The 221,556-nt window shown below is 34.0% G+C and overlaps 1 long non-coding RNA gene across 5 annotated transcripts; it reads left to right on the top strand.

Moving 5' to 3' along the window:
- Positions 1–6,125: 6,125 nt before the first annotated feature.
- On the top strand, positions 6,126–208,683 carry LOC144283199 (uncharacterized). 5 transcript variants are annotated; one of them, XR_013351618.1, is made up of 12 exons: positions 6,130–6,849; positions 30,965–31,087; positions 32,149–32,192; positions 33,538–33,737; positions 33,884–34,064; positions 98,714–98,798; positions 144,838–144,872; positions 151,541–151,614; positions 175,132–175,292; positions 195,683–195,739; positions 200,279–200,311; positions 208,505–208,683. It is a non-coding gene; the product is annotated as an uncharacterized LOC144283199 (long non-coding RNA). The 5 variants fall into 5 exon arrangements; XR_013351617.1 differs by having other exon boundaries at positions 6,129–6,849; positions 33,538–34,064; XR_013351621.1 differs by lacking the exon at positions 175,132–175,292 and having other exon boundaries at positions 6,126–6,849; positions 33,538–34,064.
- The last annotated feature ends 12,873 nt before the right edge of the window (positions 208,684–221,556 follow it).

The raw sequence follows: 221,556 nt of genomic DNA, 5'->3' as shown, positions 1-221,556 counted from the left end.
GCCCTTAAATTCTTAGAAATCCTACTTTTAACCTAGAGCCCTTTTTGTCTGGGTCAAAAAGTCTAGAGATAACAAATTAGAGTTTTCTGAAGTTTAACAAAGGGGTTTACACTAATCCTTGATCTAAAATATATCCTGAGGTGACATTTACTGGCAGTGGCCTAGATCTGACCTTTACTCTGGCTATTACTGAGGCTATTTCCTGCTTACTTCTATTTCTTATTCTTACTTTTTTATATTTCCTCTGACTTATCCTGCCAAACTGAGTGTTCAGCTGACTTCTCCTATACTTTATCACCTATCAAACTTTATTATTGTTATTATTAAACAAAACCAAAAACAGTTGACATTCACCATTCTGCCTAGAAACCTCATCAGTCAGAACAACATATTCTTCAGGGACTCTCTCAACCTTTTGTGAAGGCTTTTGGTAGGCTATTTGGTTATTTATTTTGCTTTTATATAATATAGGTCCCTTTCTTTCCACCTCAAATAATAATTTTCTCCCTTTCTTTCAAGCAGAACAGTCTTCACAAGGCACTTCCAGCTTTTATACACTATGGTGTTCCAAGATGAATAACACATATTCTAAGTTTTTGTTTTGTTTTACTTTTGCAACAGCAGCACATCACTTCTACATAAAAAAAGTCTATTCCATTTCAGTAATGTCCGATAACAAATAACTCCAAAATGTAGTACCCAACAGAACAATCATTGTATCTCATGATTCTGGTTGACCAGAGCAGAGCTGGTAGGTTGCTTTATAGATCTAGCTTAAGGTCTCTTGTATAGGTACAGTCAGATAATGGCTAGGCTTGTCTTCTGAGTCTGCATGTCTGGTGTCTCTGTATTCTCTATGTGGACTCTCCACATCATATCTAAACTATCATGACATCTTCCAGTGGCTCTTTCTTCATCAGGATTCTTAGATTTCTTACATGGCATCTTAGGGCTCTATGATGGAGATGGTAGCTGCTAGGTCATCTTAATGCCTGAGATCAGAAGCATTTAACCCTCACTTTATTCACATTTTATTGACAACGCAGTCTCAGGACTAGCTTGGGTTCAAGGGAAGGAGAATTTCTACTCTTGATGACATGTGCTGAATGCACATGGAGTGAATGGTGGATAGGTTTTACACTATCTTTAGAAATTTGTTAATACATATAATGTGTCTGTGTGTTTGTGTGAATGTAATCCTTTTTTCAAAGATTTTATTTATTTATTTAGAAAGAGAGAGAGAGAGAGAGGTATCAAGGGAAGTGGCAGAGGGAGAGAGAGAGAATCTCAAGTAGACTCCATGCTAAACAGAACTGTATACAGGGCCTGATCCTATGACCATGAGATCACAGTCTGAGCTGAAACCAAGAGTTAGATGTCCAACCAAGTGAGCCACCCAGGCACCCCTGATTCTTTATTTTTGAAACAAAATTAAATTCTTGAAAAACAGGCTTATAATTTATTTTCTTGTTTTTCTTTCCATTTCAAGGAATAAAACAAATGCTGATTTACCCAACTCTCCCATTTACCTCCCTCTCCAAATGAAATAGTTACTAGAAATAAGGTAAGGTAATGTATAAAATACCTTTTTCAGTTTGTACTATTTTAGGACTTCACTCTTGTTAGTCTAATTGGGACATTTTAATTGCTATTTAGAAATTTGTGACAACATTGGAATTTATAATAGGATTTTAATATATTTATTCCTATAGATATGTGGCCTGGATGAATGATATAATAATTTGTCTTGAAAAGATAAAACCCCAAAAGCTGGAAAACAAGCAAGGTCATTCAGTATGACAGGTAATATAAACAGTAGAGCTGACATTTCTGGAGGATTTAGTGTCCCAGAATTAGCAATGTCTTAATATGTGTAGCTTAAGATTCTGACCTCTCATCCAGACAGTGCAAATTAGAAACTGAATATGTCCAGTATAACTATACTTCTAACACTATGAAATCAGGACAATATGGCTCATACAGACAAAAATTATAGGTATCTTTTCTAACAAATCATAATTTAATTGACTGTTCAACTTAGAGATAAATGCTAGCAGCAAAATTTAATGTTCAGATACTTCATCCCTCTAACTGATATTGAAAACATTTGCTTCTCTTTGAGGGTTACATTTGCACTATTTTTTTTTTAATATTTTATTTATTTATTCATGATAGTCACAGAGAGAGAGAGAGAGGGGCAGAGACACAGGCAGAGGGAGAAGCAGGCTCCATGCACCGGGAGCCCGACGTGGGATTCGATCCCGGGTCTCCAGGATCGCGCCCTGGGCCAAAGGCAGGCGCCAAACCGCTGCTCCACCCAGGGATCCCTGCACTATTTTTTTGTAAGTTTGGAAAAGAGTAGACAAACTTTGAAAGAGTATATTTTTTCTACGACTTTTAGGGGAAAGAAGTTCAGTTTTCTTTGTAACATGTTTTAGGCATGTTGATATATCACATATAAATGTTATTCAGATAATATTGTCACATATATATATGAAATATATATACATATTATATATATATTATATATATATAAATAAATATATATTATATATATATATATAATTGAGGTACTGGCTTCAATAGAAAGTAAATTACAAGTTCTCAGAATTTGAGTTGATGCCCAGAATTAAAAAGTTTTATGTAATGGTGTATGAAAATTATGCATTTTAACTGCCAACTCCAGGTTACCGTAACACCTTTTGAAACTTGCTGAATTATTGAGGTGGATATTTTCTTCAACATCTCCTCACTGTAGTGAAAACACCAGTATAATGATTTCATACTTAGGCATTATTCCACATATGTTGTCATTTTTAAGGTAAAAATGTGTGAATTTACTTTAGAAATTGAGCAACATATCTATTTTAATATAATCTCCCCTTGGGTAATTACCTTGTGAAGAGTGTCCATATTTTTTCAGTTCTTCTCCTTTATCATGGCTGCATTATTCGTATAGGTCCTAAAAGACAGAGAAACTCACTCATTAGAATCACTGCAATCTGTTAGTGTTAGTTTATGTGAAATTTATACTCCCTGCATGGAATTGATCACTGAATATACTAAATCTCTTTAGATTGGGGTAGATCCACTTTAGAACAGTAATAATTCTGTACTTTTCAAAATAACTGCAGTTGGTTGAATATATAAATTGAACTTCAGAGACATATTTTTCTGCTCCAATGTGCAATAGTGCAGCCACATAGTAAACCTTGGAAAATCATACCAGCAAATTGGCTTCTGAGCAACAATAGAGCACATGGTGACTTTTGCACTCAAAAGATGCTAACAGATGGTGAATAATTCAGAGAGACTCAAAAATATTCCAAACTTTGAAAATAGTAGGAGTAAATCACAAGCACAATATGAAGAGGTGGGTGGCTAGTATGGACTCTTACACCAGATTCCCAACAGTTTTCTATGTGAAGAAACCAACTTCAATCCAGATGGCTGCCTATATCATTAAAATCACAGATAATTTAAATACCTCCTCAATCTTATGGAAGGTAGTCTATTTTCCAATATGCTGACAAATACCCATGGCTTATGATTTCATGTTTCCCTCTGGTTCCAATTGTATTGTTACTAAATTCTCTCTCTTATTCATTGTTGCCATGTCTTGTTTCCCTGCCCAACACTAACTCAAATATGAAACATAACAATTTTCCCTTGTTCTCTCTTATAAGCCAATTAGAAAAAAATAGGTGTATTTAGATAGCAAAAGATACTCAAGACCTAGGGAAACTTGTTAAAATTATAATTAAAATGGTAGATAAAGTAAAGATAAACATTTAGCTTTTCTTAAGCTTCCCTTGTCTACACACCTCCAAAAATTATCCTAGATACCACTTATAAGATGCCTTAGATCTTTCTTATGATACACTTAGTATTTAAGCCTTTTTAAAAAATCTGCTCCATAAACTCAATATTCCTAAGCAATGTACACGTATAATAAAATAAAATGGATAGTTTAAAAAAATGAGTAAAATTTGTGGAAAATCTTTCATAGGGAATTAACACCTTTGGGGCAAGAGTTGTAGTGGTGGTCTTCACTAAAAAAAAGATCAATTATTTAATCTTTTTAGAATATTAAAATATTTCAATAATAGAACTGAAAATATGTATGTAAAATGATACTAAAAATTAACCATAATCCAACATTTGTTACATAACTGCTGTTAGCTTTTCATTTATTTCTCTATTATTCTTTTGATACATACTAAAGATCTACCTAATCGGAGATAATCTCATCTGACATTTTATCTTATTTCTTTGATTTTTATTTGCATATTTGAAACCATGGAGGCCAAGACCAATATATTAATATGTAAAAAAAATAATATTCAGTGGATCTAAAAGAGGTTTGGTGAAAGATTCAGAGTAGATGGCTTATTATTAAATTATTCATTCATATTTAAATTATTGTTAATATTAAATAAAATCTAATAATTCAAGTATTCATCATGATGTTTGGAATTAAGGAATAATTACTAATATTTTTTTAAAGATTTATTTATCTATTTATGATAGACATAGAGAGAGAGAGAGAGGCAGAGACACAGGCAGAGGGAGAAGCAGGCTCCACGCCGGGAGCCCGAGACGGGACTTGATCCCGGGACTGCAGGATCTCGCCCTGGGCCAAAGGCAGGCGCTAAACTGCTGAGCCACCCAGGGATCCCCCTAATATTTCTTGAGTGACACTTATGTTGTATATTTTGTAGATAAATAAGTAAAACTTTACATTCACATTTCTGAAATGCAAATGTTAATTATTTTGGCTAGTGATAGAACAAAAGAAAGTTTCTGGTTTGTTTTTTAAATGATTATCAGACACATGGAAATATTCATCTGTATTATATCAATAAAGAAATGGGTCAAGAAAACATCATTTTAGGGCACCCTGGTGGCTCAGTTTTTGAGCCTCTGATTCTTGGTTTCCATTTCTGTCATGATCTCATTGGTCGTGGGATCTAGTCCCGATTTGAACTCTGGGCTCATCCAGGAGTCTGCTTAAAAATTCCCTCCCTCTGCCTCTTCTCCCACTCTTGCTTCTGCACTCTCTCTCTTTCAAAAAAATAAATCTTTTAAAATATGTTATTTTACTGAGAAAACATTTCAACAAACTCTGATCTAACTAATAGAAGTGAATTTCTTCAATTGAAAATGGGCAGGTATAAAAAAACAGAAGTGCTATCATATTTAATGGTAAAAGAAAGAATGTTTTTTTCCCCAAAATCAGAAATATAGCTTAATGTCCTCTCTCCTCATCCAGCACAGTACATGAGATTCTAGACAGTGCAATTAGCCAACTGGGCAAAATAAAGAGACAAAAATATCTGGTTTTAAAATTATTTTATTCATATACAACATGAATATGTATAAAGAAAATCTTAAGAATTTTACATACACACAGATGTATAAAAACTAATGAGCTCAGCAAGAACTCAGGGAAATATATAAAAATCAAATGTACTTCTAGCAATAAATAATTGAAAATAAATAAGAAAGGAACTACATATTCATAGCATCAAAAAGCATATGATGCTTAGAAACATATTGAACAAAACAAGTGCAAAAAGGTATGCACAAACTTACAGAGCTTTCCTGAGGGAAGTTTTTAAAAGATCTAATTAATGAAGAGTATTATGTCCATGAATTCAAAAGCTCATTATTAGTAAGCTGAGAATTCCTGATCTATATAGATTAGGGCAGTTTCTATTAAAGTCTGAGTACTATTTCCCAAATGTTACAAGCTATTCCTAAAATATATATGGAAAAAGAAAAGACATAGAAACTTAAACACACACACACAGAGACAGAGAGAGAGAGAGAGAGAGGAGAGAGAGAGAGAGAGAGGAGAGAGAGAGAGAGAGAGAGAGAGAGAAAATGAACTTACAGTGCCTGACTCAAAAGTTGTTTTAGTAGGCTCCACAGGTGAAGCCTGAAGCCAGGCTTGAACTCTTGACCTTGAGATCAAGACCGGAGCTGAGATCAAGCGTCCGCTGCTCACAGCGGACTGAGCCGGACTGAGCCACCCAGGAACCCTGACCTCAAAAGTTCTTATAAAAAGGAATGACCTGAGCAACGACGACAGCCTAGGTAGCTTTGATGGCTCATCTCTCCACAAAAAACAGCGAAAAAAATGAGCAAAAAGTGCCAGAATCAATTTGCTGGACCTCTGGAAAACAGGGAGGGGCTTAGAGAAATCAAGTAAACGCTAAATCCAGGAAAATTCACCTTTGAAATGGTAGAGGTGTGCAGCTTGTTCGCTCGTCCTTCTCTACCGCGCTCCCCACGGCCCCCAGTCTCGGCAGCCCAGCAGCACGTGACCCGGCTCTGGACCCAGCAGAAGAGACGGCACAGAACTTGCGTCTGTTGGAACCTGTCTCGAGCTGCCCGAAGAACCGACGTGTAACCGCATTTCGCTTTGTTACACCTAAAGTGGAGCTCTCTCAGGGCGGAAAGCGAGCTATGATGAGAGCATTCCTCGAAAAGTGTTGAAAGGCCAGGGAAAAACCCCTCTGGGACACATGATGCCAGTTCAGGCAAACAGTGAACATGATGGTGTCTGGAGGGGAGAAAAGAAAGCTGAAGAGAGAGACTCTTTGGAGGTAAGTGAGGGACTGAAAAGCTCTCGCAGGTGCTGACAAATATACACCGCCTGATGCAAGTGCTGCGCATCCGCACCCCCGGGCGCAGGCTCAGAAAAGACCCGCGAAGACCAAAGCTTTCGCCTCTGGCTTGTCTTCATCCCACCCGGGAGAGGAGAGTGCTAACCGCGGTGAACGGAGCAGCCCACCCAAGTGTCAGAAGAATAACTAACAGAGCCAATCTGCAAAGACAGGGAAGGTAAAGGTATATATTTTCTTACTTCTTCTTTGTCTTCTTCCAACACCCCCCACCCCACCTCCCCTTTTGCTCAAGGCATTTAAGAAAACCTTTGTCAACAGGCAACTTGTACCTGCTGCACAGCTTTCTTTTGTTCCAGGCTCTGCTCAAAACTAGCTGCTTCTCCAGTCAATCAGTAAATGAGACACAATAGCACACCCAAATGAGGAACATGTTGCCTTTAAAATTCTAAAGGCCATTTTACCTCTCTGTGTGTGTGTGTGTGTGTGTGTTTCTGTGGTAGGAGGGGCAGGGTACAGTAACTCATACCCTTATACCCTCATACCCTTAGAGGGTAGAGTTTGGCCAACCATTGGGCCTCTAGAAATTTCAGTGAGGTGAAAGGCCCTTGAATTGTTGGATTTGTCTAAATTAGTTGTATTTCCTGATTCCTAGGTCCAATCAGCATAATGTCATCAATGTTAAAGATCCGTGTGCTGTCTTGTGGAAGGGAAAGAGGATCAAAATGTCTCTTGACTAAATTCATATGTCTGGAGAGCTAATATATCTCTGAGATATTTTGCTCTCCTTGCCAGCTGATAGAAAAACGCTCTAGTGCTCCTTACCAACAGCTATAGAGCAAGAAGCATTTTCCAGATCAATAGCTGCGTACGGGGTAGTAGGGAACTTCGTTTCAAGTAATGAAAACACATTTGCGACAGCAACTGCAATTTGAGACACCACTTGATTAAGGTTATAATAATCCACTGTTATTGAGTATACCATTATAAACTCACCAACATTATAGATCTTTGCAAATCAGTGCTCTGATTTGTGCCTACGTTCTAGAATTCATTAGCATAACCATGCTCACCTTATCTTTGACAATTAAGTACAGTCACTAAGGCACTGTTAACCAGGCTCCCATTATGACTATTACATTTTAGGGGTTACAGTTTGCTGGTAGTAATTTCTGCCCTAGTCTCTAGTCTACAAACAAGACACAACATAGAGCTTTTCAAGAATGCTGGGCTTCTCTCATAGATACATTTCTCATAGTCAAGGTGGAAAATATGTACTTTGAAGCAGATCTACATAAGTATACTCTGGCATTCCAGTATTCCTAATGTCTGGACACCTGCCTCTATATTATACCAAGGCAGTTTTAGCATTTTAACTTCATTTAGTATGGGCTATATTTGACCTTTCAAAACCCTCAAACTTATACATCAAATCCAGGATCTCTCCTTAGTGAACAATATCAATAAATTCAGCCTGACACAACTTTATATTTTGGCCATTAGGATTCACTATCCTTATGATCCCAGTTCCACACATATTCACTACATTTTATTCTGCATAAATTGTATAAAAATCCAGATATGTGGGAGTATCATGCCATTTCTCATGAGTCAAACTTTGTATCTCATCCTGTGTAGCTTATTGGGATTTGAGTCTAGTTATAGTCTAAAACCAAAGATTGATGATAGGGCTAGGTCCTGAGTAGAATCAGCAGTGACTTGCTAGGCAACTACCCCAGGAGATGCAATTACAGGTTCTCTAGGTGAAAGAGAGTTAACCCACACAGGCAGGGGAGGAATAGCTGCTGCTTCTGGCAAAGACGACCAAGCAGCATTGGTGGGTTCAATGTCTCCAGCTTCATCAAAATCTGCCCATATCTCAAAATCTCAATTTTCAGGATCCTATTCCCTCCTCATCCATAACTTCACTTTAGGAAGACATATTTAATCTGTAGAGCAGATCAACCTATGGGGTTGATAATTCAATTTGTTTTGTAATTCAACCACTCGAAGTATTTATGGGTTTGATTTTCAGAAATTTCTGAATTTTTTCAAGTCATAGGAGATAGTGATTTATTTCAGGACATATAGAGATTTTAAGTCATTAACACACAGAGCTGGGAATTTGGAGCCCTGAGATCTTTGTTACCCACTTTCTTCTCACAGGACCAACAAGCCAATTCTATTTTACTCCTTAGTTTGAATAAAATATTCTAAGGTAGTAAATACATGATCATGTGGAACCTTGCTTTCTGTAAGCATATGATTAGGAATATCCAATGGCAGTATTTTCATATTGCCATTGTCACATTATGCCATGGACTCTCAGTGCCCTCTTGATTACTAAACATACAGTCATTAGTGCCTTTAAATCTAATCAGATTAGAGAACCGATTCCATACCAAAATCAATTCAGGAAACTTGTCTTTAAGATTGTATTCCTCTAGAACTATTTCAGGTACCAAAATATTTATCAGTCAGGGTTCAGCCAGAGAATCAGAACTAGTAGGGAATATATTGATATCTATTGCAATAGATTAATTTATATAATTGTGGATCTGGCTAGACAAGTGTGAAATTCCTACTGCAGAACACCAGGCACCCTTGGACATAAGCTGAAGTTGCTGTCCACAAGCACTTATCTTCATCTTCAGAGAAGACTCACCTCTGCTTTTTAACTGATTGAAGCAGGATCACCTGCAAGATTATCTATGATAATTCCCTTACCTAAAGTCAATTGATTATGGACTTTAATCACATCTACGAACTACCTAGATTACTGTTTGACTGAATAAATGGAAAACTGCAGCATAGCTAGATTGACATACACGCAAGAAGACCATCTCGTGTATAAATGTATGTATCTATATTACTCACAGAATCTTGAAGGAGCAATCAGCAATTTTTATTATTAAAATAAACCTACATGCATATATCAATTTTATTTGTAAGGTAATGGATCTTTTGACTTTCATATCAGTTACAAGATAAGGCTGACTGCTATCCTTATTTAAATTTGATTTTGCTGTTAAAGTTTTAATGGATGCAATAGATTAGAAATAGCAAAATTAAGAATCATTATAACTAATTTGGTTGGAACACTAGAAAATTTTGTAGTTCATTGAATTTGGATCCCATATTTTATAACAATTATGTATCATTAAACACTAGACTTACATGCCCCATGGGATGCCTAGATACCTAAAATCTATTTGAAGTATTAAACTTCACCTTGAATTCAGTGTAGGACATACATAAAGCGAAATCCATCCATCCTGTTTAAATTACTCCTCTTTCTGTCTTTTTCCACTTATTGCTAAGTATATATTTCTGCTCTACAGTTTAAATATGTCTGTTTGCATTAATAACGAATAAGAAAGCAAATGGATTTTTAAGTAAAGAGACATTAAGTCTTATCTTAATACTAATTCTTAAGTTTAGACAAAATTTTTATGTATGATTAATTTGGAACTAATATGATAAAGAAAAAACCCTTGAGATGCCTGGGTGGCTCAGGGGTTGGGGATGTGCCTTCTGCTCAGGGCATGATCCTGGAGTCCCAGATCGAGTCCCATATTGGGCTCCCTGCTTCTCCCTCTGCCTATGTCTCTGCCTCTCTCTGTGTGTCTCATGAACAAAAAAATAAAATCCTCAAAAATAAAAAGAAAAATCCCTCCAACCTCTCATGTTACTTTAAAAAAAATAAATCTCAAAGTGTTTACTTTGTTGGTAAGATTTCAAAGACAATTATTGTTAGGAAAATATCTTAATTTCTTGTAAATTGGTAAAAATGATGAGCCCCTAAATTATAGATGAGAAAAGTGAGGCATAAGGAAAAAATAGACAAAGTTAAAATATTTTGAAAAGTATTTATACATGAGAGACACCTAACTCTGGGAAACGAACAGGGGTAGTAGAAAAGGAGGTGGGCAGGGGTTTGGGGTACTGGGTGATGGGCACTGAGGGAGGCACTTGGAGGGATGAACACTGGGTGTTATGCTATATGTTGGCAAATTGAACTCCAATTAAAAAATAAATATAAAAAATAATAATATAATGGGTTAAAAAAAAGAGAAGTAGTTATATAAAACTAGTATTTCTGTAACATAAAAGGTATAATAAATTAGGATTTACAGAATATGGCCTATTCATCTATCTGAAATGTATATTTGTTGTTTTTTTTTTTTTGTATATTTGTTTATACTAGAATGACTCTTTTGGAGTAAGAGCAGTTACATATCACCTCTTTTGGTATACTTCTGTGTTTTTAGTCTTTTTCCTTCAATGAGTATGTGTGATATATAAAAGATAGAAAATAAACTATGATATAAATTTAAAAAAAGAATGATTATAACTAATTTGGAATTTCATCTATTATTTTTTCCCAATATAAGGAAGGATACTGTACAAGACAAAAAATTACCGACTGATATAGAGTGTTGGCATGTATATATTAGTTATTCTTATGCATTGCATTAAGAATGTATTACAGAGATTTATAAAATGTACTCTATTGATCGACCAAGTCTTTTGGCTCAGTTGGATACATAAGATATGCATAAAACACATATGGAAATAGAGTTATCATAGCACAGGTTATCATAGCATAAGTTACAACTTAGCCAGAAAAATGTAACTTTTCCACTTGTACAATTATTTACTGACTTTTTTTTTTTAAATCAGTGAACTTTACTAAGGCTTTTGGAATTTAAAGATATGAGACCTCCATGTAATTTCTCAAAACTTAATTTGTAGATAGCAATTAAATTTATTGTCTTTAAATCAAAGTATTCTATAAAAATATAATCCAATTGAATGCTATTGAAAAGCTAGGCAGGGATCCCTGGGTGGCGCAGCGGTTTGGCGCCTGCCTTTGGCCCAGGGCGCCATCCTGGAGACCCGGGATCGAATCCCACGTCGGGCTCCCGGTGCATGGAGCCTGCTTCTCCCTCTGCCTGTGTCTCTGCCTCTCTCTCTCTCTCTCTGTGACTATCATAAAAAAAAAAAAAAAAATATCCCATATATTTCAAAAAAAAAAAAAAAAAGAAAAGCTAGGCAAAGAGAATACAATTCACAGAATAGTACATGAATCACTGTATTAAATAATATTGATTCATTATTCCAACCTAAGTTTGTAATCATCTCAAATCATAATCCTCTCTACTTTTTCTTTTTTCTTTCTCTTTTGATGGTACTTCCCAGAGAACTATTAAATAATATTGAGGTAGCTGAAGTGTCAAAATGTCCAACATGATTTAAGTAATTTATGTAACTGACTCCGATTTATTTGGAAAGTTATTAAATTATTCAAAAACATTCCTAAAATTGGCTTACTTCCAAAAGATTATATTGCCAGTCATGGTGATTCATTGGATCACTAGCTGATCAAGAATTCTGGAGTTAATAATTTCATGATCTTGAAATAGTTTGCCTAGTAAAACCGGGAAGAGGCATTGATAGAAAACTATCAGTGACCATTTTATTGAAATTTTTATCAATTTCATTGAAATTTGTACATCTACAGGGCTTTGTCAAAAATTTTAAAATGTTCTAAAATAAATATCATACCTAAAATCAAATATTTACTCTTATTTAAATTTTCTGTAAAGGCATCAAAATACTCAGTAATGGTAATTTTTGCTCAGTCTCATTATTTTTCTTTCTACAATATTATTTTGCTATTCTTCTTAGAAATTATTATAGTCTCACTTTTATAATGACTATATTATTACTTTATAAACTGAACAAATGACTGAAGATTTAAAACTAAAATCTTTCCTCATCCGCATTACCCATCATTTTGAGGGATTGAAAGTGTCAGAATATAATAATATACATCAAATGAAAGATCTATGCCTGCTATGAATATTTACCTTTAAGGCTAGAACATCTTTTTAGAAATATGTTTTTAGCTACAAAGTTCATAATGAAGATGATTTTATTTTTTACAGGTGGGAAAACATGTCTGTACTAATAAGAGCAAATTAGAATAAAGCAGAAAATATCCTGTGCCAAAATTTGACACGTAGGCAAAGCAGATCTAGAAAAGTGTAATAAAAATAAGGTCTCAGTATTATTTTCTGACAGTTTAAAAAATCATAATAATAAAATTTGCATTTTGGATGCATAATATATTCCTGAAGTTATATAATATAAATTATTTTAAAAGTAACTTGATAAAAAATTAGGAAACATTGCATTAAGTTACATCTAAGTTTATTCTTATAGTTAATTATTATAGCTATCTTACTATAATTTTGAGTTCTTAAATGAACAGTGCATATCTTAGCATAATAGCATCTTAAATACTGAATATTTTTTAAAAACTACACAGAAGTTTAATATGAAAAAGTAAAAACTAGACACATTTCTCTGAAGTACTGACTAACAGTATCCTGAAAATGTTGAATTTACACTAATTTTTTTTAGCTTAGTCCACTGTGGACTGTAATAACACACTGTAGCTATTTAATAATGATTTGGAAAATGTATGAATTAAGACAATGATTCAGAGATAATTATTTTCAAATTGGATTCAGACCAAATGGCATTAAGTAATTTTATAAACTCATGTTCATGCCTTCATTAATCATGTTATTTAAAATGTATTTAGCAAGCACAAAATATGGACTCTGTTTTAAGAGGATGGCATTAAAAATTGAATAGAATATGGTGGTTTACTCTAAAAAAATAATCCAAATGTTACTGGGATGCAGATGTATTAGTTTTGTATGGCCACTATAACAAATTGCCATAAGCTTAGTGGCTTAAAACAATGCAAATTTATTTTCACACAAACCTAGAAGCCACATGTTTAAAATTAAGGTGTCACCAAGGCCGCATTCCCTCTGGAGACTCTAGAAGATAATCTGTTTCTTGATTCTAGCTTCTGCTGGATGGCAGCAATTCTCGGTTTATGGCTATTTCACTCCCAATTTCTGCCTCCATTTTCACATCCCTCTGAATCTTGGTTTTATGTTGAAATAACACTCTATGGGAAGATGGAGAATACTTGAAATGATGGTGGTATTCTCTAATATAGGGCATACTAGAGGTAGATTAGTTTTAGGGGAAAAGATCAAGTTTCATTTGTTTATGTTGAAATAAAATTTATTTATGACATCTAGGAAGGTATTTTAAGTATGTAATTAGATATTTTGGCCTGGAGATAGAGGTATAAATATGTGGGTCTTCTGAGTACAGATATTAATTTAAAACATAAATACTTTGGTATTCTAAATTAAGATGAGACAGTGCAAGTAAAGTGACCCTAGGGCCAAACCTTGAGGATCAATTAATAGCTGAATAACAGAACATGAGTTTACAAAGAACAGAGAGGAGTATGGCAAAGAGAATTATGAAAGAAATATGGAAAATGAATTAGAGGAGATAATGGGATATATTGTTTAAAGGAAGAAGTAGCAAGGATTGTTTCTTTCTTAAGTAAAAAAATCTGGCTACACTAGGAAAAAAGAAAAAAAAAGGCCTGTTCTCCTTTAAGTAAACAAGAGACATTTTAATAATTGCTTTCTAGCAATCAGCTTTTATTTGCCTTAATATAAGCTTTGAAGCAGTTATCTTAGTGTTCACTACCCTGTAATGATGTTAAGAGGTCAAGTGAGATTAGTAATTAGAATGTCCGTTGGATTTAGCAGTATGTATGCCATTGTTGTGATCACAACAAGCTATACCTGTGGGAGATGAAATCAAACCAAAGTACGGAATGGGAGATTGAGGAATAAGGATTGGAAGTGCAAAGTCTAAAGCGTTTTTTGAGGAGGCTAGAAAGTCTATAATTGGAATGATCTATGAATTTATTGTGTATTGTATCGCTTCTAGTTTCTAATAACAAGGACAAATATGACCAAAATAAAAGTTAACCTGAAGAACCAAAATGAGAGACAGTGGCATGGTATACATAAAAAGGAAAGGGAAATGGGTAGTTCTTATAAAAGAAGAATGGAAGCCTCAGGACAGTATGTTATTTTGTCCTTAAAGAGGATGACTGACATTTCTCTATTAAAATTGCATGGTAAAAAAAATAAAATAAAAATAAAATTGCACGGTAATATAATAACATATAGGCAGACATACATGTGTGTATGTTGGTATTGGTATTGAGAATACCAGGGGTGGGTGCCATTTTCTTTCGTTTGTTCATGTATACAAAGGGAGTGGGAAAAGGTAAGAAAATAAGTGGTATGCAGGAACAATAGAAAATGTGTGATGTAATGATTATTAAATAACATAAAATTTCAAAGTATTCTTGGTGGGGGCAGTTATGTAAGGTTTCTGTGTATGATGTGAGTTTTCCATAAGTGCTTTCTGCTCAAATATATATGACAACATAAGGATGCTTAGGTTTTTGTGAAATGGAGCTTTATCTAGACAGGAAAAAAGCCTTTGGTCAAGAGTATTATTCAAATGATTATGTGTTAACTCTATTACAGTACAAAGATAAATGTTGAAATATGAGTCCCGAGGTAAGTTGAGACAGAGTGAGGGAGACAATAAATAGAAGGTGAACAAGTGGATTGTATATACCTAAATAATATCTAAAAACATATAGAAATATTTCCTATAGGATTTCATTGTGCTTAGTTTGGAAATAGCAAAGACTTTGTCTGGGTTTGTTGGACTCCTATTAGGAGCTCAGTGACCTAACACACTGCGAGGCATCTCAACCAAGCCTGATTTAGAAAACTCTAGTAGATGAAGTCCTATTCAGGATACAGTACAGTATTTACCAAAAGAAAGATAAAATGTAGTTCACATGTTTCCAAAAATTATCTAAATAATACTGAGAAAGCCTGGTAAGAAATTCTACTTACAGTAATTTGGACAAATTAAGTTAACTGAAAAAGCATCCAACTTCAGAACATCAAAAATGCTGGATAAAGTAAAATACACATCCCTTTTATCTAAACTTATAATAAAACAAGGGAAATAATGACAGACCAAAACCAGGATTCCAAAGTGGAAACATAATTTTGAGACCCTAATGGATATTAGATCCTTTGCCAAAACCCCAGCATTATGTTTTAATATTCGTACAGAAAAGATAGACTCTTTTTTTTTTTAATTTTTATTTATTTATGATAGTCACAGAGAGAAAAAGAGAGAGGGGCAGAGACAGAAGCAGGCTCCATGCACCGGGAGCCCGATGTGGGATTCGATCCCGGGTCTCCAGGATCGCACCCTGGGCCAAAGGCAGGTGCCCAACCGCTGCACCACCCGGGGATCCCAAAGATAGACTCTTAACTATAGAGAACAAACTGATGGTTACCAGAGGGGAGGTGGGCGGGGGGACAGGTTAAATAGATGAGGTAAATCTGTTGTGATGAGCACTGGGTGTTGTATGTAAGTGTTGAATCACTAAATCGTACACCTGAAACTAATATTACACTGTATGTTAACTAAATGGAATTTAAATAAAAACTTAAAAAAAAAAGACAAGAGCTTAGATGTACTAATGTTAGAGACTACTTTATTAAGTATGAACCTGAATGAATAGAGCATCAATGAAAGAGTGGACAGGAAAATCTTGGCATCCTAGAAAAAGAAGGCTATCTTCTTAAACTCAGGTCTACATAGGAAAAAATAATAGTGAAAAGTTCTTTTACAAATCTGTGATTTTTATATTGCATTCACAATGGTGTAAGGTTTAATATTATACTACCTGAATGGTCTGGTTTAAAAATTAAATTAAAGTGGTCTCAGGTTGCCAATAAACACAGATGCTTAAATAATGCAAGAGCAAATCCTCTCTGGAAAAACAGATCTATTCAAGTCCTCATGATCCTTGACAATGATATCAACCGTGAGTTTACAATAAAACACTTTAAAACATGGAGAAACACGTTGATATAAATAGAAACAAAGGGAATGGAGTTTGCAAGTACTTCAGATATTGGAGTTTCCACATACAAATGTTAGAATACAAGAAAAATAATGTAAAAACACAAAGCAAACATTAATAATAAGAAAGCTAATATAGTTATATTAGTGTGAAATAATATAGATATCATGGCTAAAGGCCTAAAAGGGATGCAGAGCATTTGCTTAATGATAAAGAGTTTAATGCAGTAAGAAATTGCATTTAAAGCATTGAAAACTGCTTCAGGGATCCCTGAGTGGCTCAGTGGTTTAGCATTTGCCTTCAGCCCAGGGTGTCATCCTGAGGTCCTGGGATCGAGTCCCACATCAGGCTCCCTGCATGGAGCCTGCTTCTCCCTCTACCTGTGTCTCTGCCTATCTGTCTGTGTATGTCTCTCATGAATAAATAAATAAAATCTTAAAAAACTTCTTCAATTTAAAACTTCAGTAAATCATAAAAATAATCTCAAGTTATGTAAGACTAAATTTTGCAGAAAGGTGGAAAAATGGACAAATACACTTGCATTTGCAGATTCAAAAATTTCTCTTGAGTAACTGATATATTAAACAGGCAGTTTAGTAAGGATAAAAGGATCATCTAAAGATGTATGCAAACATACTTACACAATAAACTGTAAAAACTTATTTCAAGCCCATCATATATTGACAATTAAAAATTGACTGCCAATTGAAAGGATACAGAACTAAAACCTTATATTAACTGTAATAAAACTAATTTGGAAATTCATTTAAAATTTATTGAAAACTTTCCATAGTAATGGGATTCAGTTGAATCTTTATTTAAATGTAAACATAGTTCATGTATATGAGAATCAAAGGACTGAAAGCCAATGATCAAAAGATCCAACCTAGTAATTTAGAAGGGAAGGCCAGCACAGCAAATTAAAGAAAATAAAAGAAAAAGATAAACATAATATCAGAATTATGTAGCCAGGGATCCCTGGGTGGCACAGTGGTTTGGCGCCTGCCTTTGGCCCAGGGTGCGATCCTGGAGACCCGGGATCGAATCCCACGTCGGGCTCCCGAGGTGCATGGAGCCTGCTTCTCCCTCTGCCTATGTCTCTGCCTCTCTCTCTGTGACTATCATAAATAAATAAAATTTTTAAAAAAAGAATTATGTAGCCAAATATTGCTTCTTTGAATGTTCATTATTTTCGTGACTTGGATATACAGAAAAATAGAATGTATTAGAAAGCTCTAGGGAGACATAGGTACAAATGAAGGACAAATTAAGTGACAGATTGGAAGAAAAATAGAAACACAATTTTACCTATAAACTTAAAAATTTAAATTGTAACAGTCTAGTTATTATCAAACATATCAAGAAGAAACTCGAAAATTTAAATATTTCTATAATTTAGAATTTTATAATTGAAAAATCGATGTTCATATAGAACTTGAATCACTAGTTAAAAATTGTCATGAACAGCATCAAAGCAAAACTAGGTGACAGTGGTGTATACATGAGAATATTAAAATAGGAATAAGTGGAGGTCAGGCACTGAATAGCAAAAGGGAGTCTGGGTGGCACAGTCAGTTGAGCGTCCAACTCTTGGTTTTGGCTCAGGTCCTGATCTCGGGGTTGTGAGATCCAGCCTTACATCTGGCTCCATACTCAGCAGAGTCTGCTTGAGATTCTCTCCGTCTCCCTCTGCCTCTCCCCGCCCTCTCTCTCTCTCTCTAAATAAATAAATCTTAAAAACAAAACAACAACAACAACACTGAACAGCAAGTCAATTGCATAATGTATCAACAGCTGTGAGGAAGAAGTAGTAGGAAGACAGATTTATGAAGGGCTTGATAACTAGAAAACATAGAGATTTCCAATAGGTGCTCACCTTCAAAGTGAAGGATCATAAATGCTTATGGAAATCTCAGCAGGACAGTTTGATAAGAGTAGCCCAAAATGTGGGGGGCTTGGTGGCTATAATTTCCAACACAAATACTTGCACTAAGAACAAATTCCTGGGAGTAAAATCAAAGAGAAAAGAAGAGGAACAGTAAGGGCAATTGAAAAAGAAAGTACAGATAAAAACAAAAGGGTAGAAAACAAGGCACATTTTAGAAATTTTTATAAAGACACATTTTTAAAAATTGCTTGTGATTACAACAGAAGAAGAAACATTAGAACCATGAAGCTAAGGGAAACTATCTTCCCCTCAATACTGATTATTCCCTTCTCAGAGTATAGATCTGGGGTTTGTCAGCTTACACACTATTGAGATTTTGGACCAGACAATTCTTTATTGTGGGAGGCAATCCTATGCATTGTAGGATTGGTAGCCATATCCTTGGTCTTACCCACTAGCTGCCAATGGCAATCCACCAGTTACGATAACCAGAAATGTCTGCAAACACTTCCAGATGCCCCTCAGTGATAAAATTATCACTATTGGAGAGATCATCTCACCTAAGCATTAGCGATAGAAAAGAGTTGTGGCTGAATGCCACACAAGTCATTGCCAGAACAAGAGGGAGAAAGAGAGTGAATGTCCTTATCCACAATGATGGCAAATGAGAAAAAAATGTGTCCACAAAACACATACTCAGAAGAACCAAAAGAAGTAAAAAAAAAAAAAAAAGTTATGAACAAAAGCATAAATAACAATTAGGAAAATTTTAGAAATGAGTTATGACAAAAGGGTGATCTGAAACGGAAATTGACAAAGCATAGATAAAACTTTTTGAGAAAAGTTAAATGTAATGTAATGAGGGCCAAAGTAGAAGGAATACAAGAATGAGGAAACACCATGGGTGTGGACCCATGACCATCAGATCCACTGATGTATTACATATCACACCATCCAGAAGACTAGGGAATTTCTTTAGAGTTGATACTGCCATCTTTGGAAGAGCCAGGGAAACTTCATTGCAGCGTTGAAATGCAAAAGTGTATTTATAGATCAAACAGGGTATCCAATATCCTTTGCAATAGTCTGAAAATCTAACATTTAAAATGTAATAATAAAATTGAGGATTATTCTAAGGCAAAATTGCCAAGCAAAATGAAAAATCTTTTTTCCTTTAGCTTTTCCATCCATATTTACATTGACCATTTCCTGGATTATTATTATTTCAGCTTAGCTTCAATATTTCTTTAAACTCTAAATTTATTTATAGGTTACCAACTATCTATTAATCTGAATAATATTCATTATTATCTGTTTGCTGAGGGTGACAAAACTTAATAGTATGATGTGGTATGCTTTTAATATTTCCATTTAATGTATATTACTTTAGTGGAATTCTTCCAAAACTGTTAAGATAATTTTCTTAGCTAAGAAATTCTAATACTGATTGGATGGAGGTGCATACTGGAGGTTCAGTAGAGGTACTTGATGAAATTAAAAATCAAAGAGTAGAAATTGACACTTTTAAGCATTACCTTCCAACACTAGTCAGACTAAACACATACTAAATTATTAAATATTCTTCAAAATAAAGGGAAGATATTCCAATAGTCAGAGGAATGTATGTTTTAATGGAGACCTTTATTCTGATAAAATTCTACTCTCTATTGTGTGGTAAAAAGAGAATGCTATGTTCTTGGAAAGCATACAGATGCTGACAATAAAGAATACTTTTCTGGGATCCCTGGGTGGCGCAGCGGTTTGGCGCCTGCCTTTGGCCCAGGGCGCGATCCTGGAGATCCGGGATCGAATCCCATGTCAGGCTCCCGGTGCATGGAGCCTGCTTCTCCCTCTGCCTGTGTCTCTGCCTCTCTCTCTCTCACTGTGTGCCTATCATGAATAAATAAAAATTAAAAAAAAAAAAAAGAATACTTTTCTAAAACTAGAAGGTATGTTGTAATAAAAACTGCATTATGGTGATAGGCAAAGAAGGATCATCTTTAGAAACTAAAATAGTGTATAAAAAATGTCAAAGTTTAGGGACATGGACTACAAATTTTAGTTAACAATTGTTAGATATGAAACAGCAAGATATGTATCAAACAAATAAGCCTCACATGTTTACAGATTTAGTATGCCAAGGCTATTCAGTGGCTTTAATGGTATCATTATATTAACTAGCTTATTAATCACTACTCATTTTTGAATATTTGAAATGAAATTCTGAAAAGAAATATTTTGTGTAAAAACGGTATCGTGAAATTGTCACGTGCCAATCGAGGAAAACTTGTTGAAGCATACACTTCTCTTGTGTAAACGGCGAGCTCCAAATCCCAGTTCAACTGGCTATAGTTTAGAAATCCAACTCTGCATCAGTGTATAACTTAAAAGAGATCTATGCGCCAAAGGGAACCATGCATTTTTCTAGGAGTCAAATCAAGGAATTATGACAGAGCAGAATAAGTTTATGTTATTTTTTAAGATTATATCTATTTATTAGAGAGAGAGAGAGAGAGAGGAAGAAGCAGGCTCTATGGAGGGAGCCTGACGTGGGACTCCATCCTGGGTCTCCAGGATCACACCCTGGGCGGAAGGCAGCGCTAAACCACTAAGCCACCGGGGCTGCCCTGTTATTTTTTATTTAAAGAGAAAAATCAGTAGTTTTCTAATAGATGCTTTCTTCCTGGGATAGCATGATGTCTTCTAGAATAGTTTCACTCCTCTAATGTATCAGCATTTTTAATGAAGCAAGTCATAACACTTCCAACATATTTTTACTTTTTAATGTTAGTCTTTTAATTTTTAAAAAATTAACACCAACATTTTTAAACATACTCTAAAAGAAATGTTAAAGGTTTCTCTAACATTCATTCGTAGTGAATTTTTGATATAATTTTCAACACCCGGTTTAAAGAAATGTATCTGAATTTGAAAAGGCAGTTGTGTTGAAGTCAAGGAAAGAGCAAAATTTTAAAATAGTTATACATTATGAATGTTTAAAATCACCTAGTTATTCCTTGTGAAATTGTTGGTTTTATTTTGGAAAAAATCTAAACTATGCTCAGTGTTAAATTTATATGAAGGAATAACATTTGAAAAACAAGTATTAATTATTTACTTGATGGTACATGATACTAAGCCCTTCTGGAAAATTAATACAAATCATGAGATACTTCTCACATAGGCATTAGAAGAAATTTGCTTGAAAATTGTCCAAGAGGAACTTAGTTATAATCTGTAAGGAAGACATTTATTAAAGATTCAGCTTGAACAGCTTTATATGAACTTCACAGAGGGCACTTGGCCCTTAAATCCTCAGATACTGTCAATGGCTTTGTCTGTTCTTGTGACTGACATGTCAGCTTTCATTTCTGAATCTCAAAATCCCTGATGAATCTATATTCTTTCTGGTTCCTGATATCTCAATCTCACTCAAAGATGATACAATATTTTGCACAATTTTTGGTATATAGACCTTTAAAAATTTAGGATGTATTTACCAATTTCTACTTCTACATTTATATTCCCTCCCTCCCCTTCCACCCCTCCCACCCTTCCTCTCTCTGTTTCCTCCCTCCCTTCCTTCCTTCCTTCCTTCCTTCCTTCCTTCCTTCCTTCCTTCCTTCCTTCCTTCCTTCCTTCCTTCCTTCCTTCCCTAAGAGCTGAGAAGAGAAAGCAGGCAGGTAAACAGTGGTATGTATTTTTAAATGTCACCTCCTACAACCTTTCCTGTTCACTGGCTTCTCTGCACTACTAATAGTGGATTCAGCATCAAAGGTGAAACCAAAAAATAGGCTGAATGTAGGACTAGAACTTTGCTCTCCTCTGCCTCAGGAAAAACACTTCAGCAAAGCCACAGATTAGATATCGTGTGCTAAGTGGCTATAGCAAGCAAAACACTGGGTGAATATCTAGGATAAACACAAAGTGTTAAGCATCCTTTGCTTTGAAGAACTTATATTTTGCATATACAAATTTTCAAAAAGGAAACAACTGAGTTATAAATAGACAATAATACATGGATGTGTGTGTATGTGTCCAGAAAGTAGGAAGAGCTTCAGGAATGGTGTAAATATGTTAAAATTATATAGAAGCAGGCTTGCATGGGATATATATACTTACCAAATACAGAATTTGAGTATCAACATATGCAATAACAACAGATTATAATATATGGAATAAAGTAAGATTCATAAGCCTATACTTAGATAAACAAATGAATGAATCAATGAGGGAAAAGAAAAAGTTCTTTCTTATTGTAGAATGCCAGCTAGTAAAATGTTTAAGAACTGGTGGAATTAGAGAACCACCAAGTGGCAACCAAAATAGTGACAGTTGACAAGGGAAAAATCATCAGTGGTTGCTAAAATTGTTGGATCAAAGTATGAGAGATAGAACTTTGTCTAGTTTCAGAGCATCTCCTCACAACACATTCATTAATTATAGACAAGAAATTAGTAACTTACTCGGAAAAAACCTGGCAGATGCCACCTTAACCCATGTGACCAAAATGAACATCACTGGTAATGGAAGAAGTCAAAATCTTGCATCACCTGATAAGATATAAAGAAAATACAGTTCTGATAAGATATATTGAGAAGAAAATACTTCTCGGGATCCCTGGGTGGCTCAGCGGTTTTAGCGCCTGCCTTTGGCCCAGGGTGTGATCCTGGAGTCCTGGGATCGAGTGCCACGTCGGGCTCCCAGCATGGAGCCTGCTTCTCCCTCCTCCTGTGTCTCTGCCTCTATCTCTCTCTCTATGTCTATCATAAATAAATAAATAAATATTAAAAAAAAGAAAATACTTCTCTGATATTCCTGTTAAAAATTCATAACTAGAATCTAAGCAGAGAGAGGGTAAGGAGAGACATCAGAAAAACCTAAACTGAAATAACAAAGTCAGAGCCTTATAGTCTTCAAAATATTAAGATTATGAAAAATATGAAAAGACTGAGGAATTGTTCTAGATTGAAGGTGGCTAAGGACAAATGCCAGTAAATACTAGGTATGATCTTGGATGGATCCTTTTGCTATAAAGTTCTTTATTGGATAAGAGGTAAAATTTGAATGGTGTTTATATATTAGGTGGTAATATGGTTATTAATATTATTTACTGACTTATGGTTATGTGTAAATATATATTTAAATACTTTTAAAAAGTTTCTTTTCACAGGATAATAGAGATGAAGGTTCAGAGATATCTCATATGCCCTCCTCCCCTATTAATAACATCCCCTATCATAGTGATATGTTTGTTACAATTGATGAAGCTACATTGAAACATCATAATCAACAAGAATACATACTTTCCATGATAGTCCACTCTTGCTGTTGTACATTCTTTGGGTTTTGACATAGGTCCAATGACGTATACCATTATAGGGTATTTTTACTACCCTAGAATGCTCTGTATGCATTTATCCCTCCCTCCCTCCTAACCCCTGGAAATCATGGATCTTTTTTTTATTGTATCCATAGTCTTGCCTTTTCCAAAATGTCATATGGTTGGAATCATACAATATGGTGTTATTTTTAATAGGCTTCTTTCACCTGGTAATATGCATTCAAGATTCCTCCATATTTTTTCATACTTGATAGCTCATTTCTTTCTAATGCTGACTAAAGCTTCTATAAACATCAGTGTGCATATTCTTGTGTGGACAGAAGTTTTCAGCTCCTTTGGGTAAATACTAGTGACTGTGATTGCTAGGTCATATAGTAAGAGGATGTTTCATTTTCTAAGAAACTGTCAAACTGTCTCCCACAGTGGCTGTATAATTTTGCACGAATCACCAGTAATGAATAAGAGTCCCTATTATTCCACATCCTTACCAGCATTTGGTGGTATCAGTGTTTCAGATATTAGTCATTCTAAGATGTGTTCATTCTAAGATGTGTGTCATAGTATCTCTTTGTTTTAATTTGCATTTCCCTGAGGGCAAATGCAACATCTTTTCATATGCTCATTTGTCATCTGTGTATCTTTGGTGGGGTGTCAATGTCTTTGGCCCATTTATTAATCAGTTTGTTTTCTTATTGTTGGGATATTTCTGTAATTTAGGTAACACTCTTTTACCAGATATGTCTTTTGTAAATAGTTTCTCTCAGCCTGTATCTTGTCTTCTCATTATCTTGACCAGTGTCTTTCACAGAGAAGAAATTATTAAGTTTAATGAGGTTCAGTTTATCAATTCTTCCTTTCATGGATTGTGCCTTTGGTATTGTTTTGCATCTATGTTTAGCAGAGAGATTGGTCTGTAATTTTATTTTATTGCAATGTCTTTGTATGATTTTGTATTAGAACAATCCGGACCTTACAGAGCAAGTTAGGAAATATTTCCTCCACTTTTATCTCCTGGAAGAGTTTGTCAAGAAATTGGCATAATGTATTCCTTAAATGTTTGGGAAAATGTTATATATTGTACTTTTGGAAATGTCCTAGCTATTTGTGGATGTTTTAAGTCCCAGAATGTCATTTCTTCCCATTCTGTTGGTCAAGTAAACTGGTAATGTTGACTTAAATTTAAGTTTTCTTTGATATGCTGACTTTCTGCTGTGAAGAAGATAGACAAATAAAGGGTGAGATTGAAGCAGTGATTTGCTATGGGGAGAATTATAATTAAAAATAAAATCTTCTCCCTATCCAAAAATCCTTTCCATAAAGGTAATAGCAAAAGAAAATACTTTTATTATTGAATAAGTACTTAAACCAGAATTTGATGCACATCACAGGAAATTCACTAAGAGATTGCAAAGACAGAAAGGAATCTCCCTCCCCTATGTAGGCAGGCATATGCAACCCATCACATACATGGTTTTCATGAAGAATAGCTAGTTCTTAGGTAAGAGGACCTGATAGCACTATCTGTCGTGCAGTTTACACAAACTATGTGCTAATTAGGGTGCCCACCTATGTTAGCTTATTGAGTTTGTCCAGAGGAAAACCAAACTTCTCATATCTTTATATGAGCTTGGCAACCTGGAGCAAGTTGCCTATTGAAATTAGGCTCCTAACTGACTCCCAGACTGAGAAATAGGATTCTGTCTTCCTTCATGTTTACATTTCAAAGTGATAGCTCCTGGGTTTTAAAGAACAACATTCTTGGTTCACAAAGCTCACAAAAATACCATTTTTATTTTTAAATAATTTATATGCATTTCACAGAAAGAAATTACTTACAATTTTAAGTTTTCTTATGTAAATACTCTTAGAAAAAGAAGGAGAATGGGATATCTTCCCCTACTTTCAAAAGATGATTAAGCCTCATTTTTAGTTTTTGTTTGTTCTTTCAGTTAATGATTGGCACAACCTCACAGGAAACTTTCTAATCCAGCCTGGTCCATAACATTTTTGTTATGGAGGCGACATCCACCATATGATTGAATTATTCTATATCTCTGCAAGTCATGATCCCCAAGTTTGAAACTCTTCCTCCAGCGGATTTATAGTTTCTATTAATTGTAACTATAGAGACTTAATTTTCTTCCATTCTGAAGTAGGTTTTTGGTTATTCTGTCTCTTATTTCAGAATTTTCTTCTGTACATTAGGCAAATGTGGCTGGAACTTCTAATTATCCATGTATGATCTATTTCTAAGTTTCTTAAGTACCCTGCTTTTTCCTTTAAATTTACCCAAGCTTGTGTAAATTGTTGAAATCCCATAAATCTCTCTTGATCTGGCAGATATTAGATGGGCTTAATTCTTTCTTTATAAACTAAAGACTTCATGATTATTCATTCCCTAATTCAAAAACATTCATATTAATGTTCTTATGAAGTGTTTCAAAGTCATGGGAAACAACTATCATCTTTTGATGAGCTATGGAGAACAGTAGTGAAAAAAACAAATATACGAATTAAGGGAAAATAGTAAAAGTGAACTCTTCAGACATTTTAAATGTTATATGGTTGGTCTTTTACTTAAAAATGAAAAGAAGGACGCCTGGGTGGCTCAGCAGTTGAGCGCCTGCCTTTGGCTCAGGGCGTGATCCCGGAGTCCCACATCAGGCTCCCTTCATGGAGCCTGCTTCTCCCTCTGCCTGTCTCTGCCTCTCTCTCTCTCTCTCTCTCTCTGTATGTGTGTGTGTGTCTCTCATGAATGAATAAATAAAATCTTTTAAAAAATTAAAAGAGACTTATTGAGAAACTGCAAAATATATATGGGCATATCCAATATTATGAGACATATAAAGGTTTTAAATAGAACTATGTAGTGACGCTTCAATTAGTGTGTTCTCTGTAGAAAATGTCCTTTCAGAGTAAGTCAGCTGAATTAAAAAAAAAATCTTCATAATTCTGATGAAGCAGACTGCTTTGCAGCTGCATGAAAAAAATATTTTAACCAGGAGCATCTATTTGTTATAGGACAATTGAAGAAAATATAGTCAACCCAAGGGAAATTTATGAAGTCTATCAAGTTTATTGTCCATGTACTATCTCTTCTTTCTTTCCTGCTATGAGATTGCTAACCTCAATTTCAAATAATGCCCTATGCTTTTCTCATTTTATATTTATCTATGAAAATTGGAGAAGACACTGATAAGTAGTTATTTATAGATTAAGACTGTTGTACACTGATTTAAACATCTTCAATTAAACAAGTCTTTAAATGTTAAATAATGGATTAAAGGATTTTGCTTTGCCTACTCCCCCCCTCCTCCTCACAGTCCTCCTACTCCTTCTCTTTCTCTCCCTCTTCCTTCTTGAAGGTATAATACTACTAAGATATGAGATGTTAGGATGGCAGATAGAAGGAAACCCTGAAGTTGTGGTTGATATTCTTAATTATAAAGTACACACATGTACACACATTCAAACAAAATGAGGTGAGCTTGCATGGTCATTCAAGTCAACTGATTAAGTACATATTATGCATATGTACTTGTAAAAGTATGTGCAAACAATTTACTTTTAGTGTGTTTATGTTTATGCTTGCTTATAAATATTCGGATATGTTTTGTATTATTTTTATATTGCTTTGGTAGCAAATTACAACGCACTTTGGCTTAAATCAACACAAATTTATTTTATAGTTCTACAAGCTAGAGGTCTAAAATGGGTCAGCAAGCAACCTTTCTTCTGGAGGCTCTAAGAAAGAATCCAGTTTGCCTTGCCTTTTTTTTCTAGCTTTTAGAGGCTGCCTACATTATTTGGCTCACTTTGACTTTTGTTCCCATGATATGTCTTCTTTCCCTCTACTTTTGTTATCACATTTCCTTCTCTATCTGTGACCTTCTTGACGGTCTTTTATAGGGACTCTTTTAATCACATGAGTCTATGTAGATAATTCAGGATAATTGCCCCATCTCAAGTTCCTTAACTTAATCACATCTGCAAAGTTCCTTTTGCCATGTAAGGGAATATATTCACAGGTTCTAGAGTTTAGGACATGGACACATTTGTGAGGCCAATTTTTTATCCTATGACAATTTTGAAAAAAAATAAAATTTTAAATAAAAATTGCATTAATAGGGATCCCTGGGTGGCGCAGCGGTTTGGCGCCTGCCTTTGGCCCAGGGCGCGATCCTGGAGACCCGGGATCGAATCCCGCGTCGGGCTCTCGGTGCATGGAGCCTGCTTCTCCCTCTGCCTGTGTCTCTGCCTCTCTCTCTCTCTCTCTCTGTGTGACTATCATAAATAAATAAAAAAATTAAAAAAAAAATTGCATTAATAAAATCTATGTATCAACCAAAAACGAAGACAGTGTTATTTTATCATAATATACTCAGGATATGAGTATATATAATGGAATATTATATATAAAGATCCTTGGAATACCTCTTCACTTCCGTTCTTCTATTCTCTTCAGAATCATTCTCCAAACTGAATTTCACAAGTAAATTTCTAGCTTATAGTTAATGACCATTTTCAGCATAGTGTTGACATTTAATTTTTTATTTGGATGTAATAGAGGTATGTAAATCTAAATACTGGAAGATGTCTATCAAAGACAATTACTTCTTTAGTGTAATTGAAATTGAGCTTTTTTTCTCCCTTAAACTTAGATGATAACATTAGGTTAATATCATTTTGTTATATTGTTAACATCAATGTGATTATAGAAAAGAAATATTAAAATTTAAATATTAAAAAAGTAAATAAAAATGGCTGGACAATCACTTCATTTATTTAATATTTAGATTTTTACATATACCACTGCCTGTGAATGGTTTTTCTAATTCAGATTTTAACTATCTTTTTAAAGGTAAATGCTATATGTTGATTAATATTATAATTGATATAACTTTACTATTTTGATTTATATAGTTTCTCATTGTTCCTCTTTATTGTTATGTTATGACTTGTTTTTTAATTACATTTTGTCCTTTCCAGGTTAATATTAGAGACATTTTCATCATTTTCCAAAATAACACTAAAATATCCATTTGACATATTTGAATTAGATTGCATCAAAATAATAATTTATTTTTTGAAGTATTAGCATAATAACATATCCAGGAAAAATCATTTGTCTCTCCATTTTGAAGTAAATTTCCTCCTTGAAAAAGTCACATTGTTCTTGGCTTGTTTTGCTATCATATAACATAATTAACATATTAATAGATTTTAGAGAGATATTGATGAAGGAGATGCAACATAACCATTGTTGTGTATGAAGATAACTAAGATAATAGAAGAGAAATATAGTTAACTTATAATTCAAGAAAAGCAATGAGCTGAATCTATATGTTAAAATATTACACTGTGACCTAGAAAAGTCAACACAGTGATTTACATACAGGAATATGCTACTAAATTTAAGCAGCAGAGCAAAAGGGCACTGGAAGAATGGGACAAAATAATTGCAGACTACATATCTGAAGGGGTGTTATTGCCCAAATGGAAAAAAAAAAAGCCAAAAAAATTACTGGCAAGGATCTAGAGAAATTGAAACTCTTTGTACACCATTGGTTGTAAAATGGTGCGGCCTGTAATTATAGAAGTTCCTCAAAAAATTAAAAATAGAACTGCCATTTGACCCAGCATTCCTCGTTCTGGATATTTATCTAAAAAAATTGAAATGAGGATCTCAATGAGAGATACTTGCTCTCCCATAGTCATTGCGGCAGTATTCATAATCGCTGCCTTGTGGAAGCAACCTAAATATTCACCAAGGGGTGAATGGGTAAAGATAATGTGTTTTATACCTACATTAGAGTATTATTCAGCCTTAGAAAAAGAAGGAAATCTTATCATTTGCAACAACATGGGTGAATCTGGAGGTCATTATGCTAAGCAAAATAAGCCAGTCACACAAGGACAAACCCTGCATGATTCCACTCATATGTGGTATCTAAAGTTGTCAGTCATAAAAGCAGAAGATAAAGTGGTGGTTGCCAGGAGCTGAAGGGGAAGAAGATGGGAAATTGCTGTTCAATGGGTATAAAATTTCAGTTGTGGAAGGTAAAGAAGTTCTAGAGATCTACTCTACAACATCGTGGTTATATCTAACAATACTGTACTGTATAAAAACTTGTTAAAAGGCTAGAGCTCATGTGTTTTTTTTAACCACAAAAAGTGTCATTTAATTTGGCGACTATCTCAGATAGTGAAACATGATTAACATTGTGAATGACACACATAATGTAGTGTAGAATAGTAATAGATCTATCTCCAACACCATTATTATTTTCATAATTATTATGACTTGTATTACAAAAATAGATTCATAGTGCATTAAGGATACATATTTTATATATACATACCATTTAAAATATGTTTTTGCAATGATTAAAAGCTTTATGCTACCTATAATTTTTCTAATAGGTAAACATTTTATACTTTAGACACATGTGTTAAGTATTTGAATTTCAAACTGCTACAGAGAAAAAGTATAAAATTAATTTTCCTCACAAAGAAATAATGATAAAAAATTTGATTGAAGGCACTGAATTATGATGTCAAAAATAAGTAATCAAATCTAAAATGATTATCATAAGTTTATAACTTTAGTATGTAATTTCACCTAGATATAACTGTTTGAAATGATATGTTTGGAAAATAAAGTAATAGAAAATATTTAAGTTGGAACATTGAAATGAGTAGAAGTATCTAAAAGAATTTGAAAGATGGTAACTTGAATATATTTATTTTTATATATAAAACTGAAGATAATGTATAGTTGGAATCCATAATATAGGGGTGGTAAAAAGAATCCAAAATAATCTCTTACAATTAAAAGGAATATGTATTTATATGTTCTGAAACTATCTTACCTTATAACTACAGATCTTTTAATCTAAAGGGAAGTTTTCAAGACAATGACTTATTCTTAGACTCTGGAAAAGAAACCTAGAGCTATCTGCTAACATCTAATCTTAAATATTTAAAAATGAAGCAATTCATGTCAAACTCCTAAGAAAGAGATCCATATTTAATACATTATGAAATGCTAAGTTTCTAGAGTAAGCCCGCTATATTTTTATATATTCAAAACACATTGATATCAATAATGGAAATGTACTTTTTGTAAAATTTTCCTAAAACATCATAGGTAGCTGACTTATTAATCTTATAAAAACAAATTGTAGTCTTGTTGATTTTTTCTACTTTTTTATATTCTCTATTTCCTCGGTGTCCATCGAAAGATGAATGGATAAAGAAGATGTGGTTTATGTATACAATGGAATATTCCTCAGCCATTAGAAATGACAAATACTCACCATTTGCTTCAACGTGGATGGAACTGGAGGGTATTATGCTGAGTGAAGGTAAGTCAATTGGAGAAGGACAAACATTATATGTTCTCATTCATTTGGGGAATATAAATAATAGTGAAAGGGAATATAAGGGAAGGGAGAAGAAATGTGTGGGAAATATCAGAAAGGGAGACAAAACATAAAGACTCCTAACTCTGGGAAACGAACTAGGGGAGGTGGAAGGGGAGGAGGGTGGGGGGTGGGGGTGAATGGGTGACGGGCACTGAGGGGGCACTTGATGGGATGAGCACTGGGTGTTATTCTGTATGTTGGTAAATTGAACACTAATACAAAATAAATTTATTTAAAAAATTCTCTATTTCCTTCGTTTCTATGGTAATCTATCATTTTCTTCAGTCTGTTAATTTTGTGCTTAGTTTGTTCTTCATTTTCTAGTTACTTTAGGACTAAAAATACTTTAGTAGTGGAGTTACTTTCCTCCACAAATTTTCCTATTGGAATCAGGCTTTGCTCTCACCCAGGGTGTGGGAGCCTATCAACTGGTCCCTGGATTTCTCACATATAGAATCGCTCTATATATTGTTGAATGGGTGTGTCTGTGAGGGGAAAGAGATACCATCTTGCTTATGTCGCAGCCACTTATATTTTACAAGTGAGGAAAGTCAACTTCAGAACAGCCAGTGTACTTTGCCAGTACCACATAGCTGCAAAATGTCCAATACTTAACGAAACACCGGATTTCTCCCTGTTTTCTATGGAGTCTCTTATGATGTTAGGTTGGGCAAAACATCTTTTATTCTTTTGCCTACTTTATATGAGACTCTAAGATGGAATACCAATGTTAATAGTTTATTCTCTGGCCATGTGACAATAACAAATTTAATTGACCCCGGTGGAATTTGAGCTCACAATTTCTAATTATCTTTACGTTCTAATAAATAATAGTTTTTAAGTTTAGATTTGGGGAAACAAGGCCAATTCCTATTATTGGGAGGCTTTCTGTCAGTCTTTGAACATACGCTCTTAGCCAAGATTTAATAAGAACTTTTATACTTTGAGCTATAACTACAAAATCATTGATTTTGTATGATTAAAAAATCATTCTTATTTAGACTTTATAACTCGCACCTATAAAAGGCTGAAGAATGCTGCTCAGGTAAGGAAAAAGAATGTTTTCCTTTCTAATTTCATGTCCTTAACTTTTAAATTACACGTTCATACGTTTCATGGTTTACTTCATTAATAACATATTTAATTCCATTTTATTTTTCTTCTAAATATTTGATGTGTACTCTGACTGCATCTCTAAGTGCATCATTAGTGCTAGTGATAGAATTTGGAATCATGTCCATATATTTAGGGACCTAATGGGTAAGCAGAAATGTCTCTTCACTTGAAAACAGACCCTTTTTCATAACCTAATGTATGCTTGCAAATTTTATGGATGTAATGGTGTCTGTTTAGTTTGACAGATGATTTATTGAAATGAGACATGTAGAAAAAAAGAAATTAACAATGTCATGCATCAGTGAAATATGATGACCTTGATTAAATGACAAGCATTTTAAGGAATATATGCATGGATCATAGGTCATCTCTAATGTTTTCCAAACTGCAGCAAATTTGTATGGAGCTCCATTAATTTTAACAGAAGTGATGTGTTACAAATGTGAAATGAGAGATCTCCAAATGTGTTATACAAGTCAAAGATTGTCTAAGCTGCTGCTCTATTGAATATATTATATGCTGTTTGTGCATATTAAAATATAATAAACAAACTTGCCCTCTAAACCAAAAATAAACAGAGGGAAAATGTCATTATTTTTACTTTGCTGATTATTATACTGGTTTTCCTTTTACACATGCATTTGTTTTTGAGATTATTATATATTTTAAAAATATATAGAGCATGAGAGACACCTACTGGTTTTGTAAACCATTGAATATTTTAAGCAGCTATCAAAATTCTGTCCAGTTGGCAGCTTTTTGAAAGACTTCAGTTCATGTTTTCATTTGCTATGCATTTAAAAAAAATTTTTAATCGACTATTTTAGAGCAATTTTAGTTTCACAACAAAACTGAGCAGAAAGTTCTTAATCCCCATACACCCCCCCTGCATCCCTGTTCTACAGTTTTCTGTATACATCCCCCACCAAAGTGGTACATTTGCTACAAGTGACGAACTTATATGGACACATCATTAACATACAAAGTCCATTCTGGTGTTGTTCATTACATGAGTTTTGACAAATTTATAATGCCATGTGTCCACCGTTATACATACAAAATAACTTAACTACCATAACAGTCTCTGTGCTCTGTCCATTCCTTCCACCTGGCTACCACTAATCTTTTTACTGTCTTTATAGTTTATTTTTTCCAGAATGTCATATAGTTGGAATCATATAATATATAGACTTTTGAGATTGGCTTGATATGGGTTTTTTTTTCGATTTATTTATTTATTTATTTATTTATTTATTTATTTATTGTAGACCGAGAGAGAGAGAGAGAGAGAGAGAGAGAGGCAGAGACACAGGAGGAGGGAGAAGCAGGCTCCATGCAAAGAGCCAGACGCGAGACTCGATCCCAGGACTCCAGGATCACGCCTTGGGCCAAAGGCAGGCGCCAAACCGCTGAGCCACCCAGGGATCCCTGATATGTATTTTTTAATATAAGAATGAATATGATACTTTACTTGGTAAATATATACATAGCATAGTTTATATATAGCTTTCTCTCCTGCACTGTACCACCACCACGTGTTTGCAGTGTTTTAATTATTGGTGCTGTGTTCACCTCCAGGCTGACCAATGTTTTTTTTTTTTTTGTTTTGTTTTGTTTAAGATTTTATTTATTTATTTGACAGGGGGAGAGCACAAGCAGAGGGAGAGAGAGGGAGAGGGAGAGGAAGAAACATGCCCCCCTGTATGGTGGGCTCTATCCCAGGAACCTGGGATCATGACCTGAACCAAAGGCAGATGCTTAACTGACTGAGCCACCCAGGTGCTCTGACAAAAGTATTGATGTAAGTTTTAGGTTTACTTTCTTCTACCATATTTTACTCAAATTGTCAGCAGTATGAGGAGATAGAACTGAATGTTTCAGATATTAGTAATTTAAGAAACACTTTAGATGCAAACAAAAATTACTATTATACCTATAGAATAAATTTTTAAGTTGAGAATATTTGAGTGATAACTTTACCTCAGTCTACTTCAGCAGGATGAATGAATTAAAATCATTTGGTTTAAATTATATTCCCTGCTTTTGGCCAATTTTATCTTTCCTCTGTACTCTTTTGCTCTTTGCTTCTCCTATAGTCAAATCAAGGTGTTCATTTCCTTTTTCAAGATTAATTTTTGTTTTCCATACCACTCATTGTCACCTAAATAGTTAGTAGGATTTTGTTCTATATCTACTTCAATATACTAGTAGTAACTGTCTGAAGTATTGTATTGAGAAGAACTCTGTATTGGTATAATAATAATAGCCACTTAACAAACTTCCAAATACATAATGTCTCTAAAACAAGTAGAATATTCTTTCTAATTAACCTACAGCTCCAAACATGAGTTTTACCTCTTATCATTTATTCTTAATCCACTCTAATTCATTCTGATGGATCCATCATATTAACATTAGGCTTTCAAAGAAACTGATGCCACCAAATAGGAAAGAATATGGGGGATAGCATGTAGGAGATCTTTATGGGCCAATTCTGGAAGGGGGTCATATCATTTCTTCTCATAATCCATCACTGCTAGACTTCAAACCAACAGGATTCCAAAGGAGACCTGGAAAAGTAGCACTAAGGAAAAATAGAGGTTTGGTTATCTATTAGCTGGCACTGACAGATTAAATCTGAACTTTGCTGGAAACCATTGTGATACACTAGTACAGGACCATATGGCCTGGGTTCCCTGGACAATCCGGGGTCAAGTCTATCATAATAATTCAGAGTCCTAGTTTCATTCTGAAAAGTTTCCTGGGTGTATAATAAACACTGTAATGATGTTTTACATATTACCTATATGCTTTATGGGAAATGTTTCTCCAAAGCCTTTCCTGAGGCCTTAAATGTTCAACCCTACTCTATTTTAACCCACATATTTTAGACATGTGTCTCCTCCATTCTTTTTCTTTTATTAAAGATTTTATTTATTTATTCATGGTAGACATAGAGAGAGAGAGAGAGGCAGAGACACAGGCAGAGGAAGAAGCAGGGTCCATGCAGGGAGCCCGGAACTCTAGGATGGTGCCCTGGGCCAAAGGCAGGGGCCAGACCACTGAGCCACCCAGGGATCCCCTGTCTCCTCCATTCTTTCCTTCTTGACTACCACACTTCAGTAGACTTTTTGTCTTGCTCTAAGTACAATATTTATTTACCCCCATCAGCCTGTCATTCAGACTTTCTCTGTTTTATTGCCAGATGTTTTATATATGTAGATGGAAAACACTACTTCTTACTTCTTTGTAATTACTTTGTCTTTAACTTCTTTGCAAATGGAATCTCTGGCCATCATCAAATGAAATACTACTTTAAATGAATGTCATGATTTCCAAAGTCAGTCTACATAGCATTTGGCATTATTGACTTTTCCTTTTTCTTTGAAATATCCTTCTTCTTCCTATAATTGTTTTGGTTCTATACCTCTCTGCTTCCTTCTTTCTTTGCTTTTTAAATTCTGCTTTCTATTACTATTCCTTTGAATGGGTGCTCCCTCAAATTTATCCATGTCTCTTCTTTAGTTAGAAATGTGTGGTAGTTCTGAGTAGGTATTGTAAAAGCAATCTCATCAAATTCTTTGGTGTTCTGCTATTATGCAGAATTTCTGCAATCTGACAATGCCTTGTGCCTAGGTCTTTGGCTTTTCTTCTTAAAAATATTGGCAGCAATGAGTAGTTGCCGGTTGATTATACAATAAGAGGTCAATATGAAGCAAATAAATAGACTTCTGAGGAAAAATAAAAATAAGAAACAAAAAAGCAACATAATAAGAAAAATCTCAATAAATGGGATACTAAAATTTTAAAATGAGTGTAATTAATATAACCAGGGAAGTAAGGTAATATCTTATTCTAGAAACAACAAGAATCACTTCTTTAAAAATATTTTATTTATTTATTTGACAGAGAGAGGGAGACAGCACAAGTGGGCAGAGCAGCAGGCATAGGATGAGGGAGAAGTAGGCCTTTCAATGAGCAGGGAGCCTACTGTATAGCTCTATCCCTGGATCCTGGGATCATGACCTGAGCCAATGGCAGATGCTTAACTTACTGAGCCACCCATGTGCCCCAAAGAATCACTTAAAAAAAAAAAAACTGACTCGTAATTTGAGTGTTTGTTGCCTAATCATCTCTCATTCTTGCTGTTTTATCTACTTACAGAGAAACACATTTGTTCAGCTATTACTCCATGTGACCCTGGGGAAAAAAAAAACCATTCTCTTTCTAGAATGAGCCTATCATTCATCAATACTAATTATTTCACTCTCTGTTTTAGAAAGGTGACTTCATTCTTTGCAATCTGATATAGTGGGGGCTTTATAGTTCATGCTTCAGGGCTATTTGGGTGACTTTTTGTTCATTTCTATTTTGTTTTCCTCAATTTGTTTACCCTTCTTATTCTTGTTAAACTTGAAATGAAAGTATTTAGCCTCAAAGTGGATTGGCTGCCATTTTTAAACCATGAGGAAAAACAAGCTTAAAATCATACAAACATCAAAGAGTAAAACAAAGAAACCAACAGACCAAAGACAGACAAAAAAGCAAAACAATATGACAAAGAAATGGGAACTAGGAGACGTAATTAAGCCAATTTCTATTTCTCTAAGCTGAAACAGAAGTGGAAACAGCACTTGTTATGATAGATCCTAGACATAATGGATACAAGTGAAAAGTTAGCTATTGCACCAGAAGGTGGAGCATAGGAATTTTCACAGAACATAGCACAAATATATAAAGATTTGGGAAAGGTTTACCTAGTTAATGTTAAATTGTAAAAATGTAAATGCTTTATATAATATTTTCTTAATGAGAATTATAGAAGGGGAAGTTTTAGCACTCATGCTTCCATATTGTGTATAATAACCTCGATCTTATTATATTAGACTACATTTTGTAAGCAAGCATGTTTTGGGAACAATTTAACATAAACATATAAAACGTCCCAAGTCCATAAAGCACAGTTGGGGAAGACAAACAAGCTTTAATTTCCTTGAAGGGTCTTGGTCTTTTCATTTTATGCCTCATATTGGGTTGGCATTATTTATTATCTTTTCTGAGAAAAATAGAGTTATTTGAGTTTTGAATGTAATTATCATAGATTTGAGGAAATATTCAATTTCATCTTTGTTGGGAATTATAGGACTTATTTCATTACTAACAGTGTATACTTGAATACTTGCATTTTTCTATTTAGCTTTAAAAAATCAGATGTTTTTCAGTTTGGTCTTTATAAAAAATGTTTGAAAAAATCCACTATTCTCTAATTTAGATGTATTTATTAGGATTTTCAATTTTTTCTTCAGACAATTTTTAGATTTGTTTCATGGATTTTCTTGCTGTCTTCATCGAAGATTAATTTCTCTTATTTCTCTTTCCTTCTCCCTTTCTATATGTGTAAAGGTTAATATAATTTATATACATAAGCTTAATGTAGATAATATGCTTAATACATTCATATAGATGCTTAATATAATTTTAGTTATTGAATAGAGTTGAGTTTTGTAATTTCATAATTGCTTAATATTTTTCTTTATATACCAATAATATTATTCAATCCCAAAATTAATAATATGTTGGTAGCTTCAATTTAAAAGTATTTAAAAAATAAATGCCCTTAAATATGCTCTTGTTACTTGGGAATAAATATTCCCTATAGGTTCTTATGTTTTACTTTTCATTAAGCACAAAATTTGTTGTATTTTTGTGTTCATGTTTAAACTGAGCCATATTAAAATTTATCTTGGCCGACTTTTATTAGTAGATGGTGCTTTATTCACCTATGCAGTACAATTTGTACTAGTTCAGATGCCAGTTTCAGTTTTGCAATGTATAAAAATGTATTACAATCACTACTCATTAGTACCACCCTCACACACCCTGGCACCCCCACCATACACAGACATAAATCTTCCCCCAGCATATTCTCACGGGTTTGTGGATATGTTAATAGAATTATTGAATAACTGATTGAATAAATTGATAAATAATTTGGTGATTAGTAACCAAGATCAATTTATGTATTACACTTACTGATGTCTGAATATATAGCATTTACTTATCAATAATGTTTTGATTTAGATTTTGCACAATTCAAACTTTTGTTTGATTTCCTAAAAATAATTTATGTATGAAAATCTCCAAATGATGCTTTTCTTATGTAATTTATTCCATTAGCCTATCATATTTTCTGCTTAACATTATTTCCATAAAACTATTTATTTGGGAGACCAAGAGCAAAATCCTATTTCTTTCTTATTCAGTCATATGGCTGATATTTAATTAAAAACAAAAACTGATTATAAACTAATGATTCAGAACATCCCCCTAGGGGATCAGAGAGGAAAGCTGACATAATATGACAGATGCTTTCTTTCAACCGCTAGTTACAGGAAATACATTCTAAATATGAAAGTCAATTTATTTTCAGAAAATATATTACGGGCGTAGTAAAAACAAAATTAAACAAATATCTTTGAAAGAGGGAGACATCAGGGTTATGAATAGTAAATCACTGATATTTGACCTGGAAAAAAATAAAGGAATAATATGCTTCATCAATTGTTCATTCTCTTTGACAGTGAATTACAACAGGAGAAAATCAGACTTTTATGCAATGGATGTTGATGCATTTTTAGAAGCCAAAAGTAAATAGCAGCCTCAGTTAGCAGAGATTCTTACCACTTCCAATCTGCACAATGTATTTTGATTGAATATAGATACTTGTGACTTAGTAAGATAATTGAAAAGGGAAAAAGTGCCATTTTTATTTCATATCAAAATCCTTTTATATGTAGTATTATTTACATTGAATGTACATGTATGACAGAAATGTGAAAACGAGGGAAAACTTATCAAATAAAGATCTTATTACAGATACTAGAATCGTGGACTTTAGGAGACATACATCTTTATAATAGTTACATAGTAAAGATACTTGCATAGAGGACAGAAGATTATTAACATCTATCCTAAAATTTGGCATGCCAAAAAACCAAGTTACTAATGAAGGAGAAGCTTTTGGGGATCAATGAAGATAAAACAAAGTATATGATACATCAGAATTAGTTTTGAATGAATCTATGCTTTCTTGTTCAAATAGATAAAAATAAACTTGTAGAAGATGTAATTTGCAGAAAGAGAATATATGCAACACCACTATTTGTTTTTGTTTTTTATTGTTTTTGTTTTGCCTTCCAGCAGGAGATGGCCAAGTGCCAGGATTTGGGCTGATAGGAATTGTGTTATACATTTTCTGGGATGTATTTTAACTTTCCTGCTATAGTCATTCCTTTTTCTCCTCTCCTTTCTTCCTGGTGGAATGCAGACTGTAGTAAAGGTACAGGATTCGTATTAAGATTGCATATAATAAAACTGAGAAACGGAAAGGAGAATCATGCAGATAGAGGACCTGCTATAGATGATCCAGAGAACTGACAGTCTTCGTAAGGCTTCTTCTCATCATCTTCTAGAGTCTCATCCTTTAATGTTTAGCTGCATTCCATTATTTTGAGACTAAGTCACACAGGATAACCAATACAGCATATTTTTTTCTTATGATTCAGTTCCACTAGGTGTAAGTGGATAGTATAAATGCAAAGTTGCTCAGAGGACAAACAATAGCATAAGAAGAGTAAGGAGATAATTGAAGGAGAAATTTACTAAGCAATAATAGGGGCAAAATCTCTGGGAAGCAGAAAGCCAGGCTTGGATACGATACAATAAAGAATAAGTACCTTGTCCCAGAGTCTTAACTGAACCCAAGTTTGTTTGCTGGACTTGCAGTAAAGCTAACCACTGACACATTTACTGTCAGCCAAGAAGGTTTATTTGAGAGGCAGCCAAAGAAATGGGAGGACAAGACTCAAATCCGCCTCCCTGAAGGGCAAAAGGGCATGAGAGTCAGGGCTTTTTAAAGGCGAACTAAAAAAAAGGTTTGGGTATAGAAGAGACAAGCTCCTGTCACTCAAAATCAGGGAAAAAAAGGTTACTAAGTGAGAGAGAGTTTAAGTTATTGTATTGTGCTCAAAGAGAAGATCTGTAGTCATGACAGGTTCTGGCCTACGTCTTGGTAAAGACTTGAGTCCCTATAAAACAACTAAATCAGCATTTTGTTGTCATGATGCCAGGCAAGAATGTTATCTATAAAAACATGGTGGCAAGCCACATTCTGAAAATAGATTTGAGTAAAAAGTTGCATTTGTATTTATAGGTCCTATTAACTCTTCAATTGCCAGTTTCAGCCACATGCTGAATTCTCACACTTGCAACCACTCAGCACTAATTCAACAACTCATAAAAGATGCACTGTGCCAGGGTGCCTGGCTGGCTCAGTCAGTAGAACATGTAGCTCTCAATCTTGGGGTTGTGAGTTCAAGCCTACACTGGATACCTTTTTAGGTTACTTTTGGAAAAATGGAGTGTGAGCTCAGATTACCCCTACACCTAGATGCCAGAAGTTTTGTCTCTACAAAGGAAAGGAAAAGCATATTTCAAATGAAAAATTTCATTTATTTCCAGTGTTGAAGATGACATTGAAAACAGAGCAAATTTACTATTATCGTAAGTGTTGGTTTCCAACTAGATCATTCATTCATCCATTTCTTTATACATTCGTTGAACACAAATGCACTTAGCATGCAGGTATTTATTTAGTGGTGTGACTATAGCAAACAACTGTGGTGCCAACAAAACAGTCGAATTCATCAGTGCATAAGTTATTATCTAAAGATATGTAGAAGCACATTAGACCAGGGCTTCTTAAACACAATCGCATACAAATCCACTAGAGGTTTGTTAAATTCTAAGTCTGGAGTGCAGCCTGAGATTTTGCATTTCTAGGAAGTTCCCAGGTAGCACAGATGCTGCTGGGTTACAGACCACACATTTTTATTACTTCTTTTTCTTTTAAAAAATTCCGGTCTAGTTAACATACAGTGTAATATTAGTTTCAGCTGTACAATATAGCGACTCGACAGTTCTGTACATTACTCAGTGCTCATCATGTTCCAGCCCATACTTTGAATAAAAAGGCTTTAGATAGTGGGAAAGAAAACAATTTCAGTAACTTGAAATTCATAGTAGTACTGATATTTTGACTTAATTCATAATGTTAGAACAATAAGGTCTTGAGAAATTATAAGTATTTTTATCTACATATTGGGAATTTCCTATATTTGTTATTTACAACAACTTATAATGTTCTGTAGTTTAACACTAAGGTTGCCTTTCTTTTCCAAATTATATCTGTAAAATGATTCTTCTCAATTCACTTTAGACTGTTAAGATGGAATTAAAAATTTTTCTTTATTCTGGTCCTTTTCTGGGATCTGCTAATCTCTAACTTATTCATCAGCCTACCAGGAAAATAATATTATACTGATTGCTATTAGTTTAAGTTTCGTACAACACTTTTCAATTCTTGTGCTATTTTTGTCATGTAGTTTACCTTATGTATACTATGATCATACAATGAATTACTGTATTCTCTTTAGCTAGTTAACTTTTAAAGCCATTAAAAATATAGCTTTAAAGAAAAAAAAAGAAAAATAATTTTTCCCTCCATTTAATTCATTCCAGCACACTGTATTTCTTTGTGCTAGCCTAGGTTTTCTGACAATTAATCTTTTCATTTTGTTCATGTGAGAGTTGTTATTTCTCCATTCTCCATAATCTTTCTAGTTTCTATTTAAGCATCCATATGTTCAAGAAGAATGAAATTATGTATTTTCTTTGGGCAAAGAGAAACTTAGAAGTCTTCAATATATAGAAAACCTCTGATTTTGATTTTATCTGTCTGAAGGTAGGAGTAATATCAGAAGGGAGTCTTAGAGTCTAGTGTAAGCATGAAAATAGAAAATTTGTAATTTTTTGAGGTAGAAAAAATAAAGAAGTAAATGAAGATTACTTCAAAACTGGAAAATAAAACAGGAATTTTTTTAAGTTTAAGAATTGTCATTGAGTGTGGAAGCAAGTTTGGAAGTGAATTCTATAGAAAATTACTTAATAATAATATACGAGAAAATCATGTTAAATATGTTAACTAATATTTTGAGCACTTGCTATTGAGACTATGTGAATATTTTTACACCATTTGCCTTGTGTTAAGGTAAACTATGCAGTTACATATGTTCATCAGTTAAAAAAGTGGGCATGATACATATTGGTTCAGGATTTAGCAAGGCTGATGCTGTATGTCTAAATCATATAGAACTTTAACCATATAAATGGGACAAAAACATAAAAAGAAGATGCTGGGGAGCCAGAAAATCCAGTAGCAATTAATCAACACATAGGGAAATAGCAAAATGTAATTAACTATTTTAAATAATTAGAGAAAATTAGAGAATCAAATATGAGATCCGAGTTAGATTCAGGAAGGAATACATAAATCTGGAGTATAAATTGATATTTATGAAATGATGTACATAATACTAACACTAATTAGGCTAACTAGAAGAAATGATAAATACAGAGAACTTACCATTTATCAAGTACACAGTATGATCCTGGCAATGCACTTAACATGTATCATCTCAAATTTTCAGAAGACCTTGTGTCATAACTATGGGGAAAATTGTACAGAATTATGTACATTAGAAAATAAAGAGAATACAAGTGTATGGTTATTGTAAATTCATTTTTGCTTATTTTTTAATGGGAAGTCCTGAATATATTTAGCTTCCTGGATTTGCTACCATTAAAGGGACTTTAAAGATGTAATTCCGTGAAGTTCAGATAAATATATTTAGTATCTAGGATGGTATCTGATTTGGCATTTAACAAAAGTACTAATAAAAATAGTACTAGTAATGATATTTCCTATTTATTGACAGCTTACTGTTTTTTTCAGTAGTGGTCTATTCTTTTTATATACCATTATTTCATTTAATTTTCAACAAACTCTGAGACTTAATGTAACTCTGTACCATCATACAATCTTTATCTTAGAAAAGGAGGGCAGGACATTTTGTAGGAGAGAGCTGGACACCATAAGATTAACACTGGCTTAATCTCTAGAGATTAATTTTATATATTTAAACAAGAGAAAGGGATAAAAGGAAGGCATTTTCTGTTTTACATTGTGCTTTATGGTATGACAGTGTTTGCAAGCTTGCTATTTTGTAATATGCTTACTGGAATTGGAGGAAGCCCAGTAACCAGAATAATATACAAAATATATGCCAAAATAATATTAGTAAAAGCTATACTTGGACAGCATTACTGACCATAACCCCAGAGATTAAAAGAAGCAAAAGTCACCTCATGAAGAACAGAATCAGTGACCAAGTCATGCCCAGGAAAGTAGACCAAGAGTGTTTTATCTTACAAACCTAAGTTTGAAGCAAGTGTGAGTCTTTTGTTTCTGATTGGACATTTAAAATGATTTACATCTGATGATTTCAAGTGTAATTATAACTCATTGAAAAAGCTGGACTTTTTCAAGAATGAAAGCAGGAAACTAATATTCTTTCACTTCTTCCATTGATTATTCTGTTAATGAATTCTTTCCTGCTTCTTGTATGAAATCTTGAATAGGTACTCTTACCCTTTTGTTTTTCACTCTCCAAGTAATAGTAAATATACTTATATCCCAGTAAAGTATCAAAATAGCAGAATTTCAATGTTTTCCGTTAAAGATTCTCCATTCTAATAGTTTAGGGACACTTCATGTTTGAAAATCTTTAGTAGCAGAGGTATTAAGGAGAATCTGCATATCTTATTTGCTATTTTCTATTATATAGTCCTTTTTTTCTGCATAGGGGTTTTAGTAGACCCAAAGAAAATGGAATAGAGATAAAAGATAAGAAAGATCTCGGGCACCTGTGTGACTCAGTAGCTAAGCGTCTGACTCTTGGGGAAAAAAAAAAAAAGAAAAAAAATGTTACTTGGTTTAAGTTTAACCCAATTAAAATTCAGATTTGATTACCTTTGAAATGTGGGGGATGTCAGCTGATGCCTTTTCAAGCTGCTTGATGTGACTTCCACTTAGTTTCTGGGCTCCTATCTTTTCATTTGTTGGAGTCCGCATTTACCTCCCAATAGCTCACTTGAAGAGAGACTCAGAATTCCAGGCTAGCTCCATTCAGCAGGGCCTGCATATTGTTCACTGAAAATATTTAATCCTGACCATCTGATAGTTTAAAGGGCAACTTTTTCTGTTGTAGCTCCTAGGGTTTGTTTGTTTGTTTGTTTCTTTTCCTACCAGTTAAAGCTATCTTCTTATTTCTATATTATTTTTTGGGAAGTAAGCAAAAAAAGATCTGTCCCAATTCCTGTGACACACTCCTGAGTTTCAAAAAAAGGAATTTAAGTCTATTGAGGATCCTTCACTCATTTGCTCAGAGTAAGGACAAAATGTTTTCTTCTACCCTTCTATGTAGATAATGAGGTAGGATGGAGGTGAGAAGGAGTCACTGCTTCACCAGCAGAGGCAGATCTGGCTGCGGCTGGATGTGTATCGATAGATCTTGGCAATTTTCTTAGTTCAGTTTCTTCTGGATAACTTGGAATTCCTAGACTCCAAGGTATACGGAGGAAGAAAGTAATTCTGAGATTGTGCATTTTATAATCAACTCGTTTCTCTCTATTTGGGGAGGGAGAGTGAAGAATGCACCCCAGAATGAAAAAATGTGTAGATTGACCACTCCGGATGTTTAAATGTAAAAGAGAGGGCTATAGTGAAGAAGTAGGTAGCACACTTGGTTGTGATGATCAGTAAATCTTGCAGTACAAGAGATAGTGATGCACAGTTGGACATGGAGAAGGAAACTAGAGGGTAAAAATAGATATAACCAACACATCCTCTGCACTTTTATGTTGAGCAAGGAAGCTGACTATAGTGGTCTATTACTGTTCTTTATATAAAAGAGCAAGTTGTTACTTTGGCAATTTATCATGCTATTTGTTAAAGTACTTTATTTTTTTGTAGGAAAATTGGCTTGATGGATAAAGATGAGCTTTTCTTATTTAGATGTTCACTTTTGTGACAACTTTAAAATACATTTTGATCATTTTGTGTTTCTCAAGTTCAGTCTCTGTGGGAAGCAATCTATTATAAGGCAGATTTGTTCAACAGGTCTTGCAGAGTTTCACAAATTCCTCCCTCCAGGGTTGTTATTTTTGGTGGTAGGAAACATAAAGAAAACCATTAAATAAAAGTAAGAAATGGATATAAAACATACACAAGAAAAAACAATCTTTATCTTTATTTTATACATTTATAAACATAGAGGTCAGCCCCGAAGAAAACTCATCCGTTGATTACCAAAATTTGACTTAGCTTTATCAAAATTAAGTTAATGCATTTTAGATAACATCTCTCCATTAAACAATTAAATGACAGTATTTCTTTCAAAAGTATTTGTATCTTTTTTTATTGTTTTGAATAAGAATTATCATACCAACCACATAGGAAATTACAATGTTAGTATACTAAGATCATTCCTAGACCACACTCCTATTAAGATAAAATAATCTAAATAAGTCTCAATTTCCTCATAGCCATTAATGAACAAATCAGCTTTATGAGTAAACAGGATATAATATTAGGTAGGAAGTCAAATAACCAACAGACACTCTCATCATATATTAGAAACAGTCTGAATTTCGAGATCTTCTGTTGAGTCTTTAAAAGTATACCACATTTCAGTTTAACAGATTTTTTAAGGAAAGAAATTTGCTTTGGTTCAGAGAGTAGCAGTATAATTCAGTGGTTGGGTAGAGGCTCTGAAGTCAAAATGCCTGGGTTCAAAGCCCAACCTTGTAACTTATCAGTGATGAGACTTGGTGCACATAACTTTGCCTTTTTTGGCACAGTTTAGTTTCTTCATATACAGCATTAGTATAAATAGTACTACCTACCTTATGGGATTTTTGTGATAGTTCAATTCACTAATCGATATGAGCTTCAGACAGCATATGCCAAACAGTAGGCAGTTTATACAGTTTATAAGTGATTACTATTGGTATAATTGGCATCTTCTTTGAGGAAACAAGATTACATCATGGAAAGATACTTACCGTTATATCAGGGAGAGATACTTGGTTTCTGGTGCTTATCAGGAGAACATAAATCATATTTTTTGCCTACAGGTAGTTCTCTCTTCTGTGCACCTCTGTACTACTAATTAAGTCCTCAACACCTTTCTTTTTTTTTTAACATTTTATTTATTTATTTATGAGAGACACAGAGAGAGAGAGAGGCAGAGACACAGGCAGAGGGAGAAGCAGGCCCCATGCAGGGAGCCCGACATGGGACTCGATCCCGGGTCTCCAGGATCAGGCCCTGGGCTGAAAGTGCCGCTAAACCGCTGAGCCACCCGGGCTGCCCCCTCAGCACCTTTCTAATCCTTCTTCCTGCTTCATTGAGAACATTAGTCTCTCTTTTTATCTACATTTCTTTCAGTTTTAGGGGATGGGATAGCTTATTATTTAAGAAGTCATTCCCCCAAACCCTGGATAACATTTCCACATACTGTTTCCTGGGCTCTGCTACTCAGTCATTTGCCATGTCTATCTGCTAAGTAGTTCCGCTGCTTTTCTCACTCACTTTCTGTCTTTAACTTATGTGCATATTCAGCTATCATCATTCCTATTTATACCCCTGCGATCTTTCCTGAATCCCGCATTACCTTTCAACATTGTCCAGTCTTTTATCTCCTGCTTCTGGCCAGTACTTCTAAAGATTGTTTCATATGTTGCACTCTCTACTGGCTCATTTCCAATCCTTGTGTTTATCTCTGGTTTTTCTCTTGAATTAATCCCATTAATAGCAGTCACAACTTCCACATGGCTATGTGTAAGCAGCAAGTTATCAGCTTTTCTTATTGTACATCACTGTCAAATCACATTGCAATATGTGACACACTTATTCCCACACCTCCACTCTCTGAATCCCATGACATACTCCTGGTTCTTCACACCTTTGTACATAATAATTCAATGATGTATCTTTTATTGGCATTTATTGCTTTGCACATCACTTAAAGATTGATCTTTTTGCGGATGCCTGGGTGGCTCAGCGGTTAAGTGCCTGCCTTTGGCTCAGCTCAGGGCATGATCCTGGAGTCCCGGTATTGAGTCCCCACATCAGGCTCCCTGGATGGGGCATGCTTCTCCCTCTGCCTATGTCTCTGCCTCTCTCTCTCTCTGTCTCTCATGAATAAATAAATAAAATAAAATAAAAAGATTGATCTTTCTTAGGATTCTGACACAAACACTACTTTTCTTTACTCTATCCTGCAGGATAAAATTCTTCATTCCTTTGACTTTCCCTACCAATTCCATATATTTATATTTTTATGGTCAACATAATATTTATATACAATAAAATGCACAGGTTTAACATATATTGCTCAATGAGATTTGACAATGTAACCCTAATCAAAATATAAAATACTTTATTTATCCTAGAAAGTTACCTATGATGCCTTTTAAATGTTTTAGGTATTGAAATATTGAAGTTGATTTAAATACTTTAGTTGAATAAAAATAAAAACAAATTGTATCAAAATTTGTGGAATTAACTAAATCACTGTTTAGAGGGATTTTTTATCTTTAAATACTTAAAATAGAAAAGAAAAATTGTCTCAAATCAAAAGTGTAATATCCCTCATACAAAAAACAAAAGGCAAATTAAACCCAAATTTGGTAAACAGAAGGAAGAAAATAATAAAGAACAGCAGTCAGTGAAACTCAAAACAAAATGAGAGAGGCCAATCAGTTAAACCAAATATTAGTGCTTTGAACATAAGAAAAAATTGATACAATTAACTATACTGATAATAAAAATTGATAAATCTTTAGCTGCAATGGAGGGAGAGAGAGAGGGAGAAATTACCATTATTAGGAATGCAAGACAGAGCATGAATATGGATTCTATTGATATCAAGAGGACTATGAGAGAATATTATATGACATCATGCCAACAAATTTGCCATCTTAGATGAAATGAATAAATTCCTTGAAAGATACAAACTACTGAAGGTTACTCAAGAAAAAAATATGCAACTACATAACTTTATACATATTGATATTGAATACTTTAATTAAAAATATCTTCACCTAAATACATGTGCATACAGATGCACACACACAAACTGTTAGACCCAGATCACTTCACTGATGAAATCTCACATTTAAAGAAGAAATAATACAAATTATATCCAAACTTTCCAGAAAGTAGAAGAAAAAGTAACATTACCCAATTTATTGTGTGTAGTGTTATCCTTTCCTTTCTAGTCTTCAGACTTTGTAATTTCTGAAATTATATCTTCAAGTTCACTGATTATTTTGCTATTTCTAATCTGATGCTGAATCCTTCAACAGCATTTTTATTTGTTAGTGAATTTTTCAGCTCTACGATTTCCTTTTACAAAGTCGTGTTTAAATTTCTATTGAGATTCTCTACTTTTTTTTTTTCATTATAGTATATCATCCTTCAAGCTTCAAAAGTATACTCATTTACTCTGTAAACTTAACTCCTTTAAAGTCATCATCTACTTGATCCAACATCTAATCCACTGTGAGTCAATTTCTACTGACATCTTTTCTGGATGTTGGGTCATACTTTTTTTGTCATTGCATGTTTAGCAATAAATATTTGGTCGGAAACTGGACATTATAAATGATGTTTTGTAGCAACTCTGTATTCTATCATGTTCTGTGAATTATTATCTTTTATTTCTAGTATGTGAATAACTTGCATGGCTTCAAACTGTAAAGTCTATCTTTACAGATAGCTGCTGCTATCTCTGCTTTAATATTATGGCTTCTTACTGCTACATTTTTTTTTAATCTGTCCCTTGGATGTTTCCCTTATGCTTGAAATAATTGCTACTTAGTTGAAGATCTAGACAGAGATGGGACTTACCCTCTCTGTGATTTCTTTGCTTCTGAGATTGCCCCCTCATTTTCAGATGCTCTCCTTCCTTCAGAATCTGCACTCCTTAATCCAAAACCATTCAGTGTCACATTTCTGCCACCTGAGCTGTGAACCTTTGAGGATACAGTCAGTTAAGGAAAGCAACAGTCTGACAGACTGGCTCTAATTTTCAAGAATAGAACTCTCTTTGGTCTCTGTCTTTTTTTTTTTTTTTTTTTTTTAACCAAGGAGACAGGGATGTCCCTCATGCATGCATAATTTAGCTTTCAATCAGATATTTTGGGAAGATTGTACTCATTTGGTTTTCACTGTTTCTGGGATTCTCTCACAGACAGGATTTCTGTATAACCAACCTTTCATACTGCTTTCCAAACCCTCATTCTGACCTGTCATACCTTTAATAGGTAAGGCTGTGGTTTTTCCTATTAATTTTTGTTTTCCTTGGAGATTAAATAGTGCCCTTGAGCCAGGAAATCATGAATTCTCATTAAATATTCCATGTAATTGCACTTGTCTCTAACAATTAAACTATTATCCAGCTTTTTTTTTTTTTTTATCCAGCTTCTGTTATATTCTGGACACTGTCTATTGTCTAACTTTGTACCTCCCCTTGGTTTTTATATTTGTTTTGCAGAAAGATCACATTATCATTCATCTCTTGGCATTACCAAAAGGTTTTTTTGTTTGTTTGTTTGTTTGTTTGTTTGTTTTTTACTTCTAAACTATGTTTTCATATCTTTGTTAAGGCATATTGACATAAAGCAACTCACATATTTAAAGTTCACTTCTTTTTTTAATGAATGAGTTTATTTTCTTTTAAGATTTATTTACTTATTCATGAGAAATACACACACACACACACAGACAGAGACATAGGTAGAGGGAGAAGTAGGCTCTTCGCAGGAACACTTATTTGGGACTTGATCCTGGATTCCGGGATCATGACCTGAACCAAAGGCAGCCGCCCAACCTCTGAGCTACCCACGTGTCCCTAAAGTTCACTTCTTAATGAGTTGTGACATATGGATATACCCAGAAAAATTATCTCCATAATCAAACTGATTAACATAAAAAACTCAAAATTTCTTCATGTACTTTTTAAATATCCTCACTGAGGAGTGAGGATATTTAAAAAGCTCTTGCCTTGTTCTCCTATACCAGACAGCTCTTGCCTTGTTCTCCTATACCAGACAACCACTATTATGATTTCAGTCACTAGAGATTAGTTTGTGTTTTCTGGAATTCTATAAAAATTTAATCATTCAGTATATACTCTTACTTATCTGGCTTCTTTTACTCAGCATGCTTATTTTGTGGTATGTTCATGTGGCTGTACATATCACTAGTTTACTACCTTTTATTGCAGATTGGTTTCCATTTCATGAATATACCATTATTTATCTATTCACCAGTTGATTGATATTTGGTTTGTTTCCACTTTGGGGCTTGATTATTACAAATAAATCTTCTTTGAGTGTTCCACACAAATAGTTGTTGGTTTTTTAAACTTAATTTTGTTTTGTTTAATGAGCATAGGCTTTCATTTATCTTGGGTTAATACTTAGGAATGGAATGGCTGGTCATGTGGTATTTTTAGTCTTTTAAGAATTGCCAAATTGTTTTTTCAAAGTGATTATGCCATTTTGAAGTCTTCAGTACAGTGTATTAGAGTACCAGTTGCTCCATATCCTTGCCATTACTGTTTTTATTTATCTTGGTTAAGTGGTGGGTTATCACCACCACTTCATGGCAGTGTATACATCAAATTTAATGGAAATATACATATTAAGAGTAATTTCAACATGTTAATCAATAAAGTATGATGGCTATTTTTTTTTCTATTAACAATGTCTTTCATTTTGATATATAACTATGCATTTATTAAATTTCTTCAATGTGTATATGTTTTTTTTTCTCAGCCTGCATTTCAATATTTGGTATAGCTTACACCAGATTTTAAAATGTTAACCTTACCTGGCCTTGTACAGTATTTGATATTTTTTACCACAATAAGTTTGCATATATAATGGGGACAAGAGATTATTTCAGACTGACAACAACCCTTTAGTCTCTAACTCAAATTTCCTTCTGTGTTGTGCCACACTGCTAATTAACGAATCTTTTCCAGGTATGGTGAGATTTTTATTTTGATTTTTTTTTAGCTTTGTGGCATCTGAACAGAGCCTAGGGGTTGCTGAAACTCCTAGATAGTTTGCTTCCAGCCTTTACTAGCATTTTGTGGAGCTACTCAGCAGGTTGCCTGAATGACAAACAGCATATCCTGCAATCCCCACAGGCAGCCAGACAACAAAAATGATGAACAGTGTCTGATGCTCCATACTTGGCTTTTAAATGCAAAATGTAGCTACTTGAACATCTATCTTAGCAACCAGCTGGAGGTGGTGCTGCCCATAGTAGACAGTGGGACTCTTATTCCAAATACCCAAGAAACACAGTACACTACCCAAGATATAGAATTTGGAAGCAGTGGAGCTGGGCTAGACATCTGGCAGGTGAATTGCAAGCATCAGTTGAGATACTGTCTCACTTATCTGGGCTGTTTCTCTTCATTTGCAACTGATGTACTTTTAGTGGAATCCAAATTGTAGCATGAGATTCTAGCCAAGACATATGTATCCTAAAAATTAGAGTTTTACTATTGTTTTCAAATGCTTCATATTATAGCCCTTATTATTATTACAAGAAATGCCAATGTTACATTTGCCAGTGAAAGAAAAAAAAATGAACTGTAAGAGTCTTTAAATATAAATTGTATCTCACCTTAGAATGGCTGTAAAATGGCTTTAAGCCTTTTATAACCTATTATAAAACAAAAAAAATTCTCATCAGTGGTGATTCTCAAGGTATTCAAAAGACTATTATCAAAAAGTGTAGAAAAAACAATTGTGTGAATCTAGTTCAAGCTTAATAAGTGATATAAAATTGTGTTAATGGCAGAAAACATCAATATAAATTGGAGAAAGTTTTATTTGGACATTTTTACAAATTCCATTTTAATAACTATTCTAACACCTTACATTTATTGTAGTTATATAGTATGGGAAGAGTTTGATTATGTTACTTATCAAGTTTCATATAGATTCCTTCACATTCTCTATAATTTATTACAGTGTGCAATACCATCATTTCATATAAATGCAATATTGTGAAATTTGGAGAGTACTACCCAAGCAAATATAATAGCAAATAATACCTAGTGATTGTTCATTGCTTCCAGCCACCTGTGTAAAGATGATAATCTTCTGAGTGTTCTCCTTTGCAAGTATTGATACTTAAAAAATTAGGACCCCTGACTGAAAAGTTATGTCTATTGCTAATACTTTTTAAGAATTATAAGATTACCTATCTAGAAAAATAGGAAGGTGATACGAAGTTTTGAGTACTTTTCTCAATTGTGGGAAGTTGTGGGAAGTTCAATCAAATTATTTTTTATCATTTTTCCCCTAAGCCTTGGAAACATATTATAGCTAGATGTGAAGGTGGATTTCTAAAATACCACAAAGGAAGGGATTTTCAGGCCTTAATATTTTCTCCTCCCTAAAAGTATACATGGAACTTGCATATTAAAAAAGAGCACAGTTACATATATCTGGATGGGCTGCTGTATTCCCAATCTTTTAGTTCCACGTTCCTTCCTTATGTTTGTAAAGGGCTAATTCCATTCCTTCAGATACTCAAACCATGATACTTGGTATCATAATGACCCATCTCTTTCTCTTACACTTACTATACAACTTATCAGAAAATGCCAATGGCTCTATCTTTGGGATATATCCAAAATCATACTTGACTACTCCATTGCTAACATCCAGCTCTTACACATGATTATCTTTCTCTTGGTTTACTGCAGTTTTCTGAAATAATTTACTACCAGGTCTTCCTAGTTCTTTTCTTTGTTTCCTTACAGTCCATTCTTTAAAAGCAATCAACAGAAGAAACCAAAGATGATTATCTGTAAATTTAAGTCATATCATATTATTCCCTGCTTAAAATCCTAGTTTCTTCCATTTCAGTTAGAATAGCAAATGTCAAAGTCCTAATAATCCTCTTAAAGACCTAGGAGTGATATGTCTTTGTAGTCAGTGTTCTCTAGAAAAACAGAATGAGTAGAATAAATGTAGAAAGATGTTTATTGTAAGAAATTGGCTCAAGGTTTTTTGGAACCTGAGAAGTCCCATGATCTCCTGTTCCCTGAAGACCCAATAAAGTTGGTTGTGTAATTTGATTGGAATCTGAAAGCCTGAGAACCAGGCTAGCTGATGCAGATTCCAGTCCAGGGTGAAGGCCTGAGATCCAAAGGCACTGACAGCAGGAGAAGATTGATGTCCCAACTCAAGCAATCAGTCAGGAAGGGCAGAACTCTTCCTTCTTCTGTATTTTGGTCTATTTAAGTCCTTAATGGATTGGATGATGACCACATAACTGGGAAGGGCAAATCTCTTTATTGGGTCTGCCAATTCAAAAGCTAACTTCATCTGGACACATCCTCATACACACACCCAGAAATAATGTTCAGTCAAAAATCTGGGAGCCTTATGATCCAGCCAAGTTGACACATAAAATTAACCATCACAGTCACCCTCTTTTTTTTTTTTCACAGTCACCTTCTATTAACTCATGACATCTAAGAAAAAGATTGATATGGAGGTAGAGTTTGTACAGTAGATATTGGAATAGTAGAAAGAATTTTTCTTCCATGAACTCAGTTTTCTCTGAAAAAGTATGGGTAGAAATAAAATTTTACATATATTTTAATCCTAAAAATAAAACCTCAATAGCATTTAGAGTAGAATGGATGATCTTGATCATGTATTCTAATTTAACACATGATTTGAATAAACCCCAGAACCCCTAGCAGAAGGGCATTAAACTATAGTAGGAAAAGCTTTCAACCATTAATTCAACTTAATTTCTTTCCAATCAAGGGAAGATACCTTGCTAAATATAATAGTCATTTTGAAGTTAATTACTCAAAATTATTAATTCCCTGTAAGCGAATAGTATTTAGACAGACGTAGACTTGTAAAGCCATAAATCTTATTTTACAAGAGATGGTTTTATAAGTATGAACAATTAGATTTAATGGAACTACTTTAATACTTGCTATTCACATTCATCTGTGATACGACCACTTTTCTCAGCAATTTTAGTTCCCTGTGAAATTGGTGCTGTCAAAAGGCTCTTTAGGGGAACTGGGGATTCCTTCTGTAACTACTGTTTCTACAATTTTAGTCACTGCCTTGCTGTAATTCCTCAATCATAAATAGTTGAGGATTCCTGGTAACTTAATATCTTTGCATTCAAAGGAGGCAAAAATAAAAAGCAACATCTCAGTTCATTATTCTGCTCAAGTTGTCATGTAGTACTCATATCTCATTTGTTGATGGAGGATATTACAACCTGAACAACTAGGGCATAGAGGGTTGACTTTTTTCCTAATGGTATTAAGAATTGATGAAAGAAAGTACCCTACATTTAATAATTTAAGATATATTTAATTAGGCATATATATTATGATTTACTGTTCAGCAATAAAGAGGTCTAGAGAGATTATGTAAATTAGTAATGTCTATGCAATTAGGTGATGGGAGAGTCAATATCTAATCTTCCTGAATCCAGATCAAGGGATTCCTGTCCTCTAGATTGCATTGGAAAATGAATGAATGTGTGATACAACCATGCTATCATCTCAAACTTGTCTTTCCATATAAAGGTTATGCTTTCATTTGTGCCCAATAATAAGTCAGATTCACTGAAACAGTTAGAACTTCATTTTTAATAATTGCAAGGCTCTTAATGAGCTCTAGGTTTTTAACAGATTTGAAAAACTTTATTCTTGAGACCAAGTTAGATATTTTAAGGTTAAGCAAATTAATTGATGTAGCAGTGTTGGAGCTTCTGAAATTTATGACTAATTAAAAATCTAGTCAGAGGAGTGATGCTTAAGTGGCTCAGTCAGTTGGGCATGGAACTTTTTGTTTAGGCTAGTAATGATCTCAGGGTCCTGAGATCCACTTCTGCCTTGGGTTTTGTGTTCAGTGGTGTAGAATCTAGTCTGCTTGTCCCTCTCCCTTGTCTCACTTGTGCTTTCTGTCTCTCAAAAAAAAAAAAAAATGAATAAATTAAATCTTTTTAAAATTCCAGGGAGAGGAGATAGTGTCCATAGACAATAACATTAATATGTTACAAAAATAATTATTTTATAAGATTAACTGGAATACTAGGCAATTAGACAAAATTTTGAAATAGACTCCAGAGAGGTATGGCAAGGGGAGCTACCAAAGAATGTACCCATCCCAGCAAGCATTTCTGTCCAACAGAGCTAGGGTAGATATGGCCAACACAATTGTCTAGTCCTGGAAGTCTCTTCATCCTTGTAGTTCTGAGACTCCCCTCCTCTACTGTCAGATACCCAGATGCCTGGCCCAGATTAACTCCTACTTTCCCTTGAGGTAACACCAGTAAGGACTGACTAATGAAAGCCACAGTGACGCCAGATAAACCAGGGAGACCAAAAATAACACAAAAAGTCCTAAACTTTGTCACTAAAAACACAGTGAACAAAAGTAGGCTGGAACATGCATGCTAAACCAAAATAGGATGCCTGCTTACTGTAATAAAATATTTAAATAGGGCCAGGAGTCTCCTAACATGGTAGATTAATGCCCAGGATATAATAAAAAAAAAAAAAAAACTCCTTCGTTATACCAAGAACCAAAATAATTACAACTTGATTCAGAAAGGACAATTAACAAAAATAAAAATGGAAAGAAATCAGATATTTTATTTACCTGACAAAAATTTTAGAGCAATTTTCATACAAGTGCTTCAACAATTATTTTTTTTTTCTTCCAAGTAATGTCCTTTATAGATCACATCAATGTTTCTACTTTAAATAGCTGTTCAGGGCTTAGACTAATACATTAGAGGGAAGGAAGCTTTTTTATTTTTTTAATTTTTTTAATTTTATTTATTTTTTTATTGGAGTTCAATTTGCCAACATATAGCATAACACTCAGTGCTCATCCCATCAAGTGCCCCCTCTCAGTGCCCGTCACCCAGTCAACTCCACCCCCCACCCAACAATTAATTTTCTTGAAACAAAAAATAAAGTATTACTAAAGATATATAAAATGTAAAAATTATAGAACTAAACATTAAATGGCAGGAAAAAATAATTTGCTAGATGTGCTCAATAGTAGAGTACAGATGCCAGAGGAACTATAGGACAGATTAATAAATTCATTCAATCTGTTTTTTTTTTATATTTTATTTATTTATTCATGAAAGACACAGAGGAGAGAGAGAGTCAGAGACATAGGTAGAGGAAGAGGCAGGCTCCATGCAGGGAGCTCGATGTGGGACTCAATCCCGGGTCTCCAGATTCACGCCCTGGGCTGAAGGCAGGCACTAAACTGCTAAGCCACCCAGGGATCCCCCAGATTCATTCAATCTGAATAGCAAAGGAATGTAGACTAGAAAAAAACAAAAAATGAACAAACAAGACTCAGGTACCTGTGGGAAAAGATCCAGCATTAATACCATTGAAGACTCAGAAGGATAGGAGAATGATATTGGGGCTAAAGGAGTATTCACCGACATAATAGTAGACTATTTCACAAATTTGGTTAAAGGCACAAACCTACAGATTCAAAAGCTGAACATATATCAAATAGTAAATACCCAAAAAATTCCAAGACACATACTAATTCAATTTTTAAAATGAAGGACAAAGAAAAAATCAAGATAGTGGGAGTGAAGTGATATATTACCTAAATGGGAATAGTGATTCTAATGACGACTGTTTTCTCACTGGAAGCCATAGAGATCGGAAGAAATTTTCTGTACAAAAATTTCAAGTGCTGAAAGACTAGAACTGTCAGTTGTGAATTCTGTAGCCATCAAAATGAATTCTCTGTCCTTCAGGAATAGGAAATAAATAAAAACATTCTCAAAGTAGATTTGTCACTAGCACACCTTCTCTCACAGGTTGACTAAACAAAGTTACTGAAGAAGAAAGGAAATGATGAAAGAATTTTGAAGCATCCAATAGGAAAAAAAGAACAAATGGCAGAATTATATATCCATATGATTAGTAGCCTTTTCCTTGTAAGTTTAATAAGTCATATTTAATAACTGGAACAAAGTTACTGTAACACTAGACAATACTCATGACAATGATATTTTAAAGTGTGGACAGGGAGGGACCTAAATGAAGCTTCTATACTTTACTCTCATACCAGTAGACTGCAATAAGTCAGATATGTATATTGTAATACTCAAGGCAACTAGTAAGGACAACATGAAAAAGAATATATTTAAAAAACACCAAAAGTGTTTAGTAACTCAGGAAGGCAAGGAAAAAAAGAACAGAAAAAATAGAGAAAAGAAACAGAAAACTGCAAACACATTTAAGAGCCAACCTATCAATACAATAATTGCCCTAAATATAAACTGTTCAAATATCCAGTCAAAGAGAGATTGGCAGAGAGGAGAAAAAATATGACCAAACTGCATGCCATGTAAAGAAACTTACTTCAAATTGAATAATAAAGATAGATTTAAAGCAAAAGGATAGGAAAAGATATTTCATACAAATAGTAAACAAATGCAAGAATAGCTGTATTATTATCCAAAGCAAACCTCAGAACTAGAATAAAATGGACACTGTACACTGATAAAATGATCAATTCATCATACATCAAGATGTAAAGATACTAATTGTTCACCAAGCAGCAGACTCAGAATTTGTGAAGCAAAATCTGATGAACTAAGAAGGGAAATAGTTGGAAACTTCAACAAATCCTTCCCTCATTTTTTTCTAGTTCTACAAAAATTTATTAGTATTTTCATATTGTTATAGCTTTAATTTGTAAAGGGGATATTGATAACCCTAATTACAATCACAGAAAATTTCCATGCATAGCTTAAGTATGTATGAATTACTTCTTCTAAATAAGATTAATTGGAGAATAGCTTGTCCATAAGTATTGTGCCCCAGAATGCAAAAATTTAATTATACCCTTTATAATAAAAATAATTATCCTCCAACATCTGAAATATAAAGTAGAAAATTAAAAGAATACAATAATATTTAGCCAAATACTCCAAGTTGAGACAAATTCAGGGTCTTTAAACTATAAATAAACTGTTAAAAAATACAAAATGTGTTACTAGATTATTGAGCACATAAACATAATTTCCTCTTGAAAACTTTTCATAGAAAAACTACAGAATATGCTTTACATGTGGACATAAAGTTGTGAATTAAAATTGTATCTTCCTAGGGATGCCTAGGTGGCTTAGTGGTTGAGCGTCTGCCTTTAGCTCAGGTGGTGATCCCAGGGTCCTGAGACAGAGTCCTGCATCAGGCTCCCTGCAGGGAGCCTGCTTCTCTCTCTGCCTGTATCTCTGCCTCTGTCTGTATGGCTCTCATGAATAAATAAAATCTTTACAAATAAATAATTTAAATTGTATCTTCCTAATAGGAACTTTTAAACAATTTTATTCACATACAATTCATATGCCATAATATGTATCCATTTAAAGTGTACATATATTTATTCACAGAGTTGTGTACCCATCAGCCCATTCTAGTTCTAGAACATTTTATCAGCTCAGTAAGAAAACTCATACTCATTACCAGCCAGTTTTTATTACTACTACCTATGTTCCCAGCCTCTCAAAATACCCCAGTTTTAGGTGATTAATAATCTACTGTCTTCCTATATGTAGATTGTCCACTCGGGACATTTTATATAAATTGAATCATACAATATGTGGTCCTTGTGACTGACTTTTTTCATTTTGCATAATGTTTTCAAAGTTTATCCATTCTGTACCGTGTATTAGTACTCTTTTTATTATCAAGCAATATCCCACTTATTACTATATGATATTCATGTTTATTTATCATGGATGGATATTTGGGTGGTTCCATTTTTGTCTATTATGGATAACACTGCTATGAATATTTGTGTAAAAGTTTTTGTGTGGACGTATGTTTCCTTTTCTCCTGAATACATCTCTCAGAGTAGACTTTATGTTTAATATTTTGAGAAACCATGAAATTATTTTCCAAAGCATTTGCACCATTTTATAATTCCATCTGTAGTGCAGGAAGGTCCAGATTTTTTTTTATATATATTCTCTCCAAAACTTTTTGTCTGTCTTTTTTTTTTTTTTTTTTTTTTTTATTGGAGACATCCTGATGTGTATGCGGTGGTCTCTTACTGTAATTTCGATTTGCATTTCCCTAATGACTATTTTCATATTACTCGAATGTACTTGTTCTACTTATAAGACTGACATTTTGAAAGAGGAAGACATTTGTTAACATGTTTATATAAACACAAGAGAGGCACTATCATGATAAGGAAAAAAAAGATGTATATTTAATAATAAATTACTGTTTTAGGCTTGGGGAAATCTACATATCCATTCTACTAAAGATACCATTTTCCTTCCTTCCTTCCTCCCTTCCTTCCTTCCTTCCTTTCTCCCTCCCTCCCTTCCTCTCTCCCTTCCTTCCTTCCTTTTTTTTGCCAATTGAGGAGTGACAGGGAAGACTGAAACATGTAGATTGCATGATACATTATGTATAGGTAGTAAACCAGAAGTAAACCAGAAGTAAACCAAATATACAAGGAAGCCTTTGTCTCTTTTTATCTATGAGATCTTACCCTAATCTAAATGAATTTTCTTGATTTTTCCAAGTTCCTGAGCCAATTCTTTACATTTTAGGGATGTTATCAAGACCCTTAGAAGTTAAGATCTATAAAGAACTTATTAAACTCAACACCAAAGAAACAAACAATCCAATCATGAAATGAGCAAAAGACATGAAGAGAAATCTCACAGAGGAAGACATAGACATGGCCAACAAGCACATGAGAAAATGATCTGCATCACTTGCCATCAGGGAAATACAAATCAAAACCACGATGAGATCCCACCTCACACCAGTGAGAATGGGGAAAATTAACAAGGCAGGAAACAACAAATGTTGGAGAGGATGCGGAGAAAAGGGAACCCTCTTACACTGTTGGTGGGAATGTGAACTGGTGCAGCCACTCTGGAAAACTGTGTGGAGGTTCCTCAAAGAGTTAAAAATAGACCTTCCCTATGACCCAGCAATTGCACTGTTGGGGATTTACCCCAAAGATGCAGATGCAATGAAAAGCTGGGACACCTGCACCCCGATGTTTCTAGCAGCAATGTCCACAATAGCCAAACTGTGGAAGGAGCCTCGGTGTCCATCGAAAGATGAATGGATAAAGAAGATGTGGTTTATGTATACAATGGAATATTCCTCAGCCATTAGAAATGACAAAGACCCACCATTTGCTTCAAGGAGGAGGAACTGGAACTGGAGGGTATTATGCTGAGTGAAGTAAGTCAATCGGAGAAAGACAAACATTATATGTTCTCATTCATTTGGGGAATATAAATAATAGTGAAAGGGAATAGAAGGGAAGGGAGAAGAAATGTGTGGGAAATATCAGAAAGGGAGACAGAACATAAAGACTCCTAACTCTGGGAAACGAACTAGGGGTGGTGGAAAGGGAGGAGGGCGGGGGGTGGGGGTGAATGGGTGACGGGTTCTGAGGGGGGCACTTGACGGGATGAGCACTAGGTGTTATTCTGTATGTTTGCAAATTGAACACCAATAAAAATAAATTTATTTTAAAAAAAGAAGTTCTGGATAGCAGTTTGGATCCTTCAAGAAGCAGATGCTGAGACAGAATAGGAAATATAAGAGATTTGTTAGGGAAATACTTGTTGAGGTTTAAGGAGAAACGAAGCAGGAATCCGTGGGGAAACCTTTTCAGATCATGATACAAGATTGACACTTGTAAAAGCAGAGGGCTAAGGGGGGAAGGATTGGGTAGAAAAAGCTAAAACTGCAGTGCTGCTCTGAAAGAATCTTAGCGAGTCCCTTGCAGAGCTCCAAAGCATCACTGTCCATTAGAGCAATCCTATGATGTCCATGAGTACCAACTCTAGTACCCTCATTCAGCCATTTCCAGGACTGGGAGCATCCTGGAAATAGTGTGATCTTGGCATGAGGATTAATGGCAGATTTCAATGGTGTAGCAGCATAAAGCTATCAGCTAACTACCTTGCTCATGGCAGTTTCCCTCTTAAATGGACATCTGAGTAACACACACCCATGGCTTCCGTAGTTCACCTCTTGGTTATAACAAATTCACTTCTTCATTTATATTTGTAAAGCAGTGCTTCCATGGCCTCTGTATGAAATTTAGGAGGAAGTTAGTTGGATAAATTTTATCCCCCACACTGCAGTTTGTCTCAGGGCAACAGCTGCTATTCACTTTCTTTCCCTCCACTATCCATTCTATTTTTCCTGTCCCTCATTTTTATATCTATGGTTTTGTTAATCTGGGACTATGAGCCAAATGTTTGTTCCTATGGTGTCTGACACCCTGATAATTAAAACTTCTTTGAGAAAGAGATTTCTGCACATGTTCATTGACATTCATGATTTGGCAAGGTAATACCGAGTACTATTGAATTAGGATCTCGCCAGTATTTTTTCTATGTTCCCATTGTGGAAAAAAAAAAATCCCATCTTTTTCTGTTCATTTGAATAAGATAACTCTATCAGCAAAATCATTTTTTTTTTTCTCTTGCTGGTCTCTGGAAACCAAGGTGTTCAGAATGCTCAGATTGCAGCTGGTGGTAATTCACTTGAACTTTGCTATCTTCTAGGAAGGGTGCCCTCTGCCTTGGGACCAGATCCTCTAGCTCTATAGAGCATAGATTTGAAGGTTTGAAACACAAAGTTTCCCAGTGGGTCACTGGAGCTAATGGTAAATGGAGACACTATTGCTTCCACACCTTCGTTCCTGAACTATGTGTTCTACATCCTTTGATCTTCAATTACCACCTCCACATTGATGCCATGTTATTGCACCCTCTCTGCACTTTAAGACACCCCATTAATCTTTTGTGAACCTTCTAGATGTCCCATGATGTTACAAAGACATTTGGTTTCTGTTGTAATGTTTTTGAATGCAGCAATTTGCCCAGTGTTCCACTTGTATTCAGCTGATTGATGTTATAGTGGGCTCATCCCTTTAGTTAAATGGAGGGTTTGAGAGATAGACTACATGCTTAGAGCATGTCAATGCAGCATAGCCATCAGAGGAACCTGGGGTTTGGTAAAGTAGAGAAGAAAGATATGAAAACTGGAAAATACTGTCAAAAATTACTCAATGATGTAAAGTAAAACCATGTGAATAAATATGAATTGCATCAGTGAGTTTCTTACCCGCTTTAACTTCTCAATGGTCATTATCAAATTTCATTTACATTCGGACAAAATCTTCTCAACTTTAATATTTATTTACCCATTTTTCATTTTCCATAGTCAGCTTTTTATATAGCAAATATTATTATGTTACTCCACTGTTAAAACCATCCATTGCCTTCTGCTGCCTCCAGTCTACCCGACAACTATGTTTGCTATGACAGGCATTCATTGTTCTGTTGGGTATGACATAGTGTTTCCAAATCTTTGTCGGTGAAAGACCCTGCATTACCTTGCCAGTGTTTACTCCTCCAATTTCAAACTCTTTCTCCAACTGTTCTGAAGTAACTATAGATCTTTAATTCACAATCCTCTACCCACAAATTTCACGGGGATTAGAGTCTGAAGGACAAATTTTATTTCTTTCACCCCTAATTTCGAAGTAGTTTTTCTTTACCTTCACTTTCTTCATCTCAGTAATGGAAATGCTTTACCCTTGTAGGCAATGCCATATACCAATATCAGTTGTTTTAATTTTTGAAGTAACTTATAGTATGTACTTTAGCAAAGAGCTGTCATTTAAATAATGCTATTTTTGGAAGATTTTAACTTTTTACATTGCAAATATTGGTAAATTTTTAATTCTTCATATATTGATATAATTTGTTTCATGTGTGCATATATATTTCCATGTATTCTGAGAATGTATTAACCATTGCACATCAGATAGAGTTAAGTATTTTGATTTTTAAAATTTTTTTGAGGCACTCTGGCTAATTGTGGAAGTCTATAAAGATGATCAAGCATTTTATTATTTTTATATATTGCAGGAATAAGTGAAGCAGCAACTGGATACCTGCAAAATGTAGATTATTATGAAAGCAGGACTTTCTGAATGATTACTGTAAGAAAAGTTATAGAAGTGACTGACAATTTCTTCTTATACAGGATCAGTTATTTAAAGTATAAGTTGGGGGAGCCTGAGTGGCTCAGCGGTTTAGTGCCTGCATTCAGCCCAGGGCATAATCCTGGAGACCTGGGGTCGAGTCACACATCAGGCTCCCTGCATGGAGTCTGCTTCTCCTTCTGCTTGTGTCTCTGTCTCTCTCCCTCTCTCTCTCTGTCTCTCTCTCTATATCTGTCTCTCATGAATAAATAAATAAAATTTAAAAAAATAAAATAAAGTATAATTTGGAAGAATATTAAATCACAAGCATTTTAATGTGACTTAATTATCTCTTTCACCAATTAATGGTCTTAGATTCAATATACATGCCAATACATAATAATGAATTAATCCTCAGTTCTATAGTTGAGAATTTTCTGTTTTATAGTGGTAGCTTGGGCAAAAAAGGAGAGAGGTTATTTTCAATAAAGGAAACTCAGAATCTTTTGGATCACATTAAATAAATAATTGTCTCTTCTACCCTGTTCCTATTTTCCAAGCAGCATAACTGGGAAAGGTACCGTTTTATTAGAATCAAATGCTTTTATTAGGAGCTCTGTACTATGAGCGAGCAAATAATGTGAGTTCCTGTGTGTTTAAATGCCAAAGGCAAATGGATGAAATATACCTCTGAAATACTGACAAGCTCTAAACATCTTGTTATTAGAAAAGAAAAGTACTGGTAATATTACTCTCTAGGTATATAATTTTAATAAATCCAGGATTATGAAAAATAAAGTAAGCATCTTAATTATTATACACAACTAAAGTCCTCTGCATAGTGAGAGAATAAAACAAAAAACATATTCCAAGTAACATACAAGGTCTAGAAGCAATATAAAATATATAAAATCCTTGGTAGTAATATAGGTTAGGTTAATTCACATCTTTTCTTAGCATTACATCTTGATTACCAGCTTCTAAGTGGAAAAGATCAAAAAAGAGGTAATTGGCAATTTGATGATGTTTTAAATATTACTTTACTTAAACTTTTAGTTAACAATATTGCACCTAGCATGCCTTTATTATGTCATCAATGTTAATGGTTATAGGATTTATTATTATATAATAAATGTACTAAGGCATTTTTAAAAGATGCACCAATATCAAACTGTATTTGAATGCCTTCTTAGGTCTTTATTCATAACAAATTGATGGCATTACTGTCACTTTTTTGGCAACAAATCATCAAAGAAAGCCTGAGATATGGAGAAAAAGCTTTTATTCAAACACACAACTTAAATAATACGAAAGGAACATACCCAATTACAATAAGCAAATTGGTTTTTGTAGACATGTAATATCTTTGTCGAGCTTTCTCCAGTGTGAAAATTCCATCCAAAGATAACAAATGTAGATCTGCACACATAGTACCATTCTCAAATCAATTCCATAGCATTTGGAGAGATATGATTTCAAACATCTCTGCTACATGAAAGCAGGAACTAATTCTTACCTATCTCTAATAAGTCTGAATGTGTCTTTGATTTTAGTTACAGTCTTCCGTGAAAGTTTCTGAGATGTCAGAACCCCGTGAGCAATAACATTTAACCTGTAAAGTAAATTACCATTGAATTACATTCATATTAAGAATACCTTCTGTGTATATGTGTGACAGAGAGAGAGAGAGAGAGAGAGTAGATAAACCGAATTAAGAATTAAGATTGGAAAGAATACAAAATGCTCAAAAGTACAAGACTAAAAAAACATAAGAATTTGTGAAGATAAGTAAAAAGAGTGGTATTATCTGCATCCACATCCAGATCTCAGTATAGATTTAGATACACAGATTTATATAGATTTAGAGATGTGGAATGGTGTCTTATTATTTAGTATTATATATTTTCACCTCTCCTTTTAAAAAAATTATTTATTTATTCATGAGAGACAGAAAGAGAGAGAGAGGCAGAGACACAGGCAGAGGGAGAAGCAGGCTCCATGCAGGGAGCCTGATGTGTGACTCCCAGGGTCACGCCCTGGGCTGAAGGCAGAGCTAAGCCACTGAGCCACCCAAGGATCCCCCACCTCTCCTTTTTTAAAAAAAGGGATTGCGTTGAAGAAACCCTTTACCATTAGTAACACTTTCCTAAAGAAATGCTTAAGATTAATGTACAATTTTTAGTCTTAGAAGTCTATCTTGTTTCTGACAATACAAATATTCTAATTTGAAAATCAATTTTAGTATTCTTAGTTTTTTGTTTTGTTTTGTTTTGTTTTGTGTGAGTGTGAGTGATAAAGTGTTGGACTCTCTTTTTAGTGTATGTCAGGTGCCATCCTTTAGGCTTTATCCTTTTTTATTCCCCTCTGACCTATATCTAAGAAAACTTATGCAAAGGACTATATGCCAACTCCTTTGGTACCCATGGGAATTTCGCACCATTTAAGCTCGTACTAGCACAGAAACTTTCGAGTAAGTCCCATTCCTAAACTCCAATAAAAACCCAAAGCCAGTCTCCTTTTCTTGCTCTCTCTCCTACAAATCATTTTCTTTTGGAAGCTTGGAAGTCTGAACTGCTCTCCCTAAGTCTGAACTGTTCATCATGTCACTAATACTCCTTTTCAGACTCTCTTGCGGTGTGTATGTGTGTATGTGTGTGTGTGTGTGTGTGTGATTATCAGTCTTAATATTTAAATCAAATTTCAGGTAGGAGTTCATCTTAACTCTGAAGAATGGGTGCAATAGTAAGAATACTATGTTGACAAATATTTTCTTAAACATAAGAATTGTTAAAATTCATATTAATATCATAATTGAATTGAATATTAATTCTTGATATAATTAAAATACCACAATAATATAAAAGAAAATATAATCTAAAAATGGAAAACATAACAACAGTATGTACTTACTGTATATTTAAACTTAAAGAAAACCTTGTCTAAAAATTATAATTGCAAAAGAAAAACACATTTTCATATAGTATGGCTTCTTACATTCTATTGAGTAAAAAAGTCTGAAATGATTATTCAATTCTAAGTGTTATTCATTTGTCAAAGTGGTAAAATAAACATGTTAAGGAGCCTTGCATTGTAAAATAATGAATTGACTTCCACAGTATGACATAGTGCAATTTATAATATGTCAAAGGGAATTACTTACATCACGATTCATGAACCAATTTTTTTTCATTTAAGTAATTTTAATGTCTTAGAGAGTAGCTGCAGTAAAATTATATAATCTGTAATTAATGATGAGAATGTCAGCGTTAAGTCTTATCTGTGATAACTGCTTTTTTGTCAGATAATGTATTTTTTATCATAGAATACATTAGCAAATACTGCAACTTTACATCATCTGAATATTTTTAAAGCAAAACTTACAATACAAAAATCAATATAATTTTTAATAAAAATGGGAAAATGAGTTTTTCTGCTGTTATTGAGTCAACATCACTTTCATTAACATCTACAGGTTCATATCTAACCTTTTCCCACAAAAGACTCTTTTTATATTATGCAACATAATGATATGTTATACTCTTTTGGTGAATTCAATCACTTTCATGGCTATAAATACTTTCTATTCACACCCAAACTCTTTTTCCTGATCTTTAGATTCATATCCAGTTACCTGTTTCAAGATTACATAAGTGTCAAAGTTTTCAAATTTATAATGTCCAAAACCACATTTCTAATGCAAACTCTTATTCCTCAGTAAACACAACTCTTTTTTAAAGCCTTTAGGCCTAAATAGAAGTATACTTGTCTAATTGTTTGCCTCACAAGGCACATCTAATCTGCCACCTAATAATTCCAGTTCTATCCCCAAAATATATTCAGAATGTGCTCATTTTTCAACACTTAAACTTTTGCACACTCTGGGCCAAGCCATTATCAATGCTTACATGAAGTGCTGCAGTAGATTCCAAGTTAATCTACCTTTCTATAGCCTTTACTTCTTCAATTTATACTCAACAAGCACCCAAAGTGATTATATTATAAATTAAATAAATCATATCACTCTTTTTGTTCATATCCATTCAGTGGTCCCCTATTTCAACCCAAGACAAAAATAGAGACTCTGAAAAAATAACCCATGTGTTCTACAGAATCTGACCCTTGTTATCCCCTGAACTTCTGCTGTTACACTTCATACTCTTTTTCAAATATGCTAATGAAGTTTCCACCTCAGGACGTTTGGACTTGATGTTTTCTTTTCTCTACTCTGAATGTTCTTGCCCTAAATATCTGAAAATCTCTATTGTCCACTTCCTTAGTTTCTCACCTTCTAGTAATATTTATGTAAGAATCTATTTTCAGCTGTTTCCAGCTAATGAATCACTAATGCATACTGTGCATACTCCTAATAATCAGTTTTCCTTATATTCCTAGGTGTACAAATAGACTACATACTATAGTCTCCTTGCTATAAAAACTATGCAATGTTCTGCAGGTCTTTCCCCCCTTCCTGATTAATGCAGGTGTTCAAATTATCAAGGCCTCAAGACATAAAAAGACAGAGTTCCTAAATAATCAGTTAGAGGAACATTACCACTCATATGGAAAACTGATTTAAAATATATATGAGAAAACAAACTAAACTTTCATATAATTTGGGCTATATACCTTATGGTTTATTTGTTAAAACAATAAGTTAATATACCACACTACGTAAAATCACAGTCTTCTCCAACAATCCCAAAGCTTTTCTGTACTTAATTTTTTGTCTTGACATTTATCACTTGTAACATAAGCTATATTTTATTTATTTACATCTCCACATCTCCATCTATACACTGGCATATATTTTTGTATACAACGTAGTTTAAATGAATTAATCAGAAGTCTATTTCCATAGGCTTCTACATATAAGTTTACAAACACATATCTTTTTGTATTGTGTTGTTTGTTTAAGTTTTTATTTAAATTCCAGTTAGTTAACATACACTATAATAATAGCTTCAGATGTACAATTTAGCAACTAAACACTTAACATACAGTACCTAGTGCTTATCACAACAAGTGTACTTCTTAATCCCCATCATCTATTTAACCTGCTCCCCAATCACCTCCCCTTTGGTAACCCTCAATTTGTTCTCATAGTTAAGGGTCTGTTCCCTGGTTTGCCTCCTTGTCATTATTCTCCCTATGTTCATCTGTTTTTTTAAACTCCACATATGAATGAAATCATATGGTATTTGTCTTTCTTTGACTTAGCATAATACACTCTGGTTCCATCCATGTTGTTGCAATGGCAAGATTTCATTATTTTTTATGGCTGACTAATATTCCAGTGTGTGTGTGTGTATCTCTATCTCACATCTTCTTTATCCATTCATTAGTTAATGGACATTTGGGTTGTTTCCATAATTTTGCTATTGTTTATAATGCTGCTAAACCATCAGGGTGTATGCATTCCTTATACCTCTTTGAATTAGTATTTTTGTATTCTTTGAGTAAATACCTTAGTAGTGCAATTGCTGGATCATAGGGTAGTTCTATTTTTAACTTTTTGAGGACTCTCCAAAATAGATAAAGAACTGGAGACATTTTCCAAAGAAGACATGTATATGGCTAGCAGACATATGTAGAGATGCTCAACATCTCTCATCATCAGGGAAATGCAAATCAAAACTACAATGAGATACTACCTGACACCTGACAGAATGGCTCATATCAACAACACAAGAAACAACAGATATGGGTGAGGATGTGGAGAAAGGGGAACCTGCTTGCACTTTTGGTGGGAATGTAAACTGGTGCAGCCACTGTGGAAAACACCATGACTTACACGTTAATGCTTCTGATTTGGTCATCATTTTTAGAGTCTACTCCAGAAATCTGCTAGGGTTTGAATCCAACTGTGAGGCTCTCTTCTTTGTTTTGAAGAATACCAAGGATTCTAAAAATTCTTTCTTATGGAAGAGTTTCATCTACTTTAGGCATTTCAAGCAATGGAATTCAAGTCTGCCTGCATTTCTAAACCTAATCATGTGGCTTTCTCATCTATAATTAAAGCCACTAAATTAATATCAGACTTCTCAATTTGTTTGAACTAAGGATGAAAATTATTTGCTCTCTTCGTTCTCTCTACTTGTTTGAATGAGATACCACAAATGACTAGACAATTCTGTGAACAAACTTTTACAATATTGATGTAAGAAGAGTAACTAAGAGTAACTAACTTACCATAACTCTGTATAAAAAAGGGAAATTCTATAGAAATAATATTTCCTTTCCTACCCAAGTAGAATGTAAGCTTTTTGAAGACAATATTTTCTCTGTTTTGTCAGTACCATTTCATAGCACCCAGATTTGTACCTAGAAAATGGTAGATACTCATTAAATATTTATAAATTGGAAGAGTGAATATTTTTCTATTTAACAGTTGGTAAACACAACATAGTCAATGTTTAAAGACTGAGGTCTGGAGTTGTATTGACTGTTCTCTAAAACTGGGTATATGAAATAAGCAATTGCTGAGCTACTGTCAATTTTTTCATCAAAAAAAGCATAATAATAAAACTAATCCCATAATGAGTTTTTACTTTGAAAATTTAATAAGAAAATTCAGTCAAAATTCTATGTACAGAACCTAGGACAATTTAAATGTATAAGATATTGTCAGTTCCTAATGTCACATGTTGGAATGCTTTTCCTCTCCATCAAATGTGTTTTATCATATGTGTCAGTTTAGCTCAGAATAAACATGCTTAATTATTTTGTTTATGGTTGTTTTCATAAGCTCACAATTAAAGGAGTCTCAGCCTTAAACATCAATTTAATATCTTAAACAGTATTTAAAAAAAAAAATCTTATGCTTTCGCTCTTTGTACCACCTGCTCAGAATCTGTGAAAGAACAAACATTGGTTCTTTTTTTTTTTTTTTCATTCATTACCATGTACTGTGTTGTTAAGCCACTTTAATAATTGTAGAAAATATTACTACCCAATGTCTTGGTTTCCTGACAGTATTTTTTTGTTTTGTTTTTTGTTTGTTTTTACTTCTAAAGGGAAGATTTGGTAAGAAGCTTTCATTTTTGATAATTGACCTTGACATAATACAATGTAACCTAGGTAGAGAAAACAAAAACAGATATATGAAATAACCAAAGAAATTATGATGGAAAAGGAATTACTGGAGAAAAATGGATAGAAAGTATATATCATATTTTTGTGTGCACTAATTTAAAATCAGTCCAATTTAAATATATATTAATTTTAAGATCAATGTTACAATGCATTAGCAGATTGTTCTAAAGATGTAACAGTTATTCTTGGAATATGCTCACTAGGTTTGATTTTTTTTTATATTTTTATTGGAGTTTGATTTGCCAACATATAACACCCAGTGCTCATCCTGTCAAGTGCCCCTCAGTGCCCGTCACCCACTCACCCCATCCTCTCGCCCATCTCCCCTTCCACTACCTCTTGTTCGATTCCCAGAGTTAGGAGTCTCTCATGTTCTATCATCCTCTCTGATATTTCCCACTCATTTTTTCTCCTTTCCCCTTTAATCCCTTTCGCTATTTTTTATATTCCCTGAATGAATGAAACAATATAATGTTTGTCCTTCTCCGATTGACTTATTTCACTCAGTATAATACCCTCCAGTTCATTCACATTGAAGCAAATGTTGAGTATTCGTCATTTCTAATTGGCTGAGTAATATTCTACTGTATATATAGACCACATCTTCTTTATCCATCCATCTTTCAATGGACACCGAGGCTCCTTCCACAGTTTGGCTACTGTGGATATTGCTGCTATAAACAATGGGGTGCAGGTGTCCTGCCATTTCACTGCATCTGTATCTTTGGGGCAAATTCCCACTAGTCAATTGCTGAGTCATAGGGTAGCTGTATTTTTAACTGTTTGAGGAACCTCCACACAATTTTCCAGAGTGGCTGTACCAGTTCACATTCCTACCAACAGTGCAAGAGGGTTCCCCTTTCTCCACATCCTCTCCAACATTTGTTGTTTCCTGTCTTGTTAATTTTCTCCATTCTCACTGGTGTGAGGTGGTATCTCATGGTGGTTTTGATTTGTATTTCCCTGATGGCAAGTGATGCAGAGCATTTTCTCATTTGCATGTTGGCCATGTCTATGTCTTCCTCTGTGAGATTTCTCTTCATGTCTTTTGCCCATTTCATGATTGGATTGTTTGTTTCTTTGCTGTTGAGTTTAATAAGTTCTTTATAGATCTTGGACACTAGCCCTTTATCTGATATGTCATTTGCAATTAGGTTGCAATTTAGGTTGCAATTGTAGGTTGTCTTTTAGTTTTGTTGACTGGTTTGAATTTTCCTAGAACTTTGAATTCTTCTGGGAAACTCATGTCTGAAATAAATGAAGTGCTACATTTCTACAAAGTTTCAGGTTTTAATTATATTATTTTTTTCACAATGAAAGGGATTTGTCATCCTAGTATTATCTTTACCATTAATAAATAAATAGCAACATAGAACCCAAACATTTTCTAGTGGTCTAAATCCAATGGATTCCTAGTATTTATAAATCTCATTTTGCTTCAGACCAGCTAAAAGAACATTTTGCTTTCAGCAAGTACCATGCTTAATCCATTCTTCATCTTCCATGACTTTCCCTACTCAAAGAAACAAACACCCTCAATCTATCAGAAATAACAAAGAGCAGAACTTAGATAAAAAAAAAAGACAGTATATTAGAAATGCCTCAATGGCAAAAAAAAAAAAAAAAGTGAGAGAGAGAGAGAAATTCATCAATAGAAATATATATATATATATATATATATATATATATATACATACATATACAGACACTGGCCACTTAATTTAATTTATGATATTCTAATGCTTAGAACAAAACATTTGGCATCAAATCTATTCTGATTGATGCTAATAATATCTGGTTCTTTGGGGAATTCTCTTAGTTTTTAATCATATTAATATGTAATAAAATATAAATGGATGTTTATTATCTATTCACTGCTTTTATTGAAAAGAAATTCATTTATTTAATATTTGTATTATTTACTATATAAGACTTAAAATTTTCAAACAAACTAATGAACTCCAAATAATGTCATAAACTGGTATAACATGAATTATATGTTATCATATCATTAATAAGTTTCCTCCAAACTCATTTTTAAGAAACAACCATACACACACAACCATGACCTGAAGACCATTTTTTTTTTCAAATATTGCTGTTATTTTTGCTTGGACTTCTCTATATATTGCTCTCCACTTTTTTACATGCAACTGTTCAAGTAATAACCCTGAAGATACATTTTGGTAGCTTGCTTTATAACTGCTATGTACTTCTTTTTTTTTTATTATTTCGTTTTTAAGCAATCTCTACACTCAAAGTGGAGCTCAAACTTACAACCTGAGATGAAGAGTGGCATGCTCTACCGACTGAGCCTAAGTTAGGCACCCCAATAATTTCTATGTAATTCTTGACTCTTCAATGCAGTCAAGTACTTCCTACTTTTATAATGCTTGATGAAAATGCTTGATGCATTTTCACCACTGTATTGGTTTCCTGCAGCTACTATAACAAATTATCACAAACTTGGTGGCTTAAAAATAAGAGAAATTTATATTCCCAGAGTTCTGGACTTTCACAATCTCTCCAAAGAATCTAGAAACCCTTCCTTACCCCTTCCAATTTCTGATGGTTCCCTGTATTGTGTAATTCTGATCTCTACCTCCATTTACAGATGGCCTTCTCTCTTTTCTCTATGTGCCTTCCATCTGTGCATTGGTATAAGGACACTTGTTGGATTAAGGACCTACATGGATAATCTATAAGGCTATCAGTTCATGATTGTTAATTTAATTACATCTGCAAAGACCTTTCAAAATAGGATCGCATGCATTCACAGGTTCAGGATTATGTGAACATATCTCTTAGGGCCACAATTCAATACACTACAGCCATTATCCTTATATTATTTCATCTGAACATTTTCTTTCTCCCTCTCTCCACCTTCTATCGCTTTTCCCTCCCTTCCTTCCTTCCTACCTTTCTTCCTGGTACTAAAGTGAGATGAATGAGGAAACTGCATAACAAACTTTAAGGGAATACACACACACACACACACAGTAACAGTAGTCAACATAATGATGTTTTAGTGAAATATTTGAACAAAAGTAATGCAAAAAATTCAGGATGAACAAAATACCAATATTCTCATAAAGATCAGATCAGTATTATTAAATTTTCCTTTTAAGCACTCTAAAAACAGTGCAGTTTTAGGTATCTCAGTTATAAATGTCCCTAGTTCATTCCCTCTCTTTCTCTCTGCCCATAAGCAATATTAAATTCCTCACCACATTCTTAATTTATCGCTAAAGAAAAATATGTTTTCCATCACAACATGGCATATGGTATGAATAATATATTAAGAAAGCATTATATATAAAAATGAACAAATGAAGTCATAAATGAATTAATGAGTTAAGGAAATTACTCTCCATTCTATAAGAAGTCAACTGAATGCGATGAAGAAACTTCTTTGTAGTATTGCTTTGTTATTGTTATTGTGGTTATTTCAATGATGTTTAAAGGCAAGACAAATTCATCTTTAGGTGCCAAGAATTTCAGAATTTTTACCTGAAACTCCCATCAAATTGAAAATAAAACCTATGTAAGTGGAGAAAGAATTCTAAGAGTCAAAAATAAGCTGTAATTTGGAGAAATCCATCAGGAATTGTATTTGAGTCTTGATTTGATTTTTTTCATTGATATTTTCATAAAATACATGTTTAATTAAAAATAAGATTACTATAATTTTGGGGCATTTAAGATAATTTAAGGTCTTGGATAGCCTTCAAATTGAATCAATGAAAGCAGTGTCTCTCTAGAATTGTTGTTTGTTGTTGTCTTTATAGAGTCAAGAACTAGTATATAATGTTTACCATCTAATGACTTCACAAGTAATGTGTGCTGAATAGTAAGTTATGTCTTGGATGTTCAGACAAGTGTTTTTTGTGAACCTAATAATTATTTTAATATATCTAATGGATTTCCTTTCCTATATATCTAGAATAGTGACTCTTCTAAAACCATTTAAAACTTTAGTCAGGTTGAGATTCTAAATATAGAAGCAAAAGTTCACCATGTACAGAGACTCAATTTTAATGTATTTTACTTCATTTTCATCCCATTAATTATTAAATTACCCGATATTTATTACACTGGTGTACATAGATACCACATAATGTGCTATTTGGTTGGACTGCGAGGGAGAACATGACACAAGGTGACTCTGCTCTTGTCAAGAGCACACTCTAGTATGGGAAAGAGGAAATATTCATTTAAATGCTTTAAATAAGTAAACATTGCCATCAATGCCAAGAAATAAATAAATTAGGGGTTTATATGGAGAAAGCCAAATGGCAAGGCCCCGAGAGTGTTTGGAAAACTCCTCTCTGGGAAAGAATCTATTTATGCTTTATACAATCAGAAACATGGAAGGTGACAAAAGAGCCAAGCATAAGATGTGAAGGGCAGATCTTTTGTATGATAACCATGAGGGCTCTGGGGGAGGGGGGGAGGTCGCAGTTTTAGGAGTGAGAGAAAACCAACATAATAGCAGTATAGTGAGCTAAGTAAACCGTGGTAATACATAGATCACATATGTAGACCGGGACCAGATGATACTGGACTGCATAGGACATATTAAATGTTTCTTTTTAAGGTTATTAATGTTTAATAATCTTTGGTTTAGACTAATGTTTAATAACCTTGGTTAAGTAAAGTAAACCAAGTAATTGTTTCATTGGGGACAACCTGAGATCTATATTTTTATAAACCACATCACTATAAATAAGTGCTATGGGGAATATTGTAGGTTTGAGAGATTAAAATTGCTGTTCCAAGGGAAAACTGACTTGTAAAGGAAGCAAACTGAAAATGCCCAACTTTTCCATTTTGTAGCAACATATATGAGAGTAAAAACCCTGACAATGAAATATGTCAATTACATGGCTTAAAAATATGTAGCATATTTTAAAAAAACTTGTTACCAAACAAGTAAAAAATTAAACATTTAAATTTATTATTGTGAAGCAAGTATCTCATCTCATTTTTAAAATAATATGTAGTTTATTACACACATCATTTTTAAAACAGTGAAGGTACAGTCATGTAAATATAAGTATTAAGTCAGTGACAATGTTACATAAATAGGTAAAGGATGAAAACCCCCCATGGTAATATAATTTAAGATATTTTGTTTTCCTAAAACACAGGAACTGGGATCCCTGGGTGGCGCAGCGGTTTGGCGCCTGCCTTTGGCCCAGGGCGCGATCCTGGAGGCCCGGGATCGAATCCCACGTCAGGCTCCCGGTGCATGGAGCCTGCTTCTCCCTCTGCCTATGTCTCTGCCTCTCTCTCTCTCTCTGTATGACTATCATAAATAAAAAAAAAACAAAAAACAAAAAAACAAAAAAAAAAACAACAAACATGTCTAAAACACAGGAACTGTTTCTCCCAGAAAGGCTATGTGAATAAAATAGAAGAGTAATCAAGTAACATTGTACATGACTCAAATAGTGTTTCAGTGATTTTAAATATATCCCAGTATATATCCATAATATAGTTAATTTTGAAAAGGTACAGTGATTTCATAGTTGTTAAAATAACTCAATACTCAACCTTAAATCTATTTACCACAAACCTATTGTAAATATTTATTGAGTACATTGTTGCAGACGCAATGTATATAGGCAACTAATCTAATTATCATCTCTGCATCAAAAGAACTTACATTTAATGGATCATACAGACAAGGAAACAGTCAATTATAAAAGAATATGAAAAATTCCAAGAAGCAATAAAGCAGAAATATTTGGGGATATACGGTTAGAGTCTAACCTGGCTTTATACAAGGTGGCATTTTTCTGAAGGATGTGACATATAATCTGAGTGCCAAAGGAATAATACCACAAGCCAGGGTAACATGACAATATCAGCAGATCTTTAGGTCACTGTATGTGTGTATATGTCAACAAATTTCCAGACACTAAGCAATTAAGCAAGTAAATAAAACCCTACAATGTAATTGAAAAAAAGAAACAGAAACCCTATTCTGGGAGACCAGCCCATCTAAGGCAAATCCCTTAATAGATTTTGGCTTCTTATAGTACCATAGTGTCTTGTATATTACTAATATTTCACAGTAAATTGCATATTCACTTGTGTACTTTTTTTTTTTCCTGACTCCATCCAATGTTCCCAAGCCAAGTACAGTCTCCATGAGGAGTGGCTTACACATAAAAAAGTAATAATTACTTTAAAAATTCAAAACAATCATTATTATTTATTTATAAATTATTTATAAATATATAAAATATGATATTAATGATTAACACTTAAATTATGAGAAAGCAAAAAGGAACCGGGTATAGAAAGGAAAATCAAAAGAAATGTTTTTAAAGAAGTGACACTTAAGTGCAGACAAAATCAGATTCACGATGGTGCTTGGAGAAACTTTTTTTCCAACCATTTTTCATTGGAGGAAAATGTTAAGATAAATATACTATTAATATTCTGTGCATTAGTTCTTTCTAAAATCATACTGTTCCAAACAACTGTGATTCTCAAGTGCAATGAGTCATCCAACTAAACTCAGGTGAAGAAGTAGAGGAACATGTAAGAGCATTAAAGAAAAATCTCCTAGGATTTCAAATCAAAATTTGTCCAGTCTCCAGAGGACAAGGACCTCTTCAGTTTTAGTTGTCGAGGTCAGTTTCTCCTTTCTCAGAGTATGCATGCTTTTTCTTTTCCTGCTATCTCTCAGGATCCTTAAAGTCTCTCATTTCTCTTCCTGTCTTCACTAACTCCTTGTTCTGTTGGAGGATTATTTTGCTTGCATATAACTTGCTCCTGGCTTCAAGTAAATGTAACATATAGTCAAGAGGCCACTACTAAAAGACTATACCAGTAGACAGTTTTCAGAGAAGATGCAACAGGTGCCTTGTCATCTACTGGACTAGCTGACACTTAAAATAAGTGGTGGCCTGAGGAATATATCCATATGGAATATAAGGCTTTGCTTTCTTCTGGCTTTGCATGAGGCCAGTTAATTCAAAGTACTAAATGGCATTTCATTAAATACCAACTAACTTTCATATTTCCAAATTTAGAAAAACCCTATAAATTTAGAATTATTTATTGAGGTCTTGCTATGTAACCCATGTTGTCCTAAGTTTTAGAGATGCATCAAGTGAAATAAATCCCCTGTTCTAGTAAGAGAAAATTAATTAAAAGTAAAATAAAGCCAATTTCATAGTATGTTAGAAAAGCATAAAGAGAATGAAAGCAAAGAGATTGCTAGGGGTGTTGGCTTTGCAATTTTAAATTAACTGACTTTCCTTAGAAGGTGGCATTCACTAAAAGACTTAGAATGATCCGTGCAGGGAAAAATGTTCAGGCAGAGAAAAGGCCAGTGAAAAACCCCTGGGGCAGGAATGTGCCTGCTTTTTTTGAAAAGCAATGTGGAGGCAGGTAGCTTGACCCTAGTGATCAAGAGAGAAACGGGAAGATGAGGTCAGAGGGGTTGTTGATGTGCATGAGAAATTTATCCAGTTTTCAGATAATAACAATACCATGAGGATCCCTACAAAACCTTTAAGTCTCACTTTTGCCCTCGATCTTATTTCTTCCAACAGCCTTCACATTTAGTTTCTCTCAATGATTCTCACTCACTTTGATGCTATAATTGCTTCTTTTACCTCCTGCATCTCTGCAGTATGTGTGTTTAAATGTAGCCATTGACCAAAAGAAGGAAATGAAATAATATTCCTTCGACCAACTTGCTTCCTTTAATATCAGAAGCCATTGCCCAGCATTCCAGAACCATTATTTTTTAAGATTTTATTTATCTATTCAGGAGAGACACACAGAGAGAGGCAGAAACAGGCAGAGGGAGAAGCAGGCTCCCTGCAGGGAGCCCAAAGTGGAACTCAATCCCAGAACCTCAGGATCACTACCTGAGCTGAAGGCAGATACTCAACCACTGAGCCACCCAGGTGTTCTCAATTATTTTTAAATACACAGAAACTGTGAGCTCAAGTTGGGCCACGTTAATATCAAAGCCTTTCGTTTAAGAAAGGGTTAATATTTCATTGTCATTCTGTCTTTAACCTGGGTCAGTTCTGGACTTCAGAATCAATTTCTTAATTATTTACCATTATTACCACTGTTTATTCATGATTGTACTCTATAGTCTAATTCTTTTCCAGTATCCCTACCATTATATTTCAGTGCCTATTGAATATATCCATAAAGGTGTCCCGGATGCTTTAGGGAAACATATCCAACGTCTAAATCATCCTTTTTTCCTGGAAGTGCAATTTAAGCTATGCCCTTCTGTCTATCCATTAGAGTCTTAGGCAGGAACCCAGCTAAAGAGCAAGCTCATGTATTTGGGCCTAGACAACTTGGAGACATATTTATACCTTGTCTTACTTTACTCTCTGTATCTTGAACACCACAGAACCTTCTCTATTTTTTTCACGTTTCTTTCTCTTTCCATGCATCCTGCTCCATTATGCAAATCCAAGTGTTTATCATTTCATATCTGAACTTGAATAGTAAATTTAAAAACGAGATTCTCTCTGCTCCTAATCTTCCATCTATGCAAGGAGTTGCAAATATTACTGTCAAAGTCATGCTGCTCATTGAAGACAAAGTTTCTTCTCTACGCAAACATTAAAGAATTTCCATTGATTACAGAAGAAGAATCAATATAATTGCTTCCAATCTGACCTTATCTGACTCAATTTCATCTCCAGCAGCTCTCTTCCCTGGAAAATGTCTAACCCCCTTTCGAGGCTAAGCTTTAGAGCCACCTTAACACCAATCTGCTTTACATTCTTCTTTCCAGACTTTCTTTCCAGAATCCCATTCGCTGTCTACTCTGTCTGCAAAATGCATTCCATCTTGCATTCTTGTTATTTGTGAATAGTTCATGCTTGGGCAGCCCCAGTGGCTCAGCAGTTTAGCTCTGCCTTCAGCCCAGGTCGTGATCCTGGAGACCAGGGATCGAGTCCCACGTTGGGATCCTTGCATGGTGCCTGCTTCTCCCTCTGCCTGTATCTCTGCCTCTCTGTCTCTGTGTCTCTCATGAAAAAATAAATGAAATCTTTTAAAAGAAAAAAATAGTCCGTGCTCTTACGAAATTTTAATTTTCTATAGGAAATATACTATATCTGATCTATTTTTAAATTTTTATCGCATTTTCATAGGTCAGTATTTAAATAAAATGTTTTTGTGTTGCACTTCTGAATCATTTCTACTTTTCTTTTATTAAATGGATTAGTTTTTATTTTACTGTATCTTGGTTTTTCAGAGGGAAAAACTTTATTTGGATTATGAAAAAAAAAGGCAGGTCAAAGATAAAATGCCTACTTGATATGGAAATAGCACTGAAGTCTTTAAACAGATGCTAGTATGCTAACATAGATCACTGCATAATGCATATGAGTACATGTGAAGATAAAGAAGTGATATAATGAAGACTATAGCATTATAACTAGAAACAAGGTTTGAATATCCATGTATATTCCTGATTTCAAGATTCATATACCCATCTAAGGAAAAATATCAACATAATATACTACTTATTTTTTTTAATTGAGGGAAAAGATGAAAGGTAAATAAGTAAGCCATGACATTTTAACTTTGCCACTTTTTAAACAGTGTATGGTGCTTGGAAATTGCCAAATTGGTAGCATCCAATTATAATTGGTAGCATCCAATTATAGCACCAATAGCTCAAGTTTTAAAGAAACATGGCAAAAACAAAATAGTGCTTCAATTATTGCTTATTCTCTTTGTGGACTAATATGAAACCCTAGAGACACTCTGAAAAATGATGATGATGATTATTTTTAAAATAATATGAATTATCCTCAATTATAAACATACTTACATTGGTTTTTCCTAATAGCAGGAGTCATGCCTTTTTTTAAAGATTTTTTTTTTTTTTTTTTTGAGAGAGAGAGAGCAGGGGGAGGGGCAGAGGGAAAAAGAAAGAGACTCTCAAGCAGCCTCCCTGCTGAACACAAAGCCTGGTATGGGCTCCATTTTAGGACCTTGAGTCATGACTTGAGCAGAAACTAAGAGTCAGTAGCTTTACTGACTGAACCACTCAGGTGCCCCAGGGGTCATCCTCTTACTATGTTAAATCTTTTAGGGCTAATCCAATAAAATTTGTTCTCTGAAGGTTTTTGTTTTGCTTTGTTTTGTTAGCATTTGTGTCTTCACATGTACATTTAATTTACACTTGGAATATTTTTACATAGATTCATATATTCTTTTCTCTTTGATACTGGATTCTGCCAATTTTTCATGTCATTCACCAAGGCATGCAGTGACAAAATTGGTATAATGCATGTTAATGAAGTCTATGGCTGAAGTAAGATGTTAGTAGATTTGGGGCAAGTGTTTAGAAAGGCATCAGTGATAGATGATAATCGTTCATAAGGAGAAGGACACAACTACTTGCTCTACATGTGCAGTGAATGGAGCATTCACTAGAATTCATTCTGGTGAATCTGATAATAAATACATGCTTATCAGTAGGTATGTGAGGTATAAAGACAGAGTAGGTATCAGAGCAGTAGATTCAAAATATGAAGGCACATTGGAATAACCTGGGAAATATTTTTAAATAAGTGAGTTTCAACTTTGATATAGGAATCACTGGAAGTGAGGCTGTGAACTATGCATAAAAACAAACAATAAATATTTCCATAGAATTCTAAAGTCACAAGCCAACTGACTGCTTTTTTGGAATTATGATTCTCAGAATATTTGGACCCAATACAAACAATAGGAACTATAGAAGAAAAGTCTACTTTTTAATAAGTTCACCTGAAATTTTAAAAAGAAAATGCAGCCCTAATATTACAGAGCTCTGTTTCAGGGTGTTTGGTTGCAGAATGCCAAGTATTTTGCATACCTATTTCATTCTGTCACACAAGAATTGTCATGATTAGGACATAGAGTTTAAATAATCAGTCTATGGCATGTTTTTGACATGAACAAAATGTTGTCTAACTTTGCAGAATAATGGTTGATTTCTAAAGATATATTTTTGATCTTTAACGGCTGGATAAGTCTCAGAGATCCTAGAACAGAGAGGAGGCTATCTCATCCTATCCTCCATATCATGAGGAACTTCTAAATAAGATGAAGAGAGAATCTCATGAGAAAGTCTTTTGATCCCCTCCCACTGGTATTTTGTGCGCTTGTATTTTGTACATGAGCCTTTGAAGACAGCAGCTGCCGTAAGGCCTGAGTCACTTTCTTAATTCTGTCTGCCCTTTCTCTTGCTCCTAGTTAGGCATGATTGGAGGTGGTGTTTGTGACTAGGATGATATTTGTCAGTCAATTTATTTTTTCTTTTCGCTACTAGAAATATATCACATCTGTGATTGCCACTAATTAGGGTATCCAGAGCCTGAAAAGACTTCTAATTACCATGATAAATTTAAATTAAAAGAGAGTAGATTAACTATGTTATTAAAATAAAGAAATTTAGAAGTATCTTTTTCTGGATACATTTATTTTTCATAAAAAAAACAGAAGGAAAGCACACACACTATATTTTCACGAAGTAATAAGGAATGTATATCTATTTATCCTTCTATTTTATATCCTTTGTGGAGGCATTAGGCAGTGGACCTAACTTAAACAAACATACATATACACATTATATATGCATATATTTATACACATACATATACAAACATCATATTATTAGTTTAGCTCACATAAAATTAATGTTTTTTGTACTGCAAAATTATCAATTTCATATAGTTCAACAAAATGTGTATATAACGATATCCTTGGAATTTTTTTAAAGTATGAGGCTTGTCTCAAACATTATAATTTTCTTTTAAATTCCTTAATGGAATAGCACAGTGAGACAAATTTAAAATAAACACTAGTTATTCTTTTTATTAACTTGTATGAAGTAGATGGCATTTGGAACCCAATCTAGAAAAAAGAGGAAAGATAACTATTTTAAAGACTTATGTATCTCTTTTACCCTACACCTAAAGTAAGATTTTTTTTGATAGTCCGAAATTAAGAAACTATTTTTTTTCTTTTTTCAGGAGATGTAATTCAAGATGCATGGGCACCCTACCAAGTAAAAAGAATATTTACTTTCTGCATGAATATTTATTAGAAAGACACAATCATCTTATTAAACAGTTGTCTTAAGGCTAAATTTTACCCTAAAATTTTTTTTCAGAACAACACTGGCTTCAATTTCATTTTGAAAATAAATCCTATATGATTGGTATAAAGTATATTTGTATTTTCATAGAACTTTCCACTTTTGAAAAGTGACTGTTGGTGCTTCTTTTAGGGATTTGCACTCTAACTGAAATGTACACATTTATTTAATCATCAATTCAGATGTTAAAGTATCTAAAAGCATAAAAAATAGTCAAATTATATCACTTGATAGTTTACAACTGTGAAGGACAAACTCTAAAATGACACATAAATGATCCTGTTTTCTGGTGCTCATGCCTTCCTTTGTAAAAGCCCCTGTCCTTGAGTGCAGGCATGAACTGTAACTTGTTTCTAGCCAATAGAATAGGGCAAACATTATGGAAGATTGCTGTATGATTATGTCATTCTTCAAGAAGATTCCATTTCACTAGCAGATTCAAGCTAAGAACTTTTTCCTTTGCTGGCTTTGAAGAAATAAACTGCCTTGGATGAAAGGACCTCTGGAGGGGACCACATGGTGAGGAACTGCAGAAACATTTAGTAACTCATAGCAAGCCCTGGACAATAGCCCCAGCAGGCAGTAGCAACCTAATCCTGCAGCCATAACTCTGCTAACAGCCTGAATACACCTAGAGAAGGAGCCATCCCTGGTCAAGTCTCCACTAGAGAACTCAGTTCTGGTCAACACATTGATTGTCACTTTGCACAGGGCCCAGTTAAGCTGTACCCAGACTCCTGATCCACAGGAATTGTAAGATAATAAATATTATTTGATTTAAGATGCTAAGTTTGTGGCAATGTGCCACATAGCAATAAAAGCTTAATAAATAAATACGGAAACAAAAATAACATCAGTGTTACAGTTAGTCTTAGAAATCATTTTATATAACACTTCAGGGAAAAAATATTGGCAAACTGCATTCCTACATAATACTTAAAAAATAAATTTTTCTTTTCATTTGCTTGATCATTGTTAGGTGTTTTGAAAATATCCTATAGATACCCTTTCTAAGTTACTGAATAAGATATATATGTACTTTTAATATAATTCATTTAATTTCAGAACTCTTGCATATTACTGGTTACTTTCTGTTGAGTATAATTTTGCCATGTTAATATTACAGAATGTTAGATTGCCACTCAACTATAAAGAACTTTATACTTAGACCTACCTTCCACAGAATTCATTAATTTTAGCAGTTTCTGGTGGAAGGACACTTAGCTCACACATGATCAATAGTTGTACACAGTGATATCCACTGCTCTTGGCAACTTCCATTTAAGTGATTCTACTGCTCACCTGCCTCTGTTCTTACACCATCTCTTCTCCAAAGTTATGGCTTGTCTAAATGCTAGAATACCCCTCGTTTATGTACATTTATTTTGGTATCTTATTTTTTTTTAACTCTGTAAGGTATGACACTCATAATTAACCTATTCCTTCGGATAAATCTGCATATATCTCATTCTCTTTGGTAACTTGAGCATAACATGGTTCCATGACTTGGAAATCCATGGCAGAGTTTCTAATTACATCTCTAAACACCCCTAAGAATTAAGAAATCCCCCAAGTCCAAGGCACTCAGGAATCTGCTTTGCCCAAATGACAAAAAATTCACCTACTATATATCATAACATCAAATAACAGCCTAACAAATACATGTTTAGTTCTAATTCTGACAAAACAATTTTATTGTCATCATCATCATTATCATAAAAATCAGCACTATTAAAAAAGAAAACAGATAAGTCTAAAAAGAACAAATTTTAAAACTTCACTCATATCACCACTGTATTTCTTTTCTTGAAGCAGATATTCTAAATTATACTTATGTATAATAAAAGACATGTAGCATTTCATTTTTAAATTACTTTTGACTAATTATACATTTTAATTTAAAAAATAGGGATGTATTGGCGATCCCTGGGTGGCTCAGCAGTTTGGCGCCTGCCTTCAGCCCAGGGCCTGATCCTGGGGTCCCAGGATCGAGTTCTGCATCAGGCTCCCTGCATGGAGCCTGCTTCTCCCCTGCCAGTGTCTCTGCCCGCCACCCCTCTGTGTGTGTGTGTCCCTCATGAATAAATAAATAAAATCTTTTAAAAAATAGGGATATATAGTATATGCATTTTGAAACATTAGATAGTGGAAGTACATTTATCTTTTAATGATTTGTGTAAATTTGTGTGTTTTGTAAATATATTACATATATATGCACATATATGTGACTATTATAGGTTTTTTTTTTTAAGATTTTATTTATTTACTCATGAGAGACACAGAGAGAGACAGAGACATAGGTAGAGGGAAAAGCAGTCTCCCTGTGGAGAGCCAGATGCGGGACTCAGTCCTAGGACCCCAAGATCATGACCTGAGCCAAAAGCAGGCACTTAACCACTGAGCCACTCAGGTACTCCATAGGTGTTTTTAATAATGTCCAAAATAAGAAGATTCAGTTTGCCATAGACTTATAAACATATCATAAGATTCTCATATTAATTTTGTGAGACAGGCAAGAGAAATGATTTTGTCTTTATGATACAGCAGAGAAACAAGGAACTAAAAAGTGTAATCCCACAGAATTTAGGTATCATTAAAAATGCTGGAACTGGGGTTCAGTTAGAGTGTCCCAAGGCAATGTACAATGCTGTTGCTAAATTTTATGGAAACTGAAACTTAGTAAAATTAAAAATGACCTTAAAATAACTAGAGATGAGGGAAATTTTTCAACTGATTTGTCAACAGTCTGGGGATTTTGCCTCCTTTCACTGTAATCTTGCAGTTATAATCCCAGGAATCCTGACATCTCTGGAAGATGATTTTGAGATTACCCTGGTATCTAGTGACTATTTTAAATACAAGAGATTTTTAATCATCATTCATATCTTCAACTGATATTTCTTGGCTGCCTTTCAGGAATAAGACATAATATCTTTATTTGACCTAGAGAATGTATCTTTTTATTTTTCTCACTGGTTATTTTGTAGTTTTGAGTCTCAAAATCTAGCAAAACTAGAGAGAGTAGGCTTAACCTGGTGTTTTACAACCTACTTTTTCTTTTACATTTATTTTTCCAAATATATCTGACCTTATTAAATTCAAAGCTGTGACCCGCATCATGGCTTCTCTCTGGTTAGGTTGAATTGATATAATATTGATAAAGTGATAACATGTTATTTACGCTAATTAGCAGACAAATTTTCAATCTGTGTCATGAATGACTGACATATTATGATTTTAATATATCCCAAACCATGTAATGAATTCTAACTAGTCTTTGGAATCAGAGCTTTTTACCTGTGTCTGGTCACAGGGTACTAGTCCAGCATGAACTCCGTGTCCCTTGCTTCTGGTGTCTTTGGCCTGGCTCTAGCCTCTGTAAACCCAGAATTTCATTTAAATGACAGACAATGTAATCAATTTAATTGCAACAAAAACATATTCTTTGCACTGCTTCTTGAATGTTTCAACTTTAGCAAAAGGAGATTGTGATTTAGAAAAAGATTATTACTTAGGAAATTCCCATTTGATAAACAGCTTTATGAAAGTGAGAGAATTATTTTAGGAAGATCCTTTATGTCCTCTAGTCTAACCTTACTATTTTTACTGTACTGAGGAAATAGCTTTCTCTGGTAGATAGAACAAGTTCATGCAAGTCCCACAAAGTGTACAATAAGCCCCTATCCATGAATTATTTATGAAGAAATCCAGCCCTCCATGCTTTTTTTCTTTAAGGTTTTCATTCTATTTCCACCCTAACTTGCTTAAGATATTTTTTATTCCTATCTTTGAAAAATGTTGCTAAAATCAAATGAAACACAAGAAAACAGTTAAATTATTTATATTTTTGTATGATCATCAATCTTTGGAACTTTCATGACAAGTAAATCTGTAGCATAAGATATTAAACCAAGCATATATGAGATGTGAGGCATCTTTGAAAAGCTAATGAGAAAAGAGAAATATTTTGATCCAGGTATTTGTATTATAAATTTCCCTGACATGATTGAAAATCAACTTCTGCTTTTTTTCTACTTCATCAGGAAGTGATGTAAGGAAATAGCCACCAAATAACAGCTTGCCAATAAGATGAAATGAATGTTACAAGTCCTGTAAATATGAGTTGTGTCATCTAGTTAATACTGAGCTTAAAGGAAATGGTTACTTACCATGTCCAATTTAAGCTTAATTTTTAGCTCATTATTCCTATAGAATTTACAATTTCAAATCAATAAATTGAGCCAAAGACATTTAGAAGATGTGTTTTTTAATTTAGATATTTACTATTTTGAAGTATATAAAAACATGAACTAAAACAACGTAATAGTGCGTAAATCAGACTGCTAAATCCAAAGATTTCTCTGTGCAAAGATTTGAAGCACAGTTTTTTTTGTTCTAGTAGTAGGTTCCAAAGATATTTGCTATTATTTTAAGAAAATGAATATTTAAACTCTATTATAAACACAATATCTAAAATTAGCCTTACTTAAGAATTATATTTCACTTTCACATTAGATTTCATTAATTCCTCATTAAAATACAAAAAGAGATATTCAGTAGCAAGTTCAAAATTCTAAATAAAAGAATAATAGACATACCAAACTTCTCTGAAAACTTCTCAGCCCTAAACTTTTTTAACAAATGATTTAAAATTTCCTGCAGATAATTTTTTGGATTGCAGAGAAGAGATTTTATTTATTTAGGTTTTCACATGTATTACTTATGATTTTTGTATAACTAGGAAAATGAATAGTGTTAGATATTATCAGTATTTAAAAGAACAGCTTCTTTTGTGATGGAAATTCACATCTCCAAATTATAAGGAAAGGACAGTTTATTGTAAGGTTATTATTAAATTATACTATTAGGATATCATAATATCATGTATGAACCATAATAAAATCAAGAATTTCACAGAAGTTCAGGATGAGCTAGAGGGCTAGATTCCCAGAATAGGGCATAGCCTGAGATCAAGATGTTTTAGGATCCAGGAAGCAATAGTTGGCAAGCTATCCTTCTTCCTCATCAATAGTTGATTATTTCTGCTCCATTATGACAAAACAAAACATTGTCTGAATCTGCCTCTGCTGACCCGGCCAAAAAATCAGCTACTTTTTTTTTTCTCATATCCACAAATATTCGCATACTGATTAAATATACATTCACACTTTACAAGGATGTAGCGCTGTGTAACCTCACAAAATCAACACACCAATGGAGTCAGCACGCATATCAAGAAACAGACTATTTCTCCTCTGCATGTATTTTGGATTTATGCTTACTCAAACTATTAGTCTCGGTCTACCTTCTAACACATGCTTTATTAATTCTGCCTATTTCATAATTTCCTTTGAGTTTCTATTCCTGGCACTAACTACTTGACCATATCTATCTGTCATTAGTGAATTTCTGGTAGAGAAAACTTGGTGGTCACAGTGATACTTCAGCAACCTTCTTAGGCAGTGTTATTATATTTTATTCATTAGAAATTCTAGCCATTGCCAAGGTCCATGCTAGATGCTAGAATTACACTTCATTTAATCACAAAATATGCAGTGTAGTTTCAGATATTCCTTAAAACATAATTACATAAATGTTCAGTTACTTACTATTCTTTTTTTTTAATAGTTTATTTATTTATTCATGAGAGACAGAGAGGCAGAGACATAGGCGGAGGAAGAAGCACACTCCCTACAGGGAGCCTGATGCAAGACTCTATCACAGGACCCTGGGATCATGGCCTGAACCAAAGGCAGATGCTCAACCTCTGAGCCACCCAGGTGCTCCATTTACTATTTTTGTAAGTGCTATATAGGAGTGCAAAGCTGCAAATGAATTTAAATTAGAGTATTTAACCTACTCTGGGGAGCCAGTAAATACTACAAAAGGGAAGTAACATTTAAGCAGAGACCTGAAGAATCAATAGATTTTAGCTACAAACATCTCTGCCTGTGTCTGTGTGTATATGTCTGTGGGGCTTTGTGCATGTTTGGGGGTTGTGGGAGTAGGAATGCAGAGATTATTCAGTTATTCTCACACACCGAAGAAAAATCTATTATAGCCAAGAAATATAAAGTTAGAGATTATGTAGTGGTAAAATATGAAGGCTACAAAATAGAAAAGGATAGATTAAGCAGGTCTAAAACTTGCTTAAGGACTTGGGACTGTGTGATCTGAGACCACATTTGATTCTGCAATCACAGAATCTAATCAGGATAGTGAAATGTTCCTTTGTCACTTTTAGAAACACCTGATCAGAATTTCAAGCTCTATTTGGAAATAATTACATATATGTGTATCTATTTGTTTATTGTGTGTTATCTTTTATAGACTCTAAATTTCATGAAGGACATTTGTACTTTGTTTAGTATTGGATATTACAAAAATTGGGAAAGAGAAAAATTCAGGGAAAAAAAGTGAAAATGATAATGATATTCTTCTGACTAGATGCTAGTGAAGTAATTAACAAGTAGGATTCCCCCCCCCCCCCCAGAATCACTAACTAGTATGGGTAAACATCTGGTTAGAGGCCAGGCTTATTTGAATTGAATCATATTTACGAATTTTTTTGCAGAATGTGATTGAGAAATTGCCAATTCTTGGTGAAAGTAAGGGATGATTTAAAAAGATTTTGAAGGGGATCCCTGGTGGCACGGCGGTTTGGCCCCTGCCTTTGGCCCAGGGCGCGATCCTGGAGACCTGGGATCGAATCCCACGTTGGGCTCCCGGTGCATTGAGCCTGCTTCTCTCTCTCTCTCTCTCTCTCTCTCTCTCTCTCTCTGTGTGTGTAACTATCATAAATAAATAAATAAATAAGATTTTGAAGCATATATCATCCCCAACACACACACACACATACACACACACACACACACACACACACACACACACACACATATTTCCAGGAAGGAGAAAGTGGTATTTAATTTGGCATGAAAATACTTTTGGTTTTAGTTTTGGTTTTGGTTTTTGGGGGGTGGATAGTGTTTGAATCTTTCAGTTAGGCCCATATTTTTTGTTGCTCTTTTTCATTGACTTTAAATGCCTAATTTAAGCAGAGTATGAATTCTTCAGTTTATAAGAATAATCTATTGCCTTCTGGAAACTTTATGCATTTAGTTTCCTACCTAGTATGAGGAAATATTAAAATAAACTCCTACTATAATACTAAGGCCTGTCATAAGATTCTGCCAATTAATTTTACAACATTTTCCCCCTCATTCTTACTCTAATTAAGCTATGCTTGGCTCCTTTCCTTTCCTTCTCATCCACAAGTAATTTCCCACCAGCAGGATCTTCAGACCTGTTTTACCTTTTCATGGAAACACTTTTTCTTGGCTCTTCTCAAGGATGACTCATTTTTATCCTTGCCACAACTAGTTAGTCAAGTATATCAATCTGTTTATTTCCTGTGGAGTACTTTTCCCAATGTATGCTTATCAAGTTTAATAATTTATTTGTTTACTTGTATCTTATATTCCTTCTCCTATGAGAATACAGTTATAGTCAGGGTTTACCTGACTAACTTACTCTCACAGATTAGATCGTTCCTGGTTATAGTGTGTACTCAAATAATTTAATTATTCAATAAACAAAAGAAGGTTAGATTTAGATTTTAGCACAGGAAAATAAGGATTAAATCAATTATGTTTTGTAAATGATTACATATGGCAAGTAAAAGAGAGAATGTATTATTTTTTTTCCACCAACCTATCTCAAAGCACATTTGCCATAGAATAGACTATATTTCCTAGAAAGATATTTATCCCTGCACAAATCCACTGGGTCCAGAATAAAGATCACATAGAAAAGAAGTCATAGATATCTTCTCCAAATGTCAGAGAAGATTCTAAAATAAGAAATTGATAGTGTGGCAGGCACTGAGATTATTGTGTCCAATGTAAACAAATACCTTTTCCAGTGAGGAGTTGTAACTCACAGGCTAAACTATGATGAATACCTTAAACCATAGACTATTCTTTGAGGATAACTAAACGGCCTCATTCGCCATAATTACCCTGCTAATCTAGGGCTAGACTGTTAATACGATCATGAATATCATTCACTGTGTTTTGCTTAAGAGCAATTAATGGGATTAAAAAAAAGTAACCTAGTATGAATTGAGTTGTTTTATATGTATATCACTGTAAGAAGCCCGGTGAAGTGTAAAAGCATAATAAATTAGAGCCCCTAAGTTTAAGCCCCAAACTTAAAGAAGTTTGTCTTTCTTTATTGAGGTAATCTATATAAAATTAAACCCTTGTACTATATATATATTATATATATAAAAAAGGCATCTACATTTCAGAAAATGAATTTTGTGGAAGCGTAGAAGGCGCTGTGATATCCAGCTGTGAAAATTAAAATATGGATTTTTTTAAGTTGGCAATTAAATGAGCTAATACATGTAAAGTGCCAGGACATTCATGCTTTGTCAGAGTTAGCTCTTATGATTATTACCATTATCAGTGGACCATGCTGAGCACTTTGTATAGGTTAGCTCATTTGATTTCCCCTCCCCCTATTACAAAACTAACTGTATTATTATCATCATTTTTCAGAGATGAATAAACAGTGGTCTGGATATTTAGTAAGTAGTAGAAGCAGCATTGGACATTAATGGGCTTTGACTCAAGGGACCCACTCTATTTAATACAAAACATTTCTGACGGGATGACATACAGCAAATCATTTCATTCTTGAGTTCTACATTACAGAGAACAAAGAAGTTCAGGCTTTCCATGAAACAGACTGATTAAAGATCAAGCAAAATAAACATTGTAAAGCCTGTTTAGGAGGCACCGAGTAGTTTGTTCCTATTGGAGTATATGATTTATGTTGAATAGAAGTAGAAAATTAGGAGAGGAAATGAAGCTGTGGCCAACTTGTGAAAGTCTTGGAATCAAAGCAAGGAAATATAACGAATCCCTTCATATATTTTGTATATAGAACCCTTTACACATGATTTTTGTTTTAAAATTCATTTTTCTTGTCAATCCTATTTTAAAGAGGTATATTCAGATATTTTTATTATTTAGTGATTTTATAAAATATTGCCAAGTCAGAAGTTGTGGTGTTACAGAAATACCTTACTTGCAAGCTAACAAGTTAGCTGCTATAGTTTCACACACATATGCTAACAGAAAAATACAAGAACCTTGGAGCAGAAAAACAATTTGTTACTCACAGAGTAGAAGAAAGCACACACTCAAAGCACACAGAGCATTATCAGGAGGGCTGTATATTTAACTGAATATGTTGTGGGCTTGCATAAGAAAAGAATGCCAGAATAAGGAGACCCTGCATTCTCATGGGGCTGCCCATATCTGTCTGCCCCACACATTAGAGAGAAAGATTATTTGCTACCCTGAAATGTCAACTGGTTTTCTCCAGGGGACAGGTGGAAGGCATCTCTGGGTTTAGGGCTCCAGAATGTAAGCAAACATGCCTAGGAAGGTATTTGAAGTTAGTCATACTGTGAAGTTATTAAACAAAAAGTAGAAAGAAGTAATCCTAAACAACTGTGTTAGAGGAAATATTTCTCTTTAGTCATTAACTGAATCCTAAAATGTTTAATACTGTCGTTATGTGTATGTGTTGCATAATCTTCAAAATCCTTGAATGACAGTACATATGGAATTGTGTGAATTAAATCATACTTTTTATCTATATTATAGGTTACTATAATTCTAAAAATATAAACATTCTGGGATGCTTGGGTGGCTCAGTGGTTGAGTATCTGCCTTCGGCTCAGGACATGATCCAAAAGACCCACGATAGAGTCCCACATCAGGTTCCCCTCGAGGAGCCTGCCTCTCCCTCTGCCTGTGTCTCTGCCTCCCTCTCTGTGTCTCTCATGAAAAAATAAATAAAATCTTTAAAAATAAATAAAAACTAAAAATATGAACATTTTATTTTATGACAATGTAATACAATGAGATCTTAAGGAAAGAATATATACTCTACCTCTGAGTGGTGATCTTCTTATCTTGGGTCTCATAATTGGATTATTTTTCTCATTTTTTCTTCTTTTTTACCTGTTTATATATATATATTACTTGGAAGAAAATTTTCTTTTCACTTTGAATCTATTATAAAATTAACTTTCATTTTCAAGAATGAAAGCCTGTCTCTTAGACTAACCATCTGGCATATAACAATGAGGACTTTTGATTCAATATTTAATAAGATTATTGAAAGCATCATTAATATAACAGATCTTTAAAAAATAGCAAAGACAAGATAAAGGATAGAAATAAATATTTACTTTGAAATAAATTAAAATGGAGCACCTGCATGGCTCAGTCTGTCAAGTGGCTGCCTTAGTCTTTGGTCATTATCTCAGGGTCCTGGGATTGACCCCCACAGGGGGCTCCCTGCTAAGCAGGGAGCCTGCTTCTCCCTCTCCTCCTAGTTTATGCTGTCTCTCACAAATAAATAAAATCTTAAAAAAAAAATGAATCAAAACCATGATTTTGTCAATTATAAAAGTGGTGGCTGATAATCTTGTAATGTCTTTTGAGTCTTTTGAAGTGAGAGAGAGAAAACTTGGAGTTCAAAATCCACCAAGTATGTTGAGTCTAGTGCCTTCCCTCACCTACTTTTGAATGACTATAGCCTTGTAAAATGAAACAATAGCCTAGCTCTAAAGGAACTTAAATCAAGTTTCAATTATCTCAATCTCCATAATAACTGAAGATGATCTGTTTATATAATAGCCCTCAGTCTCCAAAAGACATAAACCCATTCCATATGAGGCTGTTAACCAAGACCTGAGAGATTTCCCATACTTTCCTCATATAATATTCATACCTCAACTAAAAATAACTGTTTTTCCTAAGAAATGAGAAAACAAACAGCTAAAATTGAAATACAGTCTCCTGATAACTGAAGTATGAGAAATTAATATTACTCTAACAATGCTTAATATGTTCCAATGGATAAAATATGATTTTTCAGAAAATATGAAGCTATAAAAAGGAACAGGACTTCTTGGTTTATAGTTTCACATGTAAGGAGCTTGAAAGTCACCACTCGATTCTAACAAGTAAAAAGCTAAACAGACTAAAAAAATCAACAACTCTTCTCAGATCCAGATGAGAAGGGAGGACACAGGCTGAACTGCTTCCCCCAAGACTGGAGAGACAGAGGAATAGAGGAAGTCACAGTTTATCCACACAGAGTCTCTTCAGGTAGGGGAACCTGCAAGGCAATGCTCGACTTGGTTGGGGGAGTCCCCACAACACTGTGAGCTTTACCTTCATGAAGTAGTTTCTATGAGGGTTCCACAATTATTGGGGGAAAAGCCCTTAGCTTCCAGCCAGGGAAGGAGAAAAAAAAAAAAAAAACATTTTGAAATACATCAAAACATTCTGTTCTTAATAAGGCCTGCTCTTAGGGGAAACCAGTTAACCAGAGCTTAGAGAGCTAGGGAATATTCAGAACCTAACTGATCTGCAGAAGGGAATTACTGAACTTCAGCCCACTCTAGGCACACATAGATTAACAGTAAATGGATAGAGAAAAATATATCATGCTGACACTAATTAAAAGGAAAAAAGGAGTTGCTATGTGAATTTTAGGAAGAACAGACTTCAAAGTAAGCAAATTCATCAGGGATGAAACAAGCACATTCATAGGATGAATCTCTAAGACAATAATTTTTCTTAATGTGTAAGTGCCCATCATCAGAGCATCAAACTACATGAGGCAAAAACTGATAGAACTGAAAGGAAAAGTAATAGATGAAGTCACTACCAGAGTTGGAGACTTTAACAATCCTTTCTCAGAAATGGATGGATTTAACAGGCAGAAAAATCAGTCTTCTGTGGTTTGGGGCTTGGCCTGGGAGGTAGAGATTTCCATTTGGTGAGATAAGAATTGAGTCTTGCTTTCTTAGAAGTTCCCATTTCTTGCCCTACTATTCATCCGGTCTTAAAAGCTCTGAGTTCCAAGTGGCCTGTTCTTGTCTGGAGTGTATATTTCTGAGTATGTGTCTGCAGTCTCTGGCCATGAGGGACACTTTCTCCACACTGCGACCAGGTCTATAGAGTGCTCAGTCTTAACTTGTGGTACATTTGCAACTCAATATGGGTTTTCAATTTGTACAGAATAGTTAGAATATTATGTTAAAATTGTGAAACATGAAAAAATATGTTTTAATTTGCATTTCCCTGGTGGCGTATGATGTAGAACATCTCATATGCTTCTTTGCCATCCATATATCTTCTCTGAAGATGTGATTTTTTATAAGGGAGAAGATATGTACATGTGGGAGCAGGAAGTAAAAGGGAAATCTCTGTGCCTCCCTCTCAATTATGTTGCAAATCTAAAACTGCTCTTGAAAAAAAAAAAAAGTCTTTTAAAGAACATTCCAGGGGCACCTGGGTGGTTCAGTGGTTGATCATCTGCCTTTGGCTCAGGTTGTGGTCCTCGGGTCCTGGGATCTAGTCCCACATCAGGCTCCTCACAGGGAGCCTACTTCTCCCTCTGCCTGTGTCTCTGTCTCTTTCTCTGTGTCTCTCATGAATAAATAAATAAAATCTTTTGTTTTTAAAAGAACATTCCAAACCAAATAAAACAAGTGAAAAAATAAAAATCAAATGGTTGATTTTTACAGTAGATTTACCACAACTAAAGAAAAATTTGAGAATTAAAAGAACAAAATGGAATACAGAAGGACAAGTTGCAAATTGTGAAGAAAAAAAAAAAAGTAAGTAGCCATAATGTGTATTAGTTTACAAGAGCTGCTACAATAAAATTCCAGAGATGGAGTTTCTTAAATAACAGAAATTTATTTCTCACAGTTCTGGAGCCTGGAATTTGAAGAGCAAGATGGTAGCTGGTTTGGTTTTCCCTAGGTCTTTCCTTGGCTGGCAGATGTCCACCTTCTCCCTCTGTCTCATATGGCCTCTCCTCTGGTATTTCTTCCAGCAATCATATTGGATAGGGCTCCATTTATGACCTCATTTAACTATAATTACTCCTTTAAAGGCCCTATCTCCAAATAGAGTCATATTAGGGATTCTTCTTTTTGTTGCTTTTGGCTTTGAATTATTTGTCGGTAGAGTTTACCACCTACCCAGGCGCTCTGTGAATAAAACCTGTATTTTACAGCTCTTCTATATTTAGCTAAACTTTTTTCTCTTTCAATCTCTTTCAATGTGTCTTTAATGCATTCAGCAAAATGTAATGGATTATTTTGACAGTTTATTTTGTTGTACTTGTAAAGTTATCTATTTCTGGGAATTCAACTTCCAGTTGTATTTCTTTTTAATGATTCGATGTACAGCCTCTCTCTTTGACACATGGCTAAAACATACTTTTCCACTAATTCTCAGTTGAGCTTTTCATATATCAAGGGTGGCCATAAGAGATTTTCTTACCTTATGTGTCTCTAATCACAGAAGCTAAGGGAAGGGTTTCCATTAAAATAATTTATTTCAGGCAATAGCCCCAATGAAAATGATTAGTGAAACTGGAGGAAGTAAAATGGCTGAAGCGGCAAATTCTAGGTTGTACTATTAATCTAGTGAACACTAGGGTCAATTGGAAGTAATGCTCCTTAGGACTACCTGAGGACCATGCTACACATACCTCAGAATTGCCTGCCTGATACGCAGAAGAGAATATTTGCTACTGACTCTCATCTCCCATTGACCAATGGTTGCTCACAGGGTTTTTACAGCCTTGCATTTCCAGATTTTATAAAAGTGGCTCCTTGAAATCATATACGGGTGGATCATGCAGTGGCAGTGGCAAATATATTACTTAAGGAAAGCTAGATGTAATGTGAGGTTAAAGCAAGGTTCAGTCAGACTTTTACTGGCAACTGGTTGGACCAAAGTGGGGGTTAAGAAATGTGAGGTTAGTTATTAATTATCTGCTCTTTTTTGTCAGATATACTCATTTCCTACATTAAATTCAGCCTATTAAGGGATGCCTGGGTGGCTCAGTGGTTGAACATCTTTGGCTCAGAGCATGATCCAGGAGTCTTGGGCTCAAGTCCCACATTGGGCTCCTTGCATGGAGCCTGCTTCTCCCTCTGCCTATGTCTTTGTCTCTTTCTCTGTGTTTCTCATGAATAAATAAATAAAATCTTTTAAAAACATCAGCCTATTAAAAGGTCTTCAAGGTGGGTATGTGGTGGCAATCTCAAAATATGCTTAATACAGGACATTTAATGATTAAAACTACATTTTATTGTACTATTTACTCAGCTATCTATCCATATTGACATTTATCCACATTGATATTTAGTGTACAATTCATTCTAGATATCCTCAATCTTTATTAACACTGGAATTCACGTAGGTTTCTTTCCTGATGGGATTCTCTAAAACTTTATCTCAGAAAAGACAAACACTGAATTGTTTTACTTTTGTCACACTTTTGCAGTAATTGCCTATTCTTGGTTATCACTGGATATGAATCATTAAGAAATATCCCTTTGTATCTTCTCATTTCCAGATTACTCTTTCTGTCACCATTGTGTGTAGCAGCCTGATGGTAATAAAAGTCTATTAACACCATCAATATACTAACAGCTTTCTTTACTTGTTAGTTTACACTCATGAGAAGCCCCAAAAGATATTTTTGTTTGTTTGTTTTTTGCCTCAAAAGGTATTATAGCTTCAGGTTAAGTGGAAAAATTACTGGTTATCATCAAGAATGACTCCCCAAACACAGAAACCAGGTTTTTTGATTCATCACAGCCCAATATTGTGGGGATGGAAGCACAAATTCCTAAGTGTTTCATTGGAAATAATACAGAGAGTGCCAATTCTATGCTCACCTCTTGATTCCTGGACCCATAGCTTATAGATTTTGGGACTCCGAACCAAATCTTAGTCCCCATTGCGGTATGTATAACATAAGCTTGAAAAGAGTAACTCTCATTATTATTATGCTAGCACTATACCAAAAGACCATGCCAACCAACATTTTATCACAATGAGAGCTTATCAGCATAGAATATCTCTCTCTCTCTTTCTCTCAGGCTCTCTCAGATCTCTTTCTCTACCTACCTATCTCTTGATATTCATCAATGTTCTACATATATTTTGCTATATCTATGATATGTATACATATATATACATATATATGTTTAATATACATAGTACATAATTAAAGGTTGCATATATCATTTAGAGTGTATATTATATGTATTATATATTATATTATTATATTTACATATATTTAAAATGTGTGTATGTGTTTGGAGCTACAGCTGCTGTTTTATCTATGGTTCTTCTCTGCAGAACTGAGAAACTGAGTTATCAGGTACATCTAACAAATCAGGATATGCTCTTTTGTGAGTTAGTGTTTACCCATTTTATCACTTTAATTTGCAATTAAGTTTATGAAAGGTCAGTTGAAGAATGTTTGTTGTGAGTCTTGGCATACATAGTCCTCATGATATGTTTTATCTGCATCTATATAATTTTATCTCTATAATCTATAACTATATCATCTATCTATCTCTATATATGAGATATATACATATATATGTGTATATATTAGAAATAGTTATTGTCCTGGTTCTCCATCCAGTGCTATAAATTTGTTTTTTAGCTCTGAAAGGCTATTATGTAAAATCCCATATCAATAAATCAGACTTTGGTTAGAATTGCAGTAGTTGTGGTGGCAGTGGTACTCTAGACAGAGAGGGAAAAATAATTTCTTGAATAGAAAATAACTCCCAGAAGGATGAATCCCTGTCCTTTTCAGGATGGATGTGTTCTAAAATAATTTTGTGGTACTGCGTATTGACTTTATTAAAGAATAGCAACACATTGAGTGTTTAGCTGCTGGCAGTTTGGCAATTAACAGCAGCAAGAGCTAGACTAGCATCAGTGAAAAGGACAACATGCAGTGAATTCTGTGTAGCTGCTATTCCTACCACTATGTCCCCTCTGTTTGTAGAACTGTGATTTAATTATTGTATTAGCCAAGGATAGAGACTAGCTAATATCTACAGGGAAAAATCTGTCTAGTAGTAGATTGAGTGGTTCTTCTGAATTTATTATTCTCTGTTGGCATTGAAGTAATGTATGCATGCTTTCTTCCAGTTAGATAGGTCCATCTATATACTTCTTTTCCAAACATCTTTGTTCCTAATCCTTTAATCTTCATCTTTTCAGCTTCCAACATACCCACCATGCCATTTGACACTGCCTTCAAGTCTGTGTATGTCTATACTTCAAGCAACTTCTCTCTGTATACAAAGTAAGTGACTAAGTGTGTTACAGATATGGGGGAGATTTTCCCTTTACCTCTCTCCTTCTAGGTTAGTTACCCTTAGGTGTAGTTATAGTGTGAATGTAGTCTGTTTTCATGAATACAAACATATGGAACCAATCTATCTATGAGCCAACTCAAGATTTTTTTTCCATCTTCTGGTCATTCATATGGAATTTTAAATGTGTAAATAGGTGAGAAACTTTGGGGTACCTGAGATAGGTGATTGAGAGAGTCTGGTATACACATTAATGCAATTTACTCATGCCCTCTAAACATTCACAGGACAAAGCAGATGTAACATCTTCATTATATAAGCAATTGCTGCTAAGCCTACTTGACCTTATGTGTGAGTAGTTCACATTTTGTATTCACAGCCATCAAAAGTTTGAGTACTTTTTTTCTTGTGCTTTTAATGTCATATCTAAGAACCTGTTAAATCGCAAATGCACAGCAACAAATTTGGAGGACTTAATACTCAAATTTTAATCAATATAATACATTGAATGAATAGAATAGAATGATAAAAGCCACATGTTCATCTCAATCAATACAGAAAAAGTATTTGACATATGAAAAAAAAAGACTTATGAGCACTGTGTCATGATAAACAGACCTAATAAACTAGAAATATAGGGTAATTTCCTCAGCCTAATAAAAAGAAGGTAAGAAAACTCCTCAACTAGCATCATACTCAATGTTGAAAAATTGACGCCTTACCTCTAATATCAAGAACCTTTCAGTTTTCACCATTGAGCATGATGCTAGCTGAGAATTTTTCATAACTATAGGGAACAAACTGAGGGTTGCTGGAAGGGTAGTGGGTAGGAAGATGGGATAATTGGGTGATGGATATTAAGGAGGGCAGTTGATTAGCGCTGGGTGTTATATACAATTGATGAATCACTAAATTCTACCCCTGAAACTAATAATACAGTATATGTTAACTAAACTGAATTAATAAAAAAAAAAAAAAAAAGACAAAAGGGACACCTACCTGGCTCAGTTAGAAGAACATGCAACTCTTGATCTTGGGGTAATGTGTTTAAGCCCCACATTGAGCATAGATATTATGTAGAAAATAAAAAGAACAAAACAAAAACCAAAGTAGCTATATTAGTCATAGAAAAAGAAGACTTCAGAATTAGGAAGATTACTAGGAATAAAGAGCATTGAATAATGATAAGTCTTACTTTTTCAAGAAGGTGAGAAAACCCTAAACATTTATGCATCTTACAAGAGAGCATCAATATACATTTGATAGAAATTGCTCAAATGAGACAAAATAGTCAAATCCACTGTTATCCAATATTAAATATATAATATGATTATTATTATAGTATTTTGAGAGTTTACTGACTACTTTTTATCACTCTAAATAATTAAAACTATAATATTATCCTTAATTCATTAAAATAATCATTTGAGTTACATATCTTCACTTTACAGGTAATTAAATAGAGCCAATGAGAACTTAGTAGTAGGTCTCTGTCAGGTAGCTAGCAAGCCAGGCAAAGAGAGGGCTTGTTTGATATTGTTTGATAACCTTACAAGAATAAGAGTAACTTGAGGAGTGTTATATATATATATATATATATATATATATATATATATATATATATATATAAAGGGAGGGTATATATATATATAAAATCCAAACACATCCTTCATGGTTTTGAACATGGACAAATTTTGGAACATGATGTGAGTTCTGTTACACGATTCATGAAAATGTGTCCATTTGAGCACATGTGCTCTAGGGATTTGTTCAGTTGTGTCATGTTGACTGTTAAAGGCTCCAGCAGCATGTATAAAAATGTGGAGCAGGTAATGGAAATACAGAGCTAAGGTGGAAGGTTGGCACCGGAATTAATGTTTTGAATTTTTCCCATTTGTTATTAAATTTGTGGAATAATTAACTTTTTCAGAAGAGAAAAAAATAAAAATAGAGAGCTACAGTCAGAATCTTGTAGGAAAAAATACTTAAGAAGGGAAGGAAAGCACATGTAGATAGGATGGCCAAAGAAGAGGCAGATGACCTGTAAGACTTAGAATTGGAAGCCAGGGAAAGACAAATTTGAGAATGGAGTGAAAGGGTACCTACAGTCAAAGTTTCAGAGACAGAGAAGGCAAGAATAGGAAATGGCTATCTGCTTGGCTTTTAGCACTCCCAGTTATCCAGAGTTAAGGAGAGAATGCAGGAAGAGTCCTGTGAGAAAGTTTAAACAATATAAGCTACTCTTTCAAGAAAACAGGCTGTGAGCGGGAAGAGACGATTCAGCAGCTGAAAGAAGGCACAGATTAGAGGAACTTTTAAGCTGTTTACACTATAATGGAAGGTTGGCGATTGTTATATAACTTGTTCTATGTTCCCTGTCTTAATTTGCATAAACATTATCGAAATTGGGAGAAAAAACTTCATATTCCGTACAATACTGGCAATATGAAAAAACTACAAATTAGACTACAAATTAAGGACATATTTAACTCGGTTGACCTTTGAGAGAAACAAAGGAATCTTACCCTCCCTTTTTATCCTTGCCAAGTGGAATGCTAGAGCTTTTATGATACTTCTAAGTCTCTTCTACCAGAAACAATAATACTGCTTAAGTGACTGAAGCTATTGAATGAATTCCTAAGGCTTTCTTATGTAAGCACATTAAGGGAAAGCATGTAAAATTACATTATAGTAATACAGACTTGTAATCTTTGTAGAACCACAAAAGAAAAGAGAATATTTATATTACAATTGGTTCCACCTCTTTGAGCCTTAAGAACTGGTTGAAAGTGCCTTATTTACAAACATTTCAAATTTGTATTCTTAATCTATGAATTCAGTGACTAGAAAAGTCATTAAAATTATTATATTTAGATTCTGATGTTTGCTGTCATGTTTCAGTTTGTATTTTCTAAACATAACAGCATTATTTCCGCTTGCATATTGATATCGTAGTTCTAAATAGTCTTTACTTCTGAAGGTATTATTAAATATATCTGTGCATTGCTAGACACAGAACATACTGAAGTGTCAAGAAAAAGTAGAATATTTTGAATATTTTCTCTACTAAGAAAAACTCCAAATATTTCTGAGTATTTATCTAAAAGAATTGAAAGCAGGATCTCAATGAGCTATCAGCATCTCCGTGTTCACAATAGCCAAGACGTAGAAATAACCTAAATGTCCATCAATAGATGAATGGATTAAATGTGTAGAATATGTATGTTTCAGCCTTAAAAAGAAGGAGATTTTGCCATATGTGACCATATGAGTGAACCTTGAGGACATTATGCTAGGTGAGATAATCCAGTCCCAGAAGGACAAACATTGTGTGATTCCACTTGTACCTAAAATAGTCAGGTTTAGAGAAGGAGAGAGTAGGATGATCGTTGCAGGAGCTGGGGTGAGGGAAAAATGATAGTTACTAATAAGCAGGTATAAATTTTTCACTATGCAAGATGAATAAGTCCTAGAGATACACTGTTCAACACTGTGCGTACAGGAAATACTATATTGAACACTTCAAAATCTGTTAAGACAGCAATCTTTTGATAAGTGTTCACACTACAATATTTTTTTTAAATAGAAAGTTCCCAGGGTTGTAATGAAAATATTTCAAAACCCAATTTCCATTGTGAATAGAATACCTCCTCATCATAGGCAAATTAATTTCAACCTTGCCAGAAAATCATTTTGTCTTCAACAGAATCACTAACCTGCCCTCTCTATTTTATCATACCTGACATACATTCTCACTTTAAACAAGTAAGATTAGGGGTGCCTGGGCAGCCCATTGGATCTGACTTTGGCTCAGGGTCATGATCTGGGGTGTTGGGATCAGGCTCTGTATTGGGCTCCCTGCTCAGTAGAAGTCTGCTTCTCTCCCTCTCCCTCTCCCTAGTCATGCTCACTCTGTCTCTCTCAAATAAATAAAATCTTTAAAAAAATAAGAAAGATTATTACCCTATCGTCCTATACATCACACTGGCATTCATTTTAATATATCATCTTAAATTACCCTGAAAATATCCTAAGAATGGCACTTCTAATATCTTTATTTCCTGTCATCTTCTTTCAGCACTTTCATAATTTTATGCATAATTCTAGTGCGATAATAATTAATAATAATTACTATTAATAATCTTGGTGATAAAAGAAATAAAAATCCTAATGCTGTATTTGTTGTTTATGATACCATCGAGTTTTCAAATGTTCTGATTCTTAGAAACTTGATCATTAAGGTATATTATTATTAGTTATTAAATATATTCTATCTAATTGTCTTATTACCTGTAATATCCAAATATTTTTACACTATTGGTATAAACAGTGAAATATGGATATTAGTAAATACATTTATTTTAATGTGAGTAAATTTATTATATGTTAAAGCATGAAATTTTAAGAGACTAAGAACTATAAAATCACCATTCTCTTCTGGAGAATTAAAATATAATTATCAAAGCATAATCGCCATGACATATATTTTTCATTATTGTTAAATCCAATTAATGGTATCTCTCTTAATTTACAAATTTGCTGTGATTTAATTTGATTAGACAGGTATCAATTTATCCATTTATTGACAAACATTTATTATGTGTAAGTTAAAGTACTCGTTACTGTGGAAGACAAAATCAATTCAAATAAAGATGTTTTCTTCTGTCTAGTAAAGAATAGAATATTTTTACATTAGTAAGTTTTAAAGAATACATAATTTACTAAGGGGATGTTTGGAATACAGTCAACGAAGAACCCTAGGAATATAAAATTTTATCTCCCCAAAGAAGCTCTTGATAGTGTAACCAGTGAACTCCACATTGTTAAATCCCTAGGCAATACCTATTTCTCTTCATCATGAACTGAACAGCAGCATCTGCCATCTTCAAGAACTTCTGTTGCACCATACTGTCTTCATTCTCTTCCTAATATGTTGACAGCTCATTCTCAATCTCCTTTGCTGTTTCTTCTTCATCCTTACAAACTCTGCATTTTAGTTTCCTAAGTTTCTGTCCTAGAATGTCTTTTCTGCTGTATCTCATGTCTTCAAGACTGTGCATGTGTTGAGCACTCCCAAAGTTATAACTCCAGACAGGACCTCTTGCCTGAACTCTAATTCTGCATATTCTAACTATCTTTTAGATATTTCTACTTGTCTGTCTAAAGGCATCAAAGGGGTAACTGGGTGGCTCAGTTGGCTAAATGTCTGCCTTTGGCTCAGGTCATGATCCCAGGGTTCTGGGATTGAGCCCTGCATCGTTCTCTTTGCTCCATGGAGTCTGCTTCTGCCTCTCCCTCTGCTGTTCCTCTGCTTGTGTTCTGTGGGTCTCTCTCTCTCTCTCTCTTAAATAAATAAAACTAAAATCTTTTAAAACATTAAAAAAAAAGGAATCTCAAATTTAGCATGTATGGAACTGCTCTCATGATTTTATCCTGCTCCTCAAACTGGTCCTTCTTTTAGAATTTGAAATCTGATTAGTAAATGCTAACTCCCTTCCTGTAGTTGCACAGAACTACAAACTCAGAAACATTTTGACCTTCCTTTTTTTTTTTTTTATCTTTGACCTTTCTTGCTCTTTGTTCCCTAACCATCTTCAATCATGTTGGTATTCATTCAAAATATGTTAAAAGGGAATCCCTGGGTGGTTCAGCGGTTTAGCGCCTGCCTTCGGCCCAGGGCGTGATCCTGGAGACCCAGGATCCAGTCCCAGGTCAGGCTCCCTGTGTGGAGCCTGCTTCTCCTTCTGCCTGTGACTCTGCCTCTCTCTCTCTCTCTGTGTCTTTCATGAATAAATAAATAACGTCTTTAAAAGCAAAACAAAATATGTTAAAAAATTATCCTGTCCTTTCACCATGTTTATTGTAATACCTTAATCTAAGCCACCATCAATTCTCAGTGAAGTTACTGCAATAGCTTTTTTAAAAAAGAAATACAAAAGAGTTCAGCCAGTGAATGAGATAAGAAAATAAGTTTATACGAATGAGAGAAAAACAATAAATAAAATGTTTTTCATTTAAGCTGATATGTCCATGTTGGATTCAATCTTAAGGAATCTAATAAACCTCTTTTCCTGACAAAATAAAACAAAAACCTAGAGCTAATAAGCAAAGTTAGTAGGGTTACAGTATATGCTATTAGTGTGCACAAGCAATTGTATTTTTGTATTCTTGCAAGAAACAATCCACCGATTAAGAAAGTAATTCAATTTGCAATAACATCAAGAATTATAATACACTTTGGAATAAACTGGAAAAAATGAACACCTAAAAAATGAATACCTATAACATTGCAAATTACAACACATGGCTGAGAGATATTAAAGAAGATGCAAATACTTGAGAATATACTATGTGCATGGGTTGGAGGTCTTAATTTTAAGGTGACAATTCTTTCTAAACATATGTAGAGATTTAATGCAATTACTATCAAAATCCTAGCAGCCTTTTTTTGTAGAAACTGACAAGCTGATTTTAAAATTCAAAGCACTTGGGCAGCCCAGTTGGCTCAGTGTTTTAGCACTGCCTTCAGTCCAGGGCGTGATCCTGGAGACCTGGGGTCAGTCAAGTCCCACGTCAGGCTCCCTTCATGAAGCCTGCTTCTCCCTCTGCCTGTGTCTCTGCGCCTCTCTCTCTCTCTCTCTCATGAATAAAGAAAATCTTTAAAAAAAAACTCAAAGCATTTGCCATAATCAAAAACAGTCTTGAACCTATAATATATGGCTTCAAAAATTGCAATAAAGTAAGACATTATGGTACGGGCATTAGGTTAGGTATATAAAACAAAGGAACAGATTAATACTCCAGAAATATTTTTATATAAGCCCATGAAAAGATGCTCAATATCATTAGTCATTAGGAAAATGCAAAATAAAAGTACAAATAGATATACCTGCATAAACATTAGAATGGCAAACATTAAAAATAATGACAAAATCAGGTATTAGGATAACTAGAAACCAGAACTCTGTTGGGACGCCTGGGTGGCTCAGCGGTTGAGTCTGCCTTCAGCCCAGGGCATGATCCTGGAGACCAGGGATCGAGTCCCACATCAGGCTCCCTGCATGGCGCCTGCTTCTCCCTCTGCTTCTGCCTGTGTCTCTGCCTCTCTCTTTCTGTGTCTCTCATGAATAAATAAATAAATAAATAAATAAATAAATAAATAAATAAAATCTTAAAACAAACAAACTGGAACTCTCAAACATTGCTGGTGGAAGGGTAAAATAATATAGATTCACAGCAAACATGTGGCAAATCTTATCTCCATGATAAGAAAATAATTAAAAATTACTTATTTATAGGATGGGTAGTAGGAGAGCAGTGCACAGTTATTCTCTTTCTGAGGATATGCTATTTTTTTAACTCTCAAGCAAACTATAATCTGTATGGACTTTTAACATGTTGATACTCCTCAACGCATCACACAATTTTACTGTATCAGTAATAGCATACTAATCAGAACTGGTTAATCAGAAGTAACAATTTTGATACATGTCCTAGTAAGACCCACGTTTGCAAGGAGATTATAATAAACTCTGCAAAAGAAGTCTTGTCTAGTTACGATGATTTCAGAAGTTCAATGATCTAAATTATATTGAAATATTTCTTGTAAGATGAAAAGAAAACAACAAGGTATTTCACTTTACATGCCCTTACTAATAAGACAGACATCCAGTTTTCTTTCCAGTGAAGGCATCTCTTTGCACATCCTCTGCACCCTTAATTTAGCTCTAATTGTCATTTATCAATGCTGCTTCTTTTCTCAATTACTGTCCATTTATTATGAAAAATGATCATTTAAATAAATTAAAAAATTCACCCTTGTTTACCATACAGGAACACAAAAATCTTGAGGAAAAATAATCTCTGTAAATTACAACATCTACTTTACAAATTTCACAATCTCAGAAGTAGAAGTCTAAATTTGAAAAAATCATAGAAACCCAATGAATGCCTAGCCTAAACCCAATGAATACTTAGCCTAATAGCTAACTTCTTACTGCATATAACTATTACAACATTGGATAGTGTTGTATATAATTTGGCTATTACACCAGCTATTATAATATGATCATTAACTGGGTTTCTATGCTCCATCCCATGAATATTATAAATGGAACCATTAGAGCCATATCATTAATAAAGTATGTCATGCACTTTAAAAATATATAACTTTATAAAAATACTCTTATTCTTTGTTTTAAGAAATTCTTAAAAATTGCAAAAAGTATAATTTTAAGAGGTGCTTACATGAATTTTCCATATTATTCTATTCCCCTTCATGGGTCTTATGAAGTCTGAGCTTCTCAAAAATCTATTTTCCTCTGTATTTATGCATCTTGGAAATATATGTCCCTAGAATACATGAGTCCATGCCCACTTTTCCAGAGTGTAGAATTGTACTGAAAGTTTTGGAAAAATACATTACTTTAATATTAAAAATTCACATATATTATTTAAGGTAATTACATCAATGTTAAAATATGTAACTTCAAATATATTTTACACTTACCAATATTGCTTTGAGCTACAGCCCCAGACCCCAGAGGAACAAATTCACTCTCCTCATTATACATCTAAAATCAAAGTTTCTGAAGCAAATTTTAGATAAGTTTCTAGTAGGTGTAAAAATCCAGTACTTTCTAAGTTATTTCTCCTTTTTTGAAGAGAAAAAAAGAGTATTATGGTATAACTCTATAAGCTTATAATGTCTATTACCTAGATCTATCTACCACAACGAATTTTTTAAAAGTAAATTTCCATATAGTTAATAATGCCTGTGAAAGCAATGTTTCAAGTGCCCCTTTGTGTTTATGCCCATGTGTAATCACCTCCCCTTAAATGTAGGACTAGTGTAAATCTTCTGAAGACAGAATAGAGCAAAAGTAAGGTGTGTGTGTGTGTGTGTGTGTGTGTGTGTAGTGGAATTAGCATGAGAAAAGTTTTGGAGATTGAAGGTTCATGGTCATAGCAATAAAAGCTGCAAAAGTCATACAAAAAGCTGGAATATACAAGCTTTTGTTTTCAATTTTTTTCTTTTTGAAATATTGATGCATATGCATTGCTACATCTCAGGTAATTTTGAAGCATTTCCTTTTTGTTGCTCTATAAATCTTCTCTTGCCAAAGGGATCAGTTGGGATTAGTGGTTTTTCCCATAGCTAAAATACAAAGCAAAAAGGCCAAGAGTAATCTTACCTTTCAGGCAAATACACTTGAGCAGCAGCAACAGCCACAGCAGGTGTCTCTCCTTTGTACACTTTCCCACCTGAATATAGTTCTAGCATTTAAAGGGAATGGTATTTATGTTTTAACAAAACATAGCCCTAATGTAAGCTAACTACCTATATTGTGCTATTACAAAGAAATATTGATCCATTTTCCTGTTGTAGGGAAAGTGTCTATTTTAGACAGATTGAGAGATGTGGATTTTCAGCTTGATGCCTTTCCAAGATATTTAAATGGTGGTTTTTGACGTAAAAGAGAATAACGTACTGTTTTTTAAGCAGGTCACTTTTGTAATCAGTTAAATGGTTTGAGGAAAGAATGTTCTTATATAATAATTGAACAGCAGACAGATTTTCTATGTGAGTTTTCACAGGCACATATTAATTTTATTATAAGCTTGTCATAAATGGACTTTGTAGCACTCGCTGAATTCACAAACTCTAATTATACAACCCAGTAATAAAGATTTAGTAAACCCTCTATTAAATGTATGTTAATGTGCTTAAAATTGCATGCTATTGTTTAATAATGTGAAATGTTTAACAAAATACTATATTAAGATTTATAGGGGATCCCTGGGTGGCTCAGCGGTTTGGCGCCTGCCTTTGGCCCAGGGCGCGATCCTGGAGACCCGGGATCGTGTCCCACGTCAGGCTCTGGGCGTGGAGCCTGCTTCTCCCTCCTCCTGCGTCTCTGCCTCTCTCTCTCTCTCTCTGTCTATCATAAATAAATAAATAAATAAATCTTTAAAAATAAATAAAATTCACAGCATTTAACGCTTTTTCAGTTATTAAAAGCCTATTTTGATTCTGATGTGAAACAATCAAAATAGTGACAATGTTAGAGAAAATGTATATTAAGCTAAATCTTTACTGAATAGCTTTTCAATGTAATTCCCTGTAATCTAGGCTTTCTTAGAACCCAAGCTTTATATGAATTATGGCACAAAATTTCTCTAGATATATTGTTAATGCACTGCGTTCAGCATTTTATTTCCATCATCCCCACGAACAAATTTCACATTCATCCTAAATCTGTTCAGCCGCCTATCATTTCCAGGGCCCACATATGACCGCTGACTAAAAATATAGAAGGATGCATTATTTTAATCCAACGTGATCTTCCTCTGCCATAGAAGAATATTTCTGTCCCCTAAAAATTAAGTATTGTTATTAATAACTCAAAATATTAAATACTGCATCTTCCCTCTAAAAATAGTAGTACCAAAAATATATTAAGCACCTTACAACTTACAGTATTTTCACATACATCATCTCCTTTAATTCTCAGAGCATCTTTCTGAGGTAGGCAGAGACACTAGCATCCTATTTTTATAAATGAGGAAAATGTGGGCAGAAAACTTTATTGACTTGCTAAGGTTCATACACCCAGTGAGCAAAAAATCTAGAATTCACATATGGGTTTTCAGATTCTTTGCCTGGTGCTTTTTCACTGGAGCATGGAATCTTTCAAATGAAATAACAGTATGTTGTTAACATTTAAGATTAAATTATGCATGAGAAATAAAATTAGCATAGAGGATGAGGTTGACAGTTTAAGCAAAATGTTTCTGATTTCTAATAAACTAAAGATGGCGTACTGCAAAAGTGACATTAGTAATTGATATAATAACTTAATATTTATATGTATTTATCATATGTATGTACTTTATATATTTCCAAAACTTACTGAGAACAATATTTAAACCTAATAGAATATTTTCATATTTTACATTCCTGATGAAGATACTTTCAGTTTGCTATCCAAAACTTTTCTCAGTTCCTTTGTCTAGCTTCCTTTAATACAAACTGGAAAGCCAAAAGCTCATTCAGTTTTCCTTGCTTTGTTTCCATGGAAATTAATCCATGAGTAGTAACTGTAAGCTGGCTGGGAATACTTTTTTTTAAATAAATTTATTTTTTATTGGTGTTCAATTTGCCAACATACAGAACAACACCCAGTGCTCATCCCATCAAGTGCCCCCCTCAGTGCCCGTCACCCATTCACCCCCACCCCCCGCCCTCCTCCCCTTCCACCACCCCTAGTTCGTACTTTAGAGAATTTTTAATGTCCTTATGAAAAGAGAAAAAGGTAACTGAAGAAGCTCTGCCCAGTGATTGCACTTTCCTCTCTTGAAGGTGAGTGGGGTTTCTGGAGCTGCAATAGGCATCTTGCAACAGTGTAAGAAATATTGAAAGAATTATGTATATTAGCGTTGATGTTGTTGAACCACAAAAGCAACACAAGCATTACTATCTACTATCAGACTATTTATTACATTAGAAAAATAAAATCCTATATCTGTAATGTAATTATTAGATTCTCCATGTCAATTATACCTCAATAAAACTGGAGGAAAAGTTGGATTTTTCTTTACTTACCAGAGAATGTACTCTTAATTGTGACAACTGTTCTTAAACTTGTCACTTGAAAAGTAGTAAATGGGGGCACCTGGGTGGCCTAGTCAGTTTAGCATCTGCCTTAGGCTCCGGTCATGATCCTGGGATCCTGGAATCAAGCCCCACATCAGCCTCCCTGCTCAGTAGGGAGTATTTTTCTCCTTCTGCACCTCCTCTGACTTGTGCTCTTTCACTCTCTTTCTGTCTCAAATAAATAACTACAGTTTTTAAAAAGTAGTACATACAATTTACACTCTGTTTTTTAAAGATTTTATTATGTGTGTGTGTGTGTGAGAGAGAGAGAGAGAGAAAGCACCACCAGGGGGACTGGCAGAGGGAGAGGGAGAAGCAGGCTCCCTGGTGAGCATGGAGCCAGATGTGAGGCTCAATCCCAGGACCTAGGATCATGACCTTGAGCTGAAATCAGATGCTTAACTAAGCCACCCAGGCACCCCTAATTTACATTCTCTGAAAGGAAAATAAAAATCATATATGAGCTTTCATATCATTGTCAAATGTGAAGATAAATATCACTGAAATTAATATTTTGATAAGCGCTTTGAGTTTTCCATATGAATGGGGCCATAGATGTTATCCAATTCTCCTCCCATTTTAACTTTGTTAAGGATCAAATCAATGGCAGATTGACATGAGCAAACATACCTTGAGTAGTAACTGGGAGAGAAATTCACAATATCCTATTATGGACCTTTTGACAAACAGATGCATGGTCAAATTGCAAGCTTTTCTATCACAATCATAATGAAGGAAGTAGAGCAATTGTTTAGTGGTTAGAATATATCTTCATTATTATGAATATACCTTATTAAAATATACATAGGAACTTATTTCTAGAGGGAAAATGATGTAGAAAAACAACATTTTTCCTGAAATTTTTCTACATTCCAAAAGAACTCCCTCCCTGGACAATATCTGACACTCTATGATTTAGTTTCACTCACCCATTTTATACTTGGAGACTCAAATAGGTAGATTTGGAGTTCCAAGTCATATACCTAACCACTAGATACATGTCTTCCCACTCAACTTCTCTCAAAGCTTGTTTTATTATTACACCTCACAAAATTATTTCTGTCATGCCCTCTCTATCACATTCTAAGTTACTTTTACCTCTACATATTATTTATGATATAATCCAGCTTCAACCGGTTTCTCTATATTTAGTTATGTTTTCAAAGTGTTTAATACTCTAATCTCCTACTCACTTCCACTGATACATTAGTCCATTATCTTATATAGATGACCAAAATAGTGGTACCAAAATAAATTTCCCTACTTAAAATCTTTACATATTATACACTGCCTCCTCTTTACTTGATCATACTTTTTTTTTCTTTCTTTCTTTTTTGGCTGAAAACATTTCAGTAGCCTCCTATTGGCAAGGAAACCCCTTAAGCTGACAGAACCGTTTACAGTATGGCTATATCTATAGTCAGTTTCACATCCTATTATTTCCCTAACCAAAACTACACTTGGCACAGAGAAAACTATATGTCCTTTGGTGAAAACACAATGATCTTTTCTGCCTTTCTTGAGTTGCTCATATTTAAGTATTCTTCTACTTGCTTCCACTTGTTATGCCCCATTCATCATGTAAGACATAACTAAAGTATGACATCTACTGATAGAACTTCCTGATTTGATGATAGAAACTATTACTTAAGATTCTGCCATAATATCATCAGAAGAAATGCCTGAGTGAGTTTGCGCAAAGGACAGAAGGCATGAGTTATTGTGTTATATCTGAATGCATTTTATCATGAGGTTTCACTGTAGTGATTTCTTCTGCCCTTGTAAAACTCTGAGCATATTTGTAACATGCTAGTCCATATATTATATTTTAATTATTATGTTTATTATCTCTAAGAGCATCTTTGAAGAAAGGGACAGTCTCATATACTTTAAATACTTGACACAATGTCTGACAAAATGTAGATCCACAGTCATTGTATTAAAGGACTGAAAAAGGTCCATAAGATTAAAATTGAGATAGAATGATTGTTACTGTGGTTGCTTATCTCTCTAAGCAAATCCTGTTGCTCTAACTTAACTATGAGTAAGCCTGTTGAGTATAAAAACACAGTTTAAAAAGCATTTCAAGAGATTATTCATGATATTTCATCTACTATGGTTCTTTCAATATTGATTTAACTTATTATGATAACATTATTTAACAGGAAACAATAAAAATATATACTGGAGTAATACCTGGCACTAAACTCAATAATGTGGAAAATGTGGCAATAAACAAATTACATTTCCAGACATCAATTGTACTTCTACATATATACACCTAATAGAGCTTTATTGAAAACATGTATTTCCTCCAAAATATTTTCTATAAGCTTTAGTATGTGTATTTTAAAAAGAAGAAAGCAATGGTTTGAGAAGAGATGGACCTGACTAGAAAGATATGGGAAAAAACATTGTATGCCTCCTAATGCCTGGAAAATGAGAATTTGAACATTTGCTTAGCCTTCAACATGAAAGCCACATGTGAGCACCACACAACCCTGGATCACTGGTTTTAAATAATTTTTAATAGCTAGTTAAATTTAAATTAATAACAATTTTAAATAACATTTAATTTAAATAATTTAAATAACAAGAATTTTCAATTCTTGTTTGCCAGCATCTTATTGGTACACAGAAAAATTCTGGATACTTTATGAGTTTGGTTCCTTTAAAGACACTTTATGTTTTGTTTGAGGGTTTGTTTTGTTTTGTTTTGCTTCATGACTTCTGTTTCATTGTTTGGTTTTGGTTCTTTGACTATATGCTTGGAATGATTTTTCCCCATCCCTGCACCCACCTCCCCTCCAGCAACCCTGGATAAAACATATTTGTTTCCTATAGTGAAGAGTCTCTAATGACTTCCCATTCAGTTTTCTCTTACTTCCCTATGATCCTCTGTGCTCTTTCCTATATATATCACTTTTATTTTAACCTATATTTCTGTAGTGACAAATGGTGTTGAGCATACTTTTTTGTTTGCCATGTGTAAATATTTCCTGATGAGGTGCCTGGCCACATGTTAATGCACTTTTAAATTGGTTTGTTGTCTTATAATTGAATTTTAAGAGTTTTTTGGATATTTGGATATTTTGGATACATGACTTCAGAAAATTAGTGTTTTGCACATATTTTCTCTCAGTTTATGACTTGTTCTATCATTCTCTTAACAGTGTTTCTCACAGAGGAGAACTATTAAATTTTAATAAAATCTAAATTGTCAGTTGTGTTCTTTCATGAATCTTTTGGTGTTATATCCTAAAATCTATCACCACACCCAAAGTACATAGATATTTTCCTATGTTTTATTCTATTTTTAAATATTTTATTTATTTATTTATGAGAGACATATAGAGACAGGCAAAGACATAGACAGAGGGAGAAGCAGGCTCCCTGTGGGGAGCCCAATGCAGTACTTGATCCCAGAAGCTAGGAATCACGCCTTGAATGGAAGGCAGATGTTCAAGGTGTCCCCCCCTATGCTTTATTCTAGACATTTTATAGTTTTTAATTTATGTTGTCCATGTTACATTGTGAGTTCATTTTAATACATGCCATAAAGTCTATGTGGTACCATATTTTTTGCATATTTCAGCAAAATTTTGAATTATTTCAGCACTATTTTTTGAAAAGACTATTCTTTCATCATTGATAGTTGCAGTAGTTTAGTGTGATAATTCTCTCATTGATAGAATGAATGAGTGTAAGGCATGCAGCATTCATTTAACTGGGCTCGTTGTTAATATTATTTTTAATAAGATCATGATACTAAATGTCTCAGTGGGAAAACATTTAGAAAAAGTCAATCATAAGTGACTCAGGTGGCTTCACAGATGTCTTATTTGGTGGAGCTTTAAAATTAAGTACAATTGAATTGAGGAACAGTTGGCACTTAAGGAGTAGATATTAAATTTTCAATATGTCTTGGTTTGTGTTCCTTTGCTCTAAAATTTTACTTTTGTCTCTTACATTTGTGATGGTTAATTTATTAGATAAAACTTAATGGAACATTTTTTAACTGAGGGAACTTACACTGTCTTTTTATACTTGAGTACAATTAGATAGAGGTAAGGTTCTTAGTAACATAATTTGGAAACTAGCTGAAATCAATTAAATCAAACATTAGGGATAAAATCTAACACCAAAGACACAGAGCATGTTTGATTCAGATCATAGCTTTTAAGAACTAATGTAAATTAAAAAAAAAAAAAAACTGTGTATTTTTATCAGCAGTTGTTTAGAAGTCCTGTTCCTTAACTGGGATAAGATGTCACGATTCTTGCAACTTTAACATGGAAAAATTAACTGAAAAATAGCTTTACTATTGAAAAGCATATTACTATCATTTATACAGTTTCTGCCAATATTTATACTCAAATACAAAAGAAGACTATAAATTCTCTCAGTTCAAAAATATTCCATTAAGTTTCTAACTAATAAATTAACCATCACACAGGTAAGAGACAAAAGGACGTGGATGGAACTAGAGGATATTATACTAAGTGAAATAAGTCAATCAGAGAAAGGCAATTATATGATCTCTCTTATATAGAGAATTTAAGAAAAAGAGGAAGAGAGAGAAAAAGAGAAGAGAGAAAAAATAAGACAAAATCAGAGCAAGAAATAATAAGCGACTCTTAATCATAGGAAACAAACTGAAGATTGCTAGAGGGGAGAGGGATGGAGAGATGGGGTAACCAAGTGATGAACATTAAGAAGAGCATGTGATGTAATGAACACTGGATATTATAGAAGACTGATGCATCACTGACCTCTATCTCTGAAATCAATGATACATTATATGTCAATTAATTGAATTTAAGTTGCATTAAAAAAATAAAATACCCACATTCTATTAGTTCCTGCAAATTGTGGATAGAGGGACAAAATGTGACTTACATCATTAAACAGTTTGTTACATAGGAGCTGATTAAGACCTAAACTTAGGGATCCCTGGGTGGCGCAGCGGTTTGGCGCTTGCCTTTGGCCCAGGGCGTGATCCTGGAGACTCGGGATCGAATCCCACATCGGGCTTCCGGTGCATGGAGCCTGCTTCTCCCTCTGCCTGTGTCTCTGCCTCTCTCTCTCACTGCATGCCTATCATAAATAAATAAAAAAATTAAAAAAAAAAAAGACCTAAACATAAAAAAAAAAAAGACGCAAACATAAAAAAGCAGGAGTGTTATGAAACTGATAGGCCAGAAAGGTGAATTCTAATTTGATTAGATTCAAGAAGTATTCTTTGTTTTAAAATAGCCTATTTTGGGATCCCTGGGTGGCCAGCGGTTTGGCGCCTGCCTTTGGCCCAGGGCGCGATCTTGGAGACCTGGGATCGAATCCCACATCGGGCTCCCGGTGCATGGAGCCTGCTTCTCCCTCTGCCTGTGTCTCTGCGTCTCTCTCTCTCTCTCTCTCTCTCTGTGACTATCATAAATAAAAAAATAAAATAAAATAACTTATTTTTTCTGAGTATAAAAACAATGAACAACCAAAAAAAGTACTAAGCACTAAATTCATACACTTCCAAAATTTTGAACATTAAAATAAAAACATAAAATCATTGCAAATCTCATCACAATGGCAAAACACAATTTATATACCAGTGAAATATGTCTGCACACATATACAAATGCACATATACAAACATACATATTTATTGGATATATACATATAATGTCAATTGTGTTTATGTATATACTCATACATGCATGTAAGTACATATTGCGAAAGGTACATATATGCAAACATATGTAACACACATAAATGCATGTGTGTACTTTTACCTAAATGGAATTTTACAAACACACACTGTTATGTGTACTGTTTTTCTATTTATGTTGCATAAAAAATTATTATACTGGGGCAGTTCTTCCTACAAGGGTTTCTCTCTCTATGGCAGACTATACACCCTGAAATCCTCCTGTCATTTATTTTTTTTAATTTTTATTTTTTTTACCTCCTGTCATTTAAATTAAGTGCATGAATAATAAATATAACAATACTAGGTAAATATTCAAAACCTCTATATTCTAAAATGAAAAGATGAACTTGAGAGTAATAAGGTATCTCCTTTGCCTTGAGGGAAAAACGTAAGCTTTGAATTATCTGGCTCTCCTATGATCATTACCAATACAAGCAGACTGAGGGTATTGGATTTAAAGACAGGATGGCAAGGGGGTGCATTATGGCACTAGATAAGGAGGCCTTGGACCCATGCAGTGTGAAAAAATATCCCTACAAAAATGTCTGAAACAGTAAGGCTTATGTCCTCCAAGAAGGTGTATAAATCCTGCTCCTCATAGACAAAGGTCAAGGAGACTTCCTATGACATCATTGTTTAATGCAAGAAAACAGTCTCTGCTGATAATTTGAGGCAACTGGCTAGTTTTGAATTGTTATGGACCTGAACTGACACTTTGTGCATGATCAAACTAGGCATGTTATATTAGTATCATTTTTTTTAAAGATTGTATTTATTTATTCATAAGAGGCACAGAGAGAGAGAGACGCAGAGACACAGGCAGAGGGAGAAGCAGGCTCCATGCTGGGAGCCCATGCAGGACTCTATCCTGGATCCTAGAATCAGGCCCTGGGCCCAAGGCAGATGCTCAACCACTGAGTCATGCAGGCGTCCCACATGCTTGCCTTTAAATCCATCATCTAAGGGTCATGTTGTTTAGGTCAAGCTTCTAGAGGAGGCATAGTTAAAACTAGCTTAAGCGTTAGGTCAAATGAAACTTAAACATGCTTTTATTGAATTTAAAATAGTAAGAGTATGTTAAAATTTACTATTTCTCATGTTATCATTGTTATTTTCATCAGTTTCTGCTATTACAAAAGTCATATTAACTCTGGGAAACGAACTAGGGGTGGTAGAAGGGGAGGAGGGCGGGGGGTGGGAGTGAATGGGTGACGGGCACTGGGTGTTATTCTGTATGTTAGTAAATTGAACACCAATAAAAAAAAAAATACAAAAAAAAAAAAAAAAAAGGACAAAAGCTGATGTATCTGAGAAAAAAAAAAAAAGTCATATTGCGATGAGAATCTTTGTACTCAAAATTTTACTTGAATCTATGATTATTTCCTTACATCCATTCCTAGAAGGCTAATTTTTATTTCAACTTGAATTAAAATGTTCAGCCCTTGGTATTATGGGAAATTATTTTTCCAGTGACATTGAAATAACTAATTTTTCTACCAGTAATGTAAAATACTTAAAGTCTTATAGCTCTTGAGTCAGATAAATATTTTTGGTTACTTTAAATTATTGATTAATTTGACTTAATAGATTTTAAACTGGAATTTCATTACTGTTTAATTTATACATTGATGTTAAAGAGCTTGGAGATATATATAAGCTAATAGTATGCATATTCATTCTGTGAATATCTTATATATTTTCTCTGTTTTTCTTTCATTGGTTTTTCCTTTTATCAATATTATTTACATATACACTTGAAAAATGATGTTTTATGTATTATAAATATTTTAGAAGTTTTAAACACTTTTTATGGTATTTTTATAGTTTAATATTTTTTTGTAGACAAATTGACTTTGTTTTCCGATTACATGATGATGTGTTCCATGGTGATTCAGTGTGGTCCATATCCTACCACTTACTATTTGTATGACGTAAGCAAGTCTCTTAACTCCTCTTGATCACAGTTTCCTAATATATAAAATGGAGTGAAAATTTATTTGGACTTGACCATGCTTCACTTAAAAATCACTCAGTAATAGTTCCTAACCCATTTACTTAGCATTATCTTACTAGATGGTAAAATGGTGAGACCTCAATTTATTTATGTTAAGTGTTTTGTTGTGTTGCTATATTAATTTTATTAACATTAGTATTTTTATATTTAATTTGAAAAGCCAAACAGAATGAATATTCATTTGAATATAAAAATAGCAGTTGATATGAACATCTTGGTGAGCAATATGCTGTATTATTCTACATGTTAATCTTGAATTATGTCAGTTATTGATGTTGCTGTGTACCTTGTTCTTATTCAAAGCATGCTATATCTTCTAGATAATAATAATAATAATAATACCCCTCAGGCTGAGTTAGATTCCCCATGCTAAAAAGCCTAAGTTTATTTTTTTTTAATGTCAGCCACTTTGGTGGGATAGAAAATAAGTATAACTGTTCAATTCAGCCTATTCTCTTTCTAGATTTTGAAATGTTTAAAAATCAGCACCTACTACAAAGTCTTTGTTCTTATTTGAAATGTTGAGACTGGCTGCTATCATTATTGCTAAGATTTAAAATTCCCTCACAAATTTAGCAACCCCTCATATAATTTGAAGGTGTCAGGCCTTTTATTTTACTTCTGATGATTCCACCTCATCCTCACAAGGATAGAGGCTGTGTTTAGTAACTACTTGTGAAATAAATAAATTAGCCTGTGAAATAAAATGACTACTTTGACTTGGTTTTTACTAATGTGACTGTGACTAAAACTAAGTTATGATTTCATAAAATCAGAATAAAATCTACATATAAGTAGAATTAGCCTCCAATAGTAGTAATAGAGTGAATTGATCCTTGTATATTAATTAATACTTGCCTTTGACTTTTTTACTCATCAGGGGAAGTTTACATAGTGCCTAAGTCAAATTGTATCATGGATTATAAAATACTTGCTATGAATAATCCCATAAATTTCAAGAAGTATTGGGATTCAGAAAATAGTTGTTTTTTCCTATTTCATTTTTTAACCCTTTATGTTTTTGTTATTTTTTTTAAATAATAAATTTATTTTTTATTGGTGTTCAATTTACCAACATAGAGAATAACACCCAGTGCTCATCTGGTCAAATGCCCCCCTCAGCCCCCGTCACCCATTCACCCCCACCCCCCGCCCTCCTCCCCTTCCATCCCCCCTAGTTCGTTTCCCAGAGTTAGGAGTCTTTATGTTCTGTCTCCCTTTCTGATATTTCCCACACATTCCTTCTCCCTTCCCTTATATTCTCTTTCACTATTTATATTCCCCAAATGAATGAGAACATATACTGTTTGTCCTTCTCCCATAGACTTACTTCACTCAGCAAAATAGTTGTTTATGAACTATGTTAGGCAGTCTGATACATGAAAGAATATTTTCATCAAAATAATATTAATATGAAGCTTATTATTTTGTAATGTATAATCCCATTATAAACATGCAGATTAAATCCATTCCAAAAATATATTTAAAAATTTTGTGTTCTACACATTCTCAAAGCATTTAATAGCAATTATAATGTTCTTTTAGGTGATTCCTATGAATCTTTGAGATCATTTTAGAGATATTAACCTAGGCCAATACTTAATAGAACTCTATAAATAGTATAATTTAGGGGAACCTCAGTAGCTCAGTCGCTTAAATATCCAACTCTAGATTTCAGATCAGGTCATTTTCTGAGTCATGAGACCATGGAGCCCTGTGTCAGGCCCTGCAATCAGCGGGGAGTATGCTTGAGATTTTCTCTCTCTCTCTCTTTCCTTCTGCTACAACAGAAGGAGGCAAGTTACTTGACTTTTAATCTCAGTTTTATATACCATTTTTTATCACTGTATTAAAACCATTAAGCATGATCACCATGTATATATGTGTGTATGTGTGTGTGCGTGTGTGTATTTCACAAAGGATTATATACTTAAACTGATTTTATTCAGGCTATTTTATAAAAGTTTCAGGTGAGGTAAAATGGTATCTAATTTGAGTCTTTAATTTGCATTGAAATATAAAGTACTTACATTTTCTTGCTTATAAAAAAATGATGTGAAATAAATGACACTTGACTTTTACAAAGTATAATAAATGACCAAAACTTAAGCAGACCTATTACCCACAAATTATTTGGATTATTGAGCAAATGGTATAATTACATTTTAAAACACAAGCTCCCTTCCTAATCCTGAATGTTAAACTAGGCCACTTGTGAAGATGGCAATGTAGCAACAAATTTATCTTCATGACATCATGCTACTTTAATATAAGGAATACCATGTAAGTGCATGGAATTAATACTCTTAAGATATTCATGTGTGTACTGGAAATGGACCGTTATCTGCAATTCTTGCTACAGATACTTAAGATTATTTTAAGGAATTCATATAGGCAACCAGCACCTTCTTACAGAAAAGTGTTTTTGTAGAAACATGCCTGTTTCAATTTTCTATTATGTCTGACACTCTCCCATATGTTCAGAGCTCACACTTCTGAAAGAAATTTAACAAACCGTTTGCTATACATAGATTTGTTCTGAATTTTGAATAAAACTTCCCTGTCTATAGCAACTTCTAAAGAACAATTTCTCCACATGTGGCAGATGGGTGACAAATTGTCAGGATCCTGGCCTATGATGCTTGAGTTATTTATCTTTCAGGGATAAATAAACTGTCCCTCCTTCATGGGCCCATGTGCTCCAACATTTCTCCTAAAGTAAAAAGAACAAGATATGTATTTTATTTTTACTCCGTGTGAAAATGTCCTCCTCCTCATCACAACAGAACAGTGTCACTGTTTTTGCTGCTTCTATCAGAAGGTGCATAGATTTAAGAAGCAATAGCTATGTGCCATGAGGTTTGCTAAATTTCCTCACAATACTCAAATGATTGCAGACTAAAGTTGATTGTGGGGTAATTGGTAAATAGTACTGAGTTTTATCCACCAATATAGTTTTATGAACATTTCTAATATTCCATGAGGTTTCTGGTGCTATGCTTATCTGTAAAACTAATGATATAATGCAGGCTTTAAAGTTTTGTGCAAATATACCTAAAATAAACATTTATTTCTTTATTTTAGCTAATTAATTCCATGAGGTGCAACATTGATATGAGGCAATTTTTAGGACATGTTTTTTTAACCAATTTCATTTACCTTTAATGTGGAAATACCTTTTTGAATGATGGATCTAGAAAAGCAGCTACTGAACATGACTTGTATGTGTATATGAAAGAAAAAGACAGAAACAAGACATAGAGAGGGAGAAATAGAACAACAAGAAGATCATGAAAATATAAACATCATTTATGTAGTACTTAATATGTGTTAGGCACTGTTCAAAGCATGCATTTTCATTCAATTAAGACTTCTACTAATCCTGTGATATAGGTACCAGTAACATTGCTGTTTGCCAAATGAGGAAACTAGGCACATGAAATTAAGTGATTTGATCAAATTTACACAGGTAGTTAATATCCAAGTATTTAGTCTCCAGAGTTTGGCTCTTAACTCCAGTTAAGAGTTATGTTCAATGTTCCAAGATAAGGTAAAGGAGGAATAAAGAACACAGCAACCCACAAACATGGCACAATTAATGGCTGAATTATTTAAGAGGCAAAATCACACTATTAAGCCTTTATTTATCTTCTCTTCTAATAGAATTATTAGCCTGCCCAGTCCTTGACAATGAGATTATAGATTTACTGCAAACAAGTTCATCAAATTCACCATATAACATGGCAACTTGGGGGATCCCTGGGTGGCTCAGCGGTTTAGTGCCTGCCTTCGGCCCAGGGTGTGATCCTAGGGTCCCAGGATTAAGTCCCACATCAGGTTTCCTGCATGGAGTGGCTTCTGCCTCTGCCTGTGTTTCTGCCTCTCTCTCTCTCTCTCTCTTTCTCTGTCTCTCATGAATAAATAAATAAAATCTTAAAAAAAAAAAAAAACGTGGCAACTTGGAAACATTATGAGACCTACAATAAAATAACATATTTATGTCACCAACTTACCTCTTCTTAGGTGTGTGATTTTTGGAAAACAATTTTTGGAATTAACCATGTATTCATGATTTATTCATATATGTGTATTTATATATGTACATATATATGATATATATATAAACACACACATGATTGAGTTAAAGAACATAAATGTACTTCGTCTTTATAAAAGGAGTTCAATTAAAATGAGATTAAATATAAAATGCATGCTCCATCCCCATAAAAAACTATTTGACTTGTCATAAATGAGAGTGTTGGTGCATACCAGTGACTGCAATGTAGACAGCATATTTATATGAACATTATATAGCCTCAGCCACTCTTAAATCCTAAACCGATTTTCTTTACCACAAGAACACTATATTGCCATCTCCTTGTATCTCCTTGTTACCCTCAATTGAAGAGGAAAACATCAACATCAATTTATTTTCTTAAATAAAAAATTTTTCCTATAAAAAGAATCCAGTAATTCTGGATTGAATCTGTGAATAATCTGGAAGTTAGGAAGCTTGGGGTTTGAGTACTAAAAATATATGTCACTATGAGCAAGACGCAATATGACTTTGAGCTCTAATTTCTTCTTATGCAAAGTGAGGAAATTGCAAGAATTCCCTTTTTTGAATAACCTAGAAATACGAAACAGACTGAACTGGGCAAAGAATTTAAGCCATTAGTCAATAGATGCTATTACATAATATGTTTATCCAATTATTTTTGAGAAAATGGATTAGATAGGAACTGAGAAAATGTAAAACTATAAAGGAAACAGCAAGAAGAACTTATTAAGAATACCTTTGTGAATGGGAAATTACAAAATAAGGTGAAATAGTGAAAGAAGAGAAAAATGGATGAGTAAGAAAATAAGCCTAGTGAAGATAAATTGGATATAATATTTGGAAGTATTAATAAATTCACGAAGTTTGTAGTCATTTTCAAGGAGTCTTTCAGTGAAAGATCATGGCATTTTCAAAGAGGAAATTTTCAGGAACTTTTACATTTGGTATCAGTGTGCCATAAAATGCACTAACCAAGCACAAACGTTTTTTCAAGATTCAATTACAAAGAACCTGCTATAATTTCATTTTTCTTGACCCTACCTCTACATTTGTTTCTAGTCATTCTTACTTTAATTTGATCTGTCGGAAGCTTTTGGTGACCTTAGATTTCCTTTACTGGTAATGTTTAAATCCTTTCCAAAGTCCCATTAGGCCCAAAAATAGGAGCCTACATTATCAGAACAAGCTTAAAATATATTATTTACTTACTCTTTATAGAATGTTATGAAGGATATTTGATTAAAATTTATAAACCAGATATATCAGTTTTGAAAAACAATGTTAAATTAAGCTTTTAGATTATAAACAGTTTTTACCAAGAATTCCTCTTACTGCATGTAATATTTCAGCACCATTTTGCACACTTTCTTTTCATCTTATGGAACCTCTAATTATTTGTCATCTCCCAATCCATTCTTGAATTCTTCAGGAATTCTCTTTTTCCACAACTGTAGATTTCTGCATTTCAAGCTCTTCACTAGTGTTCATCTTCCCTTATAATTGCAAGCTACATTTTTTTACTTGCAAAATGTCTCCATTTAGTTTCAAATCAAATACTACCCTAAGTCCTTACACATGGGGATGGCGCTCTACCAGTTTACCAGTTTCTCTCTCTCTCTCTCTTTTAGCTATCTAGGACTTTATTTCTTTTTTTTATTGGAGTTCAATTTGCCAGCATATAGCATAACACCCAGTGCCATCCCATCAAGTGCCCCCCTTCAGTGCCCATCACCCAGTCACCCCCACCTCCCTTTCCACCACCCCTTGTTCGTTTCCCAGAGTTAAGAGTCCCAGAGTTAAGAGAAAGAGTTAATTCCCTTTCACTATTTTTTATTCCCCAAATGAATGAGACCATATGTTTGTCCTTCTCCAATTGACTTATTTCACTCAGCATAATACCCTCCAGTTCTATCCACGTCAAAGCAAATGGTGGGTATTTGTTGTTTCTAATGGCTGAGGAATATTCCATTGTATACACAGACCACAGCTTCTTTATCCATTCATCTTCGATGGGTACCGAGGCTCCTTCCACAGTTTGGCTATTGTGGACATTGCTGCTAGAAACATTGGGATGAAGGTGTCCCAGCATTTCACTGCATCTGTATCTTTGGGGTAAATCCCCAGCAGTGCAATTGCTGGGTCGTAGGGCAGATCTAATTTTAATTCTTTGAGGCTCTACCAGTTTCTAATTGCTGTGAGTTATTTCCATTTATAGATCTTTATGATTGAAAACAGGCATCCTCCATTTCTTCATATGTGGTGATTCCAGATAGAACTCTACCCTGGTATTTTCATACATCAACTCCAGATATTCAGAACTGCATGGGAAGAAATATTTTGTTTAAAGTTGAGAAAAGCGGAAGGAGTTTTTAAGGAAAGGGGTTTACTTAACAGGATTTTGTATTGCAATTCCCAAACTAATTTGATTTTAGAAGACTAGTTATCCCCGGGTTTAAGTCCTCAGATCTTCTATCGCCTCCAGTTTCTGAGGTTGAGTGTTAGTCAACTTGCTTCACAGTCTTTCATATCCAATACATAATGTTTTATGCTAGCCTAACTCCTAGAGTTTCTATTAATTTCATATGCAAAAGTACGTTTCTGTTTCCAGATGCAAAACTGCTTATAAAGCATATGAAATAGAGTTCCCTCCCTTGAAGAAACTCTGCTACCAAGTATTTAGGATGTTTTTTTCCCTTCTGTTATTGTCTTATACTTCACTTTTATTTATGTGAAGGCTAACAATCAAGCACTAGGCATCTACCATAGTCTCATGTAAGTGCAATATGCTCAATTGATACTGAAAAGAACTTTGTTAAATTATAAAGGACCTAACTTTTTACAACTCTACTTTTTACTTATATAAATCCTTGGTCAGTTGTATAAAGCAATTCAAATTTATTTAGAGAAATAAAGTTAATATATGCCCAAACTGAAATGTATAGGAATATGAATGCTAGTTTGAGATTGATATCTAAAACTTAACATGGTATTTTTATAATTAATCTAGGTGTAGGTGCTTAGTGTAGGTGTTTAGTAATTTGGGCATTGGGGAATTATTAAAAATTAGAAAGAGAGCCTTGGGCGAAGGCCAGGCAACACCTTGATTGTTCTGAGCAGACCAGAATGACATATTGGTTGATCCCTAGCTACATGTAATTATAGGAGAGTTAAGATGTTCATATCAATTGCTTTTGTGCTGGAGGAGAATACATTTTATCTGAAGGTTCACTGTTACAAACTATACTTGAAAAGAAAGATAAACAAATAGGCTTCCCTAAGAGATAGAAGTCCTTTTTGTTCACTTAGTCAACACCAGGCCACTGAAGAAAATACTCCTACATTATCTTTCACTGTCTACCTATACAATGGCTGGAATATAAGGATTGATAAAATAAAAAGAAGGAGGAAGATAGAGGAGAACTTCATGGAAGCAAGAGTAGGAAACTTTATGAAAGAAAAAAGGATTGAAGAAAAATATTAAGGTACATAAAATAGGAAATCATTGAACAAAATTTAGATTTAAAGAAATCATCTCTTCTTTTTTTTCTTAAGGTTTTATTTATTTATTCATGAGAGACACAGAGAGAGAGAGGCAGAGACACAGGCAGAGGGAGACGCAGGCTCCTTGCAGGGAGCCCGATGTGGGACGCGATCCCGGGACTCCAGGATCACGCCCTGGACCAAAGGCAGTCACTAAACTGCTGAGCTACCCAGGGATCCCCAGAAATCATCTCTTCTGAAAGATGAAAACTAAGTTAATATTTTGAAATACCAAATGGAGAAAATATGACACACTACAGTAAAATTTAGAAATTATATTTCCAATCTGAAAATTAGAGGTAAAGTTTGGAAACTATGTTTTCAATCCGGAAAACACAGATTAGGAATCATGAAGATGATTTCTAGGAAACCCAATATTCAATAGAAGTTATAGCACAAATGTTAACAGATGGAGAAATAGCTACAGGAATGAATAAGAAACCTTGCTAAAGCAAAGAGAATTGTTTTTCATTTTGAAACAGTTTGCACACATTACAAGCTGTGACATTGAAAAGTAATAAAGTGCTGGTGAAATTTCTAAAATGTGGAGATTAAGAGAAATTTTGAAGAGATTCTAGATAGAATTAAAGGGAATATGAAGCAACATAATATTTCTCATTTATACCACCTGAATCCAGAAAAAATTATCGAGATTTCTGTTTCAAAATTTGAATGATTAAGTAAAATAAAGCCTTTTTGGAGATAAATATGCTTAGCATGAGCAGAAACTTAAAATGATGTCCATCTGTAGATAAATATGGAAAGATACACACCAAGATATTTATGTTATTTCTTCAGAGAATATGATATTAAAGGTCTACAAAAATTATTAAAAGTGGAGGAATTCTAGTTTTGACCATGTTAGAGTAATTTCTTCTGGACTTGCCCTACTCCTATAAATAACTAAAACCTAAGTAAATATATGAACTTTACTTTCAGGAACTGGAAGATGTACAGTTTAGGACTAGGAGTTCTAAGTTATAGGAAGCAGACAAAATAAGCCCTACAATTATCTTGGTTATTCACTTGCTGCTGTTTCCTAACCATGGTGTAAGGAAGAAGGCAAACTGTACAATGGCTTCACTGAGTTTTGAAAACATAAATTTACAATTTAGAAGAATTATGTTGCTGGAATTTGTGAGCCATGGATTTAGAGAAGATGGAGTTATACTGAGAAAAAATACAGTATGTCTGGAGGTTTATCTTTATTCCTGCTTCTGAGTACTAAGCTGCACATATGTATGGTGCAAACCACAAGTAAGGAACACCTACTGGGCAGAGTAAGATGGGCAATTCTCAGAACTCATGGAGCACAAAGAGATGTTCATGTTTTTGCCTGATAATATAGAGAGATCATATGGAATAAACAGAACTCATGAGTTATATACCTCAACAGCAAGGCTGGACTAGACCAAAGCAATAGGTTACTCAAGATATGAATTTAAACACTTGAATAAGACTTAAAAAAATCCAGTCAACTCACAAATAAGTTAACTGTCAGTCACAAAACAGCACACCACACATTAAATGAAGAAAAAATCTGGACTCTCAAAACAATGATATTGACAATATTCAACATTCAGTCTAACTCACTGTACATGCAAACTTACTATACAGCAGTTATTATAAATATGCTCAAGGATTAAAATAAAGCTTGAATATAATGAGGAAAAAATGAAAAAGATAAAAGTAGATTTAATAAAAAATAGCAGGGATGAAAAATACAATAACTGAAATGAAAATTGTATGGAATAAAATTTAAAAACAGTTTAGCACTATGGAAGAAAAAAAAACAATGTACTTGAAGATTCACCCATAGAAACAATTCCCCTCTAGAATACAATTTGTAAATCTGGAAAATTGAAGTATTTATGCATGCGGCATGAATGCAAAACAAAAGTGTCATGCAGACAATATTGAGACTTCCTTCTTTTTCTTGGAGGATTCAATAGTTAGAGACAGATTTTACTATTCAGAAATTTGGCTATTGTAGTTACTTTATTACCCATCCTTGTCTAATTAAAATTGTAATAGTCGACATATAAAAGTCCATAAAGATTCCCATTTGTTTTAAAATAAATGAATGAATGAAGGTTTTATATTCCTAACAGTTTGGTTTTTTTCGTTGATTATTTTTCTTAGTGAATGATTTGTCATCACAAAAGATTGTTCTATTCATACTTATGTAGCAATTTTCTTTACCTGTTTAGTGTTTAACTTTTCAGTTTCTAATTTCGTTAAATTATCTTGTTATGAAACTGTACTTTGCTTTGGAATTACTTAGTGATATTCAGTAAGAGGGAAATTTAGAGATCTATAAAAAAAAGCAGGAACAAATTATAAAGAATGATTAGAAACTGGTGAGCCCAAAGTGGTACATACATTCTAGATATCACTTTTTTTTAACATTTCTAATCTATTTGTCAATGAAGAAAAAAATAATGGAGGAAATACTTTCAGAAGGAAACAGATTAGCTACCTTTGCCATTGTGTAGGTTAAAAACAGTGGTTTTAATTGTGACATTTTAGAAATTTATTTATGTTAATTTTTTTCACTTAACAAATTAAAACAGTGTAAGGGTACCTGGGTGGCTCATTCAGTTCAACTTCCAACTCTTGATTTAAGCACAGGTCATGATTTTAGTGTTGTGAGATTAGGCCCTGAGTCCAGCCTTGTACTAGGTGTAGATCCTGCTGGAAATTCTCTCTTTCCCTCTCCTTTTGCTCCTTCTGATCCTTTTCTATCCCTCTTTTGAAGAAAAAAAAAAAGTTAAAGTGGTCTAGTAAATTATATGGATGTCTGGGAAAAGTGACACTAGAGCACTTCAGATATTTTAACTCTGATTCTGATTGAACTAGTATGAGTCATTTTTCTCATTCCAAAATATTCTTGAAACTTTATAAAATACAATGATTGTAGTATACTGATTTAGGATACATAGGCAATATCTGTATTTCTGAGCTACTTAATTAACATCATTTTTTTTCATTCCAGACTAGATTCATGGTTAACCTCAATAATTTTACCTTATCTTAGAGGAGAAAATCTGAGTTCATTGAATTTTGGCAGAAATATGAAAAGGAATATTTTTTTTGTGAAAGATATATACTGACTTTCTTTATTACTAACACATGGATAACTCCAAACAAACATATAGCAGGTAGAAGCATTGAATGTGTGACAGTTGGGGAACATTTCTGGTTTAGTCTGTTTTCCCAGCACAATGATTAAAAGAGATCTTTCTTAAAGATCTTAAAAGTGTACCATTTGGGTTAATAAATTATGTTTTAATTCTATGTTTAGATAATCAAGTTTGTGCTTCTATACAGAGCCTCTTAACACTTTTCTCCTATCTAATCTCACAAAAATACAGTCTTATGTTCTGCTGTTGGACTTCTCTGAACTCAGGGTCAGTTTCTGACACATATTGAGTGTTCAGTTTGATCTATTGAATTAAAGCCAAATTTACTAAGAGACCACCATGATACCACAGTGCTACCATGTAATTATTTTATGGATTCATTTATTTGTGAAATATGAGTATCAATTACATAAATACTGAAATTACAAAGATGGTTAACATATAATATGGTGTTGAGTTTAATAAGTTCTTTATAGATCTTGGAAACTAGCCCTTTATCTGATACGTCATTTGCAAATATCTTCTCCCATTCTGTAGGTTGTCTTTTAGTTTTGTTGACTGTATCCTTTGCTGTGCAAAAGCTTCTTATCTTGATGAAGTCCCAATAGTTCATTTTTGCTTTTGTTTCTTTTGCCTTCGTGGATGTATCTTGTAAGAAGTTACTGGGGCAAGTTCAAAAAGGGTGTTGCCCGTGTTCTCCTCTAGGATTTTGATGGAATCTTGTCTCACATTTAGATCTTTCATCCATTTTGAGTTTATCTTTGTGTATGGTGTAAGAGAGTGGTCTTGTTTCATTCTTCTGCATGTGGATGTCCAATTTTCCCAGCACCATTTATTGAAGAGATCGTCTTTTTTTCCAGTGGATAGTCTTTCCTCCTTTATCGAATATTAGTTGACCATAAAGTTGAGGGTCCACTTCTGGATTCTCTATTCTGTTCCCTTGATCTATGTGTCTGTACCACACTGTCTATGACCCAGCAATTGCACTGTTGGGGATTTACCCCAAAGATACAGATGCAATGAAACGCCGGGACACCTGGACCCCTATGTTTCTAGCAGCAATGTCCACAATAGCCAAACTGTGGAAGGAGCCTCGGTGTCCATCAAAAGATGAATGGATAAAGAAGCTGTGGTCTACGTATACAATGGAATATTAACAAGCCATTAGAAATGACAAATACCCACCATTCGCTTCAACGTGGATGGAACTGGAGGGTGTTATGCTGAGTAAAATGAGTCAATCGGAGAAGGACAAACATTATATGGTCTCATTCATTTGGGGAATATAAATAATAATGAAAGGGAATAGAAGGGAAGGGAGAATAAATGGGTAGGAAATATCAGAAAGGGAGACAGACCATAAAGACTCCTAACTCTGGGAAACGAACTAGGGGTGATGAAAGGGGAGGAGGGCAGGGGGTGGGGGTGACTGGGTGACAGGCACTGAGGGGGGCACTTGACGGGATGAGCACTGGGTGTTATTCTGTATGTTGGCAAATTGAACACCAATAAAAATAAATTTATTATTAAAAAAAGGAATTCTTCTGCATAAAAAATAGACTATATACCTTCTGAAATATGTGACCATAGTCTATCAAAATGTAAAATAAAAAAAAAGTAAAATAAATAAGCAAGAATTGCAAAAAAAGAAATATATATATATATATATATATATATATATATATAATCTAGGTATTCAGAAATTCTAGCACCCTACTAAATAGAGAAAATATTAATTACATTCAAACTTCTGCTTCTATTTAAGGCTTTATTAAGGTATAATTAATATAACAAAAATTCACATATTTAATGTACATTTTTGATAATTTAACATGTATTGCATATCATATGATACCATCACCATAACCAAGTTACTAAACCTACCCATCACATCCAAAAATTTCCTTGTATTCTTTTGTGTGTATATATATGTATGTGTCTGCATGTGCGTGTGTTTGTGTGTATATATGTATGTGTGTACATGTGCGTGTGTTTGTGTCTGCATGTTTGAAGAACACAACATGAGAATGATTCTTTAAATATATTTTAAAGTCCACAAAACAGTATTGTTAACTATATGTACTATGTTGCACGGCAGTGCAGCAGGTCTCTAGAAGTTATTCATCTTGCATAACTGAAACTTTGTACTCACTGAGCAAAATTCCCCTTTTCCCCTTCCCCTGAGTTCCTGGAAACCACTATTCCATTCTCTTTTTATGATTTTGACTATTTTAAAATCCTCACTTAAGTGGAATCTTGCAATCTTTGTCCTTCTGTGATTGACTAATTTCACATAGAAGAATGTCCTCCAGATTCCTATGTGTTATCAGAAACTGTGGACTTCTTTCTTTTTTTCTTGAAGATTTATTTATTTGAGAGAAAGAGGGAGTGCATGATCAAGGGGAGGGGCAGAGGAAGAAAGAGAGAAAGGGGAAGCAGACTGCCTACCCAGCAGGGAGCCAGACGTGGAGCTCAATCTCAGTGCTCTAAAATCATGATCTAAGCCAAAACCAAGAGTCAGATACTTAACAAACTGAGCTGTCTAGGTGCCGAATAGTGGATTTCTTTATTTTTTTAAGCCAAATAATGTTCTGTTGTGTATACATTCCACATTTCTCTATCCATTCATCTGTTGATGAAATGATAAGTTGTAATACATTCATAAAGTATCCTGGAGAATGTTCTTGAACTGTTTGTTTGTTTTCCAAATCTTTGATATTGAGAATAAAGCTGAGGGTAACAGAAGAGTGAAGTATCTCTTTGAGATCCTAATTTCAATTCCCTTGAATAAATATCCAGAAGTGGGATTGCTGGATCCTATGATAGTTCTATTTTTTAATTTTTTAAAAAATTTCATAGCGTCTGCACCATTCTTCATTCTCACCAACAGTGTATGATGGTTCCAATTTCGCCACATACCCGCTACACTTGTTATCTTTCGCATTTTTTTGTAATAGCCATCCCAACAAATGTGAGCTGATATCTCGTTGTGCTTTTGATCTGCATTTTTGTGTGATGAATGATGTTGAGCATCCTTTCATATAACTGGTGGCTGCTTGTCTCTCTTCTTTGAAAAATATCTCCTTGAAAGTCCTTTGCTTAGTTTTTGATTAGGTTTTTTATTTGTTTTTGCTCTTGAATTGTAGGAGACTCATATATTTTAGATATTAACCCTCATCAGACAGATAGTGATCAAGACAGAAAATCAATAAGAAAACAGAGAATTTGAACAATTCTATAGACCAAAAGGCCCCAAGAGACATATACAAAATATCCTATCCAACAGAAGCAGAATACACATTTTTCTCAATACTACACAGGACATTCTCCAAGAGATCATGTTACGCCACAAAACAAATCTTAACAAATTTAAGATAATAAAAATCATATCAAGTATCTTTTCCTGTTACAACGTTATGAAACTAGAAATCACTAACAGGAAGAAAATTGGAAAAGTCAAACTTCTGATTTTTTTATCTAGCATTTTTATCACCATAAAAATAATACTTCTCTTACTCCTATCAACATTAATACAACACAGAGCGCATTTTCATTAGCCATGGTGTACCCACATAGTTTCTGAGGTAAAATTTCACAAATTTCTCTCCTCTAATGGTTGTCTTTCTTCTAATTTCTTCACATTAGAGTGTATGTTCCTGAAGTGTTTTAAGGGCATGTTCATTAAAATTACATGTAATATATGTTTAAAATAATCATCATATCCATAAGCTATTTCATACACACACATATGTGTGTATCTCAGCATACATTTTCTTTTCCCTTTACATGAAGTCATATTGATCATAGAGAGACATACACAAAAAGTGACCATCATTACCACAAAAGGAACAATATGAGATTTTAAACATGTAATGTGTTGAATTTTATTTTTTATTATTTACAAAGGTAAGTGGCTGATAATAACAGACGTATATAGTTATTTTTAAATAAAATTCAATTACATTCCATGAGAATAATCTGAGAGAGGTGTCTATTCAAAAGATACTTCTCTCCAAAATTTGCTCTTATATTGCATTTGTACTTTTATTAAGATAGTGAATTATATTTAATGAATATGTAGTATCATTTTTGCAGACAAAATTATGAAATTGCTCTACCCAAGACTAGAAACTTAAAATATTGAGAGTCAGTAACTTTTTTTTTTAAGATTTTATTTATTTATTCGTGAGAGACACACACAGAGAGAGGCAGAGACACAGGCAGAGGGAGAAGCAGGCTCCATGCAGGAAGCCAGATGTGGGACTCCATCCCGGGACTCCAAGATCACACCCTGAGCCAAAGGCAGATGCTCTACCACTGAGCCACTGAGGCATCCTGAGAGAAAATATCTTTAAAGATGCAGTTTCTTGCCTTGCATTTCATTGGTGGCAGAGATAATTAAGAGCTCCATATAAGACTAATCACATAGGTAAAATTATTTTAAACTAGAATTTCATAGGGAAAATATTCATAATTCATAATTAAATGACAAATTATAATATATTCATAAAGCATCCCAGAGAATGTTCCATGAGAAGCACATGTATTTTGTTGCTATTAGACAGAATGGTCTCTGTATGTCTCTTAATTGGTCTAAGGTATTGTTGAAATTCAGTGTTTCCTTTTTTATTTACTGTCTGGGTAATCTATCCATTGTTGAAAATGAGGTACTGAAATCCCTTACTCTTATTGCATTGTCGTCTGTTACTCCCTTTAGATCTGTTAGTATTTACCTACCATGTTTAGAGGCTCTGATGTTGAATGCATATATACTTAACGATTGTTATATCCTCTTGATTAATTGATCCCTTTTCATAAAACAATGACCTTTGTTTCTTGTTACTGTTTAACTAACATCTATTTTGTCTAATATAAAATAGCTATTTCTGCTATCTTGGTTTCTATTTGCATGAAATATCCTTTTACATCCCTTCATTTCAAGCTTATCTGTATCCTTGAAGCTAAAGTGTATCTTTTATAGGCAACTTATAGTTGAGTTTTATTTTTTGTTGGTGTTCTTTTTTGTTTTAACCCATTCAGTCACTTTATACCTTGTGATTGGAAAATCCAGGCCCATAGCCAGCTTTGGGGGCATCAGCTGTTGGTTGCAATTCCATGGCTGTCAGATATTGCCACGGGTCTGCATATGGTATTGGAGGCCAGTGACAGATGTCAGGCCAGCAGTGTGCGAATATGTGGCTGGAGGGTTTGGCCTCTAGGATGCACACAGAAGTAATGCTTAACTTTGGGGGTGTAACATGGCATTTTACACTCATGTAGCCACAGAGGCCTGGCCTGGCTGCTGGTGCATGTCCATGGCTTCAGTAGGGGTCAGGAAGGAAGTGGGGAGGGACTCAGGTGACTGGAGTGAATGCAGATACCTGTGGAGCAAAAACCAGTGAAATCTGCAGGGTTTCGGTTACAGCTGTCCTGGCCATTGATTTCTTCAGTGGTGAAAGCTCCTGGTGGTTGTTTGCGGAGCAGACTAGGGAATGGTGGCTGTTTCTGCTGTTCAGCTGAATATAATTTTAGGAATGGCAATAAACATTGAGAATAACGTGCCAGATAACAATGCTGTCTTCATCAGCCTTTAGTACATATCATAGCTCAATAAAATTTTGACGATCTTGGAAAACATAAGAAGAATGTGTGGCTCATTAAAAATTATAACAGTAAGTACACATTCTAGGAGATTTTTCATCCCTTATCTTACTAATGAGATCTGATAATCTCTGTATCTGATCTTATCTGATACAGAATAAAAAGGTTATATATCATTATTCTAATCCGAAGCCCTTGTATTTCAAAGTATATCATTTACTGAAGAAAAGAACAAAATAATTTGATTCCAAACAAGTAATAAGTAAAGCAAAATGTATTCATTCATATGTACATATGCACATAAAACATTGAAACAATTATACATAATTATCAAAATTTCAAGACAGTGGTAAGAGTAGCTAAAGGATTATTTTATACTTTATAAAAGTATAAATTATTTTCATCTTAAAAATAGTATATTTAAAAAATAGTATATTTATGTTCTGCTTCTTTTTTCTTTAAGGGGCAAGATTATGTAGTAAATTTCTCAAATCCTGAAATAGCCAGATTACTGGCGTTGCATATAATTTTATTTACAACATGTTTGGATTGCACCAGACAAGTTAAATAGGTGAGGAAGACTTTCTTCAAGACTATGCCTATCGGGGAAAATAATTAAACTCACCTCCACTGAAATGAGAGATTAAAGAGAGTTTAAGCACTGGTGTTAGCTAATACAAAAGCATGTGAGGTTTCTGGAGAGGGTACTTTAAGGTGGAGATTGGTCAATGTGATTAGGCCACATGTGTCTAACTGGTGCCTATCAAAGTTAGGTTTCTACCCTCCCACCTGGACTAGGAGATAGGGTCTCTATATTTCTTGATGATTATATTCCAAAGAGATGGCTTCCAGGTATTTAAGAAATCAATTCCTAGGTTGTAAAACTGGCACGATGGTAGTGGAAGATTTACATCCTAAAGGGACCGAGAAAGAGTTTTAGATTGTACATTTTCCAAAGGAAGTTTTTTTCTAAGAAAAGGGGCTGAGGACCTTATCATCAGGAAGAAACTGTCAAAAGTTTAGAAAAGTTTAGGGGAACGTTAAGGCCTTCTTGGTCAACACTTTGTATGTAACTATCCCAAAGATGGCTTTTGACTTGAAAATAAGCAGACTTTGCACTGAAGAACTTAACACATCTTTTTTCTCTCTCTTTTTCTTTTTCCCTTCTCAGCCTTTCCCTTCTCCCAGACCCTCCTTTTTCCTCCTCTTCTTTCTTTTCCTTCCCCACCTCCTCCTCTTCTCCTCTTCTTCTTCCTCCTCCCCTCCCCCCTTCCCCTTCTTTTTTCCTGTCTATAACTGAGAAAAAGATCACAATCTACTACCATTTATAGGAAATTAAAATTAAAATATGTTTAAACAAGGCAGCCTGGGTGGCTAAGCGGTTTAGCGTCGCCTTCAGCCAGGGTGTGATCCTGGAGACCCGGGACCAAGTCCCACCTCGGGCTCCCTGCATGGAGCCTGCTTCTCCCCCTGCCTGTCTCTCTCTGTCTCTCTCTGTGTCTCTCATGAATAAATAAATGCAATATTTTAAAAAATATGTTAAAACAAGAATAAAAAGATAATATTGTTAAAAGCGCTCCAAATTAATAAGCTTTTCACCAAGTTATTTGATCAGCACATTTCAAGCTTTAGTTAATCTACAAATTGCAGAGTAGATTATTCCACACTTTTCTAAGTGTTTCTTCTCCTATTGCCTACTGCAAGGAATGAATTATTTATATTTAGAAAAATAAAAGAAAAATATTGATATAGTTTTGTTATATTTATGTAACTTTGAGTTGATATTCTATACAGATAATTTGTAAGTACAAATGTACTGACATACTCTTTCTCAGAAGTTGCAGGTCATGAACTATGTTTTTCTTTTTTGTAACTCAGTGAATTAAGTCAGTGCCTCAACACAATGGATGCTCCATAAGAACTGGACACATTTACCAATAAGTGAATAATGTCATGGGTATTTGGTTTGACATTAGTTGTAAGAAGATTAGCATTAACCCTCATAGTATCAATTAAAAGCCTTGTTATTTTTTAAAAAATTATTTATGAGAGAGAGAGAGAGAGAGAGAGGGAGGGAGGGAGGGAGGGAGGGAGGGAGAAGCAGAGACACAGGCAGAGGGAGAAGCAGGCTCCTTGCCAGGAGCCGGATGTGAGACTCGATCCCAGGACTCCAGGATCACGCCCTGGGCCAAAGGTAGGCGCCAAACCGCTGAGCCATCCAGGGATCCCCAAAAGCCCTGTTATTTTTATGAAAAATTAAGTTCTTTAATTTAGCAATATATAAAGAATCAAAAGTCCTCTTCAGTGCTAGTTTTGAAAGCCCATTTATGTTAACAAGGACTTGACTTTTAATACTGTAGGAGTCAATTTTATGGGGAAAAATAAGTGTTCATTAGGTTAGTATATTCTTTTATTTCTAAATTACTGCCTTTTTTCTCTAGTACTATTTTGGAATATCATTCAAATTCCTCTTCAAGTTAATGGGTGGCCACTTGCAATAGAAAATCCTTTGGCCACCTCTGGAAGAGCTCTCAGCTTCTTTTTGATAGCATTTTTGAAAAGATTTATTCTTATTATTAGTTACTTTAATACAAAAGTCACCCACTCTTTCTCAACGAACTTTGATAAATATACCACTATGCTGCCCACCACCCTAATACTACTTCTGGTTTATGAGCAGTGAGATGGATGAGGGGGCAGAGGATATTTTCTAAGGGCATTAAGAGGAATCAGGAGATAAGGGTTCAGTGTTCCCAGGTCTTTGCTGGAACTTGGCCTGAGCTAACCTTAGATTGGATAAGACTGTGCTTGTCCCTTCTCTGGTGATGGAAACACTGGCAAAGCTAAACAGACTTGAATCTGAGGCAGCCGTCACTACTGGGGGCCCTGCCCTCGGTTCAGTGATATTACCAACAAGCCAAGAGTTGGGGGGTAAAGGCAGATGAAAATGACTAGATATGGAGCCAGAAAGATAGTCTTTTCAAGGAGAAGATTTTTCTTATCAGATGAAATCTCAAGCAGAATGCCAACATGTAAAACAGAATCTGAGCTACTCTGATCTGATTCAAGTGAGGGGTTCAGAGATCACAGACTATCATCTTCTCTGAGAAATCTTCAGAGAACCACGGTGCTCTAGGAAGCAACTCTAACCCCAGGATATCTGAAATGAAGAGTTTAAAAAGGGCCTAGAGAGGTTAGGTAAGTTTCCCAAGGCCATACAGTAAACCCAGATCCCTTCCATCCCAGGCCAAAAGGTCTTTCTCTCCACTGCCTCCCTCTTTCACAAAGAAACAAACAAAAAATGGGTTATATGGCCATATGCGTACGGCATACATGTTTATCTTATATGCAATATGATAAGTTATCAAATGTAACAGTCCCTGAGATGTTTATACTAAGGCTATACCACTATTGTGTTTTAGATGCACTTAACTTTTTGATTTCCCAGATTCACAGATGGCGAGGAATTTTGTCTTAGGATGAGTCATACCTTGAGTCTCACCCATATCTGATTTAGATGCTATTTAGATGAGACTTTGGATTTCAGACTTTAGAGTTGATGCTTCAACAAAGCTTGGGGGAAGTAATGAATGAATTGGACTATGGAAAAACATGGATTTGGGGGGCCATGGGCAAAATATTACAGATAAATATTTACTTTTCTCCTAAATTCATATGTTAAACAATGCCTCTCTATCCCTCTCCATATAATGATATTATGAAATGCGGTCTTTAATAGATACTTAGAGTTAGATGAGGTAATGAGGGTAGAGTCTCAGGATGATAAGTACCTTTATAGAAGTTACCAGAGAAAGAGAGCTTGCTTCCCCTCTCTGCCATATAACAACAAAATAACTTGATAGTCATCAACCCAGAAGAGAATTCTCACTAGATTCTGAGCAGCTGGCACCCTGATCTTGGACTCTCAGTTTCCGTAACAATGAAATTTAAATTTCTGTTGTTTAAAGCCACCCAGTTTATGGCAACTTATCACAGCAGTCCCAACTAATACGTTTACATTATCAAATTCCATTTTCACAGGTAATATTATTTATATTTAAAAGATAGGAAAATTTAATTCAAAGATGTCATCTTACCATAACTAGGTTGCAAAGCTATATTTTTTAGTTAGGATTTGAACCTAAAGCAGTTTGTTCCAAGACCAAACTATGCCTTGATTTACTCTTCCCATACTCCTTGTTTATTACATTATTGTGTGTGGGGGGGGGAGTAAACATGCTTAGATTTCTTCTCAGGTTTTTCATAATTAAAATATAAGTATTGTGTATGCATAGTTATTGAGGTCCTTGTCTCTTCAGAGCACTTGGGGAAGAAAGAAATTACATGAAATGAATCTTTGAATTCTGTCTCCAAGAAATTTATAATACAGTTAGAAAAATAATACAAGAAAACCAAATATACAAGGCTCATAGATTTCTTTTCTGTGAAAGAAACACAGCAGAAGATTTACCATCTCAGTAAATTTTTAAAATATAGAATACAGTATTCTTAACTATAAGCACTCTGTTTTACATTATATTTCTAGGATTTATTCACCTTGTATAACTGAAACTTTGTAGCCATTGGCTACTACCTCCTTGTTTCCATTTCTCCCAGATCCTGGCAATTACCATTCTACTGTCTGTTTCTATGAGTATGATTATTTTATATTCTCATACAAGTGCTATCATGTAGTTTTGTCCTTCTGTGTCTGGTTTATTTCACTGAGCATAATGTCCTCTAGATTCATCTATGTTGCTACAAATGCTAGGATTTTTTCCCTTTAAATGCTGGATACTGTTTCCTCATGTATATATATATATATATATATATATATATATATATATATATATTTCACATTTTCTTTATCCATTCATTTGTTGATGGACATATTGGTTATTTCTGTGTCTTGGCTACAGTGAATGTAAGAGTGTGGATATCTCTTTAAAATCCTGATTTGATGGAACGCCTGGGTGGCTCAGTGGTTGTGTCTGCCTTCGGCTCAGGATGTGTTCCTGGAGTCCTGAGAATGAGTCCCACATCAGACTCCCTGCATGGAGCCTGCTTCTCTCTATGCTTGTGTCTCTGCCTCTCTCTCTCTCTTTCTGTCTCTCATGAATAAATAAATAAAATCTTAAAAAAATAAAATCTTGATTTGAATCCCTTTGGATATAGACCCAGGATTAAGATTTCTGGACTATGTGATGGTTATATTTTTAGTTTCTTGAGGAACTTGCACATTAGTTTCCATAGTGGCTGCACAAATGCATATTTCCATTGATGTGTTCAAGGGCTCCCTTTTCTCTATATCCTGGCTAACTCTGCTTATTGGATTTCAGGATAATAGCCATCCTAGCAGGTGTGAGGTATTATTTCATTGTGGTTTTGATTTGCATTTTCTGGTATTTAGTGACGTTCATGTATCTTCATATGCTTGTTGGCCATTTGTATGTCTTCTTTGGAGATGTGTCTATTCTAGCCTTTTGCCCATTTTTAAGTTGGGATATTGTTTTTAAGTTTTAAATTTTATTATTATTATTACTACTATTGAGTTGTTTGAGTTTCTTACATATTTTGGGTATTCACCCCCTATCAGATATATATTTTGCAAATACTCTCTCCCATTCCATGGTTTGCTTTTTAATTTTGTCATGTACTTATTTTACTGTGCAGAAGCTCTTTAGTTTGTTGTAAGTCCCACTTGATTATCTTTGCTTTTGTTGTTTGTGCTTTTGGTGTCATATCTGAAAAAATATTCATAAGACTGATGTCAGTGAGCTTTTATTATATGTTTTCTTATAGGAGTTTTATGGTTTCAAGTCTGATATTTAAGTCCTTAATCCTTCTTCAGTTAATTTTGTGAATGGTTTTCAGATTGGGGTCCAATTTAAAGGGAAAAACAGATGGGGGTCCAATTTAATTCTTGTGCTTAATTTAGATTCCTCATATAATATCTATCATTCGTTTCATTCATTAAGGGATGATAAAGATAGTGGAAAAGCATAATAGGAAACAATCTCAAAAAATCTCAGCAAAATACATTTTTAATTAAAATGAATGTATCAAATTTACAGGGAGAAATCAAGTAAGTAATACCATAATGAAGTGATAAAGTAACATAACTAATAATGGCACATCTTTTTAAAAAAAAAAAAGATTTTATTTATTTATTTGTGAGAGATACAGAGAGAGAGAGGCAGTGACATAGGCAGAGCAGAAGCAGGCCCCCTGAAAGGAGCCCGATGCGAGACTCGATCCCAGGACCCCGGGATCACGTGGTAAGTGAAAGGCAGACACTTAACCACTGAGCCACCCAGGTGTCCCAACAATGGTATATGTTGATAGCATGTGCCTCCTGATATGGTGCATTGAAAATACAAAGTCACTGTTGTGGCATTGTAGTCAAATTTGTGTAACCTGGATTTAATCACAAGAAAATATCACACAAATCCAAATTCAACAAAATAACTGCCTGATATTTTTCAAAAAAGTAAAAGTCATAAAAGACAAAGACAGACTAAGAAATTGTTTCAGAATAAAGGAAACCAAAACAATATGACAACTAAGTTTGATGCTAGACGAGAAAGGTAACATTAGTAGAGTAGTTGTTAAAAGGTGAATACATCCTCTAGATTTGATATACTATTGTGTCAGTGTTTTTTTTAAGTTTCATATTCGTGCTGATGTTTTGTAATTAACTTTTGAAAAAATAGAGTAGAAAAGTACACTGGAATTCTTTGAATTGATATTTCAGCATTCTCAATTCATCTGAAAATTTTTCAAAGATGCATCAACTCTAATCATCAGGGAAATGCCATTTAAAGCCACAATAAGGGGCTTCCCCGGGTGGCTCAGCCGTTTAGCACCACCTTCAGCCCAGGGTGTGATCCTGGAAACCCGGGATCGAGTCCCACGTCAGGCTCCCTACATGGAGCCTGCTTCTCCCTCTGCCTGTGTCTCTGACTCTCTCTCTCTCTCTATCTCTCGTGAGTAAATTAATAAAATCTTAAAACAAATAAAGCCACAAAAAAATCACCTTACAGCTGTCAGAATGACTAAAACTAAAAATGCAAGAAATAACAAGGGTTCACTAGGATATGGAAAAAAGGAACCTCACGCACTGTTGGTGGGAAAGCAAAACTGGTGCAGCCACTGTGGAACACAATATAGAGTCTCCTCAAAAAATGAAAAATAGAATTACCATATGATCCATTAATTCCAGTATGGATATTTACTCAAAGATAACGAAAATGTTAATCCAAAAAAGGTTGGACCTAGAGGATATTATGCTAAGTGAAGTAAGTCAGTTAGAGAAACACAAATACTATATGGTTACATTCATACATGGAATTAAGAAAAAAATTAACAATGAAAACAGTAGACAAACAAAAATACAGACTCTTAAATATAGAAAAAAACCTGTATTTGCCAGAGGGGAGATGGGTGAAATAGATAACAGGGATTAAGAATACATTTATATTGATGAACACTGAGAAATGTAAAGACTTATTGAATCATTATATTGTACACCTGAAACTTACATAACTGTATGTTAATTATATTTCAATAAAGAAGAAAATATAATCACTAAAAAAGTTAAGAAAAAATAAGCCTAATATAATACAGGCTGAGTTGTAATGTATATGTTTTCTATACAGAAGAGAAAATAAATATACAGAAGTCATTTTGAAAAGTTTTAAAAAATGTGAGAGGATTTATGAGGGACCTTGAATAGAGAAAATATGGGAGTTGTTTCTTTTTATAAAAGGAAATATGTAAGTGGAAGCAGGACTATGTACAGAATATTTGTTTTGGTGAGGCTACAAATGTCATTAAAAGAGTAAATTATATTTTATGATGATAAATAAAGATAGCAGCAACCAAGTGACCACCTTAAACATTTTTAAATATAATTAGATAAATTGCTTCTAATACTTGGTATGGTAGAAAGTGAATGTAAGTGAATATATAACACTTTGTTATAAAATATGTTTTCATAAATGATTAATATTTCTCATACTCAAAAAATAAATAACTAAAATTCACAAGGAAGAGGTGACAAACATAGAAAACAAATAGAAAAAATGAACCTACTACAAATGAATAATATAACTGCACTGAGGAAAGGAGGTGGAGGAGAATATGTAAGTTTGATCTTGTTTTAATTTTAGTTATGAAAGATACATATAACACTAATTTCTCTGACAGACCTAGTTAGAGATATAGTATCAGGAATAACATTCACCTTACAAGTATGTGCAGTGAAGATGAACATAATCTTGAATTGGTGGTTTGAAGAATCTGTGTTCCTTGTTTGCCTTACAGTACATGATCCTGGCAAATTTTTTGATGGGTGTGAATACTGGTTTTCTCTTTTCTAAAATGTGATGAAGTAATAATAACCTTGGATTTGGGAATATCACCATCTCAATATACACTTTACATGTTTCTTATATAGCATTGTAAACTTAGATTTTTTTGCTGTCGTTTTGAGTCCTTGTGACTTTGAAAATGAGGATGATTATTATGAATCAGATGGAGATTTTTATTTTTTAGACTCAACAGAGCAAGTGTGAGACTGTATTTTAATGTACAGAGCTTTAGCGGGACCTGGGTGGCTCAGTCAGTTGAGCGACTGACTCTTCATGTTGGCTCAGGTCATGATCTCAGAGTTGTGAAATAAAGCTGTGAGTCAAGCACGGTGTTTAGCAGGAATCTGCTTGGGATTCTCTCTCCCAGTCTCTCTCTCTCTGGCCCTCCCCCCACCCCCACCCTTTGCTCATGTATTGCACATGCACTCTCTCTCTCTCTCAAATAAATAAAGGAATATTTTTAATAAATGGATGGAGCTTTACACAAACAAACTTTATGTCAGTTGTTTTTTAAGAATAAGCTTTCTGATTCTTAAATCAGGAAGCATTTTATATATATATATATATATATACATACATATATATATATACACACACACATATATGTATATTTTTGTGATATTATTAAAATTTCCCAAGTTTGAATTTTATTAGAAAGAAGCCTTCTGGTTCAATCTTTCATCTTGGATAAATGGAACAACAAGTGCTATGTACAGAATATAAAGCAGTGATAAGTAAAAATAAAGTTCCTCCTAAAAATCAGTCCACCAAGTAGCATAGTGGAAAAAAATAAGATTCTCCAGGGCCTCGGAGAATACAAAGTAGCACCTTTGGTGATCCAAGAAACTGTGTGGCCTCAACAGAGCCCAACTGCCTTTCATGATGGCCAGAAGATCTTGATGCCCCAGGCAGCATATTATATATAATATATATATGCACTCCAGTTTTGGTCATAGTGCCTAGAGCATGATATGTATTCAGGTAATCACTGACTTCTATGAGGTATATATTAGAACGTGGTTTTATGTATTTCAAAGTGTAGAAATCATGTGGTGCACACACTTTTTAGCTTTAGCGAATGAATTGCACATTGAAATTATTATTATTACTTTGCAGTGTTTTGTTACTCAGAAAACTCTTAATGATTTTGCTTATAGCAGCAAGTCTCTGTGTACATACATCAGTAAATGTTGGCACATCAGAACACTAAAGTGAAATGACATTACTTAACATATTCTATTATACACTAGTGGATATAGGGTTTGTTGTGCCATTATCCTACTTTTAATTGTCAGAGTCACTCAAGTCTTGAAATTGAGACTATGTGGGTGAGAATTTATAAGCAGAAGTTAAATGAATATTCTTATAACTTAAATTTAACATACATAAGCACCTGATTATTAAGCTTACATATAAATGTCTCTTTTTAGCAGCAATTCTCAGGGAAAATAGCATTTGTAACACATCTAAGCTACAAATCACTTTAGTTTTAGAAAAAATAATATTTGTATGGATAATTTATTTTTACTTATAAAATAATTGCATACACTGTGGCTATATATGATCCTCTAGAGATAAAATACAGTTTTCCTTTCAGTGTTGTTTTTTTATTTGAGTGTGATTTGATACATGATAGACTTTTGTTTTAGGCTGGCTCATACTGAGTAAAACTGTATATGAATTATTCAACTACATATTTTTCAACATTCTTCTTGTTCCACAATATAAGGAACAAATTTACTTCCTGCAACAAATAATAACTAGGCTTAATATGCTTTCCTAGAAGAGTTTAGATATAGTTCTAACAAGTAAGCTTTTAACTTCTCTTTGAATAATCAAATGTTGCAGCTAGAAATCATGTCTCTGGAATGAAAATAATAATAGTATTTAATATAATTGAGATTATTTGCTAATTTTATGTTTTTCGTTTTCCCCGACCTAGTAACATCTGTGAAAAAGTGAAATGGCAGCTGTCAGGTATCTGTGATGCATGGATTCATCAAATAACTAAATATGTCTTAAAATAAACATGGAATTAGAGGTCCCACAAACTCAGGTTGAGAATGGAAGAGGGGATACCAGAGTGAAAAAGAGAAGATGGACAAAGAAAGATTGTGGAGAGAAATCTGCTAGAAAACAAATGAAAAGGTCCCATTCTGGAGAGGCAATGCTAGAAACAGACTCAACTATAAAGAACAACCTGAGGGTTGCCAGGGCGATGGGGGAAATAGGTGATGGGGATTAAGGAGGGTACTTGTCGCAATGAGTACTGTGTATTGTATGGAAGTGTAGAATCACTATATTGTACACCTGAAACTAATATTACACTGCATGTTAACTGGAATTTAAAAACAAATTGAAAAAGAAAGAAAAGGAAAAAAAAACATGGAATTATTTGATCTGATAGTTGCTTTCATGTGTTCTTTGCAATTATTGGTAAGTAAATTGCTATTAAGGAATTGAGCATTAACAATGTATCCAAATTATATATACAACCTTAGAATTTTCTGGATATTTGGATATAGTTCTGATTATTTATTTTAAATAATATAATTATAGTATCTCAAGATATACAAAGTGAGCAAAATAACTGTCCCTAGGATTTCAAATAAAAATCTTGGCTAGCATCAAAGCCTTCAAACTATTCCAGAAAGTCTGCACATTCTGCTGTTCTGACTTCATTAGTAATATACATTTATAAGACTTGTCAATTGATAATATATCTGATTTCCAATACTGTGAATCATTTTCAGATGAAATAAAAGTAATGTGAACTTTAGTGTATAATTGATTTAGAAAATCTGCATTCTAGTTTTACAGGAAATGAGCAACTTTGCTTTCACGTTTTAAGTAAAATTCATACATGCACATTATTAAACTAACCAAATGATGATTCTGAAAACAGAAAATAATAAGTCAGAATAAGATGCAAAAAAGAGAAAAGTATATTAGGCCACCTGGGTGGCTCAGTTAAGCATCTAACTCTTGATTTTGGCTCAGGTCATGATCACAGGGTTGTGAGATGGAGCCCCATGTCAAGATCTAGGCTCCACATGGAGTCTGCTTGTCCCGCTCCTCATCCCGCTTGCATGCCTGTCCCATCTCTAAAATAAATAAAATCTTAAAAAAAGGGAGAAAGAAAAGCATAAACCAGTTTTACTTGTAAGAGTTTATTAAAAGTCTTAAATTATTATTAACTATTTGAAAGCAATAGCATATTAAAATCATAACACTTGGGGATCCCTGGGTGGCACAGCGGTTTGGCGCCTGCCTTTGGCCCAGGGCGCGATCCTGGAAGACCCGGGATCGAGTCCCACGTCGGGCTCCCGGTGCATGGAGCCTGCTTCTCCCTCTGCCTGTGTCTCTGCCTCTCTCTCTCTCTGTGAGACTATCATGAATAAATAAAAAAAATTTAAAAAAAATAAAAATAAAAAAAAATAAAATAAAAATAAAAATAAAATCATAACACCATAATTATATTACTGGGAATGTAGACTAAGATGTTAGAAAAAGGAGCTTCTAAAAAAAAGTGGGTCAGCAATGACAGATATTATTTATCTCTCATATAATAGTAAAAAATAAGCATCTAGCTGATGAAATAGTTCTGCCATCCTTAACATGTGGATTCCAAGGATATCCCAATCATAAAAATAAAAAATAAAAAATCTAGAATAAAGGAAATGACCCAGAAGTTTGTCACATCACTTCTACTGACATATTTTGTCTTAAGCCATATGGGCAAAATGAGCTGCAAGGGAAATTAGGAAATGCTTTCATCATCTGAGGAGCCATAATCTTTCCAGAGAGAGAAAGAGGAGAATGGACACAGGAACATAGGTAATAATCACTGCTATGGTGACCTCTGCTATTGTTCACTTGAGAGCACCCATGGTATTATTCTTCCCGCAAAAAGAATATGCATTTATTTTTCAAGGAAGAAAATTAACAGTGCTATCAGTTATCACATCTGGCTGACTGTAAAGGAACTGTAAAGGAGTTGATGCAAAGTCCTTTCTCTTATGTCTTGTCATGGTTCAGTACACCCTGGTGTTGTATTAACTGAAAGAAAAGTTATTCTCCTTTCCCTACTCCCACCAAGCACCTATTACATAATGTGGGATTGAAAGAAGAAAATTATATTTACTCTATGCAGAGCATAAACAATGAAACTCATATTAATCAGTTGTCTTTATCTACCACAGGGAAAGGTTTACAAAGTCTTCTTGCCCTGGTAATGGGATAAATTCCTTGTTTAGCCTGTTTGACAGCCCAGTATTCAGCTCTATTCGAGTCGTTTCTTTCTCACTGTTTTTCATGGCCCCAGCATTAATATTGTGTCCTTTTGTCCCTTGGTATTGTCATTCACAGACTAAACTACAGAGCTTTCTTTTTATTTATTTATTTTTTTAAATTGAAATTCAATTAGCCAACATATAGTACATCATTTGTTTCAGATGTAGTGTTCAATAATTTATCAGTTACATATAACACCCAGTGCTCATCACATCATCTGCCCTCCTTAATGCCCATCACCTCGTTACCTCATCCCCCACCAACCTCCCCTCTAGCAAGCCTTAGTTTGTTTCCCAGAGCTAAGAGCCTCTCATAGTTTGTCTCCATCTTTGATTTCTTCCTATTCAGTTTTCCCTCCCTTCCCCTAAGATCCTCTGTGCTTTTTCTTATATTTCCCATATGAGTAAAACCGTATGATAATTGACTTTCTCTGATTGACTTATTTCACTCAGCATAATACCCTCCAGTTCTATCCATGTCGATGTAAATGGTAAGTGTTCATCCTTTCTAATGGCTAAGTAATATTCCATTGTATGTATATACCACATCTTCTTTATCCATTCATTTGTCAATGGACATCTTGTCTCTTTCCACAGTTTGGCTATTGTGGACATTCCTGCTATGAACATAGGGGTGCAGGTGCCCCTTCATATCACTACATTTGTATATTTGGGTTAAATAGTAGTAGTGCAAATGCTAGAGTAGCTCTATTTTCAACTTCTTGAGGAACCTCCATACTGTTTTCCAGCGTGGCTGTATCAACTTGCATTCCCATCAACAGTTTTAGAGGGTTCTCCTTTTTTTGCATCCTCTCCAACATTTGTTGTTTCCTGATTTGTTAATTTTAGCCACTCTGACTGGTGTGAGGTGATATCTCGTTGTGGTTTTAATTTGTATTTCCCCAATGCCAAGTGATGTTGAGCATATTTTTGTGTGTCTGTTGGTCATTTGTATGCCTTCTTTGCAGAAATGTCTGTTCATGTTGTCTGCTCATTTTTTGAACGTATTTTTTGGTTTTTGGGTTTTGAGTTTGAGAAGTTCTTTATAGATCTTGGATACTAGCCCTTTAACTGATATATCATTTGCAAACATCTTCTACCATTCCATAGGTTACCTTTTAGTTTTGTTGACTGTTTCCTTGGCTGTGCAGCCAAAGAAACAGCCAACTTTTAACTTGATGAAATCCCAATAGTTCATTTTGTTCCCTTGCCTTTAGAGACATGTCTAGAAAGAAGTTGTGATGGCTGAGGTTGAAGAGGTTTCTGCCTGTGTTCTCCTCTAGGATTTTGATGGATTCCTGTCTCACATTTAGGTCTTTCATCCATTTTGAGTTTATCTTTCTGTATGGTATAAGAGAATGATTAGGTTTCATTTTTCTGCATGAGGCTGTCTAATTTTCCCAGCACCATTTATTGAAGAGGCCATCCTTTTTCCACTGGAAAAACTACAGAGCTTTCAGAGGCAGCTTCCTAATGGGAGAAGTTTGGTGATGTGAAAATTGCTTTGGAAATTTAATTTATGTAGGCCAAACTTGTGATTTCTTTGAAACAAAATTCTCTGTAAAAACCTACAAGATTCAGAAACTATCAATAAATTCTATATGAAAGTAATGTATGTAATGTTTTATTTCCCAGTAGTTGTTTATAAAGTTGTCAAATAATGTGGTAGCTTTAAAGCATGTCCCTATGTCTCTTGGAGAAATGGGGAAAAGTTAGTTATATTTTCATAAGGCTTTAAAAATGCTATGTAAAATACTTAGTTTTCATGAAGGAAGTAAATATTTCTTTTCCTTGAGCTCATATGTAGAAAGTCTCAGAATACTCACAATAAATAAATTTAAGATGACTGGGATTGAAAAAGAGAATAGGAAGTAAGCTAATTAGTGATACAAGAATTAGATGGCTTAGTATTAGGATGATGATATACAACCTTTTTATAAGAGAATTAAAGCCAGGTCAGAAAAGAGATGAAAAATTCGCTAGGATTTCCACAATTCATAAAAAGCTCTCCTAATTCTTAGTAGAATTACTCTGCAATTCTATAACCATTCTATAAATTTTAATAAACCAAACGTATTTCTTATATTGTCCAAAAATCATCAAATTTTATTGAGCTGATATGTACTAAAAGTTGATGAAGATTGCATTGTTTTATGTGACGGTATTTTCAGTTTTTATTGCCATTCCTAAAATTGTATTTAAAGGAAATTATGTTCATATTTCTATATAGACAGAAATTGTGAAATAGTACATGAGCACACTGATTTGAGCAACCTTGAATTGGGTTCTATGAAAAGTGAAGCAGTAAAGTGTATTGAATACATTTTTTATTCACTCTATTGAAATGAATCTCTCACAAGTATATTGCATTTAAGTCTCTGCAGTAGGAAAAGTAACCTGAAATACAGCATTCAAGTAGGTATAGATAAGCTCCATTTTGTAAAACTTCTATTTCAGGATCAGTTAAAAACAGTAGAAATTGTTATGGATTTTACTAATGCTAGCACAAACCACTAATGAGAAGCCAGTCAGTAGAATTGTTTGGAAAGAAGAGAACTATAAATCACAAATTAATCTTATCAGAAATTTTAAGATAAAGAAATGAGGGAAAGAGCAATGTTACCTTCCAGTACAATTGCACATAAATTGGTTGCATTCATTAACACAAAAGAAAATGATTTGTAATGGTTGTATATTATTTCTTTATATTTAATGATTGAGGTTCTGTTCCATGACCTGGTGGGGGTTTTCTTACAAATATTTCAGACAACATTGTTGTGTTACTTTATACAGTATTCCTAAATTTCTTTGGTAAGTTTTAAAACATAGATGGATTTTGAAATACTTTAAGAAAACAACTAGATAATATGTAAATAACAAGCATGAGACATAAATCTGATGTTAGCTTTAAAAAAATACTTTATTTATTCATGAGAGACAGAGAGAGACAGAGAGAGAGAGAGAGAGACAGAGGGAGAAGCAGACTCCATGCAGGGAGCCCGACGTGGGACTCGATCCCAGGTCTCCAGGATCAGGCCCTGGGCTGAAGGCGGCGCTAAACCGCTGAGCCACAGGGGCTGCCCTGATGTGAGCCTTTTAATTGTAATTTTCTTTTAGATTTTGTTCAATGATGGACAAAATTCTACTCATAAGGTTGAAATAGTTGCAAGTAACATTGTCAGTCTAGTAAATATTTCAGCTATAATAGTAGCAATAATACATTCAACACCAAGGAAATGTTCTTCCTTAGAAATTTAACTTTCCAGCCATATTTTAAGGGTGTAGCAAAAAAACATATACGGTATATATCTCCCAAATATATTTAATGATTTCATATGTAATAATTCTCTAAGAGGAGAATGGAGAAGAATGAAGGCTGTCCTTTGTTACAACAATATAGGTGATTGTCACAGTGCAATGGTGGCATCTATTGGCATGTGGTATATATGACATGAAATTGCCTGGATTTTTTCCAAGTCTTGCTTTCCTAGAGCATTTCATGTCTAAATGCTGAGAAGATTTGTTTCAATTAGCAGTTTCAGTTTGTGATGAATGAATTTAAAGCCAATGCTAAAAACAATCAAGAAGATTTTTATTTTTTACCATTGGTCATAAAGAAGAATTGGAAGAAAAAACAAAGTCAATATTTATTTCATGACACTTCCTTATTTGTCACTGTGCTCCAAGCTTATTCAGACATGGCATACTAAAGTGTATCAAATGAAGATCCGAAAGTCTACTATAGATGATAATGGATAGATAGGTAGATAGATAAGTATGTAGAAACAGATACACCAGATAGATATAACAAGCATTGAGCTGAAAAGATTATGGTCGTAGGAACTTTATAACTTAGTGATAAAGGCGTATTAAATAGAGGATCATAGAAATATGTGGTTACTCAGAATGACAATAAGTTAAGAAAAATAATTCTGTGAAAAAAATAATTCAAGAAAGTAGTGTCAGGATAGTGCAGATGTACTAGAGATTACAAGATTCTATAAGCATTATTCCAAATCAAAGTAACTTTTTTCTGTTCCTTTTATTATATAACAGAAATGGTTAATTGATTCATATTTTTCCACCTAGCAATTTAATTCAATAAATTACTGAATTTTGCAGTAAGTGCACTTAATTACAGCAGAGATGCCTTATTGTGGTTACTTTGGTGTACTGAGAGCCACATGGAATGGCTACATTAAGGGTGCTTGTATCTCTGCATTCAACACTCCAAAGCTGAGTCACTTTAGGACAATGTCCCATTCTAAGAACTCTTGCCCTAAATGGACTCTGTTTCTTCTGAAGTACCTTTATTAACTCTTCATTTTTCCTTTTTTTTTTTTTTTAATCCAGAATCCAAAAGGCAATCTCTTACTCCAGGAACACAGAGAGCCCTCTATATGCCCTGACAAAACATGTCTCTTGAGGTATGTAAAAACAGAGTACTGTGTTACAGTTATGGTTGGTTGTGGGCATGTGTATTATTTTTTTTTAAATCTGTGTCTTATCATATTTTAACATTAAAATAAAGACAAAATAAAATCACCTTTCACTTTAGGAAAAGACTGTTCCTCGCTGGCTACCCAATTAGCCAACTCTTAAACATAGCAAGGAACTCACGAAACATGTCTGATATGCAGACTAACCAAAAAAGAGCCATATTTCTCTCTGGCCTGTGTACCCCAGGATACAATATTCATCTGTTTAATCACCCCAGGGCCACATACTAATAAACTAGGGACCTAGAGCATAGAGCCTGCTGAAATTATTCAAACAAACCAATCCGAAACTGTTTACCCTGCCCTGTCTTACCTTTCCTGTGTAAACTAATAAAGGCTCTGGCTTAAACCTATTGCTCCACTGTTTCTGCTTCCTGACCCAAACCTAGGGTTCCTCCTGAGACTCTACAGGGTGAGCTGTGCCTCTGGTTTCTAGGGGAACTGTAATTAACATTGACATTTTCTTTCAGTGCATTAACCTCTTTATGTTATTACTCCATAACCCTCTAAATTAAGAACCAGACACAAAAGAGCAAATTTTAGAGAAAAGGATATAGAGAAAATCAGTTATTTGGCCCTTATATTGCATTAAATGAACTTAATGAAATATGTCCTTGTATCAAACAAACAAACAAACAAACAAAAAAAAGAACTTTGACTTTTGCCAGAGAGCTCCTTTTCTCACAAACAGAAAGCTTTGGACTATTATTTGTATAAAAAATAAATTTACTTATTTGTACAAATACTGCAAATAATTCTGCCAGTTTGGAGACATTGAAGTGTGGAGCCTGGATCATTCTTCCTGGCTATCAACAATCGTCAAGTTCCATACACAATTGTTCAATTCTCCTCCAATCTGAGTAAACACTACTCATTTCATTGCTAATAGAGCACAATGGTGATACAGCTGATAGACCACAATGTATAAAAAGAAAGCTTTATGCTGTCCTATGATAGATGAAAAAGATTTGTATTGCATCATTGTTAAAATTTGCTCTAAAAGTAAGAAGGTGTAAAATTTTGAGTAGGTATTAAGTAACTCAAAGGTTTTTTGACAATCTTGATAAAAAATATGGAAGTTCCATGATAACACAAAGTATGCATAAACAACTGAGAATCTAGTTGACTGATTTCACCCAACTACTTCAAGATCTGGAGACCTACTATTGTACCCAGTTACTTTAAAAATGGTGTTTTTTTTTAATTCTGTTATTTCCTCTATGAAGCTAAGAGTTCTTGGATACAGAGTCATACTGGACTGCTGAAATTATTCAAACAAACCAATCCTAAACTGTTTACCCTGCCCTGTCCTGATAATAAATAGCTTATCATTGGTGACCTAAATAATGATCTGGGGAATGCTGGAGGCAAAGGCCAGACTGGAGCAGAATCAGAGAGAGTGGGAAGAAGTAAGTAGGAAACAAAGGTAGAGAATATGGACAACTTTTTGGAAAGGTTTTACTCTACGGTGGAGGTAAAGAGAATTAAGAAGACATTTGTGTTTATTTTTAGATATTTGTAAAAATCAGTGAAGACCTAATCAGGGTCTGTATCCCTATGTAGGAATGTCCAAAGTCATGATCAGCATGTACATGCACACATGTACACACGCACACACACACACACACACACACACACAGGAATAGAAGTATCATTATCTTGTTTTTGCAGAAAGAAACCAACACATAGACAAGTAAGTGATTTGCCAAAGATTACAAAGATACATAATTGAAGAATGAAAGTCCAAATAGTACATTCTTGTTACCAAAATGAGTACCCTTTCTGTTGTACAAAACTCTTTCTGCTTTGGGATTTAGAGGAGAAAAACCTCAGACCAGGTTGAAACATATTATGTATAATGAATGGCTTGAGACAGATCTGAAAAGACGATGAGGGAGATTTTTTGAAGCTTTTGTGAGCCTAGAAAGTGGCTTAAAAGTGACAGTGATACCTAAGAAAGATTTGCACATGTGAAAGAGATATTGATAGTGAAATGGCCTGGGGACTATTCCAGTAGACCATAAAATAAAGGCATAAAGATCATACTCGTTGTATAATCACAGGCATAGAGAAGAGGGAATGAATTCCAGAAAATGAATCATCTTCCCAGAGACATGAGGGCTTGGGGGCAGAAAAAAAGTCTAATATTCAGTTCCAAAATATGAAACTTGGGGACTTAGCAAATATATTATCAGGAGCAAAAACAGAGTTGGTTTGGGTCAAAAGAAAAAAAAAGTGGGATTTTCTTTTTATCAATAGTGGGATTTTCTTAAATATAGTTTCATATGGACAACTATTGGACATAACATGGACAACTATTTTTAAAACATGGGAATGGAACTCAGGCGAGGGATCCTCCTAATGGTAAATTCAGCTTTAGATGTCATCTGCATAGAATTGATATCCATTAGTTAATCCAGAAATATTTCATCACCTACTCTCCTCTGAGGCCCAAGTTAGGTGTTGCAAGTGTAGGATTGAAAGAGAGACCTAATCTGCTCTCAGGAATTTTGCTGCAAAATTAAAAAAATATAAATACATAAACAATTAAAATACATTGTGGTAATTGCTAAGACAGGTAGATATTGTATTACCATATGTGAGAGATCCTCATCTAGATTTGGAGATGAATGCCAGGGAAAGCTTTCAGAGTATATAGAATTTTCATGAGAGAAATAAAAATGTGCATCTGAAAATAATGGAAAGAGAATGATAGAAGGGAGGCAAGCCAATATATAGACTTTTTTTGGGGGGGGGGGCAGTAAGCACTGTGAAATAGTGATTTAAGAGATGTTTGACAATTACTACCCAAAGCTTTTAAACTAGAAGAGTGCATGAGACTTATAACTGAGTAGCTCCTCTCAGACAGAGGGAAGGCAGCTCTCTGAACATAAATTAAAGAATACATGTCTGTTTAGGAAGTAGAGACAGGAAACAGGCCTGGCACCTTCAAAAATAAGAAAGGTAAAGCACAATAGAGAAAAATATAAAGGTTTGGCATGAAGGCAGATAAATCTCTTATACTGATCAAAATCTAACAGACCAAGATAAAACTAGTCCCCAGACCCTGAACATTGAACCAGTGTAAACACAGAGAACAGTTAGTGAACAGCAAGCATTAAACCTCGGAAGAAATTTCAGACGTGTGTCATCCTGTTTTTGTTTTGTTTTGTTTTGTTTTCTGGTGGCCCTTCAATTGCATAATTTTCCATTAGGTTGGACAAACACATCTGGCCCCTTTTCAAGGGACAGGAGTCACCTAGATAAATGCTCTGTTGTACAAATAATGCCACCTTCTCCCTCTCCTCTTGCTTATGTCCATAGTGTCTCAGACTCAAACAAGTGTTAATTTAAAATGTCTACAATCTGCTCACAGTCAAAAGACCTATGTTTAGAACCAGAAAGAAACGACTTGTCAATCCATGAGAGACCTCATGCTTTCAAGTATCATGCAGTGTTTGTCGTTCTGTGACTAGCTTATTTCACTTAGCATAATGTCCTCTAGGGTCACTGATGTTGCAAATGGTAGGATTTCCTTTTTAAGGCCGAGTAATATTCTATTGTATGCCTATTATATTTATCTGTTGATGGATATTTTGGTTGTTTCCATATCTTGGCTATTGTGAATAGCGGTGCAATGAACAGGGAATGGAAATATCTCTTTGAGATTCTGATTTCAATTTTTTTGGATATATATCCAAATACATACTGGGATTACTGGATCATTTAGCGATTCTTTTTTTTTTTTAAGAGGGAGGGGGTGGAGAGGAGTGGAGGGAGAGAATCTTAAGGAGGCTACACACCCAGCACATGAGCCTGATGCAGGGCTTGATCTCACCACCCTGAGATCATGACCTCAGCTGAAATAAAAAGTTGGACACTTAACCAACTGAGCTACCCAGGCAATCCTATAATCTTGTTAAAAAATATATCATGCCAGTCTTCTTGGAAATTTGGAATATGCTTTTTCATTTCTTTGAGAATAAAGTGGAAGTTCTTTTAACAGCATATATCTTTCTACAAGATCATAACTTCCTCCTCTTTCTAATCTGACTCAAACATGGTCCCACTTCAGAGCATTTTTTCATTGTCCTTTATGACAGGTGTACTCCTCACCTAAATTTCATCATACTTCAGGCTATTGCTTAAATGTCATCTTCCCTACAGGGCCAGTACACACACACACACACACACACACACACACACACACTCTTCCATTAGCTTTCACCACTTTATTGCCCTTCTTCCTATGTACTAGTTACATCAAATATATCACTTATTTAGCTTTTTTTGTCTTTCCTGTGAAAAGTAGGCTCTGTATGGAATAGGATTTTTGGTTTTGGTTATTGATATATCCTCACTGCCAGAAGAGTGTTGGACACATAGAAAGTACTCCGTAAATACTCATTGAATTATAAATGTTGGGGATCCCTGGGTGGCTCAGCGGTTTAGTGACTGCCTTTGGCCCAGGGCATGATCCCCGGAGTCCCGGGATCAAGTCCCACATCGGGCTCCCCGCCTGGAGCCTCCTTCTCCCTCTGCCTGTGTCTCTGCCTCTCTCTCTGTCTCTGTCTCTGTCTCTGTGTGTCTGTCTCTCATGAATAAATAAATAAAATCTTTAAAAAAATAATTATAAATGTCACATAAAAATTTTATATATATTATATTATTTAATATCTATTATATTTTATCATATTTATATAGTATATATTTTATATGTTTATATTATATATATTAAACTTCATAATTACACTTGGCACATTAAAATGTTTACAAGTGACATGAATTGAACTGTGGTTCAGAATTGCCTGTGCTATTTATATTGTCCTCTCCTTTCCTCTTCTAAGCTCTCTTGCGCCACTCACTCTTGTTCTCCCTGTCTCCCACTATGGATACTAATCTTTAACTTTACTCCTTTAGTAGTCATGAGAACTAAAAGGCTTTACCTGCTCCAATATATTTCTTCTCCCCTGTCTTCTTTTTTAAAAAGACTTTATGTATGTATGTATGTATGTATGTATGTATTTATGGAAGAGAGACCGGGAGAAAGAGACAGAGAGCAGAGTGAAAGAGGGCATGAGCAGAGATAAGGGGCAGAGAGACGGGGAGAAGCAGACTCTGCTGAGCAGGGAGCCCAATGTGGTGCTTGATCCCAGGACCCTAGGATCATGACCTGAGCCAAAGGTAGATGCTTAACTGACTGAGCCATCCAGGTGCCCCATTTCCCTCTCCTCTTGACTATATTCTTAGTTGTGACAACTGCTGTTACAGGCTATTGTGATATGGAATTAGGAAGACCAAATAAACATATAGGAGAATGAGAGACATTAGATTAATTCCATAACTTAACTTGTTCTTTTAATACTTAGTTTAAGCTGAGCAGTATTTTTTATTTTCATACCAGCATTTTAAGGCATATCTAAGGGGCAAGTAGTCTGTAATTTACAAATGTCATCATGAATGATTAATACTCAAGAAACACATGTAAGAATACATTCAAAATATATCCTATTTTCTGTATTTGTAAGACAAACTCTACAAAAAAGTATCGACAAATATATATATAATATGAATATTTGATTATTCTTTAATAAAGTATTTGATATTATCTAAAATACATCAATATTAATAAATACATTTTTCCACATTAACTGTCTTCCTTTAGAGACAATAACTCAAAATGTTACACTAAATGTATAGAGGTATACTTCTTAATAAATTACAAATTAATTTTTAACTTTTTAATGTAACTGTTTTCAATCCTACATGGCATTGATAAAGTTATGGCTTTTTTACTAAAAATAAAAAGCAAATATGGTTGAAAAAGACAGTTGCTTACCTGGGAGTGTCCAAAAACTATGTATACAGATATCTCTGTGAATTCTTCTCTTGAACTTTCATACTTCTAACATATTTCTTGATATTGAGTTAAAGACACAGGAAGTCTCCCAGAAGTTTACTAAGCCTACCTTCATTTCCCTTTTGATCAACTGTTTGTATATTTAGTACAAGCACAAAAAGATATAAAATGTTATGAAAATTTAACTTTCATAAAATAGATGGTCTATGGAAAATGTGCCATACCTATAAATGTGGATATTTTTACTCATATGTAAGTCTGTGTGATTTAGCATATGTGTTTACAGTTGAGAACAAGTCATAACTTTTCTTTTTTTTTTCAGAGTAGTTCTTTTTCTCATAATATTAAGAATTATATTTTGTGGTTCTCATGAGTAATGCCTAAGATAAACACTCAGATAGAAATATTTATAGCATCTGATTACAGGTAATATCTGTTTATCTGCCTAATATATTAGAAACTCGTTGTGATTTTTTTGTCCTAGGAAGGGAGTGGAATAGAGATAATATCTTTTCAAATCCATAGCTTTCCTGCTTGTAAAGGTATCACAGGGGATCATCTTGAATATGTGTTACTAATCAGAAAATTATAAAACCTGGAAGAAAAATATAATATTTCCTGCTTTATTCACATAGAGAAAAACAATACCTATATTTATTTTTACAGCTTTAGCATTCTATAGCATAATAACCATAATAACATAATAACATAGGTTATAATGGCATAATAACAACTGAGGCATTTTAACAAATGAGTGTTTAGTATGTCAGATAAAGATTCCTATATTTTACCAATGATTTCAAAATTAAAATTTTCATTGTGTGCAGTACCACAAAAGCTTAAAAATTATGAAAACTAATAAATGCTAAGAAATCTACCTTCTGAATATGACAGTTTGGCCTTCACTAACATGTATCTTATTTGGTTAAGTTATGTAATCATTCTGAGTCTTGTAATTGCTTCATCTGTAAAATATAGCAACTTTCATCTTTGTGTTGGCCACTAATATTTTAATCACAAGTAGCAGGCCACAGTACAAAATATCTCAGGAAAACAAAGGAGATGTTGATATTTGTAAGTGGAAAGTACAATAAGAGAAGCTGGTTTCATGCAATAGCTGAATTCATATGTTCAAATGTCACTAGTTATCTGTCTCTTTTACTTTTATTGATCACTGTTATTTTTATTCTTAAATAGACTTTCTCCATGCAGCAGTGAATATTGATTCTGGGAATTCCAAACATACTTAAACTATCCTTAAAACTAATTAGTGATACATCCTGAAATTGTTAGATATATAGACCTATGTATGTGTATATACACATATCTCGTGCCAAAGTTTGGGTCAATTCCAGAAAAACAAACAAGCTACACTGATTTTTGGGTCATATGTCAAATGTATACATTTTGTATAATACAGTACATTGAGTAGGAAGCCTATGTTAGCACCATAGTTTTCATAGAGAAATTAAAAATAAAAGGAAGAAAAGTTCTATTTGTGTGTGTGTGTATATATAGTATATATACTATATATATTTATATATATTACTAAGGATAAAATCCAAATTTTTACTTGTGTCTCTTTAACTAAAACTCTTAGACATGGAGATTATCCTTTTAAAAGAGGTACCATTATTATTATTTTCATCTTTTTTCTATAGTGCTGAATAAATAAAAATAGCATCGTTTCAGTTATGTAGTAAATAAAATCACAATGTGAATGCCCAAACCATTTGACCTTTAATCATGCCTTTAAAAAATTGCCTTCTAAAAATATAATCATCAGTCATAATATTAGTTTTATGCATTAATATATGTGTATGATATTTCTTTAGTCCAATAATCCAAACAATCGATTATGCTTGTGAGTATAATTTTTAAATCATATGGTATATATTCTCCTATAATATTATTAGAATTCAATAAATCCAACTATATCCAATGTCACTATAATATAGTACATTATTTTTTTGCCTCATTACAGCTGTTTGTTTTTTCTTAACTTAACCCATGAGAAAAAAGGCTCAGAAGGTTGTTCTCAATCACATAGCAGTGTTTTTATGTTTATTTTATTTTATTTTATTTTATTATTTTATTTTTTTACATAGCAGTGTTATATCCTATAAAGCCTTCAAGTATTGGTTTTCAAACTTAATATATTAACAGATTTTTTTTCACAATCCTTAGGAAATACTATGTGCTCTTATTTATCAGTACCCATTCACTGCTCTGATGATAGAAGTTATGCCTGCAATTATATATGTGAACACTGTAGCATTTTCCTATGAATTGGCTTATGTAAAATTGTTTTTAACTAAATGATAATACTTTGATAGCAGTGCTCATATTAGTTATTGCATTATGCCATCTGAGACTTTTGGGATTTTAATTATCTTGTATTTTTCTTGGAAATAACATCCTAAATATAAATAAAAATTTTACTGCTTTAATACCATTTTGCAAAGCATCAAATAGTAACTGTTGCAAAATTCAATACTTTTTAAAGTATCTCTGGACTGATAAATTTAAATTTACTGTATGAAACAATATCTTTAAATCCTATGGTTTCTATATAGGTTGTACATTTTCTCTTTGGCACTTCTGAATAAAAACAAAATGATTTATAAACATTTAACTCTGAAATCTATACAACATAAGAAGGACCCAATTCTTTATTTTGGTTTTAAAAGTTTATAGTGGAAAAATAGAGAACATTTTCATAAGTTGGAGTTTAAGATCTAGTAGGGATTTATTGTCCATGCCCTATTATACTTGTGAAAAATTGGTATTGTCAGTTTTATAAACATCAACAAAAAAAGTGATGTGAACAGTCTCAATGAAAGAAATGTACATATTATACTTTTGGAGGAAGGCTTCATTTTAAAACTATAATATGAAAACTAGGAGAATTATTCGTGTTGCCTGCAACATTGACATTGCGTTTTATGTTAAGTAATTAATTGTATATAAGGAATGAATAATCAAAATAGTCATGAGGAAAATAACTGAGATGTTTTAAAAAATAAAATATCAAAATGCAATTAAAACCTTAATGAATCCCTCATATTACTTATTGATCATATTCCTATCATCTCTCTTTGGATTTAAGTCTATCCTGAATTTGGTGCATTTTTTAATGCTCTTCCTCTTCCTCTTCTCTCTCTCTCTCTTTTTCTTTTCTTTTTTCTCTTTGACAAAGGTTATAATCCAGATCTTTAAAAAAAATTCTATCACAAATCACATAGGAAAAAATAAATAAATAAAAGCCAGGCAGCCATTAAAATAGACATTTCACTGATTTTTTACAGTATTTAGAAATTACAACATAGAAACCATAAAAATATTCTCCTAAATACTCTTATAATACTTTAAATTATTGTTTAATCCATTTGGAGCTAATTTATGCATTGTATCTGCATTTTTATAGACTGTGTTAAGTACAAACCTAATTTTATCTTGATCAGAAGAATTACTTATCATTCCATAACTAAGTATTAAGTAGTTGATAACTTCCAAAGAGTATCAATTCCATCTCTACCATACACCATGCATTAAGTTTCCTTATTGATGTTGGTACTTTCTGGGATCTGTATTTTATTCTGTTGATCCATTTCATTTGTTCATGTGCCATTACCACATTTTCTTTAGTTATATAATTATAAATAATTTTCCGAACTGTGGTGTATGTCTTTGCACATTGTCTATGCCCTATTTTATCTCTCATAAATGTAGATATGTATAATATATGCATATATTACACACATGCATATGTCATATGTAGTTATTAAATATAAAACACATGTGATATATGTATACATGATATACCTCTATGTATTATGTGTGTATATATAATAATTAAAAAAGCAAACACGGATATTGATTACACTGTGTATCTATTAGGATACACACACATATTTCCCCTTATTGACATATATTCGAATCAATACCTTTGCTAGCTTTTAAAATACATACTGACAAGTTGGTTCTAAGATTTTATGGAAATAAGATGTCTTAGGACTGCTTGAACCATCTTGACAAATGGGAACAAAGTAGAAAATGTAAACTAAAGGTTTTCAAGTTTTACAACAAAGCTATACTTATCAACACAGTGCTGTATTACCTTAATTTTTTTTTAATCAGCAGAAGATCTAAAGATATATGCACTAAAATGTTGATTTATTTTTATTTATATTTTTAGCATGGTACTGAAGTATATTAAGGGGAAGGTGAAATTTTTTTCAAAAAATTAAGTACATGGAAATAGTGAATCTAGAACCATACTTTATACTACACAACAAAACCATTTGTGCTGGATCACAGTCCTAGATCTAAAAATTAAACCTAGAAAGCTTCTAGAAGTAAACTTAAGAATTTTTTTAAAATATCATGTCATACTGTGGTTTCTGTAACAACTGAAAAAACATGAACCATGATTTTAAAAATTAATAAAATCTTCATTAAAATTAATACCGTGTAGTTCACAAAAGACACATTTAAAAGTATGAAAACACCGTTAAAAGGCTGAGATAAATTTTAGAATAGGGACACCTCAATGGCTCAGTTGGTTAAGCGTCCAACTCTTGATTTTAGCTCAGGTCATAATCTCAAGATCGTGAGATTGAGCCCCACATCAGGCTTTGTGCTCAATGTTTAGACAGCTTGAGATTCTCTCTCCTTCTCTCTTTCTTTAAAGACAATAATATTTAAAGAAATATATAAATGGGGAATATGCATATGAAAATATATTCAGTATTATAAGTAAACATGGAAATGTACATGAGAACTATTACTTCACACTCATTTGAATGACTAGTATTAAAAAGTCTGACACTGATCGATAATTATAGGTAAGAGTATGAAGAAACATGAACTCTTAATATGTTGCTGTGTATACTATAAGATTATTCAACCATTTTGGAACACAGACCATGACATTTTTATTAAGTTAAATATGCACCTATCTTATATCCACGCAATTTCAGACTGAGGACAATGCACATGCTAAATAAGAGGAGAACAGGAGTAGAATTCCTGAGTCATCAGATAAGCATATTTAAACTTTATAAGAAGTTTCCAAGGAATTTTACAGTGTGACTGTACCATTTTACATCCCCACCAAAAATGAATGAGCATATCTTTCACTAAAGATAAATAGCAAGGAAGCATCTTTTTGTATTGGAATTTTAGGAAGACATCTCTGAGGACGTAAAATTCAAACACAGGAATATAAGATGAAGAAGAACCAATGATAATAGGAGACACAAACATATGTACATTTTATGTTAAAACCACAAGGTAAAAAATGACTTTGTAGGTTTGAAGAACTGTAAGTAAAGCAGTGTAAATGAACTGATGATGAAAACTAAGATTGGAAAATGGCAGATTCTATTGCATGTGCAATGAAGATATGTTGAAATGTGTTGACCAAGACAAAATAAAAATAATATATGAATCCAAAAGATATTCTTCTATGTTATGTATATAGTAGAGTGTAGGGACAGAAGCCTAAAATAAGCAAACCACTTAGAAAATAAATATGGAAAAACAGACAATAAATGGTTGAATGGAGAAAATGTACTTGAGAAAGAACTAGAGGAGTTCCATATGTTTTCTTCATCATATCAATAGAGTCTTGGACCATTTGAATTTACTTCTCCAATTTATTTTACTCATATTCTTTGATTTTTTATTTTTAAATATGTATATTGTAGATTTAACATTTTATACAAAAACCCCTATTGGGTTTTATTTTGACAATCACACATATATTTCTTTAGTAGTGTTTACTTTTTCTCTAGAAAATTTTTCTTGCTTTGTGGATGCACTGCCTTCTTGAATATTTCTCATTTTATTAATTAGAATTTGAATTATAAATCCCCTTCTTCCATTCAATTACCTCTCCATGCTACCATTTTCCTCTCATTACCTGTGATTCTGACTTGATCAATATTATTTATAGTGTGACTATTGTAATGTTGGATATGCAGGTAAATATTTCAATATTCAAGGTTTTACCCTATTGCCATATAAGAAAATTCCGACTGCATCATCCTTCCTAATTCAGAGTTTTCTTTTTTATTTAATCATCAGACATATAGAAAATATTTGTACCTGAACAGGCCCTATCATATTTTGTTTAACTGGGGGGGACTATAGATCACTAAAATTGCTTCATGCTAAAAGTTCTCCTGCTTATGTACCCATCTATAGTTAACGTTATTGCTCAGAGTGAGAGAAATCAATACTTGTCTCCTACATCCCTCAGCTATCACTTGAAGTGATTATTTGTAAACCAATTTTTTAGATTAAATAAACTAATTGAGTAATACAAGTCTTCACATACAGCTTCTCTACTGTAAGCACGTAAGTGAAAATCAGGCTTCAGATATATTTTCTCTGAGGAAGAAGTAATTAGAGTGGCTACATTACTTCTACTACTTGCTATTGTCTTTACTGTCTTAATCTTTTTCAAAGAGAAGATCATAAGTTAAAAATTATTTTTAAAAACATGTCATCTGTTAAGAAGAAATTATTCTGTAAGGTTTCACACTCCGATTAGTTTTCCCAATGGGCAGTGTCCCTGTAATTGTGTCTACTTGTTAACATACTCATGCTCATTTGTGGGCATTTTGATGGGCTGAGGAGCAGGGTGAGCCATTTACCTTCACCTTTGTTTGACAATAAAATACATAGGTCCCAAAGTCAAAATTTTTCACAAGGAAGATAATGCCCTTCATTTGTTTGTTTCACTTTTATATTATTTTATGTGCAATAATGAAAATAATTTAATCTAAGCAGTATGTTGAGAGTAGTTTTGCTTTCTTACACTTGATTCTGGTGAGACTTGCAGAAGTGAAAGGGAATGAAGCAATTATAAACTTACCTTAAGAGTTCCTGTTAAGATAAAATAATCATCTTAAAAAAAACACCTTTTATTTCATACTGAATCTATGGTTTCTCAAGGGTAGAATAATGTATTGTTGACTTACATATAGATGCAGAAAGAGACACAATAGCAATAGATGATTTTTTTAATCTTCTGTTAAGCCTGAAGTCTAAATGAAGCCTGCTTAAGGGAAATCTTCATGTATTATAGCTTAGGTAATTTATGAAGATAGAAAGTAAGCTTGAATTTGAGGTGAAAGGAATGTTGAGTAAGTTGGAATGATATATTGGCTCTTTTTTCTCCCAATCATTTCCTTCCACGTTTTTGAGTAGTAGGCACCATCCTCTCCACTCAAAGACTTTGAGGAAAGAAAATAGCATGATGAATATAATTTGTGCCCACAAATTCCATATACTTTGCTTAAGTTTATGACAAATTAGAGAGTGAAAAAAAGTTTCCTGTTAAAGGTGTGTTGTCGTTTAGTATTCTAGAGTTAGGATTATTGCAATGTATTTAGGGTTAGACTAAAGAAATATTAAGTAATTTTGTATATTTTTTAAAATTTTTATTTATTTATGATAGTCACAGAGAGAGAGAGAGAGAGACACAGGCAGAGGGAGAAGCAGGCTCCATGCACCGGGAGCCCAATGTGGGATTCGATCCCGGGTCTCCAGGATCGCGCCCTGGGCCAAAGGCAGGTGCCAAACCGCTGCACCACCCAGGGATCCCCAATATTAAGTAATTTTGATATAGAACTTGTCACAAACAAAATTGTTCTTACTAATAGTTTGCCTTCAGCATATTACACTGAATAGCCTAACCTTGCTATAGTTTTTACAATCTTTTCAAACATTTTGAATTCTGGTAACAACACAGTTTATCCATTCGACAGAAATATATTGGTCATCTATTCAGCATCAGGCAATGCTCTAAATACAGAGACACAGCAAGGAATAAAAGCAGACAAAGCCCCTGCGGATTGTATCATGGATGGTAAATTCCTGCAGAATGTATAGCAGACAAACCTGAACACATTCACACACACTCATATACACAAAATGACAGCTAGAGAGAGTTAGGTACCATAATATGTAGTGTACCATAGTGTAGGCTATATTAAACTGACTCAGTATCAACTGAATCTAGGTTGGAAATTGACTTAAAGATTCAGAGTAAAATATGTTCTCACTTCCAGTTTACTTAACTTTAAAAGATACAAAGCTGGCATTGAAGCACATAACCAAACAGCAGTCTTTCTGAGGTATACGGACAGAGATTCAAGCTCCTTCTCATGAAATGGAATTACTTTATTTGCAACATGTCAAAAATAACAAATTCCAGGAAGATAATGTTGACAGGGTAAAAAAGAGAAAATGATACAAACTTTGGATGCCCATCAAACAATTTTTAGGGCAGTTTAGGCATCAGTAATTATTGGATGAGCACACACTTTTACTTAAAAAAAAAAAAAGGTAGTCTAAACCTTTGTCTAACATTGTATTATTGCTACTACTCCTCATGAAAACCATTTTGTATCAAATCTGTATTGTTAAAATGGAATGCATATTACTTTGCCCATATTAAGTTCTACAAGAACTACACCTACATCTTGTCATTGAGGAATGATCAAACATCATTAACCAAGAAAAAGTATATGTAAATAAAATTTCCAGTTAGTCTCGTTTTACTCTGTTCTTGGCCCAAAGATATGTTTTTTGAACTATTGATTTTATTGAAAGTGTATGTTAATTTCCAAGGATGACATAATATGTATGTGGTCATAAAATCTGTATAAAAATACTGGAAGATATACATTGGTTAAAATGATATGCTTTATCTAATGTAATAGGGTGGAAGTGGAGTGAGCTACTTGAAATAGGAAATATATATGGATATAAAAGAATTGCTCTAAAACTTTCACCATATTTTTCAAATCTCACGTCTGTAAAAGTACACATGTGTGTTCACTAAAAATATGTTATGTTTTTGTAATTAGAGATGTAGATATATAATATTAAACAAATAAAATGATTCACAGATTAACATAAATAGTGTGATTTCCTTATGTGAAAATAAACACCCAGCAATTGAACTGTTGGGGATTTACCCCAAAGATACAGATGCAATGAAATGCCGGGACACCTGGACCCCAATGTTTCTAGCAGCAATGTCCACAATAGCCAAACTGTGGAAGGAGCCTCGGTGTCCATAGAAAGATGAATGGAAAAAGAAGATGTGGTCTATGTATACAATGGAATATTCCTCAGCCATTAGAAATGACAAATACCCACCATTCACTTCAACATGGATGGAACTGGAGGGTATTATGCTGAGTGAAGTAAGTCAATCGGAGAACAAACATTATATGGTCTCATTCATTTGGGGAATATAAAAAATAGTGAAAGGAAATAAAGGGGAAAGGAGAAAAAATGAGTGGGAAATATCAGAAAGGGAGACAGAACAGAAAGACTCCTAACTCTGGGAAACAAACTAGGGGTGGTAGAAGGGGAGGAGGGTGAGGTGTGGGGGTGAATGGGTGACGGGCACTGAGGGGGGCACTTGATGGGATGAGCACTGGGTGTTATTCTGTAAGTTGGCAAATTGAACACCAATAAAAAATAAATTTATTATAAAAAAAGAAAATAAGCAAAATTCTATATGCATTTATTTCAGCTAGTATATACATGCATGAGCAGAAAGAAATATGAGGGCATATACTTGCAAGACAGTTGACCTATTAAATAAGAAGGAAGGTAGAGGTGGGAATTTGGACAGTTTTTTTTTTTTTTTTTTTTTTTGAACAGGTTTCTCTTAGAGTGCCTAAGTTGAGTCAGTTGGTTAAACGTCTATCTTCAGCTCAGATCATGATCTCAGGGTCCTGTGATTGAGCCCCATTTAGGGCTTTCTACTCAATGGGGAGTCTGCTTCACCTTTCCCCTCTCCCTCTGAGTGCTCTCTCTCTCTCTTTGAAACAAATAAGCAATAAGATCATCAGGATAGGTTAAGGGAAATAAATGACAGCCTCAGAAGGAAAAATCTACGTTTAATTGGGGTTCCCCAGGGCGCCAAAAGGGACAGAAGACCGGAAAGAATATTTGAACAAATCATAGCTGAGAACTTCCCTGATTTGGGAAGGGAAACAGGTATTCAGATCCAGGAGATAGAGAGATCCTCTAAAAACAATAAAAACCGCCCAACACCTCGACATTTAATAGTGAAACTTGCAAATTCCAAAGATAAAGAGAAGATCCTTAAAGCAGCAAGAGACAAGAAATCCCTGACTTTCATGGGGAGGAGTATTAGGGTAACAGCAGACCTCTCCACAGAGACCTGGCAGGCCAGAAAGGGCTGGCAGGATATATTCAAGGTCATAAATGAGAGGAACCTGCAGCCAAGAATACTTTATCCAGCAAGGCTCTCATTCAGAATAAAAGGAGAGATAAAGAGCTTCCAAGATAGGCAGAAACTGAAAGAATATGTGACCACCAAACCAGCTCTGCAAGAAATACTAAGGGGGATTCTGTAATAGAGGAAGTCCAAGGGAACAATCCACAAAAACAGAGACTGAATAGGTATCATGATGACACCAAATTCATATCTTTCAATAGTAACTCAACGTGAATGGGCTAAATGACTCCATCAAAAAGCTCAGGGTTTCAGACTGGATAAAAAAACAAGACCCATCTATTTGCTGTCTACAAGAGACTCATTTTAGACAGAAGGACACCCACAGCCTGAAAATAAAAGGTTGGAGAACCATGTACCATTCAAATGGTCCTCAAAAGAAAGCAGGGGTAGCCATCCTTATATCAGATAAATTAAAGTTTATCCTTGAGACTGTAGTAAGAGATGAAGAGAGACACTATATCATACTTAAAGGATCTATCCAACAAGAGGACCTAGCAATCATCAATATTTATGCCCCGAATGTGGGAGCTGCCAAGTATATCAATCAATTAATAACCAAAGTTAAGACATACTTAGATAATAATACACTTATACTTGGTGACTTGAATGCAGCGCTTTCTACAATCAACTGTTCTTCAAAACACAACATCTCCAAAGAAACAAGAGCTTTAAATGATACACTGGACCAGATGGATTTCACAGATATCTACAGAACTTTACATCCAAACTCAACTGAATATACATTCTTCTCAAGTCCACATGCAACTTTCTCCAGAATAGACCACATACTGGGTCACAAATCAGGTCTTCACCGATACCAAAAGATTGGGATCGTCCCCTGCATATTTTCAGACCATAATGCTTTGAAATTAGAACTAAATCACAAGAAGTTTGGAAGGATTTCAAACACGTGGAGGTTAAGGACCATCCTGCTAAAAGATGAAAGGGTCAACCAGGAAATTAGAGAAGAATTAAAAAGATTCAAAAAAAAAAAAAGAATTAAAAAGATTCATGGAAACTAATGAGAATGAAGATACAACCATTCAAAATCTTTGGGATACAGCAGTCCTGAGGGGGATATACATCACAATACAAGCATCCATCCAAAAACTGGAAAGAACTCAAATACAAAAGCTAACCTTGCACCTAAAGGAGCTGGAGAAATCAAACAAATAAATAAAATTCTTAAAAAAAAATAAAAAATAAAACATGTTTTTCTGCCTCATATACCTGCTTCTAAATAACTATCAGGTTGTTCTTAAATTTTGAAAAGAAGTAAATCAAGCCTATGTTTTAATAATAACACAACTCAGACATATGCTTCTAGTTACAGAAAAACTTTAGTGCCCTTCTTAATAGGAAATGTACAGAGTATGGAACATATAAAGTATGAAACATGATATTTTAGCCTACTTTTGAAATAATGCCATGCTTTTTACTCAAAATAATATTTTATTGAAATAAAAAAATCATTATTAAGACTTTCATAACCTTGACTCCTCAAAAAGTGTTCATAAAGGACTTTCATGACCAATTTAGTAAATAAGGCAACTGGCAATCTTATACTATTGATCATTGTTTTTCTTATATTAACATTTTTAAAGATTTTATTCATTTATTTTAGAGACAGAGAGTCCAGTAGAGGGAGGAGCAAAGGAGAGGGAGAGGGAAAGAATCTCAAGCAGACTGCACGCTGAGCACAGAGCCCTATGCAGGGATCTATACAACCCTGAGATCATGACTTGAGCAGAAACCAAGAATTGAACACTTAACCAACTGACCCACCCAGGCACCCCCTTATATTCACATTTTTATTCTGTACTACTAGCCTCCTACCTGCTGCCACCAGCTACTTTGCTAAAGCTAGCACATCACTTAGTACGTATTTCTTCCACATTTGTTGTTCAATAAGTGCTGAGTAACTGTAACATTACATTCTTGGTAGCATAATTAAGAGTATAGGCATATTATCACCAGTTTACATTCCCTGCCCCCCCAACACTATCTAAATATTTTGTAAAATAAACAAATATTTGAATGGTTTTGTTTATTTTAAAAAATATTTTATTTATATATTTGTGAGAGATACACAGAGAAAGTCAGAGACATAGGCAGAGGAAGAAGCAGGCTCCCTACAGGGAGCCTGATGCAGGATTTGATCCTAGGACCCTGGGATCACGACCTAAGTCAAAGGCAGATGCTCAACCACTGAGCCACCCAGGTGCCCCTATTTGAATAGTTTTAAAATTATAGTCTTAAATATCAATGGTTATTGTGTACCCAGAAAGTTGTAATCAAGTAATTTTCATGTTCCACTTTGGAGATTTCTACATCTACTTTCACATTGTGGCACTTTCAAGGGAAAAATAAATTATTACATTGTCAGTAATATAAAGTCTATTTCCCTTTCTTTGTTTTTTCCATGTAAAATATGAAAAAGCCATTCTCTACTTGTTTGTTTCTTTATAAGCAATTGTTTTTATATCATCCTGAAGAGTAGTATTTATGCCATATTTGCTTGTTCTCAAACATGTTTTAATTTTTCCAAAAGAAAAAAAATTTCACATCTCCAACTATGCACTATTATTCTACACCATTGCATTTAGTCTTATTACATTTCAGTCCCTGAGATAGGGGCTTACATCTGGCAATTATTTAAAAACTAAAATATTATAAATGTAGATTTTTATATTATCTTTCCATAAATTCCATGATTTCCATGGGAGCTAAAGAAAAGTATCTGGCCTTTATAGATTAAGATTTTATTTACTTATTCATGAGAGACATAGAAAGAGAGGAGCAGAGACATAGGCAGAGGGAGAAGCAGGCTCCCAGTGGGGGAGCCTGATGCAAGACTTGATCCCAGGACCCCAGGATCAGGACCTGAGTCAAGGAAGACACTCAAACACTGAGCTACCCAGGTGCTCCTATAGTCCAAATTTGTTATCAGTGTTAACCAGTTAAATATGCTCATATCCATATCTTTCTTGTTGTTTATGAGCAGCTCTAACGTTCATGAACTGAACACTTGCAATAGCCTTGGCGGACTTCACAAAACAAGGTATTCTTAACATTAATTCAGACGTAGGATAAAACCTTTGGCTTAGAAATTACAGCCATAAAAGGTAATATAAAGCTGCATTTTAATGATGAATTGACATACAAATGGTCTGACTTCCATTTGGTAACTTAGCTTACTATTGAAGTTATCAGCAAACCCATAAAATCCAGTTTCCTCTTTCAAAACACCCGTTAGAGGTTGCAAAGGAATTACATCTTGTAGCCGTTCATCATGAGAACATAAATTGCACTGGTTGTCTCATCTCTTTCCTTCCCATGCTGTGTTTCCCAGATCCTCACACATCTGTATCTGCCTGACTAGCTACATGGCAAACTGGCAGTACACGTGTCCTTTGCTAATTATTCCCCATCTCTTAGTTTCAGGGCCTCTTGGGCTTTCAGTACCATTTATCTTTATCTCAGAACTATGCAAAACTCATAGTGTGGCAGAGATCAGAATATAAAATGACATTATGGATAATTTCCATTTTCAATCATTTCTAACTTGTATTTTAATGGCTACCTTTCTTGTATTTTCCAACAATTTTCGTGAGTCAGTGTTTAGCATGCTTAAAGTAAGCAAGTAGGTTTTGGATGAAACTCAACCTCTAACAAATTTATATCTCAGGTTTAAAGCTTTCAAATCTAGGATTTCAGAGTTCCTCAGAAAGAAATGGAGGAGCATAAATCTTCTGTCACTTATTTCTGCAGGCAATCCTTCAAGAGGTCTATTTTGGGCTACATAATCCAGACTATCCACAAATTTGTACTACTGGCTCTCCTTTTGCATTTAGTCTGGAGATTTGTGAGGTCTGGAAAATCAGAAATGCTATTCAACAGACTGAGAAACACAAGTCCAGAATTTTCAGGGTTTCAAGAATACTTGATGTGGTTGAGATGTCATTTGATGAGCCATAAGCATGCTCAATGCCTAAGCTACTGAATACACTTGAATTGTCCCTGTAGTGTGGTGCATTGGGTTGTGATATATTCATCCCATCTCTTTGCTGTTATTCACACATTTACCATCTGGCGGTAACAAGCACAACAGTTGGGGCCCTAATGTCTTGGTCTATAGCATAAATCTGCTCAGCACCAGTGAGAGCACTGGGAGTATACCCTCAGGACCTGGCCTATCAACAGCATGCTTTTCAGTGGACCACCCTTAGGATACAGTACTGGGTCTTCTACAGGTTCTCTTTTTGCTTACTTGCTTAGAGCCCCTATGGTTGGCAAGGAGTCTATATCATGATAATATAGGCCCTTCTCATTTTCCTTAATCCCATGAAATGTAGATTTCTTTAAAAATTATATTGCATTTTGGGGTGCCTGGGTGGCTCAATCATTAAGCAACCAACTCTTGATTTCAGATCAGGCCATGATCCCAGGGTCCTGAGATCGAGCCCAGCAGGGAATCTGTTTCTCTCTTTCTCCTTCTCTTCCTGCCCCTCCCCCTGTTCTCTCTCTCAAATAAATAAATCTTTTAAAAAATTACGTTGTATTTTGAGGTATAAATTGTTGAGTTACACAACTTAAATGTTATTTTTAATGAGTTTAATTACAGATAATAGAACTTACAGTATGTGGCATATGTGACAACATATGCTTTGGCTGAGATATTCACTGGAATTACTAGTCTGATACCGAGAAAAGAGGTTATGCCTATGTCACATCTCATTTCTGTTTTCTTGGTCCTAATCTCACACATTCCATATCCCCTAAAAAAAAAAAACAAACAAAAACAAAACAAAACAAAAAAAAACTTTATCAAATTTACTTATGCTATTCCTACCATTAGGACTATCTCGTACAGTGATATTGGACCTTCCATTCCAAAAGTCCACTGCAAGGATGTCTTACATCTTTGCTACTCAAAGTTTGGCCATGAATCAGCATTGTTAGTCAATATCTGGCCCTTTCCCAGACCAAATAAAATAGAATCTAAATTTTAATAAGATCATTATGATTCATATGCACATTAAAGTTTAACAAGTGCCTCCCTAGAATATTCAAAAATAAATTACAAATGAGCCCCACTTCTCAAGAATTCACAGGTATCAAGGCCTTAATCTAACCTTGTGCAACCTTGGAGTATGCATGTGTGCATGGGGAATAGGGTGTTGCTCACTTTTATCTCTCTTATCCTTCCCATTTAGTAGAAGTTATCTTTTCAATCAAATAAGCAAGCCAGATCTGTAGCAAATCTGTTCCAGTTTGAATCTGTATGAGGTACAAAGATTGTTAAATGGCCTCTTGGATACACTTATTTTTTTGTTCACTTTGATTTACTTCTAAACCATCATAATAAAAGGACAAGTTATGTTATGAGTAAATAAGTAAGCTAGAGCCCCATGCCTCCCTAACTTATACATAAAATACAGCTGGAATAGAGTGAAGAAGTCTCTATGAAAGGACCTAGAACACCCTGTTCCATTGTTTTCATCTTGTTAGGGTAGAGTAATACCCTTCAATGTGACATCTCTAAGGGATACAGGTCGATACCATCATTTAACACAAAATAAGCTCTTTCAGTCATTAAAAAAAAGTCAGTTTTCACCTCTTAAAATTACATAATTGACACTGAAATTTTGCAGCAGGTCCTATCCCATAAATCCACAAATTTCAGATTTGCTTATCATAAGCAATTACATACAGACAAGGTACATTCTGCTAAAAGCATTCAATCAGTAAAGACTCTATTTTTGTCATAATTGTTATCAGGAGACTTGATGGGACTAGATCTATTATGTTTTCTTCTTTCTCACTCCTCCACATCCTTGGGGTAGAAATGATGGGTTACAGATCCATCATTCTTTATTTCTCAACCTACTATTCTAGTGCATCCTTAGGCACATCTCAGGTCTAGCTATGGCCTACCATTTACTAATGCCTAATAACCATGCTTGTTATTGTTTTCTGGCTAAGAGAAGCTCTACATAATTTCCTCTTTCTCAGAACTGCAACAAACTTATTGTGCCCAATTTGTTCAGTCATGCTTTGTCCAATACCCCTTGTATCCAAAGGATATATTATCAAGAAGGTTATCTAGAGATCTAAGGGTTGCCTGTACCTGTGGAATACTAAACAGACACACAAGTGAATGCTTTTCCATTTAATTATCTTATTATAACCAACTGTATTGAGCTTTCTCAAACATCTGACTGTTATAGTGCCTGACAATGAGCCCTCAAACACTTGTTTTAGAGTGAGTTCTAACACCCACTGTGACTTTTCAGCTCAGCTAATAATTGTATCACCAACGGTGTTGCCTTTTTTAATCATGTTGCTATGAGATTGAGCATAAGAATAGAACTATAAACACAACTTTCCTTGAAAATGCTACATTATTTGCTCTTATTGCTTTAGAATGTATATTATCTATACATCAATGATACATAATTAAAATTTTTATATATTGTTTTTAAAAGAATATTTAAAATTTGAGAGATAAATATCTATTTTCATAGAGCAGTTTTCCTTTATAGTACAGTCTGTATTACTATTAAATCATCAAAGTAACTCTCTGTGCTTGTTTTGGGTCTCTGAATTTTGAAGTCAACGTATGTTATAGCTGGGTGTGCAGCTCTGACCCATTTTCTGAGTAACATGTCAGACCACTAAAATTGAGAGGGGTTCTTGAACAAAACAAGTCTCTGCATTATGCCCATACAGCAGTCCACCCTGGCCTTATGACATAGCAAATCAATGTGTCTCAATGTGTCCATGGTAAATAAGGATGCTATACAGAGACATAGGAAACCCACCATGTAGAGTCACAGCAAAAAGTCTTAGAGTTTTGAGGAAAATTTATATTCTCTCTGGATTCATATTTTCTTTTGGGAATAAACTCATTGTTTGGTACTGAGTCCTGCTAAAATGCAATGCTTAAAAATGAGGCAAACTAAATGAGGTGGACCTAAAACCTGAGCTGCCATCATGACATACCAAGCCTAACAGTAATCCTGTGTGACAGGAATCCTCTTTCAAATAATAGATGATAGATAGATGATTAGATAGATAGATAGATAGATGATAGATAGATAGATAGATAGATAGATAATCAGGCTAAAATACTTCAGAAAGAAATAAGTTGTGTGAGCAGGTTCAGATTCTCATGACATATCCTCTTCTTGGATAACCAACTCAGCTTCAGTACATGTATATCATCTAATGAAGAAGTTCCTTAAGACTTGTGATCACAGAAGGGAAAACAATTGATCCTGTTTTTTAGGTTGTGCTGGTTCCAGTTGGAAGTGAACTTCTAGAGCAATCCAGCTGCTCTCTGCAGTGGCACTGAAAGAAGAGTAGAGTAACTTAAAAATCTTCCTAGTGGGGAGAACTTTGTCAATGATATCCAAATGACCACTTTCCCTGGAAGAAGCATTACTGTAGGTAAGAGAATAATAATGCCCCTCAGAGATGTCCACATGTGAATTTTAGACATTTGTGCATATGTTACCTTAAACGGCAAAAGGGACTTTGCAGATGTGATGAAATTAAGGATCTTAAGAAATTATCCTGGACTTTTCAAGAGAGTCCAGTGTCATTACAAAGAACCTCATAAGCAGAAAGTAAGAGGTCAGAGAGGAGAGGAGATGCTATAAAGGTGGATATGAAGATGTAGGAATGGTCCACAAGGAGCCTCTTGGAGCTGTAAAGTTAAAAAAAAAAAAAAAAATTTCCCCCTAGAGCTCCAGAAGAAAAGCAGTGCTGTTGACTGTTTGACTTTTGCCCCATTAAGACTCATTTCAGATTTCCAACACCCAGAAAAATCAGACAATAAATCTGCATTGCTTTAAGCCCTTAAATTTCAAGTAATCTGTGTAAACAGCAATTGGGAAACTAATGCAGATACATAATACTGAATCTCTGAAATGACTAAAAGGTTGGTTGGTTGGTCAGGGACTGGGCAAACAAAACCAAACCAAACCAGTTATCTCCTGTTATATCATCTCTTATTTCTGGCCTGATTCTATAGTTTGAATTTTCTCTTCATTATACATTGTATTTTCCTTTTTAGCTTTATTAGTAATTTTTTTTTTGCTTTCTTAGTAAATTTTTAAAAATGTGATCGCAACGTTGTATATTTTACCTGCCTAAGCACTGGATGATTTTTATATTCCTACTCATGTCCTTGATCTTTACTGTGAGATGTAGTTACTGGAAGGAAGTTTGATCTTCTTGAGGGTTATTTGTAAAGTTTTTAGGTGAGAACAAAGTAGCCTCTGCAGATCTTTTTACATCTCTCTCTGTACAGGTTTCTCCTCTCCTCTCCCTACCCTACAGCTTGAGTTGCCTTCATCTTCATGACCCAAGTCAGGCTCTTTACCCCAGGAAGACCTGTACTTCCACCTTGATTTCCTCTTTTCCCTGTGCCTGGAAAGAATTTCAGAACTTCAGTAAAATGAAACAAGCATTGGGTCTTAACTAATTTACTTGCTCTCCCTTATAGATCATTTCCTTGTACTATTTGATATCCTATGTCTGAAGATTGATGGTTAATATATTTTTTTTTCTACTTTTAGATGTTCTGGTGGATAGGAATATTACTTTTCTATTACTCTCTCTTGAACAACAACAGACGATTTTGAAGATTATTTTTAAATCCTTTCTATTATCTTGCAAAGCTTTTTAAAGATTTTATTTATTTATTCATGACAGACACACAGAGAGAGGCAGAGACACAGGCAGAGGGAGAAGCAGGCTCCATGCAGGGAGCCCAACGTGGGACTCGATCCCGGGTCTCCAGGATCACACCCTGGGCTGCAGGTGCCGCTAAACCACTGGGCCACCGAGGCTGCCCCTCAAGTCCAAATTTTAATTGTATTTCTTTACCCTGCAAGCTATCAGCTCAGTCAGTAATAAAAACTATTATCATTTTTCTTACCGAAATCCATTCTCATTAACTTTTTATTTCTTCCAAGAAATATCTTTTCCTCTCGGTGGTATAAATTTAGATTCGTTGTCTTTCCTGAAATCTTAAGGTGGCAATCATTTTGATTTGGAACTTGTAAAGATATGGGTTTGAATCTTAACTGTCATTTGCTGATTGTGAAGTGTTTGGAAATTGCACACTCTTAATGTCCTTTAAGGTAGGGGAGAAAATACACATCTAGAAGACTTGCTTTGAAAATTACAAATAACCTAAGTACAAAAGTCTGACAAAGCACAAGTGTCCTGAAAAAAACAAAAACAAAACAATTTACTTTTGTGATAGGTCTATTATTGCCCACAAAAATAATCTTCCTTTTGTTTTCTGGAGTGCTATATAGATATTTGCATTAGGGAGAATTTACGGTATATATAATTTCTTTAATCTTCATTTTCTACTAAAGAGACACAAGGAATGATTGTTTGGTAATTTCCTCCCAGAGAATTTGTCAGATTGCCTGGCAACAAGCTAACTGGAAAATGGGGTTCTTTTCCACATAACAGGGTGCCTGTGCCAAAGTAAACTTCCCCAAGTTTTCTGAGGTTGACTAGTGGCCATTTCTAGTACTGTGTGCATGTGTGTGTGTTTATTTATTTTTATACATAAATACGTGTTCTGCTAAAGTCTATAGAAGCAGGTCAGAATCAGAATTATAGGCATGGGCAGCATTTTAGGATATCTAAATTCAGATGGAAGAAGACCAATATGTTTTTGAGTAAACAATAATAATCCAAGAACTCAAATAAACTGTATATCATCTCATGCAATATTTATAATTGTAATACTAATATCTGTATGTTACAGAGGAGTTCAACAAAATTATAAGATAAGCTTACTTTATTTCAAATAGTAAGTGTTAGAAACACAAACTCAATTCTGATTTAAATTCATGTCTCTAGAGGTATTCTAGACACACACACACCCCACATTTTGTAAATCAGGAAGCTGAAGCAAAAAACCTGTGAAATGACTATACAAAAAAAAACTAAAGCTGCAACTCTATTTGAAATTCTGGGATTGTAGAATAATGCCAGCTGAGCTATCAAATTATGATTTTTTTAAAAAAATCATCTAAAATGCATCTTTCAGATGGTGTAAAAATGCACTTCCAATTTATGAAGTGGTCTTAGACAGAGAAAAACATTGAATTGTCTCAATAATATATTGCTTTAATTCTTCAATATGAAATAACAGAATTTGGAGTGAAATGTTCAGCATTTTCATATGACTCAAATCAAAGGTAGGAGTAATTTGAAGACGGCTTTTCATAGTTTCATTTTTTTCTGTTTATTTTTATTAGTTACAGTATCATACTGGTGTTAATTTTAAAAAGATGATATATAGTAAGTAAGCTTTTTGATAACTATTTTTGGAATATGGCTTTCCTCCCACTTAAGAAGTCTGAGAATATTTGTCTAAGTCAGACATCATTTTGAAAATGAACTAAGAATAGAAAAGTTTCTGAAGAGAATGTATTGGTTAGTTGAGAGCAAGTAGGAAGATGTATTCTGTGCCACATGCAGTTCATTTTGACTCATCTCTGTCACAAGCAAAAAGATTTGTTGAACAGGACAAGGAAAATAGAAAAGAATAAAATCAGTGACACTCAATTCTTGTATTAGGGAATTTGATATTCTGTATACTCAGTGTATAACTCAGTGTTGTCCCAAATTTTGTGATGATGCTTCCAACTACTCTTTTACTTAAGAGTTTTATTGTCCTTGGGCTATTTTTCACTTTTCCAATTTTGTTTAGAAAACTTCTGACTTTACCTATTTCAATCCAAAGCTAGGGAAAACTTGACAGGTTTTGCTGACTTTTACTTTGCATTTGGGGATTTGATTCCACAACAGTCTCAAGCAAAATGCAAGAATTGCAAATCTATCCAAACTGAAACAATAATATAATAGTTTACAAGCACCAAACAACTCTGGGGCAGAAAAATGATGAATTTTGCCCGTCCTTGGACAGAACTAAAAACTGACAAGTAAACATGAAAAAAATGAATGCCTCTAGGCTTTTTATGACAACAAGATTTAAAACTATATAATAAGTGGTTATGCAAATAGTTACACTATTGCTCTATAGTGACACACATTTTAGTTATGTCCATAAACGGGGTGTAAGCTTAATTATCCTTTTCTGAATCATTTAACTATAATAAACCTTGGTTCCTAAACCTCTTAGATTAAAATATATTTTCTCAGTGATCCAAAGAATGATATAAAACTATTAATTACTGTTGTTGAGAATTTAGAAATTATGACATAGAATTTTATGTGTTATTGTAGAGGATATAATTAGAGGTTATCAGTTTATCCAGCTATTAGTTGCCAAATTGTATAAACTAAAAAAAATACAACTATGATTAGAATAAATATACATAGTATTACTATATACCTAAAGTAAATGTGAATTATGACTTTCGCCTTGAGTTGAGGACATAGTTACAGCATCTCTAACATTTTATTCAAAATAAGGTATAAATGCATGTTTTGGAGAAGAGGAAACAAAGTTTTAAAGTCTCAACGATTCAGTATACACTAGGACAGATTTTTTTTTCTTTTTTTTAGATACGGGCTTCAGTAATGACAAAAAGTTTTCTCTTCCTTTTCTATATAATTATATGATACATGAGCTTGGTTTATTTTTAAATAATAGAGTCATAACAAAACCCTGTATGTCTCTTTTAAAGGATAAGCAGTTTAAATACAGCAGAATTATTTTGGGCCCAGGAAGTCCCTCATGGATTGTGAGTATAGAAAGGTCAAGTGTGATACTAAAAATGTAATTATTACTTAGTAAAGAATATTTGTGAATGCTAGAGGGGTTCTACTGAAAATTTTTTCAACCTATTTCCATCAAATGGAAATTGACATATGAGAACCTGAACATCCTGAAGGGATTGGACACTGCAAGTGATTAGCATCAGGACAAATTTTATGTGTCCTTGAAAGCAGTGTTTCTTAAACATTTGTGCCAGCTCACCTAAACTTACTAAGATGTATATTCAGACTTAGTAGATCTGAAATAGGAACTGATAGTCTGCATTTCTAATGAACACCCAGATGATATTGAGGCGGCTGGTCTCTATACAACATTTTGAGTAGCAAGTTTCTGAAGGATTTACCCAGCATAAATTGACTTTAGATTAGCCTCATGTCTAGTTACAGTTGATCTGGAATTCAGAGATTCAGATTATGAAAAAATAACCAAAAGCAGAAAAATGTCTATACCTTATGTATAATAAAATGAAGAAAGTTTTTTTTTTTCCTCAAGAACTCAGGATATACATCTTTCTAATAAAATTTAAGAGATAAATTATCTTATGTTGAAATAATGTAAGATCATTCTTATCTGCTCAAGTCCACTTGTAGAAATTCAACTTCATATCTAAATATATTTATAAAATAATATAATATATTATATCTACATATCTGTACATGTTCTATGCATATTTTATATATAGAGATTGATCTATATATAGAGTAATCTATATATAATCTATATATAATCTATATATATATAAATGACATGTATATAATATATAAATACATCATATAAATGAGAATAAATTTCCCATTTTTTTCATATATTACAAAAGCCAAACGTCTGAACAAGTCCAAGGATAGATAATTAAATTACTTTAGTTTTCCCTTTATTTTGAGAACATTTGAATTTTAGTCGACTGTTTGGACTAAAGGCCTAGTGTAAAGAATTTTGTGCCCATTTCTAGACATAAAAATTATTTATGTTACTGTTCATTGTCCTATACAAGGTATCTAGCTTTTGACAATGTATTATGAGACATACAAAAAAGCAAGAAGAAAAATATGTTTTCAAAGATAAAGCAATCATAAGAATCTTAGATGAGGCTTTTCAAATATTATAATTAATATGTTAAAGGCAACTAATGTATAGGTTGACAACAAGCAAAAATGGATATATCCAGTGTAATATCCACTTACAATTATAATTGCAAAATGTGTAATGAGTGTGCAAGTGGAATACTAGAGGGAAAGAAAGGGTGAAAGGAACAGAAGAAATATCTGAAGTAATAATGACTGATTCTTTTCCAAACTTAATGACAGACATTAAGCCATAAATGCAGAAAGCTCAGGGAACACTGAAAAGGATAAATCATTTAAAAAATCTAAACCTAGGGCAGCCCCGGTGGCACAGCAGTTTAGCGCCACCTGCAGCCCAGGGTGTGATCCTGGAGACCCGGGATCAGTCCCACATCGGGCTCCTTGCATGGAGCCTGCTCCTCCCTCTGCCTGTGTCTCTGCCTCTCTCTCTCTCTCTCTCTCTCTCTCTCTCTGTGTGTGTGTTTCTCATGAATAAAAAAAAAAAAAAAAAAAAAACTAAACCTAGGCAGATAATATTCAAACTGCAGTAAATCAAAGACAAAGAGAAATTCTTGAGAAAAGCCAGAGAAGGGAAACAACCACCACCACAAAACTTATTGTAGAAGAAGGTTATGAATTTCATCACACTTGTCAGATCCCATATAATCATGAAGAAAGTAGAAGTGAAATGTATGAAGTGGTGAAGGAAAACTGCAGCATAATCAACAACAACTTTGCATTCTGTATCCAACATAATTGTCTTTCAAAAGTAAAGGAGAAATAAAGACTGTCAGAAAAACAAAAATTGAAGGAATTTGCTGAATATATATCTACCTTGGAAGAAATGTTCACCCTTCAGAGGGAAGAACAATGATGAAGTCAAAACTCAGAAATACAGAAAAAAGAGTGTTTAAAATGGAATAAATAAAGATAAAGGCAAATATTTTATTTCTCTTATTTTGAATTGACCTAACAGATAAATGTTTGTCTAAAATAATAATAGTAATAATATATTGGAAGACAGATGATGAATAAGTGAAATGAATGACAATATTGTAAAGACAGAGGGAGGATAAGGTACTGTTACTACCCATGATATAATGGTGTTATTTGAAATAATGTTATTTGGAAGTGGATTTATAGGGCAGCCCAGGTGGCTAGTGGTTAAGCGCCTGACTTTGGCCCAGGGTGTGATCCTGGAGACCCGGCATCAAGTCCCACGTCGGGCTCCCTGCATGGAGCCTGCTTCTCCCTCTGCCTGTGTCTCTGCCTCTCATTCTCTCTCTCTCTCTCTCTCTCTCTCCCTCCCTGTCTTTCTCTCATGAATAAATAAATGAAATGTTTAAAAAAAAAGTGGACTTAGATTAGCGTGTAAATGTATATTGCAAACTTGAGGGCAATCACTAAGAAATGTTTAAACATAACCATAATTAATATGCTAAGGTATCAGAGAAAATAGAGTCTTAGAAATCTTAAAAAAAAATTGATCAGTTAAAACTTATCTAGTTTTACCTTATCTAGGTAGAAAAAGAGTGAAAGACAAGAAAGTAACAAAGAACACATGGAGGGAGCTGAAAACAGTTACAAACAGAGTTATATATTAATCTAACTATATCAATAATAACTTTAATATAAATATTCTAAATATAGCAATTAAATGACAGATTATCAGAATGGATTTTTAAAGGAATGAAATAACTAGAAAAGTAATTGGAATATAATAATTCAAAAAAGGTGAAAGAGTGAGGAGGAGGATAGATGAAGAAGGAGAAGGAGGAGGAGAAAGAGAAAGGAAGAGAAGGAGGAGAGGGAGGAAAGAGGAGAGGGGATTGAGGAAGAGGGAGGAGGAGGAGGGAAGGAGGGAAAGAAGAAATGAAGGGAGAAAGAAAGAAAGAGGCAAGGAAGGATGGAAGAGAGAGGATAAAAAGCTGACAAGTGAAATGAAGATACATATTTGTATTTATAAGTAATTTTGAAAAAAAAATTCCTTTTCCCTCTTTTACTCTGTGATTGCACCATGTGTAAAAGGTGTAATTTAAATTATATTTTTATCATCTAATTAAATCAAATTTGTCAACCATGTAGTCTTTTGGGAGCAGTAATTAATTCATTTAATGAGCATGCTTCTAAGATTTTATACACCTTCATATATTTATTAATAGCAGTTCAAATAAAATAAACCTTATAGTTACCTAAAAAAATCTGAATGACTTTGGCCTGATATCAATTAGTATATTAGTTTATGTTAATTTCTAATTTAAAAGTGGAAAATGACATAATTTATATTAAAGTATTCTTAATTGAAGAACTAAACCGTAATCATCATTCCCTTCCAAAATTGATTACAATTAATTGGGAAATTTTGTTACAACTATTTTTATGTGATATTTACAAATCAATAGGCATCTCCAAGAGATCACCATCCCTAATGAAACCAAAAGTTGGTCGTCAGCATCCTGAGTACAGCGTACTCTGAAGAGTAATGAAACAAGACATACCTTAGTAATTATAGCAAACCTCAGTGAATTTTGGTATTGTGTTTTTATGTTGTGAAACATATAACTGGATTTGGGTTTTTTTTTTTTTCTGCCTCATTATGTACAGATTTGAAGTTATAGGTATAAGCAAAATTAGATAAATGATAGATTAGAGAAGGAGAAAGAGAAGTAGGTCTGTAGGTAGATAAATAGATAGATGATAGGTAGAAGATAGATGATAGATGATAGATAGATAGATAGATAGATAGATAGATAGATAGATAGATAGATGATAGATAGATAGACTTGTTCTAAGAAGGATAACTGGATGAAGAAAACCAAGACCAATAAAAGTAATAAAAATATTCAATTAAGGGCATTATAGTAGCATTTTTTAAAGTTTTAGTTTCAGTTCTGAACTTCCAGATTAGTTGTTATCCAAGTATATACATGCTATGTGAACTTTTGCCTCTTTCCTTTGGAAACCTCTGTATAACATGCCTTTTTCAAAGGCACGGGCAATTTAAAAGAAGAAAACAGATTTTAGCAAGTTAGTCTTTGAAAATTATTATAGAATTTCCTTTGATCACACAAAATGTAGCTTTCTTTGATATATTAAAAGAAGGTTTTAATTAGCTATTTGTACGGTTTATTTGGTTTTATTTTGCGTCTCAGGAAAAAAGCAATCAAATGCTGAAATTTAAATATTTATATAAAATTTATTAATGCCTCTGTTGCTCTGTAAGGATTGCTTCAAGGGAAATGCTGAGCTCAGTTAATAAGCCAGTACTACTTGTGAAAATGCGAGAAAGGGACTTTTCTTAAACTGCAGTATGTCAAAAAGCTCTGATTGTTAGATCCCAAAGTAGTAAAAACCTCTTTTGAATTATCCAAAAAAAGTAGTTTTGAAAGCGAATGGCCCCTAATTCTCAGTCACCATGATTTATTGTCATATCCTTAACCCTGTATAGTCTTAAATCAGAGAATTAGTTTGTTAAGGTCATAAACACTTTTTTAAAATTTTTAAAATAAATAATTTTATTTATTCTGAAAATAAAAATGATAAAATGAATATGGACAATATTTCATTTTGATGATAATTGTGGGCAATTTTCCAGGGAAACTATTTTGATAAGGAATCTATAAAATAAAAATCTCCACACCACAGATGCATAAAACACCAGTGTGGCTATTTGCCCTTACATAACAAACTTGTATGAATTGAAAAAATGCTCTCCATAACTGCAGCTCCTTTGGGAAACTTTAAGGTAATGATAATTAGATAACTGATACTTTAGATATGAATGAAAATTTTATTAGGAGTTCTGGTATTTATTTTCATAATTTTGCCATTCATTTGAGGATACTATTTCTCTCCCATGTGATTCTCTGCAAATTTCTGTAGCATGATTTAAGCAATTAATTGTGCTTCATTCACTATTTTCCTATAGTGGATCATTACAAAAGTAATCAATTAGACTTAAAAAACCCATACTTCTAAAGCTTTAACATGACTACCTTTCAATAATAAGACAATGATTTAAAAAGTAAAAATGAAATTACAGTACAATATGGTATTAATACTTAATGTAGTCTTCTAATCTTTAATTTTAAAAGTGATCTTAGTTAAATGTTGATCCTTAAAGAAGGTCTGATTGCTATTTTCCTGTTAATATCAGTAAAACAGTCAAGTGAAAGAATTATTTTCAGACCTTTGAGTTCTGTCTGGCTACCATCAATACTTACAGGGTCAGGGCTAATTACTCTTCACCAAGTCATAGAAACAGCACATAACATGCATAGCAACTAAGTAGATATATGGGTAGATGCTTAAAATATAACACTAATTGTGATATAAATAATGATGCCTACAGTATAATTAAAATAATATGTATGAATAGAATAATAGTGATGAAATAAACAAAAAGGTTAACATTAGTGGAATAGTAGAAATTGAAAAGGTAAAAACTAGTCCTTATGCATTTTTTTGTATCAAGTATAATAATGTAATTCAAGAGTTCTTCATTTTTTTGAAAGATGAAATGCCTGAACAAAATGTGTTAAAATATCAATATACATGTGTCATATTTTCCTCAAATGACAAAAATGTAGCATAACCAAAAATGAATGGGTTACAGCATTAGATCTTATACTTCCTTCATCCTTACAGTAGTGGAAGTTACATGTAGTCAAAAACTTTAATAAACAATTGTGGTTGTTAATCCAGATTCTGAGAAGAGTTCAAGCTTGTACATGAGACTCAAATTTTGCCTTTCTCTGTCAAAGTAGAAATACATATTGGTAGAGAACTTATTATGACATCCAGGACAGAACTTGTTTCTCTAACAAGAGACTGATTTCATTCCAAATAATGAATAAAGAACCTGGAGTTGAATTGAAATTTCACTTGTGTAGTTGGTATAATTAACCCATGTGTGTTCATATTTCAAGAAAGGAATGTAGCTTAAAGATTCCCCTAACCCAGAGGTAATCATGGAAATAAATATTGGGAATGTCCAGGACTCTCCAAATCTTGCAACTCTGGAAAATCAGGTCGCCAGTTGTTTCATCATCACCTCAAAGTATTAGGTATATCGATATAGTTATCATTATTGAATTACCAATTTTTCTGGTAGGATAAAAGGAGGGATGATTTTAATATGAGCATATGAGTAGTCAATAGGTTTATAATACTATATAATTTTATGACAATAAATTATTCCTCTTATCACTTTGATTTACAGCCTCATGACTAGCTATTATAGACAGTTTATTTTTGCTAGCAATTCTTGCCTAAATCATAAGCAGAATGTACAAGTTAGTGTTTCAATTAGACTGAGACCACTTTCGTATTGATTGAGGTGTTTAGAAAATAAGGAAATGTTGGTGCAACTGAAATATTAATAGGTGGTTGTTTTACAGCCAAGTCAAAGCAAAACAAAATATGCCTTTAAAACACTGTGACTGGGGATCCCTGGGTGGCGCAGTGGTTTGGCACCTGCCTTTGGCCCAGGGCGCGATCCTGGAGACCCGGGATCGAATCCCACAATAGGCTTCCAGTGCATGGAGCCTGCTTCTCCCTCTGCCTATGTCTCTGCCTCTCTCCCTCTCTCTGTGACTATCATAAATAAATAAAAAATAAAATAAAATAAAAAAGGTAAATTTAAAAAAAATAAAAAATAAAAAAAATAAAACACTGTGACTCACTTAGTCAACTTATAATATGGGTCTAGCATATACCTAAAAAAGTGTCAGATTTGAGAGATTAGAAATAATCCAGTGGCAGAGCATGCTAATCCCTCTCTACGGAGGCATACAATAGATCTCCATACAAAGCTTATCCAGGAAAACTGTTTAAATCCATCAATACATAAGGCTACTAATAGAAAAATTACACTGAGTGAAATGAATTGCTAATTGTTTTGATTGTCTCAATATACAAGTGACAAATACTTCAGAATAAATAGATGGATTTAGGTTTATAAAGTTCAATAGTTATCCAATGAATTGAAAAAAATTACTGATTTTTGTTTAAAAAAAGTCAAATTTGGATTGGATAAAATGCAAATAAAAACTAATAAAGTATTTGCAACATGAACCAACATGTGGCTAATTTTATGCAATGGTTCCTGTGCACTTGAATAAAGATATACATTCTGCACTTACTGAGGGCAAATCTCTGCATAAGTCAGTTTGATTAAAGTGGTTAATCACATCCTTTCTGTTTGTTGCTATAATTTTTCTATCAGCTACTGAGAGAAGATGTCAAATATAATCCCACTATTATTATATTCCTGTATTATTTTTTTAATTTTGTGGCATAATAGAATATTACTTGGAGAATTCAATTCATTTATCTTTAATGGGATTTATATTTAGATTTGAATCTACCATTTTAACATTTATTTCTATTTTTCCCAATTACTTATTTTATCATTTCTTCTTTTAGATGGATCATGTATTTCTAGCCTTTTTTTTTCTATATTGGCTTATTAATTATACATCATTTTATTATCCTTTTATAAATTATCCTAGTAATTATAGCATATATCTCTGACAGAGTAGATCCTAATTTAAAGAATTCCTTTTACCACTTCTCTAACAATGCTAGGATCTTACAAACTTGAGCTACATTTATGCTCTGACTTTTTTTTATCTTTGTTACCAGATATATTAATCCTAAATTTTTAATCCACAAATGATATTTTTATTTCATAAAATAAGTATAAATGGAATTGATTTCTCCAGATATGTATCTTCCTAGTACTGGATATTCATTTTGTATTGCATCAAAAAAGATTTTCTTCTATCTGGTCACATACATTTACTATTTCTTTCAGTATAGTTCCTTTGTGAATGTATGAATACATAATTGACCCTTAAATAACATGGATGTGAACTACATCAGTCCACTTAAATGTGGATTTAAAAAAAAAAAACCGCAGTCTAGTACAATAAATGTATTTTCTTTTTTTAATGATTTTCTTCAAAATGTTTTCATTTCTCTAGATCATTTTATTGTATGAATACTTATACAAAATATGTATTAATCAACGTTTTTTGTTATTAGTTTCTGCTAACAGTAGGCTAATATTAGTGAAGTTCTTAGGGAGTTAAAAGTTGTTCATGGACTTTTTTACTGTGCAGGGTGTTGGTGCCCCTAGCCTCTGCATTGTTCAAGGGTCAAGATTTTTCCTTTGTTTCTTATCCTTGAAACATTTTAATTTCACTTTTAAGAAAATTTAAGATATATATTGACTGCCTTTTCCTTCCCAGTAGTTTAAACATAAATTTCACCATCTATAGGCTTCCATTTTTTTTTTTTTTTGAAAAGTCACATCTTACAATCATTGTCTCTCTTTTTATGTATTGGAAGATGTAGCGTTATTTCTCCTTTATTTTTTTATCTTTCTGGTGACTATAGCAGTTTACTTTTTACATGAAATGTTAAGGATATTCACTATACAGCAGATATTCACTATACAGCCTAATATGCATTTTCTGTGTATTTGACATATTTTTTCTTGTCTATCCTCTTCAATTTGTATGTTTCTACTGATTATTATTGTTATTATTACTTTATACTTTTAGCTCTTATATTTTTCAAGTTTAGATATTCTTATTGGACTTTTATATATTTATTTTATCCAAAAAATTCTTTCATTTATCTTATTGAACATTAAAGCCACAGTTATTTTAAAGTCTGTAGGTTGAATATAAAACCATATATATATACCAAGTCTTCTTTATTCACTCATCAGTAGATGGATACTTGAGCTATTCCCATTATTTGGCTCTTACAGAAAATGCTGTTGTAAACATTGGGGTGCATGTATCCCTTTGAACTAGTATTTTTGTATTCTTTGGGTAAATATCTAGCAGTGCAGTGCTTGTTCATGGGATAGTTTTATCTTTAACTTTTTGAGGAAGCTCCATACTGTTTTCCGGAGTGGCTGTACCACCTTGCATTCCTACCAATGGTGTAAGATGGTTCCCTTTCTCCACATCCTTGTCAACACCTGTTGTTTCTTGTGTTGTAGATTTTAGCCATTTTGACAGGTGTGATTTATAGTTTTGATTTGTATTTCTCTGATGATAAGTAAGTGGCATTGAGCATAATTTCATGTGTCTATTAGCCATCTGTATATCTTTGGAAAAATGTCTATTCATGTTTTCTTCCCATTTTTCAATGGATTATTCATTTTTTGGGTGCTGAATTTTGTAAGTGCTGAGTTTTAGAAGTTCTTTTCTTAATAAGTCCTCTGTATATTTTGGTTACCAACCCCTTATCAGATATGTCATTTATAAATTGCCTTTAGGTTTTATTGATGGTTTCCTTCGCTATGCAGAAGCTTTTTATTTTAATGAAATCCCATTTCTTTTTGCTTTTGTTTCCCCTGTCTCAGGAGACATATCTAGAAGGAAATTGCTACAGACGATGTCAAAGAGGTTACTGATAGTGTCCTCCTCTAGGATTTTTATGGTTTCATGTCCTACATTTAGGCCTTTAGTTTATTTTTAATTTTGTGTGTGTGTGTGTTTGGTGTTAAAGTGTTCCAGTTTCATTCTTCTGCATGTTGCTGTCCTTTTTTCCCATCACCAGTTGTTAAAGAGACTTTTCCCACTGTATATTCTTTTCTACTTTGTCGAAGATTAATTGGCCATATAGTTGTGTGTTCATTTCTGGGTTTTATATTTGTTCCATTGATTTACATGTTATATGTTTATTTTTGTGCCAGTACCATACTGCTTTGATCATTACAGCTTTGTAATATAACTTCAAGTCCAGAATTGTGATGCCTCCAGCTTTGATTTTCTTTTTCAAGGTCGCTTTGGTTATTCTGGGTCTTTTGTGGTTCCATACCAATTTTAGGATGCTCTACCTCTGTGAAAAATGCTAGTAGTATTTTGATAGTGATTGCATTAAATGTGTAGATTGCTTTGGGTAGTATAGACATTTCAGTGGTATTTGTACTTTCTATTCAAGAGATGCAGAAAAAGCATTTGACAAAGTAAACATCCATTCATGATAAGAAAAAAACCCTCAACAAAGTTGGTTTATAGGGAACACACTTCAACATAATAGTTTCTCCCTTTGACCATATTCCAAACACTCAGAAACCTATTTCCATAAACAATCTTCTTTTCTTTTTTTTCCTCTCCATGGTCTCATTCAGTACTGTTATCACATATCCAAGCCTGTAATATCCTAAAAATAAAATAGCTCTCCTTTGACACCTATTCTTATCTAACCATTGCATAATATGTATAATCTCCTTCAAGTCTGAAAGTTTCAAGAGTAGATGTATTCATTTTCATCACTCATCACATCACACTCATTGATCAGTCCTATGTAATCTGGCTTTTATCACAAGATGTCCTTTGAGTTTCCTAATTAATGGCCATCTATGACATGTTAGTTTCCATGTAAAAAGGATATTTTAAAAATCTAGTTTACTTGGCTATGTCCAAATATTTAACATCTCTGACACAACTGCCTATTCTTTCTTTGATTCTGTCTTGATCTGATGACACACTAATGTATCTACCCCTGCCAAACTAATTTACCTTAGTTTATGACTAAGATATGACTTTAGGACTAAAATTAAGCTTTAATTAAGAACTTGATTTTGCAAGGTAGTAGAAACAATGTTGAAGACATGGCATCTAATCATGTTTAAAATATTATAGCTATCCCTTAAAGAACTTATTATCAATCCAGCATATATGAGACCAAGAGAGTTCTGAAAACAGTCAACCTCGGTAGTAAGAATGAGAGATACTGACTGTCCCATTTTCTTTTAAGAGTATGTTAGATGAGAAATCTGATTAGTTCCTGCTTTCAGGCCAAGTCACTCAAAGTTCCCCCATTCAAAGTTGACCGTTGGATCATGCCCTTGGCTTCTAAACCTCAACAGGAAATTAGATTCTCTGCTCTGTCAAGGAACTTAGTTTCTAAGAAGGACTGCTAGTGTGTTCATTCTTTGTGGTTCAGATAAAGGCTCAAGTTGAGAAAGAAAGAAGGAAATGTCAAACGTCGAGTGGAAGCCACGGGCACAAACATAGTAAATTAAATTCAAAAAGAAGTAATCTCAGATTTTTAAATATGAATATGGCTTTAAATCTTTTTGACTATGACAATTCTTAAGATATGCTGTGTGTTATTGGCAATATTTTCAAATGTTTATGTTGCTTCCTCAAGAGTGCTATGTAGTCTTATATCTCATATCTCATATCTCCTGTATATGTTAGTTTTCCAGCAGTATTGTATGGCTCTGATAATGCAAACCACTGTCATTATTCATTAATTCATTCATTCACTCACTCACTCATTCATCTAGTTTTCTTTTTTACTGTCATAGTTCTTTTTACCACTTAACCTGTGTTTGACATAAAATAGATTCTTAAGGAATTCATTTGTACTGACTTGATTAATGCATATGATACTGAAAGATACACTACTGAATCCTTAAATTTAGAGTACTGTAATACTCTAAGGTAAGGTTTGCAAATAGAATTTCAAAAGTTATGTTTATTTAATTGCTATATATGTGCACAGGTATATATATTTTAAATTTATTATGTTGTTCTTGGGAGCTCTCAGATATATTCTGAGGTATATATATATATATATATTTTTTTTATTTTATTTTTTGTTAAATTAAATTAAATTTAGTTTAATTTTACTTAATTTTTTTTATTTTTATATTTTAATTCCAGCTAGTTAGTATACAGTGCTATATTTGTTTCAGGTGTACAATACAGTGATCCAACAATTCCATACATCATGACAAGTGCACTCCTTAATTCCTATCCCATTAAATTCATTGTGTTATGCTTGGGAACATTAGCTACCAAAGAACTGTTGATATTTACTTTTACTATAGTCTATTTAAAATCCCTTATCTGCACTTAAAAATTTTAATCTCCTCTGTCACTATTGTTCTCTTATTTTTATTTATTTATTCTGATATGAAAGATATGAAATTTTATGCTACTCACTACAAAGAAGCACTGCAAAACATTTCGTATTTTGAAATATGAATTTGTTTGAAATAATTGAATTTGTTTTTGTACACTAATTATGGTTTATTGAAACATTTTATCAAGTTACCAAGAAGCACACTATTATAAAAACCTGAAGAAAGCTAAACATGATGGAATATAAAATTTCTCTATATCACAAGTTTAAGTTGTAAAACATTCATAAAAACAATTAAAAACATAGAAATTAGTATCAGACTTAATTTCAATTCATTATTTTAAAGTTATTTTGCATATAAGTGTCTTCTAATTTGATTTTGGAGAGTCAGTTGGTTAAAAATACAGTTCAGGGAGCTAAGCTATCTTTAGTTTCATGTAGCACATACTTTTCTTGCAGCTCATAATTAAGAAACTATTTCAGCTATGTTATTTTATTTGGAAACTACCATCATCACAATTTATAAGTGTTAAATTAATAAGAGATATATATAACCTACTCTTTAAGCTTCTTTATATCTTTGATATTTTGACATAGTTTCCAAACACTGTACAATACAGTACCCAGTAGCAAAGTTCTGCCCAACAGCTTCCATTAATCTTTGAAAGACCTGGGATGTTTAAACAGGTATCACAAAAATAAATAAATAAATAAATAAATAAATAAATAAATAAATAAATAAATAAACAGGTATCACACTAGCACTGTAGGTTTTAGAATTTGGGTATTAATAGAATCCCGTTTTGTGTTTTTTTCTCAATAACTAAGAGAAACAAAACATGCTGAAGAAGAGCCATTTTTTTCTAGGTCAGAGTCCTGGGACTTCTCATAGTGTCAGGAATCCTTCATTTTAGTAATGCAATGTCAGCATAATGCTGGTGTTCAAAAAGGAACTGTCACAGATGGTACGCTTTAAAATAGAACCTGTGTTGAATATCAATCAGGTTTTATCTTATTGTGGGAAAAATATATAAGAGTAGATCTACTTGAGGCCAAGATTTGAATTCCCAGTAATAAAACATGGAGAGGGAATGGTTCAGAGAGCATTTTAAAATGTCTGTCTTATTTATAACACTAATCTGTAGTGAAAATATGCATATATAATGCATTCTATTAATGTAGGAAATGAAAGAAATGTAAGAAAATGTTTTTAAATGTATACAAATAATGAATATAATAAATAATGAAACTTTATAAAGGCTTATATTTAATCACAAGAAAAGCAAACTGAATAAAAACAATGATAAATTTTATATTCCTTTTTCTTCTTTTCAAAGATTTATTTATTCATGAGAGATACAAAAGAGAGAGACAGGCAGAGACACAGGCAGAGGGAGAGGCAGGCTCCTCACAGGGAGCCCCATGCAGGACTCGATCCTGTATCCAGGGATCACGACCGAGTCGAAGGCAGGCGCCCAAACACTGAGCCACCCAAACATCGCTTTTTTTCTTTTTAAGATTTATTATTTCATATTCCTTTTTCGATTGTTATACCACTCCCCAGTATTTTTTTTTATTCACTTAGGTCATAGGGATAGCCAAAGAAAATATTCTAAGATCCAATTAAATGCCCAAATTATAAAAACAGAGAGATAGTACTCCTTTAATTTATGGCTTAAGATCATAGTTCTAAACCCATTACACCTTTTTTCATATCAAGTGTATTTTTTCCCATTTTTTAAAAAAAGCTATGGCAGTGTTGTTCATATTGACTTAATAGCATATGCCTTTTAAAAAAAGAAATGTAATGTAACTCCTTTAAATAGCATATGCCTTTTAAAAAAAGAAATGTAATGTAACTCCTTTAAACTCCTTTAAAATGTAATGTAACTCCTTTAAAGAAATGTAATGTAACTCTTTTAAACTCCTTTAAAAAAGAAATGTAATGTAACTCCTTTAAACATAGAGTTGAAGGAATTATATTTAAATTTTAAATTTAAATTTTAAATTTAAATTTAAATTCCCAAAGTAACCTTTATTATCTATCTGTTGTGATTTTGGACAAATAATTTACACTTTCTGAACTTTTATTTATTTTTCTGTAGAATGAGAAACTAATATCTTTTTAACTCAAATGTTTATTTTGCAGTGCAGATAAAGTAAGATACATAAAATTTCATTGATCAATATAATAAACCACCAAATTATTATTTATATTATCTTTAGTATTCCTTTTAGACATTTTTCCTTCTTAACAGTTCACTCAAACTATATATAACTACTGTATTTTGGGATACAAATTCAAGGAATGTTTATTACCTATTGTAGCTAGTTACAGGTAGAAAAAGAAAAGGTGCAAAAAAAGACTTGTATAAGTGAAATTACACGGGTTGACAACTCTAGAGAACAGCCTGGATGGTGGGTCACAGTATGTAAAAAGGGAATGTCACAATCAGTCATAAATCATGTTTCAATCAATTTAGAAATCATAAGTTTTATATGCTTTTAATATTTTAGAACTAATTTGGCAATTGGAATGAATTTGGCAATATAATGAAATAAGAAATCTTATCTAACTTGTTCACTGCCATGTGCCTAGTTTATAGCACAGTACTTGGTATATAAGAGGTCTTAAATGAAAATATTGCCTAAGTGAATAAGGGAATCAATAAGTAAATGACCATGAATATAAGTAAATCAATAGGCCCAAATAAGAGCAATTGGAAATGGTAATGAGAAAACCATCCTTAGTCCTATTTCTTCTTTTCTACTCAAATCCATTCAGAATGCCCTGATTATTCTGCTTTATCTATCATGAATTCACGTATCCCTTTCCTTTGGTTTGCTGTGGTCTTGATTCAGACATAATTATTCTTTGTATGTAATTAAAGTAGTTTCCTAGTTGATTTTATTTTTCATCCCCTCAAATACATTCACACAGTTTATATAATGTCCTTTATATAATGTTGATCATATAGGTTATGCCTTTGTCTAAAATATCCTAATGACTCCTATAAGGAATCCTAACCTCTGTAAATTTTACTGAATCATTCAAATACTTTCACATGCTTTACCCTCAATCTCAGTGGCACCATTTTCCCATCATACTCTAGAACAAACTGCTTGCAGACACACAAATGTGCCAGCTTTTCCATCTCCTACTAGCCTATTAATTTCTCTTCACCCAGTATTGTCTTCCTCTCTCCACCATACATTTTCCTTTTCCAGACTATCCCTAATTCATTCTTCAAAAAAGCAGGTCAGATGCTATCTGTAGAAAACATTTAGATCATCCCAAGAGACTCCCTTAATTCTTTGTAAACTTAATATTTTTAAAATGACAAATGTGAAGAACAATCCTGACATACACTTTTTATGTTTTATTCTAAAATACAGATACATTTAACTAAAAATATATAAAACACTGCCCAAGCAATTGAGCAACATTTAAAACAGATTTGAAATATCAAAGAAGGCCATACACAATATCTAAAATAAATTAGTCCCAATTTTTCATATATAGTCTTCAGTATGTAAATGAATAATGATATTTCTAATAAGTTCCAAATCCTCGTTGATAATACCTATTGTGTCACTGATGATCTGTTACAAATACAGTTTTCAGTGATTCAAAAGTGAAAAGCAACTTCAACATGCCACTCAAGCATCCCAAAATTTTATATTCTTTAAGCCACTACTCAATCTTTAAAGATGATTTAAAGTAGAAGTTACTGTGGTACATATAAGCCTAGAGTCTTATGTGATTGATGGCTATGCCTGAAGACTCTTAGTTTCTCTCTTCCACTAACTTAAAGCTTTTCATTGTGGGAAATACGGCATACAGATTTTGGCCAGTACTATAGCTTATGGAGGTCCGAAAATGTATCCAATTTATCAACAAAAAGAGTATTTTATGATATTAACCCCTTTTTATAGTCACTTCAAAAAACTGAGAACAATTGCATTATAGAAATTTTCCATTAGTGTTTCATATTTGAAATCTTGGAGTTCACAGATAATGCATTTTTAAGCTGTAAAGAAGTCATGTGAATAGAGTCTTTTAAAAAGTTAAGACTCTCAAAATTACCTTAAACTCCCAACAGGTAAAGCAGAGATATCTTGATAGAAATCCGACAGACAAGCAGTTGAGTCATTCTGTGGTGAGTTGAAATTTAGTAACTCTGAGTGAGTGGTGTGTGTGTGTGTGTGTGTGTGTGTGTGTGTGTGTGTAGCTTATGAAAAAATAAGCCTTTTGGTTGGGTTAAAGTTTGATATTAATATAGCTTGAATATAAATTTCTGACTTGAACAACTTTTAAGCTAATTCCTTTTTTATTCTACGATATTTAAAACAGCATTTCTGAATAAAGTTCATCCGCCTATTTTGAGTCAGTCATCTCTTAATTTGTCAAGTAAACCTGCTGATTTTAGGCAAATTTTACATGTTTGGGTACATGTAAAATTTGTGTATTTATGTATATAGACTGACATAAAATTTGTCTGACATAAAGGCAGATTGTAACATTTTAATATCATGTCAGTTCAAATTTTGATTCCAAATGAATTTTAATTAGTCTGTCAATAGTAAGGATATAAAAGTGTATAACATATATTCTAAAAAACTTCTCATTTTTAAAAATATGTTATTTATTCATTTAAGAGAGAGAGAGCATGAGTAGGAGGAGGGAGAGCAGTGGAGGGAGAAGCAGACTCTCTGATGATCAGAGAGCCCAATGTGGGGCTCAGTCCCAGGACCCTGGGATCATGACCTGAGCCAAAGGCAGAGGCTTAACCACTTAACCAACTGAGCCACCCAAGTGCCCCCAACACTTGTAATTTTAATTGGAAAAATATATAAAACAATGTATAAACCTGCCAAGGATAAATTTTAAATGAGGCTAGAAGGAGAAAGACAAACCTATAGGTTTTTTGGTGGTAGTGATAGTTGTATTTGTGTGTGTGCACATGTGATGTATGGACTTGAAGGCCCAGCGAATAATGTAAATATTATAAAATTATTCTGGGGGCAGTTATAAAATTACTCTGGGGAGCCCTGCATTGGGCTCCCTGCTTCTCCCTCTCTCTCTCTGGTGCTTCCCCTGCTAGTGCTGTCTCTCTCAAATAAGTAAAATCTCTTAAAAAATAAAAAATAAAATTAATCTGCCATACATGACTATTAAAAACTAGGGAAATGTGAGATTATTAAAAACATTGCTTTATAAATTAAAATAATAATGTATACATGAATATTTGTGTAATAGCTGAGTAAAATAAAATGATTAAAATTATCATTGTGCTCTTTCTACAACTGCATATATATGGTATAATTGGTTATGTATGAGTGATTGAGTTTTTTGTGATTTTGAGATGCTTTGTATTTTCTAACTTTTTCAAAATTGCTTAAATGAACTTGTGTTACATAAAATATTTTTCAAAAAATTGGAAACCTAATTTTAAAAATATCTGGCTAATAATGGAAAGGCTTGCTCTTTTTTCTTTCCCCAAATGATAGATAATTTCTATAATATGAGATAACTAAAGTAGATAGAATTTATGTAAAGTATTCTTGCAAACATCATCAAATACCTAGAAGTATTAGGGATTGATTAATTATAATATTGTCTTTGAGACAAAATAAGATAGTTGTATGTCGTTGCACATGAATTTGTATGCGTAAAATAGAATTAGGTGAAATGGAAAAAAAATATTATCATAAAATAACAGATTTGTACATGTGTATACTTAGATTTGTACATGTGTAGACTTATAGTATTAGTTATTTCTCAGTGGTGGAGTTGATGTGATTTTTTATATTCTTATACACTACATTCTAAGTTTTCCATTATTACTGCACTATTACTGCAATGAATAATATTTCAAATGCCATTAGTAACATATCAAGTTAAACATTTGTGCCCAGATTATTTTAAATTTTAAGCCACCTCACAAATAACATAAAACTATCATATTATGAGACACTGTGACAATTCACTACCCAAATTCTCTTTTTCACTCCAGAAGTCACCTGTAGACATTTCCCTTACATACTTAGTGGCTCTGCGTCTGAAGACTTCTGGCTAGGGAAGCTATACAGTAGGACATCTGGAAGGTGCATAAATAATGTTTTCCAGGTTTGTCCTAAGAGATAGCGGTTGGTAAGTAAATTTTCTCTTCCTCACCCCTCTAAAAACAAATCTCTGCTATGTTTCAAAAGTTTCCCAAAGGGTCTCCAGCCCAAGTACCATAGGGACAACCAGGCTTCTTGTTATACTTTGTATTAGGTTGCCTCCCTTCTCTTTGCTGCTTTTTTACCCCCTCGCAGTACTTCCTGAATTTGCCTTCCAAAACAGTTCTTGTAATCATTCTTGACTCAGGATCTGCTTTGACACACCCCAAACTAGGACACATACTACATACTGCCAACCTGATTTTGGTCTTTTACAAATAAGCCCTTCAGTGGGTGAATGGATAACCAAACTGTGGTATATCCAGATAGCAAAACATTCTTCTGTGCTAAAAAGAAATTTGCTATCAAGCCATGCATCTAAAGACATGGAGGAACCTTAAATGCATATTACTAAGTGAAAGAAACCTATCTGAAAAGGCTACAAGATTCCAACTATAGGACATTCTGGAGGAAGGTTAAACTGTGGAGACAATAAAAAGATCAGGGGTTGTGGGAGAAGGGTGAATAGGTGGAGCATAGACAATTTTTAGGGCAGTGAAAATACTCTCTGTGATACTGTAATAGTAGATACATCCTGATATACATTTGTCTAAAAGCATAGAACGTACACCACCAAGAGTGAGCACTAAGGTAAATTGTGGACTTTGGGTGATATGATGTGTCACTGGGTTCAGAAGTTTTAACAAATGTTAACACCCTGTTTGGGGATAAGTATAATAGGAGAGTCTATGCACATATAGGACTGGGAGTACATGGGAAATCTCTGTACATTCCTCTTGATTTTGCTGTGAACCTAAAGCTACTTTAAAATATTTTACTTGAAAAAAACATTTAAAAATTGCAAATAACAAGCTTCAATGTTCTGCATCTTTAGTTCGCCTCAAGCACCAATATATGTAGCCATGCTTTATATTCCTTGTGGCTCAGAACAGCCCTATCTCTGACATGATACTCATATACTGTAGCCTTCAGTCTTAACAGATTTTTTTAATAAAAATTTAGCTACTTCTGACCACATTATGTGAGGCTGTCTAAAGACATAGACATGGCCAACAAGCACATGAAGAAATGCTCCACATCACTTGCCATCAGGGAAGTACAAATCAGAACCACAATGAGATACCACCTCACACCAGTGACAATGGGGAAAATTAACAAAGCAGGAAACCACAAATGTTGGAGAGGATGTGGAGAAAGGGGAACCCTCTTACACTGTTGGTGGGAATGTGAACTGGTGCAGCCACTCTGGAAAACTGTGTGGAGGTTCCTCAAAGAGTTAAAAATAGATCTGCCCTGACCCAGCAATTGCACTGCTGGGGATTTACCCCAAAGATATAGATGCAATGAAACACCGGGACACCTGCACCCCGATGTTTATAGCACAATGTCCACAATAGCCAAACAGTGGAAGGAGCCTCGGTGTCCATCGAAAGATGAATGGATAAAGAAGATGTGGTTTATGTATACAATGGAATATTACTCAGCCATTAGAAACGACAAAGACCCACCATTTGCTTCGACGTGGATGGAACTGGAGGGTATTATGCTGAGTGAAGTAAGTCAATCGGAGAAGGACAAACATTATATGGTCTCATTCATTTGGGGAATATAAAAAAATAGTGAAAGGAAATAAAGGGGAAAGGAGAAAAAATGAGTGGGAAATATCAGAAAGGGAGACAGAACATGAGAGACTTCTAACTCTGGGAAACGAACTAGGGGTGGTGGAAGAAGAGGTGGGAGGGGAGTGGAGGTGACTGGGTGATGGGCACTGAGGTGGGCACTTGACGGGATGAGCACTGGGTGTTATTCTATATGTTGGCAAATTGAACACCAATAAAAAATACATTTATAAAAAATTTTTAAAAATTAATAAAAAATAAAGAAACAAAAAAATAAATAAAACATAAAAAATCTATTTGAAAAAGTATTTTAAAGATGCAATTAAAAGGAAGGAATGATACATTGCAGTCCATAAAATGTTGCTGTTGGTTACTTTGGAAGGTTGGCATTTGAGATATTCCTTATTTGAATTTCTCTAATGTGAAAACAACAACACATGAGGGTAACCACCCGCAGATTTTTAAAAAGAGAGCTGCAATATTTTTTTCCATTTTTTTTTTAAAGATTTTATTTATTTATCCATGAGAGACACAGAGAGAGGCAGAGACATAGGCAGGAGAAGCAGACTCCATGCAGGGAGCTTGATGTGGGACTCGATCCTGGGACTCCAGGATCATGCTCTGGGCCAAAGGCAGACACCAAACCGCTAAGCTACCCAGGCGCCTCCTTTTTTTCCCCCATTTTTATTCATATAGCATGTTCATAAAAAATGTACATATTAATTTGGTTTTTCCATTGTTGGGTCTTTGTTACTCTCCATGTGAAATATACAATATTAGATAAAATATATTTTGCTTAGTTTCTATTAGTACTCTACATGTGAAATGATGCAGTATTAGATAAAATTCCTGTCCTCATTTCCTCAAAAAAGCAAAGGTAGTTTTATTTTTCAGATCTTCATAGATATTCCTCAAGCTTCACCAGAAGTAAGTGATTCCTCTTCTCTAACTTAATTCTCAGTCTTATTTCATTTTGTAATTATTGGGGGTCAGAACACCATAAAATTGAATTGTTTGGGACCTTGATTCTTTCTCAAAACTGAAGAAAAATGTTTGACTTTAAGAAAGATAGCTACCTAACTATAAAGGATATCTTATTCATGGTCCATGGAATTCATATTCTCCGGTGTCCTTTTCAGATCTTTTCTTTCTGTAATGCATGATCTTTTGAATCTTACTGCAACCTTGAACCTAACAGACTTTATTTTTGCTTGCAGTGCTTCCAACCCAACTAACATGAACTTTATAACATAAAGTGCATGTCAGGCATTATTCCTTGAATTACCAGCTATGCCAGGCAAATATAGGTATTAGAATATGAATCTTCGTTGTAGTAATCAACAATTGGCCTTTCTTTACTGTGCTATACCATAATTAAAAACCTTAATTTAAATGCTAAAACAAATAATAAAATGTATGTGTTGCTACAGATGTCTATTTCCCTTTTTCTCATTTAAATGTACCTAGATGAAGATATTGACATCATTTTTGCATCAGATTTGTTTACTTATTTATTTATATTATTTTAATGTAAGGTTTTATTATAGTTCAAGTGTCCATGCATAGACACTGGTATTCACATAGGGCTCATTATATTCAGACTCAATGTAGAAATTATAATATAAACAAGAATTAAAACCAGAATGGTCCCCTCTTACACTGTTGGTGGGAATGTGAACTGGTGCAGCCACTCTGGAAAACTGTGTGGAGGTTCCTCAAACAGTTAAAAATAGACCTGCCCTACGACCCAGCAATTGCACTGTTGGGGATTTACCCCAAAGATACAGATGCAATGAAAAGCTGGGACACCTGCACCCCGATGTTTCTAGCAGCAATGTCCACAATAGCCAAACTGTGGAAGGAGCCTCGGTGTCCATCGAAAGATGAATGGATAAAGAAGATGTGGTTTATGCATACAATGGAATATTACTCAGCCATTAGAAACGACAAATACCCACCATTTGCTTCAATGTGGATGGAACTGGAGGGTATTATGCTGAGTGAAGTAAGTCAGTCGGAGAAGGACAAACATTATATGTTCTCATTCATTTGGGGAATATAAATAATAGTGAAAGGGAATATAAGGGAAGGGAGAAGAAATGTGTGGGAAATATCAGAAAGGGAGACAGAACGTAAAGACTGCTAACTCTGGGAAACGAACTAGGGGTGGTAGAAGGGGAGGAGGGCGGGGGGTGGGAGTGAATGGGTGACGGGCACTGGGGGTTATTCTGTATGTTAGTAAATTGAACACCAATAAAAAATAAATTAAAAAAAACAGAATGGTCACAGAATGCAGATGTAGAGTAAGAAAGATTTTTTTAAAATGTAAATATAACTGAAATTTTATATGTACAGCATTTATATAATTGCACTAGTGTTAATATTTATGTGGAGTACTGTGGGTTGAATTGTGGCCGCTGAAAAAGATCCTATCTCCTAGTACATGTAAACATAAGCTGAATACAAAAAAGGATCTTTATAGATGATCAAGATAAGGTTAAGTCATTAGGGCTGGTCCCAATCCAATATTGGTGTTATTAAAGGGGTAATTTGAATACAAGTAGACATGGATAGAAGGAAGCCAATATGAAGACACACTGTGAACATCATCTACAATCCAAGGAATGCCTAAGGCTACCAGAAACTAGGAGATAGGTGTGGGACAGTCTCCCTCACGGCCCAACTCGGCTGATACTCTGATTTCAGACCCAGTCTCCAGAACTGTGTGACAATAAATTTTTATTGTTTAAACAAACACCCTGTTTGTGGTACTTTGTTATGGCAGTTCCAGGAAACTAATATATGAACTCATGTTAAGTAAATTTCTTATTAAAGGAATTTAGATGACCACAGCTTTGTAGTACAACCTGAAATCTGGCATTGTGATGCCTCCAGATATGGTTTTCTTTTTTAAAATTCCCCTGGCTATTCGGGGTCTTTTCTGATTCCACACAAATCTTAAAATAATTTGTTCTAACTCTCTGAAGAAAGTCCATGGTATTTTGATAGGGATTGCATTAAACGTGTATATTGCCCTGGGTAACATTGACATTTTCACAATATTAATTCTGCCAATCCATGAGCATGGAATATTTTTCCATCTCTTTGTGTCTTCCTCAATTTCTTTCAGAAGTGTTCTATAGTTTTGAGGGTATAGATCCTTTACATCTTTGGTGAGGTTTATTCCTAGGTATCTTATGCTTTTGGGTGCAATTGTAAATGGGATTGACTCCTTAATTTCTCTTTCTTCAGTCTCATTGTTAGTGTATAGAAATGCCACTGACTTCTGGGCATTGATTTTGTATCCTGCCACGCTACCGAATTGCTGTATGAGTTCTAGCAATCTTGGGGTGGAGACTTTTGGGTTTTCTATGTAGAGTATCATGTCATCGGAGAAGAGGGAGAGTTTGACTTCTTCTTTGCCAATTTGAATGCCTTTAATGTCTTTTTGTTGTCTGATTGCTGAGGCTAGGACTTCCAGTACTATGTTGAACAGCAGTGGTGAGAGTGGACATCCCTGTCTTGTTCCTGATCTTAGGGGAAAGGCTCCCAGTGCTTCCCCATTGAGAATGATATTTGCTGTGGGCTTTTCATAGATAGCTTTTAAGATGTCGAGGAATGTTTCCTCTATCCCTACACTCTGAAGAGTTTTGATCAGGAATGGATGCTGTATTTTGTCAAATGCTTTCTCTGCATCCAATGAGAGGATCATATGGTTCTTGGTTTTCTCTTGCTGATATGATGAATCACATTGATTGTTTTACGGGTGGTACTGGCACAAAAACAGACACATAGATCAATGGAACAGAATAGAGAATCCAGAAGTGGACCCTGAACTTTATGGGCAACTAATATTCGATAAAGGAGGAAAGACTATCCATTGGAAGAAAGACAGTCTCTTCAATAAATGGTGCTGGGAAAATTGGACATCCACATGCAGAAGAATGAAACTAGACCACTCTCTTTCACCATACACAAAGATAAACTCAAAATGGATGAAAGATCTAAATGTGAGACAAGATTCCATCAAAATCCTAGAGAAGAACACAGGCAACACCCTTTTTGAACTCGGCCATAGTAACTTCTTGCAAGATACATCCACGAAGGCAAAAGAAACAAAAGCAAAAATGAACTATTGGGACTTCATCAAGATAAGAAGCTTTTGCACAGCAAAGGATACAGTCAACAAAACTCAAAGACAACCTACAGAATGGGAGAAGATATTTGCAAATGACATATCAGATAAAGGGCTAGTTTCCAAGATCTATAAAGAACTTCTTAAACTCAACACCAAAGAAACAAACAATCCAATCATGAAATGGGCAAAAGACATGAACAGAAATCTCACAGAGGAAGACATAGACATGGCCAACCTGCATATGAGAAAATGCTCTGCATCACTTGCCATCAGGGAAATACAAATCAAAACCACAATGAGATACCACCTCACACCAGTGAGAATGGGGAAAATTAACAAGGCAGGAAACAACAAATGTTGGAGAGGATGCGGAGAAAAGGGAACCCTCATACACTGTTGGTGGGAATGTGAACTGGTGCAGCCACTCTGGAAAACTGTGTGGAGGTTCCTCAAACAGTTAAAAATAGACCTGCCCTACGACCCAGCAATTGCACTGTTGGGGATTTACCCCAAAGATACAAATGCAATGAAACGCCGGGACACCTGCACCCCGATGTTTATAGCAGCAATGGCCACGATAGCCAAACTGTGGAAGGAGCCTCGGTGTCCAACGAAAGATGAATGGATAAAGAAGATGTGGTTTATGTATACAATGGAATATTACTCAGCTATTAGAAATGACAAATACCCACCATTTGCTTCAATGTGGATGGAACTGGAGGGTATTATGCTGAGTGAAGTAAGTCAGTCGGAGAAGGACAAACATTATATGTTCTCATTCATTTGGGGAATATAAATAATAGTGAAAGGGAATATAAGGGAAGGGAGAAGAAATGTGTGGGAAATATCAGAAAGGGAGACAGAACGTAAAGACTGCTAACTCTGGGAAACGAACTAGGGGTGGTAGAAGGGGAGGAGGGCGGGGGTTGGGAGTGAATGGGTGACGGGCACTGGGGGTTATTCTGTATGTTAGTAAATTGAACACCAATAAAAAATAAATTTAAAAAAATAATAATAAAAAAATAAAATAAAGGAATTTAGACATAGCAAGGTTGAGAGAAGAGATTAAGTTCAGGTTTAGTTTATACATACATATTTATTTTATATTATATGCCATAGTTACATTATACACTTACTATATACTATACTTATACAAAATATGTTTGCTATAATTATATTATTCACATTATATATATATATATATATATATAGTTATATAGTTATATTTTTTGTTAATGTATTCTGTTCCACAGTGCTGGCTTCTATCAAAACGATGTATTAAGATTAATTTAGGACTAGGATTAGGAATCTAAGGGCTGTGTGAAAACACTGAGAAAATTTAATACAGTTTAATTTTACTAAAACTTTCCCTAATGTAACCTCAGTGGGATGGATAGTCTTATTCTCCATTTGTCAGTGTAGAAGCTAAGGCGTTAAAAAAAAAAAAAAACCTCTTCAAAATAATTTAGTCGATATTAAGTGCCAAAAGTTAATATCCTCACGTGGTGTAATTTCTTTTTCTTTCTTTTTAAAATATTTTATTTATTTATTCATGGGAGAAAAAAAGAAAGGTGATAAGCAAAATCGATAGGGAAGGGACAGGAAAAATGAACTTTAGTGACTTTTTGTAAAGATTTTTATTTATTTATTCATGAGAGACACAGAGAGAGAGAGAGAGGCAGAGACACAGACAGAGGGAGAAGCAGGCTCCATGCAGGGATCCCGGTGTGGGACAGGATCCCAGGACCCCAGGATCACATGCTGAACTGAAGGCAGATAGATGCTCAACCACTGTGCCACCCAGGCGTCCCACATGGTGTAATATCAAAGACTTTCTTCTCAGCCACCAAACCATGCCTGACTCCCTCCACTGCTAATACGAGCCATTATTTATCCACTTACTTTATAAGATATCATTTGAAAAAAAAAAAAGAAGAAAGAAAGAAAGAAAGAAAGAAAGAAAGAAAGAAAGAAAGAAAGAAAGAAAGAAGAAAGAAAGAAAGAAAGAAAGAAGAAAGAAAAGGAAGTCACTTGTAAATACATTTGTTGAAAATTCTGAAAAATATCTGTAAAACCACCTTTTTTTTCTTTTTCCTAATTTTCCTACCCCACATGAAATGACAGCTTTGTTTAGATTTATAGATGATTCATCTGATAATTATTACAGACTAGTGCTCTTGAGGCATTCCTTAATTTAACTTTTCTAATTAAGATAGTACATCAATAAAATAACTTTGTATACATTGTATATTAACATGAGCTCAACTATCTCTTTAAAAAGTCATATTCTTTTATGTTAGGCCATTAGACTAGCTTGGGAAGTTATCATCTTTATTTCATGGAGCTTGTACATGGACTTTTATTTATGTATTTACTTATTTTTAAAGATTTTATTCATTCATTCATTCATGAGAGATAAAGAGAGAAAGGCAGAGACACACAGGCAGAGGGAGAAGCAGGCTCCATGCAGGGAGCACGATGTGAGACTTGATCCCGGGTCTCCAGGATCAGCCCTGGGCCAAAGGCAGGCACCAAACCGCTGAGCCACCCAGGGATCCCTGTACATGGACTTTTAAACTTGATGTCATGCTATAGGAATTCACACTTTTTCCCCGAGTTCTCCATCTAGATTTGAAAGATCTAATTTTTTCTTGTAATTCTGTTATGATACAACATGGATCTATCCTTACTTTGTTCAGAGAGCAAGGAAGCCCTTTAAAAATATTCCTTTTGTTTGCCCTTAGCCTTAGCAGAAAAGAGACATAAAGTTTCAAAAGATAAATTATAGTTATTCCAAGACATAGTCCATTATTTAGGATGTGGCATATCTCAGCAGGGAAAGGCATTCTATCTTAATATACTGAAAACTATCCAATCTCATCCTAGGCTTCTTACAAAATAATAATTGAAAAGGCATTTAGGTTCAACAGGATTTTGCAGACAATGTATGCCATTTTTTCCCCTGAGATTGCAATACTTTATGAATTAACTAAATCTTCAATAACAGAGCCTTTCCTCTGGACCCCAACATGAACAGATATTCTGTAGCCTAAAGAAGGCTCTTCAACAGATTTTCTCAAGTATTACTAATTATTAAGAGCCTTTTTATCTATTTGTGCATAAGATATCTGAAGAAGTTTTGGGGTTTTAACTTGACTTTATGGGAAGTATAAAAAAATGCATTGCTTACCATAGATTTACCCTTGACTTGGTTGCAAAGGTCTATCTTCCTTTTCTAGGACAACAGCTGTCTCTTTAAAACTTATTGATGTTATGCATCTGCTGAACTAGTTCTAGATTCATTCTTTGAATTCATGGTTCTTCATGCAGCACAGATATTAATACTAATTGAGAATGCACAACACTTTTCAGCCAGCCAATTAATTTCTTATGTGATTCTGTTACTCTCACTCTTACCTTATCATTCCACTGTTGCAATATACCGAATCCTGCCACTCTCCTGTCTCCATCAGAATGAGAGGAACATCATGTCTGTCTTACCTCCCTTGGGGAATGTTCTGTACCTTAGTTGGATTAGTATAGACTCCCATTGATAATCTTGACCTAGTATTGTTTATTAGTGGTTCATACTTCAAAACTGAAACTGGAGGATATCAAGTATGATATGATTAATTTAAGCTTAGCTTTAGAATATAGTCTTCTACCTGAGGTAAAAATCAGCCCAGAAAGCAAAGCTTATGTATTAACTAGATCTTGTTAGCTAGCCAAAGGCCAGAAAGTAAACATATATACAGATAGTAATTATGCTTATGGAGTCATACATGACTTTTGGATGCTTTCAAAACAAATGAATTTCCTCATCTCTATTGGAACCTCCATCAAAAATGGACAGCAAGTTTCAGGAATTCATAGATGCAATCTCACTTCCTAGAGAGGTGGCTATTTAAAAAAATCAAAGCTCATGGAAATGAAATAATACGGAAACTAAAGGAAATGCTCTAGACTAATCTAAATCACTATGCTAAAATAAATGAGTATTAATCAAGAATGTAAACCTATCTAAACCTTCAAAAGATAACTCTCTGTAGGAATCCAGAGAGACCATTATAAAATATCAATATTTAGCTCCTGATTCTGGAAAGGAAGTATGGAAATAAATCTAACTTCTTCTTTTACTCAGATAATATCTGGCACTCTGAAGATGGTGGCTTAGTGGCACCAGATAATTTCAAATGGATGTTAGCTAAATTTCTCAATGAAACTACTCATCATGGCATAGACTAATCACTTGATAATTTAAATCAGCATTGTTGGAGAAATTTTAAACAGCCAAGGTTATTTTGGGGTTATGCATTACATATCAACAGCATAAGTCTGAAAAAACTGTAAAGATGGGACATAGAAACCAAAGCCTCAAGGGCCCTTTGAAAAACTCCAGTTGAATTTTATATATCTTTCATCCTCCCTAGGATTTGAATGTGCTTTAGTATTTTATGTATATTTTCAATATGATGTGGAGCGTTTCTAGCATTGGAGGTGACGTCCTTAAACATGTTATCAGTTGATAGATAACTGGTGCTTGCCTGAGGAAGTAGATCATATGACCATAAGTGATAGTGGGAGAATGCCTTTGACCAAGGGAACTCAAGATTTTCTGAAAGTTTTGACCAATTTAAGGATGTCATTTTTCTTTTCAACATTTCTAGAAGATTGTGGGTGTTAAGACAGTGTAGTGAGGGGTAACATCTTACAGAGTTCTTTTATAATGGCTCTCATAAAGTTTGTGTCTTGATCACTTGATGTAAAAATTAGAATGCTCCAGATTAGGAACATGAAATCAAGCAGCTTTATTACTACTATAAAGGTTGCAGCTTAAATTCATCAGTCTTTTTTGGGGGCAATAGGCCAAATACTTACCACCTGGAAGAGACACACAGAGAAATGAATGTGTAACCCAGTTAATATTTGGCCATGATTCAGATTTAATGCTACTCTTTTCTTTTTTCTTCCCTCTCTCCTAGCTTCCTGCCCTGGATCTCCTTGTGCCTCTACTGAATCTGTATTTCCTTTGTTGTCAGAACACCTGGCCCTGTTTGTCTCAGACTAACATCTCATGCAATTTAGGAATGGAATTCTGACACTGGTCTGTATACAACCCAAATTAAATAAATAAGCATGGAATTTTGGTCTCAGAAATCAACTCTAAAATGAGGCCATTCTTGATTATTTAGGAAAACTACCTAAATTACTGACTCATTTTTTGTGTGAAGAAAATCAGAGCATTGTTTCCATTACACTAATCATTCAGAAAAGACTAGGAAACTCATTGCTAACTCTAGCAGAAATTATCAATGATACCATCTCTGCCCTTTATGGAGTAACAGATCCATTTCAGTTAATTGGTAAGTAATGAAAGAAAATCACATTCTAGATTTCTGTTGTCTAGTCTGAGGGGCATCTGTGCCATTACTAATAGTGCTTGCTGTACTTGGATTAATGAAAAAGGCAAGATGGATAGGCTGTACGTATCCTTAAAATAAAAGCTATTTGTATCTCTAAGATTCATCCTCATGGCTGGTAGGATTTATTCTTTTGGCACAGGTTAGGCAATTGGGATTCCTGGTTCTGAAGCATTTTACAGAGACTATTGTTTTGGTTTTGTTGTTGTTTTTTTATCATAATGATCAAAATTCTGGCCCACTGCATTCACAGAATTATAACATTTTGTGTAACTGTGCTTTCATTAGATGATTGCCACGATAATACAAGATGATTAAGATCTTACAATATAGTTAACTATGGAGATAAACAGTAATGACCTGGATTCTAGACGTCTTTGAATTATCCAACTTTTCACAATTGAGAGAATGATGCAAAGAAGGGGTTAGGAAACTAACTATACAAATATGTAATGGCCAGGGGTAGCCCAGGTGCCTTAGCAGTTTAGTGCCGCCTTCCACCCACGGCGTGATCTTGGAGACTCAGGATCGAGTCCCACGTTAGGCTTCCTGCATGGAGCCTGTTTCTACCTCTGCCTGTGTCTTTGTCTCTGTCTCAGTCTGTCTCTCTCTCTCTCTCTCTCTCTCTCTGTGTGTCTCTCATGAATAAATAAATAAATAAATCTTAAAAATAAAACAAATATGCAATGGCCAAAATATATATGAAAATAGAACTATGACCTACAATTTCTGTAGCAAATAGCCTGGAAGATAAACCACTACCTCTGCAGCCATGAGTCAAAAAAGGACCAGGGTTTGGTCAATAACTTCCAGTTTTTCTAGCTTTTGACTTCGCTTCCAAGACCAACCAGAGAAAACCAAATATGCTCCCTAACCAATTACATATAATGCTTCACCTCAAATTAGTCTGTTCCCAACTTCCCTATGCTGTCAACCTCTAAGTAGAACATATTTTAAGTCTTTTTCCACTATAAAGTTTTCAAATTCCTCCGCCTGCTATTGTCTCGCTAGATGCAAAAGATGGTAGCTGACTCTCTTGCTATATAGCAAAATCTAAGTAGGGTTTGTTTGTCTCATTTAGGTAGTTTTTGTTTATTTCCACAATTTCCAACTAGTAATCATTGAGTTAAAATAAATTTTTTTTCTTCTCGATGAGAAGCCTAATACATATGAAGAATGTTGGAGTTAATGTGTTAGCATTGTACACAAAATGCTGATATCCATACTGCATAGTATTTTCAAGACAAGTGCCAACTGTGTGATCATAGCTTAATATATTCATTTTACAATTGATATAAAGGTCAGGTCTGGTATTCAGGCTTGCTTTATACCAGGTAATACTGAAAGAATCAGAGAATGTAAGTTTGTTATCGTGAAACAGCAAACACCTATGTGGTGGCTAGGTATTAAGCAATAGAGCAGAATACGAACTCTGTTCCCACATAATAGTATAAAATGCAATGAACCCATTATTCTGGATTCTTGGAGTAGAAGTTTCTTTGACCAGGGGCACCTGAGTGGCTCAGTTGGTTAAGTGTCCAACTCTTGATTTCAGCTCAGGTCATGATCTCAGGGTTGTGAGATTGAGGCACTACTTTCCACACTGAGTGTAGAGCCTGCTTAAGATTTTCTCTCTCTACCCCTCTCCCTTAACCCCTCCCCCACCAGTACTCACTTGTGTGAGTGCACATGCAGTGTCTCTCTCAAAAAAAAAAAATCTGCACTGAACACAACTTCAAGGAAGGCTGTAGTGAGGCTAGAGAGATTGGAAGGTATAGGGATATATATTTACTTATGTGGAATTTTATTTACATTTTCATAGTTTTCAGTAATAATGTACTTCCAATGTTGAAAGCTAACTTGATCTACATCCTGAAGTCTTCTATCCCAGAATAACTGTCAATTTCCAGTGCTGGATCAGTTCTTGTCAATCTTGACTACTTTGTGGTATGGTAAACCCTAATGATGAGGTGAGCCTGGCATTAAATCTGCACCAATGTTCCAGATACCCAGTGATTTCTGACTCTCAATGCAAAGCTCTTTCTAGTATGCCATGCTACTCCAGGAAAATTCTGTCTTGGCAGAAAGGAACAAGTACATGTGTATGATTTAAACCACAGCATCAACTAAGTAAAAGAATAAGAACTATGTGTAATTGCATTATTTGCATAAGTCAAACAATACTTTTTAAATTAAATTCAGCAGAATTCCTTTTGTGTCTATTGTATTGAGAGTTATATAACATTTATCAGATGTAGCTATTATGTATCACAAAACCTTTTCTAAAACTAAAAAAATAATAGATTTTTCCACATCCTTGAACAACACTTCACCTTTTGGAAACAAAAGATATATGTGTTTAGTGAACTTAATCTATGACAGGATGTTACCATTTATACAGATCTTTTCATTTCATACCTGAAGTATATTTTAAACTTCAGAATAAGTTACTGGGTCAAAAAATAGGAAAATTTGTTTTTTAGATATAGGAATAAATGGGCATGTGTTTGTTAATATGAAATTCAATGGAATCCAAGGTCCCTTATTTACTATTCCATGCATTTCCAAAATGAATAAAACATTCAAATTCTTTAGGAAGTATTTGAGATTCAAGATTATGATTACATTTTAATATAATTGAATCCTTTAAGATATTGCAAAGATAGTAATTTTTAATACATAAACATTGATGCCATGTTAATTTCTTGGAAAGTTTCTGTGTTTTTTTCATGATTTATGTTATCAGCCATAGCTAAGGCTTTTATCTTCATTATAAGTAGATATTCAACCAACAAAGCCATCTCTGGTTTTTTTTGTTTGTTTATTTTACTTCAAATGCTGCATGAAAAGAAATGAGAAAATTCTAGTTCTATGAATATTAACATTTGTTCTTGATTAAAATAATTATTTTCTCATGCCAGAACATTATTAGGGCTAGACATTAGGTAGTGAGGAAGAGAATAAATGCCAATTTATTAGGCTGATGTTACCATTAATATAATTCTGATAGCTAATTACACAATTTTCAGTTCCATTCTATTTAAATTGTGTTCTTTAATTGCAATGCACGTCCAATTCAAAAATAAATCTATTCAATGTTCAGGTCAGGAATTTAACATAGAATCTTAATTCATTTCCATGTCTTAATCAGCGCTAGGATGAATCTTAAAGTGCCTCTCATTAAAGTTACTTCTTCTACTTAACAGAAGTAAAGCTTTATCATTTATCAAAGCTTTAAACGTGAGACAAAGTTTGCTAAATGTAAAATGCATAATCAGAAAGGGTCTGGAAGGTGAGTTAAAGTGATCACGGAGGGGGAGCATTTGTAGAGAGTCAGAAGGGGCTCTGAAATCATAACACATAATCCCAATGCTAGCTCCCCTTAGGCTAAATCCTACTGGTACAATGGAAGCTATTGTATTTGTGCATCTATGTCTGGTTTCTCCCATTGTTTTACAGTTTCTTCAATTGACCCCAACAATGGCTTTCTCAGCTTCATGTAGAATGTGGATGACTCAACATACTATCTCCCATTCTAAGTTATGAAAAGATGTGAACCAATGTACCTAAAGAGGGTTCCAACATTTAGAGCCTATCTGAGTCTTCCAAATGATGACTAGAATGATCTAAACAATTATTTTCTGGTTAACTACATTTCTTTTTTTTTTTTCTTTTCTTTTCTTTCCTTTCCTTTTCTTTTCTTTCTCTCCTTCCTTCCTTCCTTTTTTTATTGTAACTGCATTGATTGCTCTGCTTTCAAATCTATGTTGGCTTTAAATGTTCTTCAAATTATAATAAAAAAGGAACTAGTACTAATATTAACCTTTTATTAATAGGTTTTCCAAAATCACATAGAATTAACCAAGTACTCTCCAGGACTAGCTCAGATGATGAGGATAAAGTATTTGCTATGGGGGTAAAGAACACAGTTATGGAGTAATGATTGGGGCACTTTCTTTTATTTTCAAATATGTTTTATAAAAACAAGAAAGAATCCAGGCAATTCACAGGATACAGTATATCAACTCAGAGTAAATTAGTACCAGTACTAGCAAATCTACTGAGAGGAATATTTTTCTGAGACACATATAGTCATACTGCCTTCTATTTTTTTTAAATGGAGTCATTGCTTCTACTCATGATGTAGAAACCTACAAGAAAATTTTCTCTGTAATTAAATGGAAAAAAATCTGGATAATCTATGAAATCATAATTATCTGGAGATCATCATATAGCAGAAAGCACAAAATAACTAAGAAAACTATATTTAAACAGAGATAATCCCCTCAGAAGAGAGACTTCACCACTGGAATACGTGATTGGCACACAAGTGAAAAAGACAAAATCAGAACAACTTCTAAAGGCATTCTTAAAAGTCAAATATGGGTTAGTGTCTCAGTTTGAAACAAGATATCAGGTAACAAGGGAATCTAGCACCCACTTACAACTTTATCACAGGTATGAGGTTTCTTCTGATAAAATGTTCTAATATTGACTGTGATTATGATTGCACATATCTGTGAATATTCTAAAAGATATTTAGTTGTATATAATACCATACAATTATGTGGTATGTGAATTGTATCTCAATAAACCTATTTAAAAAATCTATACAGACAGAAATCAGAGGAGTGGTTGGCAACTGGGTTGGTTAGTGTAGAATGATTAAAAAAGGAAATTCTTTTGGCATTATGGAAATATTCCAAATTGTAATTATGCTATTAGTAAAAATACTACACAAGTGTGTCAAAACTAATTAACCTGTATATCATAAAAGGATTCATTTTGCTTTATGTAAATTATGCCTCAATAAAAATGACTTTTAAAAATGAAGATGACAAAACAAGAGGAGCTAAAGATAAAAGTGATGACTTGAAACATAAGGAAAGAAATAAGACAAGACCTAGATTATTCAAAGTATTATTTTATTTTATTTTATTTTATTTTATTTTATTATTTTACCTTATTTTATTAGATTTTTTTTCTTTCTTTTTTTTTTATTTATGAGAGACATAGAGAGAGAGGCAGAAACATAGGCAGAAGAAGGAGAAGCAGGAGAAGCAGGCTTATTCAGAGTATTAAAGTATATAAGCAGATTATTCAAAGTATTATTTTATTTTATTTTATTTTATTTTATTTTATTTTACTATTTTACCTTATTTTATTAGATTTTTTTCTTTCTTTTTTTTTTTATTTATGAGAGACATAGAGAGAGAGGCAGAAACATAGGCAGAAGAAGGAGAAGCAGAAGAAGCAGGCTTCGTGCAGGGAGCCTGATTCAGGACTCAATTCCATTACACTGGGATCATGCCCTGAGGCAAAGGCAGATGCCCAACCACTGAGCCACCCAGGTGCCCCTCGAAGAATAATTTTAGAATTAATTTTATGACTCCTTTACAATGTACTACCCTTCTATAGTTTGCATTTTAAAAATTGCCACATCTGCTTCTAGCCAAAGGAAACTTAATCCCCAATGATATTGCATTTTTAATTACCTTCAAAAAAACATTAATGTATTAGTCAGGAGTTCTGATATGGAATAGTGAAAGCTCAACTGAAGAGAGTTTAATAAAGAAAAATTACAGATCTGGAGGAAATTCTTTCTTCTTCTTGACTTTAATCCTTGTCTGAGCCTACTACCAGTAACCCCAATGAGAAGCTAGAGAATAGTGCATCTGGTCAGTCTGTGGAAGCCAATAACCTAGAGCAGAAAGCTGTGCAGAAAAGAACAGTGAGCAGATCTCTTGGGTATATGGAAAATAGTCAGTGAAACATTAAAACTAATTTTATAATTGCATTTATAATTTAATATGAACTAGTGAATAATTGACCTGAGAACGATAAAAAACAAAATATAGAATGGTCTTTAAAAAATATATTTAAGTAGGAGACTTAGGCAAATATATATATATGTGTATATATATATATATATATATATGTATATATATATATATATATACAATTGCCCTAAAAATGTGTTTGTTTGCACACACTGAGCAAATTCTATATGCATTTTCAAAGGAATTGAAAAAAAAATAACAAACACTGAAAAAACACAATTTTAGAGACCATAGATCACTTTGAGGAGTTTGGTTATTTTAAAATATTAAGTCTTTCAATCCGTCATCAGCATCTTATAATTCTCCATGTACAAGTTTTTCACCAATTTGGTTATGTTTATTCTAAATCTTTTATTATTTTGATTGCTATTGTGAATAAGATTTTCTTTCTTAATTTCCTTTGGGGGCAGCCTGGGTAGCTCAGCGGTTTAGTGCCGCCTTCAGCCCAGGGCTGATCCTGGGGTCCTGGGTCGAGTCCTGCATCAGGCTCCCTGTGTCTCTGCCTCTCTCTCTCTCTCTCTCTCTCTGTGTGTGTGTGTTTCTCATGAATAAATAAATAAAATCTTAAAAAAAATTCCTTTGGATAGTTCATTATTTGTGTATAAAAACATGGCTGATTTTTTATGTTGATTTTGTATTATAAGTTGTATCCACAATTTTATGGAATTTATTAGTTCTAAAATATTTTGTTGAGTCTTTAGGATTTTATACATATATGATCATGTTTCTGCAAACAGAGATGATTTTACTTCTTCCTTTTCTGTTCAGATAATTTTTAATTATTTTACTTGCCTAATTGCTCTGGCTGTTACCAGTACTATGTTGAATATAAATGGTAAGAGTGTTCATCCTTACTTTGTACAGATATTGTACCAGAAAATATACAACAGAGGGAGCAATTAAGATGGCGGGGTAATAAGAGGACCCTAGACTTTCCTCCTCCCTTGAACACAGCTGAATAAATATTGAATCATTCTGAACACCCAGGAAATCGATCTGAGGACTGACACAACAAACTACACAACAAGAGGGAGAGAAGAGGCCACATCCTAGAAGGAAGGAGGTACAGAGAATTGATTTTGGGGGAGAAAAGGATCAAGGGTACTGCAGAGGGGAGAGAGCCCTGGTCATTGAAAGAGGTGAGAGAAAGAGAGGAGGATATAGGAAATCACACAAAGAAAACGCTTCCCCAAAGGCATTGACTGCAAAACCAGGAGGAGCTGATTTTTATGAGTTTTTACAACCAGTAGAGCTCAAAGACTGGGATTTTAGATCCAATGTGAAGCCTCACGGGCACTACAGTACTTCTGTGGAATGAGAGACTATAGCCTGGGGTGGGGGGTTGGGGGCAAACATCATGGTCTCTTCATTGGTGTGTATCTGGGAGAGGTGGCACTGACTCTCCAGGGACAAAAGAGCTGGGGCACCATTACACTCCCCTTCCCCCAGCATAGGCTCAGAGACACCTACTCAGGACAGCTAACCTGGACACTGGCTCTTTGCCTCACTTTACTCTAAATTCCAAGCTCCTGCAGTTTGGTATAACTACATTTCTAGGACAAACACACAGGGGGAGATTGTTCACTCTTCTGTGAGCACTTCATGAACAAAGGCAGGTATGAACTCCCCTCTCTGAGGATGAGGGAGAGAGCTGACACCATTTGCCTCCCCTGCCCCTCAGCATGAACTAACTTCCCTAAGCAGCACAGCACCAACAGCACTGCCCAAACTGCTTAAATCAAGTCCCCCCCCCCCCCCGCCGTGCTCTGCAGGTGCTGCCTTTCTAGGGCAAGTGTGCCTGAGAACCAGCACTAAACCCCAGCACACACCATGTCTACTGACCAGAGTGCTGCAAAGTTTCAGCTCTAGTGGAAATAGTATCAAGTCTTTTTTAACAAGCAGACCAGAGCACACCTAGTTAAAACTCACTATACTCTTGGCCAAAGTCCAAACACTCCCCACTGTAGGCAGAGAAACTCTGAGGGAAAAAATAAGTCAAAACACAGCAGGAGGGCGCACACAACATATACCACAAACTGTCTGAAGTGCCAGGCCCTGGGCATTATATGACCTCTTCTTCGAAAAGCCATTACTCTCAGGAGCAGGAATCAAACAGGTTTTCCTAACACACAGAAGAAGATAGGTACCTAGAAAGAATGACAAGACAGAGGAATTCATTCTCAAAGAAAGAACAAAAAAAGGACACAGCCAGGAATCAAATCAAAACATGTAAATAGGGGATCCCTGGGTGGTGCAGCGGTTTGGCGCCTGCCTTTGGCCCAGGGCTCAATCCTGGAGACCCAGGATCGAATCCCACATCGGGCTCCCGGTGCATGGAGCCTGCTTCTCCCTCTGCCTGTGTCTCTGCCTCTCTCTCTCTCTCTCTCTCTCTGTGTGACTATCACAAATAAATAAAAATTTTAAAAAATACTATAAAAAAACATGTAAATAATATGCCTGAACAAGAATTTAAGACAAAAATCATAAGGATACTAGCTGGGCTTGAGAAAAGCATAGTAGACATGAGGGAGTCCCTTAACGGTGAGTTAAAGACCTAAAACACTAGTCAGGTAAAAATAAAAAAAAATTCTATAACCAAGATGGAAAACTGACTGGATGTAATGATCATGATGGAGGTAGGAGAGGAATGAATAAGTTATATAAAAGATAAAATTATGGAAAATAAGCTGAAAAGAAGAAGGAAAGAAAAATATTGGATCATGAATGTAGACTTCAGGAACTCAGAGACCCCATAAAGCATAATATAATTTGTATTATAGAAGTCTCAGAAGAAGGAAAGGAAAAAGGAGCAGAAGGTTTATTTGAGGAAACTTTAGCTGAAATTTTCCCTAATCTGGGGAAGGAAATAGACTTCCAAATCCAGGAGGCACAGAGAACTACCATCAAAATAAACAAAAATGGGCCAACACCAACACATATTGTAGTTAAATTTGTGAAATACAGAGATAAGGAAAAAATCCTAAAAGTAGTAAGAAAAAAGAAGTCTTTAACTTACAAGATATTCCAACAATATTCCATCCAGCAACGTTGTCATTCAGAATAGAAGGAGAGAGAAAGAGTTTCCCAGACAAACAAAAACTAAAGGAGTTCATGACAACGGAACCAGCCTTGCAAGAAATATTAAGGAGGAGCAGCCCCAGTGGCTCAGAGGTTTAGCACCTGTCTTCAGCCGGGGGCCTGATCTTGGAGACCTGGGATGGAGTCCCACGTCGGGCTCCTTGCATGGAGCCTGCTTCTCCCTCTGCCTGTGTCTCTGCTGCTCTCTCTCTCTGTGTCTCTCATTAATAAATAAATAAAATCTTCTTTAAAAAGAAATATTAAGGAGGACTCTTTAGTGGGAAAGAAAGACCAAAAGTGACAAAGACTAGAAAGGAACAGAGAAAAATCCCCAGAAAAAAATGACTTAACAGAACACCATGGAACTAAATTCATGTCTGTTAATCACTCTGAATGTAAATGAACAGAATGCTTCAATCAGAAGACATAGGGTATCAAAGTGGATCAAAATAAAACAAACAAAATGAGATCCATCTTTATGCTGCCTATAAGATAGTCATTTTAGACCTAAATACACCTCCAGATTGAAAGTGGGGAGACGGAGAACCATTTATCATGCTAGTGGACATCAAAGGAAACCTTAGTAGCCAGACTTAGACAAACTAGATTCTAAACCAAATTCTGTAAAAAGAAGAGTGGCACTAAATAATAATAAAGTAGTCTTTCCATAATAAAGTGGTCTTTCCAACAAGTAGGTCTAACTATTATATTTATGCCCCTACAAGAGAGCACCCAAATACAAAAGCAATTGATAACAAACTTTAAAAAAAAAGACCCTCACTGATGATAATATAAAAATAGTAGAGGACTTACAGCAATGGACAGATCACTTAAGCAAAAAATCAACAAGGAAACAATGGTTTTGAATGACACACTGGACCAGATGGACTTAACAGACATATTAAGAGCATTTCATCATAAAGCAGCAGAGTACACATTCTTTTCGAGTGCACAAGGGGACATTCTACAGAGTAGATCACATACTGGGTCAGAGATCGGCCCTCAACAAGCACAAAAGGGTTAAGATCATACCATGCACATTTTCTGACCACAACACTATAAAACTTGAAGTCAACCACAAGAAAAAATTGGAAAGATAACAAATACACAAAGGTTAAAGAATATCCTACTAAAGAATGAATGGGTCAACCGCGAAATTAAAGATTTATTTTAATTCATGGAAACAAATGAAAATGAAAACATGACAGTCCAAAACTTTGGGATGCAGCAAATGCAGTCAGAAGAGGGAAGTGCAGGCCTACCTTAAGAAGCAAGAAAAATCTCAAACACACAACCCAAACTTACACCTAAAGGAGCTAGAAAAAGAACAAATGGAGCCTCTAGTCAGCAGAAGAAAGGAAATAATAAAGTTTAGGGCAAAAATAAATGATATAGAAACAACAACAACAACAAACCCAGTAGAACAGATCAATGAAAGTAGGAGCTGGTTCTTTGAAAGAATTATTAAAATTGATAAACCCCTAACCAGACTTATCGAAAAGAAAAGAGAAAAAATTAAATAAATAAAATCACGAATGAGAGAAGAGATCACAATCAACACCACAGAAACACAAATAATTAATATTATGAGCAATTATATCCTAACAAATTGGGCATTATGGAAGAAATGGATAAATTCCTAGAAACATGTAAACTACCAAAACTGAAACAGAAAGAAATAGAAAATTTAAACAGACCAATAACCAGCAAAGAAACTGAATCATTAATCAAAAATTTTCTGACAGGTCCAGATGACTTCTTAGAAGAATATGTCCAAACATTTAAAGAAGAGTTAATATGTATTATTCTCAAACTGTTCCAAAAAATAGAAATTTAGGAAAAACCTTCAAACTCATTCTACAAGGCCAGCATTTCCTTGATTCCAAAACCAGACAAAGACCCTACCAAAAAGGAGAATTACAGGCCAAGATCCCTAATGGACATGCAAAAATTCTCAATAAGACTAGCAAATCAAATCCAACAGTACAAAAAAAAAAAAAAAAATCCAACAGTACTTTAAAACAATCATTGGCCACAATCAAGTGGAATTTATTCCTGGTCTGCAAGCATGGTTCAATATTCACAAATCATTCAACATGATACAGCATATCATAAAATAAAAGATGAAAACCACATGATCAGGACTCCCGAATAGCTCAGTGTTGAGCATCTGCCTTTGACTTAGGGCGTGATCCCAGAGTTCTGGGATCGAGTCCCACATCAGGCTCCCTGCATGGAGCCTGCTTCTCTCTCTGCTTGTGTCTCTGACTCTTTCTCTGTGTCTCTCATGAATAAATGAATAAAATCTTTAAAAAAAAAAGAAAACTACTTGATCCTCTCAATAGATGCAAACAAAAAGCTGGAGCTAGAGGGAACATACCTCAACATCATAAAGGCCACCTATGAAAGACTCACAGCTAACATAATGTTCAATGGAGAGAACCTGAGAGCTTTTCCTCTACAGTCAGGAAAATGATAGGGATGGCTCCTCTTACCACTGCTATTTAACATAGTACTGGAATCCCTAGGCTCAGCAATCAGACAACAAAAAGAAATAAAAGCCATCCAAATTGGCAAGCTGAAGTGAAAGCTTCACTATTCACAGATGACATGATACTCTGTGGAGAAACCCTGACAGACTCTGCCCCCAAATTGCTGGACTTGATATATGAATTCAGTAAAGTTTCAGGACACAAAATCATAGAAATATGTTGCATTTCTATACACCAATAATGAAACAACAGAAAGAAAAATCAAGGAATCAATTCCATTTACAATTGCACCAAATACTATAAAATACCTAGGAAGAAAGCTAACAAAAGAGGTAAAAGATCTATACTATGAAAACTATAGGACACTTATGAAAGAAATTGAAGAAAACACACAAAAAAAATGGAAGAACATTCCATGCTCATGGATTGGAAGAACAAATATTGTTAAAATGTCTATATTACCCAAAGCAATCTACATATCCAATGATATCCCTATCAAAATACCACCAGCGTTTTTCACAAAAAGAGATTTTTAATTTTAATGAAGTCCGACTCATATTTTTTTCTTTCATGGATTTTGACTTTCATATTGTATTAAAAAGTAGTTGTAAAAGCCAAGGTCACCTTGGTTTTCTCCTCTATTATTCTGTGGAAATTGTATAGTTTTCTGTTTTATCTTTTGGTCTACAATCTATTTTGTGTTGATTTTTGTAGTTCTAGGTTCATTTTTTTTTCCTTTGTGGGTTCCCATTTGTTCCATATAATTTGTTGGAAAAAAAAAAAAAAGAGACAAATTCTCTGTTGAATTCCCTTTGCTCCTTTTTCAAAGTCATCTGACTATATTTGTGTGGGTCTATATCTGGGCTTTCTATTCTAATTCATTGGTCCACTTTCATTAATACCACAAGATCTTGATTCTGTAACTTTACTGTCAATCTTGAAGTAGGGAAATGTCAGTCCTCTCACTTTGTTCTTCATCAGTGTTTTGTTGGTTATTCTGGTCTTTTGCCTTCCCTTATGAATTATAATCAATTTGTCAATATCAACAAAGTAACTTGCTAGGAGTTAATTAGATTGTATTTTCTTTTCCATTTTTTAACAAGATAATTTATATTATTACTACTGATCAATGTATTAAATTTCAAATAATTTTTAAAATAATTTCTTATAATTTTGATACTTTACTCCTCTAACATGCTCCTCT

The sequence above is a fragment of the Canis aureus genome, chromosome 14 (assembly GCF_053574225.1).
Source record: "Canis aureus isolate CA01 chromosome 14, VMU_Caureus_v.1.0, whole genome shotgun sequence".
Lineage (NCBI taxonomy): Eukaryota > Metazoa > Chordata > Mammalia > Carnivora > Canidae > Canis > Canis aureus.
This window is presented reverse-complemented; position numbering and strand designations above follow the sequence as displayed.